A 288,358-nucleotide genomic window follows, 5' to 3' on the forward strand; every position below is an offset into this window, starting at 1 on the left:
TATGTTGATTGGCTAATATTGAAGGCTTTGAAGGATAACATACCAACTCAAAGCAACACTTTATATTCTCAACCACTTGGTAATGCACAGGTGTTAATACAGATTTATTTATTTATTTATTTATTTATTTATTTTAAGCAGGTATTGGATCCATGAATTGACTGCATATTTCAAATTGTGTGTATCTAGTTTTGAAATTCTAGTCTATATATCTTACTACAACAAGTAACAGTAAAAAGTAAACCATTTTTACTATTGTTGTCTCATTAAATGGTACTTACCCAAGGAAAATGGATAGATATTTTAAAATGGTTGGTTTAGCTCCTTTCCTCTTAATCTATGGACATGTATTCCATAACTGAAGGACAGAGGCTACAAAAAACAGTTAACATACTGGAGTATGAAATGTTCTCTGTAGGAAAAAAAAAAAACCAACAAAACAACAAACTCACAGACAGCTTGTTTATGACTAGAAGAGTGTAAACACGCATCTATTTTATTTAACTCAGTAATTCTCTGTCACAACTTGTGATGTGTTTGATCAGCAGGCTTCTTGTTCATCTTCCGTCATAGAAGTCTCTCTGCTTTCCTCAGGGGTATTGACAGCTGGCAGCAATCAAAGCCATCTAACTGCCAGTATCTCATTTAAAGGGAATGACATTCAGCTACAAAACTCCAAAATGCCTTTAATTCACTGTACTGTACTGTGCATCTCAATGAAAAAACACATCCTCACTTAGAAAAGGAGACTTAGATACTTTTTCCTAGGAAGGGTTTTGTTCATTAGTCAGTACTTCAGAGGTGTGTGGCATGTGGCATCACTTGATCTTCAGCATACCTTGGGCATAAGGCAGCCCTGTCTATTATTATCCACTTTAGATATGTCATCTTTGAGTTAAACAATATAAAGTTACCTTCTTCAGGATTAGTGCAATTAGTTATCTTCCAACAGAAGGAGAGTATTTCAGCAAATCACACTTTAAAAACTAATCACTTCACCTGTCTGGCTTTTCAGCCTGTTCATAGCTAGTCAAATATAAGTTACCCCATAATGTGCTGGAGTAGAGTCCCATGTAATTTTCCTTCTTACTTCTATCTCATTTTCCAGGATTCTCAAAGAAAAGTCACACCAACAAGGTTTTTAATGACAGAGATTTTTTTTTTTTAAATGCATCCTTCAAGCATCTCACAGTTGTGTGGAAGGCCCCATTCTCAATCAGGGTTCACAGCGTATTATCATGATGAAGATATTTAACAATTAGCTTGAGTTAATTAAAAACTATGAAGCATAACAAGTGACACAGAAACAGATATGGTCAGAAGTATGGGACCTTATGGTTGTCTTCCTCCTCATTCAGTGCTTGAATGGCAAATGCTAAGTGTTCCTTAAATTTTTTGTTTTCTTTTCACAATCCAGGTGAAAGTTCTAGTGATCTTTTACATGTCCTATTTTTCAACTCAGACTATTTCTTCTACTCTTTACTTGTACTTGTGTTCAGCAGTCACAGCAGGGCAAAGAGCTTAGGTGAGATCTTGTTTATTCACTGACCACTTCTGAATGCTTCTGCATAATAGAATACAAGATATTGTTGTTCCTTCTTTGGCTCCCTAATTCAAAACCAGCCATTTATAACAATAGCTCCTAATTCCCCACGTTTTTCTCTCTCTTTTAGCATGTCTAACATGACATATTTGCTATAGTCTGAAGCAACTCATTAAAAAAAAAGAATCAAACAAGGAACCCACCCAACCACACAAGAAAACCCCAAACAAAAACAAACAAAAAACCCCAACCTGAATTTACAGGTCAGTTCAAAGTTCAATACATCCTCTATTTCATATCCTTTTATCAATTGCATAACCTGCTGGTCAGACTCACTCAGCTGATGAACTGTTAATTACGAGTCTTTTTTGTGCTAAAAGTCCACACCAATTCTGGGGACTGTTATCAAAGACTGCAAAAGTCACATTGACTCAGGTTGTTTTCATGGAATATTCTATGCAAGAATTTATCCAGCAAAACCTTGGAGTAGGGGCGTGCTGGTCCCGCTATCTACTCACTCCTAGAATAAATACCTCCATTAATCCAGAAAACCGACTACATGTCTTGCAGCTATAAAAAATTAATCAAATCTCATCTGGAAGCTTTTACTCATTTTAAAATTGTGATTCTTCTGCCATTTTTCTTATATCTGTGTGCTTTCCCAAACCTATTTTTCAACAACAAGTTACACTTTGCTCATAGGATTAGAAAGTGTGCATAGAACAGTTAAATAATAGCTAGTAGTTTTTTTCCAGTTCCATCTCTGAACCCCTTGTGCATTTTTAGACTTGATATTGTGGAAGGTCTGTGCCTTTCTACAGTTATCCTAAGCTGACTATTGCATCAGTCAAAGCCTAGGTAAATCAAGAGTAGAGAGATTAAAAAATGTCATTAGTGCAGCTGTTTATTATTTTTCCCTTGAGGTGACATCAGATGTCAAACCCTTGCAGCTTAAACCTGAGCCAAGGTATATGCTGCAGCAGATTGCCCATCTGGTGTGACTTCAGAATATTAAAATTTCCTGCAGGCTATCAGCACAAGGACCAGTCAAAATCTTTACAATCATCCAGACGTCTTATTTCACACTACATAGAGTTGTGTGATCTTCAGTTAGGGTGTTCAAAATCATCATTAGTAGCTTGTGATGAATGTTGATCATATCACCCAACCACAACAATTCTGCATTTCATGTGTAACTGTCCAGGTAATATTTAGTTACTGAAACAAGGATTTGTCCGTGGTTCAAAATATTACAGGAAATCAAGTACTGTCATTTACAAAGTGTAAAATCAAACAGCTTCCTAGACTCTGTTGAACACTGTCACTGTAGATTAATGTGATACAACTTCTAAGCGATTGCAAAGCCATGACTTACATAAGACTGCATCTGAATTAATATAGCTTGTACAATCTCCCACTTTAAAATAAATGGTTGTACAATGACTGACTTTGGTTCTAGATACATGGGTCAAAGTTTCCTCTGTTTCTGACTAAAACATCAATGGATAATTATATCCATCTCCAACTCCTCTCACAAGCCATACTAATAGACATGGGGATAAAATAGTCAATTCTGAGATTGTGCATGTGTGTAGTTCAAAGCTATAAAATACCACAAGTCTGAGAGCTTTATTGAACAATGTTGACTATAAAACATGAATTATTTAATAAATGTGGTGAACACTGAAAAATTATAACAGATACTTAGTGACTTTTTGTCATGTTTGAAGAGTGGAACATTACATTTGGAAAGCAAGTATTTTTTTATTGTGATATATCTGTTCTGGTGAATTTTCCCATGTAAAAGCAAGCAGAAACTCAGAGGGAAAGTCTAGAAATCAAATAGAGTTTAGGCATTCTAGTTTTTGCATGTAACGTAAGTATCAAGGTTTGGGTATTAATCAATATGTTTATTATTGCAAAATGCCAGGGTCCTAAAGCCGTAAGTGTTTTGAATGAAAGCAAGTCAATGCCCCAAAAGCTTGCTGTCTCTGTAGAAAAGAGACAGATCAAATCAGAAGCAACACTTAACAGTGAGAGGGGCTTAATTAAAATCTACATTTCTGTGGGCATACTGGCAAAGGGTAATTTAAAAGAAAGATTCAAAAAGGAATAATTAAGTTGCTTGTATATGCTTACAGATCAGTTCTTCACAGAGCGAATGTCATCTGGGGAGAATGCACAAAGGTACCTAACAAATTAATGATAAGACTGCTGTCATGCACTGGTTATCAAAGAGAGACAATTTCTTCATATTCCAAAAGGTTCCAGGGTTGAACGTGACGTTTTTAAAGGGAGAAAAAACAGTACATTGTAACAGAAAAAGGTGGAGGAAAAAAAGGAAAGATGAAACAGAAAGATGGAATACATATTGTCAAGAGAATGTGCTAGAACATCTAGGTTGGTAGCAGCATCAATCCTTCTTATCACTGTCCAAGTAAGTCCACACAAAAGCAGAGTATATTTGCAACTTAAACCTTTCCACAGTTTTTGAAGTAGTTTAATAACCATAATGATAACAGATTGCAGCAAAAGGAGTAAGGGAAGTAGTCTTTAATCCTTTGGGGAAAAAAATCTGTCTTCAATTTTCAGTCTATCAAAGACTATTGTCAGAGATGTTCAGATTATTTTGGAAGTATAATTATTCAAAGTTTAATTCTCTGAGGATCACAAGAGAATCTTCATGTTCATTCCAATGAGTTATTAACATTGCTATTGAAATATTTCTAGGTTTTCTGAATTAACATTAATATGTCTCATAAAATCTAGTGAAAGAGAGTGAATTTATTGACTGCAAATTGCTGAAGTCCCCAGAACAGTTTGAGAAAATGAGATTTACCTCACCTACAGCATGTAAGAGGTACTCATCCAGTCTAAGCCAGGTATTGAAGCATCACCTATAGTCAGTCCAGACAGAGAAGGAGCTCCAGAGGTTCTTATTTCCATTTGTTTTATATTCATATTTTAAGAGTGGATGAATTGACTTTTGCAGGTGCTGATTTCTCCTCACTAGCTAAAGTGAGAGCTTCACTTAAGTGTTACTTCATTAATCATAGAAAGAGATTAACTTAGTTCTTTACCTTTTAGATTGCTCTAATCTGAAGAATATTAATTTCCCCTATGTATAAATGTTACAAACCCCTCACATATTTTGTTTTATGGATCCATAGCACTTGGAAATACTTTCTCCTTTTACTCATCCCCAATACCACTACTGACTTGCAACATGCAAGACCACAGGAAAGTCCCTTCACTCAAGTACAACTAGGAGTAAATATTACAGGGACCAAGAGTCTTACAGTGACAATGACACTGCTGTCGGGGAGTGGAGGGTGAGTCAAGCTCACAATATGCACAAGCATAGAATAGTTTCAGTTGGAAGGGACCTTCAAAGGTCATCTAGTCCAACCCCGCTGCAATGAGCAGGGACATCTTCAACTAGATCGGGTTGCTCAGGGCCCCATTCAGCCTGACCTCGAATGTTTCCAGGGATGGCGCGTCTACCATCTCTCTGGGTGGCCTGTTCCAGTATTTTACTATCCTCATTATAAACAATTTCTTCCTTATATCTAGCTTAAATCTCCCTTCCTTTAATTTAAAACCATTACCCCTTGTCCTGTCAAAACACGCATTTCTAAAAAGTCTGTCCCCGGGCAATGCACATTTATTCGGGATCAGTACCTTTCAATGCTCATTCCTCAGCACCATTCCATACATGAGCCTTCTTGCTGCACAGATCCTTGCCCTGCACACTGATCTCACTTCTGTGCATGCTGCTCTTCAGAGAATCCTGTATCTTGGTGCTTGCTCTGTTCTTATTTCCAGTGAAGAATGCAGAATAACTGACCAGTGTACTGCTCTTAAATATGTATGCTTTGAACCATTTTTCGGACAATATTGTTCCTTTATCCACATTGTAGTTCACATAAAGGAAGCTTATGTATCACCCATCCAAGTTATGTATCTGGACTGTCAAAACTTGGCTGCCTTTATTAATCCCCCAGTACAGTAACCATTCTGCAAGCCTGTGTAGGTCTTCATAGTCCCTCTCTTTTAATGGGACTAAAATAGATCTCTGTTGATGCTTTTCTAGCTAGAAAACATGCATCTATCTGATGTCCAGATTTGAAACTCACACATATAAATCACAACTTCAGGAGCACTTAGCAAGGTAAAGTGATTAATTCCCTTATGACTCCCTACATCATTTTTAATCTTGTAAAAAGTTATCTTACCTTCTTCGAGGAGATTTACTTTCATCTGCCTTCTCCCACAAAACCTCACCTGAGAGTTAGTTACATCTCTGGGTTGTACAGGATAACCTCAATCACAATTCAACATAATGATCTCTCTTGTTTCTGCAGAGAGATTTTGTAAAAATAGTGAAAGTATTCATTTTTCTTAACCAACAGCTTTCATTTATTATAACAGAGGTGAAGGAAAATGGAAACTTACGAAGTTTATTCTGATTCACACCTGCCATAAAAATGCCACTTAAGAAACTTCTTAGAAGAAATACTGGAGGAGTACTTGTGACACAAAGTGCATCCTCCAAGTATGTTCTTCATCTTCCTGTGGCAAGAGATGAAGCTTCTGTCTAACACAAGAAAGGTAACACGTTGCACTCTGTAGAAGCGTATACAACTACGTGTGCTAAGGAGCTATTAAATACCAGGTTGTTCACTGAAACATGCCAAGGAACAGAGGATCAAAAAGCAATATGCAGATTGGATAGCAACAGAGTGACTTCTGTTACCCACAAAATTGCTGATTACATTTCACTGAGAATATATTTCAGAAATTTCCCCAAATGATTTATACCTATTTTTTTAAATGAGAGGAAGAATTTTTCTTAATGTACATGTGCAGCACTAACTGTAGCTGAATATTAAGTTGCAGTAACTGTGATATGATTATATAAATTTTTCTTGAGAGAGAAAAAGCTGGAATGAGAAACTTAAAGATGCATTAGAATAAGAAAATCAGTCAAAGAGAAATAAAAGCTATATAAACAAATTATAGTCAATTTTGAGACTTCCTCAATACATAACTAACTCATAAAAACTATTATGTATGCACATACATATATCGTTTATATACAGCTCTCTCTCAAACTGATACATCTGTCAAAAGAAAATAAGGGATTTTTGAAAGCAAACAGTATCACATCCTAGTAGAAAGTAATATAAATTATCACAAGTAAAAATGAAAGACAGAATCTTAGAAGGAAATTTGGAAAGTGAATCATAAAAAAAAGACAGAAGTATATTAAAAAAGGAAAGCTATGAAGAATTCAGGGAGTTATCAAGAAGTAATAGAAGACAATTACATCCCAGCATTCTGACGTGAGCCTTAAAAACTTTATAGTAAATACCCTGAAAAATCTCTATGCTAGATCACACTACTACAGACCCTTACTTTGCCAAAAAACTTCATCAGAATTTTCTCATATGGAAACATGTGGTTTTTTTATTCTTTTGGGAAAAAAATAATTATTTGCAATAATTTTACTAGGTACATTTAATAGTATAATGGTAGACAAGGTTTGAGCAGCTCATTTTATTCTTTAGGAGGCTCTGAAAATCCCACATGAAGTATAAAATTATGTAACATATCCTTTATTGCAGCCCATGACACTCACACCACTTACAATGTATAATTTATTTCAGCTGCCAGGCTTGGCCTAGTCACTTGGACTAGAGTTAGAATTGAAGATAATTCGGACCATAATTAAATTACAAACCTGAACTTTATACTAATGTGGTATGCAATGTATCCTAAATAGTGCCACAAATCACATCTGCAGTATCCTCATAAAGATTCATTTGATGAACTGTTTAATGGACTTCTCTACTGATTTTTTCCCCATCTAGGCAGCATCACGAAGGAGGTATATTGAATTTCCTCAACTGAATGAGAGGCTAGCCTAAAATATTTTGTGAGAAATTACTAGCAACATGTAACTCACAATAAATGAAGCAAAATACCTTCCTACTTCTTATAGTCTCATCTCTAAAAGGGTGACTTTGAAAGCTTCAAAAAGGAGAATGCTGCTATTCAGACTACAACTACTTCTGAAAGTTCTTAATTTAAATTCTAGCTACAAAAGAGAGAGAATAAATCCATTGCATGTAAAATTTTGTTTGACATTTCAAAAAGCTATGACTGATAGAAAATCAATAACAGGATTGTGACATATACTGTCTTCAGGGATGCCTTTCTCATCTGTATGTTCTTTAGTAGAGACAGCTATATAGCTATACCTTCAGAATCTGCTAAAACCATTTGCTTTGTTGTTTTCTTCAGTAAGAACTCTCATGTAATAATTAAAAATGTATAAAAGTATTTTAAAGATAAATCTCATTGAAAGCTACATTTCAGCTTGAGTCACTTAAACACATATTTTTTAAGTGTCTGGAATTTACTGCTATGTATAACTGAAAAAGAGCCCTGGTGACCTTTGTGTTTCTCTAAAACCTGAATATCTCTTATAACTGGTGGAAGACATATTGCATTGATACTTAACACTGATACTTGCCATTGTGCAGGTGTGACTAACCAAGATGCCCAGCAATAAAGAATTGGGATGAAAATCAAGAAGTTTCTGGTTTCAAGAAGTACTTCTGTTGGTAGCAGAAATGAATTGCAACAAATATGGCCATATTATTTTTTTTTTTTTATGAGAGAGGGAAGATACTATTATAGTTCAGAGATTATTAAGAGACAAGAAATACATGTGCCAATGTGTCCTTGTGGCTCAGAAGGCCAACGGTATCCCGGGGTGCATTAGGAAAAGTGTGACCAGCAGGTCAAGGGAGGTTATCCTGCCCCTCTACTCCACCATGGTGAGGCCATATCTGGAGCACTGGGTCTAGTTCTGGGCTGCTCAGTTTAAGAAGCACAAGGAATTACTGGAGTGAGTCCAGCAGAGAGCTACAAAGATGATCAGGGGTCTAGAGAATCTTTCTTATGAGGAAAGACTAAGAGTCTGCTCAGCCTGGAGAAGAGAAGGCTGAAAAGGGATCTTATCAATGCTTACAAATATCTGAAGGATGGGTGTCAAGAGGATGGGACCAGACTCTTCAGTAGTGCCCAATGACAGGATGAGGGGCAATGGGCACAGACTGAAGCACAGGAGGTTCCATTTGAATATGAGGAGAAACTTCTTTACTTTGAGGGTGCCAGAGCACTGGAACAGGCTGCCCAGGGAGGATGTGGAGATGTCTTCTCTGGAGACATTCAAGACCCACCTGGACACATTCCTGTGTGATCTGCTCTGGTGAACCTGCTTTAGCAGGTGGGTTGGACTAGATGATCTCCAGATGCCCCTTCCAACCCCAACCATTCTGTGATTCTTTGATTCAAGAGGTCTGACTAGAGCAACTTTACTAAGTCTGTGATCCAAATGGCTCTAAGCTACTTGTCTCTGCAGACAATTCAACATACCAGAGAAAACAGCATTTTCTTTAATTATCCATCTTGTCACAGGGCTCTACTTTCACCTAAAATATTTTAAAGTATTAGATGAATAGTAACAAGCACATACATACTTGTCTGCAAGAGTGCCAGCAAATTATGTCAAACAAGTGTTATGAGTACTTCCAACAGTATGTAGCACACCAGGCAGTCAGATAAGAGTAAGAGCAAGATTTTAAAAAGAAGCATCATAAGACAAGTAACATCATACATTCCTAAAGCATCACATAAGTAAAATTATCTCGTTATCAAAAAAGAACCCAAGCAATCTCAAAAATTACTATTTATTAGTTTAGCCTAAGCTCAGTTCTCAGATTCCTTTTAAAGAGATTCGTAACAAAAGTTTTCTGAATGGTGATCTTAAGGAAAGAAAAAATGCAATCCTTTATGAAAAGACTATTAAACCCAGAACTCCTTTTTGTCACATTTTAGTAGACTCATAACACCGTAACTGTTCATAACTAAGCTCATAACTAAAAGTGCATATCAGAAAATGTCTAATAGCTTTTTCCCTTGTGAGAACTTCAGGCTAGTGTCATATTAGGCTGCAAAATCTACTTGCTTCCTTTTAATGATTGATAACCATGATCTTCCAGCATAGAGCTCTAATTCTGGATTTTCAACTTCCTAGTCTATGACCCAAACAGGTAGCAGAAATGACATGTGCTAGTATAGTGGCAGTGCCACTGACTAAATGATAATCAAATGATGTCTAAAAAGTCACAAGAATTCTGGCTGTTTGCTTTACAGGAAAAAAAAAATAGTAAAATTTATTTAGCAAAACTTTATTATTTGAACAGACTATCCATTTTCCCATAACTCTAACTTAAGTTTGTTCATTTATTAGTACGATAAACTTGTTAACAGCCAGGTTCCTTAGTAAATTTAATAGATAAATGATTTGAGTTTTTAACGGGTACATTATCTTAATAATGGAATAACAGACTTTGCAAAACACCCATGCTGTGAAAATTAAGTAGCATCTTATCCATAGGTGACATTTAAGGTGTTATATTGTAATACACTTAAGTTATTAATGACTGCTGTTGTAATATGAAAATGCAACTGCTAAAGAGTTCCTTACATAATAAACAGCATCAATTGCCTGTGTTTTTCCAACTTAATTTTTATCAGCATTATAAGTTCGACAATCCCACAACTTGGTGTAACTACTTTATGAACTGTTTGAATAAGATGTTAGGAAAGGTATAAGATACACATTCAATTGGTATGACTTACAAACAGCTATGCAAATTTGAGGGATTTGGGACAGAATGGTCTGTTTGGTGCTTTTCATGAGAGAAAGAAGAAACCATTTTCCTGAAAAGACATGTCTATCTGCCGTTTGCCTTGCTTCTGCCAAGCCACAGGAGTTGTGGCTCTTGAAGCTTTTGCTTGTTAGAATACTTAAATAGTTTTAGTAATAAAGACAGTTAAACTTGTATACCTGCTCCATGAAAACAACAACATTGCTCACAAAATCCTTCATAACTTTTATGTGGCAGTTTAAGAGGATGAACCTAATTACAGAACAGTTAATTAACTGTTTTATCATCTTCTTATAGACAAGAACTAGACGTCTCCAAATGAAATATTGAGAACTGCCTAAACTCAGTCAAAAGCCAGCTTACAAACACTGGGCGCAGGGATTTATTTGAAAAACAATCTCCCTGGAACAATGAATATTGGGAAGGTGTGTTTTGTTGTTTTTTTTTTTTGGTTTAAGACCTGAGTCACAGTAAATTTTTAAAAAAGAAAACGAACAAATCAACCAACATGGAACAGAATGGGAAGAGTCTAATAAAATCCATCACTCCAAATGACCAGTTTTGCAAATATCTGCATGTTAAACTTCATGCATTTACTTTGTCTCAGACTTTAATAATTGAAAAATTCTTACTCCAGAACAAAAATAATGCAAAATTGCCAAACTATATGCAAGTCATGACTAAGTATAATCTCTGCAGAATTACAGTGTTACTCATGAATTTCTTTCTCACAATTTTTTCCTCAGCCATGATTAATCTTGGCCTGCTAAGCTGTTGGAAGAGTGTATTTGTTCTGTGAAGCACCTAACAAGCACAAGAGGGGTAGTATAAAATAATGATAATAGATCAAAAGTACTAACATTTACTTTTGGCTTAGTAAAACTGTCTGATAAATTATTCCCTTCAGTGTTTCTCTGTTATTGCAATATAGTACCTTGAAAGTGATATATTGGCACAAGCCATTGTGTTCTACCACAGTGCAATTAGGAGGTCCATTTAAAAAGCTTTATCATACACACACAAAGGCTGATTAATTTTCTAATCAAATGTTCCAGGAAATCATTAACCATGACATTAAACAGGTTTGTGCTAATTATACTCTCCATAAAGAATTCCAATATAAATTTACAAAACGTCTACAAAAATATGCCACAGAATTATTTGTGTACATTAAACCGTCCGATCTACTCTACATAGTCTCACAGCTCCCTAGTCTTAAGGCCCAGTCCTGCGAAGGTCCAGTTTGGGGCTGCATTCTGCTGCGTTTCACCAGAGCTCCATATAGTGGTAGTCGTTACGTTTTGTAGGTCACCTCCTGTGTAAGTCATGCTGAAGGACTGACATCTTTATTCTTTATGTGTTATTGCATTGTAATGAATGGCTATCAAATCATGTGGAAAAAAAAGTGAATGCAATCGTTGGAGGGAGCATTTTATTTCGACTGCATTCAAGACAACACAAAATGATAAAAACAATATAGAAACCTAAGCATCTTTCTTACTGAATAACAGAAGAAAAATGAAACTTGTTCTGTTTTAGAAAATACTCTAGAGATATAAATGCTGAGTGCTACCCTTATTTTTCTTAATGATACTTAACATTGAGGCTTGGAAATAGATTTTCCCCTCCATTTCGCATAATTATTCTAACTCCTGTTAATTTAAGATAAAAATAAATACAAAGTACTGATTATAGTAATGAGGATTCAATTACTTTCTAAAGCATATACAATTCATTAGTATAGAGCTAACAAAATCTCTATCTATTTGTGTATTTTCCCAAAAACTGCAGGGCTTTCTGTTACAGAAAACAACAGCTTGCGTTAAGCAAACACAGAATGTAGGTATCCATGTTCTTTTGGCCTTGCTAGTACAGTTAATAGCTCCTCCACAAAGACTCCTTCAGTCACAAACCAAAATCCCGGCCTTAAGACGCCAGTGAAAATACTGCCGTTGTTTTAAATAGGGCCTATCTCCTCTGTTATTCTGCTTTCTTAACCCAGAACCAGCAAGGTGGTATAAAGTATATATTATAAAAATATTAAATACATATAAATATAAAAAATATAAAATTGTGTATTTACATATATATAAAAAAATCAAGGCTCTAGATATATTAAGTTATCTATAAAGAGACTAACTAGTTTTCACCTGTGAAACAGTGGGTCTTTTCCATGAAATCAGAATTTTCAGCAAAACCAGGTTTTGGAAATTGTCATCCTAGAACAAACCAGTGAGGGACCTGTCCCATCCTTCCGCTGCAGGTGATTAGATCACTCAGAAGAAAAGGCCAAGCCTGGGAGGCAACGAAATAAAACCTTCCTGAGGAGGTGAGGGTGCATCTTAACCCCTTATCTCAGGGGTGGTAGGCTCATTTTCACTGGGGGCGCCGTCTGCCTCGCGGTTGCCTTCAAATGGCGGAATATAATTTTAGTACTGTATAAATGTAGTAGTTACCTTTATATAGTCCTAAAATCACATTTGGCCCTTTGAAGGCAACCACCGGGCTGACGTGGCCCCCGGTATAAACGAGCTTGACACCCCTGATTTAGATGGAGGCGACTGTGCCCTAAAACACGGGGATCTACTCCATGTCTGCCGGTACTTTCACAGAGCTGAGGCAGAGGGGGGCGGGCACATCTTACTGTCCCTGCCAGAGGGGAATGACACATCCCCGCCCAAGGGACGTTAATTTGGCTGCGCACCCGCTGTTTGCTGACGGGGGAACCGCCCTGTGAGGGCGGCCCGCGGTTGCGTGGCAGCATAAAACTTCCCAGGGGCCAAAGCAAGATGGCACAAACCCTGGGGAAAAAAAATCCAGCAAACAAACAAAGTATGAGCGCTCACAAACCCCGCTACTCGACGGACCCCGCTCCCGGACTAATCCCAAGCGTCTGGCCCGCTCGGGACTAGGGCTGACCGCCGCACAGCCCTCTGGGACGCGTAGTCCGGAGGGATGAGGGGGCGGTGCGCAAGCAAACAGGTGCGGCCACTGGGGCGGCTCGCCAGCGCTTTGCCGAGAACAGCTGATTCACCGGTGATTGGCAGGAGGCCAGCCAACCGAGAAACGACATTTCCGTCGCGCCGCTGCGGGATTGGCTAGCGCGGGGAGGCCGGAGGCGGGACAAGCATTGGCGGGACGATTCGGACGGCGGGACATTCCTGGGCTCTGACAGGCGCCAGCGAGCGGCCGTTGGGAGCGCGCGCCCCTGCCCCGCCGCTGCCGGGATTAGAGCCTCGTTAAATCCTTTGCTGCGCTGAGACGTCGGTGGCGGCTTTAGCCCTGAGCCTCCCTCCTCCCCCCGCTGCGTCCTGCCCGGCAGAACTCAGCTAAGCTGCGCTAATCGCTGGCGCCCAGCTCGGCCAAGGCCGCCGGGCCTGGGCCCGATCGCGGGCAGCGGCTTTCCCTCATCTCCCCTCCCCTCCTCTCATCTCCCGGGCGCGACCATGGAGCCGCGGCGGCCAAGATACTGCGCCCCGTCCTCGCCGCCGGGTCGCGGTGGACGGGAGAACAAGGGGCTTCGTCGGAAGGGCCCGCCTGGGGCCGGCAGCGCCGGCGGCCCCGAGGAGGCGGCGGACGGCAGGAAGCCCAAATTCGTAAGTACGAGTCGATCCCAAGCCACTCCCTGCCCCCGCTGGGGCTGCCTGAGGTGTGGGCCTTCCTGCCGGGCTTGCGCCGAGGGGCCCCGACCCTGCGGCGGGTCCATCCTCCGCCCCGGGAGGCGGTCACTGACCTGGAGCCCCCCGAGAGACCGGGGGGCCTGGTGGGAATAGGAGGGCTACAAACCGGCGCCGTCGTCTTCAACCGGACTTTGAAAGGTGAGCCGGCCAGCTCCAGGTCACCTCCAGGTCACCTCTTTGCCTGTCTGAAAGGACCTGGCTTCATTTTGTACCAAGTTTTCAGGTCTCTCCTCTTCATCATAAAGCTTTATTATCTTACTGTTTGACAGCTATGCGTATAAGATGAACGGAATTTTAGCTTTTAAATTATGTTACTTTTATTTGAACTGGATTTTTTTGTTTTATTTTATTTTGGTGATGTAAGCTGTACAGTGAAAAACTGAGTCTTTGAATTTAAGGAACATAGCAAAGTTCTTCTCCCTAGCCCTACTTTTACAATCTTTTGGCTGTCATGCCAAGAAACTGGGGAACATGAAATGACTGATAATTGTCCACAAGACAATGTGTCTGTGAGATGTGCTCTAACTAAAAAGCACCCAGGAAAAGCCAGTTTTTGTTCGGACATCATGAGATTTCCAAGTGTTAAGCTGGCACAAACATACATTCTACCAGTTTTGTATCCACTACATAGGGAGCAGATGCATCCCATGCTTATATTTAGGTGATGCACGTGTTAGTCTTTGTTCAGTCGACTCTGAGCCACAGAATCACAGAATGTTAGGGATTGGAAGGGACCTCGAAAGATCGTTTAGTCCAATCCCCTCACCAGAGCAGGAACACCTAGATGAGGTTACACAGGAAGGCGTCCAGGCGGGTTTAAAGCCAACCTGCTTTAAGCTGCATTATATGCTTACAAAATAGGTACTGTAATATACCTACCATAGAGTAGATTCTTGATTCTAGGGCATCTTTGTGCGATAGTTAGGACTTGAATGTCTGGCACTTGAGCACAGGTTCAAAAATGTTAGCTAGAAAACAGTATCAAACTGTAGGCTGGCCAAACCTGTTCTGGAAGGTCACAACTTGCTCCCAGCATTCCTGTTTCCTGGAATCCTTTATATATTGTGACTGCGCAGATGGCTCTTGGATCCAGGTCCTTGTGCCTGTTTTTGCATGTTAGAATGGGCATGTATGAAGCAGTGTGAGCAAGAGCTGTTTGCTTGTCTTTATAATTGGCTATGTATCTTCTGGAGGTGCATGCATTTTAGTCAGGAAGGTGATACAGCTGGATGTGCTTTAGAAGAGGTTCCCTGAGTACAAACCTATATGGTCTGCTCAGTCTAAAAGGCTGAACAGGGTTATGGGTATATAACTTGGCTGGATTATTGCTGTGGTAAATGGGAGACATGTATTTGTGTGTGAGACTGATGAAAGCACTGAGTCAAAAAGTTAAACTTCTTATCGATACTTTAACTGTTAAGTTCTTATGCTTACAGGATATTGCAATAATTTTCCACTTTTTTCCCTAACCATGTATTAAAACAGAAATAGGGTGTTGCCATCATGTTCACTTTTTTTTCATGTGTGTTAAAATAGAAACACAATAATTTATTTAGTACATAATCCTACTAGATATGTGGTACAAGCCACTGAGAATTTTTTCTTAAATGAACTTTGATTGACTTTTTAGTGAAAGCAAGCCTTCTCTTAGATGCAGGAGCTTGTCTGGTGCATGTCTAGACTTCCCAGGCTAGGCAAGGGTGATTTTGAGCATGAGTAGATGTGGACATCAGCTGTCTGTCTTCTTGAGGTCACAGTGTTGATTTTTGATGCAGCTTACAGGAAATAAAGGGAGTTAAATTTTGGTATCTGACCTAGCTTTGTAGAGTGTATATGATCATAATGTATTTTTTTTTTTAAATTTTGTCCTGCCCTTGTTCCACCTGCCCAGTTTCTGAAACTCTTTAAGCAGGGATGACTGAGAATATGCTTAAATCTATGACAATACCTTGTCAAACTGCAACTTTCAAAAGAGCTGATTATCCCGCAGTAGTCAGTGTTGGAGCGGCCTCACCTTGAGTCCTGTGTGCAGTTCTGGGCCCAACAATTTAAGAAGGATATGAAGGTGCTTGAATGTACCCAGAGAAGGAAGGCAACAAAGCTGGTGAAAGGGCTGGCAGGAATGTCCTATGAGGAGCAACCGAGGACATTTGGTTTGTCTAGTTTGGAGAAGAGGTGGCTGAGGGACCCTGGTTGCTCTCTACAGCTTCCGGAAGAGGGGAAGTGGAGAGGGAGGTGCTGATCCCTTCTCCCTGGTATCTAGTGATAGGATGTGTGGGAATAGTTCAAAGCTGTGTCAAGGGAGGTTTAGACCAGACATTAGGAAGCATTTATTTACCAAGAGGGTTGGTCAAACACCTGAACAGGCTTCCTGGAGAGGTGGGCGATGCCTCAAGCCGGTCAGTGTTTAAGTGGCATTTGGACAATGTCCTTAGTAACGTGTTTTAACTTTGCCAGCCCTGAAGTGGTCAGGCAGTTGGATGAGACAGTTGTTGTAGGTCACTTCCAGCTGCAATATTGCATTCAGTTTTGCCCTGGGGTATTCATACAAGATGGAAGAATTCTAGTTCTCCAAACCTGGATTGTGTTCTGGATTGCTCACTGGGTGACCTCAAGAAGAGTCAGAGGTGAATATTTCATTAATAGAGTTTAGTGGCTCTGTCTTCATGTAAACTGTTATGAGGGGTATAGTTTACAAACGTAATCTGTGGAATTTAACGGTTACTAAAGAGCAGCATGCTGCTCCATGCAGAATATTTATCACCCGGCTATTAAATCTAAAATTGACAAACTCCTTCTTTTTTTTTTTTTTTTTTTTTTTTTTAATTGTGGGGGAGATGGTGTAACTGGGTTGACCTGTTCACATCTAATTCTTCCCATAATATGTCTTCAATATACCTTTATTAGTTAAATTAGTTTGTGTCAGAATACATAAAACTTTTTTTACTCTTTTGAATTCTCTGTAATCCAGTCTTAGATATAAGATGTAGCCTTTCCTGTGTTTGGGATACTTACAGTGCCATACTTCTTCATGTCACCTAAATTATATTTCTGATCTCTTGTACGTTTTTCAAATGTGGATGAAATTGGCTCTTAGATTCAGTTAACTCAAGTCATCCACATTGTATTAGTCTAATTTTCTTCAGTGTGAAAGGCTTGAAAATAAGTTCCAGGTTGGACCATTCCAATCAATGCAACATATTGATCTGTCACAGCAGATATGCTAATCTGAAAAAGAATTTCATCCCCTGACAAACCTTGAGGTGAAATTGGATTGCTGTTTGCAAAGCTGACATCGTTAACATGTACCTCCTTCCTTTTTTTTTTACCTCCAAAGAAAGTTCTTGTTTCTTAAAAATCACTTCATTTGGAGAGTGGAGAAAGAGTCTTTGAGCTAAACAGTAACAGTGGTTGATTCCAGTCAAATATCATCTTGAAGTACTGCCTTTCTGAACAAGCTGATTTCTCAGAAGTAGTGAATGAGTTGTAAATCCTAAGTTCTCTCTGTTCTTTTACAGGAAAAAAAATAATAATTAAGGAGTGATGTTTAATTTTGAAGCACATACCAGCTTGGCTTTTTTCAGCAGGTCCAAGGTTTTGCAACTGTGGGACTCTTAAAAGGATAAAAGATACTCTATTGTACTGTGATACTTCAGCTTATTGAAAGCTCTTAAATTCACCCTTGAGGGTTAGGGCCTAGTAAAAAGAGGAAATGAATTGAAGGATGACAGTGTTCATACCTGTTTTCTGTGTATACGTTTACTGAGAAATAAATTTTTGAAGTCTTCTGGGGAGTGGGGTAAAAAGCCATTGCTTGCCACTTTCTGTCCTTGATTTTTTTTTTTTCTTTTTGTTCTTAGAAGTGTTTGGAAATCATAAGAGAGAGTGCTATATTACGTGACTTCCAACTTCATTTCTCTGGGACTACATCCTGAGGACTCCTAGGCCTCAAAAGATCAATTTCTAGCTCAAGTTAGAGGTGTTTCTATTAAATTCAGTATAGTATTGATGTGTCTTCAGTGACTTTCAGGTTACGTTTTTGATGAAGCTTTTTATGAAATTTATGTGAGTCAAGAAGGCTTTCTTGTTGGCACCAATCTGTTAAAAATAGACAAATTAACACTTGCATTTAACAGTGTCTGTAAATCAAAGAAAGATGTAGTTAAGAGCATTTCTCTGACATAGAGAAGAAAGGTAAGACCGATCTGTGTCAATATCTTTAATTACAAAGTGACTGAATTATTGCTGCAGTTAGGCTGCAGTATAAGACCTTGAATCTAAATTAGTCTTTTAAAGAAATGATTGCTGAACAGATGTTACCTAAAACACTTTATTGCAGCTTTGTAAAATTGTAAATTCCTCATGCTGTTATTTTTGTTGGCATGAATTAACACTGTGGGTTATGATATTAAATTTTACTGCTATGTTCTAGCACTTTGTTATATAATCTTACCTGTAAGCACCGATTTTGAGTTTAACTCATCAATGTCTAAAGAACATCACAATCAGTGTAGAAACTGTCTTGTTAAGATAATTTTGCCCCTGATTGCTTTTCAGACTGCTTTCCAAGCAACAGAGAGTATGATAAAGCTATTAAATAAATGCTGAAGTAGTATATTGGAAATTAAAAGTAGGAAATGCTGTGGAGTTACACAGCATTTTCTAAATTGCATTTACAGACGGAGGTAGCAAAGTTACTGAGGGAATATTGTGACAAAGGAGATCCTAAAGTAATTGTGTTCACTGTAATCATCCGATTTACATCTCTACAACTGAATCTACAAATTTCCTTGCAATCCCTGCTTCACTGTTTTGGTTGTGTTTCTGCTGGAGAATAACCTTTGGGGAAGAAAACCAGTTTGTGTTGAATCTTTTTGGTGATAGAATTAATGGGCAGTGTGTGATGAGTTCTTCTCACTAATTTAAAAAGGTACAGAGGGGATTGTGTGATTATATGCACATTCTTAGTCTTTGTTTCTCTAGTTTCAGCATTTGAATTTGAGTCGTCCATTTCTAAAACTCATTGCATCTTGCTTAAAGCCTTCTTTTTTTTGGGGGGGTTCTTATCTTATAGCTACATGTAGGCTTTAAGCTCTTCTTAACAGAGAAGGTATCTGTGTATGCAGTGGCTTGGGGGAGTGTTGTATGTGGGTTTGTTTGCTTATTTTCTTCTGCAAGGAAGGCAGAAATGAAGATCCATAAAGGATTTAGATACCAGACTCTGTCACTTTTTTAGTTTTTTGTAATTTGAAGTACTTCATTGTGGTGGAAGCCACACATGTTGAAATTCTTGAACTGAAACTCCTGAAACTCCTCTCATACTGCCAGGGATGTATGACTGGGTGATTGTCTGTCTTCTAATTCCATTTATGATCAACAAATCAGACCTTGTCTGCCTTTCTGATGGCAAACTCACTCTCTTCCTTCTGGGCATAATTTGAGTTCAAGTACCAAACATGCTGTTTTTAAACATGGTATTTTGATTCAGGAACTGAGATGAGCAATGTCACTCTGTGTTTATGTGATGGTGAAAAGTGCACTTGCAAAGAATGGAGATGCTGCCCCTTTTGGTAGAGTGCCAAAACTTTGAGATGATACAGACTATACTCTGCATTTTACTGGAATATTCTTCATTTCCAGGCCACACTGAGCTGTAGTGCTTGTGGCAGAAAAGCCAAAGACACAAGACTGAAGGTCCTGTGTGAGAAGGCGACATTCTCCTGCATTCTAGTCCTGTTTGCCTGGACTGTTATACTGCATTTAAGTATAATTTTGTTTATAGACGTGCATATGCAAAGATAGAGAAATAAATCTAATGACACAAAAGATCCAAATAGTACTGTTAATGGAATGAAGTGGCATTTCTCATGTCTTTGCCTCACTGTCTCTACCCAGAGTTGTCATGGGTAATTATATAGATAATGACTCAAATTGTCTTGCAGATTAAGCTCCAGTATTGCTACTGTTTGGATGTGCAACATAAGATCATCCTCTATATGACAATAAGATTCTTTACTGTGAATATATGTGAGACCAAACAGTATTTGCCTTACTTTTCCCTAGCTGAGTGGTGCAGAAGTTGCATCACAAATGCTTTCATCATGTATGACCTTTTCAAGATACAGAGTACTCTTTCTGTTCTGAGTGGCCTTCTTGTTGCCATGCATGTGTTGTGAATCTCAGTTCTTGTGTCATAGAATCATTTTGGTTGGAAAAGACCTTTAAGATCATCAAGTCCAACTGTTAACCTAACACTGCCAAGTCCACCTCTAAACTACGTCCCTAAGAACCTCATCTATGTATGTGTCTTTTAAACGCCTCTAGGGATGGTGACTCAGCCACTTCCCTGGGCAGCCTGTTCCAATGCCTGACAACCCTTTTCTGTAAAGAATTTTTTCCTAATATCCGATCTAAACCACCTTTGGCGCAACTTGAGGCCATTTCTTCTCATCCTATCATTTGTTACTTTGGAGAAGAGACCAAGACCCTCCATGCCACAACCTTCTTTTAGGTAGCTATAGACAGCAGTAAGGTCTCCCCTCAGCCTTCCTTTCTCCAGGCTAAACAGCCCCAGTTTTCTCAGCCACTCCTCACAGGCTTGTGGTCTAGGCTCTTCATCAGCTTCATTTACCTTCTCTGAAGGAGAAGGGATGAAAGGATAAAGCAGTTTTCCCCACTTTACAGAAGTCAGTTCTAATTTTTCAACTCTTTTCTAGGACAACAAAAATGTTACCAACTAGCCAGTTCTGCACATACACATTTTGCAGTGTCTCTTGGCCTAAAGAAGAGTTCAACAGGGAGATGAAGACAGCAGGTGACACTAGCACCGTTTCTTTCTAAAGCTCTCACTGTCTTTGATGTTTTGAGATGAGCTGTCTTCTGGCAGTTTTTCAAGAATGCTGTGTCATACACTGAATGTATGTGTATATCCTGCGTCCAATGGAATCAATTATTTAACAGTATGCCTGAGGGACATAATCTTCAAAAAGGGGTAATTCCATGTGAGATTGCTTGCTTTCTTCAAAATGATATATCTACACACTTCTTTTTAATTGTCATTTAGCTTTAGCTGAACTGCTTTGGCTCAGCTGCAAAACAAACAGCCTCTTCCTTCATATCCCAGACTGAAAACTAAGATACCCTGGAAAATGTAATTTCAAAATGTTAGCTCTTTATAAATGTATTTGTATACCTGAACACTAACCAATGGTGATACTTCTGCTTTTCCAACTGTAGGTGCTACCAATAAATCTGGACTTCTAAAGTATCTTAATTAATTCCTAATCTCTTCATGGTTTTGTACGGCTTTGAGTAGAAAACAGGATATCAATGTACTTAAAATATCATTAATTTGCTTTTCAATTTTGCATATCTATTTTCTACATGATAAACAGACTAGAGGAATACTATTACTTAGCTCCTGTGCTCTGAAAAGCAATAATGTTATTATTCTGGTGTAGTTCATGGAAGCCACAGAATATCATATGAGTGTTTTCATCCATAGCAAAGCAGTATTTTGTAAGCTTATATCATGTTTTTAGCAGTATTTAATATTACAGGAATATTACGCCAGGTTTATTTGCTTCCAGGCCTGTGTTTAAGGAAAATAGATCTTCTGTGCACTGACATATCCAGATCTTAAAATAAAAATACTTTCCCGGGGTAGTCAAGCACTCCAACCTCTACCTAACTGTGATATAGTTACTTTTTCCCATTACTAGAAATGTGTTTGTTTTGTTTCTTTGGCCTGGCAAGAATAAAAATACACCCCTTGTTCCTGAGTCACAGTACTCCTCTAAGCTTCATGCCATTAAAAGATCCAGTGTGATAAGATTTTATTGTTAAGATCACATGTAATGTTCCACACCTCTGTATCCCTGAATGCTACAGAAGACTAGAGAAGTTGGTAACTGGTTTTACATTGTACAGCCTTGCCAGATGAGAAGGACTTGGTGAGGGAGAGGGGAAAAGATCACTTTAGTTATGTTTTAACCAGCTCCTCTGACTGAAAAGTCTTATAACATAAAATTCTCAGAATAAGTCTTTTGAGATGTCTTACTGGAAGTCATTCAGCCCTTTAATATTAGAGTGGTAAAAGATCTGAATGTTAGGTTGTAGTTTGTATGGGGTTTCTCCTACTTTATAAAGAAACCTTCTGAACTGGTTGCATAGTAGACTTTTCTCGCACTGATTAGTTAGATGTCATGGGTCAGTGAAATGTTCTGATATAGAAAATGGGGAACTTTCCCCACTTTACCACAGTAAATTCCATTGCTGAATTTCAGACCTTAATTGAAAACTACAAAACTACTGTCTTGAACTATTCCATTAACTTTGTCTTTTTCGAAGAACAAAACCTGAATCTGGAAAATATTGCCTTGATTCCATGGATGATGATAATGATGTCTGTACAGAGCAATCACAGAACATCCAACATCTGTTCCTAAGTGCAAGTGAACCTGATGTTGTCCTTCCTGTATCTGTTTAGTGGAATGTACGTGAGTTTGACATGAGTCTTAAACTTCCACCTCAAAGCACATCATGCAGAAGATTTTCATTCTAAGCAGATTACTCAGTCTCCTACCATGCTAGAGGAATTTCACAATGGTATCTGTACATTGCTTAAGGCTTAGCAATTTAAGTTGTGTGTATGAAAAAGGAATAAACTTTTATGTTCTTTGCTACCAACTTGCAGTGTAAGACCATATGCTAGTGTTTTCTCCTGCAGTTTTGATCACTTAAGGATAGAGGTATTATAACCAACACCTTGCTAAATGTGAAGTCTTGAGCTCTTGCAAATGATGGAAATTAACGCTTATGCTGCCATTTTAGCTATTTAGCAGAATGAGAGGAACAAGTCATAAAACCCAGCTCCACAGCAGCGTGTGTGGCAAACATCTGATCTGACTCTGTGGCATGAGAACACCAGTTAGGACACTGGGATACAGATCTTCAGTCTCCTGACTTGATTGAAATATTTTCACTTTGTTGTTCTTTTCATTTATTCAAAATTCACATCTATTAGAACATGGAATGTGATTGTCATAAAAGTTCAGTACTGACCTAGCTGCAATTTTTTTTTATGACTGATGGCAGAATTTACACAATGTCACTGAGTACTGAGTGTTTACTCACACTTCACTTGCTTTTTATTTTTAACTTCATAACCATTCATCAGATGCTGCTTCTTCACTTTCTTGACAATACTGAGTAGAGCTATCATAGGTTAATGTTTGATTTAACAAAATTATTCTTCAGTTCTGAGGAACGAGCCAGAGAAGATATAATGAGTAATGACACCCAAGTATTGTTGACTTGTTGAATATAAAGCAAGTGTTTCCAGATCCGATTAATTTAGACGTAGCCATTGACAATTGCTATAGCTACTGCCAAGCTTTGTACCCTAGGCAGCGAGGGAAGTCTAAGAATAGGGTAAGAGTCTATCTTACTAAGTATGTGACCTCACATTCTTCCCATTTCTCTGCCAAGTTCTCAGCTTCTTAATAAAAACTATAAATGGTATCCCTGCAACACTGACTCATCAGTCACCAATGTTGCTCTTCAGCGCTGCTGTTCAGTTTTGTGCAAGAGCTCTGCATCCCAGTACTTGCTCCCGTTTGTCAGTGTGCAGTGGAGAGCGAAAGAGTTGATTCAAGAACTGTTGTTTCACACAGCAGTGAGTGATTTTCTTTAGATTTTTGGATGTTACTACTAATATATGCTTATGGCAGTTTCTACACATAACTTCATGCTCCACTTGCCACATAGGCAATGCTTGAGAGCAGTCAACAATCCCAGTTACTCAAGTGTTGCAGCTTGGCAGATAGTTTTGAACTGCTGTGCTGTTCTTCTAAGGAATTTAAAAACTCTGGATTGATTCCTTGGTGGTGTCCCCGCAGTCATTTTGAGAAGACACAGCTTCTAGTAGCTGAACTATGAACAGGTCTTCTGTATTTAGCTCTGAATTATAATACACCACAACTTGTTTCAAGCTGTGCTTGGTTTGTATTCTGGTGTTATTCTAAGGGTCAGATTACAGTTGTGGTTTCTTTTTTTTTTTTTTTTTTTTTCAATCTACACTGTATTCCCTGTATAACTTGCTGTACACTGTAAGCCAGCAGAGTACAACTTGCCAAGAAATTATTACTTTATTTCAAGTGCCATGATTCAATACTGTTTAACTTGCATCTTATTTTGAGTAACTGTAACTAACTGACACTTGCTTTTTTGTTTGGGTTTTTTGCCTGTTTTTTTTACTGCACAATTGTGACATGACTGGTTTCCTGTTTGATTTACAGCACTTAAATATCAAGACACTGACAGATGATGTGGTAAGCCAACCCAAGTTTTTTTTGGCTTTGCTAAGCTAATAACCTTATTACTAATGCAATAGAAATAACCTTACTAGGAGAAGAATCTCTCTTAATTGTGAAGTTAACTTTAGTTAATTGGCAAATTCTCACTAAACTGTTAATTATCTGTAACAAACTCAGTGCAAGTAGAAAAAAAATCTATGGATGGCTTTGAAGTATGCTCTAATCATAGCTAAATGAGATTGACACAAGTAATTGTGCCAGCTTACATGTGGCAGTTATCTGTGATTGCATGTTTAATATTAAAGTTACTTGGGCTGCATGTCTAGCTTAAAATACTCTGTTTAACAAACTAACAGTTGCTTGTAAAACTCTTTAATGCTTTCTTCAAACAGCGTAAGGTGTATTCAGTGTCATGCTAACACTGTGTTTCTCAAACTTAATCTGTCTTTTGAATAGGAGATGAAGTTCTGTATCACAAAGCAGGTTTTTTTTTTTTCTTGCTGTTGAAGTTACCTGTTTCATTGTCTGTACTATCCTTTTCCATATAAGAATAGCTTTTCTTAAAGTGGATCATTCTATGAAGTCTTTGATCTTTAACCTAGGAAGTAATGTTCTATAGGCATCTAAAGATCAGCTGTTACGACTTCAGTGCTACACAGAATTCTTGCTGAAGTACTTCTGGGCATAACTGAGAGCTTAAGCACAGAGTGTTTTATGCTGGATGATGTGCAACACACTTGTGCTCAGAAATGCTGGCTGCTGTTTCCTGCCTTAGGGAACAGTGGTGTGGTCATTTTTGATGAGGTGTGCACAGTTAGTAGTGTTGAGCTTACAACCACCATCTGTCCTTCCTAGACTGATTTAAATCACCTGTTGCTATTTCTTTAGCAGGTTTTCATAGTCTTGAAATGATTAAGAAATTTGAGTCTGGGTTGATAATGCAACTGATTGGATTTTTTACCCAGTGGTAAAGTTGAAGTAAGAGAAGATTAACAAATGGAATGTTTAAGATTATATTTGATTTTGTAGCTTTCAATGAAATAATGTATTTCCTTTCTTCTTGTGGGCAATCGTTCGCATGCTAACTTGCTCTCTGCTGCACTATGCTTTATAAAATAATTATATTGTATTACTCCCAGTCTGTTTCTTACAAATACAGTGTTGTGTAACAGTGACCAGGAACTTTTATTTTTTATGTTTAGGTAAGTTAGCAACATATTGAGAGTCTAAAATGCAGGTTGCATTTCAATATTTGAATTGTATTGGATTATTCCTGAGATGCTGATGAATTGTCTACTTTTAGTGATGAATCCCTGTTAAGTTCAGAAACACCTTATTTTTTTACACAATCAACACAAGCTTCTTTTAGCTTGTTTATTTACAAACTATGAAGCCAAGAATTTTATTCTTATTCCATAGAGGAGGGGCAAGTAGGTATCTGAGACATTATCTACCTGCAAGATCACTGTGGAAGCAAGCCTGTTTTCTATCTCAAGTGTTCTACATTCCAACAAATGGTTGATAAGGCTCATAAAGACTAAAAAATCCCTGCATATTGACAGAATTTTATTAAAAGATATATTATGCAGACAAAAATGAAATGTATACTAAATTTCTATATAACACAGATTTGTGTTGACTGATTTCGTAGCAACTGCTCTAAAGATAAGAAAGGCTGTATAATTTCTGGTATATAGCGAAACAAGATTTGGAGTGCAATATGTTCTATGCATTCAAGATGTGACTGTGCACAGGCCTATCCTCTGTAACTGTTAATTTTCTACCATTAGTTAAATGATTGGCTCTCAAGAAAGGTAAAATCAGCTCTGGGAGGTTGTGAATATTAGGAATAAGCAGTCATCTAATGAAAGGGTTCCTTCTGAGTATCTTGGTTTATGCAAGTCTTTCTTGTACTAAAAGCTCTACTGCTAGCAGTGGAATTTCTCTTATAGTAAGAAGAGTTAATCTTGTAGAGTAATTTGACTGTCAAAGAGAGAATATACTTTTTTTAATCTTCTGGAGCTTTGAGCAAAAATATGTTAAGAGGTCTTTGATTCACAATCGTTGGAAGTAACTTCTTTGATCTCATTGAAGTATTTTTGCTGGTAAGGAAAAATACTGATTTGCTTTTACTTCCAAAGATATTGAAAGAAATTGATGCAACCCTATTCCCCTATGTGTTCCCCATCCACTAAAAATAACAACTATTTCAAATGAAGACACAGAATTTGTTCAACATTATATTCTACTTCCTTTCTTCTTACATTGTTATTGTTCTGTTAATACTAGTTCTTTGTCATGTGTCTACATCAGGGTGTTACTGCAGACTTTGTTGATTGAGCTGTTGGTTTCTGTGACTAAAGTGAGTGGCAAAATGTCTGGGATATTGAGTCATACTGTAGTACTTGTGCAGATTTTCCAGATGTAAAATTGTGTTTAGTGAGTGTATAAGTAGTGGACAGTCAAAAACGTGAACTTGAAAATTGAGGATGGCAGTACTTTTTGTCCTAGAGATCCATAAGGTGGAGTGAGAAAGACACCTAGAGAAAGAGCAAAGCTATAAGCAATGCTATTGTCTTTATGCTTTCAGCCAGGAAATGAAGATTTCATACCTGCGTATTCCATATCAGAACTCTCCTAATAAGTTGTGCTTAGTGATAGTCATTGGTGTCTTGATGGTCCATATGCGGGTGTGTGTGTTTCTTCATGAGAATGGGAGTGGGAAGGGAAGAAATAAGACTGTTTAGTACTTCTGGTAACGTAGTTTAGGCTAAACCAGAACAATTCTGTAAACCTGTCTCTTCATAATTAGGTATCAAAAGTAGTGATACCTCATATGTGGCAAACAGCACACTTTATGTAGCCAGGACTTCTCTCTGACTGAATTGCCTACTCTTTTAGGATAAAGGTTGTCCTGTAGTGCAGTAACATCCTCTAGTAATATATACTCCATAAATATGTCTGGGTGGAAAGTTTGCTGTTTCTATGGTGAAGAAAACAAAGATCCAAGCCAATGGTTACTTTGTAGCATGTTGATCTGGACCCTTTCAGGTAATTTTCTGCCCTAGGAACATTCCAGAGCTTTGCGCAGTGATTTGGGATGTTAACAAAGGATAATATTTTACTATTTTTGTCTTACAAAATTGGTATAGATTCATGTGCTTTGTACAGCTGGAGAAAAGGAGTATGAAGAGATACAGTTATGGTTCTTGTTTCAAGGGCATTACATCTGTTAGCTTCAACCTTAATGTGAGAGGATTTTGCATCACTTGATTTATATGCTTTATGTGTTCCAGGCATCACTGTTCTTTGCACTAAACCAAAGTGCAGGAATCACAGAGCTAGTGCCAGAAACATCAAATCCACATGGTATGGTGCAGCTGTTGAGCCAATATGTTAGCTTGGGTCCAGACCAAGGCATGTCATGTCTAATCTGGTGAACACCATCTCCAAGAATGAAAAAGAAAAGTCAAGGAATCAAAGGCTATTGTGGATGATGGAATTTTAGTCCTTTGTTTCTTTTTCAGTAGATCATGAAGTGTGTCTTCCATGGCAAAGCCACTGTACTGTGCTACTGCTTACCTTGTAAAAGGATAGATTTTTGTAAATTCCTCTAAGAATTTTTTTCATGATTTCAGATAATGTTTCAGCTGTAAACTCCTTTTACTATTGGTTATGACAGGCCCACTTTCATAACTTTCATATCCTCTACAAACCTAACTAATTCTTCCATCTGCTACCTGCTAATTTGGTACAATTTCTATTATTTTTTCTAAATGCTGGTGTCCAATCACTACAGTAAATACAGTCTAAACAGTGTTTATAAAGAAATACAGCATATGTTCATAGTGTTTGTGTATTTAAAAAAAATTAGGTTGCTTAGCCAGTGATGAGATGTTGGATTAGGTCCACCACTTTAAGTATGGTTAGCATCCTTTTTTAGATGAAATCCTCTTGACTAAATATGTGGACAGTGTGCATAATAACTTTTAACTTTGGAGACCTACAAGATGTTGCACGCAAGCTTTTCTTCCAAATATGGGCAGTAGGAAACACTTTATATGCCAAGTGAAAAATAACACTGTTGGAAGTTTTTCTACAAAAACCTCCTGGTATTTATTATTATTTTTTTTTTTTTAACTGGTGTGCTTATTGTTCCATTGCCTGTTTGTGTCTGAGGTTTTCAATCTGGATATGGAGAAGAAAGGTAAGACCCAGTTGATCTAATGTTCTGTCCTTGATGTAGGTAGCCTCAGCTGCTAAATCAGTATGTATATTCCCTACCCACTTTCTCTCTGATCTTAAATAAGACCAGCTGTGCCAGTCGATTCAGCTTGATTTGTTGGTTCCCAGAACATTCACAAAGCAGAGGTGTTAATAGCATTCCTCAGAAAATAACTGTTTTCTCCTGTTTGGGTTATTCTAGGAGTTATTGTCTGCGAATGGTTAATCACCTTCAACTTAAATTGTTCAGTTAACTTGCAACTGAGTGTAAGCACCACGGTTCTGACAGTTGCAGCAATAACTTGAAGTAAAGTATGATGGAGAATCTATTGTGGTATTTGGTTTTTTACATTTATTTCAAATTTGACAATATAAAGCAATTACAACTCTGTTTTTAAATAGAGCATCTGTGTTTAAAAGAACGTTACTGAATTTACTGGCTGACAAGACATCCTGCATATGTCAGTTTTGTGTTAAACATGACATCCAGTTGTTAACAGTCTCAAAGATGGATAGGCCTATGGGAATTCTCTAGCAAGTCTTGTCTCCTCAATAGTAGCTGATGCCTTCAAGCTTTTCCTGATGGCATCCCGTTCTCATTCTCATCTGACTGGCTGTACTCTGTAGCTGAGAGGCATTGAGTCAAGGCTGGAGTGAAGCACTGGCAGAACTAGTGATCATGAATGTGGTTGGATTTTATTTTTGAGGAATTTCTTAATATAGCAATAGATGCTCTTGTGTTAATGAAGGGGGCTGGAGAAGATGAGGGAGGTGGGATGGCAGGGAAATAATACCTTTCATTTCTGCATGCATAGCAGCTCTGTTAGGAGGTGTTGTCTCGATAAGCTGTTGAGCCAGCAATTAGTCTAACAATAACTAATCCATTGATTCCTGCATTATCAAGTGTGTAAGTTCAATAGATACTGTTGTCTTAGAGAATGCTATGAGAAGTCTTCACTAAGATCAAAATGACAGCACAAATAGATGTACTCTAGAGACCTAATCAGACATTGTGATGACCCAGGTTTGTATTGTGGATCTCTCTGTAACTTATGTTTTCTGGTCCATCGTGTGTGCATAAAATCATTTTGTTATTTCGTAGGCTCTCAGTGGATTTATAGAGAACCTATGAAATAAAACTTCACCATTCTTTCCGTGAAGTTTGCTTCATTTTGGCTCTTACAGCTATTATTCTTGCTACCACTGATTCAAATTCTTGTACTAATTTACAGGCAGTCTGAAATCAACACTGCGGGGGGGTGAATGCTGCTTATCTAGACTTGTCATTTTCTCTCTTTCCTTAGTACTATGTATTGTGGCTTTCTATATATTTTGAGAATGTCTAGAACACTGTTAATAGTTTCAAACAGTGCAGGAGATGATCCTGTAATGCTTGATGGCAGGTTATGGGTTTTAAGTCCATTTGGACTTGGTGATCTTAAGGGTCTTTTCTAACCCAAATGACTCTGTGAACGATTCTAGTATTTTAAGTAGTAAAATTTGTTCACATGCTGTCACAGGGGCACCCCAAAGTTAGTTGTAGGCACACAAGAAGTTCCAAAACAGACTATTCTGGCCGGAAACGTGCAGCCAATAAACTGACTAGAAACAGGGTTTATACAATTAGTTAGCACTCTGACAACATAAAATACAGCTTCAGATATCAGTTGAGGAGATTATTGGGGTACAGCAAAATAAGAATAATGAGGATCCACAGCGTGCATACACACGCTCACAGGAAACAAAACCATAGCCCTCTGACTCAGGGTGCCTACAAGAAATAATCACTCGCCTGGGTTAGGCAAGGACTCACACTTGCCTGGTTAGGCAAGGACTCATTCAAGGATACATCCAGTAAATAACCACTCATCTAAACGAGGAGATGAGGCGCTCTCAATCCCGGGAAGTCTTTTTAGATAGCATCCCTCTTCTGAGGGCTCCAGTTCACAGACCTGCTACTCTGAGAAGGCCACTCCAAGGGGGGCTTTGTCAGGAACCCAGTTTTGTAGTCTGGTCAGATCTGGGTGTGGGCATTACAACAAGGTCCAGAAGCTTTGCAGCTACTCTGGGCACCTCCTCTGCTGACGACTCTGTCAATTGACTGAGGGTCCCACCCCTCCTGCCCCACCAGCTGGTGAAGGTGAAATCACCCTGACCCAGGATAGGGGAGGATGCGACCATCACCTTACGTGTGTATGTGGGGACAGGTACAGTGGGGCACAAAAGGTGCTGAAAGAGCCATCAACTGCCCCATTGAAGGCTCCAGATCTCAGGGCGATTGTGCAACTGCCACACATGCTAAGAATATCTGATCTTACTGGCAAGGTGGCTATGAATGTTTGACCCCTGTTGGGTAAAGGAACTTTTTCCTTTGTTCTTTGAGGGAAAGAAAATGAGGGGGAAAATGAATCTGGTAACACCACAGAGGTGAGATTGCTATAGCTCCATGCCCCACAGGCCCCACCAGTAGTGAGGATGAGCATGTATTCCCAGTAAGCACAAACACATGCATGCAACATGTATGGATGTATATGCATGACAGGCCACACAGATCAACACGAACAGCACTGTGGATGTCAGTCATCCTGTTACACTCTTTGGCTAATGAGGATGAAGATCCATTAGTGGGAAACATACAGGGTGGATCCATCTGCAGGTGACTCAGAAGCTTGCTGCCTGGTTGCTGGTCCCCAGATCCCAGACTTCCCTGTGGCTGGCACCTGGGTCGCATGAGACCCTGTGGCTGCAGGCTTGCTCCACTTGCTGATACAGACCTCGTCACTCAGGGACAGATGTGTGTGTGGGCACATACACAGAGAGAGCTCTTTGGCAGGTGGTGGGGCTCACCTGGTCCCTCTAATAGGTCTTGTGGCCTCGTTTTCAGAAGCACAGACGTGCACACACAAACAAAAGTCTCCATTCCCTTGCTCAGGCCACTTCACCTGCCTTCTGGCTAGTCCAGCTTGATAGTTGCTAGTGATCATTGACTCACCACCCTCACTCATTCTAGTTGCTGACACCATGGACACAGCTGAGGTCCTACTGAAGTTGCTGGTACTTAAGTTCACTCACTCTGGTCTCTCCAGTTGCTGGTCTGTGGTCCCTCTGACTCGCAGTCTGATCTTGTTGCTCACATGTGGACTTCCGTACACACGTGCACATGAAGTAGAGCATCTCACCCAGGAAAATAGTTGGAAATGGAATTTAATAAGGTAGGACTGACTGTACCGGTTGGGTACAGGACAGGGCTAGACAAGTGTACCGACCAGCAAACTGTTTACACACAACTGGCCCTATTTATCCCCTTATCTTTTTCTCATGGTAATTCCTCTCCAAATCACTGAGATCCATCATTTTCCCTGCCTTTGGTTCTTCCCGTAAACATTGCAAAATAAGTCTTGCACAATTCACTGATGTTTTCCCACTTCATCCCATAATGTGTCTTATGCCCCTAAGCAGTAACACCCTTTAGTCTGAAAGTTGCTCTGGAGAGCTGATCATGTAGACTCATGGGGGGCTGTCAGACCTGGACTGTAAGGCAAAGACTTTGCTGGGACAGCCTTGGGAAGAGCCTGCATAGCATGTCCCTTCCTCTGAATCTATAATTTGGGTTCCGCCACCTACCATTGTGCCTCTGTTCATCTGGGCTTGTGGAGATAAGTCTTTGATGGGTTAAGACTTCCTGTGATAGGCTTGGGAGGAGCCAGGTGAAAGTATTATTTGGGTTCCACCACCCACCATTGTCTTTCTGTGTTCCTTTGTATACAAAAGGACTTCTTAGCACATGACCTTAAGAGACATTAAGAGACAGTCCTTTCCTTTAGTCTTGATCCCACTGCATGCATCTCCTTTCCTCTTGTCCTTCATACAGATAATGAGTATTGAAGAAAATTTTTGATACGTCCTACCTGTATCCAGTTGTGTAGCTGTGTTTAAAAATATTTATTAGGAAGTAAATCTTCATGGGATTTGAAGGTTGCTTTGATGATGCTGTCTTGGAAATAAATGATCACACTTCCTTGTACTACTACTAAAAAAAAAGTGCAGTTTAGATCTTTTTGGCATGGTGTGCACTTTTTTTTTTCATTTAAAGTTATGTGAGAACTTCATAACTCACTGACATGTCGTGTCTGCCAAGTGGTTATTGAGACAACTTTTCTCTGTGCAGATGCTGTCAGCACTGTTACTGTGTACATTCAGTAACTTGCCTTGCACCTGATATGCTACTGAAGCTTGTCAGAAGGGTTTGGTTGCCGAACTTCTGAAGCTGTAGTTTCACAGAGCTTTGTGGTGAAGCAAAGCAATGGAAGAAACGCTACTATAACACAGTTTTATATTATGACGGTGTAAGGGGACCCTGATAGAGTTTCTACCAAGGCTTCATGAGAATCTTCAGGCTGATAAATGTAAAATGCTACTGAAAAGCAGTCTCATGGTAACTCACATTCATGAGTTGACTTTGGTTTACTCTTCACTTTGTTTCAGTTCTGATGTTAACATTTTGTTTCAGTTGCCTTGCTGATTTTGTTTTGTGGAGAATGCACACTGGCAGAATAAAATACATGGCTTTATAGGTGTTCCAGTCTCTGGTGGTAGGAGGCATGAAGACATAGAAGCTAAAATACATGCAGACAACTCATTGCTTTAAATTCAAGTTTGAGAAAAGACTCCTCATGCCTTTCGTTTTGGAGGATCTTGTCCTAGGAATGAGAACTGTGTGAATTATAACTTTAATAGCTTCTCTGCTGTCCTAGTTAATGTTTATCTCTTACCTCCTCTTCCTCTTCTATCCCACCTTAACAAAACAAAAAAACCCACAAACCAACAAAGCCAACCAGACCAAAAACCCTGCCGTTTGACCAAAAAAGACTTAGGGCTGTCTTGATTAGTTTTTGTTAGCAAAATAGTAGTTTATCTGTGTTATTTCTAGAATTAGTCTTACCTTTGGAATGGAAACTCTTCCTACCTTTAACGGTCTTTTCTTTCCAGAGTGAACTTTTCTTTTTAGTTACTTTCACTGCTGCTTTCAATATCACATAATTTTTAAATTTAAGGCCACTATGCACACCATTTTGTGGTTACATGGGCAGCTGATTTTTTTTTTTTTTTACATTTTAGAAGATAATAGTTTTTAATGAATATTTCTACAGTGTTTTTGTACTCAGGATTTAATTATTTTACTATTGTTTCTCTTTAGATTATGTATCTGAAATATAGTTTTCCTCATCTTCAGTAACACTGTGCTATGATGATAGGAATAGATTGTTCTTTGAATTAATGAGCTGGTTAGAGATTCTGTATTATGTTTTTTTATAGAGTATTCAATAAATTGTAGCTTTGTCCTTTGAGGGCCCAGAAGTATATAACTGCACTCTTATTTTCTTCTCACTCCTTATTGCCTTTGAGCTCTTAACTCTGGATAATCTGCTCTGAGTTCCATCAGTGCTTCAAACCAGATGTTAGTTTGGAGAATTTCGAAGAGATTTTCCTGTGGAAATGCTTCATATTGAGACCATATAAAGCACTCTTTATTCTTTGGCTTATTTTAATGTTGTCCCTACAAAGACCTTAAGAGAAAAGTTTGTCCCTTTCAGAAAATTATTGTCCTAAAGCACTGTTCCTGTTTGGGTCTGTATGTGTTTATTGGTAAAATAAATATGAAAATAAGACAGACATCTTTAGAAAAGGTAGAATTCAAACCTACTTTAAATTGTAATGACATTTTGTATCAAAGCTAACTTTAGATATTCCCCTTTGGTTAGCCTGATTTAAAATATTTTTGATGTAACATGGAAGATTATTGAACTATATATTTGCTGTTTCCTCTTCTATGCACTTGGATTGCCAGCAACATCAGTGGTGGTAGATATCATTACAACCAAGTAGTGAAATTTCTGTTTTTTTCTGCATAGTGCTTTCTGTGGACCATGAAATTATTTGCATGTATGGAATATTGGGAGGTAATAACTTTTATGAAGCACTATCAATATATAATTCAATATCAATATATAAGTGTATGTAGAATACCCACACTGTACTGCTGTGTAGGTCTTGTTGTGCATTGTCTTTTTTTTTTAATCTATGGATATCTTATTTTTAGGCCACATTTTTAAGAAATATTTAAAGTAATTTTATGTATTTAAATATGTTTATAACACCAGTATCACATTTGATCAGGAAGAACATATAAGACAAAGTGAATTCCAAGAGTGTGCCTTCCTTCTCTAGGACAAGTGGGATAGGATTTGGGGAATAGGAAGGTTACGGCCTGTCCCGTCCCAACAGATGGGATGAGGGATGAGTTAACTTTGAAAGTGACACGCGCCCTGACTCAACAGATGAGATCAGGTGTGAGTTAACTCCAGGTAATTCTGTGTGGCAATGCAAAGTGGATGACAGACAATCACACCGGGGGTCCAATTACGAATTTACGAAAAGCACGTGTTGGTATACAAATTACAGTAATCAGTCACTTGGCAAAAGTATGTTATAGTACCACAAAACTTATCAATACATTGACAACAAAAACCCTTCTAAAAACGGTGGATTGGCAACAATTAGTAACTGTAACGCAAAACTTAACAAGACTTTAGCAGCAGAACTTACAATGGTATTACTTTATATGTTTAAGAAAAAGGAAGAGAGAGAGAGAGAGAGAAGAGGAAAACTAAGGTATCAGAAAGAGAAAGGGAGAGAGAGAGAGAAAGAGACAGAGAGGGAGAGGAAGATATCACCACTTCACAGGTACATTGGTCCTGTGACGAACTCTGGAGGTCAACCACTGAAGATTTACATGCTGCCAACCTGTATCATACGTCAGGTTGTTTTACAACCTGGTTCATTTACATGCAAGATAGGAGAAGGTGGTTCGTCTTCTTAGGTTATACACTTGATAGTGGAGAGTGGGTCATGGAGAAGTTACTGGCCAACTCATTCTTTGGAGCAGGTGTGCAGCCTTTCATCAGTGTTCTGTGAAAGCTGTTTGAGGAGAAATATATTTTTTTTTTTTTTTTTTCAAGATTCGAGTCTAGTCATTGGTAGTTTTCAATCTGGCTTCATGCCCCCATGCTTGCCATAGGCTTCTGATTTTGGTGACAGGAAGGGAAATTGCTGTCTGGTCAAGATGTAAGACGGTTGTTGCCACTGACTCTATGATTCACTTCCAATGATGTTACCTTCTCTTTTGCTGCATTCTCTTTCTTGCTGGGTCTTGCCTATGTAATTATTGCTGTAGAGTGTGCTTTCCTCATTGCCTTCTGGTTTGATGTGACACTGAAGGGCCTTATCAACCATGCTGGGCTCTTTTGTGTTTATGCTATATTAATTTTCTTCTTTTACATGTTCTACAACCATCTGTATGTGAGTGGCTTACATTCTATTACTATGTTCCAAAAACTGTTCCTTTTCAATTTTGAAAAGGAAGAATGAAGGTCTTTTTGTTGTGGTTTTTTTTTTTTTTTTGTTTGTTTGGTTTTTTTTTTGGTTTTTTTCTCTAAACCTCTCTTCATGAAAGTCTAATAGTCAATTCTTGCTCAGACTAGAGTGGAACACTTGTACCCAATTTTTGCTACTAATTTTCTTTGCTCTCTCTGATCTTCGTTCCACAGACACTATAATAACTTTACTTGTCATTTGATTTGGTAACTTTGATGTACTTATTAATTGATATCTCAAGATCCTTATCTTCAAGATGTATTGAAGCCTCAGAATATTTTTGTATAGCATTTTAAAGATCTAAGTCCATTGATATAGTTGAAATCTTGTCCAAAATCTCTCTTATGCATCAAATGCTACCGTAACTTTCTTCTGTGTTGACAAGTGTAATAATTGCTGTTCACATCTGTTTGAAAGTCTGTGACAATTATTAAGATTTATTGCATCTCACTGAGTATGTCAGCTGCTTTTGTGTACTGTTGATCCTTGCACATATATATTAAAACACACAAGTTCCAACAATGAAAATGTTTAAAAGTTCACTTAGTAAATCTTTATTGAGTAATTGGTAAATATATAAACAGTAAAAAAAAATCACAACCCAAACGACTGTTCTAAAGAGTTTTTTTGGCTTTCGAAAGGGTAAAGTCAGAGCTATGGTCTTGTAGCTATGGTCTTGTGTTGGTGAAGTCATAAGGATTAGCCATGAAACTGTGAGTGTATCCTTCTTAACTTGAATAGAAGAGCTGATGTTTTTTATCTATCTCCTAAATTATTTCAGAATAATTGGAGCACAGAAAGGCACTAAGTTTTGGCTAAAATAAAAAATAAATAAAACAGTGTCTTAGTCATGTTAACCTGTCTTTTAATGAGAAATAGTTTCTTTGCATATCAGTATATTCTACTACAATGTCAGGAGTACAGCTGTTTCAGAGTAACAAAAAACACTTTAAAACTGTCCTTTTGGTAAATAACCCTGCTTTTTCATATTCTACATGTAATAGTTTTGAAGAACTCTTCATAAATCGGTTTTGTAGATATCTTTTCCTCCAAACTTTCCATAAAATTCTCATGTTCTGCATGATTTCTCCATAATGTAATGGGATTCTAGTCTGTTAGCTCAAGTTCTAAGGCAACTGACCGTTATATGTATCTTTATGATGACCCTTTAAAATAAGACAGTTAAATAATAGACAAGTTGTCATGGAAAAGTAAGGCTGTTTAGCTTCCAAGAACACCCATCTTAATTAGGGTTACATAGAGTGGAAACAGTATGTGATACATTTTATTTTTTTCTGTTTTCAGTTGGATAGATTTGCCAGTATAAGAATTCCAGGAAGTAAAAAGGAAAGACCTCCTTTGCCACATATGAAGCAGTCTCATTCTACAGATTGGCCATCCACACCTACGGATGCAGAGGATTTTCCTTCAAAACCCCTATCGGAAAGAGAAATCATAGCACTGTTTGAAAAAATGATGGTAAGTCATATGTGCACATTTCTTTAACTTAAAATAACAACATGGCTGTCTGACAGGTGGAGCCTTCTTTTGTGCAGGTGTTCTGATCTTTACCTAAGTTATTAGTATTGTTGTAGAGTTGTAACTACATGTTTTTTAGGGTATTTCCAGGAGAATGAAGTCTTTGAAGTGTTTTGACAAGATCTTGCTCCAAATATATTTGAAATTGAAACTAAAGGTTTCTGATTACAGATTTTGAGGAGGAACAAGACATGGGGAATTCTGCTTGCTTTCAAGATTACCTGAAACTTTTACCGAGGAATTTTATGCCCTTGAATGTCACAGCAGGGTTTTGTTCTGAGCTTATATGCCATGTCACTCTTGCACAAAAAAAACTTGTGGTTCTTGGTCTCCAAAGCCGCGTTGGTCTGCACTTGCAGTCTCACATTTGTGTTTTTCCTTAGCTGTCAGGGTTACTGTGCTAGAAAAGAGCAGTCACATAAAAATCTCGTGGCATTGGTACCACTTCAACGGGTTGAGGTTTTTTGTCATGATGATGATGACATTTTGGGCAATGGAAAGCTAAATACGGAATGACCATGAGAGAAGAAAGTGACTGCAATCTGAAGAGCACAAGAGGACACTAACAAGGAAATTATTATTTTTTTTTCTCTGCCTCACAGCAAGTAACAAGTAACTCTTGAAATACAAAGGGACTGCCAAGGCCTGGGATGTGGAGGAAATTAAACGTGCTATGAGAGAAGTAGCTTTATGGAGTTTGTAATTCGTAGTACTCAATAATGTTAGTTTAGTTTTGAAGATGCTTTTGTAGAACTGTTGAGATATATGACTGAAGGGGAGGACTAATTTACTGTGTTATGAACTTTTGTATTTGTTCTCACATGGCCTGGTTTTCTTGGCATACTGCAGTGTCTAGCATATTTTACTTCTGTGAAGAAATGGTAGTTGCTCAAATGTTAGGAAATGAGACAGAGTTTTTTTATAAAACTCGAAGAGATGCCTCCCTGCACACACCCCCTGCTACATAAGTGTAGGTTGTATTTCTCTACCATCTTGCAGCGATTCTGGTATATGATAGAGTGTGATGTTGAGACTATGCCATAAAAAATGGAAACTTTCAAAAAAATTGAAACTTTTCTCAGAAACCTACTACTGTGTGTCTAGGTAAGCAGAAATGCTTAAATCCACAGATCATGGTGCAATTAATTCCAATTTTGTAACTACTTTGTAAAATTATGTTAAAGTAATGATGACATTGTGGGTAATTTGAATGCTTTCCTAGTTACATTGAATAACAAAGCACTTAAGCTCTCTTTGATAAACTACTTTATCAGTGTTATTTTAGCTATAACATGTAATATAGAAAGGATTCTTCAGATTATCCACACTTGAATGAGCTGGAATAAAGCTAGTTTAGTCACAGTAGATTACATAGCTAATTATATATTGTAGCCTCTAGTTTGCTGTTCTGATCAAACTCAGTGATTTGAGGGAATAGGGTGATGAACAATTTGAATGTTGTAGCCAGGCTTTTAGGGCTAATTTTGCACAAAATAAAAATAGTCAATTGGTTAGTACTGAGGGGAGCAGTTTCTCAATTCTGAAGTTTAACTGAATGTGTTACATTATGCTCTGAGTTTTCCTGGATGCATACTGCTTCTTTCTCCTGATCTTTTATGCAATGGTGTCATGTGTGGTTTTGATGGCAAAAGTTATGAAAGAGCTCATAAAACCAGACAGTTAAAGCTAGTAATGAATTGTCATTTAGCTCCTTTCATTTCTGTTAGTGGTATTAGGAAAATATCTCTGTGAAATGACTTACTGTTATTTTCCAAAGAGGTATTGCTCAGCTGTAGAATAACTTTAAAAGATTTAAGAAGAAATAAAAGAATGGGGTTTAAGTATTCTATAAACTGAGCCACATCTGATGTGCCCCTTGTACCACTGAATACTTCTAATCTGCAAAAATCAATTGCTTTAGTGATGTTTCATTTTTTAAAAACAACAACAAACTACTTTTTACTTCAGATACGGAATATTTCCTACCAATAAACCTGCTGTTACATTTAGGATTATGGAATATAGTTCATACTGATAGGTTTCTTACTTCCTTTTCTCTTTGTTTCTCTTTGTTTTCTCTCTGTTATTTAATTTCAGGAGTTATTTTTCAGAAAATTTTAAAAGAGCTAGTCTGAAGAAAGTGCAAAACTTATTTAAACAGAAGAATGAACTTTGCAGTGGCAACAAGCTATTATGAAAAGCTTTTTTCGTTTATTTAAAAATACAATTTAAGTATTAAATAAAATACAGCTGCCCTTATTAAATATACATGTAAAGCGTATCCTGAGGCACAGTGTTCCAAAGATGCTTATTGGAACTTGCAGAAGAAAACAAGTTTATCTGGTAATGTCGAGCTGGACTTGATTTTAGTAATTTATAGTATGAGTTGTCATGTGCGTATCTCAACAGATGTGTTGCCAGGTAATAAGAATAGTCATAAATATGTTGTGCATTTAATAGAAAGTAATTAGTTTAACTGAAATACTGCATTAAATGAGAAATACCTACAACAGGATAACAAATGGAAATCTAGAGGGAATTCTAACATTGTAGTATTTTTCACATTCTGACTTGATTTTCACCCTCCCCCCGCATTTTTAAGCTAAGGAAATGTTTTAGATAAGGCATAAAGATTTTTAAACAGTTGTTGAGAATTTAAAGTTGGAGTATTTTTTTAGCTTTGAAAGCATTTGTTATTTAAAAAAATATTTTGAAAAGTAAATTGAAAAGAATCTCCTTAACTGTTCTTATTTTAAATGCCTTTTAGCAGTCCCCAAATCTTTACTTCCAAACCCATATATCAATGTCAGAATTCATTGACAAATTGTAGAAGTCCTGGCTATTTATGTAATAAAGTGCAAAATGCTTGACCAGTAAATGAAAATATTTAGATTGAGTTCTGGAGTAACTGGTTTAAATTTGTAGGTTTCCACCTGACCATTTAACAGCATGGTTAACAGCCTTCATGTACCTGTCTTTTGAGCCAATGATTACTCTAGGTTTTTGATTTGAATTACTAAAGACACCATTTTTTTTTTGTGGTTGATTATGTTTTCTTTCTCATCTTAAAAAAGCTGCAAAGCTTGAAGCTTTTCTAAGCTTGTAAGCTTTGACAGAGACAGGTAACTTTAAGTATCTTTCACTTTTTTTTCAAATGATATATACACACACAAAACTTGTCTTGGAAGAAAATGGCCTCTTTGCATACAAAATATGATCACAGCAGTGGTTTTAATGTATGTGTAGTTAAGCCTGTTTTTAAAATTTATTTTATTTTGTTTTAATTTTAGCATGGATATTTGAGTCTGTGCAGCATTTCTGGATTACAACAGGTTTCCCTTCATTAAGTAAATCATAGTAGTTTCTTGTTTTGTTTTCATTCAAGAAAAGCTAGAAAATGCAGCATGTCCTTTCAGGATTATGTCCCAACTTTTTATTTACTATGTGGCAACTTGCAAACTATTCAGGAATATGTGTGTCCTTATGCGCTGCTAGAATTTTGGTTTGGTCATGAGCAAATAGTTTCTCTCTGAATTTTGGTTCAAAGGAATGCAGTATTTTGAACAGAATTATGAGAAAAAATTTATGTATGTGTGGCCTCTGTCCTTCCAGCTTGTTTAGACAAAGCTGTTTTGCATTTACATTCATATTCAAATGTAGGAAGTAATGCCAGTATGCAAGGTAGCTGCCAAGGAGGCAAAAGATTTTTATAATTTCTTGAATGAAGCAACTTTTTACAACATGCACCCTGCACTTATTTAAAACTATCAAGTAATATAGTGTATTGATAGTATCAAATATACTAATCCGATACTATAAATACACTACATAGTACCAAATATGTAATAAAATACTGATTTAGTAAATAAGTGCATAAAATACTGTGCATAAATAAAAATGCTAATTTAATAAATAATAAATGCGTGCTAGACTGAAGTGAGGAACTTTTTCTGGTCCTTAAGGAAAGGAAACAGCAACATTTGTGAGGGTAAGTTTCCAGAATCTACACAAAATTTCCCTAATTTTACTTTGAAGAAGTTCAACTCATTTTCTGCAGTGTCTTCTCATGGCTCGGATTTATACAAAACTCTACATGTTTCTAGGAACTGTGCTTGATACTATCTTATTCAATATGAAAACTAGTGAAAGACAAGGAAACTTAAGGTTCAGTGTAGTATAAAATTTTGGTCCTTAGGGTTTTTTTTTTCTTAAAGTTCCAAGGTTATGAGTTTGCTTGCTGTTTAACTTTGGTTTCTGACTGGGTGAAAGAGCTTTGGCATCAAGATGGTTACTCGCTGATTTTGTAGAATTGCTTCTGCCAAAGCTGGCGGAGATTCACCTTGTGAGTCTCAGCTGAAAATAACAGCAGTAATTCTTGCTAAGCTTGAGTGACCATGGTAATGCTGTATATGCTCTGATGTGTGTGTGCCCAAATTGTTTCTTAAAACCTTTTTCTTTTTTTTTTTTTTTTTTTTACCTCCAGTGTGATAGGAAATCTAATTTCTCACAGGTGTGGAGCTGATTACAACGATAAGAGCATTTTGAGGCTGGAACAGTAGAAGTCCCTGTGTCAGAAGTGTCAATGAATAGCTGCTGTGAGGCTTTGAATGTGATTCTACATCTACACTTTTTGACCTCTGGGTTTATGTTGGAATGAAAGAATTGTGATGGGGTTTTGATAACAGTTGAAGGTGTTGATTTAATGATCGAATTTTCAAGTGTTTGGGCCTTACCTATTGCAAAGGTGAATATTATTTTGTGAACTGCTCTCAGGGCAAAGCAGACCCCGCTGCCCAGGATTAAGTATTTGAGAACTGAGGAACAGAATTTTAGAACAAATGGATGTATCATTAAAAAGATCTTTCTAAGAAAGTGGTTTGAGTACATTTATAAATATTTTGGGAAGTGTTAAATAATGCTTATTAGTGCATATATGTGTCTGAAACTGTAGATGATTTCTAAGAAGAGATTATGCTACTAATGGTTGTCATACACTTCTTATCCTGGCGTAGTTGACTGTTTTTTAAGTCTGAGTTGCTAGGGAAGGTGCATAAATTTTTTTATGGTTTTGAATAACATCTAACTCACAAAAGTTATTTTTAGAACAGCTTTCAGTTGTTCAAGTTTGTATTTTTGTGTCTTTATTTTTTAAATCAATATCTTAACTATGTTGCTGGATGGAATTTAAAACTTTTTTTTTCCTCCCATTCTAGGAAGATATGAATTTAAATGAAGACAAGAAGATGCCATTGAGAGAAAAGGATTTTAATACCAAAAAAGAAATGGTGATGCAATATATTAGTACTGCTTCAAAGTCTGTAAGTAATTTTCTCTGAAGTACACCAACAATAACCTAATATTTGTGTTATTTCCTGTTGGAGAGAAAAAGCGATGATTCATGCTACATTCTTTTCACTAACTTTATTTCTCATAGACACAAACATTTTGAAAGGGCATTATCTCATTCATTTACAGGTTGCAATGACAGATATTCACTTTTACTTGAGGTGTGTCCTCTGTACACAAACCAGGATTTTCTGGTTAAGATATGGCTTTAGCCGAGATGGAAAGATTCTCCAGAAAACTTGTTGGAAAAGTTTAATGTGAACCTGTTTTCTAGCACTATTTAAAAATAATTCGTTATCTTCTTAGCTTTTTTCATACTTGCCTTCAGTACAGAATTCATGTTGTGACACTATGTAAAAGTTGATAATGAAAGTGTTGCACATTAGTGTCCATTTTCTTGATAATTACTGGTTGTTTTAGAGAAGTGCAAGAAGTTGTGTACTTCGCAGTTTAAGGATTAAGCTGGCATAAAAAAAAAACTGCTTTAATTTTTGAAAAGTGGGGACTGACTCCACTGTTGAATGCTACAGTGCTAATATTGTCCTCAGACCTTCTGATTGTTTTAGAATTCATATATTTGATTCTTTGACTTTCACTGCTCCATGCATGTAGAGGTATCAGTAAAAATTGCCCATATGTGATTATAACTAAATACTGAGAAAAGAAGTCATTAAGTAATTTAAATGAGGTATTTATCTTATTTTCTGCTTTAAATGTTGTACCTCATTAGTGTAATGCTTTACCACTTTTGGGAAGGGAGGTGCCTAGTATAGGACTAAACTGTCTCAAGACTGTTTTATTTAAGATGAACTTATCAAAGCTACTAATCATTCTATAGCATAAATATTCCTTAGTAACAGACGATTAGGAGGTCTAGCCTGTTTTTCTTTTTTAGAGATATTTCATGAAAAATTAGGAAACTTCAGGTTATTAAGTTTGAACAATATTCTTTGAAGTTTCTCAGCCCAAAACAGCATGTCAAGGTTTATGTTGTTGACACCCTTAGGCTCCACATGCATTCTAAGACCTCAGTTGTTTGATCTAAAAAGTAATGTGATAATAGGACATGTGTGGCTGTACAGAATTGCTGTGTCAGCATCTATTGCTGGAATTTTAACATTGTGATGGTGGTGATGTTAAGACTCTCTTTCTCAAGAGAAAGGTTTTCATGTTAACTTTTTACGTTTTGGCACTTAATACTTGCAGAGAACTGAAGCCTAAAGCAGAGTAGGTTTAATTGATCCGTCTCTCTGAGTACCATTTGCAGTGAATATTTTTTTCTTTTCTATTTGGTTTTCGTGACGCTTGTGTTTTGGCAATGGAGCTGCTTCTGCTATGCCCAAAGCAGCCAGGCAAGGTATTCTTTTGAAGAGGATAGCTGTGTTTCCTTCCCCAGAGTACTGACTTGTTTCTACACACTCTTGTCTTGCATGTTTTCATAAAGCCCCCAACAGCATTTTTTTCCTTTTCGTTCCGCTCCCTTCTGCTGCCACCTCACCTATCCCCCTTTCTGTTTTGAGAGATCACTGAGGACTAATTCACATACAAGGCAACTCCTGGCTTTACTGAATGCTGTTGCTGCTGTTTGTGCCCCTACTGGAAATGGCATTCACTCACTGTATAACTGGGAGGAGCTGTTTCTGTGATGCATAGATTCAGCTGTTTGATACAGTAGTACTGCAGATGAATTCAGTTTAGTGCAGGAGCTACTGGGAGGGGAAACCCCTTCCCTTGCCCTTGCAAACTCTTTGTTCCTGGCATGGTTTTTCATACTTCAAGTGCATTGGACTGTCCTGCTGCCTTCTCAGTCTAGAGAGAATATATACACGAAATGGCCAGGGTACTTGTCTAGATTTTGGTGTACCTTGATTTGATGAGTGTCGTACCTTATCATAAGAGCTGAAATGCTCTATAGCTCCTGCATACTACATACAACTAACCCTTCCATCTCAGGTCTCTCTTTCTATGAGTGATACTGCAGTAACATCTTTTAATAGTTTATGCTTCTCAAATTTAAAGAAGATGGGTACTAAGCTATATTGTGTTTGGGCAAATATCCTCATTTGCAACTGCTGTGCAGAGTACTAAACAGGTTTCATTTAAAGAAATGATCATTAGAAAAACTATTATATTTAAGAACAGAGGTGCAGCCTTGAAAGAATTAGTGAAAACAAGCAGCCTCTGGTCATCAAAGTAGAATTCATTATAGTCAAAGCTTCATCATTGACCCCAGTATCAGGGTTTCTGTTTCTTAGAAATACAGAACTCCTTTCCAGCATTCACAGAGCACATCTCTGTTACTGATCCACCTAGAAATTATGCTGGGTTTGGTGGGACCATGCTTAGGTACTTATTTATGTATAGAATACTGTGACCTACCTCTGTATATGCATGAGATGTTTAGAATGAATCCTTCACTTAAGGAACCAAAGTTATTTAAAAGTAACCAGAGTTCTACTGACATGCATCATCCATTACTCATTGATTTCACTCCACTTTGCTTTGAGAATTCTTAAACAGTTGGCTGAAAGCATGCTTCTGTATGTATGGCTGTATATGTTTGTAAGGAACTATGCTGTTACCATCACTCTTTATAACATGTTCAGGGGCTCCCTGTAGAAGAATTGCTAAGAATAAACAGTCTTGGGGTTTGGGATACTAGTAGTTACTGACAATTTGAACAATATCAAAAATTACGTGCTTGGAAGAATTCTGCTCAAGTACCTCAGTATTCTGTTAATACTTTCTTGTTTTCTGGCAGTGTATATTGTTTAGATGAAGCCTTATTTCTTCCCCTAAAAACACCATCTTAGAAATGTATATCATATATTGTTTAAACCATCATGACTTGAAAATCTTGAATGAAATTTCTGTCTGCTATGGTGGCATGTCTTATTTCTCAGGAAACAGTTGGAGAAGGGAAAAACAGATGTGTTTAAAGGCTATTGTATGAGCGTGAATTCTCATCTACCAAAAGCAGTGTGGCTCTGTTTATTGTTAGAGATTGTTATATGTCAAATATATTTCCTGTGTTTTTGTAGCTGTTTGTATGTATTATGATTCAACATATACAAAAATGTTCCAGCCCAGAAAAGTTTTAAAAATCAGTTTCCATGTTAGGGAGTAAATACTCAAGTGGAAATAAAACCAGTACTGATATTATGTTTCCCTACCATAAGTTTTGCTGTTCTGTATGTTGAACATACATACATACACACACACACACACACACACACACACACACACACACACACAAAACTGGGTTTTTAAAGTGAGTTTTCTTCACAAGATTTTGGTTTTGTTGTGCAGCTCACTCCCTTGTAATGTTCTAACTGAATTAATTAATGCTGACTTCATACTGCATCTGCTCACATACCAGTTGTTCTTCAGCTGAGCAATTAAATTTCTAGAGGCACTGTTGCCTCAAGATATTTCCTGTTTCTCAGTTAGCTCAAGCATTTTGAGCTTAAGCAGCTTTTCCCATGCAGAAATATAGCTAATATAATCAGTTTCACAATTGGTACCAAATGCAGCTCTCATTTTATTAAAGCACTGGCAGATGTGTCATATTCTTATCGTGTTGCAGAACCATGTGTAACTATGAATAAGTGATACTTGGTACTGTGGGTGTGTTGTACAGACATTGACAGTTAATTGGCATCTTTTGCACAGGGAAGTGTTCAGGTGGGGAACTGAGCCTGACTCTGGATGGCTGGTTACTGTTTGGATGTTGATGTGAGTCTCCATTGCTTGTAACAGTGTCTTCAGATGGGTCAGATGAGACTCTCTGAAATGTCATTCTAGTGTATTCTTATAGTCTGGCTGGACTCCTGTCCCATGGGACCTTTCCACTTTACACATTGCTATTGCTTGTATTAAATTACTTCCCAAATATCTTCTAACTGTTTTAGCTATGTGTCTTGTCCACATGACTGCCCTGCACGACTGTGCATCAAAAGAAAGCATTTTTGCTGTCTATTTTTAAGTATCTTAGCTATATCCAACTTGGTCTATTTTACAGCAGGAAATTTTGTGAGAAGTCACTGGAAATGACAGATTTTCTACCCAGAATATTAATCCATATGCTTAGGCATCCAAGTAGTGCTTACCAACCAGTCTATGCACAGCAAGAGCTGCCAGGAGAATTTCTGGGACCTTTTGAAATTTCCAGCTGGAGACCTCCTGTAACATTTAGTTAAACACTTCGTTATGAAGGCTGCTCGGAGTTCTTCTGGTCACCCTGTCTGTAGTCAGTCCATTATCTCATCTATGCAGAGACCAGCTGGGAAGATCCAGGGTCACATGCTGAACTGTATATGCTGCTGGTGCATACAGGCATGGCCCTGATCCCCTCTTACACTGCAATTGTAACAATTTCTTCCTTATATAACAGCCGTAACTCAAATTCACCTAATAATGCCTCAGGGGTATATACTGTCTAGTCTTAGAATGTTTGGGTATTATGGTAACAGGGTGGATGTGCTCAGTGTATAAGCTCTTGAACAACCAGACAGAAACCCTTGTTGCCAGTTCCCCTTAGCCAGTGAATTTGCAGTGTTTTGGGCAACTCATGGTGTAGTAGTCTTTACCTTCCGTGTTTTATTAACTCTGATACTGAGTTCTTAATTCTATGAATGCTTTTTGTTTTGTTTAGGATCTTCTACATTTGGCTTGGAGATTCTCTCCAGTTGTTTTTTCATTCTTCTTTAGATTAGCTGTGTCAAAGCTGTAGAGGAACTGTCAGAAACAGATTTTTTTTTTGCATGGCTTTGATTTAGCAACAATTTAGAATTTATTATTATTTTTGTGCTAGATTACCAGATTAGGTCATATAACTTTTACTAGCACTTAATCATCAGCTAGTTCAAATGAGTGATTGAATGAAATTTGTTTTAATCAATCAAAATAGCAATTTAGTTAAACATTTGTAAATGTTAAGGTTCAAACAAATTAAAACAGGGTTTTCTTATCTAAAAACATGCACGCACACACACAAAGACAAATAGACAAAACAGTTCTAAAATTAATACACACACACACAGAAAGGTTAACCTATAATTAAAAGTTCCCTTTCATGAGTTTTATACATTACTCACCTTTATGTGTTGACATTCATGGTCAAACAGCATGAAATTAGCCCTTTGGTTCCTCTCAGAATCGTCAGTAGATGATCATTGAATCTTTGCAAAATTTGGCCTGAATTGTTTTTTTCTTCAGTTCAGTACTGAAAATTAAGATGTTTATAATGCATAAACAGAATCCATTCATTACAAAAGTTGTATTTCAGCAGGTGTGCATGATACATTTCTGCCTTTGATGCCTACGATTTTTGACTGCTTATTATAAATTTGTTCATAAATTGACAAAAATTCAGTCAGCATTTAGAATAGATAGTAAATGGATAACGAACAGGATTAAATTATACATTTTATTTTCCTGTTTGTTTATTTGTTTGTTTGTTTTTTAAGAACAGAAAAGAAGGTTAACCAGTAATAACCTGTTCAAGTTCTAAATTTGCCAAATAAAAAATGAATGTGTTTTCTGTGTTTCAGGGAAGTCTCAAGAACAGACGGAAGATTTCACCCCAAGAATTTATTCAGGAATTAAAATCTGGTTCAACAGATGAAAGACTAGTCACTTGCTTAGAATCTCTCCGCGTGTCCTTAACTAGTAATCCTGTCAGGTAACATCATTAACACATATTGCAAAGATTAATTATATTCTTATTTCTTAATGGATTAATATTAATGGATCTGTAGATGTGCATGTTTCAAGGTTTTCTAGTTAATGAATGTATATGCATTATATGCATTAGTGAATGGCTGTGCCTTTTTTTTTTTCTCATTGATTATGTATCTTCCGTCAATGTATTTTTCTGTAGAGTTAACTGATCTGTACAAGGTAATGCTAAGAGAATGTAAAACAAGTGTAGTGCAGAGCAGTTCGCTTTGTTTTCTAGTGCTAAATAGTCAAACTTTTTTTTTTTTTTAATGTTTGTTTTTGAAATATTCTCTTAACTCTTTAATCTTGTAACTTTGTCAAAGTGATCAATAATGAGACATAGGCACCTTGGTGTTTGTGAGCCAGAAAACATATATGTTTTTAGTTGTGTGTTCCTTCTTCTGTCCATTGTGCTTAAGGCTTTCTTCCTTGTGGTCTTGTAGTAATTTCTGCTGTATCTGTGGGGCTTATGTATACAGAACAGACCACAACATTAGTTTACCTCTGGGTTTTCTTTTTTAACAAAGGCTAACTCTGCAGTAATCATAACTCTAACACTGATATCGATCTTTACGTTTAACTTTGATTTGATCCATGCAGCTTGATTTGTGTATTCTGGCTTTATTTTATTAAATTATATTTTTTTCTATTCTACCTTATTTGCAACCTTTTGCTTTAGAGTTCCTATTTAAGCCAATGGTTGAATACATGATTTTGGGGAAGTGTTTTGGGTTTAGTTTAAAATAATACAAATGTGATATGATTAAGAAAGGATTAGACAATTTTCTTTTTTCTGCATCTGTCTTGACAGAATTGTTGATGTGGATCTTCTGTATGCGTGTTTGCTTCTTTCCTTCTATTAACTTGTTTTTTTTAATTGGATTGTCTTATTTAGAAGATGTAATGGTTCACATGGGAAGATACATGTTTTACATTAACTCAAGTTCTTCTGATGGAGAGTTTTACAAAATATACTTCCTTTCTGAATGTGATAGCTTGGTATTTTAGCAGACTGACAAAAAGCTGAGTGTTTGCTCTGGGTAGTGTAAGTAATCTGTATTCTTTTTGTGAAAGCAGAGGAAAGGGCAATAGTAATGCAACAGTATTTTGGGCACTTGATCATTCTCGGCATCCTCAGTTGCTGGATATATATGACAAAGTGGCTCCACACAATTCTATCTCATACTAGACATTTCCTAGCACATCTTATAGGATCATCTTTAGGTCAGATATGGCCAGTTATACCAAAAATAATTGACAGATATTTGCCTAATCTATTTCAGAATGAAACACTTATCCTGGAAGGAGAAAATTGTTTTCATAAATATATACTTTTACGGGAAAAACATAGAAGCTTCTGATCTGATTCTTTCTTCTGATAAGTCCATTACAGTTCTATATCTAGCAGATACAAAGAACTGTTTAATCCCATCCTACTATGATACTGGAAGTACTATGTATTTCTAAAAGCTATTGCATCTCCCTTATGTTATTTCCAATAGAAAAGCTTATTGTTCCCAGTAAAGTCCCACCATTATAGCAATATCTAAATATTCTGTTTACTATTCAAAAGTGGTGATAAATTTTACTCAATGTGTACAATGGTGTCTAAATAGACAAAACAAAGAAAATAATGGAGAGGCTATAACCTAACTAAAGAGAACTTTGTAATATTCTTACTAGTTCTGATCAACTTGTTGTTGAACTTCTGACATTGCAGAATGGATGATTCCTTTTTACAGAAAATATTTTATTTTGTTAATACATGACATGGCATTTACTCAGCTTAAGCCATTTTTAAGTAATAATTTAAAGAATGCACAGATGCTATTGGTACTACACGCACAACAAGATCATTTTGATGATGAAGATGGTGAAAAGTATTACATCTTCATCATGCTAACTATGTGTGTTCTAAATGGAGATGGTTTTGTAATCAGTTAACAGGTAAAAGTAATAGCTAAAAGGAGAAAAAGTATGGAAGAGATATTATGAAAAAATTATGAAATAATTTTCTGTCTTGTTGGTCAAAGACAATAATATGAGATCCAAGGATTGTCTTATGACATGGAAAGTTGACTAATGGTGTCAGGAAATATTCCTGCCTCTTATAGAAGAGTATTCAAGTACTTGTGAATTAATTCTATAATTAAGAATTATAAATTCACCCTTTATAAAAGCAATTCCCTGAGCAAATAGTCTCTACAATTTCTCTGTTTGTATTTGTATTTTTGTTGCTTTTGCAGACAACTTCTCCTTCCTGCAGTGGGATTTTGTTAGTTTGAAGTTTAAAATATCTGTGCCATACACAGACAATGAAGTCTAAAGAGCAAAATATTTCTTTTGTTATGACTATGAATTACAGTGTTGGCCATGAACTTCAGGTTTACATACTTGATCAAAGATCATCTTTTCAGCAAGATGAACAGCTACTATCAAAGGGATAGGTGCAGTTACTTGTGTTTGATATCAGGGAGTTTTGAGCATTAGTGAACAGGGCTGTGAAACGCTGTCTCATGTGGAAACAGCGTACCCAGATTTAACCTCACCAAAAGATAGCTTTGGGAAGAGTTGAGATTTCAATTTTTTGTTGTGTTCTCTTGGAGATATTCATATGGATTAATATCTTGGGTGGCCACTTGTCCAATTCCTTCAGGCTTTTCCTTCATTCTCTGTCATTTACAGTTAGATTCTGACCTTTCCAGGAAACCCTAGAACAGTATGTAGCAGAAATTTTTCTTCACTTCCTTTTCAAGGTTTTTTTAATTACAGTTCTGTGCCAAAGAATGTATAAAAATAAAAACTACTAAATGTAATGGCTACTGTAATTTTTTAATGTTTCTAAATTTAAGGTTATCCAGTGCTTCAATGAGTGAATGGAATGACTCTTGATCTTCTATTGAGCAAAAAGTTGATTTGGGATTTTAAAATGATCCAGTTATACTGCTTTTAGTTATGCTGACAATTTTAATTCATTGTAATTACTCTTTGAAATGTCAATCTTTAAATGTCTTTTCTCTTTCTCCCTAGCTGGGTCGAAAACTTTGGTCGAGAAGGTCTGGGGCTACTGTTGGATGTTTTGGAAAGATTGGTTGAGACAAAAAAGTAAGGACGATTTCATATAAAATTGCCAGCTTTTCTTAGTATGTAAACAACATCTAATTACACTAAATTTTTTATTTCTTCAGCCAGGATAAAATTGTGAAGAGGAGTCAGCACAAGGTTATACAGTGTTTGAGAGCCTTCATGAATAATAAGGTATAGGATTTTCTTTAATCTAGAAATCTGAATTACTACAGTTCAATCAGATAATGTACATTGGTCAGTGGGTGTAAGACTACAATTGGAAGAATTGTGTTGGTCAGGTGTGGTTTGAAGTTCTTTCTGCTGCCACTTCCTCTGCAGAAATATATTCAGAGACTTGTATAAACTTCTGATGCTGGTGTATACCCTTATTACAGACTAAGTGACCCAGTTTGGACTTTTCTCTCACTTAATTTTTTTTAATTAAGTATTTGACAGACTTAAATGTCATTTGAGGGAACTATCACTGTCTTTTACTGGATATTCAATACAGTCATTTGGATTTCCTCCAAATCTTCTTACAACTGTTTTTCTGTTGTTTAGTATGGATTGGAAAGAATTTTGGGAGAAGAGAGAAGCCTTTTGTTGCTGATCAAAGCAATTGATCCTAAGCAAACTAACATGATGACGGATATAGTTAAACTCCTTTCTGCAATGTGCATTGTTGGAGAAGAAAACATGTAAGTACTGTATTTAGCCTGAAACAGTAAGGTAATTTTAGGATATCCAAAATTCTAATTATACTTGAAATAAATGCTAAAATTTTCAGCTTAGGTTTGAAAGTAATACCTGTACTATATTGCCAGTTTTCAGAATACCTTTGTCTGTGATTCTTATTATGGTCATATCAATATGAGTTTTCTTTTTGATGCGTGGATCTACTGGTTAGATGGAAGCAGCCATTCTTTTACTTAAAAATTTTTAGCATGACTTTTAAAGTATCTTAACCATTGTAATCCAGTAAGTCATTCTTTGGCTACAGAAATCTCCAGGAAATGAAGTAATGCTTATACGTACTAAATTTGTATGCAAGAAATTGAAGAAGTTGAATACTTCGGCAACATGGCTCTTCAGATAACAAATGAACAGCAAGGTTAAATATTATATCTCTCCTGAGTGAAATGCTTTTCTTTTCTTACAGCCTTGAAAAAATTTTGGAAGCTATAACAGCAGCAGCAGAGGAAAGGAATGTTGATAGGTTCTCTCCTATTGTAGAAGGTCTTCAGGATAACTCAGTTCAGCTGCAAGTAAGCAAATTTTTTGCACAAATCTCTGCAACAAGCAAAAATAAAATTGCTCATTTTTCTGTATTGAACAAGACATTACAATAAAAATGGGGAGAGACACAGTTTCAAATAAGGGTCAGATTTTGCAGTGTTGTTTATAATGTTATCTTTTAAAAAGCGCCATGGAAAGACTCAGTGGTGAGAAACACAGAGGCGTTGCAGGTTAATTTGTTGATTTCTGTTTGCCCAAATTGTACAGATTTTGGGAGTTATATTTACACTACCTTCTAAAATAGAGCATTAGTCATATATATTCAGGTGTAAAAATATTATCTCACTTCTGGTGATATTTGTTGAAGCTTTAATAACAGTAAAAAACAAAGTTTTTAGGCAAGTGCTTTTTATAATTAATGTTTAAGCCAGCATGAAATCTGTTCCCCGTGTCCACTTTATGATTTCATAAAATTGTACCCAGAGAGTCTGAAGAAAGAAATCCTGCACTTTATTTTCAATTTTCAGTTTTTCTCAGTTGAATATAGAGTTTACAGAAAAAGATACAAAGTGTTACACTGCATTCGAATGGTTATTATAAATCATTGGTTTAAAAGTGTAAATATTAACTTGTATTGATTTTCATGTACATCAGTGGAACTGAATGCTGTTTGTAATTGCCTTTCTTCACGAACATTACAAAAATGGCAGAAGGTGAATCCCAAGTTTGGAAGATATGATTGTGTTACTCCACTGTCAACTTTTGGATTAAATAGTCCATGTCTGACAGTAAAGAGTGCTGTTTGTTTCATCTGTATCACAGAAAAGCTAGCCATAAAGAAATATCTGAAGCTGGAGAATAGTTTGTAGTTGAATTATGCCAGTACCAGCGGGATTCTCTTTTGAAAAATTGTCCTTCCTTTCTTACTCTTTCTGTCTCCTAATCATGGAATGGTTTGGGTTAGAAGGCACGTTAAAGATCATGTAGTTCCAGCCTCTCTGCCATAAGGGGGGGCATCTTTCACTAGATCAGGCTGCTCAAAGCCCCATCCAACTTGACCCTGAGTACTTCTAGGGATTGGGGACCCACAACTTCTCAGGATACGATTGGCTTTTTGGGCCATAAGGGCACATTGCTGGCTCATATCTAATCTTTCATTTATGAATATCCTCAAGTCCTTCTCCTTAGGGCTACTCTCTGTTTATTCAGCCTGCACAAATACTGGTCATTGCCCTGACCCAGATGCAGGACCTTGCACTTGGCCTTGTTGAACTTCATGACGTTCATATGGGCCAACTTCTCCAGCTTGTCAAGGTCCCTCTGGATGGCATCCCTTGATGCTCCCATCCTCAGCTTCCTATTATGTGATTTCATACCTCTTCATTATAGAGCAGAGCTTTTTATAGTTACAGTTGCTTATTCACCTTTTTTTATTTGTAGTCTCTGAATAAGTTGCTTTCTGACCCTTTTTAGTAGTCTAAAAAGTAATTTGTAGTATAACTTGTTGAGTAAACAAAGTAATTTTTCTTTTTTATCCAGTATTGTGAAAATCGCTACCAAAGCACTTTATTTTCTGAAGTGCGTCCTAGAATACACATTCTAGGAGTGCTCAACTGAAATCAGGGGACTATCATATAAAAGATGGAGATAGCAAATAACTATCTGGTTAAATTAAGTTACTTTAATTTGACAAAGAAATTATTGCCTTCCATTTATTTTGGTTGTTCCGTTTCTGTTGTAGTGTTCATAGGTATCCCTGTGTTCTTTGTCCTGAGCGAGACATCCGAAAGCAAGATTTTTCTTTCTTTAAATCTTGCTGTCATAGCCATAGTGGGCATTGGTTACTATAACAGGACAAGTTTAGCTTTGAATTACTGCTCAGTTTTCTGGCAGTAGGAACATATGGCGATGGTGTAATTACCAGGTGAGGTGGTAACTGAATATCTTTTTGTTTTGTTTTTTTTTTTAAGTCTTGTATATGTTAGTTTATCTCAGTATGGATTTATTACACTTAATTAAAAAATTTTGAATGAAAATCAAGGATTTTATAGATTTTGTAGTTCCCTTCTTTGCTTCAACCTTGAAGATTTCTAAATGCCTGTATAAGCATATTGCACTCCACTACCAATGTTGATAGTCAAAGTTGCTTAGGAACATCAGACAGCCAGTTTCACGGTCAAGAAGGTCAATAAGGCTGGAAGTATAGAATATTTTGTTTGTTCTTATATTTTATTTGTTGTTTGGTTTTGAAAATTTTTAAAAGTTATCAGGTCGACATTGGTTTCATACAGAAGGTGTTGATTCTGCCAGAGTGTACAAAGGTTTGTCTTTTTTCTCTCTTTTTTTTTTTTCTTCCCAGACTTTTTATTTTGCTAATGTATTGAAAATCACAGTAATTACCTTTAGGGATCAAAAAGGAGACCTTATATTGGCAAGGCTGGAGTGGGGCTGGCAAGGGGCTATAAAGACAACTGTTAAGTAATAAATTTCTTCTTTGAGAAGTGGCTGGGGGGCTTAGCCTGCAGTTAAGATTCACAAGGAGAGGGAGAAAAACCTTTATGTTCCAGACATAGTGAGACTGGAAAGGGACTGCAGAAGGAAAGTGTAGACTACAAGACAACAAATTTGCTGTTTTTCAAGGCTTTTGAGTCTGCATTTTCCAGATTGGACATCAATTTCTTGTCATAGTAGATCCTTGCCTCAGGTATTTTTGCAAGAATCATTGCAGTTCTTCAGTATTAAATTTAAATATATGATCTCATATATTTCTGTTCTTCTCTGGGGTCTCTGTTTCATTTGGATTTCAAGGTGAATGATGTTCAGTTAACAAGTTCCTATTCAGTATGATTTTTTTTCCTCCATATTTTAGCGTCCTTGAAATAGAAGGCAGTATGAATTTGGGCCAGGTGTGCAAGCTTGGGCATGTCAGATTTTCAGGACAGTATAACTATGATCTTGCTGCTTTTCTTATTTTTTTTAGTCTTCACTTTGCTTGTACTGCTTGCTTGGTTTTCTTGGATATTTTTGTTATTTGATCAACTTGAGAAACAACAATGTGAAAAGTGTGGTGATTTTCTGCTATGCTTTTTTTCTGTTGTTTTAATATATATTAAGAAAATTTTATTAATAAATCAGTCAAAGAATTTAAAAAGAACTCAAAATGCAGGAATTAGTTTTAATGTTGAATAGTGGTAGTTCAACGTTTGTATTGGATGAGCAGCTTCTTTCTTTGGCATGAATATGGATATCAATAACACTGTTAAGAGTATTTTGATTCAGTAGGGAGAAATGCTTTAGGTCACAGAAATTATATTTACCAATTTCAGGCTATTGTATCTGACTCAAAAGAATTCAAGACTCTGTGTTCTCTATAGTGCATATAAAGGTTTGAGACTTCCAGGTCCATCACAGCACTTATATGAGATTCCTAAATTTTAATAGTATCAAGAGCAATACTTCTCTGACTATTCTTTACTGCCTTGTAGGTGTTCAGAGTCCTGAAATTGATTTATTTATTTATTTATTTTTGAGTGTAAGGCTTCCAAACGTAATCTTGAATTTTATGGAGCTGCATATACTTGCATGTGTCTAGATTTAATAAAGAGATCTGTTTTTCTATGCAGTTTAAAAAGCACAAACTACCTTAGAAGCAGCCACTTTATTAGGAGCAGCAGGTAAATTAAACTAATTTGATATACTTGCCCTTTATCCATGATGGGTACCCAAATGGGCATTTCACCCATTTTCCCCCTTTTAAAAATTAAATAAAAGTATAAGGGCCACTCTGAATCTATAAATATATCTTATGGATTAAACTGCAGGTCAATAGATAGTTGCTCTTTTGAATTAACATTTGGGAATAGGCTTCAGAAATTATAATCCTTTGTTAACAGCTGTTGGTAAGCAGCCCCTTTAATAAATAGATACCAATATTAATGGCAGTTGAGACAGTTGGTATGCAGGGGGAAAAAGGTCATAGCTGTGTATCTCTGACCACTTACAAACATGAGCACTTTTGTACTCACTGTTTGCAGCGATGCTCAACTCCATCACTGAGACACCACTGATGAGAGAACCGAATCAGTGCAGAAAACTTCAGCTGAGTTGTTAACTGTACTTGTATGCCTTCTCAGGATAGTGGTGTACTTCCATTTGGTATTTTTTATTCTCTGATATAGGACATAGGAGCACTTTTAAAACTGAGAATTTAATCTAAATGTTAAATTGCAATACTTCAGCCAAATATATTAATTTGTCTTGACTGAGAGTGTTACCCTAAAGTTCATGAAAATAGGTAACATTTTGCTGTTTCATTTGCTGTGTCTTTTGTAGACATGGAAAATTTAATGAAAGTTCTTTTTTTGAGTTACACTTCAATTTGAACACATTCTTTCTGCTAAAAGGCTTTCTTTCATTTTAGACTCCACAAATGCTAGATTTCTTTTTTTTTTAAGACCAGAAAAGTCAAGGTTTCTCATGTGAATCAGTTGTAAACTTTTATAACAATGACATTGACCTGGTAGTTCATTTGACAGTGTTTTAATGAGGCAAAAGTTTACAGTTGTCAGTTACTTGGCATACTTGCCTTGATTATCTGCTTGATATATGTAGGCTTGCTTTGTGGCAGTTCAATTTGACACTAACAACTGACCTTTTCAGTTTTGAATTGACTAACATTTCTGTTACTTGAAGGCTGAATATATAAAAAGCTTCAGTATGATGATTTTTGTGTTTTTATTGAAAGCTCTATGTATCTACATTTTGCATTGGTTGAAAGCAAAGGATATTCTTCCTCTTGTCTTTCATAAAACCCAAAATTATGGAAAACATACTTAAATGTTGGTTCAGGACAAGATTGCTGATTTAGTTTGAGAATGTAACTACAGTCAGGAGTAATATTGAGTTTTTGGTTTTATTAAAGTAAGTGTAGTTCAGCATCTTAAGCCTGTGCTCAAGAAAATGTGTACAAGGCAATCCAGTACCTTGTATACTTAAGGCGACAAGCAAAAAGTTTAATATTTCCATTGTTCAAGTCACAGAGACAGGAAATGCAGCTCTTCTGACAGAACCCATTTTGATGTATCTAAAACAATGACAACAACAAACTGTGTGTTTGCACAGTTGTTCTCATTCTTCTTGTAGAATCAAATTAATGCTTCTGCTCTCTAATCATCATCTTTCATCACTGTTTCTCAAGCAGGCAGTTTAACTTCATCAGTAGTATTGCTCTCTCAGTATTTTCAGTTGTCAGGGAACACCATTTCATCTTTGTTTTTCACCTAATATTATGAGAATGTGAAATGGTATGTTCTATGATATTTTGGTTAGCTGAATCACTTGGTGATTCTTGATTGTTCTGTGCTAATGAGATCATTTCCATAACTGCATATATAACAGGATGAATCAGAGCAAAGCAAATATTATCAGTCTCTACATTTAGATAATACGTGTTTCAGATGCGTGTAAAGGTACATGCATGTGCATGGTACATCTCAAAGTCATTACTAAGTTGTTTTTTTTTTTCTTTTGGTCATTAGCAAAGGTAAATAATGGATGAAGATCAATATAGTGTCTGTACCAAAGACAAATCTACAGCCTGTTTAGTACTGGCAAGCGGAATTTAACTAAATATGAATAATCTTTACAGACTTTTCTACAAATGCATACTCTTAGTAAGAGTGAGAAAAGTAGAAAAATCTTACTACAGTTCCTCTTATTAAAATGGGGAAGATATGACATAAGGCGAAATCTACCCCATAGTTAATAATAATTTTCTTGCAAGAAAAAGCTGCTCTGAGCTACTGAGATGTACCTGACGTCTTCTACCAGAAAAGGACTGGCTGGTTTATTCTTTCTGGCTTTGAACTGGGAAAAATGCAAGTTTAAAGTACAAACTGTGGAATCCTCAGAAAATGCATCTTGTAACTTGATAGACTTCACTGGTTAGAATCACAGAAGACTGGGATTTCAAACTGTAACTTCTCACTTAACATGGTCTAATTTTTTATGGAGGAAAACATTCAAAATTTTGATATTCTATGTGAACTGTATTGTGATCCATGCAAAGTTCTTCCTTACCAGAAATAATGTGTGTGCATCCATCAGTATTTGCCCATCTCTTAAATAAACATGCAAAGTCAAGTATTGTAGGTTTCCCTACCGTGTGGCAGCAGGGTGTTAAGTGTTCCAGATGGAATACACTCTCAGACTGAAAAGTCCTCTGAAAGCTAACACGATGGACTATACTTAGCTGCAGTTCTTTAGGGATGAAGAAGGGAAGGAAGCATCTAACCAGACTGTCAGCTGAAGTGAAAGATTTACTCTTGTCTTTTCCCTGAAGAAAGTGCTTCTGCATGCCTCCACTGCATCCCTGCTGTAAGCAGCAGGATACTCTCAAGGTGTAATTACTGTTTGTGTTAGAGGTGTCCTTCAGGAAAGAGTACTTGGAAACTGCAGTCATCAGCACCAGAACAAAATTTTAGAAGGTACATTAGAGAGCTGTGTGTTACCATATGTCATTTGCTGTTAGAGCCTAAAATAATTTCACTTCTTCAGGCATCTTCTTAAGGGCAGACTGACACCTATAGAATCTACAACTCTTCCTGACTCGCTTTACATAGAGACCATTTGTGCAGTATGTTTTACTCACAATGACTTTTGCTTTCCTAGGAAGCTAATTTACCTATCTTCATTAAACTTCATACTACCTCAGCTGAAGTACCTCTTCATTTATTGAAGATGACACATCTTTTTTGATATGGACACAGCCTTTCTACATTATGTCTGTGCGTGAAAATTTAAAAGGCTGTCTGTCTGTTTACAGAATCTTATCCAAGGTAACTGAGTGTAAAAGAATGCGGTTAGGGCCCGCTTGTCTGGAGTGCAAGCACTGACTGATTGTTCTGTGTCCCAAGAGCTGACATTTATAGAGCTGTCAGCTGGAGCATCACAGGCATTTTCCTTAAGTGCTACGTACTTAAAAAATTGCCAGGGAATGATGTTACATTTGGGATAATTTTTCTTCATTTTTTTCTTAATTAGGAACATTGAAGACCAATGTGTGGATATTCCTTGGAGTATTGTATGTAGTATAAATGCATGCAAAGCCAAGCACCTGAGGAAAATAATTCCTTCTCTGTAGCTTCCTTTCTTCTTAAAAAGTTATTTCAATTCTTTGAACTCTGTTTTCTTGTTGGTGTGACCCCTTATTAGCAGCATTAGAGAGTGGACAGTCTCTTGTTGTGGAAGAAATTACCCTGTTATTTTTACCTCATTTCTTTGATTAGTAACCACACTCTGGAAGTAGGAAATAAACTCATTGTGTGACTGTTGTTAGATCTGAAGTCAATAGTGTCTTCTGGTAATTTAATAATTCTAAATACCAATCTGTATTTGAAAGTTCAGAATTTTTAAAGTATGTTGTTACAGAGATTTAGGACTACTTTAAGATGATAAATTAATAATCTGTTATTTCTAAACAAAATTCATGTACCTCTATCTTTGATGGAGGTGAAGTATGAGACTTATTTAAAACTTTGTAGATTGGAAACAAATGACCTTTCTAAGTAAGTGGCAGATCTTTATGTTTAGCAATGTAAGACACTGAATAGGATTTAATCTGCAAGTAAGTCAACCCATCAAGCATTTGAGCTAGATTTCTAAACTCTGAGGTAACCAGTGGGAAATCCAAGGGCCAATTTAATTGTCCATGCATGAACTTCAAATGCAATTTCAGATACCTCTGTAGATATGATGTGGTTCCTTTAGGAGGTTCCGACCCTTCTGGACTGGTATTTTCAAGCCAGATGGGACACACTGAACCATCTGTAATGGTGCTCTGTGTATTCTGTGTTCATGTTTAGGGTGATGGATTGGATCCCTAGTCAGTAAAAACAATGGATCCTAGAGTGTCCTGATCATGCCATGTGTGTTGTAAAGATCTTTTAGAGTCTAGAATCTTACAGAAGAACTTTAAAGAAGGAACTAGTAGACTACTGAGTAAAAGAATGGGAATTTAGCTATGCGTATAGCTACATATAGATATCTGTCTACACACAGGCATCTAAATGCAGGTATCTGAAGCTCGAACTGTTGTCTTGGAAAACTCTAGAGAATTCTGTTGGGGTTTATTCTAGTGTCTTATGAAGACACTAACTGAACTAAGCTTGCTACTTTTTTTTAGTTGACTTACTGTCAAACATAGGGTAATATTAATACATTGCTTTTCCGACTGCAAAGTTTAGGATAGCAAAAAGTTTATTTGCTCTTGAATATTCGCTAGGTTATTGGTTAAAACTCTCTTTTAGTGAGCCACTTACGTGTTAATCAAGCTGAAGAAGGGTATTTTTCTCTTTCTCTTGGTTTTGGAGCCTTCCCCCAAAATTAACTTTCCAGGCTGCAGTGTTACTAAAATTTTTACAATAATTTAATACATTTTTTCCTTATGAGTTTTATGTTTGCTTAAACAGATCTATCTTGCTGCAATCTACTTCTCAGTGAATTAACGAATTTCAAATTATTGTGCTCAAGTGTGATTTAAGTATTGTATGCTAACGGCTAGATATTGAATGACAGTTTCATTTGGAGCATGTTTTAAATGTTTGTGATCTAGTGGCAGGTTCTTGCTGTTGTCTTTATCATTAGTTTCTTGAAAAGTTTTTCAATTTTCTTTTAAAGTTTTCATGAAGCAAATTACTCATAGATGTATAAGCAATGCCTTTCTTAGACTTGTGTTCGCTTCCTCTTGTATAACCTTTTCTCATTCTGCTTTTTGTGGAGTTCTGTCTGCAAATTTCATTGCTGCTTTGTACTCCTATAGAAATCATTTGCTAACTAATTCTGTAGATCTTTGCCTTGTTTATTCCAGGAAAGCTGAAGTACGTTCTGGTTATGAACTGCAGTGGAATCCCCACTTGATCAAATTTGACTGAAGTGCTAGAATAATAGTTTTTACTGATATGTTTCTTGTTTTCATTGTCATATCTGTCTCTGTTTTATTTGAATAGCATATGTGCACATGTACCTTGTTGATCTGGCAAATTAAAAGAAAATACCTTTTTTTTTGGTCAGCAATTACATCTGTACACATATTTTCATCTAAATTGCATTGTTACCTCAAAGATGAAACTGTAGCTTGTTCTTGATCAGGATTTTCAAAGTAGCATACTTTCTTCAGTCTCTGATTGCTTCTTCATTGGTTGTTTAAATCAAGTGTGATAAATGCTGATTCCTTGCTTAGCAGTCCATTCACGTCAAGTTTTGCATGAAAATATACTGTGTTTTAAGCTGCTGATAACAATGATGAAGGTTTCAATTCCAGTGTAATCAAACAACACGGATTTGACTTGATTTGAAATGTAAATGTAACCTTGCAGTACTGCACTTTATTGCTGACTGTATGATAGTGTTGCCCAATGAAATTTGCAATCACTGAAATGCCTCACTCATGTTAACAGGAGTACAGGTGTTAGTGGCATCTGTCAATGTGCTGAATTACTGGTTTTGAATGGCAGAGTTAATTGAATCAAGAAAATGCAATTGAATGAAAGACTCAGTACTCCAGAGAGATAAATTGGTGATGGTATAACAGCTTCCAACTAAATAAGCTCAAAATTAGACAAAGTAAAAATTTTTATCACGGCTGCTGAAGAAAAATAGAAATACTGATAGAGTGGATGGTTTGGTAAAGTGGACACATATCAAAACCAGTAGAAAACTGTTTAAGAATAAAGAATACAGTACATGCTTAGATAATAAGAGAATACATCCTGTACTGTATATTTGCACTAAATTTTACCTGTTTTACTTGCATTTTCTGTCATTGTTTGCATCCAAATTACAGACAGGCTGATCAGATTCTCCACTGCATTGTGACACTGCAACTTGTGCAGTTTGTGGGCCTCAGGAATACACCTTATATTTGAAGCCAATAATTTGTTGTTAGTCTAAATCAAGTCTTAATGTTCTAATCAAATTACTCTCAGTAGTACTAACATGTGTCTCTGCTTACATCTCATGCCGCTTCTTCTGTATGCTGCATTTTATTTAGGGTCATATTACTATTTTGTCTTCAATTTTATTCAAAACTTCCAAGTAAAGAGTCTTTTGTGACTTCTCATCGTTGGCTTTTTTTGTAAGTTGTTCTGCCAACCCCTGAACATTTTTATATATCTGTTCTACTTTGGGAACTCATTTTGCACTCCAGTAGAACATTTCATTAAGTGTTGCTGTGGCCTTTGTTTTCTTTAGGTACTTCTTTTCACCACTATCTTTTACTGACTGGACAGATTCTCTGCTTGTCTTTCTTCCTTCTTTTGTTACCTTCAAGGAAAAAAAGATGTGTTAATCATAGATGCTGTGTGCAAGTTAGCATTCAAGGACTACTTCTTCCAACCTCGAAATCAGAGCATCCTGACACATAGGAAGTCAAGGAAGGGAGCCAGGAGACCTGCTTGGTTGAACAGGGAGCTGCTGGGCAAACTCAAGTGGAAGAGGAGAGTTTACAGATCATGGAAGGAGGGGCTGGCCACTTGAGAAGAATATAAGGTTGCTGTCAGAGGGTGTAGGGAGGCAACTAGGAAAGCTAAGGCCTCCTTAGAATTAAACCTGGTGAGAGGGGATCAAGGACAACAGAAAGAGCTTCTTTGAATACATGGCAGATAAAACTAACACCAGAGGCAATGCAGGCCCACTGATGAATGGGGTGGGTGCCCTGGTGACAGAAGATACAGAGAAGGCAGAATTACTGAATGCCTTCTTTGTCTCTGTCTACTCTGCCAGAGGCTGTCCTGAGGACCCCTGTACCCCTGAGGCCCCAGAGAAAGTCAGGACAATGGAGGAGTTTGCCTTGGTTGATGAGGACTGGATTAGGGAGCAATTAAGCAATCTGGGCATCCATAAATCCGTAGATCTGGATGGGATGCACCCGTGAGTGCTGAGGGAGCCTGGCTGAGGTCATTGCTGGACCACTCTCCATCCTCTTTGCCAAGTCTTGGGAAATAGGAGAGGTGGCTGAGGACTGGAGGAAAGCAAATGTCACTCCAGTCTTCAAAAAGGGCAAGAAGGAGGACCCAGGTAACTATAGACCGGTCAGCCTCACCTCCGTCCCTGGAAAGGTGATGTAACAGCTTATCCTTGGTGCCATCTCAAGGCATATCAAGGATAAGAGGGTGATTAAGGGCAGTCAACATGGCTTCACGAAGGGGAAGTCATGCTTTACCAACCCCATAGCCGAGGAGCAATGGGTGCAAACTGGAACACAGGAGGTTCCACTTAAATATGAGAAGAAACTTCTTCACGTTGAGGGTGCCAGAGCACTGGAACAGGCTGCCCAGGGAGGTTGTGGAGTCTCCTTCTCTGGAGACAATCAAAACCCATCTGGACACATTCCTGTGTAGCCTCATCTAGGTGTTCCCGCTCTGGCAGAGGGATTGAACTAGATGATCTTTTGAGGTCCCTTCCAATCCCTAACATTCTGTGATTCTGTGAAGTTGTTCCTCAAGTTTTTTGTTGTTTTTTTTTTCCTACTTTAAAACAACTTCATGCTCAATTAGCTAAAATTTTTATTTCCCCCTCCCCCTACATGGTTTTAGTTTGTTTAGATGTCATAACTTCAAGAATTATTTTCTAAGACTGGAGAAAGTTGCAGTAGTTTTACAACATCTTTGTGCAGTTGATTTAATTAGTTGAATTTAATGTTCTTTGTCCTATAGATATCAATAAAGTGAAAGCAATTGTTTTCTTTTTCATTATTATACAAACCTGGGTATTTGCACATGCTGAGTTTCATCGAAGTTCCAAGGGAATAGAACTTCCATTCTTCATGCAAGTAAGGGGAAGGAGCAAAGATTACTCCCTCCTTCTATTGATGTTTTAAAGTTTACTGTTGAAGCAAGGTATGTTGTATGATGGAGTAATATAAGAACAGATGTTGCCACAGCAGCTTTTCTCCAGGAGTGTCAGATTGGTTAATACAGCAGTTCCCACCATGCCGTATCGTACCATCTTTCGTTGAGCATCATTGTCCTCTCAGGTGTGTCTGGAAGTTGGAGAGATGGTCCCAACTCCTCTTATGCAGCTGTGGGGCTCCTGGGGGTCTCTCTCCAGGTGACTCCAAACACCATTATTTACAGGACTGGGTGGAGAATGCCTTAATTGCTTAATTGAGTAATTCTAACACTTGGTCCCTAACCACATGCTGGAGCTCACAGTCTGCTTAACTTGATTTTCTCAACAGGTTCAAAGCTCTCACACTGATTAACAGGTTGTTTACATTTGTTACATCCTGCTTATAACTAAACTCCTCCTCTCTCCTATAGTGTTAGCAAAAGTTAATCTAGATATGCTAACACTGCTGTAAAATAGGCCTTCTTTATGCTGACTGCCATGCACCCTCATAACAATTTAGCCACAATAGTGTATGAAACTGCTTTCTTACTTATAATCCTTGCAGTAGGATAAATGTATGATCATGGTTATAATTATGTTATAATTTAATCTCATCACATTCCTCTTGTAAACCTAATGAGTACTGTTGTGTTTCTTACACTCTATCTCAAAGTAGCTTGGCCATTGATTTCTTCCGGTGACCATATGTAAATTCTGTACTTGGAATTATATGTAACTGAAGATGACTGATACAGTATGTTCCAGGATCACCCTGTGCCTGATAGTGGCATAATACATCATCATTTTCTAGATGATAAAAGGCTTTACAACAGAAAGTATTTAAATCAGTTTGTTCTACTTGTTTACATAGTATGTTTGGCCAGAAGACACATTCTAATTAACTTATGCTTTTAAACTCCCTGTAAAATGCTGGAAATACATGAATAATACATTTCCTGTGCATTGAAGCAAGATGTGCAAACAATAAAGAGGGGAAAAAAAAAAGAGAAAAAGGAAATAGTGGCTCTTGTCATTGTTATTTAATGATAAATAATAATTTGCCTTTTTCCTAAAGGCTTGTGAATCTGGACAGTGAATTTCAGCTGTTCCTGGCTATGGGTTTTCCACATAAATCTCTTGATTCTTTGGAAGAGGGGCTACTTGCTAGTTAGCCATGGACTGATATAGGCGTCACAGTTGACCTAATGCTTTCTTTTGAGCTGAAGTAATGATTTTTATCAAATATAGTATGACAGTCAGTATATTGAAAGAGGGAAGATTTTTAAGAAGAAAGGGACAAAGCCCATTTTGTTCTTCAGGCTCAGTTTAGTTTAATCAACATTTTGTCTTTTATTACATTTTCTACTGTTCACACAGACTTTACCATTTCTATTATGTCTCTAGCTATTTCAATATATGTGTTGATAAAAGTGTATTTACATTGATTGTTATATGTTGAGAATTGTGCTTATCAAGGTATTTACTATGTGCTAAAGTTCATTTACCAGAGGAACCTGCCATGTCTATGAAATGGCAAAATTCAATTGAGAAAATATTTTTATGGAAATTTGTTAACTAATGTTTGGTGTTTCTAGCTCATGTGGTTGATTAAAAAATTGAAGTATCTTAATTATAAGATTATAGTAGATTGATAATTAGATATGACATAATGCCTAAAATTAGTAGTTTATGTCTTTTTGACTGTGGTGCATATTGAAATCTAAGAAATAAAATAGTTTGCTATTTCCTTTGTTATAGGTAGCTTGCATGCAGCTCATCAATGCTCTTGTTACATCCCCTGATGATTTGGATTTTAGGCTTCACATCAGAAATGAATTTATGCGCAGTGGATTGAAAGAGATATTGCCAGTAAGCGCCTTATACTCTCTCTTTGCATTACTATTTAAATTATTGGACTACATGAGCCTGATAGGGGGACTGGGAGAATAAATTCTAATAAATTATTCTCAAAGGCATTTTATTAAGTCTGGGAATGAGCAGTTAGATATGAGAATCAGTCCTAAAATAAAGATGAAAAGGTGAAGTGTACTCTAAACTTTATGCTGATTCCTCAGCATTTTAGGTCTTTGATTTAGAACATGTGACAGACTGTGCACAGTCTTCTTAAGTCAGGCTAAAGCCACATTCACCTTTTGAACATTTAACTTAAATCATGTAAGTCTTGTAATTTTAAACTTTAAAATAACATATACTTACGAAGTTATTAAAAAGATAAGGTTTATTTACATATATAAATGCTAATTTTGCAAGCTTTTCTATTGTTTCTTCTTTGCAGCGATTGAAATGTATAAAGAACGAAGCACTAGATATTCAGCTGAAAGTGTTCAATGAACATAAAGAAGAAGACATGATCGAATTCTCTCATCGTTTAGAAGATATTAGATCTGAACTAGAATATCCTTTTGATATCAGCAAGAGGAAAATGAACAGAATAAAGTGTATAATGGTCATTTTTCTGGTATAACTTCTGTTTAAAAGAGTTATCAGTCAACATTTGACTGAAATATTTTTTTTCTTGCTATTATTCTCCTTAACTCTTTTACCGAAGTAAATGATGTTTACAACATGGTGTGGAATACAGTTAAGGACACTAGTGCTGAAGGATATTTTCTTTCTATTCTCCAACATCTTTTGCTAATAAGAAATGATTATTTTATACGGTATGTTTAATGCTCTATTAAATGTTAATTATGGATTTTCTTGTCACTTAGTCATTAATAGAATCTTTTTTCCATTCATTTAATGATATGTACAATTTATAATTTTCCTGTGTAGACTGCAATTTCTAAGTGTTCCTTTTTGAAGTCATGTTCCAAAATATCAGCTTTGAATAAGAACCATCTGTATGTTTTTGTCTCTTCCACTTACAATATAATTTTAAATATTAATATAGAAAACTATTTTTGTTGAAATCTGAAACTTATTTACTGCAAGTATAAGTGATTAGGACAAGTTGCTTAATTGGTTTTTAAATTATGGTAGTAGCATTGTAATTTTGTAGTATATTTGAGTCAAAGAACAAAACGAACTATGCACAGAAGTGCACTTTATGCAGGAATCTGAATACATACTCAATTTCGAGTAACTTTTAGTTGGCAATTGAGTATTCTCAATATACATTGTAGGTCAGCGTGAACATGTTAGTGGCTCTTAGAAAACTGGTGAGAGGAATTACAGGGAAATAGTTAATAAAATCGTAGGTGTTTGAAGCTCACAAATACTTTCCTTTCTAAAATCTGCTTGTGTTGTTTTTGAGGAAGCACTAGAGGAACCAGATATGAACTGAACAGGGCAGAAAAGCCATCTGTTTTCTACAAGACCCTGAATTTCAGGCAAAGTCTGGTACAGGTCTACCCTTACGGGTTAAGAGTGTTTGTCTGACATTGGTACACTTTTGCTAGATCCTTTCCACCTGAAAGGGTTTGAATTCACAGCTTGCATGTTCTGGACAAGTGACCCATCTCTCATACCCCTCGGCATTTTAGAACAAGGCACTTTTCATTCCTTTTACTGCAGCAGGGCTGCAATGCACCCTTAGTTACGGAAGTCTCAAAGCCAGAAGGGATCAAGTTGAAGGAAGACCCTTCTCTTTACTGGGAGGAAGCAGAAAGGAGTCTTTCTTTCCTGTAGTTCCACAGGAGGAGAGATGCAGAGTTTATAATATAAGAAAGGTTTATCTTTACATCCATTGTTTTTTTTCAGGCTTTATATAAACTGTTCTTGTGTAATAAACTGTCAGATATATTTGTCCTTTGAGACTTTTGGGCTTTGCACCTATTCTTCTGTGGAAATAAGTCAGTCCAATTCTTTTGACGTTACTGTATTCATAGACAGGATTTTAAGTACACGTTAGTAAATAAACATGTTGCAAAAGAACTAATCTCTGTCTTCAGTCCACAGTATTTCAAATTAATTGAAGAGTGTGTGTCCCAGATAGTGTTACATCGAAGTGGAACCGACCCAGACTTCACGTATCGTAAAAGATTAGATGTAGATTTCAGCCACTTAGTAGGTAAGTACTATACTTGGAAATGATCACGGTAACTTACTTCTTTATATGTTAAAAAAAAACAAGTTGATGTTGTATATGTGATTAAGAATTTTGTGTTCCCTGTATATGTGCAAGTGTGAGTTCTTTTTATTTTTTTCAAGATATTTGTGTAGATAAAGCAAGATTGGAAGAGTGTGAAGAGAGGGCTTCTGAACTTTCCAGAAAAGTAAGTAATTTTTAAGTTATGTGATTGTAAGATGAACGCAGGGGATTATGTTATAGCTTCATGAATATTGTTAACTGGAAGTGGCGTGGCTTTTAACCTCAAATTACTATTAGTTCTTACGATTAAGTAGGATTTTGGATGTATCTTGTGGACTAGGAAGCAGAGAGAAGTGGTATAAAGTAGTTAACTTTAACTGAGAATCTTTCTACTATTTATTTTAAGTTTTCATTTGCAAATCTCAAAATCAGCTGAATACTTTATTTGAACAGTTTCTTCGACAAGATAAACAGTGGGAGAATAAGAATTTACTTATTTGTATCTACAGACTCTGTAGTACTGTACATCAATTTTTCAAGCTTCTCAGTCTAGTTCCAACTTAAAATATATTAAGTATTTTATGCTTTTTCATATAGTAAGAACTTGTAGTGGTAACAGAGATGGTACTTCCACTCAGTGGATACATGGAAGTTAAAATAGAAGATATATTGTATATGTCCTTTGTATTGTTAACATGTGAACTTCAAGAAACACAAAAGGAAAAAATTGAAATCTAGGGAAACTATGCTGAGTGACTAGTATCACCAATGTAATTTTTTTCTTTTTTTCTTAGTTTGAAAAAGATTTTGTAGTTTATCAGGAGACCCAGGCCCTACTGCAGAAGAAAGAAGAAAGGATCAATGAACTGGAAGCAGAATTACAAGCTTTTAAATCACAGGTATAAGACAGTTTAAATGAATGTATGAGATATTTTTTTCAAAGTAGACTTCATTTTGCATTTTTTGCAGATAGCACAGTTGAGGATTTCTTTCAAATAATCCTGTTATCGATTATTATAGGCTGTTAGTTTCCTTTATTTCTACTTTATACAAAGAGTTGTAGTGTGACATTAATTAGCTATTTGAGTTCCCAGATGATCCTTTTTGTGCCTGAGCTCTGTTAATTAAACTAGTTTCTTAAGGGTTTTGCTTTCATTTCGGTTTTGCTTTCAGTGTCATATATTTCCAAAGTAATTAACCACATAGGGTAATAAGTCTTATGCTTTCAGATTAACATTCATCACTGTGATCTTTATCCCTCTACAGGAAGTTATTCGTTACCCAGTTTGCTTTGCTAAAACCTTACCATGGATATCCAGCAGTGAAAGAAATAACCTGTGGCTGGATAAGAACATTTCCTGATAATTTTTCAATTTTCAAGAATAAATAGATATTTTAAAATGTGATGGAGAGGAGTATCTGAGATTTTTGAGAGTAATACTTGAGTTAACCTGTAACTGCTTCAGCTCTAGAATCTATATAAGCAGACTGTGTGACTAAGTAATTTTTCCTATGTCTTATTTCCTTGAATAAGAGGCATGATCTAAAAATGGCTAAAGACAGTCAGCACTGGGAAGACATACATATAGGAAGTTGATAAAATATAAGTTTGATCATAGAGAGTCTTTTTATACTTTTCAGCTTGATTATTTTCCTTAGTGATGAAAACTAGTTTAGCTCTGCTTTCGTCTGTTTAAAAATGACATTCAAATTCAGGTTTCTTTTCAGAATTAACTGTTAACATTGAAGTCAAACAGGCTTTAAAAAAAAAAAGGAGTTACAGAAATTGTTGCTTTCTAAAACGAATTTTATTAAGAGCTATATATCACCCATTAAGGAAGTATTTTTATGTGTGTATCTTGAAAACATACTTAGTTTTTTTAAGTGAAATAGGTCTATATTTAACTTGTTCTTTTGTTCACTATATTAAATATAACTTTTTATGGGCAGACAGTGAGCATAGCATATATATATCCTACTAACAAATTATCATACCATGAATTATCCCACTGTTAATGTTACTTTGAATGTTTTGTAAATACCAAGTAAATGATTACTGCAACTTAGTTCTCATACTCTTAAATCCATCTTAAGAGGAATTTCTGGTTTGCCTATGGCATCAGTTGCTACTTAGCATGGCTACTTCTACTTGTTAGCGCTGTTATTCTCCTGGTCTCGTTCCTTTACTCTTTTGTTGTATTTGGCATTTGTTCATGAATTTCCTTTGTTGTTAGAGCGTAGTTGTTCAGTGTCTACTTGTCAGTGTAAGCAATGTGTATGTTGAGAAATTCAAAACAGTAATACTGTTGTGCATTTATTTGCATTTATTGATATTCAACTATTTCCTTTTATAAAAAATTAAATCCTTTGCTTATTGTATCCCCTTCCGTTCTTTAAAAAATAAAATTGACTGTTTTAGCTCATAATCATTATTTGAAAAGTTGATTAATACTGTCACCTATATCAATCATTATCACAACTAGATCAATATTATTGATTCTTTCTTTGTTGTATTCAGGTACATATTTATTAATGTTTGAAGGCCTATGATGGAAGTTCTTCAAATAGTAGAAACAAATGTTTTGGTTTTTTTTTTAGACTTACTGAAGTGCCAATAAGCCCATTTCAGTACAAAATAGTTGTTCTTAATATATGAAGTAAGAAATTGGTGTGGTATCTTACAAATTGTCGCTACAGTTTTCAAAACTGCTTAAATATTGTCGTTACTACTTTCCCTGTCCACTTAGTTATAATAGGGCAATGTTTCCAATTTTAACAGATAGAATAGCCACTACTTTTATGTGTCTACAGATTTAAAGAAGCACTGTAAGACAACTATATTTTTTGGAAGAATTATTTTTCTTCATTACTTTATGCCTTTGATTCTGTAGAAAGAGAACACTCCTGTATTGGAAAATATCTATTTCTCAACAGAATTATTAATCTCATCAGATTCTGCTATTATGTCTTTGGAATATTTCTCTGTAATCTGTAGGATAAGTAAGAACATCAGAGACTAGGATGTTGTGGTTTTTTTTTTTAAGTTGAGCTAAAATGTGGTACTCTAGATGAAATTTCATCAAGATACTTCTTAGATCATGGTCAGTGAAATATGACAAATAGAATATAGCATTTCAATTTTAATTTTTGGTGTGCACCCCCTGGTCTGAATATTTACTTCAAATATTGAGAATTCCAGTTATGAAATCAAAGCATGTTGGCCTCATTAGAATTCATATTTGATTGTCCTATACAAGAAAAATATCACTAACTTTCGGTTGGCTTGCTGGATTTAATCTATAAACTGTGACTGATATGGCATTTTGTTGATAAAACGCGTGAAACTGCATTTTCCTTATCAGTATGGTTCCTTGCCACCTGGTTTTCTACCATCAACACGTGGAGATGCATCTGTGGTTCCACTGGACGCTGCAGGACCACATCAACTGCCGCCTCCTCCTCCTCCGCCACTGCCTTCTAATGGAGCAATTCCACCACCACCACCTCCCCCTCCTCCTCCACCACTTCTGAATGGCTTAGGAATTCCTCTGGCCTTTGGTGGTGCTCCGCCACCACCGCCTCTGCCAGGCCTGCCCGGAGCACAGTGGTCTCCACCTTCATGTACTTTGCCATTTGGAATGAAGCCGAAAAAAGAATTCAGACCTGAAGTTACCATGAAGAGACTCAACTGGTCCAAGGTAATACCGATTAAAGGCAAACACCTGATGTAAAATCTTGTGTAGAGCTTAGGATAAACAGATTGTCAGGAGTAAGATTATATATACATGGAGCACATGATACATTAGTTAAAATTCCATAAGATATTAATACTTTTCTGCCTTTAGTTGTCATTGTTTTCCAAAATCCGTGTTTCACTGACTCATGAATCATTTGGGCAAGTATCTGTCGACTTTATGAGATGTCTGGAAAGTTCGTTTCTGGTCTAGAATAACGCAATCTTGGTAGCAGTGTTTCTCCTGGGTCCTGCTGTGCCATGTCTTTCAGCAAACTGTTGACCCTGGTTCAGTCACTGCCCTGTACTGATAGCTGAACAGCCAGATAGTTTCCAAACAAATCTTTTACATCTCTCTAGCTGGACTGTGGGAAGAGGCATTGCAAGTCTCTCCATTTGCCGTAAGTGTAAATATGTTTATATAAATATATTGATTGAAAAAAATATACAGTCTGTTTGCTTGTTTTTTCTTCTCCATTGTGACAGGATCAAGTATACTAGGACGATCAATCTACTGCATTTTTGAAACTATAATTATTTAGACCAAACTAAGTCTGTAAAACGTTCTTCAGAGTTTTGTGAAGTAATCAAAGCTATAATCTAAAAAGTATACTTAAAGGACACTTAATATCCAGTTAAACCACCTGTGTTCAGAGACTATTTTAAGTTTATCCAGGTTTTAAATCTAGAGCAAATATAATTTGCTACATTTAGACACTGGATAGCAGAGTATGTTGTCTGTATTGCTCTGCATTCTTACAATCGTATGTCCAAAAGCACTTACTCTAAACATTATTATCTTCAATCAGTAATATATTAATAATTCTAAAGATGAGTAATATACCAAAAGTTCATGTGTTTTACAGAGCTTCTATGTATTTCTTTAGACTCTACAGAGCACAATATCTGCATAGTATCAAAATAATTTAATTAATAAAATTTTATTTTGTCTCTTGCTTGTAGATCAGGCCTCAGGAAATGACAGAATCCTGTTTTTGGGTTAAGGCAGAAGAGGACAAGTATGAGAATGCTGACATGCTTTGCAAATTGGAACTTACGTTTTGTTGTCAAAAAAGGGGTAAGTAATGGGTTGCTTTAATTTTCAGCTTTTGTAGATATTTTTTACATTTTGGGGGCTTAAATATCATATGAAAAATTCAGACTATAACATTAATGCTCTGTTTTTAAGTGAAATGTGTGAAGAAATAAGTTTGAAAATCCCAGACTGTTTAAAGCAGTAATATTGAACTATTTTACTTGAAGGGTGGCAAAAATTGTGTGACCTATAATGAAGTCCTTACCAAAAAAATCCCAAGAAATGTTTCCAAATAATATAGACTTTTATTCAGTCACCTTTGAAGAAAAAAAAATCCATAAAATTTTGTCAGAATACTTTAATAAAATGATGTGACTTTGTGGCACGGAATGACCTTACAACCCTTGAAGTTATAAGGAAGGTATGCATTTATTTACGACGCCGGACACATGGGGAATCATTTCACCTAATGTGTGTGTAAAATTACAGTAGCTGTGAGTTTGGTTAAATGCAGTAAAGTGTTACATATTCACAAAAGTTTTAGGAACGCCTATACATATTCATAACCTGTCCCCGAGAAGGCGGTTCGTATTACAGTGAGTTCTGGGAGACCATTTCCATAGTCTCCACCTCTGGCTCCTCCTGATTGCAGCTGCACAGTGATGGTGAACCCAAGTCCTCTTTCTCTGTACACGGTCACCTTTGGTCCAGTGTGGTGAGTTGGTTAGGTCTCAGACTGCTGAGTTGGTTAAAACTGGTGTATCTCCTGTCCTGTGCCCGAGTTTCTGTAATCTAGTTCACCCAAGGATGCACCAAGGGTTATTATTTTTGCAAGGCGTCAGTGAAGTCCTGTTTTTTGTACAATAAGTTATACAGAGCTAAGCAAGGCTAGGCATTAGTGATGTGGGTTAAAGGGTTAGCTCTCTAAGTGTCTTTAGTGATGTGGGGTAGGGTTAGTTCTTTAAGTGTTAGTTATTAAGTGTTAATAAATTAGTTGTCAGTTTCCTGTATCAACTTAATCTAGAGTGTAAGATGATGTGTTTACCCTCAGAATGCATATGGTAATTGATGTGTTTTGGTTCCATGAAGGAGAGCCTTCTAATGAATTTTTTTGTTTTCGGATAAACCTGTAGCAACATTGATCTCAGATATTTTGCTTAGCTTCTTCACTTTTTTAAGCCTTGTGGAAGAGCAAAATTCCTGACTTAAAACCTTTTTTCCCTTTCTGGAAGTAGTTTAGATTATTCTGCCCTATATATAAAATGCCTGTATTTCCACTGTGATCTCTTGACAGATTTCCCCCCGCCTGGTCCCCATCCCTCCTTGATTGGTATCAGAGACTTAATACTTTGGGGCAACCAAAGGGGTGCAATGATTAATTCCTTTTCAAATTGAAAAGGCATTATTACATTTTTAATTTGTTTTACGAATTTCACTTTGATATTTTTATTTAATACAATGTGTGACATTCTCAAGTTTCTCAATTTTTTTATAATGCTTTGATGTATATTACCATACCCAAGAACTTTATTCTGCTTTTGTCGAATCAGGCCTTATGGTCTAGCAGTATTTCTACTGAGTTGAGTATAACAGTTTACTACTCTTGATATTCTATTATATTAAGAATGTTGTGCAGAGATAAAAAGGCAAGGAAAACCTCACAGACTTCAGACATTTTTGCTTGAACCTGTTAGAGTAAGCCTCAAAGATAATTGTAGTGCCTTTATAATGTTAGGAGAATTCCCAAGAATGTTTCCTGAGTTAATAGGTTGGAAAGTTTAAAAGCCACTGGAGGAAATACTGTTTCCTATGTGTAATTAAACAGTAAAATTTGGGAGACAAGATGATGTTCAGGCCAAACATGTTAATGGCTCAGAAGAGGACTGTGAATCTCCACAGACACAGAGAACATTAGAGTTAATAAGATTAACAACCCTTCAAAGTTTAACTGAATGAACTGAATACATTGTTTTGACAAAATCTAATAGAAGAGTTATTGGATCTACAGTTGAAAAGTCAGTGAAGTACCCTTCTGTACCAAATAGGGGGAGGAATGGGGAGACGATTAAAAAGCTGTAGCCTGCAGGGACGAATTTAATATTTTTTACAGGTGGAGCTTACTGCTTAATCTTTTTTATTAAGATTTGAAATCTCTCTCATTTCACATGGGTGATATAAGTGTGACATCATCTTAATTTTTCAAAGGAAGTGGAGACACTGAAGGTTTTATTTAGAACAGTGAGTAGGTATCTAAAGGGCAACTTGGAACTAAATTTCATCTTTGTTCAAGTGAGTAGTTTACAGAAATTTACCTGAATGTAAGTAGGCAGCATCAGGCATCTCGTTGTCTCTTAAGAGCATGAATTCTAGTACAAAGGGCAGCAAAGTAACTGCTTTTGTTCTCATGACCATGGAGAGAGGGGATGCTTCATTTTAGCTTATACATAACATCTATCATAACGAAACTTGCCAGATAAATTTGAGACATCCAGTTTTCTTCACTTTTCAGTCTTGAAGAGATTTAACACTGTGCATTCTATAGTAGAATGAGGAAGCCATTTACTAGACTCAATTTGGGAGCAGTCCTTGACTATTTCTAAAGCTTTCTCTCTAAAACCAGAAAGATGAGAAGTTGAAAACGATTCTGTAGCCAAATGATGACATTCAAAGAGTAAGCTCTTTTCCATTCTGTTGAAGGATCTGCTTATGCACTCTTTTCATCGAAGCCATTGTGTAACAAGAGGTATCCAGTTGTGCAAGCAGGGACCAGAATGTTCAATGATGCTTTAAATGAATTTTATTCTGATTAAGTAAAATCAGACTGAAGTACTCAAATGTTCAGTTGCTGCATTTTGCCAGCTGATGTGCTGAAAGTATTTCAGTGTTGATGCATAAGAGGAAGTCTTATGTGTATGTAAATAATCCATTGAGAAATTTCTACTAGAAAAAGGAATACATAACAGTATAGAAGAGACTTGAAGCTTTAGCAGATGTTTGTGTAGAAGTTATGTGTTAACTCTGAATGGGTATTGAAGGAATTGAAGTAACTGAATGTGTTATAGAGGTATGAAAGGAACATTACTGCAAGAACAAAAAAGTAAAAGAGAGACGAGCCTCAGAGTGTAGGAAGAATAATGAATAGTAAAATGGAGCCAAAATGGTACATGGAGGAAAAAAAAAATACTTTTCCTAGAGGATGTCCAGAGACATGTCAGAGACATGTTCTTGAATCACGGAATTATGTAGTTTGTAAGGGATCTCTGGAGGTCATCTGGTCCAACCAGCTTTGTAAAAGAAGAGTTCCTGAGTTTGAGATACCCCTAAAGATGGAGATGTGTGGACAACCTGTTGCCATATTTGTCATCATTGTGGTGAATCTTCTTTCATAAAATCTTCCTGGAATATCTCTTGTTGCAACTTGTGTCTATTGCTTCTTGCTCATTGTGCACCCCAAAGAAGAATCTGATTTGCTCTCGATTGTAGCTTTCTGTTAGGCAGTTTTGGACAGCACTAAGAGTTACCTTGACCTTCATCCTCAATACTGACAGCTCTCTCCGCCTTTTTGTCTGCATCTTTTGTTTTAGCCCTCTAATTGTGTTGATGGTTTTCCACTGTATTTGTTCCTCTATATCTATATTTTTCTTGAAGTGGGAAGCCTCAAACTGAAAAAGTACTCCAGATACCTCTTCCTGAGAAAGAAGAGAACAGAGGGAACTAATGACCTGCTTTACTCTGCTGACAACAGTTTTGGTAACTTACTGGAGGAAATGTTCTCACTGTGCTGCTTGTTCAGTAATAGTAACGATGGTGATGGCAATAATGATGAGTTTGTGGCTGGTATATGGTATCTTCATTCTTTTACTTGTTATAAAGATATTTTTGTCACTTTCCAGAAACTGAACCATTTTGTGAATGAAACGTTATATAAAAATTAAAACTTTGAGCTGGAACAATGAGAACTATCAAAGCATCAATTGCAGATAATATCCTTGTAGCAACCGATGACAAAGTGTAATTTATTTATTGACTCAGAATTGATTCTTGTCTCAGAATAAATTTGTAATCTTAAAGAAATCTAACATTATAGTTATGAAAGAAGTAGGGAAGGGCATAATGGAAAACCAACTCCTTTGTCATAAAACCATTTAGATTTACTGCTACACAGGGAATGTGGGAGGAGAATATTAGCTCAGAATCTGGAAATACAGCTGAGTGTGTGGAGGGAATATTTTCAGTGTAAATACTTGAGAAAAGATTTGATTATGACTGAAAAGTGTACATGCATTTAAATATTTGCCAGAAAACTTGAGAGTTTATTGTGAGATGCCCCAAGAAACAAACAAAAGATTCTGGAACCCTCAAAGCATTAGCTTTTTGTCAGCATCTAAAAGAATAGGAATGAATGAAATTGCTGCCTTAAAGACATCAGCGTGAAAGTAAGGTATATTCTATGGCTCTGTCCCTGGCTGATGGGGAAAGAACAAAAAAGTAATTGAGGAGTTCTGAAAATAAGATGATGAATGTGAATGGTTTGTATGAATGATCTTTAGTTTTCTGATAACTTTTTAAATGCAGAAAGGAGGATTGGTTCAAAGGGTAGTTAGAGACTTGAAAGAGAAAGAAATAATAAGAAATATCAAGTGTTTAAGATTTATCAGGATTATACTCTTGGTTGCAAATCAATGAAGAAAATCTGTGAAAAGACTTTTTGGCAACAAAAATATCAAAGGAATCTTCTATTTACTCTAATACTTTGAAAAAGTTAAACTGAATATATGACTTAAAGTTAACTGGTGTGTGAAATGCTGAGCAGCAGAGCTGGAACAAACCTTATATGTGCAGTTATATTATCTTAAGCCTAAGAGATAAAGTGAACAAACAAAAATGCCTGTTATCAAATGACAACTGCTTTATAATAGATGTGTTGGAAGTCCGATGGAAGGAGAATGCTGCCAGCTTTGCTGGAATGATTAGACACACAGGCAGCAGGGGAGTGGCAGTTTGCATGAAAGATAGCATGAAGTGTAGCAGCATGAAAATCTTGTGGGGGAAAAAAGCCTACTGTGCAAAACCTTGTGAATGGAAATTCCTTCTAATAATATAATATTATATTGTATTAATAGCTCTCGAATCACATGATGTTTGTGGTGAGGAAATGTTAAGTGAGATTAGAGAAGCTGCAAATTTTGTGGCAATGAAGTGGTAGATTTTACTACCTGCATATGGGTTGAATTGAACCTCACCAGGATGTTATGAGAAGTTGAAAGATTTGGATGCGACAAATTATTGTTTTCGATATTCCTGTAACCAGTGTGAAAGGGAACTATTCTGGGAATGGGCTTCAGTCATGCACAGGACCTGGGAGGTCAGAGGAGGAGGGGATGATCACTATCTTAATGTCTAACCAAGAGGGAAAAATCCAAGTAAATCTATTATAAAGGTATTCAGCTTTGGACAGAGAACTGAATGAAAGACACAGATGGTCAACCAAGCAAGATACCCAGGCCTACTGGCAACCCAGAGGCTATTCTGAAAATGCTGTCTGAAAAGATCTGAATGAACTTTGTAATGTAATTCAGAAAAAGCCCAACTAAAGCTATAGGGTAAAAAACGTGTGGCTCAATAGAAAAGTTAAAGGCGTTGTTGCAGGGAAGAAGAGAGCATTAAAAATGTGGAAGACGTGCCCAAATGAAGATAACAAGAAAACTCATTAAGCGTGGCTAGATAAATGTAAACAGAGCATTATTCACATACTCTCTTAGAATTCCTAATTTCCTGCAAAGGATACTTCACCTGATATTGAAAAGTGTATTTAATTGTTTGAAAATGAAGTTAGGTAATGAATTGGTGGGACCACTTGGTGACAACTCCAAAAGTTCAGCAGTTTCAAAGAACCTTACACAGATTAAGTCCAAAAGAAATAGTAAAGGATGTAACATTCCTAGGGAAGGAAGAGCAGGTCCCTTTTATGGGAAGTGAGGAGAATGGATTATCAGTAGTGATAAGGCTGGTGTGATGTCTTTTTTTAAGTAACATCTCTTACTGCAAGTCTTGGAGAGAGAGTGCTGGGCTAGGGGAATCACTAGTCAGACTCAGTAGGGCATATATTAGGTTCTTAATCGTGGATATGAATGCCCATTTGCTTAGAGTAGCTTCAAGCTATTGTGTTTAAGACTTACAACGCTGAAATAAGGTAAGTTTTTGTATGCAAATGCTTGGTCTTGTTGTAGAAAGGAGAAAAGTAATGTAACACCTATAAGAAATGTACTTCATTTGTGGGGGTATTTTTTATATACTGGTGTGGAGAAGATATAACAATAAGTTGGTAGAATTCTGTGAATAAGTATAATTAATGTAGTGATATTGTAGTAGTTAGAATTAAAGTGGGGCATGTGTTCACGGTAACTCAAGAGAGAACCAACTACCTGTTGATTGGAGTCATCCTTTGGGTGCTTGAAGTGGTTTGCCAAAGGTGATTTCAAGACTTTGGAAGTTGTATGGAATGCACAAGAAAGCAACCTCTACCCAAAAAGAAATCTTTGGAAGCATTTAAATACAAAATGAAAATTTGTTTCATGTATGCAAAATATTAGAAAGGTGGTAGTTTTTTGAAATACATGTGTTATAATTAGTGTGCTGGGTTTATAAATATCCTATTAATAAGTTTATTTGATTTGATTTGATCCAAATAATTTTTTTCCATAACTCTTATGTTTAAAGTGTTAAAGTGCAGATGAGGATTAGCAATTGCAGATGAAACACACGAGAAGCCACTCCTAAATTCTTCCTTATTTTCAACAATATGCAGATAACTGCAGTTAATGGGAGATGACATGGGAAATTAGAAATTTACTCCTCTCTCTTTTCTAGATATTAAAGGGAACTGATCTAGCAAACTTGAGACAGAAAGACTGCATGATCTCTCTCTCTTTTTTTTTTTAATCAACTGGGACAGATTTTCCTCCTCATCTTATTGGAGATGGCAGTGTCTGATCCCGTAACACCAGAGCTCCTGCCAGACTTGATTATTCAGAGTAAAGCACTTCTGTGGGAGTGCTATATCTGTTGGCACTTGTCTTGAAAAAGTCAATATAGTTCTATTGTTTTTTCTTCCTCTCCTTTATAGTCTGTAAGAAAAACCATCAAGGCCTAAACTGCTATGGAGCCAACCAAGTCTCAAACATTTTAAACCAGAAAAGCGAGTAAATGGTAGCAAGAAGGTCAGATCAGCCGTATGAATTAGTTTAGCGCTGTATTTGACATACCACAGCCTACCCAGCATGAGCAATAGAACCTGTGGCCAGCAGCCTGAAAGATTAGGTGGAGCAGCATAATGTCCTCATACTTTATTCCTCTGGACGATGATTTACACAGAAGCTGAAGGAGGAATTACACAGAAGTTGCTCCAAACTGTGCTTCTTATTGAATCTTATTATTATAAACCTGTAAGACTGCCAACAACATATTCTAGTACCTTCTAAAATTATTCTAAAATTTTTTTCATATACAATGAAAAAAGGACGAAAGTGTTTTGGTGTTTTTTTTCCCAAAGAATGCAGGAGTAAGTTATAGGCATTTACAAGAGACAGCAACCAATTACAAACACTGAAATATCAATGGTATCTTGCAATTTTAATATGTTCTCTTTCCGTCAAGGAAAGAGATGGTATATTTACACTTCCATCAGAGGTAAATTGATTAGTAGTTTTTATTCTTAAAGGATAGAATGACCTCTGCTCTTATATTATTTGAATATCTGTAGGAGAATACCATTCTCTTATGAAATGGAAAAGCTTGTGCGTTGACTTAAAGACAGAGAGATTTCTTAGCAGTTACCATCACAGCCAAGGCAGACTCCATTTGCGACAATTAATTTAATGTATTTTTTTTTAATATCCTACCACAGTTAGGAGAAACCTTCAATTGATCTGGATGTTAATTATACTTAGGGAAGTGGGATGTGAATAACTCCTGATTACATGACTTTTATATTGAGGTAACCTCACATATAGCAACAAAAAATGAAAACCTGAAGAGGGTGTTAACATATTAGTGGTTGGAATAATCTAACAATAGCATTTATTTTGTACTTTGTTTCTTTCTGGAGCTATAAATTGTGGCATCTTTTCCCCTTTAGTCTCTTTCTATAGCAATTTCTTAGGATAAATTCTCATCAGTTCCCTAATTTGAGTATGTCAGAATCTTCCATAACATCAGATGAGTATTCTGGTAGGACTATAGAAAAGCAACAGCAGTCTGTCAGTAGATGTTGTAAATAGTTTCAGAAAAACTTTTGTTACTAGAACAGGTACTTTGACTTCTATTTGCAGTAAGGAAATGCTTTATCAGACAGTGAAAGGGTATTGCTGAAGAGTTTGTTACAGCACTTTAAACAACCATCTAAGCAAAGTATTTATTTAACCTTAATTTTAATTTATTTTAATTTACTTTAATTTTCTTTTTTTTGTTTTATGGCATAGTTTCAGTCTGTGTTATTATTAGGTGATTGGTTCTTACCTTCTACATGCAGACTATTTATTTTCTGTCAGCTTCAAACCAGATTGAGCGCTTGCCTTTTTCTGCAGTGAAGTGCCTTGAAGGAGTAGTTCCTGTAGTTCATCTTTATATTTTTCTTTCAAACAATTTTTTTTCATAGCTGATTTCTACCTAGAATGCAATATTAGTCTGCAGTCAACTCGTGTTTGATGAAAATATGACAGTATATTCAAGCTAACAAAAACACTCCACTCCCATTTTGCAACACTGTAGTAGAAAAAGCCTTCAAGGGCTTGTTATAGAAGCAACTAGAGCGTTCCTTTATTGATTTCAAGTAGAGAATGTTTTTACAGTGTGAATAAGTAAAATGCTAGAGGAGGTACACATTTGGTAGATATTTTCATGTATCCAGAGAGGACACAAAGTCTGCTCCATGTTGTAAGTTGTAAACCATAAATACCAATGGAACTGAAAAACAGATTTGGAACTTAAAATGAAAGTTAAAGGAGATCATCACAGTGCCACTGCTCAAACTAAAAATTTTGTTTATTTAATTGAAAAGACTCAATGTAACAACCTGTGTGTTTGTCTCTATACCAGAAAGGATCTTGCAAGAATTAATTTGATAGTGTTTGTATCACACACAAGGTGTAAAATACTATACACATACAACAGACCCCATTTTCATGCATTTTACCTCCTTTTTAGTTTTGTTACATGTTTATGCACTAAGTGCTTTTGATGAATTTCTAATCTAATGTTACAAGTGTTTATATCTGACTGAAGGTAACACTATATTTGAGTGCAATAAAATCTTCATTACAACAGTGCTTTTATTGTAGTCCTTTTTCATTGTGAGCTGAGAAAAATAATTTAAATGCAAGAAAAGAAATGTTTAACAAACCTTATTTGGCAAACCTTCAAAGTCACTGTTGATGAAAATTATTAGCATTTAAATTTCCATGAGCATTACATTTCATCCTTTAGAAAATCTACCATTTAGTTTCTCAGTGAAATGTTTGATTCAGAGAAAATTAATTTCAAGGACAATTTAATTAAAAAAACCCAAACCACTAAGATGTGTTGATGGACCAGTGATTTCCAGTTAGGCAGCTGGTAGACAGTACTTGGGTGGACACTGGTATGCCATGCAGAATATAGCAGTATATTTGGCAGAGCCTTTGATTCTGTTTGCATTCGATCTCATTCCACTGGAACAATATTTTACTTTATTTATGTGCAAAAAGTGGTTATAGACATCTTCTTTCCTTACCTGCTAAGATTACATATTCCTCTTTACTTTCTAGCTCCAGGTAAATATGATCTTACCTTATGTTATACAAAAATTCTTAATTAAATGAGGTCTTATATAAAAATAGTAAGTCGATTACTTGATGTAAACATTTGAGAAACAGACTTGTAGGCTGCTGTTCTCCTCTACATGTTCTCTATGTAATAATTTTCTCATATGTTTTTTGCATTCTAGATTCTTCTGGTCTGTAAGTATGTTGCCTTGAGAGTGTCCTGACAAACTATTCAATGAGGCTCTTTCAATATATTTTATGAAACAAACATCACCATAAATGATGTGTATTTTCTAAATGTCCTGTAGATGGGGTTCCTCCCTGCCTCATTAATAGCAATCAGGTTCTGAAGGTTGTGTGAGAATTGAGATAAATTAATTGATATGAAATGGTTGGATTTTTTGGGGGAGTCAAATCAGAGTTCCAACAAAATATTCTTTTACAGAAGGTATAATCCAGTTCAGCATTCTGAAAACTTTCCTAATAGGACATGTGCCTTCCTGCCTTCCTCCCTCCCTCCTTCTCTCCCAATATTTAAGTACTGTTTCACTGTAAATATTTAAGTTTTCAGGTACATTCTTCTTCTGGATCAGTTTGTTACTTTCAGTTTCATTTAAATTAAGAGAATGAAAACATTGGACAACATGTTCTGTAACTTTTAACAGCTTTGTATATCTGTTTTATGGCTTTGCTTCACTGCTCTTCCAATTTTTTACAAGTTAGTGAGGCTCTACTTTTTAACTCAGGAGATAGTTCTTCTACAACCTTACTCACCTTTAACAGGACCTGAGTAATGAAACTTAGGAACCTTATCTGTTCTGTTATTCAACTTAACAATTGTAAAGACTGAGTGTTTTCTGTTGTGCAATCTGACTTGTCCTTTGATATAGAAATGCCTGTTCCTAAAATTGTAAATGCATATGTATAGCTGGCAAGGATAACAAGCTGGAAAGAGACTACTTAGGGTAACTGCTTATCTTTGCAGTACCTTGTTCATGTGGCGTAATGCCTTTTAGCACTTAAAATTCGCCTGCAATGTACTTGCTATACATGCAGCAGAATGTTGTTTTTTTGTTGCTGCATTTCAGTGTAATATCTTAAAGTATTGGGTCACCTATTTGAAATAGAGTAGGAAGACGGAAAAAGCAACTAAATGTTCAGTAAGGTTGTTTGAAAGAAAGCTGCTATCAAAGCTGGCAAAATGGCGGGTAGAAGTAACTGGAATGTGTGAATAGAAACTGGGATTCAAGACTCACTTGCACATTGCAGGAGAAATGTTGGCATGTGAAGTTCAACAGATGTATAATGCTACTGTGAAAAGAAACAAACCTGGATAGATAGAGCTAAAACCAAACTGGGTTAGACCATCCTAACTGCAAAAAGCCAAGAGAGAAAGTTTATTGTCAGTAGTGATTTTGTCAGATATTGTCAGAAACGGATTTTTTTTTAATCCTCTATAGAAGAGAAACAGCAATGATAGATGGAGGATTTGACTTGGTCAAACTTGAAAAAGGTGGAGATAGAATCTGTTTGCTGCGAGCAGCTGACTCTCAGAATGCACCTCTGAGTGTTCCTTATTCAGCAAAATAATGGAAGAGGTAGTGAGCAAGGGAGGGCAAATGTTGAGTTGAGGTGTGCTGTGCAGATGCACACTTTATGATAAATATAAAGAATCTGAACCACTTGAACAAAAATAGTTCTTTTGAGAACAGAGTATCCATACTCACTAGAAGCACCCACTTCTAATCTTCAAATTACTCTGATTAAGGGAAGAACTGGGAGTATGGACCAAAACTCAAAGTATGAAGCATATTTGAAATGAAATAAAAGCCTTCCTGAAACAACAGAGGCAAAAATAAGTACGGTTGAAAAGAGTAAGAGAAATTAAGGACAAAGGGTTTCTTGTTTCAAGGGGCTATTGTGCCTCTGATTTGCCAAGAAAATACTTGATTCATTTTGCTAGAACTTGTGCCTACATTTAGGGTGAAATGGAAATTACATTAAACTTCCTTAAAAATAATAAAAAAAATTGTTCATTTGTAGCACTGTCAGTGTTTATTCTGAACTGGCTATGTAGCTCTTGGTACTTGAGATTCCAGTCTCTGAAGATAAGGCTTTTTCTTTGATCACAAATCAGATTTTTCTGTTTACTCGGAGAAATATTTGTATTCGGTCTTTGTGGGGGGGGAAAGTCATATAGGTTTAATTAAAGTATGATTTTGCTGCAAGAATCACATTAACTGATAATGATGCTTCTAATAGTTTTATATTCTGGTCAATTAGAGTGAATGCTTTGTTAGTGTTTGCAAATAGAAATAATAAATAATTTTGATACACATAAGATTAGACGAATTTCTCAAAAGTCTGTGAGGTCTAGTGACCAAGCTGTCAGCCGTTGTGCATATGTAAAACTAATGGGAAGAAAGAGATAAAATCCTGTTCTACAGCATTTAGAGATTTTAATGTAATCAATACTGGAAGGACTTAAACTGATACAAAGCAGACTTACTTTTCCTTTCTTATCTTTCTCCAACACTCAAAAATTTGAGGCTAATATAAAGATGTATGGCCAGATAATAGATAAATACTTCCACAGTTGTTGTGTAATAAATTGTATTTTTCTTTATAAAAGATGTGTAAAAGAAATGAAACTGTATACTCAACTGACTATTCAGAATCTCTATAATGGAATCTACATCATCTTCAGTCTCACAAAGCTATAGTATTGACTTTGAGCAGGAATTCGAGAAGCTTTAATGATATGAAGATTGTTTGCCTGAGTTGCTGAAGGAATGAGAATTTTCTAGATGGAGTTTAAAATGCATGCTAATTAGGGAGTCTTTTGATATTTAGCCTAAAAGTATATTCACAGTATTTGTCTGACATGCTAACTTTGTTAGGTACATTTGATTTCCTGTTATCTATTTGGAATGCAGAAATACGTATCCCTTTTCCACATAAGAGAAGATCTGAATTTGGAGTGAAGTTATGCTCAGTTTTATAGTATGGTGTGGTATTTATCTGTTTTCTAGCCAATAAAGACAAGAATTCGCTTGCAATTCCATCATCACCATCGTTTAGTCTCAGTACATGAGATACAACAGCGTTTTACTGAGGATAAATGCTACAGTTCTCTCCCACTCATGTTTTAATATAATATTCTGAAATTAGGTATTTAAAGCTTGCATGCAATAGATGCTTTCTCAGTTTGAATCTTCCTCTGTTTACGATTGGTTGATCACTTCATTCCTTAATGTACCACAAGAGTGTGTCGTAGTACAGTAAATGATCTGTATTACTGAATATCTATTACAGATCTGGTGAAAGATGAGACTCATAAGAAGTACAAACTTTGGAAGTGACATCTGTTTTACTTCTGTAATAATGCTGAAGTAACATGTTCTCTAATTGGCAGGTACATAGGGCACACTTTTGACTAAAAGACTTTTGAAAGTCTAAAAGACTTTTTTTTTTTTGGAAAAGCGAGGTTAATGGTATTTCCTGCAAGTCTCTTTTCAGGGAAATTAGCAAGTGGCATCTTGTAACTCAGAATCTTGTTTTCTAGTTGATTCCTGTTTGTGTCAGTTTCTTATATTTGTCTTTCTTATTAGGGAAAGCTTTTAACAGAGTATTGTTATTTAAAGAAAATTGTAGTATTTTATTAGCTGTTTCTGTAGAATAGTACGCTGAATATTAAGTCTTTGAGTATATTTAAATATTACTAACTACTTAGGCTGTGAATTAGTAGGAAAGGTTCTTTTATGGGTTAGAAATCATGTACCTGTATTAGCAAACTTCACTCTTTTAATGTCTTATTTTTTAATGGTAGTGATTAGAACTTTTTAGTGTGCAAATTGTGAAATATTGTTTTAAGATCAGAACACCAATGTGTATTTGGAGAATTGTACTGTGGATTCCAATATAATCTCCAATTACACTGGAGATAGTGTTTCTTTAAGATGTTGATGGTATTTTAGTGTTATTAGTTATTTAATTTATTTTCTGTTTTCCCAGAAAGCTTGTTCTTGGCTCTGGTTGTTGCTCGTACCTGTGATGTTATGAGCAATCATGAAAAATATGCTTCAAAATATGGGAAAACTGATGCAAAGGGAAAGTACATTGCAAATTCAAACATGGAAAACAATCAAGTTTCTTGGAAACATTTTTACCATGTGGTTTTGTGTTTCTGAATACAGCAACTTAAGATAAGCAATACTTAGAAAAATTACATGAAGATAGTATTTCATTTAGATTGCAGAGTATTGTAATGTAGATTTCTGGATAGAGACAGGAGTTAGCAAAGACTATTTGCACAAAATCAGCTTGTGAATATGTGAGAGCAATGCTATACTGAGCCTTTTTTGAGAATTAAATACATACTTTGTTTCAGTACCTTGGTTCTGGTACTACAGGATATCAGACTTGCAGCAATCAGGCAAGTTTTAATGCTTTTAGTATATAACCAATTTTTCACGTTGATTTCATTTGAGAGAAAGAAGTTCCGAGCTGCTTGCATCTTCTGAACGGTTAGAAAGGTGCACTGCTGTCAGCACTGAGAACAATATGTTCTGTTTTGGTTTTTTTCAGCTGGAAATGTAAAGGAGAGATGTTGGCTTTTTCTGTAGTTAATCACATCGTCCTAAAACCCTCTCTCTGTGTTACATTCAGATATGCATTGATAAAGGCATTAGTATCAATCAATCAATCAATCAGAGGAGTTCTAATGGTTTGTTTCTGCTAGAGATTGCTATTGAAAAATATTGTTTCCTGGTATTTAAAAGTCTAACAATAAGAAGCTATAGCTCTTATTTACTGAACTTTGTGTGTGAGAGTCCCTGCATCCCCCAAAAAATAAAACAATTTGATATCTGAGCAATCTGGTATCTAGAGGTATGTGATACAATTTCCTCACACTGTAGAAACTTTCGTGACTGTATTATGAATACAAAGGTTTTACCTGTTGTAGTTTGTAGCTGAATGACTTTCTGATAAATGAACTTGTGGCTACAGTTACTAGATGGTACTTGCCTTGTTTTTTGCTTTGTTAGTTTTCTTCTTTTTCAAGGCTCTCTTCAAGCAAAGTAGAAATTTAATAGACATTCTCTAAGGTCGTAAAATTAAATAAATGATCATTGACTCATTTTGTATGTTTTTCTCAGCACTTTTTATTAGGTTTTTTTTTTTCTGCATTAGACCTGTCCAAAATCAATAGTTAAAATGGGCACTCTTCTGAACAGCTTTGAATAATTGGCTTATTACAGAGTATATTAAAGCATATAATCTAAATTAAGGTATGCTCCATTTACCTTTACTTGCAGTGTTGTTATGGCTTGAGACTATGAGATTTTAGTGTTTAATATGGTGAGCATGTGGACTCTTAATGGTGTAACTCACATGCTTAGACAGTATACCCCTGTAATAGCCTAATCTTTTGTTTGACACACTATGCGTTGAAACTTCTAAAACCTCATTTAGTATTCCTAATGTCCTATTTCAGCCACTGGTAATGGACTAGGCAACCTTTAAATGTGTCTAAAGTGATCTTACAATTTGATGTAAACTGTAGAGTGTTAAATAGAAACTTCCTGAACTAGAATATGTTTGGTAAATCCAGTTGTTTCCAGCTTGAGTGTATGAGATCAGTCAGGCCTTTTGGCCTGTAGAAGGCTCATAGTAATACCAACCTTTTCTGGGCTCTTTGACACCCTGAATCCCCAAGGAAAAGTAAAGCAAACAACACTCTCCAACCCCTAACAAAACAACCTGCCTTCCCTTGCCCTCTGGAATATTTGGGGCAATTTCCTGAAGGCAAGTTTATGCTAGATGAAACTATGTTCTATGTGCTAGAATAAATCTCAGTACTTTTATAGTTACTAAATATGAGCTATTATAATTATAACTTCTGTTGTTCATCACTGTTTTGTTAATTCTAGCTTATTTTAAACCTCAGTCTCTTACTGTGAGGAGATTATATATACTTGCAAGAATAGGTAGATCAAAATTATAACTTACTATTACTGTTGGTATTTGATCTGAAACTAATACATAAATGTGATAGTTCAGTTACCTAAGTCTAAGATGGTAAATTTTCTGGGTTTTAGCATTGTTTTAAATCTGCCTGATCATTTAATGATTGAGATTAATTTAACTCAATTAAGTTAAATCCTAAAATAAAACAGTACAACATTTTGTCACCTTAATTATTGATTATTGACTATGTCATATGAAAGTAAGATGATTTTGTAAATATTATATAAGGAATCCTTTTGCAGTCAGCAGGATTACTCTCCTGACAAAAAATAAGTGAATATCAGGAACTTTAGTTTGCAGTGTCGTTTGCTAATAGAAACAGTAATGGTCAGTTAAATATCTCTGGCTGTGCACTTCTTCAGATTTCTCAGTGAGTTTTCAATGTATATTTCTGTCTTTGTATATATGATTTTTTAATTTCACATATATTATGTGAAATCAGTTTATTGTCTCATGTTGCATTCTTGCATTACATCTTTTTTGTTATATATCCTAATACTTTTTTTGAAGTATTTATGCATGCTGTTTTGACTTTCTGCTTCTTCCTGTCTTCACCATAGCAACCAGATTCTTGGATCTTTTTTCAGCCTATATTATGTCTTGTATTACTTTGACCTTTGTATATTTTAAAAAGATTCCAAACTTTACTCATCTTACGTTTTTACTAGAAACAGATCTTAATGTCTTATTTAATAACTTACTAATTGATGGTTCTCTGTAAACCTTGCAACCTCTGCTTTTGCAACCTCTGTTGTTTTTTAAGAGACTATTAAGCTAGGAAGCCTTTTTTCTTCTCCTCCCTCTTTCTGTTGCAGTTTAGAACTGTGATTTCAGACTCGTTTCAAATATTTGGTTAAAAAAATCTCACATTTAGTATGTGTTGAAAGTAATGACTATGCAGTTTTAGGTATAGATTTTTGTTTCCAAGTCTCTGCAACAGTAACAGTTTTTAAAGATATATTTTCTATTTTAGTTAACTTCTGGTTTTAAGTATATTCAGAGAGAATTACAGAAATACTACTTTTATACTTTCTAATGAAGCAAAGTCGTCTTAAACCAAAATATCAGTTCTTCTCAGGAAAGGCTTTTATTTTGATAGTTCTAAGAATAAAAATATAAGGTAATGTTTTGTAGATTTCTCATTCATCCATGACAGCATAAAAAAATATTCTTTTCTACCAACCTTCAGCTAAGGGCTTAGTTTAGAAATAATTATGCTTCTATATAAGCATAGGGTTTTTTTGTTTACATTTACATTAATAACTTTGATTATCTGTTGACAAAAGAATAAATTATGTCTTTGAGTGCCATATGTAGTCAATCTAGATGTATGTGTTGATTTAAAGTTAACTGGACAAAAAAGGGAATATTTTAAACATTGAAGAGCCATGTTATTTGTTTATTATTTGTGACTGATGTGTTTGCATCTATTTTCAGAAAGTAGATGCAAGAAGGCAACTCTGTAAATCATTTTTATGGTGAGATAACTTTAGTAAGTACAATCATAATGTAAAACCTCAGTATATTTTAGATCTCATTCAAACTGAAAAAGTGGATTGATAGTAAGTCAAATTCTAGATGTAAAGTGCATGTCCCAGGTGCCTTACTAATGCATGAATTATCTTGGTACAATAATCAACAATATCAACAAGATCAGCATGACAGAGCTAGAATAAGCTCATGGATTTCCAGTCTCAGTGCAGATAGTGTAGAAAAACATCCCTTCTCAATATCTGGTTTGAGATGTTAGTGAATATAGTTCATTTTGGAAACTGCAGTGGTACAATGTCTCAAGTGTTTGAGGACCTAACTTCTTAAACATTGGTCAATCTTTTTGACTTATAACCAAGTGGCTGTTTCAAATACCTGAAGATTTATGGAAAGAAATATAGCAAGAAGAACTGGAAAGCTTTGGAAGTAGAATTTTACATTTCTTCTATGTCTGGTACAGTACATTTCTGGCTACCTACTACGTAGGTAGTACTCATAAAAAATTGGATGTTCTGCTTTGAGGTGGGAAGCTGCTGTATAGCCTCCCTCCTTCATTTTATTGGGCACTGTAAACACAGCTGCAGGTTTGTTCAGGTTGACCGGGCACAAGACATTTTAGATCCAAATGGTGAATAAGCTTGAAAAGGCAGCAGCTCCCTATTTTCTTTCTGCGAAATAAAGGCTCAATTTTTTAAGTGGACAGAAAAGATACAAGTTGGAATGACCATCCTGATTTTGAATATCAATCAAGTCTGTTCTTCTAAACTTCCCAGTCCAAATTATAAAATGTGACAAGATAAGTGTTTTGTTATGACACTGTATCTCTTCTTCTGTTCTTAGATTAAGTTTAGCATCAATGAGCCAAATTCTCTAAAGCTTGTTCTTGATAAGGAAATGACAATGAGAACTTTTTCTTCAGAGATTCTCTTTTCCATAAAACTCTGTTAGCATTGACTTGTTCATAGTCCCATTTTCCAGCCACAGTATGGGAAATGCAGGAACCTCTTGAACTTTTTCCAGAGGAAGCATGGGAAGTGTGAGAAGTATTGATAAACAATGACCAACTGGACAGTAAAATATTTATAAAGGGCAAAGGTAAAAAGCCAAAACAACACACACACACCCCTCACCCCCCTGCAAGAAAAAAAAGACAGACCAAACAGTAAAAATACCAACAAGAACAAAATACCCCAACAAAAACAAAACTAGAAGAACACCACTAACAATTAAAATAAAGATTTCTAAATACTTCTCTCTTCCTGTTCTACATTGATCAGGTTAAACCAAAACAAACCAGTGCATTTTCAACCCATCTGTCATGAGCGTGTCAAGTTCTGGACTATAGATGTCCCAGAAAGTTTCATTTACAGATGCATCAGGCAGAGTTACAAGGAAAATTGGTGGGATTTAGGATGAATAAGCATTGATTGCCACATGGAGAGATCTTTATGATAATAATGTGGTTGTCAGTTCCTTCAAGTGCATTTATGCTTTTATCAGCTCCTCTGCTGCTATATCTCTAAGTTTCATATTGCTTTTGAAAGAGCAGTATTTAGGCTGTTAAACTCCAGGATGCTATTCCAGGTAAATGATGCCCACAGTATCAATGCCTATATAAACAACTATTAAAGAGAGAGAGAGAGAGATTACTTCTCAGTAAATGAAATTCATTAAGATGTGTTATCTATGTGTATGTATGTAATCTTTCTATTTCTGAATTTGTGGGGCTGAAAGTAGAGATCATGCACCACATTTGTATGGCAACATGCCCAGTTTGGGGCACATGGTGACTTACTGTGTACCTTGAGAAACGGCAATGGCAAAAAAACCTGTGGTATACTTGTGCTTTTATGCTAGAAACTATAACTGTACATACATGTCTGGATAACAGATCTCAATTTGAGTTACTGACCATTTTTTTTTCTCCGAGTAATGCTGGCATCTCAGTATTGATGTGCTTTTTTTACTCAATGCTGCCTTTGGGAGGTGGATACTGCAGAAAACCATTCCTTGATAAACAACTTATTTTAAACTAAATCTGAAATGTTTCCTGCCTCCTGACTAATGCTTACTACCGGTCGTTTGATGAAGAAAGGAAAACTAGGTCTTGTGCTTGCTCTCCTTATTTTTGTTTGTTTTTAATGATACTTATCCAAGATTCTGTTTGGAAGAGGCACATTGCTCTGTCTCCCATGCTGTCAGTATGTATGCTCTTTCCTATGACAATGAGAAGTTTTAATTCAAATCTGTTTTTATTTTTTCTTCAATAATTACTTTCTGTATAAATTAATGTCATTAGCTGTTGCTGCGGTCTCATGTATTAACTTATTCCAAAGTGAAGAATTTGGGCAGGATAGGTTCCTAATGGACCTTCAGCTGCAAGTTTTTTTCTGCATCTGAAGCTAGACTTGCTATTGAATATCCACTTTTCTTTTTACAGCTCTTCTTTCATCACCCATTTTTTTTTAATAGTAAAAAAAATAATATTGTAATTTCTGCAGATATCTGTCAGTTAACAATAATAAAAAACCCCATATTTTTATCATGAAGACAGCCTTCTAACTATGAATAATTTTTAAGAAATAATGTTTCTCTAAGTATGGAGATTTTTCTGTTGCTGAAATGGAGCACTTCCATTTCAACAACTTCCTCAGAAACTAGAGGTAAATTTAGAGAAATTTATCCTCCGACTTTCAAAAGTTTGAGTTTTGGGGCAGGAAAAGCAAGAGATAATGCAGCACTGAAGTTATTGTTGTAAAAGAGACACGGAACATAATCATCACACAGCAGTTCATTAACAAAGACATCTGAAAGATTTTTATTTTTTTTTTTAGCATTTTTTATAAGTAATCTTGTTAGTTATTTTTACTATCAGTACACTATAATAACCATAATCTGCAATACATGGATATAGTATTTCATCACAGAAGCGCAGATATCTACTGGATTTCCACTGATATTTCCTTTTTTTTTTTTTCAATTACAGCAAATTATATTTGGAGTTTTGGGGGAGACCAGAAGATTGGGGGATGGCTTTTTTTCTTACTTTAGAGAGAGAACAATATTTTCTTAAGAAAAGAGCTCTGTCTTCCTTTAGCTTGTTATGGAATGCAACTATGTAACTATATATACATTTGTTTTCTGTTGTGGTTTGTTTTAGCTCTGTGTACTCAATCTGAATTCTTTTGTTATGTTCTTAAATATGACACTGATTTTCTTTCAAAAGAGTGCAGTAAAGTTACCATCAGAGAGTTTTGAAATGATGGTTTGTAATTTGGGAGTTGCATAAGTTATTCTTCTTATTTTCTTAGCATTTAAATTGGAAAATAATGAATGGCAAGCTAAACTTCAGTTTATATCACAAAGCAATTTCATAAATGTTACATCTACTGTGAGCTCACACATTTCCATATTTGTCACGTGATCTGGAGAAATTCCTGTCTTAGAAAACACAATGCAATTGGATCATGAAAGCCTAAAATATGTTAGAATTTCTTTAGCTGCTAATGAAATGTCTTCTTTTCAAAGCTGCTAAACAGGACAGATGACTTTTTAAACTAATTGTAATTCACTGAGGCACTCTATAATCTATAAGAAAGTTCACCTCTGCACTGTTCCTGTCCAGCTGTTGTCTCGAACAATTATCAGCAAGTTATTGTTCTGGTATGAGCCATGTCATGCTTGAAAGTAAGATGAAAAAAATTAATGAGGGTGCATGAATACTGGTTGATGAAGGTTAAGTAGATACAGTTACGCTTTCCGCATTCTTTACTATGACTGTTGAGATTGAGGCGATGTACTCTAATGAGACCACACAAACATGTGCTGATTGACAGCTCTTGATTTAGCAATGAAAAGTGTTGGCTGAAGCCGTATTTTGTTTCAGCCTAATATTCAGATTGCTTGTGCACGTAAGGACCTTGATTTTAACTTACTTATGGAGTGTGTGTTATTGTGTTTTCGTTATTCAATTGTGTACATCCATTTTGTTGCTTTTATTAGGAATGGTGTATGCAACTTTTAGTGATGATTACAAGGGAATCATGCATCATTTAGTGGTTATAGCAAGGGAGTACTGAGGGGTTTTTATATTTATCTTTGCTGGGGAAAAAAAGGCCTAGTACCTTTTCTGTAAGTTCATTTTAAAAATCACAAAGGACTTTGTGTTGTAGATTCATTAGTCCAATATCAATGGTATGCAGAAATATGGAACTGTTTTTCTACAAAATTATAAACAAAGATACAGAGATATTTTGTTTTGGTTTGTTTTTTTTAAGGGCTGTGTGTCTCAGATTCAGCATATGAAAAGTAAATTATGCCACACGGTTGACAAAATTTTATTTCTTTTGAGAAGATGATAATTTTTCTAACCAAAGTAAATGTGATAGATTTAATCTCTGGACTGCAGTAGGATTGTATCTGTGCCAGTATTAATGAAAAATGGGATTATCTGCAGGCGTGTAAGTTGAAGAGGGGGTGTGAAAGATCCAAAGAGGATGCATTGGACTAAGAGGCCCTTACTAGAGTTTCTGAAGCATCAGTTTTGGGAATAATTATTTATTAAATAGTCCTAGTAGTCTGTTACACATGTTAAGAGATGGCTGAACTTTCTGATGGCAGAGTTTGGAGGCATCCTCAAGTTGAAGGAGATTAGGATATGTCACAGGTAAGAAACTAGATAAGTAGTAGAAACACAAATTAAATTTGGGAACAAAACCAGACACTTAAGTATAATTGGCAGTTTTGCTGTTACTTCTAAGTCCATCAATTCTCAAATAACTTGTTTTAGTTAAATACATTTAAAGCTACCTCAAATTATTTGTACTACATGTATGATATACAAAGTAAGAACCATAGGACTTGTACAAACCTTAATATGACATCACTGATCTGTTTTTACTCAGAACTTTTGGCTTGTAACAAAGAAATTTCAATGTGTTCAATTCCTTGTTCTTACTGCTAAATGCTACTGTATTTCCCTAAGTGGCATTTAACAGGATGCTACTATATCCAAAGTACCTGTGTCTGATGTTGGGGAATAGGAGTTGAAATACCGGGTTGGGAGGAATGCAAATTTCCAGATAGTAAAAGCAACTAGTAACCTTTATTATACACTTTGTAGCAGTCATTAAAATGTTTCTTATTATCTTTGTGGAGCCTTGCTGGCATCCATCTGCTAATACTTTATCAGACCTGTAGTAGCTCACTACTGCAAAGTTGCTGCCTATTGATGGTGTTTAAGAAGGGAGAGTGTGAGTGCAAGGGTACCTGTGTCACCAGACAGCAGAAAACCTGGTAATAATAATCTAGAAAGCAGCTGTCTGAAACAAAGTAACATTTCTACAGCCTGTTCATATAAGAGCATTGAATAGAACTTGCCTTGCCTTGTGGTCAAGGTGTCAGAGCCTAAAAAAGAGGTGCTTATGCCTGAATTTTAACAGTGTGAACACAAACTTTAGGTTACCCCTAGAATCTGTGATTTTATTTATTTATTTATTTATTTTTTAATTTGGGTTTATGTATACACATGTATGTATGTATATGTATGTATCAGTTGTTTACACAGAAAGAAAAAACAAACACAGAAAAAGAGGTAAGCGAAGAAGAGCAGAACAAATCTGGGATTTCACAGACGTGTTTCCAGTAGGGAAGCATTGTTGTTAATGTGTTTACAAGTCACACTTTGTAATGTGACTTTCAGTTCTACTGTCCCAGACTCATGACAGATTAAATCACAGATGCATAGAAGTTGCCGGTATGATCAGGTGAAGAGATTAAATGGATTTGAAATCTTTAATTAAGAAAAAGCAAAGATCGTGTTGTAGCACTGTTTTCTTATTCTTTTAGAAGAGCGTTAGGAAGGGAAAATAACTGTTTAAACCAAGAGAAGCAGTATAAACTAGTCATGAATAAATTGAAACTGCAGATTTGTTCCAATCAACTGGATCAGAGAGGTTCAGGTACACTTTTCTTGTAAATACATCTTTAAAGAAAAAGAGCTCAGTATTTTGAAGGTAGACTTAATAAAAAGATGAAACATATGCATGTTGTGCTCTCATATAGGAGTGACCTGGCCTTTGGACAATGGAAGTTCCTAGTTTATATTTACTAGATGAGACTATAGTTAGTATTACTGTTTCAAAAGTTTACAAGTAAGGAATAGACTTACTTTCCTACATTTTCTCTCCCCTGTCCCCAAATACCACACAAGGTAAATGTTTTTGAGCAGCAGGTGCAGCAATAGTGTGTCAGGAAGATGCTGGGCTGCAGATTGCAGGATGGGAAATCTCCAGTGATTTTGCTGTTTCTTGGCTTGCCTCCCAGTTGTCCCCGCTTCCAGGAACTGTGACAATGAGTAAGCAGTCTTGCTCTGGAGGTTCAAAGCCAAGTATTTGACCTGCAAGTTCACTGCTACTTTCAGGTTGCCATTCAACATTCATCTTGGAGACTGAGAGATACTTCGCTGCCTGGTTATGTACTGGTGTCTGATACCTTAGGTTGGTAGAAGCAACCCATCCAGATCTATAGGCATACTTCACGTTCTTTGGTGTACTTCAAGGACAGGTGTGAGGAAGCGCTATTTATTACCTCTGATGTCCTCAGCCTCCCCACTGCCTGTGTACTTTTGCAGCCCCCTTCTGATGGTCTCGTTCAGTTTCATTCAAGATGTTCTAGCTCCTCCCTAGTAATCCCAGTTTGCTGTTCTTTCCCTTCTGCCTTTCAATTTGGAGTCCCACTTACTGCTGTTTCTTCCCATAGATTAATGATCAGTCCTGTGTCAGGTTAGTACTGCCCTTGCCTTTTTGCTATGTGAGGCACTGACAGGGCTATGAGGTGACAGTGGTAGCTTTAGTAAGTTTTTTGTCCCTCTCATGTCAGGTCATTCATTCCTGCCCCTGCACTCCCCAATCTCTTTTCCTGCCATGTCCTTTTTATTTGTGCAGTTGCTTGATGAGTGAGATTGAAAGCTTGATCCAGTGTTTTCCTGCTGGAAACACCTTGAGTTGTTTTACATTGAGATCAGAGGTTAATAAAAGAATTAAAAATAACATCAGAACACAGGGTACCCTTTGAAAAATCTGTGTTCAGTGACTGTACTTACCAAAGCATACTGTATAGCGCAATATGTGTTCTGCGATGAAATGATTTTTACATAATAACTAGTATAAATTATCTTTTTGTGAGTACCTTGAGGTATCATTCATCTGTAGGGGTATGCAGTAAAACACTGATTTTGAGAACTGAGTGCTGGTAAGACTATACAACACCACATGAATTTATGAAGTTAAATTAAAACCGTAGTTTAACGGATGGATATGAGATTTTAATGGAATCATTTTTCTGTCAGAATATGTCTTCTATTTGGCTGTAGATATAGATGTTACTTGTTAACTTTAAATCTTAACAATCACAAAGATCAAGTCAATTATGAAAAAATATTTATCTTATTAAGGTGCACCATTCTGAGAGAAACAACCTTTAAGTAAAAAGAAATGTTTAATTGAAAATGTGTAACTTCTGCTTACATTTTAATGTGGTATTGAATTGCATAGATTTGTTTTGTGCCTTATTTCAGTGACAGGTGAATTGGGTGCTGCTGGATGGGGGGGTCCAAATCTCTTTCTTTTTTGACACAAGTGTTTGAGGCCACGCAGTGAACTGGGTCAGGGAACTAGCACAACTTAACACTGGCTTCTGGCATCCACTACACTGACAAAAGTATGCTAATCAGTGTAAAGCGTCAGGAAAAAGGGTGGAACAGCCTCTTTCCAATGCAGTGCCAGCTTCTGCTCAGCTGGGACCACAGGATGATGATCTGTGAGCAACTGAACAGATACCGCATCAGTTCTTTGATGCTGAAGGGAAGAGGCCTGACTGATGTTTCCTGCCCTGCTCCTGCTTACATGGTCTTTGGTACATGGTCTTGCCCATTCTGGTGCTTGTTAGATTATTCCACAAGCTGATCAAACTTGCTACTTTGTTAGAAACCTACCCCAATTTTGGTTCTTTGCTTGGTCATTTTTCTGCCGTTTTGGTGCATTGAGAAAGGTTTTGAAGCAACCTCATTATTGTGTTGGCTTTTTCAGAAATTGCAGGAACATGCAGCCATGAGAAAAGCTGCGTGTGTGAAGACAAATGGACTCTCTTCTTTTATGAGCAGTCCTCTGCTATGTCTGCATACTGTGATTTGTGGAATGATGATGCTATAGCCTAAGTATTTCATTTGGTGATTTGTGTAGTTTTCTTAGTACAAACTAATGCTCGTTTGTTTTTTTTTCCTTCTATGTAGACATTTACACATTTGAAACAAATATTTATTTTTAAATGCGTGGGAAAAATTACATGAGTCAAATAATATTTTAGAACAAAAAAATCTATGGTTAAGATAGCATCTTTTTCCTAGTGTCTGATGGTCTACATTTTTAGATTTAGTGAGATATGCTTAACATAGCTTAGATAGGAAAACAGTCCATCTTTCTCAGCGTAAAACCTGTGTTTGTGTATTTTAATCAAAAGACTTCTTAGTTGATGTACACTGAACAGACTATTTCACTTCTGTTACATAAAATACCTTGTTCATTAGTAAGATTTTAAATCTCAAAGTAGATGCTGTCTTTCAGCTTTTTCTGTCATTCATTGCTATCTGAACTATACATGCATTCCATATTTACAAAAAGGTATTTTGACTGCAAATATGTAGTGAACTTCTTGAGTACTCCACCAGAACTCTCTAGCAATGTAATCCTCTGAATTTTTTTCATCTTTTAGAATGGAATAGTGCATGACTTTAAAGACTGGCACTAGTACAAAGACGGGAATTCATTTATGTCCTGTATATACCACATAAAACCAAGACAAAAAAAGAGATATATACTTTTTTGTGTCCATAAATGTATCTATTATGTCTTAACTGGTAAGCAGTAATGTATGTAGTATGTATAATAACAGAAATATATCAGATGAACTCTGTCTAAACCTCTGAGGGCAGATAAGTCATTTGAAAGTAATGGAATCAATGGTCATTGCATGCTGTCATTATTTATATCTGAAGTCAGTCTATTTTTTTTCTATTTTGAAAAGTATTCTGATTTGTCTTTCCTTTGTACTTCACGGTATATGTGTGAAGCACAGTTACAAGTTTTCATGCTAATTAAATCAATTTAGTGAATAATTGAGATTCTTTTTCAGTGATGATTTTGCAGACTAGTGTATGTTTTGATAAGTTTTTTTTAAGAATTGCAAATTTATGGGGAGGAGGAAGCTTTAAACAGGAAATGGAGGACAATTCCACTAAATCTTTAGTTGCTGTACTCTGTTTTACGAAGATTTTTCTTCTGGTCTGCTTAAAGGGAACCGTAGTCATCAAATCAATCTTGTTCAAGTGTGTGCTTTTGAATTAAGAACCTAACTTGGATGAAAGTGGTGGTTGTATGAGAAACTGAAGATGCAAAAACTTGAACTGGTTTATCTCTGGTCCAGACTTTCCATCTTTGAAACTCAAGTATATTAAAACTCACATATTTTAAAATGAAAATATAGATTATCACGAAGCAACTTGACATTGTAGTCAATTAAAGTACAAATGGGAAAAATATATTTTACCTAGTCTTGTAAATAAAAAATGATAAATAGTTCTAACAATTTGAAAAATTGCACAGTAGGGAGATCTAAAATTAGCTTGTACCTTGAACTAGAAATAAGTGTTTGTCCGACTTTTAGAAGCTATTTAGTGAATTTGAAAGAGTTTTGAGATCAAGCATAGTAATGAATTGTTCATTAGAAGATAAAAAAAAAATAACTGCTACTCTGGTAAACAACAACAGAGCATAGTGTGTGAAATACAAATACTACAGCATATTAATGATATTTAACATAGGAGTCTGTAAGCAGCATAAGCCACATCTTGGAGTGTCTCTCATTCAGAATTTACTTCAGAATGTATACTTGTATTTAAATTTCAGGGACTTCAGTGTGTTTCAAATGGTGTTCTGCTTCTTACTGCTTTGCTGAGTTAGAGCTAAGGTGTTAAAATTTTCCTACAAGTGATTTTTGATCATGGGTAAAGACTTAATAAGAACAGAGTACAAAAGTCAGTCTTACTGCTTCTTATTTGTCTTCCAAGGGGGCAGAGGGTAAAGTTTAAGTAACACCCCTTTTCTACTTCCAAATGCCAAAGCTTAAAATTATTATTATTTTTTTTAAATCCAATAGTGAATTTGCTTCCAAACTGGTCTTTGTTGGGAAGGGAACAGTGCATTGGAGAATGAATCCCAACTTGCATGGTCAGTAGAGGAAGTTTTAGATTAGGTCGATAAAGTGGACAGTAACAGATTGCTAAGACCAGCTGGTATTCACCCTGGACTTCTGAGGGAACTGAAGGATGAAACAGCTGAGCTATGAACTGTGCTGTGTAAACTGTTATTTGAGTCTATGCCAGGATCAGAGGAAAGGAAGCAAGGTGACAAATGTGGTGACAGATTTTAAAACAATTTCTGGGGTTTAAGGATCTATGATCAGCAAAGTTGATACCTATGGTGCATATTGTAGATAAACATTAATAAAGGGTAGAATTAGTTACTGTTTTAATAAATTACTAATATACTGGCAAGACCTTTTGTGTCTCAGTAATGGCTGAAAGCAAATGGGATTTTGGGAATTGTTAGGAAAGAAAACCAAAATAACAATTAAAAAAAGTGTCACTGTGCAAGTTCAAGCTGTGCTCACATCCTGCATACTTTGTGTGGTTTTGTTTCCTCTTACTAATAAAAGATATAGAAAAGGTACAGCAAAAATGATGAAGGTTATCAAAACACATAATGGAGGTCTTTTTTTGTACAATGCATAATTAAGAATGGGAACTCTGTGCTGAAGGACTTAATTAACATCAAAACATTTCTAGGTGTAAAAAGCAATTACAAAAAAGCATGGAAGAACAATCTATCGAGGGTTATTAAATGAAAAGATTTTGCTCTGGAATTGGACAGCCTCTGAAAGGCAAATATATGGAGATGTGCAAGCACATGTATCCTTGACTTGGTGTTTCACTTTTTCCTGTGCATCTTATTGATCCCTGGAAGAGGTTGAATTTTGATCCAACAGGGCATAGTTATTATTGAAGAGGTTTCTGGAGGCAGCAGTTTAGTTATGATTCCAACTGCTTTTTAACTGGATCTTGCTCCTTCTGTTGCCTTATCCCACCTAACTTGACCTGTGCTGGCTCCTTATCCAATCCTTTTGTTGGTTATCTACCTTCTTTCAAATACTGAACCCCCAAAAGTAGAGTTAAACAGTTGTCATTCAGTTTCACAGGATAAGGAGCATTATTGTGCTTCTTCGATCATCTACGCTCACCTTGGGTGCACATGCACCCAGGTCCTGTTAGTCTGCTTTTGATACCTTCTGTCAAGTGATGGATCAGCCTTGTGAGCCCAAGCAGCTAAGTCTTGATGGTAGGAAAATATCTTAAAATCGGGAGGTCTGAAAACTGCAGAATTATGTGTCCACTGGATTCTAAATGACTTGACTGCTAGGAACATCGTATGTTTTGCTTTTATCTCTTGAGCAAACTTCATATAGCAGAGAAAGCTCATCTTGTTCCCCCCCTTTTTTTCCCATCCCAGGAAAATTAGTGAAGTTTTCAGTCCTTCCAGGAGTTGAATCAATATTGGCTAAAACTTTCAGTTCTAGTGTGGAGCCACACAGGTGTTCAGATTGTAACTAAGAAAAAGATTCTTCTGATTTGTATATGCCATATTTCTGAGAGTATTTTAGGTAGTTGCTTCTTAAGAAAAAGGATTTTGTAGATTATTTTTTGTTCTTCAGAATTTTATCAGTTGCTATTAAAAACATGACAGCTTAATGTCTTTAATTTCCGAAAGAACTAACATTATTTAGAAACTATTTAGCCAGTATGGTAACCGTTTTACACAAGTCCATTTTACTTTGTGCAAGTAAGGACCTTATATGTCCATCTTAACTACCTTTTTTTTTTTTTTTTTTTTAAAATTTTGGTCCACCTATTCATGCAATGATTGCACTGTACTTCAATGGGCAGTAAGCATGTTCTGGCAACTATCAAGTTTCTAAGCTGAAGTACTTATTTTTATGCATTTAATGTGATGTACACACAGAAAGTTAAAGACTGTATTAAGTAATATAAAAGGTGCTAAAACCATTTGAAAAGATGTTACGATTTTAAAAAAAATTTGTACAGAGCCATAAGAAAATTTACATATTACTCTCCAACTCTTGTACTTATTATATATGCTTCAGTTGCTCTCTCATGCAGATTATATAGTTATACAAGTTTAATAGGGTGAGTGTTTTGTGGTAAATTAAAATATTGAAAAAATAAGCTGATTCATAGAGGAGCTTTGTGTGAAAGTATCTATAAAGTCAGTCATTGGATATATTTAATAGCTGATTGTAACGGCCTAAGTTACTTTTTCTGCGTTACCTTGCAATAGCCTGGCAAAGATAAAATGCCTGATTATATTTGTATCTTTGCTGTTGTCAATGATGCCAGTTCTTATGTACCCTTGAGTAATTATTTGTGGTAAAATGTTCTATTATGAATGAGATCATGGTTCGTGAGTTGAAGTTATCATGAAGCATGACTGAGTTGTCATGATGTATACATGAATTTGGGTTGGACTAGTTGATCTCCAGAGGTCCTTTACAACGCTAACCATGCTGTGATTCTGTAATAAAGCCAATTCAACAGCAACATTGTCAGTATAGGAGCAAAATTGTACGTGTGCATGACCGAACAGTTTTGAGGGAGCTATGAAGTGACAATCTATTACAAACTGCTCAGACAACAAATGGTAGAACTTAAGAAATATTCACTGTTGTAGCAACTGCCATTCCAAAGATATGCATTACTGATGAATAGAAATTGTCAGAAAGGATGGAGGCCTGAATAAACAGAAACACTGAATACATTGGCACCTTTGCATTATATTTTCCACATATCTATTGTAGTGAACATGAAGAAGAATAGCAAGTACCCATACTTTTTAGGAGTCTGCACTCCAACTTCATGTAAAGTGATGGAAACATTTTCAGTTTCAAAGCTGACAGATAAAACTGTGAACATTATTTATATTCCTACCGTAGTTAATAACCTCATTCTGATTTTCCAGTTTTAGATATACGTAGATGTGAAATAAGATGGAGTGTGAAAGTTGTTTTTTATAGTACTTGAAAAATAGTCTATACCACATAAAAGGGCTAGATTAGGCTATTAGGAGTAATGAACAGTTCCTGAGAGTTACATTTGTGTTGATAAAACTTTAAGTTGGTCGCTCTGTTTGGAAAGAAGAATATTCCTGGCCTCTCAGCCCTCAGTTGTTCTTCCCACTGTTGTGAGTCGTGCCCAGTATCCTCATTTTAGCCTTATTTTTATTAAAAATCAAATAAGTGTCTTAAGTGATATTGCAGAATGATTTATATCTAGTTCATAATTTTGTTGTTGTTTTGAAGCAGATTTTCACAAATAACTTTGCTGGTGAACTCTGCAATTCACTATGGAATCTGCACCTGTGTAGCATCAGCATCTAGGAAACAGGCTTGTTGGTGTCCTTTTTTGGAGACTAAACTTTTATTTGCCGCTTTGCATGTCGTATTGTGGGACAGTAGTTGTGGAGCTGTTAAGACAATCCAGGTCTTCAAAAGACTGTGTTATGTCAGTCAAAAGATAAGTATTTTTTGTCAGGCCTTTGATTTCAACACTGATGAGGACATACCTGGAGTTCTGTCCCCCATTCAGGGCTCACCTGTAAAAGAGACATGGACATACTGGGCAAACTCCAACAAAGGGTCGTGAAGATGATGAAGGGACAGGAGCATCTGTCTTATGAGGAAAGGCTGAGAGAGCTGGAACTGTTTGCCATGGAGAAGATAAGGCTCAGAGAAGGATCTTCTCCATGTATAAAAACACCTGAAGGGAAAGTGCAAAGTGGATGGACCGAGCACTTTTCAGTGGTACCCAGTGACAGGACCAAAGGCAATGGGCACAATCTGAAACACAGGAAGTTCTTCCTGAACATCAGGAAACACTTTTTTCCTGTGAGAGTGACTGAGCAGTGGCACAAGTTGCCCAGAGAGGTTGTGGACTCTCCCTCCATCCTTGAAGATATTCAGAAGCTACTTGAACACAGTCCTAGCTGTAGGTGGCCCTGTTTGAGTGAGGGGGTTGAACCGGATGACTTTCAGAGATCCCTTCCAAACTCAGTCATTCTGTGATTTATAGCAGACTATTCCACATTTTTGCTTTGAATAACTAAGAACTTTTGCAGCATCTGTTATTTAGCTACAACTTCATCTTCTATTAAACATCTATTCCTTTGATTCCAGAAAAGTTTTTGGAGATGAAGAATGCAGGTCTTTCAGTTGAATATCCTACTATATGGGGCACAAGCTGTCATTTACTTCTAAGGGTTAGACTTTTAAACAGATGAGGTAGGCATCTACTTTCATAAAGAGAATTGGTATGGGCACATCCTTTGAGCCTGTGACCCCAGGCTTGTTCTTTCATTTTTCAGTGAAGATAGAATGCAAGATGATTGTTGCCTTAGCTAAGAGGGTAGGAAAGGTGCAAGGTCTTGTATAATTTTCTGTACACTGTGTTACTTAGTGACAAAATAACTCCACTGAGTATTCTGTAGATTTCTGTGTAATGTAGTTTTCAAGTTTCATCTGCACTAGGAATTCAGACCTTTTAAAATAAATATTCAGATCTGCATGTTCTTTTTAAAGCCTGTATTTCAAAAGTATTTTTTTTTTATTCAGTAAGATGATGTATTTTAGAAAAAAAAAAAAAAAAACCTTTAGAATACAGATGCACAGACATGGATTTTCCTACACAAAGATAATGGGTGGAAGACCAAGTCAAGACCTGTGGCAGAAATTGAAACAGTGGATAGCAATTCTTGACTGTACAGATTATTTCAGTGGTACATACTAAGACTGTTATTCTTTTGTAGATATGCGGAGCAGCTATGTGAGATTCAATCCACATTTCCATGAAATGCTGCTCTGCAGGCTTCCAACTGTGATGTTATATTTGTAAAACAGTCCTGTCACCACTCCTATCAGGAGTCTGATTTCAGCCAGATAATTACCACAGGTGGAGGTAGTTGACTACAGTTGAATTAGTATACGGACACATGTTTGAAGGAGACATTAAAAGCAATCTTTCCAATAGCTAAAACTCCTTTGAGGTTTTGTCCGTCTGTACACTGGCAACCACATCTGTTAGTTTTAGAGTCATGTTAATGAGGATGTGGGATTTTGGAGAAAAGAGGAACTGTGAAGGGTGTGAGTTGAATTCCACATGTTTCGAAGTGCTCTAGCGCTTTGTGTTCAAGCCTGAGAGGGTAGAGCTAGAGCATCACATCAGGTACTACTGACTAAAAATTATCCAGTTCAGATGCTGGGCCCACGTGTATGCCCCCAGTGTGACAGATGTAACATATCGACAGAACTTAAAAAGATTGTGTGGTTCTTTATATGTAGCATTACTTTCCAGTTGTATAATACCTGAAATAAGACATTTGATTTTGAAAAAGTTAATGTTTTAGTATGATGGTCCAGCTTTGGAGACATGAGAGCTGTCTGTGGATTTTAAGATTCCCTGGTTTGATTCTTCTCTCATTAGCACGACAACATCTTGCATCTTTTTCCCTTGATGGTCACCTCCTTTCTGCAGCAGCTGCCCACTCTCGCTGGGCTGCTTTCTCTTTGCCAATCTAAGCAAATGTTTCCCATTTTCTGTCCTCTGTATACTTTCCTCCCTGCTCCAGTGCCCTCCCCAAATGAAAATCTAATTGCTTATTTTATTTGATTTCTTTGTATTTACTTTACCTGTTCACATCTTTCTATTAATATTTTTTCTTCCACCCCCCCGCTCCCAATGGGCTTTTTTCCCTTTTTTCTTGTTGGAAATAGATAATGGCTTTGTCTCTTGGTGGTGCTTGTTTGCTTTTTGTTTTTTGTTTGTTTGCTTTTTGTTTTTTGTTTGTTTGCTTTTTGTTTTTTGTTTGTTTGCTTTTTGTTTTTTGTTTGCTTTTTGTTTTTTGTTATTTTGGTTTGGTTCTGTTTTTTTTTTTTTTTTTCATTTTTTTCTCCCTCCCCTTCTCCCTTATATGTTAATAAGTAAGTGAGGTAAAAATGTCTGCAGGTGCCTAGGGGATATCAGAGTTTTCATTGGCAAGTGTAACATTTCCAGTAGGGAAGACAAGTAATATGTATCCTCTGCTTCTTATTGCTGCCAACTATGTAAGGATGTGACCTGAATTCTCCTGAAGAAGTTCCACGTAAGTTTGCAGCAATTTAGTTTGTTGTATAGTTGTATAACTTCGCATACAATTCCTGCATGAGTAACTAGAGTAAATGTGTTCTATGCTATCGAGGGTTAAGATTGTGGGGTGACAATAAAACCCTGGCAGATGTATTGTTAACCTCCTCTCCCCGCAACTTCCCCCTTTTGCCCCTCCCTCTCCCCCCTTCCACTAAGGACAGGCGATCGGGAGGGAAAGCAGAACAGAGAGAAGAGAGTTGGAAAAAATTAAAGATGTTTTATTAATGCTACTAATAAGAATAGAGAAAATAATACAAAATACACAAAACCAATCCTGAAAGTCTCAGCAACTGCAGAACTGGCACCCAAAGTCCTGGATTAGACTCTGCAGCCAACCGGAGCTGGATTCAGTCTCTCACTAGACCTCAGTTCACAGGGATGACTAGCAAGGTCCTCTCCTAGTGTCGGCCATAGGGAAAATGGGACGAGATCCTCGTGATCTCCCACTTTTATATGAAGTATTCACATGAATGGAATGTTATACACAGTTGGTCAGTTTCTTGGTCACTTGTTTCTCATCGCCCCTCTCGCGAGATGTCCATCCATGCTTATCAATAAGTTTGCATTCCATTGCTAGGTTTACCAAAACATGTGTCTGGTTCTCCAGGAAAATGCAGTTAATATGAAGGCTTTAGCTGACAGGCAAAATTCACTGAAAGAGAAACTTGTTTTTAACAAAACCAGGACATATGCTTATACATTTTTTCCGTAGGGTTACGATGCCGTAAGTTTTGCTGTATCATTGTGCATAACCGCCCCCTGTTTTGACTGTTTTCAGCATGTAGCCAATAAGAAATCTGAGAGGTCCATTGAGGTGTGTAACTGCAGGAGAAAAGACTAGCATGATGTTGAGATTTTTAGCCCCTGACATGCCCTCCTGGGTTCTGTAGGGCCTCTTCTTAAAGCATAACCAGATAAAAGTGAAGCTTTAGTGTTAGCCTCCTTTTTATCCAGTAGCTCAAATGCCATTCTCTTCCTTTTGAGCATGGGATATTGAGTTGTCACGTTGATGGTTAAAACCTACTTCTTTTGATTTCACATGCATAATAAGCACTGTGTCGTTTTTCCTGGGACAGGAGAATGGTAACCTTTCTGTTAAATCTGTGCTAAAAGAAATTCTAGGCCAACTGGTTGCTGTGGGTAGGCTGAGGAGAAAAAGAAAAGAGGAGGACTGTGGCTTTGTAACCCATTTATAAAAGGATATAAAGCTACTGGAGAGTATCCAGAAGAGGGCTACGAAGTTGGTGAAGGGTTTGGTGAGGAGACCATAAGAGGAGCAGCTAAAGTCACTTGGTTGTTCAGCCTGGAGGAGACCTTGTGGCAGCTACAGCTTCCTCACAAGGGGAGGAGGAGGGGCAGGCACTGATCTCTTGTCTCTGGTGACTAATGACAGAACCTGAAGGAATGGCAGGTAGATGTGCCAGGAGAGGTTCAGGCTGGACACTAGGAAAAGGTTCTTCACCCAGAGGGTGGTGGAGCACTGGAACAGGATCCCCAGGGAGGTGTCACAGCCCCGAGCCTGACAGTGTTCAAGAAGAGACTGGACAATGCCCACAGACACATGGTGTGAACTATCAGGTTGTCCTATGCAGGGACAGGAGTTGGACTTGATGATCCTTGTGGGTTCCTTCCAACTCAGGACATTCTATGATTTGTCCTCAAGTGGATCATCATGCTGCGTGGCAGGTGTAGAGTATAAGAAGTGATTTAGGAGATGATTCAAATGTGTGTCTCAACCAACTCCAAAGGGAATAGAATCTAGTCCCTTCAGTCACTGTGTGAAGTCTTTTAGTTCTTATGTCTGTGGTAGTATCCCAGACAACAAAACTCAAAGACCTCAAGAGCTCATTCAGTCTGTGTCCCAATCCTAGGCAAAACTTATTGTGCTTAGAAAAACATTTTTTAAGAATGACATAGTTCTCAAAGCTTAAATTGACAGAAGTCATTTCAGCTTAGGGAAATCCTCTTGATAATTCATGTTACATCTAGTTTTGTCAGGAATCATCAGTGAGATAGAAATTTTAATCCTGTGCCTTCTTGACAAGACCACTCATCTATATCCATCTCCTTTGGAAGTCAGTAGCATATACGTTTATACATATATATACATATCATATACCTTTATTACAGCATTCTACCCTACTCTCAAATATCTGAAGCACGTATAACTTAATATGGAACAATCATGCTGTAAAAGCATGGAAACTAATTTCATTTGTGAGAGAGTATAGATAATCAGATAAAAAATAGTAATGCATAGGGTGAATAACATTTTATGGTGAAGATTTGTGCTGGGAGAGGAAAAAAAGAGGAAAAAAAAAAAAAGTAAGAAAATAAAAAAAGGACAGCCGAGTTGGATTTAAGGAAAGATTTGTGTGATTTTGGTATTTTCATTTGTTTGCACAATAATTGGAATGCTTCCTACTAATACATTATCATGCCTATGCAGTTATTTTAAGTGAAATTCTTATGACAACGTGTGAATAATGAGAAATAAATTCAGCTTATATAATGCATTTCGGAGATCCTATTTTATGAATTATTTTCTGAAAAGAAAGAATAAACCAAAATTTCCAACAGTGTTAATGTACATTTATACAATCACTTTGTGGTATTTTATAATATGGTGGTTACATCCTATGTTTAAAAATACATATTTTTGGAGGAGATAAGAAAATAGGTATGCACTCATTTATATCATAAAGTAATATTAAGTTTTTAATGATTTGGTCGCCTTTGATAATTTTGGTGCATGTATTTAAACAAAAGCTGTCACAAAAATAATTAAATTTTGGGTTAGTTCTTTATTGCTCATTTCTGAGACATATTGACATATCTTCTTTAAAAATTGTTATTGGTAAAATCCAGTTCAGAATGGTGACCTGGCCAGGCTGACTGAAGTATTTTGCATAGTATTTTAAATATGACTTTCATGACCTTAGACCATTTGTACAATTACCATTAACATCTTTATTGAGCTTCTATTTAAAAAATATATATATATATATTTTTCTAGAAGGCTGACAAGCTGAAAAATTTGACTGAAGAGCAATAATTTTGTGAATACAAGGAATAAATGCAAAACATCTGTATTTTTTTGTCTGTATATTCTATGATATGTTATTTGTGAACTGTGTTTGATAGCAAATACGTTTTCTGAATTCATTAATGTTTACTCTAAATATTAAGAGTAAACAGTGAGTGTATTTTTGTTTACTTTGGCAGTAAAAAAAGAGGAGGAGGACTTTGAAGAAAAGAAATCCATTAAGAAACGAATCAAAGAATTAAAAGTCTTGGACCCAAAGATTGCACAGAATCTGTGTAAGTAGAGTCTGGTTTTATGACAAAGTAACGTTGTCTAGATGTTCCATAAAAATGTCTTTCTCTCTTGTCTGACTGCCTGGTAACCACTTTTTGTTTAAAGCATGTGAGAATACGTGCACATTGGTGTTAAACCCAGACATTAGAGCTGATACAACTGAAACACATTCCAAAATACCCGGAAAACAGTTAAAGGTTTTCCCTTGTTTAAGACTGAAATTATTATCTTTTGTATACATTGAAGTACAAGCATACAGCTATATATCTAATTATCTATCTATATTTTCAACATATGCATCAAGCAATACTGCCTGTCCCACTACGCCCCCCATGCTCCCCTAGCAAAACAACAATAATGTCTACAAGAAGTGTGGCCATCTCTTATGTACTTTCTAGAAATAAGGCAATAGTCACTTTTATGTGCTCGTATGCAAATAAAGATTATGAAGTTTTGGTGGAGAGGAGTGCTATAAAGAATAGGTTTCTAAATGCCAGCAGAGATAAAATAAGAAACGAATGGATTGTAGTGAACGAATAAACAGTGTTTATAAGAACATTTTGGTTTTTAATTGTTTATATGGTTTTGGTTTCTCATGATGCTTTTTTTTAAGAGAAAGCTCTTACAAGACCATGGAAAAAAGTGTAATTGTCACTTCAGCGCAAAATACTATAACAGCAAAGATTATCCTGCAGAGTAGACTGTCACTCTCCGCTTCTGGAGGTTTTCTGTGATGCTCGATGTTGTGCGTAACGAATGGATGGAGAGGGTTGGAATTACAGAACAGTAATTAAAAATACATTTAATTTTTTATTTTTTTTAATCTGTATTACTTTGCATAGTCTTTATTAACCTGTAGATGCTGTAGCCTGTTTAACTTGTGTTTTGTAAGTAGAAAAAGTTTGTTGTCTTTCTTCATTGTGTGTGGAATCTTTGTTTTAGCAATTTTCCTTGGCTCTTTCCGAGTGCCTTATGAGGAAATCAAAATGATGATATTGGAAGTAGATGAAACACAGCTATCAGAGTCCATGATTCAGGTAAGGAAAAAGACACTTGGAATCCAATTATTTCAGGGTAAGCCTCTCATTAAATAGAAACTTGTAGCTAAAAAGCCAGAACATTAATAAGTTCTCACATTCTGCTGTTTCTTGTCCTCAGACACACTGTTCTGTTCCTTTACTTATCTCTAGGGATGCAGCTTCTGCTGGTGATCAAAGCTCCCTTGTCTTCTGACTTGAACTGACTCTGGGGCCCCTCTTTTCTCAACTGGGCAGAAAATTCAAAAGTTCACAGTTATGGCCTAAGCAAACTTAGTTACATATGCTAAGTGGGTTGTGCTAAGCAAGTTCTGTAAGAAGCAATATACCACATAGGTCAATAAGCTGAGGCCTGAACATAGACTAAGACAGTCTCTATTTCCTAATGCATTAAGGCTCTTTGATATTCAAATGTGTGACTCATACTGTAACACACAGCAATTTGTATGCGAAGGTCAAAACAAGGCAAATCTATATTCGTACACTTTGCTTGCAAAATAAATTTCCACAGTATTGGAAAGTCAAAATAAGGTCCTAGTGAGGAGACTCTGCAATGTTTAGCATGCTCCTTTCCTTTCTGCATGCATTTTGGCCTTCACTTGTTCAAGCTTGGATTTCTAACATCTTTAAACTCTGTTGATCTAGTTAGACCTCACTTTCCTTTAAAAGGAGCTTGTCTACTGATTGATTTATTGATTTGAAGAATGTTTCTCTTAAGAAATTTTTGAAGGATCAAACATGAGCCATCATCTTCAGTGACAGTGCATATAATTGTGGTATAAGCCTCTATTTCATTCAATGATACAGTTAATACTGGCACAGAAACTATTATTAATACTTTAAGGTTATTAAGATGAACAGAGCAGTTTATACCTCTAAGCTGTTTGTTTATTCTAGTTTACACTTAGGTCACTTTTCTTTTTAAAGATTTTCTTCATGCTCAAAAGAAGCATGATGTGTATCTTTGTTTTATTTGGAATAAAACTAGGAATGGTCTAAAATAACATGAAAAGCTGAGAGATGGAATATGCTATGCTGTTACGTTCAGCTTCAACTCTGTCTCAGATAGTCCATGCTTGCTCTGAGACACTCATGCTATTTGACCTTACCACTGTTTTTCAACAGTGAGAATTTAGTCTGTTAGTAAAATTAGGTCCTCAGCAATATCATGAAGCAGCCTGTTGCTTGTATATCACGAAAGCTATTTACTTGCATTGTAATAAAACAGATTTTGACTGAACTGAAATGTCTGCCTTTTCCATCAAGTAATGGGGAAATGCTAGAATTAGCCTTTCTGATCCTTTCTTGAAATATGGTACTGTCTTCAGGGCAGAGTGTTGTCTTTGAAGCGTGTGGTAATGATGGGTGTGTAATGCCATTTGCCTGCAATAATTCAAGCAACATAGAATTCGAGATTTTTAAAGCCTATTTTACTTTTCTTGGCAGAATTTAATAAAACATCTTCCTGAACAAGAACAGCTGAATGCATTGTCCAAGTTCAAGAACGAGTATAATAACTTGTCTGAGCCGGAGCAGTTTGGAGTTGTGGTGAGTTCTGTTTTGTTACGGTTTTATTTTTGTCCTTTCCTGGAAAGCAGTTTTAATATATTATAGAAACAATACCAGTTGCTTCTTCCTAAATGTGAGAGGGTTCCAGACTGGGAGAAGAGTACAAGTGCTGCCTTTTAATCTGACTTTTAGTGGGCATATCCATGAATGTGAAAGGCCTGAATGTTGGAATATTACAGCTGGAATTATGTGGGATTATCTTTCTTTAAAAAGCTGATTTAGTTTACCAATCCCCCTTCCTGCTCTGCAAAAAAACCCCAAACAACCAACCAAATCAAGACCAACAAAAACACACCACAAAAATACCCAAAGCCAACCAAACATAAACCACAACCCGCGTCCACCCCCCAAAAAAAGAAACAACAAAAAGAACACAACCCATCGCCACCACCAACAAAAAACACAACCAAAAATCCAACCCAAAACCCAAACCAACACTGGTATTTTCTGTGCCAAAGTTTCACTGGGAGATACAGAGTTTTGGTTTTGAATTTCTATAGCTAAAATACATTTGCTTTAATTTTGTTTGAATGTTAACTTTTTCAGTGAAGTTTTCTACACTGATCTTTTTCTTTCTGTTCTCCATGTAAATGAGAAGAAAATACTGTAGTTATCACCATGTTAATGTATTCTTTCTCCTTCTTTCTCTGTTTCATAGTATGTTCTGTCATGAGTACTTGTAGTCACTTTTTCCATTCCTGCGGGTAAATACACCTCATATCTCTCAGGTTGAATTAACAAAGGACGAAAGGAAGAGATAAAAGCAAATACTGCTAGTTCCCTGCTGGCAGTTGATGCTTTTTGCAGAAATATAGTTTGGATAAAATTTCTATATAGCACATAATTCATAATTGGTTTCATCCAGACAAACACAGAATAAGGCTATTTCTTTTCCTAGGTGCACGTACCTATATAAGTCTTTCATTTTTCTTGTCCACTTCTAGTGTTTCAAGCTAAGATGGTCATTGTTAGCTTCATCTGGGAGGATTTCCCTGTTGGGAGTTGTATCTGTGGGCTTCAGGAAAAGGAGTATCTTGTCTTTGTAAGAGTAGGCAATTGCTGTTGATAGTTTTCTGTGCGGATATCAAATACCTGTAGTAAATATTGGAACAGATGGAGTACAGGTATGGAATATAAGAGCAGTGGTCACTATTCTGAGTCAGCTGAAGAACATTGGTCTGGTCAGGAAACACCACTATGCTGAATTGGTGCCAGTTGCAGATGTGACACAGTCTTGTTTGAGTATCAAACAAACAAACAAAAACAATAATAAAAAAAAACCCAAGCCAACCAAACAAACACACAAAAAACCAGCTTAGTTCTGAAGTCATGCTTTTACTGAAAGCTGTTGCTGCTGTTCATTTTTGATCCATGTTTAACAATCATTGTACATCTAATGTAGTGCTGGTGTTGGTGTTCTTGGGAGTCTTCTAACTGCAGAAAATAAAGAGGAAGAACACCACTGTTTTTAATGCTTTTATTTATTTCCAAGATTTTAATACATGATTTTCTGTTTGAAGCCAAATTATCAATTTCTCTTGGTCCGAATTGTCTAGTTAAAAAGTTAATACATTTTTTTGTGGTTTATTTCTTGTTGAAATTTTATCAGACATTCAAGGCATCTATTTATAGTTCATCTTTATCTTAACCTTACTTTATTTGATTAAATTAACACCACTTATCTCAAGAGGTCATTGAATAGGTCTCTGAGATCCTTTAAAAGGAGTATCCTCCCTCAACCAAGAAAAAAATGCCGTCAAAACCTATTTTGTTGTTTTATGAGATGTGAAACTAATGTTTTCAGCATCTCTGTTGCTTGGAAAGAACGCAGAAGATCTAAAGACAAAGAAATTATTACCTTTTCACTTATTTGCTTATAATATTTGTTTATTCAATTCATTAAATAGCAGTAGTTTCAGAAAGGTAGGTTTCACAATAAGTTTTAGATTTGTTTTCAGTCTAGTTTATATTACAGACCTGTAAAAAGAGAGAAACAGGTTGACAGTTAAATCCACCATAACTAACAGAATTTAACCTTTGGTGGTGAGAATTAGGAGAAGGCTGTGAAAATGATTATTATGTTTGCATCAGTTCTCCAGCTGTAAAATTTGTTTTAAATCTCTAATTTTATAAATGAGCATTCTTACGCTTATTTACCCAGTTGTGGTAATCAATGTAAAGCTAAGATACATCAATATATTAATGTCGCATTTAAAAAAAGCAAAACCAAAGACCACAACCAAAAAAACCCCATACCTGTGAAGAATCACTTTAATAATTTTAAGAAATAATTTACATTTACTTTAATTGTACATTCTGGCATGTCAAATTCTCTTTAGATGTTCCATGGTTCTGGGCTTTGAACTTTTATTTTTCTCACTTGCATATTATTTATCCTTGAATGTGAACTCATACTGCAACCAATATACAGTGGATGGTAATTGGGCATTCCTGGAATACACAGCCAGATGTATGGTATGGAAGGCTTCTTATCTTATAGAAGAGTTAACTCCATCCTCTCACTTTCAGCTTCTCTCCAGAATTTTTTTTCAGATCTTGTAGGGTAAAACAGCTATGTTAGATTCTCCAAACTTCTTCCTTATTCTCAAAAATATGTCTTCATCTTAAATGCTGTTAAAGAATCTGAGGAAATTAAAAATCAGATATACTAGATTTAGTCTGGAGTCGCATATGTTCAAAATTTAACGTATTGTAATACATATGTTTCCTAAAAATATGTTTCTGCATAGGCCCATGTCTCAATCATGTATGAGGTGGGAATGAAATTTCCTTATGTAATGAATAAAATCTGTTGGTAGAGTTCCTGGCTCAGTTGATGCCACAGATGACAAGTCTTTCTGTGCTTGTCAGAACTGGACTCTATGGTAACATTTTTGGGTTTTATGTTTAAGTTTTATGTAAACATCAAACATTAATTTTTAGTTAAAAAAAAAAAAAAAATGAAACACTTGAATCTAATCTGGAATTCAGCTCTATGCACTTTTGTCCGGTAATATTAAAAGTTCGTGGGTTTCTGGAAAATTTAATGTTAGAAAACTGAAGGGGTAGATTGTTGACGTGGAGGAGAGGTTCATATGGGTCAGGCTTACTGAGAAAAATTCAGGTGTCCTGTGCTGAATTAAAGTAGCTTGAGCACGATGCTGCTCCCTGATAACCTTGTTTCAAATTATGTCTGCCAAGATGACAGAGATAAGCATTTCTGAACTTCAGCAGGTTCACTTGAGCCTGACAGATTATGGCAAAATGCCAATAAAGGTAGATTTACACCAGTAAATTTGACCATGAACTGGACTGGCTGAGGAGCAGACACCTATTTGATGGTGCCAAATCATTCTAACAGTATTATTTATGTAACTGACTCATTGGGGAAATACTTATATAGGACAATTTCTTGCAAGGTTATGCATTTTAGCTGAATAATTAAAATACAAAGTTAAGTAGCAAATGTATTTTTAACTTTATTATCAAGAATAGACATTGTTTCAAATAAGACATTTAAAAATTAATTCCACATTGGTTAAAGCTTGCTTTGCTGTTTTTATTTCATATTTTGAGCCTTACTCTTGGACCTCCTGCCCTCTCGGACAGAGGCGGAAGTCCTGAGACAGCCCCACCCTTGTCGCTGTCGGGCAGAGGTAGGGGACCTAAAAGAAGACGAGGGTTGGAAGCGTATTCCAGTTCGGCATCATGGGCAGCCCCCCTCCCTGCCTACTTTGCCTCCCCAGGTGCCCCTCTGTAATAGGTTTGAGGCCCTGGATCTTGAAGAAGAAGTAGGGGAGGAGGTGGTGCCAAGCCTGCCTACAAGATCACATAGGAAGAGGCGGTTGACTTCACAACTTAAGACCGCCTCTGATAAGAAAGAAAGAAGGGTGATTGTAATAGGAAATTCCCTTCTGAAAGGAACAGAGGGCCCAATATGCAGAGTTGACCCTCATCTTAGGGAAGTTTGTAGTCTACCTGGAGCCCGGATCAAGGATATCTCTAGAGAGCTCCCCAAACTGGTGCACCCAACAGACTACTACCCGCTGCTGGTCTTCCAGACAGATGGGGAAGAAGCTGCTTCCCATAGTCGGAGGGGAATGAAGAATGATTTCAAGGTCTTGGGAAGGATGGTGACTCAGGGGCTCAAGTGATCTTCTCTTCACTCCTTCAACCTTCAAGTGACGATGTGGGATGGAATAGGAAAATACAGTCTCTAAATGGTGGGCTCCAGGACTGATGCTACAGGCAGGGCTTTGGATTTTTTGATAATGGTTGGTTTTATAAGACTCCAGTCCGGACAGTGTTATGTGGGAAAGGTTTATCTCGTAGGGGCAAAAGGGTGCTGGGGCAGGAATTAGCTGGGCTCATTTGGAAAGCTTTAAACTAGGCTCGAAGGGGGATGGGGTTGTAGCTGGGCTTGTCCCAGTGGGGCAGCGTTCCGAAACTGATGAGGACCGGGTGGCCTCCTATGACCCTAGGGAGAAATTGGTGTGCTCTGCTCGCTCCCTGAAATGACTGTACACCAATGCGCGCAGCATGGGGAATAAGCAGGAGGAGTTAGAATCCTATGTTTGGTCGGGAGATTATGATCTGGTGGCAATTGCAGAAACATAGTGGGACAGTTCACATGACTGGAATGTGGTCATGGATGGCTATGCCCTTTTCAGGAAAGACAGGCCAGCCAGGCATGGTGGTGGAGTTGTTCTCTATGTGAGAGAGCAGCTATAATGTACTAAATTCTGCCCAGGAGCGGATGAGGAGCGAGTTGAGAGTGTATGGGTCAGGATCAAGGGGCAGGCTGGCAGGGGTGACACTGTTGTGAGCGTCCATTACAGGGCACCAGATCAGGCTGAGGAAGTTGATGAGGCCTTCTATGGGCAGCTGAGAGTGGCCTCGCGGTCACAGGCCCTGGTTGTTGTGGGTGATTTTAACTTCCCTAATGTTTGCTGGAAGGACCATTCAGCCAGCCAGCCACAGTCCAGGAGGTTCCTCCAGTGCATTGATGATAACTTCCTCATGCAGATGGTGGAGGAACCAACTAGGAGAGGTGCACTGCTGGACCTCATCCTCACTAACAAGGAGGGTCTGGTCGAAGCAGTAAAGGTTGAGGGCTGCCTGGGTTGCAGTGACCACGAGATGGTGGAGTTCGGCATCTTGTGTGGCAGGAACAGAATAGCAAGTAGAATTGCAACCCTGGACTTCAGCAGGACTAACTTTGGCCTTTTCAAACAATTGCTGGAAGAAATCCCATGGGCAAGACTGCTTGAAGGAAAAGGGGCCCAAGATAGCTGGATTGCATTCAGAGATTGCTTCTTCCACGCTCAGGATCAGAGCATCCCCATACGTGGGAAGTCAAGGAAGGGAACCAGGAGGCCTGCGTGGTTGAATAGGGATCTGTTGGGTATGCTCAAGCAGAAGAGGAGAGTTTACAGGTCATGGAAGCAGGGCCTGGCCACTTGGGAGGAATATAAGGCTGCTGTTAGAGGATGTAGGAAGGCAGCTAGGATAGCTAGCTAGTTGGAGACCAGTATCTAGTGGAGTGCCTCAGGGGTCAGTACTGGGGCCAGTATTATTCAATATATTCATTAACGATTTAGATGAGGGAATAGAGTGTACTATCAGCAAGTTTGCTGATGACACTAAGCTGGGAGGAGTGTCTGACACACCAGCAGGCTGTGCTGCCATCCAGCGGCACCTGGACAGACTGGAGAGTTGGACGGGGAATAACCTAATGAAATTTAACAAGGAAAGTGTAGAGTCCTGCATCTGGGCAGGAACAACCCCAGGTTCCAGTATAGGTTGGGAAATTACATATTAGAGAGCAGTGTAGGGGAAAGGGACCTGGGGGTCCTGGTGGACAACAGGATGACCATGAGCCAGCACTGTGCCCTTGTGGCCAGGAAGGCCAATGGCATCCTGGGGTGTATTAGAAGGGGGGTGGTTAGTAGATCGAGAGAGGACCTCCTTTCCCCCTACTCCGCCCTGGTGAGACCCCATCTGGAATATTGTGTCCAGTTCTGGGCCCCTCAGTTCAAGAAGGACAGGGAACTGCTGGAGAGGGTCCAGCATAGGGCAACAAAGATGATTAAGGGAGTGGAGCACCTCCCATTATGAAGAAAGGCTGAGGGAGCTGGGTCTCTTTAGTTTGGAGAAGAGGAGACTGAGGGGTGACCTTATTAATGTTTATAAATATATAAAGGGTGAGTGCCACGAGGATGGAGCCAGGCTCTTCTCGGTGGCAAACAATGATAGGACAAGGGGTAATGGGATCAAGCTAGAACACTGTGATACCCAACTGACAAACCTGTCTTTTGTTCTTTAAAAATGTCAGATTTACTGCAATTGGACATACTAACAATAGTAATAAATTTGAAATTTAGGATATCAGCATTTTGCAGTTGATCAGGAGCCCTCTACTTCTTAATAGATGTCTTTTGGAAAGCAAATTGGATTATGGGGAAAAAAGTTTGGTTGGTTTTTTTTTGCTTTCATCAAACCGTCATAACAAGTGTTATTTTCTATTTTTATTGAATAATCTCTAGTCTTCATTCTTTCATCAAGACTTCTGTAGTATTTGAGCACTTTTTTGGCAGTGGTTTTAATACCATATTATTGTCTCTGTAACGCTAACAGTATCCTCACTATTGTACAACTATAGAATTGGCTATCCAGATCAATTTTGTCTAAAATGGTAATTCAGTTGGGAAGTAAAATGGTGTCTGCTTAATAGCCAGCAAACCTTTCTGGAATCTGGAAGTAATAACATTTCTGAACACATTTGTGTTACTTAGTTCAGTCGCATTAATCCTTTAATTACTTCCATTTCAGCAGTACCTGTAAATAATTTTGTAAATGAAGATACATTTTAAAGCACCCCTGCAAGTTAATTCACACTTTTCTTAAATCTTACACAATAGTTTTTTTTTAATTTCACCATCCTTTTGCTGTTTGTTTGTTTGTTGTGTGTGTTTGTTGTTGTTGTTGTTTTAAATCTGGTAGTATTCAAGTACAAATAAATTTGAAAGTTACCATTTTTCTAGTGTCATACCTTCTATTCATCCAGTAGAGCTTCTTTTAGAGAACAAGCTACAATCAGTTTTTAACATGAAATATTTTTCATTTCTCTTGAAGGCAGGAAGTTTTGAAGGAACCACTTGTTTTACTCTTTGTAAATGGAATCTTATGTATTTGTGTTTCATCAAAGTTCTTCAATCTCTGTCTGGCTCTCTTTATCTTGTGTTTTAGTCTGGCTGGGCAGTGGGCTGAGAACTTATACTAATTTTTTTAAGTACTGCTGTTGACATAAATATGAATCTTGTAAGTGTATTTGTTGTGTTTTGTTGTTGTTTTTTGTTTGTTTTTCCTTAAAATAGCTGGTTTATGCCTTATTTTTTGCTGATCTCTTCAAATGAGGAGAATCAAACAAACATACTATACATTACTTTCAGGTTTGTCTTTTAGCTGATTAATGTCCTGTAGCAATGGTATTTCAGAGAATTCAGAGATCCCATGTTAATTTGGTCTAAAGTTATGATTAAGGGAACGACTAAACTATTTGACTTCCAAGGAAGAGCCTGAGTAGTGAATAAACTGATAATTATAATGGAGCCCTCTTTTGTCCTTCTGACTTTGAATTCAAAGTCAAGATTTGGTATTCTGCAAGAAACAGCTAGACACTTATTGTGAAACTGGCGTGCTGTGACTTACAGTACTGTAGGTTTCACTTCAACCCAAGTTAATTAACTTTTGTTTTTGGTTTAAAGACTTTGAGGACATGACTCTTAAACAGTTCAGCGTCCCTTCATGAGTGTGGCTTGAGGTTTTGTTTTTCTTTTTGTAGTGACTCAATAGGTTGCTTTTGTGGTTTCTGCAATTATCCTCTTATTCTTAAGTTATTTTGCACTTTTATGTTTTCTGTTCATTCAGCAGTAAGTTTAAAGTAAATCCTTTATTACCCTTATCTTCTTTTCCAGACTTTAGGTTTTCCTTAGATAAACTACTTTATTTTCCTCTACATTCTTTCCTTCAGTTACTCCAGGTTGATGTCTCAGAACATAGATACTATCAACTATTACTGTGGAGTTTGGCTTACTTTTATTTTCTTTTTTTGGGGGCAGGAGGGGGAGCTTCCATGCATCCATGAAGTATTTTATGAAAACTGTATTAAAAGTGTTCATCTTATTAAATGCTTAACTTAACTTCATATAATAGTTTTATCTTAACTTGATCTTGGTTTGAATGCAGTATTTCGTTGGTCAAATTCTTGATGAAGTATGCTTGTGCTTGCTGAAATTTAGATATTCAGTTGCATTTTGATTTACTATGGTTATTGCCTTGTACTTGGTTTTAGTGCAATAAACTTCCTCCTAGAGCAGCCTAACTATCATCTTATTTTCTTGGAGGTTTATCACAGTATCACAGTATCACAGTGATTACGACTGATATTGGGTGATATATTCTATAAAACGTGTGAATGATGAAGGTTATCTTTGTGTTTAGAAATGAGTAGCCATATGACAACACACTTTCAGTGCAAGACCCATCTGTTAAGAATGGGGTTTCAGCTAGATGATCATCTTCATAGGTGACTGTTGACAGAAGGTTGTTTTCTTTGTTTTTTTCATTTTTTTTTTAATATTTTTTCCTGGTCCTTTCTCTGGTGGGCGATATAAGTATTATGTTGCTTTAGGACTTCAAACATTTAGCAACGTTGATTTATTCTGCAAGTAGTTCTTTCCTACTGAGAAAAACATATTGATTTACAGAATATTTTCTAATTTTGGATGTAGTCTCTGTCATTGTATCAAATAAAGGAGTAGATAATTAAATAATGTCATCTCATTTGTTTTCAGTGAAGTTGATATAATAGTTAATAGTTAGGTTTATTAATCATGACTGATACTTTAAATGCAGTAACCTGTTTAATGGATTTCCACTGATAAACTATTGCCGTACCACCATTCAAGCCTTGCAGCTGAGTACAGCTGTATATTTGGCTTTCACCTGAAAAAAAAAACCCAAAGCATTTGCCATCAACAGTGACACTTTGCATTTCAGACATCTTTCTCCAAAGACTTTCGTGGTTACATAATTTTATCCAGCCTTCTATTTAATTGTACCTAATGTATACCATATAGCCTATTTCCTTGAGTCTTTTTGCATAAGAGATTATAAAGTGCTGAAATAATGAACTATTTTTGCTAAAATTCATGTGGTAAAGAAGAAACTGAGTTCTTGAAGTATAGCAATTAAATATCATTCTGCCTCATGAACAAGATGACAAAACACTGGAGAACACTCTTGCATTCCTTTTCCAATCTGTGATTCCTTCCTCCTCGCAGACAAGGAGTGAACCAGAAACCACTGGTGAGGTCTTGAATATTGTCAGAATACGATAATTAAACTGATGTTATGCATCTTGCAAGTTTTTTGAGTGTTCTAGTGAAAGGAGAGTTGGAATCACAGAAACAAGAAATGTTGGGATGTCAAGCAATAGTTTAGGATCTGTTTTTTAAAAGAAAAATAAAAGGTATGAACTAAACGCTGATTTATTCCAGTTTAAGATAATATTTTTACTAAATAACAAATGAGATTTCTGGAATAACTAACTGGACTTTGGAAATCTTTATTAAAATAAAGCCTTTTTTATTGTAGCTCTTTGTGTCTGGCATTTCTGAAAGTATATTAGGTAAAGAAATAATATTTACCTGAGTGCACTTTTTGCACTAAACTATGCTATATATTTTTTTGCAAAAAGTTTGTAAAAGAGGATTAGGCAAGTGTATCAAGAAATTTCCTGCACTGTTAAAGCAGTGTAAGGTAATTCTTTTGTATGATAAAGATTCAGGAGGAAATTTTCTGTAGGACACGTCTCATGCTTTAACCACCTGCAGTATTTTTCTGTCTGAAATACCTAATAGACAACACTTATGATCATTGATTAGTATAGCAGTTGCTTTTCTTTTACTTTTTGTCATCTTCCCTTTTTTGATGATCATAGATTTTTGTTGTCAGGCAGATTTAAAAATTTTAGTTATTTTTTCTTATTACAAAGAGTTTGTCTGTCTTTGCCAGATAATTACCTTTATCTCCTTAATTTTTTGGACAAGCAGAAACACCAAATACTGTTATCTCCATTCATGTTTGCAGTAACTTTTTTCTCTCTGAATTTTTTACTTCAAAACTTGGTCAATTGCATATTCTTTAGAATACATCTCACCTTTCATTTAGACATTCACTCTACTGTATCAATCTATCCAAGGACTCTTATCCAAATATAAGTTTAATGATGTTATTACCTGTCTTTATTCCTGTTACAGCACTGACAGTTTGTATTTTCCTTGTATTCCACTGTTGATGATGAGCTCATTGCTGGTTTTTGTCCTTCCATCTTCCACATGTAAACAAATTTTCTGCCTTTTTTCTTTTAATTTAAATTTCCTTCTCTCCCTTACTCTTCAGCTGGTAAAAGTTCCTTATCTTGATTGTGTGAAATTCTTTAAAGGCTGGTCTCTTTCAAAATTGCATTGTACAAACAAGTGGTCCTGTCTGTGTGTGGAATTCTCAATCACTTATTTCAAAGACCGAGGCCTACAGCCCTCAGTGTATTTATCAGCGCTGTTCTTGTGTCCTTATACTAAAGCCCTTACAGCCTCATTGCCTCAGTTTTTTTCTCCTAGTTCTGTGAAATACTGGACAGTTTCCTGCCAGAAATTGAAGAGTGTTTCATATTTACTTGCCCCTAGTTATATTGTCCCCTCCGCTAGCTATTATTTGGTCATCTCAAGTTTCAGCTTCCTTTTGACTTCAAGAGTTTTGTCTGGGTGGCACAGCACAGTGTCTGTCTTAAGCATTGGTGACTATGCAACATGGGTCCAGTTACAGCTGAGAGAGAAACCAATATGCATATCTGTTTTAGCTGTGTGTTTATTTCTTTATTGTGGTGGAGCTTCTATTTGTTTGTGGGTTTGTTTTGTTTTCCTCTTGTGTGGCTTTCCAGGAGCAGCAGAGCCCTTCTCTGGCTGTGTGAGCTAAGCTAACATCTAACATTGCTTCAGTTCCGCTCCATTAGAGTATGTTTTTCCTTTGTACTCCAGGCACTGACAGTGTTCTGGCATGAGTCCACTGTTGACTCACCTGGGGACAGCCTTGCTTTTCTTATCTCTTGCTTAGGACATCTAAAGCCCCCTTTTGGCTGCCAAGTGAAGATTCTGATAACTTCAGAAAAATAATGTTCGTTTAGATATCCTTTTGAGAGAAACTTAAAAGGAGACACTCCACCATGGGTAATTTTAAGTATAAAGAATAGTTAAAATAAACAGATTTGGACCGTGGAGGTGCAATTCAGTTTCACAGGAAAATAACTTATAGATGACAAAATAGAAGAAAAATATAGGTATGTTGAAGAAAACAGAAACTAAAAGTTTCTAGATGGGCTGGTTTATTGGGAAATGTGACTATAGAGTAGTTTTTCAACAAGAACTCTTATGAACCCTTTTAAATGACAGACTATCTTGTAAATAGATAGGAAGTCCAAGTTAAATGCTATTCTGAGTTATGGTTAATAGTTGTGTAGAACTTATAAAAAATAAGAACAAAAAGAAGTAGTGGAGATCAGTTACTCAAATACAGGTTAATTAAGAATGATCCAGTAATACAGTGGTATTAATTTCAGACAAGCAAGTTTACAGCCTTTTAAGAAATATAGTGTGAGAAAATAAATAGGATGTCCTTATTTGAAAGACTGCTGGAGAGCTGAGAAAGAAACCATTCTTTATTGTAATTGTTTTTAATAAACCTAGAATAGATATGTGTGAGTCAACATTTGTTAGTTCTTTTTGAATGTAAAATATTCAAGTACTAAAGATTAACTCCTATCTTTGTTCATTTGTATTAATTAGATCTGAGTGTGAGTTTTTTTTTTTTTCTGAGATATTAAAATTGTAAGGGTCATGAAGCAACAGATAAGGGCATCTTATTACTTGCTTGTTTGAAGTAGACTTTCTGAATTTTCTTCTAAGTTGAAGGATAAATACAAAAGAGAAGTTTACAGTAACCCAAAGCTTTTAAGTTTTAAACTTGCATGGAAAAATGAACATGGAGAAAAAACTATATGTGAGGTCTTACAGAGAAGCAAGAGTGATTTTTTTTTTTCACTTGCACAATTTTGATGTAAATTGATTTCTACCTGCTCAGCCTGTTATAGATTTAATTCACTTGCGCTGTCATACCCACATTTTTCTGAGCAGCGCCATGTGCGTGTCCACGCAGTCTGGCCAGGGTCGCTGATGTGCAGCACAGCGGACAAGGTACCCTCTCAATTCTGTATTATGTCTCTGTGGTGGTTCTTGATCGACGACAGCAAGGGTTTTTTTGACAGATCTTTTGTATGGTCACAAGTCATCAGTTGCCATGAGGTTGTCTTTATCTCAAAATCTCCTTACTTCAGCTTCTTGAAAATCTTGGCCAGTTTGCCCTGGCCTACAATTTCCCCCTAGAGGAAGCTGTAGGCTGTGTTGACGTCACCCCTCAGCCTTCTCTAGGTTGATCAGCCGAAGTGACTTCAGATGCTCCTCATAAGTCTTGCCCTCAAGACTTTTCACCATCTTGTTCTCTCTCCTCTTGACACACTCTAACAGTTTGTCCTTTTTATCCTGTGGTGCCCAGAACTGCACACAGTGCTCCAGGTGAGGCTGCACCGGTGCAGAGCAGAGCGGGACAGTCACCTCCCTTGCCTGGCTGGCAATGCTGTGCTTCATGCACCCCAGGACATGGTTGGCCCTCTTGGCTGCCAGGTCACACTGTTGGCTCATGTTCAACTTGCCACTGCAACCTGCTGGGAATGGTGTCCTGAGAAGAAACACAGCTCATTCTGTTGACTGTTATGCTGCTGTGTATTTTGCATGCTTACATTTCTATTCATACGAACCTTAATATTTCTGGTTAAGAATGATAAAACAGGAAAAAAATCACATTAACCTAATGATGTAGCCAGAGTGTAAAGGGCTTTTGTGAATGTCTGTCCTGCAGACAGGAAGTGCCACTGAGAAAAAGAAGACGTTGAACTCTTTTTACGCACTTCTAAAAGTCTGTTCAGCAAGGAACATGCACTTGAAAAAGAACTTGTTGACAAACAACTCTCTTTTTTATTTGTGGAGTAAATATGGTGTTTGAAAGAACAGGAGAATGAGAAATGTACCTCCTAATTGTTTCAGATATGTTCTCGTAATTTACATTTCAAACTATACTTTTTGCAGGGGATGGTTGGAAATACTATGGTGGGGTTTTTTGTGTCAGAAGCATCATAATTCAGTTTCCAGTAACCATCCTCATGTTACATTGCTCTTTTGTAACTGACCCTTGAATAATTTCCTTTTTTTGCTGGGTACCTCTTTTTACTAAAGATTTTTTAACAAGTACAGGTTGCTTAATGAGAGTGCAAAATAATTTTGAAACATCGGTGACTCTATATTTAAATGGCAGTGATTGTAGAGTTGAAGTCTGCGGTTAGCAGAGCAGTTCTGATAAAGAACAGTGGATTGTAGTGGATCGTCAGTCAGACATGAATCAGTTGTGCCATTATTTTGCAGCCAACAAATGCACATGAAACTGAAATGTAGAAGTACAAACATAGCCTGTAGAACTTCTGAATTTTCCTCTGTTCACCACTGCTGAAGTCCCAGCTAGAATATTACTTTTTTTTAAATGTGTTTAGTACATCAGTTATAAATGTGTGGACCAAAACAGAGACTCCAGAGATGACTAATGATGATAGCTATAGGAACATGTGATAGGAAGAAATATTGTTTGTAAGTTCTTTAACTTAAGACCAAGAATATGTGTAGGAAAAATGGAAAAAGGAAAGAATAATTTATCCTAAATACTGATGGATGATATGGCAGTATGTAGTAGGCTTATACTTCTGACAAAAAAGATACAGATGAGATAATGGGAATATTTTTCTAATAGTCAGAATAACAAAACAATGGAATTAGCCAACTAGATAGACTATAAGAGGCTGTAATCAGACATCTTTTTGAGCCAGCAGCTTTTTTAGGTGACATAAATATCTGATTCTCCCATAGGAAAGCAAAATGAAGTGCAGAATGATTCCCAGCTTATTCCAGATGTACACTAACCGAAACGTCCACAGTATTGCTTCAGATAGCTTATGGCATATAAACATTGCCATTAGTATGATGTGACTACTTGATTGCATATTTTAAGAATACCTTTCTGATGAAAATAAACATTTTGCACCTAGGATATCGTATCACAAATCACAGTGACAGCCCAGGTCATAGCATGATTATCTGATCTCTACCTTTACTAAGCAAGCCACCTGGAAATTAATCTCAACCTGGTAAGGGAGATTTTATTAGAGGATTAATGGTAAGGAATCAGTAACACAGAATAATATCCTGGTTTTTGAGTTGTGCTTATCTCAGGTTTTGTCCACACAAGCTACAATTTTAGATTAAAAAAAAAAAGAGAGAAATTCTGGAATTATGAAGATTTTCTGAGTTTGTCTTCATTGCTGTTTTATGCTGAAAATGCTTGAGGCAAATGGTGGGTGGATTTTTTTCATACTCTTTGATATATTTGTATTTAAGAGGAAACAAAATAATGGTTGATTAAAATAGCTTGTTGCAGGTGATGATTCAGAGAATCTGCATAGCTTTTGCATTTTGTATGAGGCCCTGAGATCCTTCATTCTTTTTGATCTATAAGTGTTGCTTCGTGTATGCAGTTCTTCATGTCCTTGGTGGCCTTTCCTTTTTTTGTACTAAAATAATTCAGATAATAATAGTGACAAAAAAGTCCAAATTCAGTTCTCATCATTTTTATGTTGGTTTTGAATATTAATTAATATTTCGAAAACAACTTTCTGGATCGTCTTGTATCCCACTATTTTTAACAGCTGTGGGGATGGTAAACCACTAAGTGACATTTTAAGGCTGTGTCTGTATTAATTGACAAAAAGTGTCTTTTTGGACATGAAACTGCAATTGTCCATAGTGCTAATTTGTTAGTAGACATGGGTATGCTTTGGGCCTGTGCAGAACTGTGCTTTGCCAAACAATTTCTGAGCACAGTTTGTGAGACAGCAAGAGCTGAATGAGCTGAGAATCCAGTCAGATAGTTGAGGACTCAAGAACAAGACAGAGTCAGATAGGTTTTTTAAGTCAAGTTATAATGGTTACAAAGCACATCTTCCCTTTATTGTCATCAAAAAGGGCAGGAGGGAGGACCTGGGTGATTATACACCGGTCAGCCTCACCTCTGTCCCTGGGAAAGTAATGGAACGGCTTATCCTTGGTGCCATCTCAGGGCGTATCAAGGATAAGAGGGTTATTAGGGGCAGTCAGCATGGCTTTACCAAGGGTAAGTCATGCTTGACCAACCTCATAGCCTTTTATGAGAATGTAACAAGGTGGATGGATGATGGCAGAGAGGTGGATGTGGTCTACCTTGACTTCAGTAAAGCCTTTGACACAGTCTCCCACAGCATCCTCACAGCTAAGTTGAAGAGGTGTGGTCTAGACAATAGAGTAGTGAGGTGGGTTGCAAACTGGCTTAAGGAGAGAAGCCAGAGAAAAGTAGTCAATGGTGCAGAGTCTGGTTGGAGGCCAGTATCTAGTGGAGTGCCTCAGGGGTCAGTACTGGGGCCAATATTATTCAATATATTCATTAGTGATTTGGACAAGGGAATTGTGTGTACCATCAGCAAGTTTGCTGATGACACTAAGCTGGGGGGAGTGTCTGACACACCAGAAGGCTGTGCTGCCATCCAGCGGGACCTGGGCAGGCTGGAGAGTTGGGCGGGGAATAACCTGATGAAATTTAACAAGGGAAAGTGTAAAGTCCTGCATCTGGGCAGGAACAACCCCAGGTTCCAGTATAGGTTGGGAAATTACATATTAGAGAGCAGTGCAGGGGAAAGGGATCTGGGGGTCCTGGTGGACAACAGGATGACCATGAGCCAGCACTGTGCCCTTGTGGCCAGGAAGGCCAATGGCATCCTGGGGTGTATTAGAAGGGGGGTGGTTAGTAGATCGAAAGAGGTCCTCCTTCCCCTCTACTCTGCCCTGGTGAGACCCCATCTGGAATATTGTGTCCAGTTCTGGGCCCCTCAGTTCAAGAAGGACAGGGAACTGCTGGAGAGGGTCCAGCGTAAGGCACCAAAGATGATAAAGGGAGTGGAGCACCTCCCATTATGAAGAAAGGCTGAGGGAGCTGGGTCTCTTTAGTTTGGAGAAGAGGAGACTGAGGGGTGACCTTATTAATGTTTATAAATATATAAAGGGTGAGTGCCACGAGGATGGAGCCAGGCTCTTCTCGGTGGCAAACAATGATAGGACAAGGGGTAATGGGATCAAGCTGGAACACAAGAGGTTCCACTTAAATTTGAGAAAAAACTTCTTCTCAGTAAGGGTGCCAGAGCACTGGAACAGGCTACCCAGGGGGGTTGTGGAGTCTCCTTCGCTGAAGATATTCAAGACCCACCTGGACATGTTCCTGTGCAACCTCACCTAGGCGTTCCTGCTCCAGCAGGGGAATTGGACTGGATGATCTTTTGAGGTCCCTTCCAATCCCAAACATACTGTGATACTGTGATGAGGAAGACAGAGCAGCACATCATAGGAAAGCTGGCTACGAGCATATTCCAGCTGTTTAGAACTTGGATGTCTACCAGGCATCCCTGCACCTCTCAGGCCTGACATATCAGGATGCTTTTGGAGGAACAGAGGTACATTGCAATGTTTGGTCCCGTATCGGGTGCCTCCAGGTCTTTGGCCCCACACTCCCCAAGTTATTTTGGGGTACAGTTTATATACATGAGTGTCAGAATACTAGAAAAATAATTGATTCTTTAGAGAGTTGCAGGTTGTTGTGTAGGCTTTCTTTCTGCTCCAGCTAAGAATGTTGTGTAACTATAGTTCCTCACCAGCTCCCCAGCAGCACACATCCACCTCTCCCCATTCTCTTGCACACACAATCGTATTAAGGCTTCAGGCTTATCCATGCCAACATACATTAACAACCTGTTGCACCAGGAGCTGTTCCCAAAAGTACTTCTCGTTTGGTTATGCTGCATTGAGGGAGCTGAATCCAGTAATAAGCATGTAAACTCTTCCATGTCTGTAATGCTTAGAGGTGTGAGATAGTCCTAGATATATTTAATTTGGTAATATTGTTTTAAATCCGTAAGTACAATTCAGGGTTTTTTTGCAAATAATAATTTTGATGGTTTTTATAAACAATTTTAATGTAAAAAGTTGCTAGTGCTTGCCAGGATGCTATTAGTGGACATTTGACCTTGGTTGTAGGCAACTGAATTAGCAGTCTCACAGCTGAGAATAGTGTCTCAAGAGCCCCATGTGATAAGATAGCTCCTGCTTTATTTATTTTCTTAAAACTTGAGGTATTTGGAAATAGGTCCCCATATTGTCCAGGAGTGAAAGAAAAAGAAACAGATTTTTCCTTGATCACTTTTATTTACTCCAAGATAAAACTGAGGGAATTATGAAATATTGTTTCAGAAATAATTAGTGTCCAAACCTTGTGAAATACAGTGAAAGCAAACCCAAATAGAATTTGGCAAGCAATCCTCACATGGCTTCACAGCTTCTTCATGATGGATGTGTTTTAATGAGCTTGTACCAAAGCAAAAGATTTCACTAGAGTAAATTGAAGATTAGAGTGAGGCTTGATGAAGGCTAGTTTGTCTTAAATAATTCAGCAGACACTTAAAATGATCAATTCCATATTCAGCTGATGGTTTCAACTGTGTGTCCTCATTGAGGATAACTCAGAATATATTAAGGTTTTTCGTTGTTGTCTGGGAAGTATCATACTATCACTATATCTGTTGGGGTGTACTCTGCCTTTCCTGATCCTCAATGCTTGGACACAGCCACACCCCAGGACATTTCAGTTTATTTAAAATCCTGAAATGGTGAGGTGCATCTGTGTTGTGAGATATTTTGATTGTGTTAATTTCTGCCTATGAACCTTTACTTCTTCTGTTGTTTTCTATAAGTCACGCGTATCTGCTGCTCTGCCTTGTCAGTGTTCTCTATCAGTAATTCCAGCCTTTCCAGGAGTTTTGCCAAAGATTAACTTTCTGCTATAACTTTGACAGTTAAAAAAATCTTCATTTCATATTGCAGTAAAGTTACTTATGTTGTTTAGGGGGATAATATCCTTAATTCTTCTACTGTTGGTGTCTTTCAAAGCTTGGACCTGTATAGGGAGGAGAACCAGGCTCCAGACATATCTTCTAAAACTGACCATCATGATCTGCACTGATCTGAGTGTTTGCTGTTACCATTTGGTTGAATTGTCTGTATCACTGAAAGATTGTGATGCTGAATCATAGAGAAATGTTCCTCTAAAAGATTCAGTAACAGCAGGTCTCACTTTTATCCTTGTTCGGTTCTGGTGAAACTCTTTTGGGTAGGTAATCTAAACAGTAGGTTAAAAAAGTCTTATTATTGTCTGATGTTAAGTCAGATGGTTGGAAGTGGTTGGTTATTGTTTCTTCTGGCACACACATAGAGTATCTTGGTTTTCTTCCTGTCAGATATCTCTACACAATTTCAGATCAATAAGGTTGTTTGTCTGAAGAGTCCTCGCTTTTGCCTCCAGGAATTCACTTTGCAGATTCCTTTAAATTTCTGTCCTGAAGCTGACTTGGTGCTTTTATTTCACCAGAAATGTAAGCAGTCCTCTAATGTTCATGTTATGATTTGAACATCTTAAGAAAAAGATTTCTGTTTTGAGTAAAGACCATGATCAGTACATGATCCTGCCATTTTGACTCTCAGCACCTTCGAGGATTTATTGGAATTTAGCCACCTAAATAAAGTGCAGCATCCAAATGACTGGCTAATGTAGGGCAGCTCTGCTGGAAGAATCTTGCTGCTACTCTGTACCTCTTAGGTCCCTGGAGCTTGAAATGACTCTGCTGACATTACACCTGTTCCAGCTTCAGATTTTAGAGCTCAGTGGAGCTCCTATGGAGCCCAAGTGCTTTAGAATTTACTTTTCCTGTAATCATCTTGTAGAACTGGGAAACTCTCACCAAGATGTGCAGTCTGTCCTCCACAGCTTTCAGTTATGTGACGCTTCATGTCAAGACTATTTTTGCCACATATTATCCATTTGGTTTGGTCTTATATTCTTCTAGTTTATATTTCTCAATGACTTCTGCCCTTGACTTCTGGTATAAATATATTTATGCTACCTGTCTGAATTAGAAGTTTTACAGAGGATTTTTACCTATATTGAACTCTTGACTTGGTTTCCCGTGAGGAAAGCTTTTCAGTCTAGTGGCGTCTGCTCCATATGTACCTTTTAATGAAAATAGCTTTTCTGACATCTGTTAGGTCTGCTGAAAATAGAAGAATTTGGGAAATTCAGACCCTCCCATTTTTTAGTATTTCCTGTTTAGGAAAATACTGTTGTGCAAATTCAACTTGGATAAACAAAAGCTGTCTCTGCCTTCCATTCTGATCAGGATGTTACTAAATCTAATTGTATTTTTTTGGATAAGAAAAAAAAAATCACCTTTCTTTTCATAGTAGAACATACCTATCTGTGAATTTCAGTATGAAGACTGTAAACTTGGGATTGTTTTCACAGCTGTGTTGTGGTCCCCATTGGCAATATGGATTATTTCATAAAACAGGTGACTTCTGGAGTATTCAAAAGGAATACCCCTATTTCTGAGATCTGCAGACGGGCCTTGCCGGTCCATCCTTGTTGGACATAATGCCGTCAGAAACATAACACTTTTTACTTGTGTGGTCTGTGGAGTTCACAGATGCTGCAGTGATGAAAACCCATACATTTTTCACAGGTAACTATGCCCTTCCAGTTTACTCTTTTAGTTGCCTTGGCTGGAACTGATATTTTATTTTTTGGATTGGAACACTTCCAGGTGGTCTGACAGCCTTGGCACTCTTGGTCCTTTCAGGAAGGTGTATTGTGAAAGTACAACCCTTGCAGTGTTTTTCTCTACGAGTTTTCTGCAAGAATGAATCACATTCAGTGAACAAAATGTAATGTCAGTGTAACTTCTGTTCCTTTACTTGATATCAACAAAGCAGACAGTGGAAGCACAAGTTTACCAGATAGCACACTCTTGCAGGTGCCTTCTGATATATACTGTATTTGAGAGAAAAGTCTCTTTTTGCTGGTGGATAAAGGGCTGTGAGAGCTACTACCAGATAGCTCAACTCAGTTGTCAATTCCCATTTTTGGACTTGCACATAGTAAGTATATCCTTGTGGACTATTACTTGAAAAACAGAACAGTTTGTTACCTACCCATGCACTGACTTCTCTGATGTGTGTAGTGCACTCACTCTTTAGCTTTCTATTTCAACTTGCCTTTTCAGTTATTCAGATTGTCTGTTTTCAGGATTCCAGTATAAGAACATAAATAGACATGTGCTTATATGCTGAGTATAAAAAAGTACAGGGCATGAACATAAGCCTCTCAACATCACAACACTTAAATTCTGAGCATCACTTGTGATAAGGTATATGGATTTTACAGTTCGAATATATTTGTAGACTACATGTCACAAAAAAAGCCATATATTGCTGAGGGAACTCTATCTCCTCCCTTCTCAATCACTGAGTCAGCAAACAGGTAAACAAATAGTACCGACAACATATGTTGTACGTGACCTAAGGATTTCAGTGTGTTTGAAAAAACAATAATTAAAAAGCACAGCGGCATTTCTGTTGTGCTTCTGGCATGTGCTTTTGTTCATGATTTTTTAGATTACGTATTTCTGTATCCATCCTTAAGACTTACATACGGAACTTCTTAACTTGTTGTAATTCAACTGGTTCTGGCAAAAACTTTGCATCTTTCATCTTTGTGCAACACATCTTTGTGATCTAAAGTACCTAAGCATTTAAGTTTCAAGAATCCTCCTGTCTGAGAAGCTGAGTAAATAAATGATGCATCGTTTGCTGCTTCTGTTGTTTCTTGAGTTTGGTACCATTTAAAATCAATGTAATTTACACTTTGTCAGTTCCCATGGGTTGATTTTAATGATTGTCTCTATTGCAACCTGAGTCGGGACAAATATTAAAAATCTGGATAATTTCTGAGGTGTTTTATGTTTTACTAGTCTCAGTTTTTTTCCTGAACGGAGAAAAAAGAAACATTAAGAATAATATTCTCAATATGCTGAGAAGTTGTAGTACACATATAAATGGAGAAGGTAAATTGTTTGAGGTAAAAGAGTTAATACTGATACTTCCTGATGCAGCTAAGAGACTGACTTTGTGACATTTGCCTCTGTCCAGTACCTTAATATTCTTTTAGGTATTTATTCCTAAATTAAGTGTGAAGTTGTAGAGCACTATATTCATTTTAGGTGGGCTTAAGTTATTTCCATTTCACTGTGAAAAGTCATAGTTAAATTCAAGTCCCATTATTCTTTCTTACTTACCCTTAAGTAAGAATTGTACTAAACTATTGGATACTATTTAGTGTGTGATGAGTACAGAATATCTTCATACAGTCAATACTGAGCTAATGTTCAAACGATACATATTTTAGTGTTTTACTTTAGGACCAGGCTGGAGTCAGTCTGTGGACTACAACTCCCTAGTGGAGTTGGTTTTTCAACCTACATTCATCTGCAAGACAACCTGTTTATGGGTTCTGCTCTGTTAGGCAAACCAAAGTGTGGTTAGTGGAAAGGATTGCTTATTTTACTTCTGAACTAAAATGCAAATGGAAGGTTTACTTCAATTGGTTTACACTGGCAAGCTGGCATTGCAGAAGTGGCTGAGTAGCATACCATGTTAACTCTACTCGATTTTATTTTCTCCTACTGTCACAATAAAACCAATAAAACAGACTGTAAATTCCATCCTCTTCTGCTTCTGTATCAAACCCGTTGGACTAGGCAGCCTTCATTATCAGTTTAGGAAAACTTGTTTGACTTCACACTGAAATGGATGAAGAGTGTCGCCATTATCCTTTTCACTGAGTCTATTGTGGGATAATCAGCACCAAACAACTTGTGAACATTGCACTGTCAGGGCTGTTTTCACATTGATAGACTAGATACCTGCTGAGAAATACTCTGTAAAACCTTAGGTATCACTGTGGTTTGAAGTGGGATACTTCTAATTTAAAGCCAAACTTTTAAGGCCACTATGTGAAGCCTATGAATTTGTAGGATAAATGTCAATATTATTGCTTCCTTTCTTGCATTGAGAAGTACTGATAGCTGGAAACCATAACATATGGGTTTTTTATTAAAAAGAGAACAGACAAACAAACACAAACAAACAACAAACCCCCCCTAGTTTAGGATTTCAGGAATTGTCAAAGTATTATTGGCTTGAACCTTGCTTTGAGAAGGAAGGATAAAAGTATGGGGAAGATGATCTTTGTGAATCAATCAAATTGATGAGAAAACAGGGATGGGGAAAAGTGAAGGAATAAGATCATGGAAGAATTTCAGACTAGTGTTTCTCACATGCAAACAGAACCACAGAGCAGGGAGGAAAAAAACCCAAAAACATGATTTCTGCTGTGGAAGAAGGGAAAAACAAGGAACATATTATGCCTGGTAGGGAGAAGACAAGCAAGAATGGAACACTGAAAGCTTCTGGGATTGTATGTGATGCCAAACCTAAAAAATGTTAGAAGATTTCTGTGACAGAGTTAGAAGGATAAATAGTACATTGGAAACTTGGGAGGTGGAGGAGTTTAATTTATTGAATGCATTTGATGTTCCTTGATTTAAAGAAGCAATAAAATCTTGAGTCCTGTTGTTTGGGTATAATAAATAATGTGCAAAGTATCTCTGGGATGGGAAATCAGTGACCTAAGTTACATGGGAAGATTGAAACTTCTGTTGAAAATCCCTGACCAGTAAACCATGGAAAAAGCCAAGTCTTCAGCTTATGATCTACAGAGGCTACTGTTTTCCTGGGAGTATTCTACTATGCCTAAATTACTGTATGAGGTCCAGGACTATAGTGGGCTATGAATAAGCTATATATTAATGTACACTATATTAAGTGTTTCATAGGTGAGATTTTTCAAAACTGTTATTTTCATGCAAGTTTATAGTAAGCTCTTATTGAAATCAGCTGTTAAATATTCGCACCAGTAAATTAGATTTGCCTTGTTTTGGTACATCCAGAGTTATACAAAATTTGTGAACTACTTTCATTACTTTGCAACTACTGGGTTATAAACTTGGATTAGTTCTATAGGATTTGGTATATGAGTTGACAGATGTGATATATGATGACACTTTATCTTCTATTGCTTACACATACTAGTTATTGGGAAAGGATGGGGACAGTTCATATTAACCACAAGATGGGATTTCAGTTGCTTACCCAAGTGTCTCTCATTCATTCGTTCATTTGCTATCAGTTATAGCAGATATATTGCTTTTTCAAGCCTGTCACACCAATAAATCATTACAGATTGTAAGCATTTGTACAGTGCCGAAGTGTAGCATGAATTTTAAAGGAAATCTCCTATTTTCTTTTCAATCAGATGAGCAACGTGAAGAGACTACAGCCACGGCTCAGTGCTATTCTTTTTAAGCTTCAGTTTGAGGAGCAGGTGAACAACATCAGACCTGACATCATGGCTGTCAGTGCTGCCTGTGAAGAGATAAAGAAGAGTAAAAGCTTTAGCAAGCTGCTGGAACTAGTACTGTTAATGGGAAACTACATGAATGCAGGTTCTCGGAATGCACAGACCTTTGGATATAATCTCAGCTCCCTATGTAAAGTGAGTTTTGAAAGGTTCATGTTGAGCATTGCATTCACTTTTTTATTTGTTTATATTATGCTACTTAAGTATATGGTTTTGATGTTTTTCCTGCAGTTTTTTTTTGGTTTTGTAATTCTTAGCATTAGTTGATGGTTTGAACAATACAGCTAATCTGTGTACAGTCATCTTGAGACTGGCATGCGTTTAAACTTTTAGCAGATGCCATATTGAGGGAATAATAATAATTAAAAACCAAACCCAACAACAAAAACCAAACCAAAATAAAACAAAACAAAACAAAACAAAAAGAACACCCAAAGAAACCATCTAAATATGGTTATGGAAGGACCATAACACTGTGATCATAGTGGTTTTGTAGTCTTACATGTCCAAGTTCTACTAAGACTGTCACATTTTAATCTGTTTTAATACAGTTTTGTTTTCCCTTTTACATACATTTTCTCCTTATCTTATTCTCTTTTGTTCCTGCTCAGTTTCATCAGTGTCCTGTTTCTTCTAATTCTTACATTTTTACTTTTATATGAGGTATATACAAAAAGACACCTATACTTTCCTGAGTGTTAAATTATAATTGATTGTTATCCTAATTGCCTTCCCTTTGTTTAGCGTTGTGTTTTTTTTTTTTCCTGTACCCTCTGGAAGGTCACTGCAAAATCTTCACAGATTACATGTGTATAATAGTCCTTATGAGAAAGGAATTATTTGGAAGTTTGTGTGTGCTCTTTGTCTTCTCTCAGCTTCTTTATCTTTTTACACAATGGAGAAAATACAATATGTTAGATTTATATTCTTTAAAATAATCACCTTTACTCTGCCATGTTTCAGAAGAATTCTTTCACAATGGTTCTCGAGTTTTTAATGCAATACCTGTAACTTAAATATTCATAGACAATAAGCTATACCTTCCCTGTTCTAAAGTAAACATTTAAGCATGCTTTAGCCACCTAGAGAAAAATAGCATTGGTGAAGTTATTGAGTTAAATGTACAATTTGTTGAGAAACATATTCAGAAGAAAGATACTAATGATTTTCTCTCCCATTAGGTACATTTATTTCTTATGTATGATTTCACAAGGTCTGGTTATATTCTCTCTATTTTTAATTCACAAAGCAACACAAAAAGCAATATATTTATGAAAACGATATGAAGGTAATCGTTACAGGCACTTTGCAGAATAGGATCAAAATTAAAAAAAAATCTTGGAGACATAATTTAAGATCTAGAAGATGAAAATTTTGAAGACTACTATGAAGTACTACACATAGGAAAGGAAACTGACATACACAGATAATTAAACCAGGCTATAAGTCCTGGCTAACTCTACAAGGCTCTGATAATCTGGGATCTCATAGTTGCTTAGATTTGCATACTTACAGGTTATTTAGCTTTAGAGGAGGTTACAACATTCTGTTGGAAAGGAAAAAAAAGAATCTCTTTTTAGTGGACCTTATATGTATTATAACGATGGTGATTATCTACTGGTTATTTGGTGCTGATAAGGGTCTGACAAGTGAAGTCTTGCCTGAATTACTGCAGAAAACATATAGACTGGTGAGAATCCAGCTGATAGTAACATGTAATACTTCTAAAGTGAGAAAAAAGAATATGGGTGTATTTAGTTTAGAAAAGAAATGAGAGTAACATGAGGAGGACATGGCAGTGTCCTTTTGTTATTAATTTATTATAAAGCAGTCATTTGAACATTTGTTTTCTATGTAGCTAGGGCAGGAGATGGAATAATTGTCTTTGCTTGTAACAAAACAAGTTTGCTTAGAAGTTAAGCAAGCTTTCTACCTGAAAAATAGTTAAGAACTTGATAGTGAAGAAGACTATAGGAAGTTTTTGAAATTCAAGTGTACTAATAATTTTCCAAGAGTCTCCATGAGGCCAAATTAAGAGCTAAAATACAGAATATTTTGAACAAGGTGTTTAGTTAACTAGTTGGGAAGTGAGTGCATGTTTCTTAGAATCATGGAACAATTCAGGTGGGAAGGAATGTCAGTATTCATCTTGTCTAACTTGCTCAAGAGAAACGCTCATCACTACCAATAGTCTGTGGGTGAAGTAGATAGAAAGCTTTAAGGACCAAAAAAGGCAATTTACTCCCTATTATTAAAATGCTTAGTACAGTGTAATTTTGACATTGCATCATGCTATGTGATTAGATGCGGTGATACTAGTTTACTCCTTTCAGGATGTCATTCAGTTTTGTACTCAGTATGTTCCATTCGTGTAAGAAATGTGCAAGTAAAAAAATGAAATTCCAATGACAAAGATTTCATATGTATATATTTGGTTTAGCATCACTTCATGCTAGTTTATAAATACCAGACCATGGTGCTTAAAAACCTTTCTAGGGAGAAAATAATGTCACCTTCATTGTTGTTGGATATGAGTACAGTGATATCCCCACCCCTGGCAAAAAGGTTGGACTAGCTGGTCTTTAAAGGTCTCTTCCAAGCCAAAAAACATTCTATGATTAGGAAAGAAATACCAACTATTATAGATTGTGCTGGGAGGCAGAGCAGTTATGTCTGCGTTAGAGATTGTCTGTAAAAATTCAGATCTCTGCCTCTAGATATCCCAGGAAAAGTGTGATCTACAGTCAACTACTTGTTCTTTTGGAGCTTGATAGATTTTCAGAGAGAATCAGGTCAAGTTTGCGTTTACTCTCCTGTGTGTATCAGGGTACTAGTCGCCAGTTCCTAATTTACCTCATCCAATTGTGGCCTCATTTAGGAAGCCCCAGGCCTTCACTGGTTATGAAACTGTGTCTTACACAGACAGCTCACTTTGTCTGGAAACACAGAGGTAAAACTATGTATGTGCAATTTTGGAGATTTTCCTAACTATGTGTATTGTCTTGCTTAATGCTTAATCTCCTCTGTTCTGAGAATAATAAACTTTTTCAAGTAGTAAAAATATTATTATTAAACTAGAAAAAAACCCACCACCAAAAGCAATATTCCTTCAAGGCCCAAAAATACAAAGCTGCAAATTGCAGACTGCTTAGTTGTCTGCACAGCAGTTTTCAGTAGAGGTTCTGAGAACTTAAGAAATTTGCGGTGTCTTCTGTTCTTCAAAGATGGTTTATGTAGTATTTGAAGAATATACAGTTTATCTGCTCTTCTTCATTGGTGCCCAACTATGCGTAGGGTACTATATGGACTGTCCACTTTACAGAAGACTATTCCATACCTTGTCCCCTACCTGCATCACATAGGATTGAATTGTAATAGTTGTTCTGCATCAGAGAACATACGTGCATATTCTCAGAAGAGAGATATGATATTGTTATGCTAATACTCAATCATGTATTAAATACTGATATATTAAAATTATCTGAATGCTTATAACACTGGTTTGTTTTTAAAACTAACTTTTGTTAACTACATGTATTTTAAGCAGTGTCACATTGCAGAAATTTTGTGTGATGTTTCAGTTATTGAGACATTCCTCACTGAGATTCCCAGTACAGTAGAAGGAACCTAGAACACTGCATGCAGTAATGATCCTAGAATATATTTTTTTGTTTATTTTCTGTTTATTTTGAAAATAATGTCTCACTTTATTATTAATACAGTTGTCTGAAGGAAAACTTGTACATTCTGGAAGAGTATATCATCATATTTATTAAAGTAGTATCATTTTGATCTTTGAAAATAATCACTGACTTTTTACAGTGAAGTATGAAATAACCCCAATGATAACAACCATCCAAAGTTCTCTATCTTAATTTACATACAGTATGAAAAAAAGGAAATAATATACTCTGATTTTTAAATCAGATCAATAAAATGCCCTACAAGTGATCTCTGAGGAAGAAGTATGAAAAAATATCTTTGTAAGAAACTTGCAACCATGGGAAAAACTGTGGTAATTTCTATAAAAATAAATAAATGTGTATGTATATTTAAATTTGGTTCGATCTTCCTTATTCAGAAGTAATCCTCATGTAGCTCTGTTTCTGGTTTTGAACCCTCTTTGGAAAGGGAGGTATTATAACTTTTCCTTTATGCCTTGTTGTAGCTACTCTTACACCACTGAGAACTGCTGATCACTTGTGTTTTTCACAGTAGCTGATCTAAAGAAGAGTCTTGAAGTTGAAACAAACTAACTGGAGTTTTCTACTTGTTCAGTGCTAGTAAAACTGCAACTAAAGATTTTTCCCCCAATATTCACATGTACAATTTCGTGTGTGATTGTGATAGCCCCTCAGTATGTGTGCATGCTTTGTATGTGCCTATGTACATGTGTACTTTTCTGTTAAATGGTTTTGTGCAGAGCTAGTTTTTAAGTAATGAGAAAGCACTTCAATATAAGATGTCATTTCCTATTTCTGAAAATATCTCAGGCAGTTTAAAGACTGATTCTAACAAGACACTGTAACAGAAACCTGTAACTGTTTGCCAATTGTCAAATGTTAGTGTTTTTACACAAGTAGCTGCAAGTTTTAAAATGGCCGAGCTTAAAATAATTTTGTGTATATAAAGGGCTCAGTAAGAAGAGTTTGAGCTTAAGAATTTTGGAAGTCAAAGTTTTTAGCAAGGGTGGAAATTAAACAGCCTGTTAAGGTTTTCTTTAGAAGAGCTGTACCATTTCTTGGTTTCATAATTAGTAATATATATTTATCAAAATAGTCAGAAGTAATCTTTATCTCAGTGTTTTAACATTTCTTTTTTTCTCTCTAGCTGAAGGATACGAAATCAGCAGATCAAAAAACAACACTGCTCCATTTTCTTGTAGAAGTGTGTGAAGAAAACTATCAGGATGTCCTGAATTTTGTCGAGGATTTTCAGCATTTAGATAAAGCTAGTAAAGGTGTGTATAACTCACTAAAAGTTTTGATTCTGAGTGTCTTCTATTTGAGATGATGCTTATTTTTTACTGAAGTTATTTTTAAAATGTACATTAATATCATAGATCAGTAATTTGAGCTGCTGTGAGTAGTTCTGAAGATATTTATTGTTTGGTTCTCCATTTTTTGCTACAGGATTTCCCATTACATTTTTTCTAAAGTATCTTCTAGAATCATTGTCTAAAATAGGTTTCTTTTGAAAGTTATTTCCTGTTACTAGATCTTAATTTATTTCCAATTTTCAATTTTTTATGTGCTAAATGTAGTACTATCACTTGGTGCTTTTTAATTCAGAAAGGCTGTCATACCATTAGTTGATTTTATTTTCTTAAACATGAATCAGAACAGTTTTGTCTTCCTTGTCTGTATACTTTTCATGCAACGGTAGTGTTGCAAGTCTGGAAAAACAAATTCTTCTTTTTATGGCTTCATCATGCAGCATAAAATACGACAAATTTCAGTGTAAGCAGCAGCAGTCTTATTGCAGTTGATTTCTTAATTAAGAGTGCCTTCTCCATATTTTATCACAGCTTAAGTAATTTAAACTGACTAACCATGGAGTTAGAAATTGATGCCACCTCAGCATTGCATGGGCTGTCTCACTTAATCATTTCTTAGTTCTTGTGAGTTTGGAGAATGTCACTGTTTATCTGTATTGCTTTTTAGAGTGTCACTCTTATGCCTCAATCAGTCTCCCTGCCACAAACTACAGCTTTGCAAAACCTGTGTCTGATAGAGAACTTGAGATAGTGGTCACTCGCATAGAGTTTGCTTTCTGTTGGCACAGTTCTTTAAGTTTCCAATTTTACTTGGTGCATTATAGCCACTTAAAAGTTCAAGTATTTTTAAGCAGCTGTCAGATGTGTCAAACCCTTCATCTAACTGTACTGGTAATAGGAGTTTCTGCTGTGTATAAATTTAGTATTTTAGGCGTTATTTTCAGTGTTACCTAGACACTGACTTTTTAAAAAATTATTATTATTACTACTTCGTTACTGACTGTATTGTGGTTGAATTTTGTATATCAGCCAGAAGAACTGAAATGTTTATTATTAGAAGCCATTATTTTCAGTGTAGACAGTCATCTTATATGAAGCTGCTGATTGTCTTATGGAAAGCTTCTGAGATATAAAACACTGACCATTGAAAGAGTAGCTAGTAAAATTATCAGTTAGTCCAGGCTTTCTGGTTTTTTGTGTTTTGTTTTGTTGGTGGTGGTTTTCTGTTAGATATCTGCTGTTGACTAGATAAATCTTTAACCTCATTCAGTATGTTGTAGGATGCAAATCAATGACTAAATTTTCAAGTTGATATATAGAATTTATTTCAGTGTATTATGAGGTTTATTTTGCATTTCAATTTTATTGTATGAAAAAGACAAAGGCTTAGGATGTCTTTAACAGATTAGTATATCAATGTGATTGTTTATACTTGTTTCCTACCTGCAAAACTCCATTTTGTCTTGGAAGACTCCTCCTGCATTGGAATTTTGGAAAATCCAGCAGATCCCAAAGACTGCAGCTCATGAGGTCTTTTTGAAAACTTTTTGTACTATTGCAGAAATAAATTTTTATGGAGCAAGTTGATTTATGTGCACCATTTTTTGCACAGTAAATTTTTGATGAAGTGGATATTTTTACTTCAGCTTTCCAAAAGGTCAGTTCAAAAAAATCTGTGAATCTGTGGTTGTGATCAGCCATGTCCAACATAATGGAATCACCTTGCTTGATGTAACTTACTGATAGGCTGAAGAAGACAACTTGACCAAGAATGGTTCATATTGAGGTTTCTATAGTGAGCTGGGAAACACAGCAGATATTGCAGGGCATCGTTACCGCTGCTAGGGAGAGTGATAGAGGGGATGTCATAAAAAATCTTTTATCTTGATGATCATCTAGTCAAATATGTTTATTGCAGAAGAAATACTGGTGTATTAGAACAGATTTAGGGTATCGAGGGCTTATTCCAAGATACTGTACTTAGTGCTTAACAAGAATAATTCATCCTGGATTGTATTTATTGGAGGCAGGCGAGACTTTCAGGGAATCTGGAAAACTGCTGGATCCAAAGGTTATGTCTAAGGGTAACAGGCTGCTGATATTACAGACGGAAGAACATCAGTCTGGGTTTTTCCTGTCATCTAATAGGAAGGTTCTCTTTACATATATGCTACTTTGTTGCTCTGAGTTGTTGGGTGAGGAGAAACATCATTCATTTTTGGTTTTGTATCATACTAACATAATGTTAGATTTTTCTGTGAACAATATAGATTGTATTTTATTCCAGTATTTTGTTTCTAAATCCTTTTCTCTACCTTTGATCCTAGCAAAGGTTAGGGTCTTATAGAGGTGGTGGAATACCATTAACTTCATGGTTTCACTGAACTTTGTTCTCTGAAGTAATTCTAAAAAGTAATTCCCAAGAATAAATCAATGAAGTTTGATAAGAATATTTGTTTCTCCCATACCTTTGTTGCAAGCTATTTTTTTTATTGAGCTGTTTTTATTTCCTGTCTGTACACTTATTTCTTCAGATACAATAATTTCACGTTTTATATGTGACAAAGTTATTTGCAAGTGCCTTTTAAATCATAAATCAAAATTAACAGAAAAATTTAAGTTGGACATACTGTATAAAAATGGAACTATACTATACATTTATTGGTTTTGGTTTAATCACCATCAAGTGATTGTTGAGTCTTCTACCAGCTGCTTAAAACAAGTTACTTAAAATATGCTTTTTTAGAATTCTTCCTTGATATGACTGTCCTTGTATCAGCCAACCCATTTGTATGAGCCAACCCATTTGTAGCATACCTGGTATTGTTTTTTTGTTTGTTTGTTTTTGTTTGTTTTTGGTTTTTTTATACTAGCTCATTCTTAAAACTTCACTCTCAAGTTATTTCTGATTTAAAATGTTGAACATTAGAACATTACAATGTTTAGCAACTCATTTTTATCCTTTTTAAAAGAAACATTCTTGCTCCTTTCGTTGTGTTAGATACTGTCCGGTAACTGTCGTACAGCAAGCTGCTAACATAGCTTGCAAAACTTTAAAGGCAGTGACAAGGTCTGTAAGTTGTGCAGCTAACATGTATTTTATAGTACTTTATAAATGACAAATCATTCACCATATGCAAATTAGAATAAAATAGATTTTTTTCAAATATAGCTATTAGAAGCAAGCAGCAAGGGACATGTGACCTATGCAGTTGTAGTTTACTGGAGGGTTTTTTTTTTGTCTATTATGTGCTGAAGTTTTAGTTTCTGCTTTTGTAATACTAGAGGTAGGCTTAATTCACTGTTACAGTACATGAATTAAAGATACCTTTTTGCTTTGAAGTATAACAAATCCTGTTTTTTAAGTACTCTTAGATCAGCAGGAGAGACTTTCATTGTAGCTAATGAGCTTACTGATATGACAGTTCCTGAAGATTCATGTAATTGAAGCTGTCTCTTCTTTTACACATAATGACTTTCCTGCTTTTCTGTTAGCATTCCAGACAAGAAATATTTTGTTAATTTAGTCCACTTTACTAATTTCTTGTTTTCTGGTATTCTAATGATTTATATTGATTTATGCAGGCTGCTGTTTTATTTAATTGACTCTAATTTACACATACCTTACTGGTAACAGTGTATACAGTCTTCCTTTCATATTGTAATAACAATATAAAACTGCAGGTTTTCTTTCCTTTAAAAGTCATTAACTCATTGTTGCTTTACAAGTAGCTTAACCCAAGTAACTTAACCATTTTCTCATTTTTGAAACTTTATTCAGGTTTTTTCATAGATAATTAATTTTATTTTTTTTTTTTAACCTAGGCACCAAATTGTAAATGTGAAGTTTAATCTATACTCATTAAAAACCAGGACACTCCCACCTACAACATCTAAAAATTAGAACAGCATGAGAGAACACTATTTTTTTCCTGTTACAAAATTTCTAAAAGTCTATGGGAAATTTCTCAGTAATATTAAATAACATACTTTCTGCTATGCATTGCTTGGGCTATTGTTTTGTTTTAGGTTGCAAAATTCACAGGGTGTATTTTCAGGTAGTCAGGATTATTGTGTTGTTTGCGTGGGTTTTTTTGTACTTTCAGAAAACATTACAAACTTCACGAGCTATTCTATACTGTACTATACTCAGTCACTACTGAAATCAATAGATGGTTTCAGTATCTTGCAGGTTACACAAGTTTCCAAGTTCTTATAGGAGACTCATAGTGTGGAATATTAGCCCATTCAGAGATTTACTTTGGAAAAAGTTTGTAACTAACATGGTAACAATTTTATCTTAATTATGCTTCTTTTTGATTTTTTTTTTTTTTTTTTTGTTTTTAATGCCAAGGGTTTTGTTTTTTGTGGGGTTTTTGGTGGTTTTTTTTTTGTTATGTATGGAATGTTTCTCTGCCTTAAATAGTAGTTCTCAAGCTTGATGGGTCTGAAGAATAACCAGGAGACTTGCTACTAATCAAAGCCATTTCTAGAGGGCCATTTTTAAAAATCTGGATCTGTTACCTGAATTTTCTTTTTTGGTGGCTTTTCAGAAAGAGAGTAAAAAGAGTTCTTCAGAGTATTGAAAAAGGATCTGTATACTTCTTCATTTTCAGATGTTAATTTAATTAATTCAGCTCTTACGTAGCTTCACTTATGGTATACACTTCATCTGTGTTTTTGTTAGGTTTTTTTTATATGTAGGTTTATGGAATACAATTGAAAGTAGCTATTCAGAGATTTCCAGGAATCGCAGAGAGTAATGTGACAAATGGCTCATGTTGCATCTTTCTGGTACACACAGGCCGGTAGCTCAAAATCTAATGGTAATAGTCACAAAGTTTCAGGAATGGTCATAACAGTCAAAACACAAGGTTTATCTTCTGAGTGAAATTCGCTCTATCACTTGTACCTGTTAGAACCTCTGGTTCTTAGGTATGTGATCCTATTGGTTGCATATCAGGACATGACCCAAGGGAGGTATCAAACTTATGTTATGCCGTAGTTTATATGGCAAGAAGCCAATGTGTGCTTTATAAGAGCTATTGAATACTCTTGTAAGTTAGTCTAGAGGCATATAAGTCTATAAGTGTTCCTTATATCAAGTGAAAAAATCTTAAAAGAAATATGGACTTAATTAGGGGAATTCTATCATAGTAAAGAATTTGATTTTATGTCCCATGGAAAATTGATATCAAAATTGAACAAAATGCGAATTAGTCAAATTACTATATAAAAAAGAATGCAATATTTAATTTTGTAAAAGAACCTGCTTATTTGGGGAACAGTTGTGCTTGTGATTTCTAAAGATTTGCTGTTGCTAGGAGTAGAAATGCCCCAGTAAAATGAGGTGATGAGACAAAATTAGCAGCTGTCATTAGAAAAGGGTTAGAAAACCACAGTCATGAAGAGCACTAAAGTATGTGTATGGGGGTAATAAAGAAGAGAAAGATATTTCACTTAATTAGATTACCACAAATGCAAATTAGTTTAGAAAATTAGATCAATGTGCCTAACTATCAAAAGAATAAGGTTACAGAAGTGCCTTCTTGAAATTTGTTTTCCTTGGTGGAAAAAAGCAACTGTGCGCTTTAAGATGGAGTTAGATTGCTTATAATAATGATTATTTAAATGTGGCACTCAAAATAGAAAATACTAAATTTTATGGCTCAAGAGATAAACAGTAATAGGAATTGAAGTTTTGGGTCGATTTGGCTTTCAAACAAGACTCATATTAACTGTAAAGTGATGGTATCAGCCTTAAAATAGATACTGAAGTATAACAAATTAATGACAGACAAAGAATTCCGTATGGAAAAAGGGTTTTGAGATAAAAATGTTTAAAAAGAACAAAACCATTTGTTAAAGTGATCTTTTTTTCTTGCTTTTTGTTGTGAAGACTGTGAAAACATGATGTTTTTAGCAATTCATTTTACAATATTATAGAGCACTAAGCAACAGAGGAAGTTATAAAGGAAGTATTTGTCCATGAATGCAGTACTTAGATTAGAAGTGTTTCAAGCTCTAAATTGTGTGAAAGAGATTCTTATACATGACCGAAATAGCATATTATTTTGTGGCTAGTGTTTTTTGAAACTATTTGAAGATAATTTGGTTTTTAATCTTGAAAATCTTAGGCTAAAAATTTATGTCTATTTACCAGAAATGTACCATTTAAGACATAAAATGTCCCGCTTCAGCATTTGAGATAACGTACCAGGAGCATTAAATATTTGCAAAGGGAAATTCATGGTGGTGTGGTTTAAGTACATGTTTAAATATTTCTACAGTTTTGTGTTTATTCATGTTTTTTGCGCCCCTGTCTATATCTGTAATGGATCAACAATTCTTGCTCTATTGGGACACATTGGCATACTACAGAGTTTCCATATTCATGTCTGAATTTATTATTGTATAATAAATTGAACTTATTGAAAATAAGTTCACCTTCTGTGTTGTTTTGGGTTTTCTTTGTCTGAGTACATTTCACAATATAAACATTTTGTTTTTAAAAGATGATCGAACATATGCAATACTGTTATATACTTACTGCAAATTACTTTTTGTCTTAATGTTCGTAGCTTTAAGTTGTGCACAATTCTGCTATCTGGCAAGTAATTTTAAGATACAATTATGCTGTGAATTGCTGAAATATGAGTGAAATATTCTAGTTCCTTTAGGGTATGGAAGTATTTGCATCTCTTGCAACCATGAATTAGCAAAACGAATATTAAGCATTTGAGTATTTGCACATTTTTACCAAAACAACACTTAAATTTGTTATACAATATTGAAGTATGTCAATAGTCCTTGGAAGTAGCTTTTTTATCATCTTCCAGTGATCCAACAGTTAAATATCATGGTCAATACCTGGTGTAGTCCTTGAGCACCCAGTTATTAAAACATGCAGACAGACCAGGATTCACCTAAAGCTGTACAATGCTTTTAATTTCATATTTATTCAACTGGATATAAATATCTGGATGATACTGAGAGATTTCATTGCTGTATAGCGTTTTAAGTGACAGTGAGGTTAAGACAAATAAAAGTTTATTGATAATCTATAAAGGAAACATGTAAATATCTAGTAAAGACAAAGAAAAATATCAAATGGGTTATGGAGAAATCAGTTGCAAAAGGAACTTTAAAATGGCAGAAAGGGCAATGGAATAGAAAAGTTGAATACATTGTGCAGGTGTATAGATTCTTGAAAGCGAGAAAGCTTAAATTTAATGAATAGGGAAGTGTGGCAAGTGCATATATACATATATGTATGTGTGGGTTTGTGTATCTCACTACCTATATATCTATCTCAGGGAGACAGAGATTGTGGTGATGGGATTGTGGAGAATGCTAATAAATCTGGCTGATTTAAAACTTTCGTTTTAAACTTTGCTAGACTGCTATTCATTGACATTTCATGCTAACTGTTCCTTCTTAATAATTGTTAATCACTGTTACTGTGTATTCCAAGCAGTTAGTTATTAACAATCATACCCTTCATTAGCTGGGAACAGAATCCAGTGCAGCCAGCACAGTGCTTTGTGATGCCGGTCCCCACGAGTCGAGGTGATGGGGCTCAAGGGCTCTTCAGTGAGGGAAGGTGCAACTGATGTGAAGGTCTTCTTTCTCTTCCCTCCTCCCAGTTTGATTTCTTCTTTTAAGATTCTGTCTCTTGGCAGCTTTTGGTCCACCACTGCACCGTATCACTGTGTGCTGAGCAATACTGGGGGATATTGCTTGGACATTTTTACCGCTTGCCTTTGCAGCTGTTTCTTTCTTTCAATATCAGTCCAAGGATGAATAACTGACCATTGGTGACTTGTTTGTCATTCAGAGGTTTCTGTTTTCAGCTTGCCTGTATTTTCAAGTTCTGAACTTAAACTGTGCACTGTAAAAAGAAAGATGTGGTGTCAAGCTGCACTTCACCCAAGAGGTTCCCAAAAGAAGTTTATTACATGTGTAGCAGGCCAGAGCTCTTGTGTAGGTAGTAAAGAGAACACTTAGGATAAGGTCTGAAGCATATTCCTACTGATAATAGTATGATGGTTACTGGCTAACTGGGTACAAAAATGCTTATGCCTTGTTTACCAGTCAAACTGCATTAGACTGCTTATATTTAAATTTGAGTTCGAAATAGGACAAAATAAATTAAATGCTACTTAGAGAGCTGCTTCTTTCATGTGTGCAACTGGAGTCTGCTTTGTCTACAGCAATTTCAAGGGCTCAGGCATCAATGGCATTATCGGAGTTTTGGGGAAAATTGGATTTCATCAAGAGTATTGTACACTGTTATACACACACCAAAGGAAAAGAAAAGAAAAAGGTAGGGGGTGCAAAAAGGTAGAAAATGTCTGTAGAAGGCAAGAGAAAGCGTCACGTTGGGAGAAATAAAGCATAAATATGCTATTTTCAGTGTTCTGTGACACCCAGTGAGTGTATCCAGCCAGACCTTATTCCACTTTCTAATATTTTGCCTCTGGAATATTTCTTTTAGTGGTCTAAACCATCTTAACAATACAGGGATTTTGTTATTGTTTTTTGGGAGTTTTTTTGGGCCATATTTTGTCATTTAACTTTATTTTTAAATGGTACATCAATAATACATTGGCAATTTAAAAAAGAAAAAAAAAATCAGTAAACTCTGTCCATCAGGCCAGTATGAAGTTCAAATGGCGAAATCAATAATGTATTTTCAGATTTCTGGTTTTTACATAATATGATATAGTTTTCTGTATCAGACTTGTTACTGTCACTCTCCTCAGAATATAGGGACCAGAATAGCACAAGGGATGCAAAATGTCTATAGGCAGAGGAAGATTCTGTTGATATGGAGATTGTGACTATTCAAGAAAATTGTCATATAGGGTGAGCAGCATGTAGGATTTCTGAAATATCCGTTGCAAAAAGTAGCAGAAGGTTTATAGCAATATAAATGAGAGAGCACAGTAGTAGCATTTTGCTTTGGAAAATTATTTCTAGGTTTTGAGATAAAACAGGTGTAGTCCCAAAACTAGATGAAATATTGCTTTAATTTTAAGCAAGAATAGTGATCTGGGGATGGGGGAGAGGAGAGAAAAATGCCTCCATAAAAATTTGTTGGAAATAAAAATTCAGAGTACAGTATCCTCATATTGTAAATACAAGTTTCCATTTCTGCATTCTGAGACAACTGAGATATAGAACTAAAAGTTTAATATATACATGTTTTAGTAAGTGTATGTTTTATCAAGTTTTGCTGTGGCTTTAGTAATGTTGTGTGACTACAGTATAATTAAGAAACTGGGAGAAAAGAGTGATTTGGACGATTACACATCTTTTTGTCTGACCATAATGATATGAAAGTTCATAGAGGAAAGTATAATCAAACATGTGGAGGTTAATGAGAGTGGCATAAAATTAAAATGAATTTATTGGTAGTAGACTGATCTGCTAGCTTTGACTATTAGTTTCTTTTTTTTTATCAACACGTGAAATCTGTTGTGACTTCAGGAAAGCACTTGGTATTCTGTAAAAGTGGAGAATATTCATTAGAATATAAAGTGGAAGAAGCTTAAAGTACTGTCTAAAAGGAACATTGCAAAACGTTTATTATTGAACCAATGAGCATATCTGACAAAGGGTTAGATAGCTTTGCCAGCCAAGGCAGTGAATGGGTTGTCATCACTGAATGATCCTGAGAAAACAGGGTAAAAGAAATGAAAATCGATAGCATGAAGTACAAGATCAGGCATCTTGATAGTGTTATAAGAGCTTTGGTCAAGAAAAAAATGTTGTTTTATTGTAAGATAATCAGATAAGGTATTTCCAGTAGAAATGTAGAAATAGTAATGTAAACATTAAAAGGGCATGTGAGTCATCACCTGAAATACTATGGAGAAAGGTTTTAAAACAGGAGCAGGTGAAGACACTTTTGGAATAATCATGGTATTGGAAAATCTGAATCAGGAGAGGAAACCTGAAAAAGAAAGTTGTTTTAACCATGAAATCTAATTATTGCCTATAAAAATATCAAGAGCCTTTTTGAAATAGCAGTATGAAAAATCAGAGGATGTGAGAGTGTTCAGGTACACATGTGTTGTATTCAATGAAAAACTTGGGTTTATGGGCTCACTAACATTCAAATCCCTAGTCTTTGTTTCCAAACTACTATATGAGTTGCTTACTTCAGTTTGGCTTGGGTTTATATCTGAATCCTCCAAGGATTAGGGGATAAAGTTAGAGATTTTTTTTCCTTTGTCTGCCATTCTTCTGTGTCTCTTCAGATTTTATTCTATGTCTTCTAGAGGGGCACGAGGGAAGACTTGCAGCTCTTTCATGTGATCTTTTTGTTGAATAGCTGCTCATGTTTACAAATTAGATTTTTTTCATCTGTTTTTCACTAAATTGGAAGTTGCAAAGACAATGGTCCCAAAGTAATATCAGCATATTGTGAGCTAGCCTCTGCATGAGGCTGTCACCAGAAATACAGCCCTAAAGGTAAACATATCTGACAATTGTGCACTGCTGAAATCAAAGGAATGTTGAATTTTTGTATTCAGGAACAGCTTAAGATCATGACAGAGTAAAATAACCCTTCTGAACAAGGTAGAGATGTAAAGATTCTTGATCAAATATATAACTGTTCAAGGTCAAAAGAACTGAAGGAATAGAAATATAAAATTGGTTTTGTTGGAAGCAAGAATTCAAAAATCTCTTGTTTACAACCTGTTAATCAACTGTAGGCCCTGAGTTGGTGGGTAAAAGGATGCAGCCATTAGTCAGCTGCTACCTGCAATTGATACAGAAGGCTTTTTCATGGTGTGTTTTTTGTTTAGTTGTTTATTTTTTTAAACCTGTGTACTTGCTAAGTCTCATAATTCTGACATTTTGCAAGTGCGTCACTTTAATTTTATGCTGTGAACTCATTTTATGCAAGACAAACTACATTGTGAAGGTTCCTATCGAGAGATTAAGCACAAGGCATTATAGTCTGTGTTTCTTGGCAGCTTTCTAAGTAAATCAGTGTCTTAAAATTGTGTGCCTAACCTCAAAGGCTTCTTATGGCAGCAGAAGTATGACTTTATATTAAAATCAGGTTTGTTTTAGGAACCTGTGAAGACTGAAGCACATCTGTAATCAACATTGTCAGCTTCTAATTTTAGCTCTGCTTCCCAAAGAAGGCAGTTTCTTAAGTACCAAAGCCAACTGACGTACCTGGTGATGATCTGCCACCTCTACCATTCAACTGGAAAACAGTGTTTTTGAGAAAACAGTGGATTTTAAAAAACAAATGATGAGTTATAAATTATAATATGAACATACATTTATATTCCCTTATTCTTTTTAGAAAAGTTGTCTCCAAATTGTGGAGGTTTTTGTTTTTGTTTCATTTGTTTGTTTGTTTAAGTTTACACTGCCATCTTAACAGGTTGCCATAGATCACTTCATAGTTTTGTTAACCTTTCTGCTATGAATGCCATTGTAGTTGCTATGCACCGTTTTACTCTAGTCACTCTGTCAGACTTTTATGAGAGAAAGCTGTGTTCAGTGTGTGTATCTTGTATTTTCCATCACATAACTCTACTCAGAGCATGAATTCATGGATCCACTATGGATCTTAGTAGTAAGGTCACAGGGCCAAAAACTTTCTTTCAAGATTTTTTAGATAAAGGTTAAAGCAGCTTTACCATTGTAGGTACAGCATATTATGAATTAAATAAATAAAGGAGAAAAGGAAAAAAATATCATGTCATTAGACTAAAATTCAGAGTATGTCCTTATCTATATATGTTGTTCCTATGGAACATATTTACATGTTAAGTTGAGTTCATAAACAATCAGGAAATAAATCTTAACTGATTTCAGTAACCTAAGTCCAACATAGAATACATGCTAACAGGAGATATCCTCAGGTTGCTACTTATGGTCTTGGTATTTTAATAATCTATTTACAGATCAAATATTATTGCTTCAAATGGATGAAAGTTGCATTTCTCTTTTTCTGATACAGAAAATTTGCGCATTTTCTCCATCCTTCTATAAATCCCTGATGTTTCATCTCTACTCTTTTTCCTAGGTCTGTGTTTTGCTCTGCCAAACTCTTTCAAGTGTTTGCGCTTCCCTCCAGCTTGTCAAGCTCTTTCGCTTTGACAAATTCTGTTGTTTTTTTTTACCAGGCATCATGCTTTCAAACTAGGGAATTGAGTTTTAGGTTTCATGCATAGGTGTTTAATAGCCCCATTTTCTCTGTGTTTTGAGGGTCTTATTTTCTTTATGACCTTCCATACAAATGTCCTTATTTTCTTCTTTTAGCAGAATGAGATGCAAGAAAACTTAGTAGTTCTTGGAGTAGCTTCAAAACTTGTCCTATGGTTAATCAGAAGACAGACCAGCATACGTGTATGTCAGGATGTTTAAAAGAGTGTTAATTGCAGTGCAAAACCTTAAGCATAAAAAGAAAACAAAATGCAGTGTTCAAACAGCATACATGTAATTAGAATAAGGCAACCGCATAAGTGAAGGGAGCTGAACATTGTAGAATGACACCTCCCCTTCCCCCATCTTGTATTTTATTTGTTCAGTGTGGTTTTATTTCAGAATTTAAAATGTAGTATGCTGATTTGGATGAGCTTTTAACTCATGTATTTTACAAACAATGTTTCTTGTTTAAGGTGTTAACAGAATGAATGTTCTGTATTTTAGTCTCAGCAGAAAACCTGGAGAAGAGCCTGAAGCATATGGAGAGACAACTCCAACAGCTTGAGAAGGATTTGCAGACTTTTCCAGTTCCTGAAGATAAGCATGATAAGTTTGTAGCAAAAATGTCAATATCCTTTGGAGTACTTTTGGGAAAAAAAGAAAAAAAAAAGACAGTAATTTAATTGCTTTACTTTCAACTTTACATTTCTTTTCATAACTTCCGTCTAATCTGCAGCATCTATTTTTGAAAAAATGTAATTTTTCCCCTCAAAACTAAATACATGAACAGTCCAATTAAGGGATTCATCTGTAGTGGATAGACTGTGGAGAAAAGTGCTTACTGTCAGATTTTATACTGTGTATAAGTTTCTTAACTTAGTGAGAAGTAGTTATAATGAGAATGTTAAGCACTTCACTTTAGTGTTAAATGATTTTTTTTAATGTGAGAATATCTTAGGAAAAGATCTCTGTCACCCTGTGTTTGTTTTCTGATGTATGCATTTCCACTGTGATTGTTTTTGTATATGCAACCGCAGAACCAAAAATTTCTTTTCTCATTTCACAGAATCACAGAATGTTAGGGATTGTAAGGGACCAATTCCAATTCCCCTGCTGGAGCAGTAACACTTAGATGAGGTTACACAGGGGTGTGTTGAGATGGGCTTTGATTGTCTCCAGAGACTGTTCCAGTGTTCTGTCACCCTCACTGGGAAGAAGTTTCTTCTCATATTTAGGCGGAACTTCCTATGTTCCAGTTTGCACTCGTTGCCCGTTGTCCTATCACTGGTTGTCACCGAGAAGAGCCTGGCTCCATCCTCATGACACTCACCCTTTATATATTTGTAAACATTAATGAGTTCACTCCTCAGTCTCCTCTTCTCCAAGCTAAAGAGATGCAGCTCCCTCAGCCTTTCCTCGTAAGGGAGGTGCTCCACTCCCTTGATCATCTTTGTTGCCCTGCGCTGGACTCTCTCCAGCAGTTCCCTGTCCTTCTTGAACTGAGGAGCCCAGAACTGGGCACAGTATTCCAGATGTGGTCTCACCAGGGCAGAGTAGAGAGGAAGGAGGACCTCTCTCGACCTACTAACCACCCCCTTGTAATACACCCCAGGATGCCATTGGCCTTCCTGGCCACAAGGGCACAGTGCTGGTTCATGGTCATCCTGCTGTCCGCCAGGACTCCCAGGTCCCTTTCCCCTATGCTACTCTCTAACAGGTCGTTTCCCAATTTATACTGGAAACTGGGGTTGTTCTTGCCCAGATGCAAGACTCTACACTTGCCCTTGTTATATTTCATTAAAATTTTCCCTGCCCAACTCTCTAGCCTGTCCAGGTCTCGCTGGATGGCAGCACAGACTTCTGGCATGTCAGCCATTCTTCTCAGTTTGGTGTCATCAGCAAACTTGCTGACAGTGCACTCTAGTCCCTCATGCAAGTCGTTGATGAATATATTGAATATATATATATTATATTTTATATATATATATAAAATATACTGAATAGTACTGATCCCAGTACTGACCCTTGAGGCACTCCACTAGGTATGGGCCTCCAACTAGACTTTGCCCCATTTATTTATTCCAAATCCTGCAGCCAACTTCCCTGCCTGCCTGCCTCCCTCATAAGAAATCTTTGAGACAGGAAGATACTTAATTAATGAAGATAAAAACACATTAGTTTACTTAAACTTCCCTACCAGATGATGTTCGTATATGCTGGGGACTAAGACTAATCTGGAATCAGAAATATCAGCAGATAGAGAATCAGGTAGAAATTTCCTCTCCAGGCATGGTAAGGTTGCTCCCTAGCTGGAAGACAGCTTTGCTGTGTACAAAGGCAGGGGGACTCAGGAGACAGTTCTGTTGATTAATCTTATACCATTAAATAAAAGATGACAAGGGACCCTGAGGCCAAGTGGATGTACTGGCTCTTGCTGCATTAGGGCCAGTTTCTTCTTTAGTAGACTAGCAGCAAGCAAAGTGTGCACAACTTAGCTTTAGGCCTTCTCTGGACTCTGTGGGCTATCTGTAACCTTGCAATGTTGCTACTGATTTTTTGTAAAGCTGGTGAGGTTGTTCTGTTTGTTTTTGTTGCTCGCTTTTTTTTCCAGCTCAATGTGTTTTTGAGAGATATGTTGCAGCCCACCAGCATGGTGTCTCTATAGTGTGAAATGTAAGTTTTGTCCCTGAAGAAGCCAGTAGCATAACAGCAGAACTAGGAGAAGGGATCCTGAAGGCAAGAGATAAACTATTGCTAGGAAGTTAAAGGAAAACATATCCATCATAGCTTTCTCAGAAATGTTGCTAGGACTATGCAAAGTCTGTGTTTGGGTAAGAAAATGATGTATGGTCTAATAAGTTAGGAATGAAAAGCACGTATTGAGAAATAAAACCTGTGAAAAAGGACAGACTATTATTAATCCAAAATAGTCATGATGCTGGCACTTCAAATACCCTATAACCTTTCATTTTTAAGCTGAGGACTAGAGTTTGAAGTAACAGATAATTTAGTATACAGCGTTCTTTGGAGATGTGGTTATAAAACTTCCATACCTATAAAACAGACATGAAAGGAATTAGCGAAGTTCAGTTGAGAATGCATGAAGAATACTCTGAAAAAATTAGCTTCACCTGAGAAAGAGAGCATGGGAAAAGTAAGCTGAGGAATAAATAGGTACTTCTATGCTAATATCAAAGATCTAAAATAAAAAGAAAAATATTATGTGGGATGCCTCATTTCCCTTTGTGTTACTGATGTATTGGGCACTTCTGAAACTTCTTGTCAGGGAATAGAATATTGTGCTATAAGGTTATAAATTGTATTTAGGAAGATTAAGTCACAGCTGTAGAGAAATAGTTTGAAAAGTTAAAATAGAATAGAAGTCAGATCGGCTAAATAGGCAGACCTTGTCAATAAATAACATAACTTTTTTAGGGATTGAAATTCCATTCCCAAGTATGAAGAGCATTAAAGCAGTTTACTGATTGCTTTAAGGATAGCGATCATCTTAGGAAATGCAAAGGGTGGTATAGATGTCATCTTTCTCAAGCATCTCAAAAGCTACAGTCCTGCCAAGGAAGACTTAGGTTATCAATGTGTACCAAGAAGATAAGCCATAGCCATAAAGCTAAATTTGTTCTTTGCATCAGTTTTCTCTGGGGAGAACTTCAGTTGACCCCACTCTGCAATATTTTGAGGAGAAGGATGATCTCAGATGAAGGAGTCAGTGTAAGTTTTTTTAAAGGAGAATTTAAAATGAATAGCAATAAATCCCCAGGAGTAACCAGTGGTCACAGAAGACTTGAAAAGATTTTAAAATGAACTCAAATATAAGCTGGATTACAGATTCCTACAAGAACTAAGTTACCCCAAGACACTAAAGGAATCAAAGCTGAAAAGAAGCACCTGAGTTTTTTTAAAAGGGCTGCAAGGAGGATTGGAGATGTGGAGCAGTAAGTCTGGCTTCTGTACCAAGAAAACTGATGAGGACTGAATAAAACGAGAATCAACACCTATATATGGGAGATATAATATGATGGGGGAGAGTCAATGTGGGTTTTGTAAAGAGAAACCATCCCTCGCAGATTTCTTACAGCAAGCAGTAAAGGTAGGACAGTCAGTAGATCACAACTGAAATTCCATGCATCTTTCTCCAAAGTGTATTAATAAAGACTTGCTAGAAAATAAATTTCTTAGATCAAAAGTGGAACGATTTTTTTCTTGATTACTATCTTAAAAGAAAGAAAAAAAAAAAAAAGAAGAAAAACCTCACGTCAAAAAAGGAGAACTGGCAGATGCTGACAAAAGAACAAGTCAACTTCAATGATGGAGTAATAGATTTGAAAGAAAAACATTACATCAGAGCAATTGAGAACAAATATAGTTAAGAGCAAGCAGGAAACAAATAAGTTGCTTTAAAAATCAATAATACTCCTGTATTTTGAGTGCTTCCATCACCTCATCTCAAAAAGTATACTGTATACTTACTGGTGGAGCAGAGAGTGGTGACAATGATCAGCAGCAGGCAATAGTTTCTGCATCAGGGATATTTTAATAATTAGCACTCTGAAAGTGGAAAATCAAAAAAGCTAGGAAAATATAGTAAAAATACTTGTGATTTTGTATGCCATACAAGAGGAAAGTTAGGAGCATATTCATTGTGTCTTATTAATAGCCAAGGTTCCTTCCAAGCAAAATACTGTCCAGCAAGTTAAAACATAATAGCAGAAATGTTTTCTTACACAACAGACAATTAAACTGTAGCATTTACCTTTAGGATGTTGTAGACACTGAAAATGTAAATGAATTTTGTGTAAGACTTAGATAATTAGCTAAAAGTAGTACTTTTGGAGCTATTAAACACAGTAGTCCAGAGGTAGCTTTAGCTCAGAAAATTCACTAGGGTGCTGACTGTTAGAAAGTAAATACTAGATCAGCTGAATGATCACACTATGCTTACCAAGTTTCCTTCTTGTTTTCCCTAGTCATTGGGTATTGACTACTGTCAGAAACAGGTGAGATGAATATTTGGTCTTACTCAGAATAAATTGGTACAGGTAAAAGTAGCCATACCACATATTTCATGGTATTAGACTGTACAATTGACAATATTTTGAATAGTAAATATCATGAACGGGAATAGTTTGCCCTCACCTACTACCTCTCCCTGCAGACGTGCAGTAATTTCAGAACAGTGAAGTTGCATATTATTTCCAGTAAAGTCTGTGAACACACTAATTAAAGAAGCTCCCATTTAGAAAAACAGGAACTTCAATAAATTACGAAGCAAAAAATGTTTGATGTAAAGGTTAGATAATCCTGCACAGCTTGATGAAGCCTGGACCTGTCTTCACTTTTATTCCTATGACAAGCAAAGCTGAATGATGCTGATGCCATGAAAGGCATGCAGCTCATAAAAAGAAACCAGCAGGAAACCTGAAAAAGGAAGGATGGTGCTTTGTTGGAAATAATTTTTCATCCTGAGTACAATTAGGCTCCATGGACAAGCAGGCTATTACATCCTGTCGCTAAATATCACAACCCAAAGGCCCCTAATGAACTGATTAGCATTCTTATTTCTTTAGGAAGTCAGATATATGCACAGTTGGTGCACTCTTTTATTGACAAGGTCTAGAATTATGAATATTTCTCTTATATATTAGATAGTGCTAGTTTGTCAGTCATGTGTAGAGGCTGAAAAGAAGTTATAGTTTTTAATATTATTGCAGTTCTTTTGTTTACTTTCGTTAGGAAAATCAAATAATATTGAATTGATATTGATTTTGAGTATTCAATCTGTTGAGTGAAATGTTCAATAAAAAGCATAGTGAACAAGATACACTTGCGTGTTCAAAATAAAAATTTAGTGGGTTTATGAAGAGTATTGCATGTTAATAGCTTAATTAAGTAACTTAGTCAACATGCTCTTTATCGGCCCAGCTCTCATCTCATGATTTTCTAAATAGCAACTGGGAAACTTGACAAGTTTCAGCCTACCACTCAATGGAGCATTAACGGTGATTTTCACAGAAGCTTATGGAACTAATACTTGAGAGAAAATGAGTTGGGTGCTGCCTTTCAGACAGGAACAGAGTCCTTTCTTTTTGATCAGTTCTCTGTTCCTCTTTCCTTGTTATTTAAGTTAATTTGCTGACATTTTGAAAAGAGAAGGAAGGAGCAGTGCTTACCCAAGTCAGAGTCTGATTCAAGGGAGGTAGAAGAAACCCATTTCAGCTGTGAGAAAGAGACTACCTGCTGCCTCTAAATTGTGGGTTACTGAATAGGCCTCATACTTTGAGCTTCCTTCTGTGCAACATAAACAAACTGAAGTCTGTAAGATGTCATCACATCTTAAGGACTTTGGAAGATTAGAGTACCTGACCTTGTTAGGTGAAAAAAGATTGTATGTTGCTCTTTGGGAGAGGGTCAAGATGTTAACAGTGTGGATGGGTAGTGAGATAGGGCTTTGCAAAGAATGTAAACGTAAGTAAAAAAAAAATCCTTTATACAGGTCTTTAATATCTGATCTGGACCTCAGATATATATTACAGCTAGCAGTGGTGGTTTTGCTCATAATATATGGAGTGCACGCACTGGATGCAGCAGCTCTTTGTGGTACAAATACGTGTCAATCTGTTTTAGTATTATAGCATAGATGCAAGTAGGAGTGAGTGAGTCAAGGAAAAGGTATTATTTGACAAATACTCCTCAGAAGGTGCTAATTTAAAAATCTAAACATTTTTATGTATTTCTTGGACTATTATATTCAGATATGGAATTTTACTGTTGAACCTGGTATATGTATATAAAAGGAAATCCCTATGACACATTTTTCAGACAATTGCAGTTAATTTCAGAAGAACTTGATGTGGGAAATCCTTAACAGAGCCCTAGAACATTCACACCTTTTAGCCTTAGTGGAAAACATTTGTTGAAATCCTGGCTTGAAGTGACCTCAAAGTCTTTACACCAGTCTTCAAAAATTTGCCATGTTTTTATGGAGGCACTTACTGGCTTAATATAGCAGCAATCTGAGTTCGATTTTGAAGATTCTGCTAAAATGTACGCAGAATCTGGGCACTTGTTCATCTTTTGTTCTTCTGCAGAATAGTGCTCCTTTTAATTATCTACACTTAATATGTAGGTTAATTTGTGAAAAAGTCACAAGCAGTAAATATAGGGTCTTCTAAGGAAGTGTTTGGTACAGGTTCACATTATTCATGATCTGCTCTAAGGTTACAGCTGCTTTTATTTGGCTGGAGTTACCCTGCAATACATTAGTATTTTTATATAGCATAACATATGTAAGAGAGTGCAGAGGAGGGTGACGAAGCTGGTGAGAGGTCTGGAGCACAAGTCTGATGAGGAGCAGCTGAGGGAACTGGGGCTGTTTAGCCTGGAGAAAAGGAGGCTGAGAGGAGACCTTATTGCTGTCTAGAACTACCTGAAAGGAGATTGTATCATGGAGGCTGTTGGTCTCTTCTCCCAAGTTGCAAGTGACAGGACAAGAGGAAATGGCCTCAATTTGTGCCACGGGAGGTTTAGATTGGATATTAGGAGAAAATTCTTCACAGAAAGGGTTGTCAGGCATTGGAACTGGCTACCCAGGGAAGTGGTTATGTCACCATCCCCAGAGGTGTGTAAAAGGTGTTTAGATGAGGATCTTAGGGACATGGTTTAGTGCCAGAGTTAGGTGAGGTTATGGTTGGACTTGATGATCCTGAGGGTCTTTTCCAACTGATATGATTCTATGATATTACAATCAGTATAAACTTCAGACAAGCAATTTCCTATGAAAAGAGCTGCTGTGAATATTGTGAGACAAAACATAGAGCAGTTAGAACTTTTGCCACAGATATGACTCGTCTCAGCCCTGTGTTGCTTTCCTGTTCTATTAATGAGCAGTATGATGATCTGTAGTCCTATGAGTCCAAAAAGGTAGTCTGTGAAGTGAAGCAACTTCAGAAAAAGTTAACAAATACCAAACTTCTTGATTTCCTTTTCTCCCACCTGTGTTGCAGCTCTGCTATATTTCTGTCTTCATTCATCCAAAGCAAATGAATTGTGTAGCTGATAATGCATATATATCAACCTGTTCATAATAATTACAGTTGAGACTGCTCTACTCAGTAGTATTCCCTGTTGACTCCTGTTTAGCTAGTGCTGGCTAACAAAAGCCACATTTAAGCAAAAAAGGAAGAAGACTTATTAAAAATGCCTAAATTGAAGCACAGTCTCAATAGAATGCCAAGAGCTTAAGGTATCCCATGGTGCACCAAATGGAAAATAAAAATCTCAGGATTCATCGTGTCTGATATTAAAATACTGGATAGTAAAGGATCTTTCTGGAATGCTATATTTTTGGTTTAAAATTATGTATCTCAAATGCAAGAGGAGTCAGTTTTCACAGTATAAACTAAGCAGTTTATACACTATATATTTCTATTTACTTTATTTACATAGCTGTAACTTTAGTTGCATCTTGCAGAATATCACAGAAATTTCTTCTTTCTCACTTCTCTATCCCCCAAGTTTCCTTTTCTCTATATACTCTGGCATATCCTTTATTTACAAACTTGAGTATATACTTTATTGATAATTCTAGTGCTTTTTTTCTGAATTTGTTTTCCTTCCTAGAAAACTGAACTAAGTTACTGGGATGTTTGATACATGGCATTGCACATACTGACAACAAAACAAATTTATCTAATTTCTCTTTACCCTCTGTGTAAATAAACAACCTCATAATTGCAAAATATAGTTTATTTCTCACTAAGTCCTGTTAATGAAATGTTAAGAATCACAAATAAGTATCCTAAATAATAGGATCAAAAATAGACAGGATGTAGCAATGTTTGTTTCTAGTTTCACTTAGTGGATTTTTTTGAACTGCTGACATTTCTTTTGATGGTCCTAACCTGTGTTTTGTCATGTCTAGTTTCTCATCTTACTTTTTTTATTTAGTATTTGGCAGCTGGTACATACTTGGTATTTTAAAAGCAACGCTAACAAATCAGAGGATTTAAAAATTCTCTTACCACCTTTCCTTGCTGTCCCACTGATAGCTTTTGAACATCCTTAATAATTTTAAAGAAACTCAACTGTGAAGGGTAGTTTCCTGTAAGCTCTGTGTGCATCTTGAGAGCTAAGAAGAAGAGAGGGATTCAGATTGATGCTGAAGAAAAAGTGGGCCAGCAGCATTAATTCTCTGAGCTGTTGTTGACCAGTCCACACAGGCAGTTTGAAGCTGCTCACGAGCTGCATCTTGGAAGTCAACAGAGGCATAGAGAGAAGCTCATACTAGCTAAGGAGAATTGTTAAAGGAAAAGAAAGTTGGAAATCAAACGTTTGGGGGGTGATGGGAGATGTATCATTTCAAATCATTGAAATCTAGGCTTTAATTAGTCCTTTTGTACAAGACTGTCGGAGTGGAGACTGTTCTGCCCTTACAGACCCAGCTAATAGCCGTCTCCATTTGAGCTGGCAATGCAGCCCAGAAGGCCAGTAGTATCTTGGGCTGCATCAAAAGGAGAGAGACCAGCAGGTCGAGGGAGGTGATTCTGCCCCTCTGTTCTACTCTGGTGAGACCCCACCTGGAGTCCTGCATCCACCTCTGGAGCCTCAGTACAGGAAAGACTTGGAGCTTTTGGAGAGGGTCCAGAGGAGGCTACCAAGATAGGAGAGGTGTTCAGCCCTCTGATCATGAAGACAGACTGAAAGAGTTGGGGTTGTTCAGCCTGGAGAAGAGAAGGCTCCGGGACACCTTATTGTGGCCTTTCAGTACTTAAAAAGGGCCTATGAGAAGGATGGGGACAGACTTTTTAGAAGGGACAGGACAAGGGGTAATGGTTTTAAACTAAAACAGGGGAGATTCAGCTTAGACATGACATTTTCTTACAATGAGGGTGGTAAAAGACTGGAACATTTTGCCCGGAGTTGGTAGATACTCCTTTCCTGAAAACATTCCAGGCCAGGCTGAAAGGGGCTTTGAACAACCTGATCTAGTTGAAGATGTCCCTGCTCATTGCAGGGGGGTTGGACTAGATGACCTTTGAAGGTCCCTTCCAACACAAGCTATTCTATGATTCCATTATTCTATAATAGCGACATTTGAATGTTGTGGAAGTGCGTTTTTTCTCCTTTCCTGCCTGTGTCCGAGAACATCATTGGATGACTTTCTAGCATGAATTCTAAATCATAAATATAAAACCATTAACTGCTTACTTGGTATTTTAAAAGCAACATTGACAAAACAGAAGGACATTTAATACAGAAATTCAAATTGGCTTCAGCCTCTGAATAAAACTAAAAGAAGAGTGCATTGCAAAAAACCTGAAGGGTAAAAACATTCACCCAGCAGTAAATTGTTACTGTGTATATAAAACAGAATGTTGGACAAAAATTCTACTTGTTTACATTTTAATGCACTGGTTTAAAAATCCCATTTTTCATAAAGTAAAGTGACCATAGTGTATGTATCTGTAGTATAAAGTATACAAATACAAATTCTCTTCTGCAATAGTTGGGGTGGGAAGTTGGGAGTAAAGGTAAAATTGCTATTTCTTGTCTTTTGTAGTCATTCCTGCAGCAGGAAAATAATGGAAAGTAAATATTTGTTTAGCTACCACTCCAGTAAAGTAAACACTTTATGAAGTCGTCCTACATAAGGAAATGACTACACACAGTATTTCTTCTTTGAGCTTCTTTGACAAACTGTATTATCAAAAGTCTTGAATAAACACAGAGGTTTTTATTCCATTTATGTTACACAGTGTTTTGGTGCAGAAGTAGTTCTATTGTTTTACCTCTAATTAAGTTGTGTTGACATTGCAAACAGCCTTAGAAAAAAGCATAAATACCTGATTTGGCCACCAGTAACAGAAATGTAGGCATTGCTGTTGCTCCAAAAGAATTTAAAAATAATTAAGGTAAAGTTTTTAATCATTCATGATTTTTACTTTTAATACTGTTATGAATTTTTCTATTTTTACTCTAATTGTAGTAGGAACTATACTGTTTCTTTATATATTTAAGTGTCTAGGTTAGTTATTGGTTTCTGTACCTAAATTTCATATAAATTGTAGTTTATATAAGTAAACATTTAGCTTCAATAAGGAGACTAAATAAACTACATAGGTCCTTGAAGTTAGACTAGCCTCATACATCTCATTGCATACAAAGTTATATGATAATGGAATAATCTTTAAGTGCCTGAGAAAATTTGATGAAAGCACCTTGATTTGTTCAGAGCCTGAATATGCACAGTAAATACTAGAAATCATATGTGATATGGAAGGAATTCTTTTGATACTTCATTTGATGCAAATGAAAAATGTGTATGAAATACAGATCAATGTTAAGTAAAAACCATGGACTTGACTGGATTTACTGAGTATTTTTGCAGCCTTAACAGCAGTGCACAGCTTTCTAGTTCATGCCAAAGAAGATTTTCAGAAACTTTCACGGATGCATGAGAACATGGAAAAACTCTATCAGAACGTGATGGGATATTATGCCATTGATCTGAAGAAGGTTTCAGTGGAGGAGTTTTTAACAGATCTGAACAACTTCAGGACAATGTTTATGGTATAGTCTGTTTATTTTCTGCTTAATGTTTCTTAGAAATTATTTTTGTAATATTTCAGTTACTGAACAAACTAAAAGTAATTTTCTTCCTCCTTAAATGACGTCTGATACTCATATCAGAAATTGGACTTTGCACATCCTAAATTCTTAGGATATCCTAAGGATAATAGAGTTTTGAGTTGTTAGTTGTGGATTATTTCTTTCTGAAAGAATTGGAAATTCCTAATAGCCATTGATATAATTTAAAACTGAACCTCTTATGTGTGTGCATAACCTGAAGGGGAAAAATCTGAAACTAACTTTTTAAAATACAACTGCATTTCCTGTTTAAAGGATGCTTGTTATTTACTTAAATATAAATATTCTAACAATTATTCTATATCTGTAATGCATGCTCTTCCCATGCAAAATCCAGACCCAGAATTTTATTTCATTTGATTTTTCTTGTGCCTGCAGCATTTGATGAGTGTCAAGGTTTACATCTGTAAGCAGGTTCCCTGCTATGGGAACTCAAAGCTCCTTATCCTGGTTTAAATAAACTAGTGTATTTTCCTCAGTCTCAGGCTGTTTCTAAGGACCCTTAATTTTTGTGACAGTAGATCATCTAGGATTTTGGTTTTATGCATTTTAAATGTTTCCTCTTTTCCCTTTTAAATGGATGATTGGGGTGGGCACAGGCTAAGAACTGCTGTTTTATTATAATTTTCAATGTTTGAATTACATTTAAGAAATAGACATTAATTAGGCTGAGACAAGCTGTTGTTGGGTGGCTCCTTTTGCGTAGTGCTCAGTTGTAAGCATAATTCAAACTCAGCAATACTTTGGCTTAGAGTTGTCTAAAATAGTTACAGATGTGGAGGTTAACTCAGTCCTTCCATTACAGGGCAGCATTCACATTGTGTATTCAAACATTTGCACATACTAGCTCATCTTAAAAGCTTGAGCTACTTCGGAATTCTAATTCTATTTTTCTTTAGATGTTCTTTGAGGCCAACCTAATTCCCATTATGCTTACAAATTTTGATAATAAGATAGGTATTCTTTAACTTCGGTATTTTGGTGATGGTGGTGTACATTTGTTTTTAATTCCACCAAAATAAGATTTAAGAGTTTTTACTAGAGACTGTTCTGAAAAGTAAGGTAGAAATTTCTCACCAAAGTGTTTTCATAGAAACGGTCTTCTTGGCAAATTTCATTATAATTAGTAGTTTTCCAAATTATTGCACGTTCTTTTACCATTGTCAACGTAGTTATTTTGGAAGAGGGATAATGTACTTGAGAATGTACTTCAGAATACATATGCAAGACTGGTATATCCCTCAAATTAAAATAAACTGACAACTTCAGGAAAACTGATGGCTATATAAGTTTGAAATACTTTTTTAGAGCTCTTGTTGAGGATTAGTGGGGTTCACTATCTTGGTAATTTATGAGTACATTCAGATTGGTAAAGTGTGGGGGGGCAGGAAGCGGTTGTTGATTTTCTGTGGGGGTTGTGGTTTTGTGTTTTTTTTTTTTTTCAGTTTTGTTTTTTTCTTTGAGCTTTCTTTGCAAAAATAGTTTGGTTTTTGTTGTTGTTTTATTCTGCAAACTTGGTGGGTAAGCAACTCATTCTCCAGAAGCGGCAGAATAAGAAGTCAGGTCCTCAGTTGTGTGTGAATTTATTCATTTGGATAACTTGGAAATGGTGACTTATGTCACATCTGGATACTTATGATGACATAACTTACTGGCTACACTTCTGCGGGAACCTGATCTGAGCATGAGCCTTGTGCCAGTCTGGAGCAGCAATCCAACTCATGCCTATTGATCTGTAGAAAGAACCAATTAGTCATTCTGCCATCTACTCCTCATTGCAACTTGATGGTTATCATTATAACATTCTTATTTAAGTTGCTTGCTTGTTCTCCAGTCTTGTTTGGTCTTGCTTGGCTGGATTTTTTAAATGATTTCAGATGTCTGAGGGTATAGGTAAGGGAAAAATACTTCTTTTGGTAGATATTGAACAATGGCTTTGAAATTTCAGTGTTCGTCTATTGTAAAGAAAGGAGTTAAAATGGTACCCATATTTAGCAAAGTTATTAGAACATGTAAAGATTCTGAAGCCTCTGCTAATTCAGAGCTTAACAGCTAAAAACCTAGAAGACTGAGTTTTCCATCAGAATAGTTTTGCTTGGCAAGTTACATATGACAGATTTTTCAACATGAGTATTATGTTTTCCTAACTTTCTCAGTGCTTAATTTGAAACTCTGGAGTCTGATTTAAAAAATGCTAAATGTAATGAAATAGTTGCATTACTTTAATTTCTGGTGTTTAAGCCACGCATCCCATTTAAATGCTGTAGCACAGGAATTCTAAATGCTTACATTCATCTTGAATTGGAGACACAAATAAGTGGTTGTGCTTTACCTTAATTTCCCCATCTTTCTTTTCTGTGTTTGTAAAAGTAGCATTGATACTAACCTCTGCCTCACAGCAGTGTTATAAAGACGGATTAATTAATGCTTCGAAACAGTTAGATGTTATTGATGAGCATGATAGAAGAAACCTTTAGGAAAATTAATAATCCTGTCTTGCAGAGCACAGTTTGAAGGCTATATGAAAAAGATGTGTAGATAAGGCATGAAACCACTTATCATTCAATGACACTAAACAAAGTATTGAATAGGCACTCAGTTTTGAGGCTTTTTGGAAAAGATTTTTGAGATGCCTAGTGTGAGACGCCTGAGGTCTGATTTTCAGGATTTTTTAACATTGGTCTTGATTACTGACAGAAACTGGAGGTGGTTGGTATCTCAGAAAACTTAGCTCAAAAGACTTCTAAACTTAGTGCTGAAAAATCATTAGATACTTAAAAAGTCCAAAACTAAAAGACCAAAGTCACCAGGAGGTGTGGGAAGGTTAAGTTCAGTCGTCCTTGTTGTCAAAGTTTTTAACTTACGTACAGTACTTATCTAGTTATAAGGCTTTTTTGGTCTTCAATTAATGAAAATGTTTAAAAGATGTTTAAAAAAATGTCCACAGCTAACTTTGTATTGCACTTGGTACTTCAGTGTTATTTGGTCGCTGTGACATTCACATTCTGTGAGCGCCAAATCTAGAGCACAGTTAGTTGGCTACATCCAAAAAATGGTTGAAGCACCTTCCCTTCAGTGCTTTGACTCCCAAAGCTAAATTCCTGGTACAGTCAGTGAAACTTCTTAGGTATTGGACATCTCTGTTAACGACCTTCTGTGCTTTCACAGTATCAGAGCTACTGCTAACAGGCTCATTCCTTTCCTTGGAAAAATAGCTTTCTGAAATCACATGAAGTAATTATAGCACTTACCCTTCTTGTGTTTGCATGCTGGGTAGAGTTTTCTTGCAGTTATAGGAGAGGGAGGGAAGAGGCCTTGTGTCCACAACTCTTATGTCCAGAGCGGTACGCTAATTGTAGGACTATAGAAACCCCTTGCTCCCATCAACACTAGGTTGCTCTACAGCAGAAACATGACTTAAAGAACCAGAAGAAGAGCAACCAAGTAAGAATCTGTTCCCTAAGCCCTAGAATATTTTTCTTTTATGTTATACAAATACTTGAATAAAATTCAGAAATAGTCCTGGAGAGCACAAGAGAACTCAAGAATGCCTCCGTTTCGGAAACTAAGCTGTGGCGTGGTGCGCAAAAGGTGTATACTTTGGTGATTCTTCTGAGATTTAACTTTACATGCCATGTCATGTGCTGAATGAAATGCTGCTCATACATAGCAGTTGCCATCAGACCCTGCCTAACATTTTAGGCCTTTTGAGTAAGGAAATGTTAAGACATTTAATCGTTGAAATGGAAACAGTGTGAGAAACAAATATGTGTTTGTCTCAGTCAAGTTTGTGACAATTCTTGGTATAAACATTTTTCAGACCTTTAGACACCTATGTTTTGTGTTGAAAACGCAGAATGTAGGATAGGATTTGATTCTAGGGCATAGACCTCTAAGCATTGGCATCTGTATGTGAGCTTGAGTGTCTGAGTGTTCTACTCAAGGGAGATGCATATTCAATATGGTTAGTCGAATCTGGAGAGTGGTCTACCTGATGTCTCGAAGAAGACCTGTCAACAGCAAGTGCCTGGTATACAGGAGTCGTGTCTTAAATGATATCAAAACCATTATCAGCCTGAAATTTTAAGTTATGACACAGAAGATAGAAAAGACCAGTATCCTGCTAGAGAAAGGTTGGAGGTGAGACAGAGTAATCCAAAACATCCAGTTTACTCTGGGTGTGAAGGTCTGAACTACTAAATTAAGCCCAGTTGATCAATGTGGTTAGAAAGGAATAGGCATGTACATTGGGATGACTGCAGTCTGAGGCTGAGTCCTACTGGTATTATTTTTGGGGAAAAAGTAGATGCAAAGTAGAAATTTCCTTCGTCATTCTTTAGAGAAGTGTGTAGTTTCTGCCAAAATTGTACTTGTGCTCAAGTCCCACTTCAGTTTTGCCCAGCAGTTTATTTTACAGAATTTCCAGGCTGAAAGTCAGCAAATCATTTTTGAAAATTAATTCACTTCAGAATTTTAGCTTTTAGTAGTAGGCTTCTCCCCTTCTTCTCCAGTATCAAGAAAACTGCCAGAGGTGACTCTGGAGAAGACACTGTGGAAGTACAGTTTTGCTTTGTTTAAGAAGTCCATACTATTGTCATTTTTCATCATTGAAATCATATTCTTCTTCAGTTATTCAAGACAGGTAATTCCTCACAAGATTTGTGTGATTTTATTTTTTTGCCTTCCTTGGTCACTCTCTATTGCAGTGATGCTACAAACAGTGCAACATGCAAATACTGGTGTAATCCACATTCATCAGTGCGTTACAGTACTTATTCAGTCCATTCTATTTTTTTTTCCTGAGTGCAGGCTGGATATTTTCTTGCTAAAAATAAGATGAGACAGTAATTATCCCTGCAAACATATAACCTCTGCCTCAGACCTTGTGAAGATGTTGGACATTTTGTAGGAGGGGACACTTCGATCTACTGTGAAATATGGGATTTTTTGTGTAACTGCATTCTGAAAAGAGAAACTTTCTGCAATGAAGAACAGGTGCATGGCACTTTGCATTTAATGCAGTCTAATGTGGAGTACTCAGAATTTACAGGGTACACTAAAATAACTAAAACCTAATCCTAAAATAGCTTAGTTTAAAAATTATAGAATGTGACACAGGTTTTTTTGCTTAATGTCTGAATATGCAAAATAATGACTTAAAAACTGAAACTTGGTTCTGTTTTGGCTTCATTGGAGGCTTTGGAGTATTTATTTATCTTTCAAAATAAACAATGTTTTGCAGGTATTAAACAGAAGTCGAAAATGTATAAACCCAGTGAATTACTGCATATGTGGATAAGAATTAAAAAAAAATACAAAACTAAGTCACCCAAGTAGCCTTATTTTGCTTGGTCAAGTAGCAACATGAGAAAGAATAAATCTTAAAACTACTCTAGAAATACAAAATACAAATACATACTTACAGTTTTGTGAAACCAGGTGGTTTAGATATTTTGATTTCTTCCTACATTAATGTGTATATTCTTAAGCTACATTTCTTGCAGAATTTGTAATCCCTATTTGGGGCCAGTTAGTATGTTTGTAATGCATTTATTCTGAATTTGGTTACTTTTCTGAATAAAATGTATTAAATATGGAAATCAAAATACTTATTTTGCTTGAAAAATGAATGTTAGAAGATGCAATTTTAAAGCTTTTTTTCTTCTTTTTTTTTAAAATTCAGCTTTGGTTTTGCTAAGACTTCACTTCAAATAAAACTATATTACTTTTTTCATAGCAAGCAGTGAAGGAGAATATGAGAAGAAGGGAAGCAGAAGAAAAACAGAGACGTGCTAAAATAGCTAAGGAGAAAGCAGAAAAAGAAAAACAAGAGAGACAACAAAAGAAAAAGCGCTTGTTAGAAATGAAAACGGGTAAGTAATATATACAATGCATTTTATCTAGTGTTTTACTGGAAATAAAGCTGCTATTTTTTCATTTTCTGAATGTGCTATGAGAAAAGACAGAATAAATGAATTATTTTCTCCAATTAAAGTTCACAGCGAAGAGGTTTATACATTTTGTTTTGTTAATGAGCTTCTCTAAGTACCTGTTTTCCTCACACTATTTTAGAACTTGTAATGTTGCTTGGTATTTTTCTGTTAGAATATATTGAACTTTGTGTGACCAATTATAAGTTCAGTTATGCTCAGAACCCTTTACTTGAGAACAGACATTTTGTAAATCACAAAGCCATTTTCTTTCTTTTAACTAAGGTTACATATTCTTTTTTTTTATTTATTTATTTTATGAGAATAAGCCTTTCCTGAAGTTCTCTGGATTTTAATTTGAGTATATCACATGTTATTTTGATCGATTCCCATTGAAACACCTTAAAAGAAACCTCAGCCATGCATTTTTAAAGTTATTTATGCTGTGCTGTCTTTTGTACCAAAAGAGATGGCAGACGCTGTGAGTTCTCTGTTACTAAAAGAGATGTCTGATGATCCTCTGTACTGCTATATTTTATCCCAGATGGAGTTTCCAGAATACTTCCAAATGATACGTGACTTACTGTGTAAATTATTGTGAGCTACTCTCATTTTTTTTCTGAGCAGATCTTGTTAAACAGTTGCTCACTCGAACCCTGGTCAGCACCTTTGACATAAATGATTCTGTCTCTTCTGTGTTTCACTAATAGCCAGAGTAGGTGTGTTTAGTTTCAGAGATTCTTCAAACCAGAAGTCTTTGATTTATTTTCATAAGAACATCCATGTCTTGATGTATGAGACTAAAGCTTTCTCTTAAGATGGGAAATCAGGCTGCTGCCCTCTGAAGACAGAATTTCTAATTCTTTAGAAGTAAATTCAAGACCCAATCAGACAACTACCAGTGACAATCTTTTTAAAGCTCACAGAAGACAGAGGAGGCTGCAGAAGACTAAGAAAGGGTAAAACTGGTATCTGTATTCATGCATGATTGGAAGTGTTTGAAAAGAGGGTTAGATATTCTTCTCTCCCACATGTTGTATGTATGACTGATAGTGCTTTAGATGGAAAATTGCTGGTCTTTAAGTGAAAATTAAAGCTCCTAACAAGTCCTGTTCTTCATAATGTCACGTTCAGGCTTTCCAGAATACAGGTGCCAATGTCACGGGCTTCTGAGTTATGTACCCACATGTGTATGTAGGTGTTTTGGTTTAATCCCACAGGCAGCTAAACACCACACACAGCTGTTTGCTCACCCCCTGCCCCCCCACCAGTGGGATGGGGGAGAGAACTGGGAAAAAAGCAAAGCTGCTGGCTTAAGGTAAAGACAGTTTAATGGGACAGAAAGGGAAAATAATAATAATATTATTAGTAATAATAAAAGAATATATAAAACAAGTGACGCATTATGCCATTGCTCACCACTTGTCGAATCAGTACACACCCAGCTCCTGAGCAGTGGTTTTCCAGCTAACTTTTCTCCTGTTTATATGCTGACCATGACACCATAAGGTATGGAATATCCCTTTGACCAGTTTAGGTCAATGGTCCTGACTGTGCCACCTCCCAGTTTCTTGTGCATCTCCAGTCTCCTGGCTGAAAAGTCTTTGACTCTGTGATAAATCTTCATAAAGTTTTCTTCTTTTTTTATATATATATTTCAGATACAAAAATTTACTTCAGTATTTTGTAGATTCTGAAATGTGTAGTGTTTTATGAATATACAGTAGAGCATCTTTTAGAAAAAACTTAGAATTTTAGGTAAGCTTTATAATATAAATTTGGACCTCTAATAAGACCATAGATTTTTTTGTTATCAAATGGAATCATTTGACTTTCTCTCTTGAAAGTATTTTTTTGAGGTTTAGACCTGAAGCCAATGTCAAATTTAGATCTGTCTAAATTGTAATTTGTTAAAATTATAAATCTCTACTTTACGTCTTAGATAACGACACTTAACATGTCCTAACGATCACTGGTCAAATGGTTCACTGATACAACAGGTTAAGAGCGTTAACTTTACATGATAAAAATATCAGCTCCATATTTTCCTTTCGGCTCCAGCCTAACTTGAAAAGTGAGTGGAATTCAGTAAAGATTTTGAATGTCTAAGCAGTGAATGATATTTAGTATTTTGAAATTTATGATAATTAAATCTGTCCCCTAAATACTCTCTGGGCTACAATGTGGTATTCATCCTGAGCTGCTTTGTCAATAAGATTACTTTACTTGCGTCTGTGAAGCCAGTTCAAACTATCACATGCTTATCATTCCAAAGGTAAATAGCCAGTGAAAGGGGATCTTTATGTAAATGCCACTTGTCTGCATACTATTAACATTCAGATACATACGTTCTCAAGCTGTTCTGATTCTCAGTAGAAAACACACCAATCAATTATTTTGATCTTATCACAGTGTAAAGAATTCTATAAGTGTGATAACACCAACTAAATTTATTGTAATATAATTGAGAACTCCATCATTGTGGCATCTTCATTGTGTCTTGCTTTGAATACTATTTCAGTAACAAGCCACTTTAATCAGTGGTTATTTACAAAGGCTGCCCTTTCTTATGCAAAAGTAATGAAGTGATGCCAAAATGGTGTCTTGAACATCTGATTTCCAATCTAGAATATTAGTTGGTTTTCAATTATGTTACTCAATTTCACTTTTATCACAGCTAACAGGTGTTAAATCCATGTTTCAACTCATTTAGACAGTTACGATATTATTTGCAGTCAATTTTGGAGCATTTATTTTTGCAGACGTTTTATATTTTTTATCTGGTTTTGGAAAAAAAAGTCTCACAAACTTGGTAAGAACATCTTAGGTTTTTATTCTTGAAACATTTACTACTTTATTACTCTCTGCTAAGTTGTGTGATATGAATATTTTCATCAGTTCTGTAGTGTTCTTCAGAACAAAAGGACACCATAGATCCCAGCACTGACAGTTTAAGCAATGAACATAGTAAACATAATTAGGTAATTAAAATTCAGATTCCAACAGATAAAATACTTGCCTTTGAAATAAATTAAAAAATCTCCAAACCCTCAAAGACCCTATTTTCCCTGCGTAGCTCAAGTTCGTAAGGCCTCCGTTTTATTAATTTCTTCCCACTGGGAGGGGAGAATCAATACTTCTTAATAGTATTGCTTTCCTCTGAGAGGAGTGAAGGACCGCATATGTCGCAGATCATAAAAATCTGCTCATGTTCCATTACAACTGAGATTACATCAGTAGTTTCCAACATGGTGATACTTCGTTGTTTTAAAATGTCTGCTGGGCTACTTTTCTGAAAAAAAAACATGATTTGGACAAGAGTAGCTTTATTGCTGGATTTTGGGCATTTAGGTATATGTTTTGTGCAACTAAATTTACTGTGAAGGGGCCAAAAAAAATCTGTTAATACTATATATATAGAAATCCTGAGGGTATAAAATTAATATCCAACAAGTCTTTTGTATAAGGGCTCTCCAGGGAGCTCCCCTTCTTGGAATATCAAGTAACCTGTTGCCCACTCAGTACTTACTCATGTTAATCAGTGATCAGTTGACAGTAAGCTCATGACAAGCTTGGAGAGTAGATCTAATTTTGCTTTATGCCCATAAAACCCCAAACAAAAACAAAACACAACAAAAAAACAAAACCCAAACAAACAAAAGAACACAAACAACCAAACAAAAAAAATAACCGAAGTCCTACGTGTGAAGAATGAGTTGTGGCAGGCATTAATCACAACTTCACCAGAAAGGAGATGTCACCTGGTATGTCACTAAGTATGGAGGTTGTTTTTCAGCTGCAATTCTATTGTTTTGACAGTAAAGTATAAATCTGGGTAAATTACTAAGAACAGATGTTCCCTCAAGAATAATTGTCACATTTGTACTTGAAAATGATACAGAAACAATGTGGGATACATCTTCAGAAACCACAGAAAAAGATGAGACGCAGCAAAACCTTATCAAGTCTCACACTGTAGGATGTTTAGGGAATTAGATGTTTTTTGTGGGAAAAAAAAGTAAAGCTGATCTGAATGTGTATTAATTAAAACCCAACAACTAGTAGTTACAAGTCATGTTCTAACAAGATCTCAAAGGTGCTAAATCTTCTGAAGCATGGAGGTGTAGTTCATGTACTTGTTGGCAACCCATGGGCTCAGAATGTTGCAGCTGCTGTTTGTTTGTACTAAGTAGTAACTCCAAAAGAACAAGAGGTTTAGAAGAAACAATTATTTTCCTTTCTGAAAATTTTACTTTGAAGTGGAACCTTTGGAGATAGTAGCTGAAAGGCAGTTGTGAAACTGAGGTTTACACAAAGCCCCTGAAAAAAATAAACCGCAACCATATTTGGGAGAGAGAGAAGTAGTCAAAATAAACAGAACTGTTGAAAAAAATGAAGGGTCATTGAAGTAATATCCATAGATAAATATTCTCATAAGACTTGTCATTTATGTTCTAGCATTAAAAATCCTAAACAAATGTGAAAAGAATGTTACAACCTTAAAATGGCATTACCATGAAAAAAAATTACAATCCCTAGAGCCATCTTTGGGAATAAGAGTGCTAACATTAATCCAGAGAATAGGGTTTGGTTTGAGTAAGCATTTCCTACTCCAAATACTACCTCACATCTCCATAAGGAGGTAGACATCAGAGTCCTCTTTAAACTCTCACTCCTGCTATGTGTAAAGGCTTTTATTCTTTGTGTTTGCTTGGGGTTTTTTTCTGAATCATCAAAAGTTTCTTCTCTCGAGTTGCAGAGGGATAAATACCAAAGCATTGGAGAGTATGCTTATTTTTACTCTCCTTAGTCTAAGGCTGTAAAAGAGCCAAGTACCTCCTCTGTCATTGTTGGAAAGCTCGCAGGAGAGAAGGTCATGTCTCTGACTCTTCCTTCAAACCGAGTCTGCTGCTGCTTCTGTTTCTGTACTGTTCACTGTGACGCTTATCTTCAGTCAGCAATACCTCAGTGGTTGTGCAGAAGTACAGTCTTGTTACTGCATACCAAAATATTCTTGCTCTGAAGCTTGCTGACAAAAGTTACTTGATTTCTCTGGCAGCTTCTCTCCATTGAAAGCTATTAAATGCAAATACAAAGTCTTTGAATCACAAACTGCTGGAGACCAAGAGACTATTCTAGAAATGTCATTACATATTTATCCTGTCCTTTTCATAGATGTTGGCTACTAGGGCACAGAGGATGCAGGGCCAGGTGGACCTTTGATCTGATCCTCCCAGCTATTCTTGTGAACTTATAGCCACCCAAACAAAAAGGGTCTCGACCACCCAAAGCTGTCCGGTAGCTTTCCTTTGACTAAGCTCAGCCATATAACCCAGTCAGAACTTTGTCACTCCACAACTGAGAAATCATATAACTTTTAAATTTCCTTCAGCGCCTCATCTCTGTAGCATGGTTGTCAGTATGAGTGATCGTTATGTATATTTTTCTGATTTATCAGTTGTTTATAAATTTAAGTGGAAATATTAATGTTTTTTCCTATGCTCAATGAACTCCTTCAGAGGCACATGGTAACCAAGAGACAAAATGTTCATACACACCCACACACATATATTATATGCAGCTACATATATTCTTATAAGAATCTACGTTCAATTAGGAATGCTGCTAGAGTGGTTCTAATTGCTTTTTAAATGAAATTGTAATTGATATATCTCAATAATAGATTATTTTTTTTACCCTCTGTGAAACAATACTAATGGAAATACTAGATTTTGGTTAATCTGAAAAACAGATTGGTTCCATTATTGTCAGTGTTGGAGTTGGAACTGTGATGTGTAAAGAAAACAGAAAAATCATTAATTGACAGTAAAACTTACTGACTGACTTCTTTGTATACAGCTGACAGTTCTCACTATTAGCTGTGCTATCAAATCCTAATCTTAGATAGTGATAGGCAAAGTTGATCTCTTTTAGTTACAAGTGATTAAATATAAGTAACTAAATCATAGCATTCTGCTTAATTTAGTGGTTTATTTTTCCACTAAAAGGCCGAATATTCCTAGTGAATAGAAAAAGGTTTATCAGAAGATCATGTCTGTAAACTGTCTTTTTGAAAGTATTAACAGGTAAGGCAATATGCAATACATTACTAGAATATCCTGTACTGTTGAGTCGGTGACAGAGTAAGTGTAAACACAGATAAATAATTTCATTTTCCTGTTAGTTGCTCTTTCAGTGGACTTAGTGAAAAACTAACCTCTTTTTTGTTGTAGCCATGTTTAGAATTTTGATTTGAGATGGACAACCTGTTCTAGTGTTTGACCACTCACAAAAGGAAAATCTTATGTTTGAAAGCAATTTCCTGCAATTCATTTTGTGCTCATTGCTTCATATCCTGTCTCTGAACACCTCTGAGATGCAGGACGTTGCTCTTGGCCATGTTGAACTTCATCATGTTTGCATGGGCTCACATCTCAAGCCTGTCACAGTCCCTCTGGATGGCATCCTGTCCCTCAGGCGTGTCAACTGCACTACTCAGCTTGGTGTCATCCGCAAACTTGCTGAAGGTGCACTCAGTCCCACTGTCCATACTGCCAACAAAGATGTTACACAGTGCTGGTCCCACTACTGACCCCTAAGGAAGGCCACTCATCACTGATCTCCATTTGGACATTGAGCTGTTGGCCACAACTATTTGAGTGTGACCATACAGCCAGTTCCTTATCCACCAGGTGGTTCATCCATCAAATCCATGGCTCTCCAGCTTGTCATGTGGGACAGTGTCAAATGTTTTGCACAAATCCAGGTAGAAAAATCCAATAGCTTCAGCACTCCAAATTTGTTTTTAAATTGTGTAATAGCTTGAGTGCTGCCATGGAGTTACTTCAAAGATGACATAAAATTAATTAGAGTCTTTGTTAATTCAGATAACTTGTTAAGTAGCCCTCAAGTTTTTCACCCCTTGTGTTACAGCTATGAAATACTAAGATTTGTTTTTAATGTATATATTTGTCTAAATCATGCAATTTTAATTTCAGATGAGGCTTAGTGTTCAGAAGACTTTAAGTGCAGACCCACAGTTTAACGAAAAGCTGTATGTAATTGCAATGCCATAAATTGTATCCCTGTGGAAACGGACAGTTGAAAACCCTGTAGACAAATCTAGATTTGTATGTACAGACTCAGAAGTCAATTTCAACAGCAAGTATGCTCCACAGTTTTTTCTTCTTCATTTTGGAAGGGAGGGAGTAGCTGAATAAAGCTTTGATTCTTTCGAAGAGGAAATAGACATATTATTAGAGGTTTTTCCCCTGCTAGAGTGAACTTCTGGACTCCTAGTGTTGAGCGTTATGTTCTAGTTTATATTAGACAGATACAGGAAAACTGTAAAAATGAAACATTTTTCATCCAAAGTAGTTTTGTTGTATGACTTTTATTTTAAAACTATATTGACTAATGATATTTGTGATTGTATCATGTCTGCACTACTGCTCTTGAAAGTGATATATATAATTTGTTCCTTAATGAGTGCATACAATGTAGCAGTCATTACTAACTGCAGTATCTGTTGCTATCATCATAAGACATATTAAAGTTGTACTGTAAAGCTTATGATAGTTCACTAAAGGAGAAGGATCTCTAATATTCTTAACATTTTTAAAGACATAATTATGAAATTAGTTTATATCTGACTTGGCACTGAAATGTCAAGGGCAAAACTTATCAGCTATTTTGGCAAATTTACTTCTGCTTTCGATGGTATTTAAAAGACAGTTTTAATTAGGTATGATATTAAAAAGTATTTAAATCTCCTATTCTGCAATTGAAGGAAAAAAGATTATTTAGATCATAAAAGGGTGTATTTCTCAAAGGAATTATTGTGGGCTGTGTAGCTATCTACAAGCCAACTGGGGTTACTAGTTCTAGGATGTCAAAAGATTGATACGCTTGACTGATTAGGAAGCCAGCTGGGACTGGTGGCAGCCACCTGTAGCAGCTTGTGAAAGCCGATTTAAAGTTCCCATAGGAAGTGTTAATATTGAACAATATTTGCAACTCTTATACCTTCAGTGCAGCAATGTTGTATGCAGGTGCCCCAGGTCAATTTAAGAGATTTTTAAAATACTGCATGGTACACTTTCATTTCTTAAACTTTCCGTCACAGCAACCTGGACAATATTATAGATAGTGTGGATACCAATAGTGAACTGTGTAATTTCGTAGAAGGCGTCACAGTCGCCTGTTGATGAAGGCATCAAAAAACAGTTTTGAACATAGCTGGATGTGTAGGAGTTTGAAAAACGGGCTTTCTGTGTGTTTTGGGTTTGTAGATTATTAACTATGAATGTTTTTATTTGCAGTGGTTAACTTTTTTCAATACATCTGTGCATACAGAAAAGCTACTAGAGGAGTTTCTTAATTCAAGTTTCTCTATACTTTATTCTTCTCTTAACTGTTTTGCATATCAATGGATGCACTAATCTATAATCCATTTTGTGACTACAGTATTTTTCAGATAAGTATGAAAAACAGCACCCATAAATATGTTACAGCTATGCTACAAAAAGTTTTGTTTTTTCAATATTTCTATTCCATTATTTAAAACATTTTTTTAATTTATTTGAAGGGGTTTTTTTTTAGTACAGCAGATTATGCACCAGGATTTTTTCTACTGCCAACTGTTAGGTTTTTAAAAAAGCTATGAAATCAATAGTAGTCTGGAATAGGCTTAAAAGGAAAGAGATGACACGCTGAAATAGGATTGAAATTTTTCTTCTCTTATTCTTACTTCCTAAAACAAAGCTTATGAACTGTTTTCCATAAACGTTTATGGTACCATTTCAGAGACTGGGATAGTATTCAGTCTTTTTTGCATTACTATTACATGTTACAATCCTTATAGCAACATTCATGTACCTTAATGTAACTAATGGCTTGGCCTCAAAATTTCTTCAGGCATCACTATGTTTTGAAACTGTTCACTGAGTGTTTTCATTCCAAACTTGAGTATTTTAGAGAGTTGTGCAACAATAGATGAAGAAAGGAGAAAGGTTTTGTTTTGTTTTTTATTGTTTTGTTTGTTTGTTTAAACTACCCACACCACTACCACCAAATAACCAGGAAGATGAATGCATTATCTGAGTAATTTTTTGTAAAGTATGTTCCAAACCCTATTAATACCTTTGATAGTCCTTTAGTCACAAATGAACAAACTTCAATGTAATAAAACACATTAAACCAAATGCAAAGCAAGAGAACAATCTTTATTTCAGTCTCTATGTTTATTCTATAATCTGCCATGTATTGTACAGAATATAAATGTACTTGAATGTTATGAAAATTTAGAAAATATTTCCTAATTTTGCATTATTTATTTTTGTATATAGCTCTTTTGTGTAAGGTAGTTGAGTTTACTAGTCTGATAATACGGGGTTCAAGGAAGATATAAGAACTAAGGATTACTATTTGCTGGGTAAAAACTGTCTGGAAGGCCGGGCCCAAGGAGTTGTGGTGGATGGAGGCAATGGAGTCAAAGCCAGCCAGCAGCCAGTCACAAGTGGTGCTCCCCAGAACTCGGTGATGGGGCCGGTTCTGTTTAATCTCTCTATCAGTGATCTGGATGAAGGGATTGAGTGCACCTGTAGTAAGTTTGCAGATGACACCAAATTGGGTGGGAGAGTTGATCTGCTGGAGGGCAGGATGGCCATACAGAGGGATCTGGACTGGCTGGATCAATGAGCTGAGGCCAATTGTATGATGTTCAACAAGGCCAAGTGCCAGGTCCTGCACTTGAGTCACAACAATCCCAGGCAGCGCTACAGGCTTGGGGAAGAGTGGCCGGAGAGATGCCTGGTAGAAAAGGACCTGACAGTATTGGTCGACAGCAGCTGAACAGGAGCCAGCAGTGTGCCCAGGTGGCCAAGAAGGCCAACAGCATCCTGGCTTGTATCAGGAATGGCATGGCCAGCAGGACTGGAGAAGTGATTGTCCTCCTGTACTCAGCACATGGATTTCTGTAGAATTTTTTAATATATAAACTCTTGTTATTTTGTGAGGAGATTACTACTGTGTGACTTCAAGTTATATTTGAAGGACATTTTTTTTTTTATTTTGTGGACAAGAGAGCTCAAATTTTGAGATTATAAATTTGTGTTAGTTTTTTTGTTTTGTCTTTTTTTTTAACAGTCTGCATATCTTTTTTTTTCTTCCCCAAATCTTGTACCTTTTTTTGTTATGCTTTCCTCTTCTGCTTTTAAATGATATCCAGGGTTAGGGAAACTGAATTAGATTCAACTCTTGACTTAGCAGTAGAATAAGGAAAGTAAAAATGTTGTTTCTAGAACTTCATGATTCAGTCCATGCTTATCTGACAGTACTTTGCCAGACCTTCCTGTCTACAACTCTGAGGTTTTTTGTCAGTATGATTTTTGTTGCCCTTGGAAGCACTTGCCTCAGAAAGATGCTAGAATTCTTTAAAGCTTATTGAAAGATAGAATTTCTTTAGAAGAAAACAAACAGAAACAGTGCTGGAAATCATCATTTCCCATAAGAGTTTTCCCCCATATTCAGGTTTAAAGGATTGCCTTGCTTCCTTACTTGTAGTCCAGCACTTTCAGAATTCCTTAAATTAGTGATGTCACATCTCGTTATACTCATCAGCTAATTTAGGTCCTGATTTGAATATTCACTTTTAGCAATAACTGCAGAATCATGTGATGTGTCTGACTGTATCCAAGGTGTGTGTTGATCCAGGGAGTTTTGACCAGTAAAGCATGATGAGATTTCTACCATGTAGTTCCTTATTACTCTGTGCTGATTTTTCGTCATATAGTAAATCCCTGGAGTGTGTTAGTTTTCCTCCCAGACATAGACACAAGAGGTTAACAAGGTTCAAAAATCCAGTAGTTTCTGATGTGTTTATTTGAGGAAATAAAAGTAGGGCGTTTAATGTTTGCATTTAATTATAATCTCACAGAAATTTTCATAATTCTTGCAGGAGATATTATACATATGTGCATAATACGACGGTAGAATTTTCATGAATTACATCCATTATTTAATATTGGCCAGAGGTGATTAAATACAAAGGGAAAACGGCTTTTGATAAAAGCTACCTATGGATATCATTGTGCATCCTATCCAGTCCGATATTGTTCAGTCAGCTTCCTGCTGAGAAACAATTTCAACTTTTTATAACAATAACTAAAATGATCTCCTGTCTAATATAGCAAATCATTTAAGGGACAGCTCTTGAAAGCTGACATGAAACTGATTATTTGCCGTTGCAAAAGGGTACTGAAATGAAAATATGACTAAAATGACATTTCACTTGAAACTATGCTTGACTCTCTCATATAGAGCAAGAGGAATGTGAAATGAATGGAAAAAAATTCAGCCTAGTTCAATGTATAGAAAACCAAATCTGTTGTGATTAATTGCAAAAGAGCAATTTGTGAATGTTAAAACCCCGATTTAAGTTTGAAGTAAATAATCTTAATAATACCATTAATATTTTGTTTTAATTAATGTTTTTGTTATTGTTGTTGTTGTTATTGTTATTATTATTATTACTATTATTATTATTATTATTATTACTACTATTATTATTATTATTATTATTATTATTTACAATTCAGTATTGATATGGTAACCTAGAGGGTTCCTTCTCTGTCGTTTACAGAAGGTGAGGAGACTGGGGTGATGGACAGCCTGTTGGAGGCCTTGCAGTCAGGTGCAGCTTTTCGAGACCGAAGGAAAAGGATACCAAGGCCTAAAGGTGAATATTCTGTTTACGTTTTATTTTCCAGAGAAAGTTAAAAGCGCTATGGGTCCAGTGCTCTAGAACTGATACGCTATTTAGTTTAATTATTTTTTGCAATGACAACTTTAATGGATGTTCAGACTGTTTTACTGATGTCGGTAGCACTTTGGAGATTAATTTACTGGACTCAGCATAGCCTGATTATTACGACAAGGCTTTTCAATACAGCCACATGTACTTTAACTGTTTAGGGTTTATAGTTGAATGAGGGAAGTAAAAGTCATTATTACATTGGTGTATAACAGTCACTTTACTTCTAGAAGTATCTAGCTTCTAAATAATTCTGCTTCATAATGTTGTTACAATACTCCACTGTCAGAGGTGTGTTTTATTTTTGTGTTTTATTTTCATTGTTTTCTCGCTTTTGCAGACATACCACAAAATCTCAGTCCAAACACACAGCGGCCTGTGCTGAAAGCTTGTAACCATGGTAATGAACCATATTCATGAATTGCATGCTCATAGCTTATGTAGTTGATCTGTGCTTTCAAAAGACTACTGTGATTTTTTCAGTTTTCTACCTTTGTAGAACACTGAAACTGTATTGGAACCTGCTTTTTAAGAATCACCTGAATATTACATCTTGAAACTATACTTATTGATTACTTTGCAAAGCTCTTTTTTATTTTCTGGGTTTTTTGTTTGTTTAAAATTTGGTTTTGTTTTTAAATGTAGTACTTTTATAATTGTTAAGAACAATTATGCAAGGATTTTTTAATAGATTAGGGTACTATAATAGAAAGCAGAGATTGCAGAACATTTTAAATGCTACTAAGTGTTCATGATACCAAATCAGATAATTCTCTGTATTCTTTCTATTTGTCATGATTTTCTCAATACAATAGCTGGAATGGTTCAAGCTATCATTTACCGGTATAATTCAAAAGCAATGTTATATCAGCAAAGAAATAGTAAATTTATTGTTACTTCATGACAAAATATTTCTCCAAATTTTGAGCATGAGTCTTTTGCACATGTTTATTCATAAACTCCTGAACTATCTCACTGTAATCAGTAGGACTTGCTCATATGTGAAAAGTTACAATGAGTGCATGGATGCTTTTTATCTCTGTTTGTTAGACAATGTACAGAATATTATTATATTAGTTGTGTTTTAATTAAGCTTGAGGAGTCCAGAGTGACTGTTTTCAGTGGCTCATAATTAATGGTCTCAAGAAAGAGTTGATATATGTAGTACCTCTGTTAAAGACAACTTTCATAGAAACTTTCATAGAAAAATGTCCTTTCTTAGTTTTGTAAGCAGAATGCATTATCCTTTGATATTTAAATGCACTGTAGAGTGTATAAAGCACATGCCATCAAATTGACAATATTAATTATACCTCATGCTTAAGTGTTTATTTCGTAAATGCCCATAGGGAAAAAATGTACAGAATTTGGTGTTATTAAATACAAAATTAAATAAAATAGAGCTAGAAGGACAATTTAAAGATAATTAATTCACTTACAGGAATTGACTCAAAGAAGAATCAAGTATATTTGGCAGGTGCTTGTCTAACACACAACATACTGATATTTGAATAATGACTACAGAGCACATCTGAATTCATCCTATAAGTGTTTCTGCTTGTAGGAACAATTATGTTGATTGTTACTTCTTTTCAGCCCATTCTGTCCGTATTTGTCTAGCTGTCTGTGGACAGACAGTATGGTTTCCAGTTTTCAAATTAAGTGGATTGGACAAACATTAGAGCCATGTTTTATGTTTCAGGTTAAAAAAAGAACACAAAAAAAAAACCACAAAAAACCAAACCAAAACAAAAAAAAAAACACAAAAAAAACCACCAAAAAAACCCCACACAAGTTCTTAATTCTGCAAGATCTTGATCTAACCCAGGGACTGATTTGTGTGTTGGAGGAATATAATTTGATACTGAAGTTTGAAGTTCAGACATTTGATTTGGAGAGAAGAGTAAACTCTTGGATTTTTATTTTTGTTTTTACCAAAGTCAGTTTTTGCATAGAGTGTTTTGAGACAATCTGATTCTAAGATACTTTAAAATGAATTCAGTTTTTCTTTCACCTGTCTTGTTAGCACAGGAAGAGGATAATACAACTCTGAGCTTGCTTTTAAGAAATTCATTGGTATGGTTTTGATTTGTTGACACTTGTCACAATATCTACATGTTAAGTCTTCCTATCTTGAACCAAGCAGAGCACTAAATATGTTGTACATATTGGTGACGTCACTTATCAAAGCCTTTTTGGCTTTTTGATAGAGCAACCTATGACTATATATTTCTGAGTTTATCTTTGAGATGATTTTTTTTTTTTTTAATTTTTGCTATTCAAAGTTTGTGCAGGTAAGTTGAGAAATTGCTTTTAATAATTTGTTATTGGGAAATCAGTTTGCATACTGTCTAGAATGAGCACTAGACCCTGAATATCAAAGCTTGTTTTTAGATAATAGTGTCACTAAAGCTAACAGTATGGACATTCAAAGCAAGAATTATAATGATAAAGTTTCTTTAAGTTTCTGTATTCAACAATGTATAATGTCAGGGGTTTTTTAATATTATGCGATATATGTTTTTTTCTTAAACTTTATATCTAATATAGATACACATGAAATAACCTATTCTTTCTATGTATTTGTGTATAACAAGTGTATATAATGTATATAATGGTTTATTACATATACATGTATAAGCAAGAAGACTCTGATTTCAGCCCACTTCAGAAAAACTGTCATATGTCATTAGACAGAAGTATTGGCTTGTTCTGTCATTGATTTGCTTTTTTTTCCCAACCTCAGATTTCAAATGTGTGCTGAATTTTGTATCATTGCAAAAAAGTTCCTGGCTTACTGTGGGCTTAAAATATGTGGAAACAAATGAAGTCCTTGAGTAGCAATTCAAGCACCTTCTTTGTTTGCTTTTGTTTTGGCTGTTTAGGTTAACTGGTAACTGGTTTGGTTACTCTTTTTTTTCTACAGAGACAAACAGATTCACTTACAGTAGGTATACTTTATTAATACACAGTGCAGAATCATACCTAGGATGAATTTCTTTGACTTATGCAGTCAGAAAGAATTACAAGCCATGACTTTAAATGTCTGTCCTCTGAATCATTCAAAGTGTAGCAGTCTCTGTTGGGCAGATGCCATAAAGTTCTAGACAATCTCTTCTGTTTCAAAACAAAGCAAAAAACAAGCAAATGAATAAATAACAGCTTGCTCTTTATAATTTTAGATAGTTATCTAAAAAAGTGGAATACAAATCAAACACAAGCATCGATGGGAACTAGAGAGTAGTGGCTCCACGTCTCATAGGAGATGGCAGGGGAGAGAAATTCAGCTGGAATCCACGCTTTGTCCATGACTGTGATATCAGTGGCAGCAGGAAGAAAATCTCTCTAATCATTGCCATTGTTATATGATGCAGCTCAAGTCACCAAGCTGTCACTTGCTCATGAAGCTGAGCCAAGCCCTATAAAACAAATGACTAATGAGAAGCAAGCCAATGCTTGCTCTATAATTGAGAACTAAAATTGTTTCCTTTAACTAAATGGACTATTTGAGAAAACAAAACAAAAAAAAAGTACATTAAGTAGAACGCTAGCCATTGGTTGGCCATTTTTCTCTTTGTGATCTCTTGAACTCCCTAGAAAGCTCTGGTACTGTTCAGCTGATATTTCTGATTCAAAGAGAGTAATAGTTCTCATACTGCATCCCAGGGTATCCTCTCAGGTGTGTTATTTTATTTTCGGTCCTACTGCACTACTCTTTTATTGAACAGATTGCCTCTTTCTAACATGGCATGTGATTTTTGCCAAGTTTAAATCTACTCTATTTCTGTGATCGGAATTACCAATTGTATTTTTTTTCAGCTTATGACAAGGCCCATCAAGTCAGATAATTTCTTACTGAGGAAAAGCCTCGCTGCATAACTAATGGAAATAATATACATTTGGAACTGCTAGATCTTGGAAATATTCTAGCACTATAAGAATACAAATCATCTTCACTAGATTTTTGTTGATGCAGATATTTGCTTTGTTTCCATTCATTGTGCTTTGTATTTTTAAATTAATGACTGAATTACATGTATGTTCACAACTACCTGTTAAGGTTACAGTTTGCTTTAACTGGAAAGAGCCATAAACTGCAGTGATATTGTGGTAGGTGCTGTTTTTATAATTCCCATTCAGAGCACTGTTTGACACAAGTAGCGTATTAGTATAGTTTTAGTGTTATACTTTGGTAAGATTTTGATTCAGTAGCATCTAACAGGGGAGCTTTTTTATTTTATTTAGAGCAGAAAAAAGCACTTTATTTTCCATGATCAGGATTTTGCACATTAGAAGATCATTTCAAGCAGCTAATAGCTATGGCTGATATGAGTTTATCAGTTATTTACAACAATAGTCAAGGCATATTTGCAGCTTGCACATTTATTTCAAGCTAGTTAAGTTCAAATACACATATCAGCATATCCAAGGCAGCACAGAGCCCACTGCAGCACAGAAAGCCGTATTATTCACTAAGTTTTAGGTCAGGCTTTGCAGCCTGCATCAAGTTCTCCGCTGCTATGGCTACGTATTTATTTGCAGTAACATTAGCCAAGGTAAATGTCATCTGAAATGCAGCTTTGATTGCATGTATGTATACCTCAAATGCAGCAGAAAGTATTGTTCTTTAAAGCAGATTGTATTCAAAATGTTGTGAGTAAAGAAAAGCTACAATAAAATAGAAATTAAAAAAAAAATACAGGTTGCTTTTTGTGACTACAAAGGTTGAAAGAAATCTTTCTGTTGCAATCAGTAATTGAGTTGTGGACTATACTTCCAAAGGTAACAATAAGGTCTTGTTTCTATATGTAAATCAAATTCCATGGTAAGAGATAGTCATAATTACTATAGCTGTTTGTTCAGTAAGTCTATAAACAATAGAATAATTTTCATGTCACATTTAGTCTGAAGCATTTTAAACACTACTGTTAAATAAAATTCTTGTCAATCAATGTCATTCTGGTCCCAATTAAGCAGAAGAAAACCCTTTTTTCACATTTGTTGGGGTTTTTTAATCTCTTATTCATAATAGAACTGTCATCCAAGGTTCAAATTTAGTGTCTCTGCTACCTTATTTTTGACAATGAGCTCAGGCTCATCTGAATTCTTAAAACCGGCAGTGCAACCACTTAGAGGTCACTATTTTATTTCATCATTACTGTATATGACAGCAAATGATGATTGACATTTCAGCCTAATTTTTCCTTCCTTTCTTCTTAAGTCTGTGTATATTGCTGTCATTTCCACAACTGTATGTAGTAAACATTAGGAAGTACCTAACACTAGCCAAACAATGAAACGTGTGGGGATAACTTTTTACCCAGTACCTGTTAGTAGTGAAAATGCATTCCTGAGCACTACCAGTTCTTCATGGTAGATACTGTTTGAAGGCATTATGCGTGTTCACCTGGTCTTCTCGTTGTATGTGACCTGAAACATTAGTATTTGTCCCTCTGAGGGAGAAAATTCTTGTAAGGCTTTGTGAAGTTTTACTCAATAGACAAGTTTCCTTAGCGGAAGACTTAGAATATCTGTAGGGACTGTTAAGAAATAAAAACATTTAATAGGATTTCTATTAAAAAAACAAACCAAAACAACATAGTTCTCAATTGTTCCTATTTTAAGACAAAAGCATCACTTCAATATTGACTTCATAGGTCAAGAAAAATTGCTGCTTATTCTAACAGAAATAATTCCCCTGAAGCCATCTGCACTGTTTATAATAGTTTTTTTTCCTAGAGCAGAAGTAGAGTTCAAAGAAACTGTGACCATAATGGTCAATTTTGCATGTGAGGAAAAAAAATATCCAGACAAGGGAAGTGAATTTACTCATTTTTATTTGTTTGCTTAGAACTATTTCTGCATTGCCACAGTTGCATAAACATACATCTGTCACAGAGCTGGCCGTGTGGAATTTACATTCCAAAATATCTAGGAATGAGATTAATTTTGGTGTGAAGGTTTTAGAGTCTTTTTCTAGTAATCTCCCTCTCATAATTTAATGTTGGAGTGGAGAAAGCATTCAAGCCAGAAGGGATGGCAGACAGCAAAAAGAGTTTGGTATGACAAATGATAAAGTTTGATTTTTTTTTACTTTCAGAGCCTTTCCAACAAAGTTAACAAAATCAACTTCTGTAATAAAGTCTGAGATAAAGAGAGGTATATGAAACACTAATTAATTATTTTTAAGCAACAGATGCTGCAAAGTGGATGCAAACTCTGTTAAGAATGGAAAAAGATAATTCAAATTAAAAGTCATTGCACAGTGCTACTGTGAAAGTATTGGTATAGAAAGAAAAAAAATGTCATTAACTTGCCCTCAGTTTAAGGCGAACACACAGTGCCAACTTTAGCACTGCCTGTATTTAGAAAATTATATGAGGAATTTGAATCCTACCAAAAAATGTCTCTGTATATTTTATTACTCCTCTTATAAAGTCTTGTGAGATTTCCCTTATCACCTCTCATGAGTAGGGTGATATACATATCCTACCATTCTATGTCTTATCATAAAGAATTATATGCGAACATAATATAGATAAGAAAGAGAACCAAAGCTTTTAAGGAGTGAAATTTCTGGTGCCACCCTGAGACAAGTTGTAGCTAACAGTGGGGCTTAATCTCCAGACATTTGACAAGTTCATTCCTAAAGTGAGACCCTTTGAATGTGTCAAATTGGGCACTCATAAGAGCTAATTGCTTTTGTAAATACCTTGCCAGTGTTTATTGGTAGTAGTTGAATAAAACCGCTGCTCTGATAAGAGGCAAGGTAAGAATTCTGGCGAAGAGGTGACATTTGAAAGCAGTGACACTGTATATTCTGTAATTGCACATACAGTAAATGTCAGCTTCATAATCATCTAGCTAGGTAACCAGATTTTTGAAAGCTATGGTAGGCAAGTTATATATTCAAAGCAGTCTTCTGAATATGGATCAGTGGACAATCTTAAATCTGTGAAGGGAGCTGTAAATTACCAACATTTTACCCATATTTGTCTTTTCATTGTTTAGTCATGCAGAACTTCACATTTGAAGACAATTACTGACTTGGTCTGTATAGCAAAGAGGTTCTGTTGTGTCTCAGAGTACTTTTTAAGTCTTTTCCATATTTGTTAAACAAGATTTTACATATAAATTTACCAGACTCCTTCACTTTTGTTTTCTGAATGCTAAGAACTAGTAGCATCTAAACTCCTGCCTCTTTCTTCAAAGACTTTAAGAACTCTGATCCAAATAGAATAAATGATGTATCTATCAGCTGAATGAGAGCCATAATGCTTTTTATATTGTTTATCTACATATACATATTTATATATATATATATCAGGGATTATTGTTTGTTCTTAAAACAAAAAGGCGAAATATTGGGTAGGGAAATTTCATCAGTGAGACTTTAGAAATGAGTTTTCTGTGGTTAAAAGACTCCATTAGGGACAAAATCTGAGATGAAAACAGTCTATCAACCCTCACCTGAGTCTGTTTTGTGACTCAGTTGATGTCAGCTTAATGCAACATGGTTTTGTTGGTTATTCAAAAGATATAGAGAAAACACAAAACATTACTCATGAAATTCTTTAACTACACTTCTTACTTCATCTTTCTTTGCTATATAAGTGAGTTTGTTTCCTTAATGTTCTGGGATGTTTTTTCCTCTTTTGGGAGAATTTAGTGTCATTTATGTTTCTACCTGATTTTTTTTCGTTATAAGCCAATGGTCTGCAAAGGTATAAATAAAGTACATTAAACAGATGCAGGAAAAGCAAGAGTATCCTGCAGCTTCTTCCCTTTGTTGGGGTAGGAACACTTGGAATCTTTACTTTTAATATTTGGAACACTCTAAAGGGAAATTTGCATTAAATTTGAACTAGAACTCGTGGTTGTGTCTGTGAGTTGCTCGATAAATGCACTATCATCTTTCTTTCATTTCAAAAATAGATGAGTCCTGTGTATTTCAATCATACGTGCCTCAGGCAAAATCTGCATCAATCACCCAGCAAAATAATCAGAAGCCTCAAGAGACTTTTTCTTGGTGGCTCAGACTTACAGATTGCGACTGGTAAAGGAAGGAAATACAGGGGGCAAATACAGCTTTCCCATGAATGACAGAAGGAAAGGTGATTGCCAGGCTTACACTGAATAATCTGAAGTAGTGTGACTGTTGAAGCTGGACTGTGATTCCTCTTCTCTTGTGTTGAGGTAGCTTACAAATCCAAGATGAGAAGCTATGGTTTAAGTGATTCAGGAAAGAATATTTGGATTTTGTAGGATATAGGGCTGTTCAAAAATCTGTTCACTTTCAGCATACACTGTAAGTAGTTCGACCCTTGTTCTTGGCATGGTAATGTTTTTTGAGTTAAAAACAAACAACAACTTTTTAAAGCAAGATAATTTTAACCAAACAGAAAAATTACTTGAAGTTCGTGTGATTTCCTAGCAGATTTTACTTCCTCAATATTTGAAAAAAGCAGTGTTTGCTAACATATACTTTTTGTTTCTTCAAAAAGCTACAACAATACCTTGTTAGTAGGCATGGTCTTTCTGTTACAATATTTTGTCATGGTATGTTGAAAATAAGACTTTTCAGGGGAAATAGTTTTCCTCATGCTTTATTGTCTCATGATATTTCTTTAACTCCGTATAGAAGAAATAAAGAAAAAATATTATCTGACCCTACAAGTTTGCCCATATTTGCCTTAGGTTTTCAAAAGTTTAGAACCTGAGGTTTAGAAAACTAAGAGTGAATTTATTCTGCATTGTATTAAAACTTGTAGTCATTGATTTTTCTTTCTCATGGTCGCATAGCAGAGTGATAAAATGAGAAATTGAAAAGATAACATCGAAAATACTTAGTGTCATAAACAAGGAAATGGAATGAAATCTCAGCAGATATTCAGCATGTGCAAATATTTATTCCACAGGTTTTTCTTTTTATCTATTTTCATAGGCTTTAAGCCAGTTTCTTTGTAGAGATGAGTGTGCATGTTACATTACAGTACAGTACACATACAGATACTTGAATGAGCTCAGTACAGACTACATTGCCTACTTGAGGCAGGAGAGATCTTAGGACAGGAACAAATTCGGGTATCACAACCCAGTTTTGGGGTTTCAAAACAAATTTGATTGTCTGTGTATGGCACCAAGTGAATCAATGCAGAGGCAGTTTCAGGAGCTATGTCCAAGAAATTTGAAAGCCTTAAAAGTAGAATGCACTGCTGAACAAACTTTTGTAGGGTTTGGTGGGGATTTTTTATATTTGTAAGATCGAATTAGCTACTTTAATAAGGTATATATTTTTATATCTACAGTCACTTGTCACTTGGCTTCTTTGTCTCCATTAGGGAACCTATACCAGCTAGAAACACAATATTTTCTGATAATAGCTTATATTTTTTTAATCTTTTTAAAATAATTTCTTCATAAACAGAAAGAGGAAAAACATTTTAAATAATCTGAAAACAGGATATGCCTTGATATTTAAAACATGGTATTAATTTCTACTTCACAAAAAAATAAGTTATAATAGTTGGAAATGGAGAAGATTGTTTCATGAAATTCAGTGAAATCACCACTGCTTTGGTATGAATATCTTGGATAAAAGAGATTAACAGAAGCAGAGAGAACCTATTTATTGGCAAACACCTAATGTGACACAAGTTGATAGGCTGGTATTTTCATCGTTAGAGCTTCTATATCATGGACAGCATTTTACTTGAGTTCCTGGATTTTTGTGGCAGGAATCATAGTCATCCTTCCCCATTCAATATGAATATTTGATTCACTAGACTCAGTGATGTTTGATATTTATGGTGGAACCCTGTGAGCAGAGGGGCCAATGAACAGAAGGGCACTTTCCAGGGACACGAAAAATACGGTTTAATTCCTCTTCCTGAGGGAATAATGGAATCTGGATGAACGAGGATTAAACACAGCTGCGTGAGGGTGTTCATTACCCAGGCTGAATTTTGCTACTTATATTTTACTGGTCTTTCAATTTCATAGCTGAATTTATTAACAGAAGAAGAAACTAGTATCAGAATTGTGTATCTTAATTGAGAGGTGGCTGTTTGAGGTACTACAGATGTGTTAGCCAGAGAAATAAGTCTTCAAGAGCTGCATTGATCTTCCTTTTTTCTCTCGAGCCTCTGGAGAAGGGATCAGAATATATACCCTATTAACAGAGACAGTGTCCAAGATACTAAGTCATAGAATGAAACATCTTACAAAAACAGTCTCCTACTTCTGTTGCTTTTATAGCTTTGTATAAGGGAGTTTTGTTTGGTTTATACTGTGGTCATAATTACATTTGGTGATTTTTACGTTCCCTTAGTTTCAACAGTAGAGATTCCTTCCTAAATACGTCAATCCCTTGCCAAAATTACTTCTTTCTATTCCCATAAGAACTGTCTCTTGAGAAATTTAACTGAGGATCTATTCTTGTTTCAATGGGTACACTTTATTGCTGCCGTTACCAGAGAAGGGAGATTTAATATACCTTTTCTTCCTTTATGCTAAAATATAATTTTTTTTGATCCATCTTTTCCATGAGAAAGTAAACATTATGATGTCTAATATTTCACTTCACTATCATTAGCTCAAGAACTGAGTCGATCTAATGATTCCAAACCTGCAGACAACTCATATGAACATGATGCCACATGAGGAAATTAGGCTGAGGGAGGAACTTGGAGAGGAATCTGTTAGATTTTGGTCAGTATTTAAAAAATGAGATGACATGAAATGAGAACTACATCAAAGGAAATGCTAGAAGCTGGCAGAGTGCCCTGTGTTTTCCTCTGGTCCTAAACCATTCCAGGTAGAGCTGGAGCTTGTTAGTTTCAGGTCTGGGTTGTTTGGATTTTTTCCGGGTTTTCATTGTTTGGTTCTGAAGCTGAGATCCACAGGGTCTGCTTTACAGATGTACCAAACATCTACACTGCTGTGAAAGCAGTAGGATCAAAGCACTGTACATGTAAAGTGCTTTATAAAGTTAATTACTCTGGGATATCAGGTATTAAGCATTTTTAACTGATCCCCCAAAATTAGTATATGTATTTAATCTCTTGAAGATATAAAATACCTCATAAATATAGATACACAATTTAGGGAGGTTAGGCTTATTCTATTGGCCAGAGAGGGGGACAATACCCATCTTAGACGGTAGTTAGCGTATATAAATTGTTAATAGTCAGTGATTTCAGGCCTCTAATTTAAAGTACTTGAGGCTGATAGACCCGAAGAGGTTTCTCTGTGTTTTAATTCAATTCTCTATCTATAATAAAGCTAATAAAATATGGCACCGTGCACTCAATCCTGAAGATAAAACAATAGCTTAAATAGCTGCTCTTTAAGGTAGTATATTCTGTTCTAGGCAACAAACAGTACAAATTCTTGTAAGGAAACAAAAAAATAAATCTTTTACAGTGCATATACATAAACATTTGCATTAAATTTGGCTAGGCAATTTTCTCATGCTTCCAAATTCTAGGACTTTCATACTCAGCTCTTTCCCTTTAATACAGAGTGTGTTTGTGTAATTTATATTATACTGCTAGCTGCAATGATAGTATTTTAAGTCAACTAATGTTTCATTAGACTAGCTGGATTAAAAGTAAATGAATCGGTACCCCGGCTTTAAGTTACGTAGCTTCCCTTGTATGCAAGATAAGTTCAGCATAAAGAGTAAATAAGGATTGATATGTGAGTAGTTGCCAACACTGTTCTGGCTATTCAGCACTGGATAAAAAATACTTCACTATCAGGTAATCCCTAGTTTTATAATTGTACTGTAGATGGTAGTCTTCCCCTATCCCTAAGAAATCTAAAATCATTTTAATTCTGTGTGATCCATCATCAGGCAACTACTCAAAAAAGAAACATTCTTAAATGCTCTCAAATGTCCAGTAGCAAAAATAAATGAAGGGCAGAGTGCATTAAGGGATTTCCAGTTGTCTCTCACAGGGCAGAGCAAACTGCTGTGAGAGCTCTCGGGATGGCTCCTGCTCCTGCTGCCTTTAGCAACAGCTTCTTGACTAATCAGTCTCCAGGCTTCAGCCCCGATGCTTTAACTCTGCTCTTCCTCTGGTGCCAGCTGCTGACTGAAAACAGGACACAGCCAATTACTCTCTGCTGAGTTTACCCAGTCGCTGTTTATCCACCTAACAACAGTTGCGCTGAGATAATTTTATTGAAAACTTGTTATGTAGTGAGATCTCCTATTATAGTATGTTGGGTTTGTTTCAATGGGGTCAGAAAAGCATGAATCTTACCGTCTAAGATTGGATATTATATTATTTGGAATAGTCACTTCCTATGGGGTGGAAAACGAAGTATGCTGAAGTGGAATTGTTTTCTTCCTTTGTCTCATTCCAATGACAGCCAATTTAAAAAAGGTTTGTCTTCATTATTAAGACTTAAAAAATAAACAGTAAATGACCACATCTTTTGTTAAGCAAAAGCTTAGCTATAACCTAATTTCTTGATTTGGGGTCTGATCTTCCTTCGTGGATATTTTTTCTTCCTTTCTAGTTATTTCTGAAGTCCTGTGAGTGCTACCTAATGATAGTTTTCCTTGTTCCCAGCCACATCTTGTCATTTCCTTGTTCTAAGCTCATCTTCCTTACTTATCTATCAGTGCTATAGTACATTAGAACACTACACATTACCACTTAACTGTAGTATATAAAACATTTTACTCCTACTTCAGTCTGTAACTGCAGATTTAGCCTAATAACAAGGGCATTTTTGACCTGTACCAATATACTATAAAATGTACTGTGGCCTAAATGGTAATACTACTTATTATAGAAATCTTCTAATGCTCACACTGGTCATAAAGCTTTGGCAAAATTGTGCATGTTGAAGGAACTAAGCAACCAGAAAGGCTGCAGAGGGATCTCCAGCTCATTTTTTCTGGGAAAGCTGTAGCAACACCAAATACAGTATAATTTTGATTGCTGTTTTACTAAGAACTGAAAGTGCACAGGGATGCATTAACAAATCATGTTTTAGCTTGCCTAAAAGAAAGCTAAATGAGAAAAAGGTCAGCAATAACTGAGAGTACTGTACTGTCCAAACTTCGTAAAGTGCTTTTAAATTAAATAGCCATACTGTTTACATCCTTTTAAGGATCTGGGGGAAAAGTGGCAGGACGGGTTTCAAACATCTCATCTAAAACTGTGTGTCACTCAGAATCTGGACTTGCTCAGAAATTGGTATAAGATGCACTTTAAAAACTTATAGCTGTGGTTTTGCACCATACAATCCAACAAGGTTTTCTTCACCTGTGCTTCTACAGTGCTAGTACATTGGGTAGCTGCAGGGTATTTTCTCTTATATCTAGCACTTCTCTGCTTTTAATTTAGGCCACTAAAAAAAAGCAACAAAAACAAACAAAAAAAACACCCCAGGAGTTACTTCTTTTTAGTTTGCAAATCTTTGTTACCTTACCCTGCATGGACATAGTGAAAGTTATTTAAAAGTTCGCAATAAGTAATACATTTCTGCAAGTGATAAGAAAACTTATTTGGTCAAGAACACTTTTTTAACAAGAATACTAACTGCATTTTATATGGAAATAAATTTTGGCTAAAATTAATCTTCCAAGGTCTGGTTTTGTCAAAGCTAAACTGAACAAGTTAGGGGGAACAATAGGAAAATATGAGAAACTGGAAAGCTCTTTTTAAGCTGGCAATGTGTATGTTAGTAAAGGGCACACTCCACTGCCTTATCCTCTTGGCTTCAGTTGCAGATTTCAGCCTTAATTTTTTTTAGTTATTAATGTGGAATTCTCTTTACGTGAAATTGTCCACTTTCAAAAACCAAATTGAGTGCTGTAAAATTTTATAAACTGTCAGTTTTCCTGGAATATGATGAGCAAGCTAGTGAAGAAGTCCACTTTGAGATGCTTTATGTTCAGAAAACCCTGCAGCATTGCTGCACTAAGCAAGATTTCCAGATTTTAGAGCTAATGGTACACTTGGTACACTTGCATGGGGGATACTGGCAAAAAGTAAAAAAAAAACTGAGGAAACGTATTGCCCTCTAATTGTTTCATTCAGGTGAAGCACAGTGTATCTGCAGTATCTGATTCTGTTGTGCCTCTTCAGGACAAAAAGAGATTGGTGGTTCTCCCACCACGTAATATTAAAAATATCATAATTGCTATTTCAAGTGCTTTTCGCATGGTGCTTGTTGTATCAAAGAAATTGAGCTTTGAACCTATGCCATTTTCAGTAAAATCCTTCCTCCTTCTCTTAATGAAAGCAGCATATACTTTAACAGATGTTTTACCCATCGCTTTGGAGGAGTTTCTTATCTTTGAGGTATATAAGCTGAGAAGTGCAGTGTTGGATTTAATTATACTTGTTTAGAAGTGGCGCGTGGAAGTGAACTAATTCACCCAAGGAACGTTGAAATATCTTTCAGTTTACTCAGTAAATCAGTCCAGGGTACTAAGTCAACCTAAGAACAGAACTTCTACCAGTTAAACTTTCCACTGGGAGTGATGGTTGGAGTTCATATAATACCTCATTACTGATCAATGCACGAGAGATGTTCTGGTTTAATTTCTATTCATGGGAAGTATCTGTACTAGCTCTCATTTTACATTTTTATAAATAAAAATCCATTAATTATTAACCAGAAATTGAGTGAACCTTGAAACTCACTGGATCACCGTGCAATAATCAAACAGAAGCAGTGATTTTTCTGGGATACTGCTTATTTCCAATTAATATTATTTATTTCTTGTTGACGAATTACATTTTCAGCAGTTTAAGGAAACAAGAAATTCAATGTTATAACCAATATTATTTGCAAAACTAAATTAAAGCTCAAAGCAAGTAAATAAGACTATCTTCCAAAGCAGCAAAAAGATACCATCTAAATTATCCAAGTGCCATCATCAGCACTTACAATAAAAATGTGCATATTTCTTTATCAAAATCAGAGTTCACCTAAGAATTTGACTTGTAATGCAATGGAAATTATTATCTTGTAAGCAGAACTTGGGGCAGGGAGGCTGTTATTTTAAGGAAAAAGTGTTTATAGTTTTTTGCTTGTTTGGTTTTTAGAAATTGATTGTTTTGTGCCCATTTCCTTGCTATGTTTGAATATGAAAGGAAATAAATTATTTCACAGCAACAGTGGTGCTAGAAATTGGATTTTTTTTTTAAATCATCTTTTGATAGTCACTTTTCTTTAATCTGCTCTGGTAATAGCCATTCTCCACCTGTTAAAAAAAGAGAGAAGAGAAAGCACCTATTTTGCAGAAAGAAATCAGCAAAGTATCTTCATTTTTACTCTTTTCCTGCATATAGGAACCTGTTAAAAATGTGACAGCTGACATCGTAGCCAAACTGACTCTTGAAGACTTCAAGTGTATTAGTTTCCTGTGGGGAGTATTTAATTACTAGCCAGTTCATTGGCCCACCTGCATTAATAAGAGTCAGCTGAAGGACCATTTATTGCCATTATTCAGAGTGGAGTTTGCATTTGATAAATTCATAAGTGTTATCAGAAAAAATACTAAGTCTAAGTTCTTTTAAAAGGTTTAAAAATTCACAGCAGTTTCCTGACTTAAATGCATGGCCCAACAGGAAAAAGCAGCATGGAGTCCTCTGTTTTGTTTGGGTTAAAAGTTTTGAAGAGTACTTCTGAAACAGTTTATTTACACGTTTTATTTTCTGGTACAATATTTTCAGTTAATTCAAATTCAGCTCAAATTAACAACTCCATGTGCTTTGGGATAATTAAATTACAGTCTCCTCTTATCTTGGCTCACCATGCAGACTATTGCCCACCCCTATAGCTGCCTTTACTCCATTGCTACAGCAGCTCTGTTATTTAGGAATAAATCTTTTCTTCTGCCCATCAGTTGTGAAAGCAGTGTAAACCACTAGCGAAAAAAATTAACATATTTGGATGGACTTCTTGCATTTCCTTGCCTGGCTGTATTCCAGATGTTTTTATGGCAGTATAAGGAAAGGAGTAAGAAAGGTCTTTCAGCTGTTCCTGGTTATTAAAATTGACCCGAGTATACAATGGGCTGGGGAGATAAGATGGAGAAAACCAGATTCTTATGAATTAAGGTGGGAAACAAAGGGGGAGGGGATGCAAAGCGCAGGTGAACGAGCTGCCGTGTTGGGGCGGATCAGCTGTGAGATGCCCCCGTGTCGCCAGGGCAACCCAAGTTGCCATGGCAACCGCGGCATTGGGGTGAGTACCGGCTGCCGCCCGGGCCCTCCCAGAGCTATGGGTGCCAGCTGGGTGTCAGCCACCCTCCAAACCTTTGGCTGGCAAAACAGGTTCATTCCTGGCCGAAGGGAGGCCCAGCCGAAGGCTGCTGCTGAGTTTCCAAAGCTGTTGCACATTTAGCAAAACTTTCTAGTTGTGGGTGTTTCTGTCCGCTGGTTGGGGATGCACAGAATCACACAGAATCACAGCATCGACTGGGTTGGAAAAGACCTCAGAAATCATCAAATCTGCTTAAAAGGCAAATTTGGAAAACAAAGACCGTGCAGTACACTGGTACTACTCCAGGAAACTAGTGATGATGCAATTAATTTCATTTCTTTTTTTAGTATTTATGTAGAATGCACATGATCACTAGTAGCACAGACACTCTAATTGCCTTCCATGAAAATGCCATAAAAATGAAATTACCCTTCTTATTTCTTAATGCGTAGCAATGAGCTTTGGTGGTAGTAACACAGTCACGTAACATTTCCTGCACGAATGGGCAATATCTGTAGTTTCAAATGTGTATTGTACTTATTCAGCTTTAAATGGAGTTTTTAAACCATGTGTCTTTACATACCAGAAAGAAACGTTAAAATAGCCAGTTATATGAAAAACTTAATCAAAGGAAGACATCATTTGGGTTTGTTTCTGAAAGGTGAAAATTTGTTCACAGTTAAAACTGGTTACTGAATTTTCAGGTGACTGAGATTTGTATTCCCTTTGTACCACATAAATTGGCTTAAAATGCAGAATGTTTGTCTTTCTGCTTTTCTTTCTTGTCTGTGCACATATATTTATTTATAGCATCCAATCCTCTCAGTTCTTCAGCTCTAGGAAAGTGATTGAAACTGCCTGTACAATGAGGGATTTTTTTGTTTCAGTTTGGGTTGGGTTCTTTTGGGGGGAATAAGGGACTTTCTTGTTAGGTTGTAATGGGATACCCAGAAAGATTTAGAAATCCTAGGCTGAAGTTAAACAAGGTAGCTCTTCCTTAAGTGAGTCTGTCATTGAACAGCAGACTGGCTGCCATCAAGAAGCAGCACTTCTGCCACTGTAGATGCATTTCACAGTATCACAGTATGTTTGGGATTGGAAGGGACCTCAAAAGATCATCTAGTCCAATCCCCCTGCTGGAGCAGGAACGCCTGGGTGAGGTCACACAGGAACGTGTCCTGGCGGGTCTTGAGCATCTTCAGCGAAGGAGACTCCACAACCCCCCTGGGCAGCCTGTTCCAGTGCTCTGTCACCCTCACTGAGAAGAAGATTTTTCTCAAATTTAAGTGGAACCTCTTGTGTTCCAGCTTGATCCCATTACCCCTTGTCCTATCGTTGTTTGCCACCGAGAAGAGCCTGGCTCCATCCTCGTGGCACTCACCCTTTATATATTTATAAACATTAATAAGGTCACCTCTCAGTCTCCTCTTCTCCAAACTAAAGAGACCCAGCTCCCTCAGCCTTTCCTCATAAGGGAGATGCTCCACTCCCTTAATCATCTTTGGTGCCTTACGCTGGACCCTCTCCAGCAGTTCCCTGTCCTTCTTGAACTGAGGGGCCCAGAACTGGACACAATATTCCAAATGTTTGGGGAAAGGGGGGAGTTATGGAATGAGTGACTCGATGAGGAGTTTGTGAACGGATTACCTGAGTGAAATGTCTGCAACAGAGGTGTGCATACCTATTCTTTTTCTGGTGGAAAGACAAAGAGCAAAAATAAATTTTACAAAAAAAAACAAAAAAAAAAACAAAAAAAAAGTCCATTTTTCTACATTGTCTTGAAAACTGAAGTTTCTTTCCATTTGGCATGAAATATTTGCTTTCTGAGCGAAAGGAAGAAAAGCAATAGAGAAAGGAGGAGATGGATGTTACTGCCTTTGCTCAACACTGAGATTACTTCATCATTTAGCCAGGGTATGAGAAACACAGATCCAGTTTATTTCCTTTGCTTAAGAATATTTGTGAATTTACTAGAAATAAACAAGTCACCTAGCACCGGGTAAACTAGTCTTTCCAGTCAGTGCATGCTCTGCATATCTAGGAGAAGTGGAACAGTCCTGATGGGCTGAGAGTCTAAATTAAGTCTCAATGAGAAATGGGTTTGACAGAGTTAATCAAGACATCCAGCCACTGCATTGGATCATCAACTGACTTTTTAGTTGAAGTTGCAGGGTTTATAGCCTCACTTATTACAAGTTAGATAACCTTTAGATCAGGCATAAAATCTGAGGAGATATAGATTGATCTGTGGGCCTGTTTTGTGAGGTGCAGGGTTTTCTGTGTGGATGATCTGCTAGTAAAATCAAAAGAGCACATGCCTGCAGCCTTTCTTTTCCCCTTTCTCATACAACCCTTCTTTATAATAACTGATGAAAATATCCTGTGATAAATGACAATTTTTTTAATCCATCTTTGGAGAAACACAATCCCAAAGCACCTTCCCTGAACACCTTGGGAATAAAAGATACTGTGTTTGACATAGTTCTGTAGATCGTAAGATCAATGTTACTACTTTGTTGTTTTGTTTTGTTTTTTCTTTTCTTTTGGAGGTTCGTGTTTTGCTACAGTATTCAAATGAATGTAGTGACTTCTGAGGAAAGTTGCTGTTCTAATTTCACTTCATATTTTTCCAGGTCGTCTCCCTCATCGCCCTTTTCTGAGTCCTTCATGAGAGAAATTGTTTTTTAAAAGATGATTCATCAGTTTAGGCAGTAGCAACATAAATTCTTCTACAGTTTCAAGAAAATGTCTCTTGCATTTTTCTTTCAAATAATCATCAATATGGGTTAAGCTCTGGTGCGCAAGCACTAAGCAGTCATTTCCTGGATATTTTATTTCTTTATGTTTTTTTTTTCTTTATCTACTTTTTTTAGCCATTAGTTACGGTTAAGATAAATGCTGAATAGCACAGTGTATGTTTCTAATGTCTGTGCCGTATTTTCCTGCACTAACAGAAGGATGTAAGTTAGCGTTTCAGTTAGGCTTTCATCCCAAACAAAAATGTCCTTCCTGTTCTGTACATTTCATGAAAAAATGAATCAATTCTTTCTTAAGTTTTGCATTGTAGTGCTAACGTCTTCCATCACCTCATCAGCCCACTCATTTCTCGAAACGAATTCCTAGACTTTGATATATCTGTCACAGTGAAACATAATGAAAAAGAAACCCTACTCTTTTGGACTGGCTACACACAAAGGGTTCAAGTAAGTGTTTGGCAATGGTAATAAAACACTTTGAGCATAAGTGTTCATTTGAATAGCAGGTGATGTTTTCTGACTTTCCATAATATAAAAGAGCAGCCTCTTGCTCAATTCATCTGCAGCTTTCTAAATTTGTACATCATTTGTTCCTTTAAAACCCATGGGTTCTTTGATGTCTTAGTCTACCTGTTAAATAGAAAATATCTGAGAAAGCTGTTAGTCAATATCATTTGCCCTAAGTATCCCAGGAAGGAAACTCAGAGAGACAAGTCATGTGGAAACTGGTTATAATCTCTTAGCCTTGCTAAAAATACAAGTGGAAGATCCCGAAAGACGTTCAGTCAAGAAAAATAGAAAGGCAGCACTCTAGAACATCAGAAAGGAAGTTTCAGGCAGCCTATGCACATGGCTTGGTGTTGGTTGTTTTGGAGGCTTTTGGTAAAGCTGGATGCCCCAAAGCTGCCAGGAATCAGTTTGAGTTACTTAGACTTGTTTTGCTGTGTTCTTTCAGAAATCCTTTAGAGTTAACATAGGGATTCCTCTGAATGTCTGTGACAGAGTTAGTTTCTTTACAGAAAGAGCAGAATCGTCTGTTGATTAATCAATATTCTCCCCCAGAAGAGCGCATATATTGTAGTGTTCTCTTATAGAAGAGTTAAGTATTAACGGAGCTATTTTCTGCTGATTTAACTACCTATTGTTAATATTATAGATGAGAAATAAACTTTCTAAGTGATTTAAGTAAGGACTTATTTTAATCAATGTAAGTATTACTAAACCAAGTGCTGCCATTACTATAAAGTACTACTACAGAAGTATCATTGTTATTCGAAGTGGAAATATAACATGGCTTGTGTCCCAAAATGCAGATATAAACTGTTAAAACAACATTTTGCCCGGCAACATCTGAACAGAGGTTTGCTGGAAAACCGAGTGTGAAAGACTTTATTTCTTAAGCGTACACTATAACCTGATAAATACCATGGTTCAGTGCTTCACACACTGCAGTAAAGTTGAAATATTCAGCAACTGCTTTAAGCAAATGAAGATTACAATTCATTTAGTGATAGAATGATTTTCATATCAGCCCTGGAAACTTTGATGTGAAGTAGATCCATGCGTTAAGATCTGTAACACCACAGTTGCTACACAATTCATTGTGCCACTCAATAGATCAGTGAATTCTGTAATATAATACAAATTTATATTTGTAACTACTTATGCTGTTTTGAAATATTATAATTATTCTTTTTCACGTTTGTAGAATATTGAAGATCTGCCTTTTCTTTATAGTATTGACTTTCTAACTGAGCATGGTAGGAAGAATACAGAGCTTATCTATCACCTCATGCTTGAAAGTCTGAGTTTCATTTAAATGATTCACTGTTCTAACTTGCATGTATAATTACTGTAAGGCCATAATAACAGGTCAGAAAAAGCAATTTCTTTTTGGATCAAATGATAGTATTATCTAATAAAGAGAGAATTACCGGCAAAGCTAGGTGTAGATATATTGTTAAGATTACAGAGCATGAGTCTCTCGGTTCCTCCTCCCATCTTTAAAAATGATTGATGCTTTATATTTCGTAAGTGTTGCTCTGATGCCAGTGTACAGGAGATTTTAAAAGAAACCAGTTTTATACATTAACCTTCCTGAATAGTTTATGCGTTAAAAATTATAACGGTAAAGTGAAACCAGATGAACTGAGTAGAGCTGACAGCACCTTTCTGAGTGATGAAATTGCTATTGATTTATGACAAATGCCAGTAAAAGCAGGCAGGGACTGTTTTGTTGCTGTCAGATGAGAACTGAAAGTAGGTAGGTTTTGTTATCAATCATTTGTTGTCGGTGTAAGACAGTGGCAGGCTGTTATAATTGATTTGATAGCTCCGTCTGACTTGTGCTCTAGTGGCCACCACAGATTGTGGCAATGCAGCGGTGCAGAGAGTTGACATGAAAAGGAAGTGACATGACTCCTCAGAGGCAAAGTTGTGTGATTTAAAGGGGAATGTTTGTCAAAACATTTTATAAATCAGAATTTTCAGACTGAGATGCAATTTATTGATAGCATACAGTTTTGAGGTTAGTCTGGAAATGGGTTTGTCGTATGTTGTGGCATTAATTTAATGGATGTTTTGTGACCTGAAAGGATTTGCATGGGTAAAGAAACTTTTTTTCTTTCTTTCTTTTTTCTTTGCCTTGAACAGCAGCTTACATTATTTCATTCAGTTTAGTCTTTTGATGAAGCTTTTCCTCTGATATAGCATCTGTCCCATTTATGCCTACTGTGACTGTAAAGTGTCACTATGACACTTTGAGCCTCTGTAATAGACTGGAGTTTGTGTTTGTTCGGGTGTGGGATTTTTTTTTTGGTTGGTTGGTTGGTTTGGTTTCATTTAAAAAAAAAAAAAAAAGGAAAGATAATGATGGCTATTGGAGACCTAATAATGTTATTCAATAAGACTTTTGGGACTTAATTCTGAGGTAACCCTCAATTATTCTGTAGTGCAATGTCCAGAAAAACCTCACTTGTTTCTCTGTGAATTTTTGATTCCTGGTTGAGGTTCCAACTGAGTTAATTAACAAAGACAGATTGTCTTCTTCACCATTCCCTACAAGAGTAAGGATTATAGAATTAGAAAACACACTGCAGAGAATTATCTTAAGAAATATTCAAAACATATTTTGGTATAATTGCATGGAAGTCATAGATACATTCCCTCTCTTCCTCATTTGTAAGTGTGAAGTGTACCAATTAGATACAGACTTTATTCCCAAACTAACTATGTTTCAATAATTATTTTATGTATGTGAGAACTTGAGAGATGGGGATTCGTGAGCTAGGAAGGACTCATACAGGTAAGTAGGTGTAAAGGTCAGACTTATTTTGTAAGAAAAGTCAGAAATTCTTCAACTGGAGCATGGAAAGTATTTTTCTAATTAAAAAAGGTGAAATATCGATGCCATTCAACAGTGTTCAAAAATAATTAATTCAACTAGAGTAAATGTCGAGCAGGTCTGTAGGATACCGCAGAAATACAGAGGCTATTTAAAAGGACGTGATTGAAACAACCTGTTTTAGTCTAACAGTAAAAAGGCAAGAAGTGTGTGTGTACATATATGCATGTGGATGTGTATAGAATATATAGAATATGTAACATATAATTATATAGAATTATAATTATTTAATATATATGTTGTATACGTGTGGGAGAGTAAATACAGGAGAAGAAATGTTGAATTAGCAGACAGCATGAACACAAGAGCAAAGGGAGTTTAATAACAAGTTTTATAAATAGCATTTTAGTAGGATGGGTGACTGATCAAATGTTTTAAAATTTCATCAATTAATCAACAAGTCAAAGTAAGTTAGCATCATCATTGAATATAAAAGGGAACTGGAATCTCTTAAGACTTATATTTGTAACTGATTTTTCCACGCTTATTTGTAATCTTTCCCAGTCTATGCACACTCAACAGGCTCAGCTTCTTTGGATAAAATATTGTCTCAAAAAGACATGGGCATTTTTTGAGTTTGTATTGCAAAAGAAAAATTGTTTGTAAGTTTTTTGCCCTCCAAATATGAAATATAACTAGATCTTTCAAATATATATATCTTCCCTAAATTATTTCAACATTATTAACACCTCCATGTTAAAAAAAAAAGAAGTGTTCATTTTGTTTTATGCTAAGGGATATTCATTTCAGAGTAATGTTATAGATAGGATGAAGAGAGAAAAGACAACTGAAGGAGGTAAAGAGAGATCATATTTCATACTGCTTCTAATAAAAATCCAGTTTAAAGAGGGTGTTAGGTGGATAAGAAGTGGAAATCTGCTTCAATTACGTGTTTTGATAAAACACTTGAAGCTGAGATTTAAAGACACAAAAGGAGTATTGAAGTCTGCAAGGAACCTGGAGAGAGAAAGCAAATTGAAACAACTAGGATTAAAGATGTAGGTAAAGGCAAGATTATGGGTATAATCTTGAAGAACTTGAGTTTCTACAACTGAAAAAACTTGTAGTGAGATCACTGTTGCAGCACCTACAGAGGTTACTTTAGGAACAGATACCAAAAAAAATCTGTGAGAAGAAAGAGTTTCTAAAGAATTGGAGTCTAAATTATTTGGACTTCATGCAGTCTGTTTATCACCTTACGTTTTGCCTGGACGCAACCACAGCAAGGCAGCAGAGCACCGGTGTAATACGCTACTTCAGATTACTGAGCCACTGCGATAAGTCTATAAATACTGACCAACGACCTTACACAACTCACAGAAAATGATGCAATTGTTTTTTCTACTTTCATGCCACATTTATATTAAAGAGTAACACTGTAAATCCCGTCAATTTAAGCTGTAAAAAAACCCTGGGAGGTCTATCCCACAAGTAACAGGTCTGGAACTTGCAGAAGACAATCTGGGTTAATTAGCTGCAACCTTTAAGACACCATTCCAACACGCAGAAGTTCATGGGGTTTGACATAGGTGGAGTACTGAAATATCAAACCAGCTTGTGTCAAAGGTGATTTGGCTTAATGATGTATCTAAACTAGTGGTGCTTCTGTCTCCTTGTTTCACTATTTTATCTGCTACACTTTGTCATTAAGGCTGATCTCTTTATGCTTGTTTCCACAAGCAGTTTATTTTTATATCCTGTGATTTGTTTAATACACTAAGTTCCCCAGTTGAGTGGAATACTTGCTCATTATGGAGCTGGCACTGCACCGAGGGCTCTTACTGAGTCTTAGAGCTAAAATGGGCTGCTCTGCGCTGATGATATGCTCATTATGCTCTCGGTTTCTAACCCTTACCTCCCACCTTCCCCCAGAAAAAATTCTGAAAAATCACTTCACTTACTAAGCTGGTATTTCTCTCTGCCACTAATCCACAGGTTTTGTTTTCTGCTTGTGTTTTTAGACTCCTGTGTCCTCTTAAAATTTAAAGCAAGTCACTATAACACAACATCGGTACTCCAGCCTTAAGGGTACAAATTGTTCATCATCTTTCCTTAGATATTGTGAGCCATCTCTTCTTTGGGTACAGCTCTTTAACATGAGCCATATAATAGTAATAATTCCCAACCAAACCTATAGTAAATAGATATGGAACCATCAGAAGGTAAAATCTAAATTTACATGTCCACTGAGATAAATAAGATATGGCATTTGAGCTTACTTACAGATGGATCAAATGAATAGCTTGTTTTCATTAATATAATTTAACTACTTGGGCAACTTGTTACGAGACTAATATATAGCTATCAATTCTTCTTAGTGTACTTATTCAGAGACTCTCCTTCTGGTCACCTGCATTAGACCATTAACATTTCGGAGAGCATTTCATTAACATTTACATAGTATCTCATCAGACCGTTCTTTGACTTGATATAGCTAGAGACCAAAATCACCTCTGAGATTTCCCAAGGTGCTTCTTGTCTCTGAAGCTGGCATGTCAAAAGCCCTGGGAACTTGCATGTTTTTCGATTAGAATACAATTATGAGACTGCGATTCAGGCAAAGCTTTGAAGGAAGTGTACAAAAAGTCACCAAAGGCTCTATATTTATCTTCCCGTTATATAAGAATATTAAAAAATATAAAATAATTATTTTTGTAGTGAAAAATCAAAACTTCTGGGTGAGCTGGATGACCTTAAAATCTTCAGAACCCATTTCTATCCCACCCTCGTTGTCCTCTGAAAATGTGCATCTCTCCTTCATCCCCTTCCATCCTGCATTAAGAAACTTAGCTAAAGCTGACCATGATTATTTCCTCAAGCAAGAAGCAAATATTCCCATGTCCAGGATGTTCAAGTTCACCTGTTCTGCAATGGTCAGGAGATGGTAAACAGGAAACCTTCCTCCCTGCTGATGTGCTTGTTTCACAAAATGGACATCACTGCATCCATGCAGCAAACTTTATAGTTATTTTCTGTATAATGCTGTTACCTAGCAGTAAGTTGAGATAAATTGAACCACTTTAAGGTGTTTAAAATTACCTGGGGTGGGGAGAGGGGCAAAGAAAGCTTCAGTGTTTGCCTCTGCAACATGGTCCATCAATCTTTAGGTTAAGTTTTATTTCTTTATTATAAAAGATTTTTATTTTTAGCTGCTTCTTTATCTTTTTAATTTTACTCCCCATTCTCCTACCTTGAAGGGTAAGGCCGCATTATATTGCAGTACCTTATAACTTACAGCTTAATACTTTGTGTTAGGAGTTTTCAGTGGACACATTTTAGCTTGAAATTTTAATTGTATGCATTTATACCTAATCCATGTATTCCATTTCTACTTTCCATGGCTTTATTATTATATTTTTCATGGGTGTCAGTCCATTATTGCTTTGTGAAAGCCCAATGCAAAAGAGGAAATTGGTAAGCTAAGCAAGGTAAATAATGCAGAATGTTCCTTTATAGAAGGGAAATTATTTCCTTTATTTTATTTCTCTGAACTGCAGTTGGGCAAATGTGATTTTTAAGTTGGCTGTGTCCTTTTTCTAAAGCACTTGCAAACTTTTAACCAGATACTGATGCCTAACTAAACCCTACCGAGGTACTGAACAATCTCCATAATTCTTTATCTTCCTCAAACCTTCTGATTTTTCCTCTCACCATATTTTTTCTGTTTTCTTGAGCAGAGAAGAGAATACAAAAAAATGCTGCTTCATTCTTAGAACATTATTTAAGATTCTATGTTCTGAAACTTTGCAAACCTAAAAATTGCGACATGGTGATCACCTATCACAATTGTTTTGTATTAAGACATTTTACCAGGACAGACAATGGACTTTTACTCATCCATTCATCATTTGTATGCATGCACATGTATATGTGTATGCTTATAATGTGTTAAGACCTGTAGCACTTCAAAATGCACATTATTGCATTATATATATGTGTATATCTCAAAATCCGCCCTAGCTGTGCCAAATTTTCTGTAGTTTAAGATGTCTCTGCATGAATATTACAAGTATGTGGCTATAATATTATCTGCTCCCACATCAGTTTCAGTACTTTAGTGTAATGCATGTTGTCTCTGTGGGAAGATGTATTCCAAGTGAAAAGAAATAGCTTTAGAAAAGTGTTGTAGGTTGTGGTACCTAATAGTGCTCTGAGATTAATGTATATTATGTGTGTTTGTGTGTTGCTAGAAAAGGGTCTCAATTGTACTCTATGGGTAGTAAAAAAAAAAACAAAAAGAGAAGGGCTGGTACTCAGGCACTTCAACTATTGCTAATTTAAAATTTAGAGTCTTATCCCAATTCAGGAAGGAAAGCTGAGGGAAAACCTATCAGAAAGGGATGATAATTATTCTCAGTCAACCTGTTGGGAATTTTGCGGAGTGAGGAAAATAATCTGTCATTTTAGTTTGAGACTGGTAATTCTAATCTAGGATAGGTAATCCTAAACTATGGATCAGTCATAGACATCTAAAAAATAACTATTTTGGAAACTGAACACTGAAGTATTAGAGTTGAGAAAGGAAGCAAGCACTTGGCCTGATCTGTCAATCACTATTCTAACATTAAAGCCTTCTACCAAATGCTGTGTGAATATTTCATCACTACAGAAGTTTACATTTTAAAAAATCTAATGAAACAGGTTGTAAATATAGTACTTAGAAGGAAATCCAGTAGCCAGGAAGAAAACTGCAGGTGGAAAAAAGGGAGAAGAGTTGTCATCAGCTCTGACAGAGCCTGACTGGAACAGTAGTACATTTTGTACTTCATTTTGCATATAAATACATTTTAAGCTTGTTGTGATTAAAGTTCTTTCATAGTTCTAATTTGTTTTCTGGTTTTTTTGAGCTCATTCAGACTTCTTATGTGACCATAGCAATAATTTCCAAATAAAATTAATATATTATTTTGTTCTTGTGTAACTCAAGTTGATTTGGAGTATTTATAAATTCTTAGACTATCACTGTGTTTGTCTGTTCTACAACAAAGAATGCCATGCTTTCACTAGATTGCTGCAGTACAACTCTGTTCTTATGCCCTTGTTTTATATCTGTCCAACCTCCCAGAAAAATGAGTTTTAAGTAAGAGTTATTTGAATACTTTAGATACTTAAACAATTAAATTTAGACTTATCTCTCCTAGCTCTATTTGTTCTCACTGTGAAATATTTCTCACATTAATCTAAATTAAAATGTTGGTGTTCCAACCTATTTTTATTAATAAGTAGCACTAAGTAATAATTTTTCATTCTTAAAGATTGAGTAAGGTGCTATATCCAGTGACTTGAAAATGTTCTTTTTTTAAAAAGAAAAATATGTTCTTCTAGAGAAAAACGGTTTTAATTTTATTCTTTAATTACATCTAAGAAAAGAGAATATATGGGTTGGCTGACATCAGTTCAGATTTCTGGAGTATTTCAAAGTCCATTTTCTGGTAAGATTTTTTGGTTGGTAAAATTTCTGATCTCCCCCATTAAGTGGTTAAGGCTGCTGTTCATACTCATATGTTTGGTCTTCAGCTAGACCAATATTGAAGATAGCTAGTGTACCTTTGAGTTATTTTAAAAAGATTTTTAAAAGATTTCAAATAGCCTGGAGAAAAGGAGGCTGAGGGGAGACCTGATCGCTGTCTGCAACTACCTGAAAGGAGGTTGTAGCATGGAGCGGGTTGGCCTCTTCTCCCAAGTAGCAAGTGACAGGACAAGAGGAAACCTCAAGTTGCCTCAAGTTATGCCAGGGGAGGTTTAGATTGGATATTAGGAAAAAAATTCTTCACAGAAAGCGTTGTGAGGCATTGGAACAGGCTGCCCAGGGAAGTGGTGGAGTCACCATCCCTGGAAGTGTTTAAAAGGTGTTTAGACGAGGTTCTTAGAGACATGGTTTAGTGAGAGTTAGGTTAGGTTATGTTTAGACTTGATGATCCTGAGGGTCTCTTCCAACTGAAATGATTCTATGAAAAATTGAGAAAAGATGCATTTTTTGTGGCATTTGGGAAATGCAGAATGTTTCAGCTGACTTGAGTTGTAGACCACTTGATAGTTAATGATTAATGTACACACCAAAAGACACTAAGCTCTCCTTGATTTTGACATATTATGAAGCTATCTTCAGCGTGCTCTTCAGCATACCAAATTCAATGTATTTCTTGAATATAGTGAAAACTTCCCCTTCTGTATGTTTTTCTTCTAACTTTCTACAGTTATTGTCCTATGTATTCTAGAATATGTGCAGTTCATTGGTGGCAGGAGGTTGTTTGCCAGTTACTTTTCTGAGCTATATGTAATCCTCTGCTGCTAGAGAATAAGTATAGCGGTGCCCAATTGATCTCATTGTTAGTGGAAAGTATTAGAATCTGTTATGCAATGACTACACAATAATTTCACTAGAGAAGAAGACGTAATAATTTCCATTGAAGTTACCATGTAGGACTTTGATAAATTAGCAGGTAACGAGCTTCACAGGCACAGCAGCTGATGAGCATTAAAACTGTTCATCTTCACTGGGCATGCAAGAGAATGTCTGTAGGTGGCGTCTGGAAGTCTAATGTTAGAAAAACTTTTCAAATATTTAAAAGAACATAAAGATACTGCTCAGAACATGTTTTACCGTGGAATTAAGTAGTTATGTTGCCAAAGAGGTTACATCGCTGTAGTGTAGGCGCCACATTTGCGATGTATGGTTCATAATCGGTTAGGAGGGGAAAGAAGCCCCTTTGAGGATTGTGTTGCCAATGTGTAATTTGGACAAAAAGTGGCCAGATGACAAACTAAATATACTTGATATCACATCCATCAAGTTAAAATGGTTTTCTACTCAGAGAGGAATATGCTAAATAGAGGATAATTTGTTTATCTGTTCATTGAAAAGATCTTAATATATGGACAAAAGAAGTTTAATTCCTTATTCTGGAAAGTTCAAAATGAATTTAAAAAATACCATAGTTCCTCTTTCAAAGGACTTTATTATCTTATATTTTTCCTTTTTGTTGACTAAGCCTCATTTATAGACATCTTTTCATGTCTTCATACTTTTTCCCATTATATTATGTAAATATTATTTTGGAATCATTGTAATGCACTTGATAAATCTTTCTTTGGCAGAATTAGTTAAAAGGTGAAATACCTTTTTGAAACTGAGTTTAGATTGCCAGCTGGGATTTTGCAAAGAGTCACTGCTTCAAGTATTGGCATAGATCATTAATAAAACTTGCATTAGTATTGTTATACTAAAGCCTGTTGAGTCAAAAAAGCTGAATGTAATATCCATGTGTGTATAAAATGTATATAGACATCATTACTTTGCTGTGTATGTATATACATATTCATTAGTGTCAGTAGTACCAAAGTCATGGGTTTGAGGAATACTAATAGCGACAAATATTCTCTGTAGTAGTTATTGTTCAATGTAGATACAGGTGTTGTTACTTTTGTTTTTCAACTTTAGGAAGTAAAAAACACCTTAAAAAACTGTGAAACTTTTCACTTTTAGATGATAAACACACTGACTTTTGTACCTAAAACACTCACTAGAATTCAAAGCAGGCCAGTTATACCTGAAATTCATTGACTTCAGATTGACCTGAGTAAAATAATGTAGTTAATAAAAAAACTATTCTACAAAGTGTCTCTACGATCAAACTATTTTGGGTAAGAATTGTCCTCTTTATTGACTTGCTAAAGTATTAAGAAGAAAATGAAGCCTTTTAATGAAATGTAACTGAAAATAGTTGTATATTATGAAAACCATCCTATTACTAATTAATATTTATTATCATTCACATTTGTGATTCAGATTTTTCCTAAGGTCATTTTAATGCATATTTACAGTGCTAGTTCATTTTTAAGCAATAATCGTATTTCAAGCTTTGAATATCAGTTTCCCCTTGTGACAGTTCTACCAAAAGAGAAACCCAGTTTGCAAAGTCTAATTACAGTGAAATTCCGATTCCCTTAGCCTTGTTATTGGCAAGAATTTTGGCCATGGTGGAATTACACTGGTGGCAAAGTTGTATCAAAAAACCCACAAACACAAAAACTTAGATTTAGGTTTAAGGTTCTTTAAGGTAAAACCGTGTATTAGGCATTACCAGATTATTTTTCAGCAAGTGCAGAAATACCCTGAGTTATTGTAATGTGAAGTTCTAGCTATTTGCAATAAGAATGTAAATAACATGGCACAAAGACGTATTTATACTGGCTAATGAAAGCAATCAGAGTGATGCAGAGCAACAGGGCAATTCATTAGGAGAAAACCAGTTAACAAACAGCTAAAGCATGCCAGTTTGGACCTTTTCAGCTTCAAAATATATACTCTGCTTTTGGTTTATTACGCTAAATAATTTTTTCTAAGGAAAACTAGGTAGTAAGTAACATTATTGTTGCCTGGTGATTTCGTCTAACTCACAAAAACACATAGAGGAGATGTCATTTTTGGCTTTATTGTGGATAGATAAATGTTCTTGCTCTGTTACGCTTGTTAAACATACTGTACTTGTGATTTGCTGTGATGGGATGTTGTTTAAGCACAGCGTATAAGCACATACTTAAGTCCCTCCTGACTTCAAGCATCTCTGTTTAAATTCAGTGCTCAACTAAGCTAGATCAGGGAGTCAGTAATGTAAATCAGGCAATCTAGACTTAAATTATATGCTTCTGAACTATAGCTTCTGTAATATTATGAATGTATGTCTAAAAATACAGTGCTGACATTCGTGATTGATTTTCCTTTGACATTTTAGTATCTTTAATACAGGATTACAAGAAATAGAAATTATAAAAGCCGTCTTTAATGTTTTTTTTCTCTTTTGTACAAGCAAGATATATAGAGGAAAGAATGACTGTCACAGAAGCTAAATGATAAGCTTTATACTTTTGAAGATGGGCTTAATCTGATATTTTATTTTGGAAATAGTGAAGCCAAAATAAAGAATAATACTTTAAGAAACTGAGTTGACTATTATAAACTATTCTCTTGAGAAGCCCCCTTCCTCTTAGAGAAGATATGAGTACTTACAAAGCAACTTGTTTTATTTCTTCTTGAAATAGCATTTTGTACAAAGTAATTTTACCCAGCACTAGTGACAAAACTTTAAATGTCATTAAACAGTAAAAATGGCATGCTGAAATCTTACTGTGATTTTAATTATATTTGCCCATACAACATTATTTCCTTTATGTTTTCATTGAATAGCATTTCAGGAAGTGTAGTTTATTGAAAGGTGAAACAGAGTTAGCTATCAAAGCTGTGCTGCCTAAGCTCAGATTTTCACAAAAACTATTAAGGTAACAGTTGTGGGGTTTGGCTACAAAACACACCAAAAGCAACTTGAGTGGTATGAAAACCAGGAGATTTCTATTTACACTGAATTGCATCAGAATTTAGATGAGGTTCCACTTTGATTGTTTGCATGAGATAATCAATTTGCTAGTAGTACCTTTTATGTTCTTAGTAACGTTTTCGTGTTAGAATAAAAATAAAGGGAATATGCAGCCTAGTAAAAATAGTACATTAAAAGAAGGAAGGGAATTGGCCTTCCATAGTGAATTATGAGTGCGAGGTTGGAATAGATGGTAGAATTTTGGCCAGTGACTGCAATGTCATTCGGTATCGCAAAGATGTAGCATTGGACTTGGGTTGTCACCATCCAACATTCTGTCATTTTCTAAAATCTGATCAGGCCTTGCAAAAAATAACTCCTCGTATTTTAATACTGTTTGTGTAGAATGACGAAAGTCAATGTTAAAGTCTTGAAAAAAGCTTTATGGGATCTTTAATGAGATTTCTCATCTGTTGCATGGTATTTCCTATATTGGAACATCACTATCTAAAAATGTCATTCCTCTGCTTAATGGTACGAAGTAGACATGGTGCCACCTGCAGATGCTTTCCCAAGTTTAGGATTCCAAAGATGCCTTCTCAATTTATTTTGAAATTCCTTAAAGATGTATACACCTACAATTTTTTAACTGTCTCAGTTACTCTTTGTCATTCCCTGTCCCTAAACCTGTACAGACTCATAGGAGTGGTGGAAGATGACTGTCTACACCCATCTTCAGTTTCATATTATGTAGTTGGTTCTTAACTGCAACGTATCTAAGGGCCAGGTAAGATTTAGGCCTTTATTTCTGTGAAACAAAATCTTCAGATCTACTGCCTGTTACAGAGTACTTTAGGAATTTATTTGCAGTGAATAATTATGGCAACAGACATGAAACTGTCTTTTCTTAGTGCCATTTGGAAGACAAACTTGTTTCTTAAATACGGTGTGTTCATATGAGTGTCTAAATAGAAATCTCATATTTCAGACTGATTACAGTATGGACAGACAGCAAAACTATAGTTTGCTTCTATAGGAGGCAGAATAGAAGAATGATCAAATGATCTGAATTACCTGACTGCTGTATTTCCACCTTCTCTTCTCCTAGACAAAGTAGGACCTCACAGTTACATGAGAGTCCTGTTTAAGAAAAGGCCTGTTTCTTGTTGGCAGGTTAACTGAAAATTCAAAACTTCTTGGATCATTCATAATCTTGTTCTGAGATATACAAGTAGATATATTTATAACATACTCTGTCAAACTTCTCTATGATTGTCGATGGCTATTTTTGTTGAATATGTTCAAATTCTGCTACAGATGAGTAAATCCCTTGTATTATACACAGTATTCAAAGCAGGTCATTTTAATTTCCACAAATTGCAACTCAGCCAGGGTTATTACCGCTTTAAACAGTTTACTAGTAAGGATCTCTTACTAGTGCATAGTAAGGCCGAGCTTCTGTAAGTCCAGTTCTACAGAAGTACATATAGTCTGTCTCATGCACATCAGCCTGCTCGAGCAGAGATGCTTATGTTTTCACAGAAGCAGCATTTTCTCTTAAGTCATCCTCACTTTTGTACTTAAATGAGAAATCCAGCCTTCCAGAATCATGCTGCAAGTTCTGATGCTTTAAATAACCAGCTAATCCTGATACTCCATAGAGTTTTCCATACGAGTAATAACTCCATGTTCCATTGTTACTGCTTTCATTATGCCAGCTGTCCAAAATATGTGTCGTCTTTACAGGCATACACTTGTTCATTCTCCGTCATCTCTTTTCCCTTAGGTTATGCAGGATGTTCTTATTAATTCCTGCTTTTCTGCCATGAGTCAGGCTTCCAGAATTTTAGCATGTCTTTGTACTGGGACTTCTATGGCCGCTGTACTTATTAGAAACCTGTGATCTGCTAGATTACATATTAGCATGCCTCTAATTGTAATTGTTGAGCTTTTTCAAATGTTTTCTTATAAGCAGAACAATTCTAAGTTAGAAATCTGATTTCAATTTTAATTCTAGGGAGAAAAAAAAAGTGATTCTTGAAATATCTAAAGCATGCAATATGCACATTAGCTTGGACTGAAGCTCTTGTCATATTTAGGAATAGCTCATTCAGCCATATTTTGGTAAATATATTATAATACACCAAAGAGGACACTTCTATATCAACTTTTCTCAACTTTGTGACAAATAAAGGAGATATCACTCTCTCCAGACTAAAGAAGGCTAAATTTAATCTGAATTAGTGTTCCAAATACTGATTACTTATTTTCTATAATTTTTACAAATTATAAAACTACCTTTTAAAATAATGTTGGTTGTTTGTTTTGTTTTGTTTTTTTTCTGATATAGTTTTAAAGGAAAGTTTCAGACATTTGAAAATTTGAAAGCTATGTTGTATAAGGCAGCGTTGCTGAGCAGAACGTCTAGTGAAATCATAGGCTTGAACATAACATAAACAACTTTTGTGGTATTGCTGTGGAGAATGACAGTAGTTCAAGTAAGCAGGGCTGCTAAAGTAGATGGCTTCTTTGGATGTATTTCACAGTATCTACAAATTGGGATGAAACAATGCTTAACAGCATTTATAAGATGCCCACTAATTATCTGAAGAAACATATTTGTTCCTAAGAGGTTGTATTAGCTGATCTAATATAAGAAAATAATACTGGAGAATAACAGCTGTGCAGCAAATTTTCCTTTTTCTTAACCCCACTCAAGCAAAATAGTAACTTTTCTATAGAATACCTTTGTGTAATATCTTACTTAATTTGATAGGGGAAGAAATTCCATTTGCAACTTCAATCAACATGGTAGTTTTAAACAATCAGTGATAGCTTATAAGTGATGTCCATTCCCCGTACATTTTAAAGCAACTCCAGAAGTACCTTCTTACGATTCTGTCATCTTCTAAAATCATCCAGTCTTTACATACCAAGCTCGTATTTATTCTTTATGTTGCCTAATCCATAAGACTTATTCAGTAGCACTTAACTTTAACAGTTCTTCTTCGTCTGTGTTAGTAAGAATTACAGAATTTCACTCTTAAGCTTTTTTCTTTTGAAAATGGAGAGAAGAAAAAGTGAACATTCAATAAAAAAAAAAAAGAGAAATAAGTCATATAGAAAAAAAAAACAACATGACAAATAAAAGTGCTCTGTGATATTTGTTGTTCATGAAGCCAAGTAGTTGTTAGACTGTTTAAGTGAATTTTACTTACTACTCTGCTTAGACTAATTATACTGTCCTGCACAAAATGTATGAGCATTTTTGTGTTATGTTTGACTACTGAATTCAGCTGATGTGATTAAATATCACCAAGGTTGAATTGTGAAGTTTGAGTCTTTATATCTAACAGCCTATTTTTTGAAAAAAAACCCTTATGATCCAGCTTAACAACTGTATCTCACTTTGAAGCTGAGCTTTAAACCAGATGACCTTGAGAGAGTTCTCCTCCAACGTAAATTATTCTATTAGCTGAAAGAACTGTGTCTCTTTATTAAATATGGTAGAATTAAAACACATAAGCAAATTTTAAAGTTACTAGACATGCAAATGTCTCGAATATAAAGGATTTCTTTCCAATGGAAGCCATGTAAAAGTTCTGTTCATTAATTTTTAGTAATATTTTTATGTTCATATAAAAATTAGCAGCTCCTTGATTAACATAAGAAGACGTTTTGTCTTGCATTCCTCAAGTTCAGGTTTAAATGAGACACCAGACGTCTCAGAGAAATGTGTCAAGAATATTTTTAGGGCATCTATTCTAAAGTACCGAAGTCTTCTGTACTTCTGTTTCATATCAGCAGCAGCTTTGGTATTTCTTTACACCTTTATCAGGGAAACCTGAAGCTTAGAAGCTTTATTATTTTTTCCTGATTGACTTCCTTTCCAGGGTGCTAAACTAAACTATACAGCCTTTGGACTTTTTTATGACTGTGATTTCATTGGTCATGTAACTAAAAGACTATCTTTATATGTCTCCCTAAAATCCCACTGGAAAGTTATTTATTGGCAAATCATCTAATCCTAAATCTTATTTCGTCATGTTTAAGTAGAATCTGTTTACCTTCCTGGCAAGCTGAGCAGTTCTGCAAACTGTACTACTACTTTTAACCTGCTGAGGATTCACTTGGTGTAGCTTCAACAGATCACAAATTTGATTGCAAAATTCAGCAACTCTGGCCCATACTTTGGCCACTAAGAGATTTTCCCTAAAGTACGAATTGTGATAGTTAGAAGTTTTATCTCTTTTATTTTTCTAGCAATAATAGTGATCTCAATTAATAAAAATGGAAAAATGCTTTGCATTGGTGGAATTAAGCTTACCATAAATTGAGTATCCTACCTTGTCACATTCAAACTGGAAAAACAACAAAAAAAAAACCTGTCGAAAATTCAATTTAGCATTACAGAGATTACTGCAGTATAACAGCCCTTTATCTGTAGTAGTGTATAAAAGCACTTCTAACAGTGCATCAATTTTCACAGCCATTTAGTAGATTAGAAAGCAATTGTAAACAGAGTAAAACCCACATTAACTCCTGTCAACAGCCTGCCTTTTTCTCAGTTATGGATTTGTTTGAAATAACAGTGAAGTCTAAAGTGATTTCATCAACATCACAGATTGTATTATAAATATGAATGAACCCATTGTAATGGACTGCATGGTAATATATGGCAGGCATTTGTCCTCCCCATCAAAGTAACAGCTTTTGTAAAGGAAGAATAGCTGTGACATAAGGGAACATGTCACTCTACAAGAAATTATTCCTCCCTCTGTGAAAAAGTAACTGCATCAAGCGACAGGTTTTTAGACTGCTCCTAATTTTTATTATAGTAACGCACCATTAATAAGTGTCTATTATTTCTTTTAACAGAAATCAACTAAAAGCTATATATATTAAAAAAATCAAGTATTTTTAAATGAGCAGTTGTTTTACTGTTGCTTTGGGGAAAAGAAGAGAGCAGTTATGTATGGGTTTGACTACTTCGGAAAACTATTTTGTCGTTTTATTTCGAATAGGAAGTCATCAGCTAGCACAGTGATAATTACAGTAAAGTGATGTATGGCCAGTGATGAAAGTTGATCTTCAAAGAACTGAAGATTCTTCATATATAATATAATCCAGAATGTGGTCTGTTTTGTGGGTTTTTTTCATTTCTCTGGAGGGTTATTTTCCATAAGAAGATGTCTAATGTCTTTAACTAACACTGGACACTAGACATTTCCCAACGGCTGTTTCTAAAAGATGTACTAGTGCATAACTTTTTAATTGCTTCTGCCTATTAGAGTATGCCTTATTGTCTTAAATAAGGATGTTTTCCTTCCTACTACTCAATTGCTTTTGTAAGAAAACTCTGGCTACCAATGAATTGCAATACAGCTCCCAAAGTCTTACTTGCAACAGTATACATCCTACTATAACCAGTGTTTCTCTGTATTATAAAGGACAGTACTTTGTACTTGAGTTCTCAATTATCAAACGCGGGATGTTAAACATTGAAGACCAAATTTTCCAATGAGGACTAACGTAATGTTTCCTGTTCTTGGGAGTAAAACCTGTTAGTAAAGTAGTTACAAAAATAAAAATACAACTTACTTCAAATTGTGAGGATGAAATATGACAATATTTATCTTCAATCACCTGTTGCATTTAATTTTTATTTTTTGAAATATTACGGCAAATATTCAATGAAACCTCTTACATGAAGACTTTACTGAAATAGACTTCAAAATTTGTCTGAGAAAGCTAATGGTTTTCTCCAGACTTAGTATATTTTCTTGGATAACCCATGTATAATTGTAGCTTCTAACATTAAATATTTACATTTAAACAGAAATAGTTCCAGGAATGGTGATTTCACGTTAGTGAACATTCTGCTGTACCCTGTATCAGCTATTTTTTAATATTTATATTTTAATAAATATATCAAGAAGATATAAATAATCTATTTTTGACAATAAAATATTGAACAGATGTAATATCTAGATTTGTATTATCTCAAGCCAATTTAAAAAAAATCTCAAGCTTTGGTAATAATAAAGGACATTTATTTAGACTTAAAGAGAAGCTATATGAAGCATCAATCAAAAAATATACAACATCAAAGACATTTTTTCATAATTGTGTCATTTCTTCATTTACATTTTTTCTACAATGTTTTTTCAAACCTAGAAAATGCAGGTGATCAAATGTTTTCTTAAATTGGACCCACTATCCTACTGTATTTTAACTTCCTATTGTTAACTGCTCCCATTTAGTGGATTTCATGTTTCCAAGTCAAATAAGCCTGTGTAAAATTCAAGTACTGTACTGAGACCTAGATTTGTATAATCCTAAGTTTGGAGATCTTGCATTTCCCCTATGTGCTTTCAGGTGCAGCTGAAAATAATCTTCCACAACTCTCTCATATATCAAGAGTGTTTACATTAATTCTTTCCAAGACGCTTTACATCTAATGCAGATTGAGATATAGTCAGTGTTTCATATAAATATATAATTAGCTATATGTCACAATAATTTTATTACCATTAGCTATTTTACTAATCTGACTTGTTAAACGAGTCTTAAACGCTATTTAAAACCAAGTGAAACTACAAATGAAAACAGTCAGTTAAAACTAGAACTGCACTATGTTGCACTATATTTCCTCTTTCATTCAGAAACAAATTCAAATGACCTACACCCATCAGAATTAAAATAAAAATGCCATTCCCCTCAATGGATTATGCTTGACTCTGTATTATTTCATGCATGCAGGAATGACCATGATATATTATAAGAGGCAAGTTATCTTCTTGTTGTGACCAGATTTAGAATTAAATCTTCACAAAAGGATCACATCACAGCTGAAATGAGTCTGTTGTTACCGAGCTAACGCAACAAGTGTGATCTCTTCCTCACGATGTTCATGTCACCCTTAAGGCAGCCAAGAATTGCTGTTCTCTGAAGAGCAAAGTGTGTTCCTATGGCACATGAGGACTCCCAAGCCCAGTGGCCTCTGGCTGTCATACACTCCGTTTAGTTCCTTCAGCCCTCTTCTCTTCAGCCAACTTACACCACTCCTGTTTGGAAAAAAAAAAAAAAAAATAAATTAAAGAATATCAGTCAGAAATTGCCCTTCAAACTTGGCACTTCTCAGGCAGGTTTAGCCACGTACAGCAAGTAAAGTTCACGACGATCTGGTGTAGGTATATTCCACTTAATTACATGGGGTCTGATTTGCCTGCCCTCACTATCTGTTTAAAACTAATCTAAGCTAGACTCTGTAATCGAAAGAAGGCAATAGATATCTAAAGTATGTGCTTTTAATTGTGCTCTGAAGATTGCCTTTTTCCCTTGACTAGTCCCTTGACAGTGCAATCTCCTTACTATTATTGTCCTGTAGAGTCAGGCATAATGATTCTGCAGGGAGGTGACCATACGCTACAAAGTTTTTATTTTAGTGAAATACAGCGCAAGTGGGGTCTGTAGAGAACATCCCACACTTTGCGTTGCACTTAAAAATTATGTCGTTTGAGTAGTCAGTACAGTACAAAACAACTTCAGCCACCTAAAATAATTTATGTACTTGCCTGTAAAAAAGGGTGTCTCCTAAATTTGAAATGCATTTCAGTCGGATTCTTGTATATCATGGTCATTCCTGCATGCATGAAATAATACGGGGCCATGCATAATCCAGTGAGGGGAATGGCATTTTTATTTTAATTCTGATGGGTGTAGGTCATTTGAATTTGTTTCTGAATGAAAGACGGAATACAGTGCAAAAGTCTATTAAACATGGTGAAAAGGCTGATCGAAATAGTCTTTTCAAAAGACCAAGTCTGAAATAACTGTATGTGTTTATTTCGTTCCAAAAAAAAAGACCTTTGTGTGTTATTCTTATTTTTATCCTTGCCTTTCCCATGTTGGAACCTTTATGCTTTTCTTTACTAATTCTTTAGCTTTATGTTTTATGGAATAATTCAAATTTAACATCATATTTAGTGTGTTTACAAGCGAGATGCAAATAATCTTGAATATATGCATAAAATGTGATTATAAGATCCAATGAAAATATTTTGTTTACTACTTATTTTGAATGGCAATGAGACTATATGAATTAAGGTAGTGATGAATAACAGGTGCTGTTACAGTTTTTATCACTGCATACTATTTTTATCCTTTTTTTTTTTTTAACTTGCTGCATGTACTACATAAGAACTGTTACAGGACTAGTTTTTTTGAGAGTTCGTAAAAATTTTCATGGGATTCAAATAACTTTTCCTTTAGTTCTTTCATCTACTAAGCTAGCTATCTTACTTAACAAAAATTAAAACACACAGGACTGAGTCATATCTAAAAATCACAGAGTTGCCAAGCCATACAAAGCATCATATTTACATCTTCATCCCTAAATATTAAACTCCAACACTTAGTACTCCGTGAATGTGAGATTCTTAAGTTTGAATGTACACTCTTGCAGTTTATAAGTTTTGCATGGCCAGGACTAAATCTAAGCTATCTTCAGTTTAAAGCAGTGATTATTTTCATGTGAAGGACAGGATTCCATATACCAATGTACAAGTAGGGATAGTTTTTTTTTTCTGTTTTTAAATGCAGAATGTTTCAAGCCTGTCAGAAGCTTGCAAAAGTATTGGTATCACAAATCTGTAAGAGATAGGAACTTAAACAACCATAAGATCTATATCTACTTAAGAAAAAGTTTAGTGAACATGAAGTATATTTAAAAAGGAAAAAAAATTGATGGGTAATGGCTGAGCAGTGTGCCTAATAATGGCAACTTTCACAACTAGTGTTCATGTTGATCTGTAATATACAAAACAGAATTTCCTTGTTTATATCCAAACCATTCACTGTAGTAACCAGAAGATAGTTTATTTCAATTCTCTGCTTTATGCAACCGGAAAACACTGAAATTCTATAGCTTGTGTTAAACAGATGATGAGAGGGAGACCCATAATGTTCTATCAGGCCTTAAAATTGCTGAGTCTGAACGTTGTCCTCCCTCGTAGAGAACATACTGCTGCAATCCAATGTCAGAAGCTTCCAGATATACAAGTTACCTTTAGATGTCTGGAGTTCAGGCATTCACGTGTGAGTGAAGATCTCTTTACCCGTTAAAGTATCTACATTAGGGTGAAATGAAGCGCAGTTCAGAAGTGCTTGTTTCTCCTCATTGACTGGAAGGGAGCCCAAGGCAACCAGCACAAATCCATTCGGTCCAGTGAATCTCACATTGGGATCAAGGGCCTTTGGTCAGGCACAAGGACACACAGGTCTAAGCACGCCCTTGTTTCGTATAATTTTATGTAACACTGAAGAAAAGAGCTGCTTTTATTTCTGTAGCTGCAATAGATATGTATCTGTACTCAATGAATTATCTGTATTTCATAGCTGTAGTTATAATAAGCCCAGTTAGATTTGTGGTTTCAGGTTTGAAATTTAACTTTTTAATTTAATTTAGAGTATTCATTACCACCAAACCTCCCCAAAATTATTAATTTAAATAAAAGGGAAGTGCACCTACACAAATGTAACCAAACTTTTGGGTCAAGCTGTATACTCTTAGATAACAAAAGAGTTAAATTCACTTCAGCATATTGAAACTGTCCTGATTTTAAGCTTAACTTATGGAAAAAAATCCATGTGGTTAGTAACCTCAGAAAAAGCAAACATTTTTAAGAGAATATGTCGAATTTTTGATTGCAATAGCTGGATTCTTAGAGGTAGAGGATGTTCTCCCTTCTCAACTCCCTTCTGCCTAGTTTTCCTCAGTTAAGATGCTTCTGGAGTAAAAACATACAAATATCTGGCCTACTATTTTTGCTCCAAAATTTTTACAAATGTCTTTGGGGTCTGGTCTGCTGAATTGTTAGTCTTAACCTTGCTGGCTTACGTTGAAAATCTAGATTTGTACGTGGTATTATTTTATTACACAAACTGAAAATTCTATTTCTTCCATAGGATGATACTTTGAAATTAATACTAAAATATTTGAGATTTGCATTTTAATAAATTTTACTTAGACCACAGTGAGCTGATGAACACTGGGACGTTTTTCAATAGCTTTAGTTTTCCCTCTTAGCATTTAAAGCTAGTTGGGTGTAGCATTACTCTTTTGAAATGAGCACTAATGAAGATGCTAGAAGACATTTGAGAATATGACTCTAGCATATTTAGTATGAGCAAGTAACTTAATTGATGAGCTAGCAATGTGTTTACAGAACAAATTTGCTGTAGAAATAACTGACATTATGATAATATGGTATGTAGTGTGTTTCCTAAAAGGTGTTTTTAGCATCTCTTTAGAATATGGTGGCAGAAAATGAGTTTTCTTTTTTTTAGAATTGTGCCGTGATAGTGCCTATATATGACATGAGAGTAATGTGTGGACATGCTAGTTTGTATGAATTTATGTACATGTAAACTGCATGCTTACCTTGTGTTCCAAAAAATCTTCTCATGTATTCTCAATGGTCTTAAATGTTTTAAGAGTATCCACAGAACTTCTCCTAATTTGCTATCTTCCAGTATCTTCAGTTACACAGGGAATAAAAAGAGGTAAAAAAATGAGGCAATTTCTGAATTCCCTCTTCTGAGCAATCAGGCAGTTTCTATCACAGACTAGCTTGGTTCTGGAAATAGGTTGTTTTTTAGGATTTTTTTCTGTCTACACTGAGTAGGCATCTATAATCCATATAGTTGCAAAGTACTAGCCATCAGTGATTCCACACAATTGGCAAAGCTCACCTAAAAAGCAAGTTGAAGAACACAGACTGAGCAAAGAATGTTTCTGCCATGAACAAGACTGACGATGGCTTGTTTGAAGGCAGTTCAAGTGTGTCTGAACATTTACATTTGAGAAGGAAATGCAGAATGCATTGCTCAGATGGGAGCCTGGGGTAGAATCATAGAATAGTTTGGGTTGGTAGGGACCTTCAAAGATCATCTAGCCCAACTCCCCTGCAATGAGCAGGGGCATCTTCAACTAGATCAGGTTGCTCAGTCTCCTCCAGCCTGGCCTGGAATGTTTCCAGGGATGGCACATCAACCACCTCTCTGGGCAACCTGTGCCAGCATTTTACCACCCTCATTATAAACAATTTCTTCCTTATGTCTAGCCAAAATCTCCCCTCCTTTAGTTTAAAACCATTACCCCTTGTCCTATCACAACAGGCTCTGCTAAAAAATCTGTCCCCATCTTTCTTATAGGCCCCTTTTAAGTGAGAGGCTGCAATAAGGTATGCCTGGAGCCTTCTCTCCAGGCTGAAAAATCCCAACTTTCTCAGCCTGTCCTTAGAGCTCTCTGGGAGTGATCATTTTCATGGCCTTCTTCTGGACCCTCTCCTACAGGTCTGTGTTTTCCATGTGCTTGGAACTAAACTCTTGGCTTGTAGAGGGGTGTGTGCCAATGTAAACTGATACAGTGAACAACTGATCAAAAGCCTAAAGAGAAAAAAAAAAAAAAGGAATTGTGCTAAAGTCTGCCTTGATGGTCTTAAAACCATTATGTGATCAGCTTTCATCAAATTTAGATATACAACGTCAGCTGAGTGAGCACAGAGTTGTGACAATATCTGCAGTTTTACAGGCTGTGCCTGGGCTGGAGTTGAAGCTTTGTGTTAGTGACTAAAACAGGGGTGGGTGATACCACACCAGCAATTTGGCTATGGCTGAGCAGTGCTTGCACAGCACCAAGGCTTGCTCTCCCTCCATCCCCAAAACACACACAGCAAGGAGGTTGGGAGGGGGCATAACTAGCACAGCTCACCCAAACTGGTACTCTGTACCATATGAGGTCACACTCAGCAATAAAAACTCAGGGAAAGGAGGAGGATAGGGGAAGGTTTGTGATTATGGCATTTGTCTTCCCAAGCAACGGAGGCCCTGCTTTCTAGGAGGTGGCTGGGCATCTGCCCGCCAATGGAAAATAGTGAATGAACTCTTTATTTTGCTTTGCTAGCACACACGGCTTTTGCTGTCGGTACTAAAATGTCATCATCTCTGTTCATGAGTCTTCTCACCTTCCTTCCATTTTCTCCTCACACCCCATGGAAAAGGGGAGTGAGCCAGAGGCCAGACAGATGTTTGGCTGTTGGCCAGGGTCAACTCACCACAACAGCAATTATTTTTTAGCCTGTTACATTACAGCTTTAAACATATTTTGAAGGGATTAATTTTTTTCCCAATTTCCTTCAGGAAGTCAGTTCCCAGATTTTATGCTTTCGTGTGTCATAGCTTGAATATTTTGTTAAATACCCAGAGTAATTGAAAGAAAAGCACTGATGTTAATTCACATAAACTTCAGTGGTCTTTGCTGTATTCTGTTGTCTTCTAAATTCTTGCACTGTTCAAGCGTTTGCATTTAGCATGAAAATGCGTTTGACTGTGAATACTACGGAGGAATAAGTTACGCATATATTTTTTTCTTTGTGACTGACTGGACATGTGTGTTATTATTTTAATTACCCCTCAGGCAATCGTCTGATGTGTGATTGTGTGCAGGTCAATGTTCTGCGAGTCCTTCAACATGACAGCTCGTAGAATAATTATCCTGTCATCACACCTTGATTCATTGTTACGTTGTTTCTTGGGGTTTTTCTCTTACATTTGCTTAGCAACCAGATCACACGTCTCTTATACTTATTATTCAAGTAATCACCCTCTGCAGCACATAGATGCATCAATTAAAGCTTTACAATGAAGTATTTTGTTCTGTGTAGAATCCTCAGGTGTCAGGAATTAAAAATTGATTTTAAAGGGTGCAGGCAGCCTTCAAACGGCTAATCTGTGTTTATGTTAAACAAATAAGCATGCTAACAATTCTAAACAAAAAAGTGATAGGTCACAATCAATAGGAAATGGATGATAAAATTATATCCTGTTCTTAAAGTGCTTAGTCTTTTTTGGAGATTTACCAGTTTACATGCAGCTCTGAAATGTCTGAGTGCTGAACATCCATTTTAGATATGTTTTTTCAGTTGCAAATCAATTTTGTGTATGCTTTATTTACTCTTGCCTATATTACTTGTAAACATTTTATGGCTAATTTTCAGATTTGGGTAAATTTCACAGCAAATTATTATTAGAATGAAAGTCGAATAGCCAGAAGCTGTCAAGATGGTTCGGTGATTTAACGTTGGCATCCTGCAGCTTTGGCTGTGATCAGCAGATGCTCTGGCATTACCATAAATGTTTTCTTAACTGTCTGTGACAAAAAAATATATTTTTCCTGTTTTGAGTCTACCGTTTCTGCTTAAATTCGGTTTGGCTTCTTTCGCATTATTAATATACCATGATGATCTCTAACCATTTGGTTTTAATATCACCTTTTGAGCTAAACAGATTTGTAAGGCTGCTTCGTAAGTCACAACAGACAAAGGAAAATAAAGTCTATGTGTAAGAATCCTTTGTTTCAGTGGCTTGGGAGGTCCTACTGCCTTCTGCCTTGATTTCTCAGTGAGCATAAAGAGTTCGGTTTTTCAGCCTCCCTTATTTTTTCGTATTCTGCTTAAAATTTTCTCTCCATGTTCCTCAGTAAGTGAGAGAGAGGTTTCTTCTGTAAGCACAAAGATCTGTTGTGTCTTAGATTTCTTGAAGTTAAAAAAATCCTCTCTTACATAGCAAAATTAACATCTCTTAGCTGGTTATCGTTAAATAGTAATTGCAAGCAATTGATTAGGGAAAGAGGAAGCTGAAGATGCTACAGGTGGATTCTGATGGTTTTTACATATCAAAGTAGCTGCTAAGAGTCTAATTGTTAGAATATACTGCAGTAAATATGTTCATCACATGAAAAATGCATACCATTAATGATGTTAAAGAGGGCATTTTGAATTCAGAATGACTAGATTAATTACCCATGACAAAGTGTCTTGAATTTGTCTTGTAGGATAAATCAGTGATATTAAGAAGAGTCAGTAAAAGCCATCCTTAAAAAATAATTCCTGTTTTACACTCTGAAATCCTGGTCCCTTTTCAAAGCAATTTGTAACTCTTGCAAAGTACAGTTGTTGCGGGATGAAATGTGGAGTAGAAACGTTTTTTTTTTTATATCCCATCTCTCTCCACACATGAGGAAGGCCCAGTTACAGTCCATCCCAAAGAAAGGAAATAATTAAGTGAAAGCACATAGTATTAATTAGAGCTTCATATAAACAAAGAGAGAAGAATTGTCAAAGGAATATAAAACTGCATTCTTGCAGAGCAAGGGGAAGATGAATCGCTTTTCTTCTGCCTTTATTTCCCAATATTTAGTTTTGTGTGAGCATCTTCTTGAATATTTACTATGTCCTGCTATGGAGTTTTGGTGTCCTTGATAGCATGCTTTTGACTGTTTTCTGCAGAGCTTTGTCAGAGGGAAGAAAGGACCATGATAGTAATGGTTCAATATTTGAAGTTACATGAATTAAGATGATTTAGCTTCATCTCACCTCCAGTGTATTTATGAAGGCAATCTTGGATGTTAGTTTAAACAGATTAAACTTCTCAGTCAGGTCTTTGCTTGTGTCCTTTTGTGAAGCGGGTTGGACTAGATAACCTTAGAAGGTCCCTTCCAACCCAAACTGTTCTGTTATTCTATAAAGAAGCATGGATATCTTTAAGCTGACATCAGTGTTCTGTAAATATTTTTTCAATCTACTTAGCATTTGGAGTTTTCATAAATACTTTTCCAGGTTAGTAAGTCGCTACACTCCCCCTTGTCATAGCAACAACAGCTTGCAGTGCTCTCTGTTGCCCTGCTTCCCTCCAGAGACTTGCTTTAAAAATGTTTTAAAATAAGAGGAGCCCAAGAGCCCTATGCTATTCTTGCAATATTTTGGATAACATTGAATGACAACCCATTGTGACTGTGACCTGTGTGGGACAGAACTGCCCTAGGACATTGGTCCAGTACCTATCACAGGAATGTGAGAAAACTATGTCTGCTCAATGGTTAAACCCAGCTCCCACCAAATTTACTTACTGCTCTAGCCTTTCATCTTTATGCTGCTCCCAAAAACATTTGCGGGACTCTGTAGACCCTAGATCCCCCTTTCCCTTAGAAGCAGGTTGATTCCTTAGGAGATAAGGGCAACAGGTGATGAGGGAAAGACATTTTTTCCCATTAGTTTGATCTGATATTACAAAATATTTGTGCTCTACCTTCAGGCAATGCAAACTACCAATACTGCAATTGCTGATGTAAAAATAGGAAATACGAATTCTACGGGTTTGTAGCAGTTATTAGGTTAGTTAGGGAATAGCTTTTAAACATTTCTGATCCATTGTTCTTTATATTAAATGATTTAGTGTTTAACTTTAAAGGCAATTACTAAATATAGTTACATAGGTTTTGTTTAGTTTTTTTTTCAATGTTTATGCTAAATAGTAAATACTTAAGAGAGACAACAACATTATTTATAACCACAGTAAAAGGAATCTCATAAACATCAGGTCAGTCTTTAAGACTTGCCTTGTTGTTTGGACTTCTTGGGGTTTTTATTTTCCAAAAGTAGGAGGCTTTAGTAAAAGAAGACAAATTGTGTGTTTCCTTTCTGTTTGGGTTATTTTCATCAGCATATTACTTATCATTACCCATAGCAGCTGCCAGTGACTTTCCTTTGATGACAGCAGTCCTTATGCATATTCCTGAAATTCTTTATGAAAGTGTACCTTGAAAGCAATATTCGTCTATAAGCAGGTGCTTTACAGACAGGTTTGGAGACAAAATATGTCTACTGCTCAAAGGCATTAGTAGCAGTTTAGAATGTAGGATCTACATAAATTATCATTAGCTGAACAGAGGATAGTTTTACACTATGGACCTCTGTGTATCTTGTCACAGATCACTAACTTGTATAGTCATCTTTTTTGAGTCTCTGTTAATTCTAAAGAGGATTTGCAATGGCAAGATACAAAATAGTTGTGAATAAAGTTAAAAAAAAAAAAAAAGTAAGAAACCGCATAATTTCAGGAATTTAAAATAGCCTAAATATGTTACCTTCCAGTTTTATCATTATAATTTCCTGATGGTTTCCTGACTTCAAGAAGACAAAAAGTTGATGTTTATTCTATTAGTACCTTGAGAAAAATCCCATAGACTGCCTAACATTTCTGAGCATTACCTGAAGACCCACTGCCACTGGGTACTCATGTAGATCAATATTTCTCTTTTCAACCCCCTTCATTGCAACATAAATAAGAAGATTAATTTATAATTATTTATCAATTTTGAAGTTAAGAGACACACTTCAGTTTTTAAGAATTATTCAAATCATGTGCTCTAAAAATAAAAAATGACCAATAGGTTTCTATTTTAGACATTTCCATTTTGCATTTTTCTAGAAACTTCCAAATGTGCTTTCACTTGGGGAAAGATGCATGAGAAGACACAGAATATTCACTGTAATTCAGTGTGAGATAGGGAGGATACCAAACTCCTAAATCTGAATTAGCCATCAAACACCTTCAGAGGTTTCTTCTCTCACTTACATAAAAACCTTGGGTTATTTCTGATCCACGCTTTTGTTCTCTTTTCATCTTGACAGGCACTCAAGACTTCCATTTAAATCCCAGTAACTTAAAGTTGCATCTCTTGTAACAAAAGTCTGCTGTATTAGAAGTGAGAATATGTAAGTTTAAACAGAGAAATTAGTTCCAACTCAAAGCAAATGCAAAGTACATTTGGAAAAGACAGGAAAAAGATTGAATGGAGTGATCAACAGGAGTTTAAAGTAGCATTTGAGAAGATGTGGGTAGTTAAGGGATTAGAAGAATTTTGAAAGGCTTTGCTCTAGGGCCAAGTAAAAAGGAGCTGGAGCAGCATAGTTCCTCTCATCACAAATTACTTTGCTCACAGTTTGTAACTGATTATCTTTGAAATTTAGTTTCTCTAATTCCTCTGTGCTAATCTTAGCACTGACATTCTCTACTCTTGCCTTTGAAATGGACAAAATAAAACTTTATTTACTGTTTCTGGAGACTTTGTTTAATCTTAATTGATCTTAGCGATTAGTGTTTATTCCTTGTGTTTCACACCATATTTAACACAAAAGTGAAGAACAGCAGCAACTATTAAATGAAATGTGCATAAAAAATATATTTTTAGATGTTCCAAAAAGCAGTAACACCTTTCCATGCCTCATTAATTATTGTCTGCTTTAGATGAGTCAAGTTGTGAGCATTCAGCCTGAAATACTAAGGTATAAGAAGTTACTTATCAAGCAAAGATCATTTGAGTACAGGTACCACTCCATTAAGTGTTAGGGCTGGGGCTGCAGGGTTTAACTGAAATAAATCATAACAACACACAGCACTCCTTTAATGTTTCAGGGACATTCTTCAATCCTACCCTTGTCAGTCATAGAAATTGTTGAAAAAATATGAAACTAATAAAAAGTAGCAATAAAAAGTATTTAAAGTATTTTCCATTATACTATCCAGCAAGGACCTATCCCATTTTTCATGAGTGATGCTATGTAATAGACACAGACCTTCTAGCAGTAGCAGATTCTCATATTATGTCTAAATTCTGCCTCTGGGTGGTCAGGCAGGCTTTTAAGAAAGAAGATTAAGTCTTGTTCTGTTCTTACACCAGTGCCAAGGTCTGGGAATGGATTTCAGAAGGCCAGCTTTGGGCTGTAGAAAAGGCATTAAGGAAAGATGGGTGCCTGAAAAAACTCAGAGCGTGCAACTGTCCAGTGTCTTAGACTCTGAGAAAAATGGGGGTCAGTGCAGGACATGAGGCCCTCATTTCATACTTGAGAGGAAAACAAGAATTAATTATTTTCTTGTTGGTATTGCTGATAGTAGAAAGTGAAGAGTTTGCAATGTAGAAGTTAAAAATGTTGATTTTCAGAGTAGGTGTAGTTTTTAAATTGAAAAATTTAAAATAAGGAATGCTAAAAAAACAGATGAATCGTCTTATCTCTAAGCTATTCTGGTGGGTTGTTTTCGGGTTGCTCTCCCTCTCATTCAGTTTGCCCTTTGGCCAGTTGGGGCAGGGAAGGGAACAGGAACAACAGGGGCAGGATGCTCATGGGTCAAAACAGTCCTGACTTGGAGAAAAGTAATCTATTGCCAGTTTTTAAGATGTATATATACATAACTACTGGTTTGAGTATTTGCAAACAAAATCAAAACAAAACAAAAAAGAATCAAAACACTGATGGAAAACACACTCCTCTTGCTTTCTGAGGCTTGGCTCCACTCCACGCCCCTCTCCCACCCCTTATTATCACAGCAGGTGACAGTCCCATCACTGAGGCAGCTAATGGCATAAAGGGATGACAGACTCGGTTGTGCCCCGTGGTGGGTCTTTTGGAGCCCTCTGGAACCAGCTGTGTCCAGCATGGGGCAACTGCTGGCCTCTCCTCACAGAGGCCCCTGCAGCCCCCCTGCTACCAAAACTTTGCCACCTACACCCAATCCAACTGTCTACTTTAGAGCTGAAGATACATGCAGCTAAAGTGGGAAATCAGAGCCTCCACCTTGTCCTGAACTGAAAAACAGGAGTCCTCAAAACATCTACCAGCAGTGCTCATATTCAGCCTTTCAAAATGAGAGTCTGAGTAAATCTCAGCCATCTGAAACATCAGTTCAAGCTTAGAAACTGTTTGGCTGTTTTCCTCATACCTCCAGCAAAAGCACCAAGGATGCTTTATGTTAATACTTTGGTGTCAGCAAAGAACCTTTAGGAACAACTTCAGACTAGCTTATCAAGGGCTTCTGTTTATTTAGGTGCAGTGTTTGGGGGTGCACACTGATATCCTCACTCATGAGGATGTGACCATCATCCAAATATGCTTGGTAAGGTTGCACTGGGAAGTGCATGATGGTGCGGTCAGTGTAATTTATGAAAATTTTCAGGAATTGATGGACACTCCTTTTGAGGAAGATGGACAGGATTTCCAAACAGAGACTGGAGTATTGCAGATATTCCAGCTGTGGGAATGCTGTACAGCTGCATCCAGAACCAGCACACCCCACTGTTGCCAAAAAACCCATGCTCGTTTCTGCTGTTTTGCTGGGAAAATGCGTGAGCGCAACACAAATGTGGTGGTGTGGCTTTACATTGACTTTCAGTTCCACGCATCAGGGACAGGAAACCAGAGACAAACTGTGGCACCTCACTGGGGAGCTGGTGATGGGGATTGTAGCTTGGGCTGTTATTTTTTCCAAACCAAAGCCATTTGGCATGGAGACATGCCCTCAGAGTGTCTTCTAGCACAGGCACATCATGGCTTGCAGTATAAAAACAATTTGCATTGGTGGGGAGGTTGGTATGTGCAGGCTTCGGAAAATCTCAGCATAGATGTAGCTTCCGGAATGTGATATAGCATGTGGAGCACAAGGCAGAGAGATCAGAAATATTCCACTGGGTTTTTGAGCATTTTTCCCTGTTAACTTGGTAAAAGATGTAATGAGGTTGTAACTGCAATTGTTCTTTCTTATGTTATGATTTTGTCATGCCCCACATTGAGATTTATGATTGTAATACAAGCATATAATGCCATGTAATGCAGTTCTCCTTATTGTATTTGCAACTTTATTTTTCAATCGGTTTACAAGTGTTTACATAAAAACTAAATATGTCGTTAGTTTCAAGACTTCTATTGAGAAACTATGCCATAAAATAAAGCTTTTCAAAGTACTTTTTTATTTTAAATATTTATTAATCATTTTTTAAAAATCTGTATCTCTGCTTTAGTGAGTCTCTTGCAATCATTTTTGGTCTCTGTTAAAGGTAATATAACAGGATTATGCAGGATTTAAAAATCTCCAGCTGATTATGTTTTGTTTCCCCAAGTTCACAGCAGGCAAGTCTCATACTACTGGGGTTGTTGTTTTTGTTCATATGCCAGTGCACAATTTCTTTTTCCTGAATATAAAGTATGTAACCATTAATATATTATATCATTTAAAGATATAAGTATGTAATTTTAAGTTACTCTATACTAGGACACTGTTCAAACTATGGAAACCAATTTTCTGTCAAGGGAATTTCTTGACCGTTGCTCTTAATCAAACTAATTTTGAAAGACTTGTATCTATGTGATAGTAGCTGTTTGGCTCTAGGTTATATGAAGATGATTTTGAAATGGTTTTGATTAACAGCCCTGTTCAGGAAATTAATATCTGCAAAAACTGAATTTTAGTAGATCTGAAGGACCAACAAGAGTTAGATATTGAACAAGCGAAAGAAGATTTAAATGTCATGAAATCTGGACACAGAGACTTCAGTGTACAACACGATCTCTGCCTAATCTGTGCCTGGAAGCATTCAGGAGCAGTAACGTCAAAACTGTTATGAGTAAATGTCTTCTCTCCCCATTTTTTAGAAAACTTACATGTAAATTCAAAGTTTTTGCTCTTTTTTTAATCTGCGTAGTGATTATTACGATACAGGTGAATGACGGTTTTTGATTGATAGAAGCGACCAAACATTCAAAACTTGTCTCAACTACTTCTAATATATACAGGAAATTCATAAGTTCTGTCTTTATCCAGTGATTTTTAATGTCTGGTTTCTTTTTTGTCTTGCTACTGCCGGAAGGTACATCTTACTACAGTAGGTGGACAAATAGTGCATCTCCAGAAATGTAAGCTTTCTTCTAAACAAGACTTCATGTAGAAGTGCCTTTTCATTAGTAGTTTTATTTTAACCTTCTATAACTTACTTATATTCAATTCTTTAAAAGTGTATTCAAACCAAGGTGTGTAAGTGCGTAAATACATTTATTTTATTCTGCAATTTGTTTCAAATATAGTTTACTGCTAAAAGCACAAACCAAATTTTTGTGTGTCTATGATGTGATGGTTCAAAGTAGTTTAGGAAAAGTCTGATAATATCTGTATGGTTTGTGGAGTTTCTGTGAGTACTCTTGTTCTAGAAACATAGGTTTAAAATGGTGGCTAATGTCACTAACCATCTCCTTGCTGTTGCAGGCAGCCACATCAAATATTGCTTTCAGAAACAGATCAAATTCCTGATTATAACTGCTCATGGGTTTTTGCTCTTCTTTCTATAAATGTGCATTCCAAAACTTTATTACTCTGATGATTCAAAAGGTTTTAATTTCTAATAGAAATCTATTCATGGCTGTTTATTCTTGTGCTTACTTTGTCAGTTAATCTCAACTTGGGGCTTTTCTTGAGAGTAAATAACTATATGTTTTATAGCCTTTATCACACTGAACTAAGGAAGTCCAGCTCTTCTACTGTTGTGATCAAAGTTACATGCTAACCTGCAGCAGCTTGTAGACGTGTAGTTTTAAATTCATATGCAAGGTGCATTGTTTTTTTAAACACCCATCTCAGCAGTTGTAGGTTGAAAATGCACTTCTTTGATTTTACCACTATAGCATAGGATTTGAAGGAGGTGCAGTCACAATCCCAAGTCAAGACAGTGAAATGGATGGAGTACCAAATCACCAGAACATGCAAGTTTTGAATAGATGTGTGAAGCAGTACAGGGTGTTTAAGCATTTGGGGTTAATACAAATTAATTCCTGCTTGATTAAAATAAAAAATTGGCAGGGTAGACATTAATATTTCTGAGGAATTAGTGAGACTTTTCACCATGCTAGTACCTAACTAATTTTATACTTGAACTTACACAGAGGTGATCTTTCACTCTGATAAGCAGAATGCCACCAGCTGCATATATATACGTCAAGTATTGCACCAGTTAATTCTTTAGGTCATTATTTACCACAGTGAAATCTAAGACTGTAAGTAAATATTTGTGCTTTTTGAGCAGGCCTAGCAAAGCTGAGTATTTCCAAGTGAGATTCACAACAGCCAGTTTACCAAGCAGGGAACTTCCTGCCTACACATCTGCTAATACTGGACATGTACTTGGGCATAGCAGTGATACATGGAGCCGTTCTTCCTTGGCTGGAAGAACATTCACAGTAAAGATGCCACCTGATTTAGGAAGCAGCTGAAATAAATAACTTTGAGATAATAAAACTGTATTTAGATTAAATAGTGTGCCCAAACCCTTTTGGTTTTTTTTTTTTTCCTTTTTTTTTGTAATTGACACTAGCTGCTCAGTATTTTTGGTAGCATGGCTGAGACCAAAGTGTCCTCATTATTTAGGAAGTAATGCTAATCATTAGCGTTAAGTGTCATGTACTAAGAATATGACACTTTGTGATTTTTGCAGTGAAATGTGGCATCTTCACTGGAGACGAGTTACAACGGATGAAACAAGAAATTGGCCAGTGATTAAGGCACTTTCCTAATCCCGTTTCCCATTGTTGCAGGACCCCTCAGACTGAAAGACCCTGGTCCTTCAAGTCGAATGCTCCACTCACAAGTCTATGCCTAGAAAGTCACAAACATCAACGTGATTGCTGCTGTTTTAAGGTGGCGGGAGGAAGACACAGCTGTCCTCAGCTTTACTCTGTCATTATCCCCGTGGAACAATTCCAGATTGTGGGCAGCAAGTTATGGGACGCACCTTTCTGCAAGGCTAAATCCATTACCAGGATTCAAATAGGGACAAGATAGGTCCCAACATCTTAATAGCTAATGAGCAACAGATCCCTTCTTGGACTATTTGCTGTTCTAAATCTCACTCTAAGGCACCTTACTCTGCCCAAAACTGGGGAAAATATTGCTGGATTTTACTTTGAGGCCCGGATCCATAAATGTTCACCACCTCTGTTATTCAGTCTAGTTCATCATACCTAATTGATCCTCATGCTTGAGGATTTTGGGGCAAAGACTCCACTGAACTGCACAGTAGTTAAAATTCGGTTGTTAGTACACTTGAGAAGCTTACTTTCAGTCCCTAATTTATTTTTGCCTTTTCTAAAGTCCGACATCTATATACAATCTCTGGTTATATGACAATATGTTTTCTTCTACTTAAAATAATAGTATTGATTTTCAGAAGACCATGCATTTTTCCTGCTGCCCTGAATGTAAACAAAAAGCACTATGGCACAGTTAGTATTTTCTATATTGACACAGGTAGCATGCTTTAATCAGCCTGCAAATGTGTGTTCAGAATCAATAGATACAAACAATTAAGTAGAATAGGATATTTAAGAGTGTACATGCCAGGGGTATTTTAATTACATATGATGAATTTATTCTATGTAATTATAAAGATGTGTTTATACTCAATCTTTGGCCTCCTGTGATTAAGGAAAACTGAAATGTGTACTGCTGCATCTTCAGGGTCAAATTATTTTGTATGGTATAAAATAGAAATTACGTTTTTCAGCTAAATACGAAATTTGGCTTTTAGCAAATTGTAATTAAGAATTGTTTATCTGATTTAGGAGGTGGTAGAAAGAAGGTATTTATTTTCCTCCACTTGCCAAAAGGTGATCCTACTTACAAAATTTGCTGAGATTGTCCAAGAAAGTGTGTAAAATCCTCATCCATCACCGACAGCCCCTGGTCAGGGAATGACAGTGCAGTAAATATCTTCAGCAGCTGCCTTTTAATGTACAAGCTGTTTTCGGTGGGAATTTTCAGCACTCACATAAAACACGCTGTCATGAGTGACTGCCTGTGCTCCAAAGTCATTACTGTTGGGATGATGGAACATCTTTCAGCGAATAACCAAAAAACTTTAAATGTCATGTCAAGTTTGTTGAAGCCGTTTTCAAGCCTTGCTCAAGGTTATATGAATATTGAGCATGCCTGTTTTTAAAAAAGTTTGAAAACTAATCTGTGAGAGGGACCACTCAGATGCTGGTTTTGAGAACAGTCACTTGTTTGGAGCAGGGGAACAAAAAGCAAATCTGTCTCTTAACACATATCGATCCAGCAAAGCTCCTGGTTTTTAACTGAGTGGAACTTCTTGAGACAGTCAATGCCAATAATGTCTTGCAAAAAAGTAGCAAGTTATGCAAATTCTTAAAATTACTTAGCTGTCTAAAAATCACAAAGGAAAGAAGAATTATTACAATGGATTATTGAATGGAAGAAGATTTTTTTAATACATTTTAAAATTTGAACAACTAAAAAATAGATAGAAAATGTAATTAACCACATAAAACTTTGGAAGACACTGAGCAGTGCTGAGTGCTCTGTTTTCTCTTTGACTCCAGTTAGAAAGGAGGACCCTGTCAGGCTCTATGTGTGATTTTGTATTAAATATAGATGCTAATCTAATGAAGTCATGTGAAGTCTGTATCACTTCCAAGGGACCAAGCCCACTGCTTTTGAAGTGATAATATTTTTTGTCTTGCATCCTTGGCAATCGTTACCCCTTCTAGTATGTCATCTGCATGCAAAATTTTGTCTGATCAAGAGGCCTCTTTATATAACAAAATATTGAAACTGAATATTTTAATAGTGAAACAATGTTTATTTGTTTTATCTTCTGCAGAGAACCAGAAAGGACAACTAGAGAAGTCACGTTCACACCACAGTATCAGTTTAAACTTGACAAGAAGCCCGGTCACCAAAGAGGTTACGTGTGATGTGGAAACAAGTTCTTCTGCAGTGTGGAACAAGGCTGTTGGGAGAAAGGAAGCCTGTCATGGAGAAGGCAACAACGACAAGAAAATAGATCGTATCGGGTCTCCTTCTAAGGGAGAAGCCATTCCAGAAGTAGATGCTCTCCTAGCAAGACTACGAGCACTATAGAACAATAATATAAAGGATTAAATCGAAGCTTAAAACCAAGCTATAATGGCCTGCATCTTTAAAGATGTGCTAATTTTCTATTATTGACATTACATACTTCTGAGTTCCCAGCTTCTCTATGGATGAATGCTCTACTTCTAAACTGTTTGCAAGACCATACAAAATGATACTACAGTTTTGCGTAATTGCAAGATGATTCTTGTTATGTTTTTACTTACTGAGCATATGAAAATTATCAAAAGAAACAAATACTAAATTATTCCAAGGCACAATCCTTTTAGTGGACAAACTGCTGAGCACATGTTTTAAGAGCTTCTCACAATAGGAATATCTTTAAAACATTGTGAAATCATCATGCCTGGGAATAAGTCACTAAATAACACCAAAGGTATTATATTTTCTACTGCAATTGATATACATAAGAGGTTTTAGCACCTAAAAAGTCCTTGTTATAACATCCTTTGCAATTATAGTAATAGGAAATAGGTATTGTATAAATCAGCCATGTTCCAGTTTGAGTTCATCAAAGAGCACCAAAGCTTTCTGCATTATGTATGTATTTACAAAATGGAAATCCATGGACAGTAGACAAAATCTATGCAAGTAATATACTTTATGTGTGATTAATATATCACCGCTCTTAAGCTTAGTTATGATTATTATATCAAAATAATATATAACATTTCTGTGATTGCAAGGTTTTGCAATTGTGTCCGTAGTGGGGGAAAATGTCTTCACAGTTATTTACCAGTGTAATTTTTTTATCTTTTCACATGTGAGTTAATATGTTTCTATAAAAGGAACATGTAATGGAAAAGGTTTTTACAACTGGTTGTTCACAAGCTCATTTTCCAGTAGTCCATAAAGTCGTATTTGCTGGCACAATAGGAATCTTGCACATAATTGCATCTCTTCTATCGCATTGTCATTGTACATTGTTACATGTTCACTATCCTATTTATTAATTGCACATCATAAAGAATTGCTACCTATTTTACCAAGTAGGAAGCTACGATTAGTATCTTTGCTCCATTATTTAAAGCTTCCTTATTATGAGAGTATTATGTATCTAATATCTTTCTTCTAAATTACGCTATTTTTCTTTACAAAATGCTGGAAAATATGTCTTTCAGTAAGAGTCAGTTACATGAAACCCGTGTTTCAATGCTCCAGTACTTTTTATATCCTTCTTAACGTTGCCTTCGTACTTCCTGCACTAAACATTAATAAAGTTAATTAGAACTTGGAAACTGGGCCTGTTAATACATACCGCATGGAGGGATTTTCAGCCGTCATGGGAATCAATCTCATGTTTCTGAGGCTGTTGTAACTGTCATTATACACGTTAATTATATTTCCCGCCTTAGCTGAAAAAAATAAGAGGCATAAACAGAAAGACGCAGAGAAAGCCTAGCAGACGGTCATTTCTTCAGCTCTCCTTGCAAACAATGGGCAAAGCTGTCATGCAAGGGCTGCCTTTGGTAACTTGAAGTTGCATGGAGTAACCACAGAATCGGGGCTTAATGCACCTTTAGTGGATGGGTAGAAATACTACTACTACTAGTTGTTCCACTAAGGTCATCTGCACCTCAGCTATTAAGACTTACTAATCCTGTTTACAGGATGAGGTTCAAATTACAATCTGCAAAGTACAATATGCTTGACTAAAAAAAAAAAAGGGTCTCAAACACAAAGAAAATGTATGTTAAAGGAAAAATAAAATAGCCATTCACTAGATGTCCTCCGTTGCTGAGAACGTGCTAAAATAAAAGGGGTAGGAGTGGAGTGAAATATTAGCAGGATAACTTACCAAGTGAAGCTGGAAGTACAAATTCATTTCAAATTCATTTTCCTGACCACAGTAAACTTGTTCATTTGAATTAGTGGGTAATAGTCCACAAGAGAAAACTGACAGTCCGGGACAGTACTGTGCAGTTCATAGAGCAAAGAAAAGTTACAAAACTGTCTATCTACTGAAAATTTCAATGAACAAAATGCTACTAGCAGCCTAGCGTCTTCTGATTTTAAAATAAATATTTACAATTAAATTATAGATCTTAAGCTACCTCTTCCTACAGTTTGAGAAGTTCTTAGAAAAGTATTCCAGGGCTTTTAATCTTTCTAAGATATTCTGTTTCTGAATTAATACTTTCAAGCAGCTGTCAAGTTAATTCACTGTTTCTTTTGTATAACTAGGAGAATAAAAAAGCCATACAACTTGTTAGAATTCATGTAAATACAGCATGTAATTTTTTTTTTCCCTTTAAGTATTTCTTTGCACCATCATTACTTAATGTATTCAGAGTTCAAGTACACAGTCCGGTTGAAGTACACAGTAAGTTTTCTTTCTACTTTTCATCTTTCTTTAACTTCCCTTAGAAGTAAACAAATACACAGGACATTTTTGACAGGAAAAAAGACGCTTGTGTTACCTAATGAGTTCAGGTAAACATAAGTTTGGAAGTATTACTTTTGTATTCTATTTCTATGCTTTTATGCTTTTATTAAAGTTTAACACTCAGCTTCTCAATTATATGGAGTAAATTACTGTAATAAATTTTAAAATTATTTCATTTATTCAATTTAAAAATTGAAGTTAATTCAATCTAAAAATACTTAGGGTAGACCTTTAATGATGCGTGCTAGTTATTTTTAGTAAGCCATCTTTTAGTAAGTATCAAGTCTATTCCCTGAGCTGAGGGATTGAGCTAGATACCACTTGTGCTAGATATTGAAGGAGGTTTCACATACCGTGCAAAACCCTGTCTTTCTGTAATTCACACCTGAAAATCAAATCCTTATGAAAAGAGCTTCTGGATGTCTTCAAACATCACTGTTCAGATAAAAGCATTTGAAATAATCTTGGAGGTACATTCCACTGCTCCTTCTGTCCCTGGGCAGCAGACACAAGGCACAAACACCCCTGGTTTTTCTTACCAGTGAAACTGTGAAGGTCTAACACATCTTTTTTTGATTCCTCACGCTCATTTTGGATGACTTTTCATTTCGCTCAGTAGAAGGATTTTGATTACTACATCAATTTTTACTCTCTGTATACACTGTATTATTCATGGTGGTGGTCTAAATTCATATGCAGCGTTCTAATGTTTTGACCTTATCAAGATAAGAACCTTTGCGATCAGTCTCTTCAAGGTGCACGTAGCCAAGCCTGACACCGGGCTTATGGACCGTGGGTAATGTACTAGTCCCTGTGAACTCAGAAGGAAAAACGATGGTAGCAACTTTATTACAAACTACTACAAGAGCACCAGGAGGTGGTGGCTGCCGTGAGATGTGATACTGCTCTGAATCAGGCACTAGGACCAGCAACCTGAAAAAATTGTGATTGCTTTTGGTTCCCCATTAATTACAGCAACGCTACTGCTTAGGAGACTGAAAAGACCATAGGTTGGAAAAAAAAAATCCAAGATGCAGTTGTTATAAACAGTTTTCCTCCAAAACATCATTTTCTTTGTTTTACTTCATGTGACCGGTTCTCACCCTGGCCCATCCAAAGTCACACTTTCCAGAACTGAACGAGTTAATGCTGAGCAGCTTGAGGTACTGCAGCTCTTTAAGCTTTTATAATAAAAGCTGAAAAAACAAGGCATTTACTGCTAACACTTTTTCCGCATCCATTTCTAATGAACAGGACCAAATTAAAATTTTTACACTAATCTTTCCAAGACTTACAATACTTGGTAAGTATAAAACAAATGGACAACAAGAAGGGGTTGACAAACCCCAAGCTATGGCACCTAAAACATTATAATAAGCAACCAGGGTCAAGTGAAAGAGCTCGGAAAAAAAGCAATTACATGACAACATTGTTTTCTCCAGAACAAAATAAAACGTTACTATACCATTTTCTATTTTTTTAATGTGATGTCTGGGTTTTACACAACTGAGCTGCAGCAGAAAAATAACTTCATTTAAAAGTTTTGGGGAACTGTTTGTCTAGTTTATGAAATAGAAATTATTTGACCAATTCCAGATTGTATCAGTTTTCAGTCTTATTTTATACCAACATTCCTGTATGTAAGAAATTCTAAAATTAGTCTCTGCTATTAAATTAACTACACCGCCAACTAATCAATTTGATTTAAATTTTTTTGGCACATGAAGCAAGCACATTTTCTTCCTTTCCAAATACACTTTCTGCATTGTACTGTTGTGTCTTTTACCTGAAGTATTAACATCAGGTCTATACAGTAAAACCATGTTGATAAAAGATTCTGCTCACTCTGACACCAGTGAGGAATTAGCAAGAGGTGGTTCAGGTACAATTTTTCTCTCACTCCCAGTTGCAGAAGTAGCCATTATTTCATGTTAGCTGAGTACATTTTAAATCCCCTTGTACTTTTGTTTCAGTAATGCAGCTTTTTTGTGATCCATGCAATGGCATACACTGAAGACTTATTAATGTAAATATTTTCCAGCAACATACCAAAAATTCACTGAGCTTGCATGCAACATCAGTCCCAGATACCACAGGAGGCGTAACACTTGAATGTAATCCAGACAGAGGCAAATAAGGTATTTCACTCCACCAAAATAAAATAGTTTCTTTCATCTAAATGAGCTTATTCCACTGCTGATACCAGAATTGAATGTATTTTGAGAGGGTAATATACCCCTATTTTTAAATCTGTGTTGTATTAGCCAGAAAAATAAGCTATTGGAAAGACAGAAGTGCAGAGACTGGGAATCAGAGCTGATTAATGTGCTGCCTGATTTCACTTCTGGGACCTGAAATTGCATCTAGTGCAGAATGAAGCAACTGGGGCGGGGAGCTGGGGGGGAACAGTCTCATCTGACATCCTTAAAGGTCATGAAGAAAATGATGGTGGGTGATCCATAGTTGGTATGGCCACAGGTGTCTTGTCTATTCAAAGACATATATCAGAATATCCTCAGAATAGCAATGCTGCTGGGCTGTGAGTTCTCAAAGCCCTGGAATGAATAAAGGGAAGCAAAAGCCTGACAGAGATAAATATGAGCTTCCATAAAATCTGATAATATTTTAATCTTAAATCCAAGTATCAGGCCTGCTCCTGTGCACTTGGATAGCTAAAGAGCATGAGGAAGGAGTCCACATCATGGTCATGCCTCTCTGATGCCACGTGGGACAATTATAGAATCATAGAATGGTCTGGATTGAAAGGGGTCTTCAAAGCTCATCTAGTCCAACACCCCTGCCATGACCAGGGACATCTTCAACCAGATCAGTTTGCTCAGAGTCCCATCCAGCCTGACCTTGGAAGTTTCCAGGGATGTGACATCTACCAATTCTCTGGGCAACCTCTGCCAGTGTTGCCCCACCCTCATTGTAAACATTTTTTTCCTCAGATCTAGTCTGAATCTCCCCTCTTTTATTTTAAAACCGTCACCCCCTGTCCTATTGCAACAGGCCCTGCTAAAAAGCCTGTCTTCATCTTTCTCCTTCGAAGTATTATAAGGCCACAGTAAAGTCTTCCTGGAGCGTTCTCCAGGTTGAATAACCACAACTGTCTCAGCCTGTGCTCACAGGAGAGGTGTTCCATCCCTCTGATCATCTTGGTGGCCCTCGTCTGGACTGTCTCCAACAGGTCTATGTCTTTCTGGTCTGAGGGCTCAGATCCTGCTCTTGGTAACTACAGTGTCTGACACAGCAGGTAGCACAGACAGCAGTTTGCCCTCATGGCCTTTCAGACTCTGAAGAAAGCCACAAGGGCTATGGCCACCAAATGTGGGCTCAAATACTGGGGTCACAATAAAAAAGCCCCACATTTCTGCAGCCACACATTAAACATAACAAAAAAGTCTGTCTTCTAAAATGTTCAGGTGTCAAAATAGCAGCAGAACATGCGCCTGCTCCTGATGTCTCCTAAAGACAGCTATTACACCAAGTCTCTAAGTCTGATGACTAGCTACACATTCAGAAGGAGTTTTTTAATTCTCAATTATTTAGGTTTCTTTGTTATATATAGTTCAACCTCTAATTGAAATTTTCAGTCCAAAGCGAGCCATATAAACTTTGCAGTCTATTACTGTTAGTAAAAAAAAAATGGCTTTGTGAAAGCTCTGCTTAATTTGTTGCCTTTTAATGTGAAGGTTGTTACACACAGTTGAAAACATGCAGTGCAACAAGATTATTTCCGTTAAGACAGAAATGGCAATTATGCAGTCTGTTGATCAGATTTTTTACTAATGAAGGGTACTTCCTGCTAGTGGATAGGAAAGCAAAGCAATCCAATTGAACAAGCCACCTTGATAGTATAATGCAAGACCCATCAATTGTGCACACAACTTCTTCAGTAATGAACCTTGGAGACAAGGCATCAACATTGCTCCTGAAAGACAATCTCTGGGGCAGAGGAACCACAAAAAGAGGTTTGAAATGAAAAATGGGATAAGAGCTTTCCACCACTTTAAAAGTGGAGTTGATTATGACGAATTTATCTCCAAGGTGTCTGGGCAATGCATCAAAAATGCTTAGACTGATCAAAATATGATCCCACCACATAGTTGGTGGCATCTCACCATTTTGTGCTGCAGCATCATGGTAAGAGAGCTGGAGTCCTGTCTTCATATCTACCCTTGAATCCACTGAGATCATGGAGAATCACAGGGAAGAGTAACCAAAGTAAGAACAGGATTTTTTTTTTTTTACTTGGGGTGTAAGAGCTTCCAACCTGTGAACCCACACTGCAGATTAACTGCTGAAGCTTTATGATGGCATGGGAGAAGAACCCGATTTTTCCCTGTCTCCTCTGCAGGGAATGAGGGGCACCCTGTCCAGGAAGAACCGAATGAGTTCTCATTAACTCCAGCATACAATTTTCTATTCCTTTATTACCAAATCCCCAAAGAGGGATGAGAAGTTTTTATTTTTTCTCGGAAGAACTGCACCATAGTAAATCTTTTCACAAACTAATAAATGCTTTTAATTCAATAGCACCTAGGCAGAGCATCAAAATCAGCAGGCAAGAACAAATTAAGCCCTTCCTGAGAAAGGCTGTGCGTGATCATTACTTCTCTTTCCCTCTCCAATATCTGTACACAAATCTATATTAAAAGAAAATTGGAATTGTTTTTAATTAGAGAAAACCAAGAATATTCAGAATTTGATAAAACTAAGAAGATTCACTGTTCATTCTGTGCCTTTTACTAGGATGCTTTGATTCGCACAGTTTCAGCACCTTGTCTCAAAGAATTAACCTGTCCTGGTTTTTAACTCAGAACAGAAGTCCAATATATGAACACAGATGGTCAAAATAAGGACCTAATCCTATGAGGTCCCATCCATGTCCTCCTAAGTACTCATCATTCTCAGATTGCACAAAATCATTCTGAGCACAGGGTACCTATCGCCTTTTGGGATCATGCCCTAATGAATAAAATATACAAAGGTGACTTGAGTAAAATCCTCCCCAGTGTGCTGACAAAGGTAAAAATAAAATATTCCTCCTAAGACATTTTCCTGGCAGAACAACCTGACCCCTGTGTGATTGGCTTTGAGAAAGGAATGGGTAATGTTCTAACTAACCAATTCATCCAACTGAACTTTTGTGCAATTTTTTGCCAAATGATTGGCATGTTGCACAGGTCACTAGTACAAAATAAAAATTGTCCATCTACACAGCAGATATATCTCACATCACAGCAGATACATCTCATATCACTGCAAAGTTTCACATGAGTGTATAATACCTTTTTAACTTGAAGCACCTTGCATATAAACTGCACTGTTAATTGTTATGTTTTTGTTTCTAAATGATGTCCATTTTCCAGCCACAGATTTGTTCTTTACAAATCTCTCCCATGCTGCACATCAAACATTACCCTAGGAATCAGCTTTGTCCTTGTTCGCTGATGAAATTTTACTATTATGTAGTAATTGCAGTGCCCTGAACTCTTATCCACCTGGAGATTTAATGTTCCTCCAAAGGTTAAGGTTCTTCTTAAAATGATATTATTTTATCCATACACTGTAGCTCACTAAACTTGTCTTTTGCCCCCTTGTTCTTAGACTTTAAAAGGAGGCTATAGCAATCTGATCCAGCACCCACTGAGAAGAAATCAAAGGCTCCTGTTGACTTCAGTGGCTGCTGGAGGCAGCTCCTAAATGGGATGACTCAAAGTGCAGCTCTAGCCTGGAGGCAGCTATACAGCTGGTATTGTGGGGCTTTATAGTCTCATTGCTTCCAGCTCCAATCTGTGCAGTTGGTAAGTGTAATTATTATTTTCTAGTTGCAAGCCCAATAAATATGACACTGAATAGTCAAGCTGAATTCCTGCCTGAAATTCTAACCATAAAAAAATGATCTTGCAATCAGATTTCACATAACAGTTCTATGTTGCCATCACACTGGTTTCTCAAGGGAAGGAAAGAAAGAATACTAAGCAAGAGTCAGGATGAGTCCTGTGTACAGTTCTAATTTTCCTTAAATCAGACGCAGCCATTAAGTCCCCTCAAACGAAGACGCATGGTCTACAAGGCAGCATTCCAGTTAGTGGCTGAACCAATGGAGGTACCAAGCAATGGGCAAGCAGTTCTGAGGGCCACGTCTCAGAACACATGGTCTCCATGTTGCCTGTTGTGTCGCCACACAAACTGTGCATGGGCATGTTCTTGTGGGTGGAACTTGTTTCAGAGACAGTTTAACAATTATGTAGTATGGGTGATCATGGGCCAATGCCTCAGCCCATGCTATGATCCCTCGTAGAATACTATTACAGTCAGATATTTTGTGAACTTGAAAACCACACTCTAGCACTCTTATAAAAACAAACAACGTTAGCACATATCTCTATCCCATGGTAACTCAGATGTACATTACTGACTAGGAGTAAGAAATCTCTATGTGAAATTTTCTCTTTATCACTGAGATTACTCATGCTGGACAGAACTAACTCCTGCCTTTAACATGTATCAAGACATTAGTGCACAGTGCAGTACATAACCTTACCAAGAAACCTGTCAAATTTGTTTGCAAGCAATAGTCCCCCCCCGTAGTTTGTGTGTATGGTCACCACTAACAAGTGGAAGAAAGTTAATCACCGTAAAGTTAAATTAACATGAAATGCTGACTTGTCTCATTCACGTTCATTTGACAGCGGCATATGCTCCTGCTTTATACATGAAAACTTAATTACAGCATTTCAGGTGGCAAACCAGTTAATTATACAAAAATGAGGCCCATAAGTCTGTGATATGACACCTCTCTATGCTTCCCTGGGAGATGTCATGCATGGAAGAAGAAGATGCTTATTGTTAGCAACATCAGACTGAGGGCTGCAGAAGGGCACTGCCACTGAAGTCTAGGGTCCCTGTCACAATCCAGATATAATGCATTTCATACAGATTGTTCTTGCTAATAACAAAAGTGAAAGGAAAGCTCTTTTTTTTTTTTTTTTTTTTTTTTGTGATTCATGGAACAATACAGAGTCTCTTCCACAGGCTTCATCTCCCCTAACTTCAGATGCTGCTGATGTAAAAAACCCCAACAGAGACAATCATTCATCTTGACTTTATCACTCATGCTGGCTTTCCTTCCATCTAGAACAGGCAAATTTGAACTCTTTGACTGCATACATTGGGAAGAGAGAAACCAGTGCACAGCCATCCCTATTCCCTCCATTGACTAGAAAGAGAGCCTGAGGGGAACAGCTCAGATGTGGGCAGATGAATCTGAACATTTGCAAATGATTAGAGAAACCACCGTGCTCCCTAAATCTAGAATAAAGAAAAGATGGAGCCTCTGCTCAGCATCGTGTCATGAACTTCACGTGCTTTATTCTTTCCTGTCAGACTTGAAACTGCAGCAGTCTTTCTTGCTCTCAAAAGGAGGAAGTAAACTGAGTCCTCTTGCTAGAAAATTCTCTCTTTGAATAGTATCAGTACAACTTTTTCTCCTTCCAGAACCTAAAAAAAAATCCTGGACAACACTTTTCGCCAGGTCCTTCTGTCTGCCTTGCAGTTGACAATACGCTGGATATACAACCCAAAAGCTGAAGCCCTAACCACGATCCAATATAGGGTACATTTTAATCTGCACACTAGCACTATGGTGTTGTCTGCTGTCTCTTGGATTTTCTGCTCAGCCCTTGAAATTAAATGGCCACCTTCAACCTGTCCACCCATGCTCACTTATTAAGCCTATAGCAAAACAATGATTCACTTGAAACCAATCCACCAACAAAGCAGCAGACACTGCAAGTTGAAGAAAACAGCAGCATAAACTTTGAAGCAACCATGGGGCAAGGAGGTGTCTTCTTCTGCTCTTCCTCCTGTGTGTACGTATGCCTTGAATTGGCCTTTGTCTGGTATAGCAGTTATTCATGGCCTGGATTGTATTTATAATACGCAACTTCTGCAAATGCCTCAGCTACACAGCTGCACAAAGTCATCTATAAAACCTGTTTGCCATCTCATATCCTATAGATTTGAAAATTCTCTCTTAAAAACAATATATGTCCAATGTACAGCGCAAGGCTGTATTTTCACCTCAGGCTTTTGATGATGAGAATAACTCCTTGAACTTCATCTTGGAGGTTTATAATATGACTCTAGGTTCTTTATAAAAATTAAAAGATGGTACAGCTTAAGTGTTACATAGCAAAGGACTTGCTACCTGTGTTTTTTAGAGACTTTATCTCAGAAAACCCTGTGAACATAACAGGATAAATTACTTAAGCTCACCAAAACAAGGACATCTCAGAATGCTGGCCTCCCAGTTTCACCTTTATCTCACCTAATTATATCGACATGCAGAACTGCGTAATCCCCTGCCACGGCATTCTGAGATGCTTCATAGATCACAGTTGCAGCAACACACCGAAAGCCTCTGGCTTTGTGGCAGATTTGCACCGTCTCTGGGAAAGCAAAGGGGAATTGTCTAGTGTCATGTTCCAAAAGGCTGAAGAGTGACACTTTTGCACAAGGGGCTTCTGAAAGGCACAGCTGCCATCAGGTAGCAAAATACCTCATGTAGCTTTTATTTTTTAATAATGTGAAAAGTAAAATGCAAAATCCTCCAAGATTGCTTCAGACACATGTCATCAAGACAAAAAATGATGAGACAAAGCAAAGATCTTTGTATTACTGAAGGCAGAAAACCTTTAATCCAGCAACTCACATAAAAAACAACAAAAAAAGAGATTTTCCAGAGACAACTGGCGTACTGTCAAGGGAGTGTAACAACAGCAACAAACTATCCCTGATCCCTGGAGGTGAATGCAGGGACTTACCAGTGTCTAGCAAGCTACATACCCCTGTGCAGGAAGAATTACATACTATGGAAACGATTTGGTTCTGTAAACATGTCTAGCACCCAGCTGATCTCTCTTTTTGCTGTTTGTCCAGTCATGTAAATGTCTCTTGTAGACAGCATCCTTTGGCAAGGAACTCAGCCCGTTTACTCCCCCACTGCATCTCCTTTTGTTTATTTTGAATCTGACTCCTACCAATGCCACGTGCTGGCACTAATTCTTGTGTTGCAGGTACAGCGCCAACCTCGCTGCCTGTTTAGGAAGAGCCACGTAGTCCAAAAGCTTGGCAATTCATCATAATTTCCAGAAACAAGCAAAAGAGCAGTAGTGATGATTGCTGCCTCTTTCCTAAGGGCAACTGTGGAATGTATCTGTCAACCAGACATCACATCCAGTAGAAGTTAACACCAACTGCTACCCTCTACTGCTTATCCATATGGTATTAATAATACTGACAGGAATGACCATGGCAGACCAAAAGTGACTGCAAGGAACCAAAGCAAAGGTGGAAAAGCTTGCATGTGCCAATTGAAAAGAATTGTGTTTCAGGTAAAAACAGTGTTAGCTTTTGGAGGTTGCACTGGGGTGCCGGCTTTCTCTTCTGTTGCTGTTGTTTAATGAGCAGTTGGGAAAGGATTAAGTTAACTTTAGGTGTGCATTTGCATTTAATAAAGGATAGTGAAAGGAGGGAAAACCCACCTGGAGTACTGCATCCAGCTCTGTAGTTGTCAGTACATTGACCTGTTGGAGCAGATCCAGAGAAGGCCACAAAAGTGATCAAAGGGCTGGAACACCTCTCCTACAAAGACAGGCTGAGAGAGTTGGGGTTGTTTAGCCTGGAGAAGAGAAGGCTCCAGGGAGACCTTAAACTATCCTTTCAGTACTTAAAGGGGCTTACAAGAAAGATGGGCTTTTTAGCAGGGCATGTTGCATTAAGACAAGGGGTAATGGTGTTTAACTAAAAGAGGGAAGATTTGGGCTGACATGAGGAATAATTTCTTTACAATGAGGGTGGTACAATGCTGGCACAGGTTGCCCAGAGAGGTGGTAGATGCCCTGGAAACATCCAAGGCCAGGCTGGATGGGGCTCTGAACAACCTGATCTAATTGAAGATGTCCCTACTCATTGCAGAGGGCTGGACAAGATGACCTTTAAAGATCCTTTCCAACTCCAGCCATTCTATGATTGTATAAACAGAGAAAATAAGAGTTAAGGATGGCATTTTCTAAAAAACTATCTCACCAAAGCAAAACCAAACAAACCATGGGGAAAGGTACAAATCTCTAGGGGAAAAGGTTGTCAGATACAAACATGACTAAGTCGGATTTGAGAGACAGAAGAATTTCACAGGTTTCCAAAGACAAAAAGAAACACACTGAGACACACACACAAACACACACACACAAAAGCAGCAGTGCAACATGAGATTCAACTAACAAGGAACATGGAAAATGGCAAGAAATTGGTTTGTAAGAATATTGATGTTAACATAAAGGTCAAGAAAAGTGTTGGTCTGATATTCAGTGAAGAAGGGAGGCTATCAGGAGACAGCTACAGGAAAGCTCTTTAACTTTTTTGCATGCCTTTACTGAAAAGAGAAACTGTGATCAAATGGCTGTCAGTTCAGAGGTGTGAGTAATGGACCAGACCTCATTTTTGAATATGGTTACCTAGACTAGGGAGCTTTACAGGCACGAAGAAGCTAAAAGCTTTCCCATCAGCTGAGTCTCAGAAGTTTTATTCCATTTCATTCAGTGACCACGCTTGAGAACTCCTGAGGGTTCAGGAGGTGCGAAGAGGGTAGGAAACAGCAATCATGGTGCCTACCAGAAAAAAAGACAGAATATGTGGAGCAATACCTTAGAATGTCATATACTCTGGCATCCATATGGCGTTTCACACTATGCTCTGTAATTTTCTCGCAGGAAAGCATGGACTAAAAGAAACAGTCCCAAATGCTTATGAAGCTGATTAGAAGAATATATCCTGCTGTAGTCAGAAATAATCTGTTGGACAAAGAGAAAAAAAAAATTTAAAAAACCAACTCCAAGTAGCTATGTTGAAATATGTAGTGAGGATTTTCATAGAACCAAAGAAAGCTCATGTGAACAACAGCAGACTGTTTCAAAGAAAAAGGTAACTATCCTACTGGGGCTTATAGATACCTGTACAGCACAACACACCCTTAAAGTCACCAAGCCTTTTTATTCAGCTCTGGTAAGACATCCCTGGAAAGCTGTGTCCCGTTTTCCAGCACTGCATTTCAATAATAAATACAGGAATAAATCCTGAGAAGAGCAAGGAGAACAATCAGAGATCTATCAAACATGACCTAGAAGGAACAACTGAAAGATTTGGGGTTGTTTACCTAAAGAAAAATGAGGAGGGCTACAAAATAAAGTAGGGAAAAGGATCACAAAGAGGAGTACTCTGTTCTTGATGCCTTTTGTGACCAGGATGAAAGTCACAGACAAACTGAAATGACAGTGATCCAGACGGAGAACAAAGAAAAGTTCCTAACCATATGGAGAAGGGCACTGATTCCACCATATATCCTGCTCCATATGGAGAAGGGCAGTGATTCCACCATACATCCTGCGACATATAGAGAAGGGCAGTGATTCCACCATACGTCCTGCTTCCACTGCATACACCTCTCATTGGCAGAGGATGTGGAGTCCCCACACCGCTCAGCTTTTAACTGCTTATTCAAGTATCTATCAGGATTTCCATAATCAGAGTTGAACCTGCCTTATGGCAGGGTGATGGATTAAGTGAGGAATCTCTTAAGATCCCTTCTTGCCCTGTAATTTTTTTGTCCATCTGAGAAAAAGCAGGACTTTTATCCTCCTCCTTTGTGACACAGTAGTCACAGTAATCCTCTGACACCTAAGCCGATCTGCCAGTGCTAACACCGAGACGTGTGGCCCACACGCTGTTCTTCCTCTGGAACCCAGCCGTGATATTTGACCGCTCTGTGCTGAGCAGATGTAATGCTGACGCAGAGCCCTGTCCCTGGCATGTGAATACTGGGAAGGAAATAGGAACAGAGAGGTCTCTTTCTGTCAGAAGAGGCAGCACATGGTTCTGCACTCCAGCTATGGCAAAGGCATTTGCTGAATTCAGTTCAAATACCTGAAAGCGAGGGTGGAGATTTCAATTTCCGTACCTAATTTTTGCCTGCTAGAATTATTTTCCTTTTCTTTCCAAAGCTCAGCATGAGCAGAAAGCTGCAAGAAAAAGGGTTTATGTGAAACAAAAGAGACAAAAGATAAGACAGCAATAGAGCTCTGAACACCACCTAATCCTGCTCAAACAAATCTGTTATTTTGGATATTTAAAGAAAAAAGCCTGTCTACTTGACAAACCAGAGTGGTTCCAAAGAAACGATTACAACCTGTCGTATCAGGTCAGCCTGAAAGGAGTTTCCATATCGCAAATGATTCTATAAATTACATTTACAGTCACTTCATTTCCCAGCCCGAAGCTGCACAGACCAGGGTGAAATGAACAGTGAGAAAAATGTGCAGTTTTTACACAGTGGAATTGTAAAGAATAATATGGAGATGGGAATGAACTTGATCGAATTGCAATGAAAGATTAATTGTATGACGTATGAGTAATTGGCTAAAGGGACTGGGTCAGCACCTGATGTCTGATGGTTTGAAAAGAGGATGAGAATGCAGCTTCAGCTATTTAAAAAAGGTTTTGCAGGCCAAAATGTTCCCAGCTCTGTAACTTGCAGAGTCTGAGAAATGAAATAAATCTAAATGTAAATTACAGAGTTGTCTGATAGGCAGAGATATTTTTTGCTTTGAGACTGATATTCATATTGTCAGTGTTTGAGGCACAGAGAGGCCAGAATGGGCATCCAGAAGGGAAAAACATGGCCTGGGCAAATGAAACGTGATGCATTAACCTGGAAATAATTAAAAAAAAAAGGGCAGGGGTAGCCTTGTTAGCAACTACTCAGTGTATAGCAGAGAGCCATTATGATAATGCAGGACTGCAAAAAAATGAGGACTTGTCTGCTCTGCAAGGACATTAAGGAATGAGTGACACTTTTCTCATGAAAAGAAGGATTGCCCCATTGTCCTTCACCAACATTTTCTCTGCCTCCTCAACAGCCTGCCTGGCTATTGCCCTTCACTGCAGAATTGGCTGCGTTTCAGTTGTGCTATACTTGTATGCTTTGGAAAGGTAATGTATAAACTCACAGCAACTCTAAGAAAATTATACTGTAAAGATTATTCAATTTCATATATAATAGCTGACTTTCCAAGATTACTCAGAAAGCTGCTATTATTATTATTATATTATATTATGAATAATAATAATAATAATAATAATAATAATAATAATAATTTACTACAGTATGGTACGTCCACATTATAACTGTAGGAAATAAATAATTTCCAGGTGATCCAAAACAATTTTCTTTAAGCATTAAAGATCACACTAGTTGTGACATTTGGTGCTTCCTGAGAACAGGCTGGGGCTGCAGACTTTCATCTCAACATCTTGCAGAGATGGGATTTTAGATCTGGACTCCCACATTTGCCTATGGTAACAAGAAGTAATGCTTTAGTTGTAGTACTACAGGCAAGAGCCTACTACTTTATTTGATCACACAGGTATTATGGAAGCAGCAAGGCATGCAGGGATAAAATCAGAAAAGGTCATTTCCAAAATGGTTTATGAGTAGCAAAGGACATAAAAGGAAACTGGGAAGGGTTTAACAGATAAAATGGAAATATGAAAAAGACAAAGGAAAATATAGACTGATTATTCAAATCAGAGGAGAGCAATAACTAATGATACAGACAGGTCTGAGGAATTTAATGCCTTTTTTGCATCAGTCTTCATAAAAACAAGTATATATGATCAGCTATTTAGAGCAATGTTTTTACAAGGAGATAGACACCTAGGCTAGGGGAGAGAGAGAATAAAGAAATAATGCTTAAATTGTTTAGCTGAATTCTTGTCAGCATTCCTCAAAGAAATGTCTCCCAAGGTATTGAAGAAGTAAGTCAAAGCGGTCTCTGAACTATATGTTCTGGAGACTTCCCGGTCTTCAAGAATGTATGGGTACAAGGAAGGCTCAAGTGACCAAGAGGAAGGTAAGTATATCCTTTTTCTGATGAAACAAAGAGAAACTGGGCAATCAAGATTAATTTGTTTAATTTTTATGTATGGTAACACACAAGAACAAATTCCTACGTAGCAATTTACAAGCACTGAAAGCATTCTTGACCCTTGTTACCTCCTTAGACACAGTCAGCAGATCTGATGTGAAACCTTGCAGGGGAAGAGAACAGTAAACTAATGTGGCCCCTTCAGGAGCAGATGCCAACCACGAACCAGCTCCAGGCCTCTTACAGCAGCCTCTTGGACCATGAGCAGTTTGACACATGCTGGCCTAAGGACTGGGGCTGGGGTGGACAGCCAACATAGAGCTGTGAAGAAGAAGTTATGGCAGATCTGTGTCATTTTTCTGATGGGCTCTGGTGGATCAGAAGGGGTAGCCAGACCTTAATTCAGAATTTTTTTTTATTTTTTTTTTTACCATATCCTCTTAATTTTATCTAAATGAATTAATTTGCCATGTGGTAGCTACATAGTTGTTCACAGAGGCGTCACCCAGTGAGTAGTTGTACGTAATTCACTGGTAAAATGGGGAGAATATTTTCCATCAGGTCCTGAAGGACTGATCATGGATCCTGTTCTGTGCCAGGTTTTTTTGAACTGGTTGGATTACAGAAGAGATTACATTTGGAAAATATACAGATGGTACCTGGCCATGAGGCCTTGCAAGCATTTGGGATAATAGGATTAAAGTCTTAAATTACTCTTTAAATAGGAGACATAGTATGAAATAAGCATGATGCTATTCAGTAAACAACAAAAGACAATACATAAAAGAATTAATATAACAATAAAAATGTGGAGACCTTGATTAATCCAGCAGTGTACTGCCAAGCAATGCTAATTTGAGACAACAAATTACCATTGTGATTTGCCCTTTTTTGCATTTTGGGATGTGTTCCCAATAACCTTTATGTAACAGTACACAATCTATTGTACCCTGACAACACTCCACCTAGATCACCATGTCTGGCTTTGTTCAGCACACTTCAGTAGACAGGTAGAAAGAATGCAGAATGGTCAGTGGAAAACAGACAGAGACAATACTTGTGGAAACGTAAGATCTACAAGGAACGGTTAAAGGGCTCTCTGTCCTGGAGAAAAGAATGAGGGAAAATAACATATATATATATGCTTGTATATATACGCTTATGTATATATTCACACACAGACTTGTTATGTATGGATATACCTTATGCTTTCCTGTACATACACACATGTACACACACAACGGGACAAATGCCAGCCTTTGCCCCAGTTCACCAAAAGGAAGGATGGTCCAATCCCCTCAGTTCACAGCGCATAAAAAGTGGATTTGAGAACCACCAAATCATTAGGTTATGCTGGAAACAGTGGAGTTCTCACTGTGCCCCCACAACAGAGTAGGCAAGGGAACAGCCTGATTTTAGAGACAAGTCAAGAGAGAGTATCTGTTCCTGTGGTACCTTTTTAACAAAAAAACCCACCGAGAACATGCTGCAGGACAGTGATACAACTGAACATACTTACAACAAACAATTTGGCAATGCACCATGCATGGATTGCTGTAAATCTAGACATTTTAATGACATATATGGCTCTCTGTGGCAGAGAAGTGTATCCTGAAACATAATGGTCTTGGGCTAGAAAGAGAGGAAATAGAAGGCTGTCTACATCCCAGGCCAGTACTGCAGCAAGGGACATATCTCATTGTGAAGCTCTATTTTACTTCAATTGTAAGTTGGTTTTTTTTTTTTCATTTTCAGCCTTTGTATCTATTCCTCTGACATACGAGGCCTGGATAATTACACTTGTAATTCATTTCATTAAAAAGACAGCCTAGTTTCATGGGACGAGCTGAGTGTCTTGGAATGAACCACAGTGGAGATGATAAACTGGGATGTGCTGACTCTGTGGAAATGACAGATCAGTCTAAGGCTGTTTGCAGAGATCTGAATCCTGAAGAGCTTCAGGGTTTGGCAAGCACACATTACAGGGAGCTAGCACAGGATGCTTGTGCTGCCATTTGTCACTCTTCAAGATGAAAAATTTCAGACAGCAAGTGGGCAACAGCTACACCTTCAGCCCCCAGGCATGATACCCATCAACAGGATTTTCAAGGAAAAGCTTAGACAAACATCAGTGCAAGGTAGTCCAAGTATGGTGGACCCTTCCTCAGAGTAGGAGAACTTGAAGCAGAACACACTTCCCGACTTATATTAACCTCACTAATTTAACATGTGGCACTCCACAGGACTTATAAAAACACCTCAAGGAGTTTGTACTGATCCAAACCTCCCAGCAGTCCCCCAGCATCCTCTGTGGTCCTGTCTCACCAACTGGTTACATTTGGTACCCCGAAAGGGTCCTTGTTAAATGAAGGAACTCATGTCCAGTTAACAATATGAACATTTTTACACCAAAGTGCCATCCAGGGAAGTGATACCCTGTTTCTCAGCTGGTCTAAATAGGTCTTCAAGTTTCTTTCTTATTCTGAGGACAAAAATACTCAGCCTTGTGGCTAGATCTCCTCCTGGATATATACTCTGCATTTTACATCCTGTGAGATCCATAACTTTGCTTGGATGAATGGATAAACTGGCACTGACTGCTTCCAGACTGCGAGTGTGAACAAGATCACATTTCAATTCTCATTTCTTCAACCAATCTCTGCCTTTCCCTTTGTAGTAGCAAGACAGATATGTTTTTCTTTTGCCTTTTTTTATTACACAGAGGAAAGCACAGAACTTTGCATGTATCAACAAGTCTTCTAATGTATATATAAAAAGTGGAGAGTGCCTATTTATGAGAGGTTTCAGTCCTACTCTGCACTGTTACAGTGCATCTTCACAGATCATAGCAGCTCACATCTGCTCTGGTGATTGTTCAGCTCATGTGGTACAGGATAATGCCTCACTTCTATCTTCTCTGAGCAACACAACATGCACATTTCATTTGCCTCAAGGCCATCAGATTTATTCTTCTTCCAACCTGGGTCCAGAAAGTGTTCAAAAGATATTTTTGCAATTTTTTTTTCTTTTCCCTCACCCCCAAGCTATCCAATTTTTAGGTATTTCAGATATTAATTTTGGTTCCAAAATCTGCAGTGGATGATCTCGTCAAAACATTGAATTCTTGTCATCCAGTCTTCCCATTTTATCTGTTTGCATCAGTTCAACCTGCTATGAGCAGACACTGTAAAGCTTAAGTCTTCCAGTGTCCCATTTATCCCTGTCTCCATTCCAGTGTTGTTATCAAAGCAGAACTGCACAGATCATATTCCTCTCTAGCAGCTACTGTGCAAAAATACTCTTATTTCTAAATAGCACAGATTAATCTATTTTACAATATTTCCTTTATGCTAACAATTTTTATACTGCTTTTCCATCTCAACCACCATGTCACTGATGAGGTGTGTTCAGCACAGCACAATACACCTCAATGTGGAGCTGGTGAATCTGTGGTGATAGCTTACATGCTGGAGGAGGATCCCACATTTCATTCTCCCTGAAATTCCCTAAATACTGCAGCCAGCATAATGCAGAAGCTATCACAATCTAAGCTATTGCCTTTTCTGCAGTTTCTGAGTCTTGCTGGATTTTCCTCTGCTGCCGCTGGTAGTGCAGCCGCACCTCTCCTTCCTCTTAGTCCTCAGAGCATCCTCTAGCCCATCGGCTCCCTTGCCTGCTGTGGGGTGTCAGCCACAAAAAGTAAAGTAGCACACGAAAAGAGAGAGACAGAGTGTTGTCACCAGCTGTTTAATCCATGACAACTACCAGAAAAAGTGAAGAGATGGGAGAGAGAAGAGGAGGTGAGGATGAGAAACTGCCTGTCAGTCTAGTGCACACCAAGTTCCTAATCGAAGTAGAGAGCAGGTTCACAGCTTGTGTGTGTGAAGACAAACTTGAATCATATTCAAAATACACTCAAAAGACTGGAAAAAATAGCAATACAGAGAAACACAATCATAATTTTAAAATAATTTTTTGTTTTGTTTATTATGTATATGAATGCAACCACATAGTACTGCTCCAGGACTGTGGCTATGCTAGCGCTTTTGTTAACCAGGTTAGCTCCAGCACAATGTGAATAGCTCCTCCACCTCCTCCTCTGACTTTGCTTATGGGACCAGTGAACTACAGCTGGCTTGTGGTGAAACAACTGATCTCCACAATCATTGCTGGCCAGTATGTGATTCCTAATCCTATTCTTAAATACTTCAGTTCTTTGCTTGTGGACCAATCCTTAATGCAGAAGCCGGTTATTAGCAGCACTTTAGTCCCTCAGGTGGGACCCACTTCCAAACTGTGGCCTCTGCAGCCATGATCTACCTACCTTAAAGCAGCTGCTCAACAAACATGCTACCAGACAACTCACAGAAGAATCTGTATTAATTAAGCTTTAACAGCATTTTGAATCACAGGTGATCCATTCACACCTATTCCTTGGAGCACCTGTGATGTTTGGATGCAGGCAGGAGTCTTGTAATTAAAACCAGACTTACCATTTTAGGCAGGTCAGTGAAGTCTTGGGCAAACAGAGCCCAGGACCACATCTCTAAACAATTTCAACTTTTTGTTCTCCTGAATTCTGAACTGAGATGGAAGTTACTTGATTTTCCAAAATTGTAAGTATACCCAGCACCTTGACAGGACTCATGTAACCCCAACCTTGCTCTCCAAATCTACACTCACCAGGTTTCAGAGGGACAGTTTGATGCACAATAGGTTTTTTTTTTTTCTCCCGTTCAAAAATCTTGTCAACTGTTACAAAGCCAAACTTGGGGGCATTTTTAAGGCAGATTCTATTCAAAACCACTGTAGTTTGTCAGTATCAGATAAAAATTCAAATGAATTTTGCTCTACAGGAACTACACTTTTCAGAAATGCCACTCGTTCAAAGAATGTGACAGGCAGAACTGAACTCTACAATATACATACTTATTAAAAGAAGAAAAGGTGTATTATAAGTCCAAAATTGAGGTCTAGAGACTCCTGAATCAAGGACTTGTTTCAATACTGAGTCAACCACAATTCACACAGTACAAATGTTCTCCCCTGTGTGAGTCTAATTAGATGCTCAAATTGGAAATTACTGTTTGGCACAAAACATTTCAAGGTAATATTTCAACAAGATTTCACCAATATTGTCATTTAAGATTAATGGATTCCCACCTTCCCTGTGAAACAAACAAACAAACAACAAACAAATACAAACAAAAAACAAAACTGTGAGTGCAATGAAGTAACTTGCTATGCAACAGAGAATGCTAGCTAGGAGCGTCTGCAGAAGGATTCTAAACTATATATTTTTCAAACTATGCAAAGAGCTTTGGGACACTGCAATCAGACCTGCTGGCATTTTGTGAGGCACAGAAAGAATTAGACAAAACCAGCACACAGGAGCTGAGTGTTGACAATTGTGGAAAGAAAATGAGGAAAGCAATGACTACGATCTACGCTGGGGAAGCAGAATAACTGTCTGGACTGAGAGTGAATCAGAGATTTCATCCTCCAAGAGAACCCAGCACAGAATGCCATGCTCTGCACAGTGAAGTACACAGACTACTGATCTGAATTTGGCAGTGAAGACTAGACTAAAAATGATGTAATTTATCTCAATTCGTATCAGCGTAGCAAATTTGGAAGTGGTTATATGAAAATAGGTAACAAGGGAGCCACAAAGGCATGGATTTTACAGTCTTTAAGCAAAAATGACTTTTCATAATGGCTGATCTTTTTAATTGATATCCCTCTAGTAAACAGTGAGGAAATCACAAAATGCAGAATGGGATTTTTGCAAAACCCCAAGAAAACAGTTTTTGTATTTCTTTAACAAAAAGAAAATTACCCCTGTTTTTATTGGCAAGATGAAATACCAAGAGAGATACCTGTGTGCATGTTTAAAGTAGAACAGTAATCAGTCTATCATCAGACATAAGTGATTATATACTTTGATATACAACCATTAAGCATAAAGCTAAAATGCCATAAAATTATTTGGCTGACATCATTCGCAAAAACAAAGCCCTTTTGGCAACAAGAATGATCTGTCCAGGAAAAAAAAATCTCAAAAAGATAATAGGATTTTTCAGGTAAAAGAATTTAAATCACAAGGGATGCAAGAAATAAAAAAAAGAGTGTAAATAATGAATAGTGTAAAGAAAGATAATTGCTATCTTCTCTCTTCTTTTCACAGGATAAGACTAAAATGACATCCAGATACACTGAAAGACAGTAAATCCAAATTTGAATAAAGAAGAACGGATTGACTGAGTAGGCAAAACAAAAAAGTGTGACCAGCCTGTGGAACAGATTGTCACAGGATGCTCTTGAGATTAATAAACCAGCAAAATTAAAGCAAGGCTACACATAATCCTATTAAAATAATTGAGCAGCTATAATGTCAAACAGCAAAACTGAACAAAAATTAAAAGGTGGAAGTTAATGTTTGGGGATGACCAGGAAGGAGAAAACATATTCAGAACCATATGATATCCTACCAGCATTTGGTATCCTACATGCGACTGGTACTAGCTGCTATGTAATGCAGACTAACCTCCAAATACAGACATGCTAGTGCCCAAAATTAATCAGAGTCTGTACCCTCAGTATGACAATTCCTAAATTAGTATGCTGTGTCTACATTCCATTACAGTTTACAAGCTATTGTTCCTGATATTTGCATAAAATGTAATTTTTCTCAAAGACCTGTCAACAGAAAAGGTGGTGTTTTTGAAGCAACAAGGAAACCAAAGAAGGTCCTCACAGCAAGAAGAGAGTTGGCAGCAGATGGAGGGCGGTGATCCTTCCCCTCTGCCCAGCCCTGGTGAGACATATCTGGGGTGCTGGGTCCAGTGTTGGGTTCCCCAGTACAAGACTGACATGAACATGCTGGAGAGAGTCCAGTGAAAGGCCATGGAGGTAATTAAGGGACTGGAGTGACTGTTATAGGAGGAGAGGCTGAAAGAGCTGAGGATCATTATCCTGAAGAAGAGAAGGTTCAGGGCAAAACTTTAAGCAAAATAAATCTCACATAAATTATTGATATAGATTGTTGAAATATGAATAAGTGTTTTTTTATAAACTAGTGTTGGTTAGGATACAAAACTTCCATTAAAAAACATGTACCAGTAGTCACACGCCGCTGTCTAGGACACTGAATATATTATTATTTCAGTAGTCTGTATCAAAGATTTTTGTGAGATTTGTTTTGCTTATAGTCTCCATTGGCTTTAGATTTCCTACTATAAGTAACTGTAAGGAAACTACCCCATCTCATTACTTCCAATGGAGACAAAAAGATTGCATGGACTTTCATTAATCTCCTAGGAAAAACAGTTTAGAAATTACAAACCACACACAGAGAGGCGCCTACTCAAACCCATGTGTTTGAGTTATTCCCAAAGCAAAGCATCCCAGGGATCTCATTCATTAAATGGTTCCTCTAATTCAATTGATGTTTCTGCTGGAGCCTTGCTGTTTCCATAGTACAAACCTCCAGAGGTCCACAAAGATATTTCAAAATTAGAATCTATCCCAGAACACCAAAAAAAAAAAAAAAAAGAAAAAAAAAAGAAAAAAAAAGAAAAAAAAAGTTAATACTGTTATGTGTTCAATTGTAAATCAGTTGAGGCTGTATCAAAAATGGAGTTGAATAAAAGACACAGACCTACAGGACTAACTACCTTAAGCCTAAACCAAAGATCAGATGGTTGTTTGTTTTGTTTTTTCCTCTTTTTCTTTTTTGTACATATGGTGAAGTGAGGTGTGTGTGTGGCCTTGGACTGTCAGTCACTGCTTTTTATTATCTTTGGATTTATTGCTTGTTTTGCACTTAGACACTTCTCTCATTTTTCTGTCTGAGCATGTTTGTAACATGGCTAAAGTTGTATGAGAAAATTCTCATCTTGTCTTTTTTTTCTGAACACTTTCTCTCTAAATAGCAACTCATATCCTGCCTTTCACCATTCATTACTGTTAGATAGTAGATAACTGGCCTGTGTGAACTGAGTTACTGATCTCAGTCCCATCCTAGCAAAGTGCAGAAATGCTGTCACAACTGTCATTGGTTGCCACCTTATTTATAGACTCAATAGCATATTAATCAGTATCTGATGGAAAACTGCACCACAACATTCACTTTAAAAAATGTCAGTAGTTTTTCAGTAATGTGGTGGCACCACATAGTATGTTGTCAAAGAGCCATTTGATATTGCTTCAGTGGTTTTATGTTGTACTTTATATAATATAAAAGGTACACCCCAGGTCATTCTCCTACCCATGGATAAGAATAAGATTTTAATTGCCTCCAAGCTAATCGGCTTTCTTATTCTTAGCTTTTCTGTAAATGAATGCTGATTTGTGTTATGCAAGCAAGAAATCAGTGGCATTATGTACATTCAGAAAAAGAAAACTTCTTCACCCTCTTAACAAATCAAAGATGTGTCCACATTGATCCCATGCTCATTTAGCCATACCTTCCCAAATCTGCGGCAGACTGTCAACCAACATGTGCTGTAACTTAGAAACACATCAAACAATTTGCAATACATGGCCAGCCCTAGTGCACAATGTCAGCATCACAGGGATGTGTAGACTGCACTGGTTGAGGGGGCTCAATGTGTGCCCACCCTGTTCTCCATTTGTAGCTGTTCCCTCAGAGCTTAACACTGCGCACTCTCTCCCACTTTATAATGTCAAAGTGTTTCTGAGTGGCCATGCTGAGGTGGTGGTCAGCAGATCAGCAGCTGAGATTTAAATTTCTTGGTCCACGTTGGTTGCTTTCTTTTCTGCCTTATGGTTTTGCTGCTTCAGGTTACAGTGCAGCACCAGCAAAAATAATGTTCGTAAAACTGATGGGCGACTAAGCTGCAGAACAAGTGCGTGGGGACAGAGATTCCTTCGGTTGTCTTTGTCATTGGCTAAAAATTTGCATTGAACAGTACTGAACTTAATCGTGTTTTGGCAGAGCTTCCCGTTGGATTGTTTCCAGCTTTCTTCCATGTAGTCAGTGACCAAGCCGTTCTCTCAAAAGAAGAAACCTGAAATGGATCACCAGCCAGACATTCCCATTCCTCCATTCTGGTAGCATGACAAGTGCATCTGGCATCTGTGAACCCTTCTTTCCTTCAGGGATCTGTGACTACTGAGATGACGGAAGCTTTTGTAGAATGGCTTTTTCAGGACAAAGCAATCCCTTTTTCAAAGGTGCACACATGCAGAGCAGAGAGTTAAAAATAAAATAACCTTCTATGGATGTTCGCTTTCTCTCTCTGTGTGAACTTCCTTGAAGCTTTGATATATTCCAGTCAGCCCAGTACATGCAATCTGCTTCCTTCATTTCCTGCACCCCTTTTTTTGTCAAAGAATCTTACCCAGCTGCTGGTAACAACTTATTATTAATCTTAATTCCCAGTAAATCTTACTGTCTTGAAGAATTCATTATCTCCTCCAAAACCAGGTCTAGCCTGGCAGACTAAAATTTCCCAGCCTAACTAAACCACTCCTCCATAACTAACTTCTCAGAGAGAAACCCCATAGTGTAATACTGTGTCTTTTCCATCTCTCATTAGCTTTTCCTGTTCTCCTTGTTTTACCTCTTAAAACCTTTAACTCTGTCTAGGCAGGCAGGATAATTTCTGCTTGTAAATGGAGGTGTACAGGGTACTGATAAGCAATCAGATTGGTATCTTTTCATTCTCTGCCAAGTGACACAAGTACAAAATGCTGTTCAGATATGTTTTTGAAATAAATGGGAACAGAGCTCTAATTTACTAACAGGGCTTCAGTTACTACTAATTCAACACCTGTACTGTGTGAAAAGATTTCATAAGCAGGTATAGAGAAGAATGCAATTTCCTGTGTTCTTAGGAGAATTAGATGACAATAAGTATGTGCACATAATCCCCTTTTACTTCATACCTCAGTGGGGAACACAATTATTTAGGATGTGGTTAGGCTTGGGTTAAACTCCTTCCTTTCTTTGAAGGGATCTGAAGCCAGTGTTGGTATCACCTTACAAAACATTGTCCAGAGAGGAAAAGCACAAGATTTTGGTAACAGAGAGTAGGACATGTGAATACTTGCATCTGAACCTTTGTTCCAGCTCTCATTCATTCAACAAAAAATGCAAAATGGACTTCTTTGGGAATGAGAATTCAAGTCCCTTCAGGGAAAGGAAGGAACAGAGATAGATTTTCTGCATTTCTAGAAAGTTTGCTAACCACTGGTTTACCAAAGAAAAGGCTGTTGGTTACTTTCAGCTTTGCGAATATCAGCTGCTGGAAAATCAATTATTGGCACAGCCCTAATTGTAATATAAAGATCATGATGGGCTCCAGTGCTGGGATCTGGATTTTATTTTGCCAAAGTTTCCCATCCATAAGGAAGGTGATTTCTCCATAGCAGGAACGCAAAGTTCAATTTTAACTCAATAAGAATGCATGTATTCACGAACAGTACTGTGGGATTTGGCTTTATACATAATGATGACTTTTGTCTTGCAATGCTGATTGTAAATCTGCTGTTGATGGTAATCTGCAGATTACATGTGAATTCTATTTTTAAAAAAAATTCTTCCAATCTAAAACTAAATGAGAATATTTACCAATCTTACTGATAAATTTTAATTCAGAATCCTCATGTGAGTCACACTACATAGACAATGGCCTTTTGTAGGTAATATATTAATATATGGGAATTACGTTTAGAAAGTGCGTATCTTTTAACATGATCAAACATAGAGCTTAGTCACATTAATATAAATGAAAACCTGATTGTATTACTGTTTGCAGTTGCATAGTGCACTGCACTGATAACAGACACGCTAGTGCACACACTATAGGTTATGCAGGACAAAGAAGAATTTAGCTTTGCCAATCTTTGCTGCTGAATTTGTTACGAAAAACAGAGACTTGGGTTGGTAATGCCTTTTTTCCAGTGAAAAGTTTCAAAAAACTGGGGAAACTGTTGAGAAGTGTACAGGGATGAAGAGGCATATGTCTTTCCCTTATTTATCCAGAGTCTTTGAGTTAAAGGAAAAGCATAAATAGAAGCCTATTTTTTCCTTAAAAAAAAAGTCCTCTCTGCAGGGGCTGTTAAGTTGTTATTTCCATAGACCCTGGGTGGGCATAATTTCAATAACTGTAGATAAGACATACATACAATACAAAAAGTGCTCAGAACTAATTGCTGATAAACATTTTCAGTAACAGATTATTTTTCCCTTTCCATGTTTAAGGGTCCTAAACCTGGTTATTATTTGCTTGATGAAAACTTTATGTTCTTTTTCAAAAAATGAAAGCTTTTCCACAGACAGCTGTGAGAAAGACTAAAATGTTTTTGGATGTTTACCAACATGTATACAGGTTTATTAATACATTTATCCTGTAGTCTTAAAAATCTCGTATTTCTCTAAAAATGTCTTGTAACCTGTTCTGCCTAGTTTAGATTTCTGAAAAGTAACAAGTTTAGAAGTTAAATCCCATTTTCAAAAGGGGCAGACATTTTGAATCAGAAGTCTTCTTGGGAGTTAGTATTGTTTGAAATTACTTTTGAGAATAGGATTTTGAAGTGAAAACCAATGAGATTGTTATAAGGTTTTTTTCCTATGACCTGCAGGAGCAAACTGAAAAGTTTTAAAAGAAGTGTTAATACTAACTAACCTCTTCTGCTTACTCACAACAAACTATGGATTTTATCTTTCTGCATACCTGGTGCAAGACTTCTCATCTCTGTAGGCAAAGCTGAACTGTCAAAAAAAACCCACTTTAAAATGTGTTTCTAGGAAAGGCCACTATCTAAGATGCTACAGTCTGTACCCTCCTGTTCTTTTTCGCAGGAATGCACACAAAAGTTCCAGGTAATGGACACAAATAAAAACAGGGAAATAAAAAGATGTCCCAGGAGCAAGGCACAGCAGCAGGCCCCTCGTCACCCCACTCTTGGTTCATGCCATGCTTCTGCCTTACACTTCTTCAGCTGGGTCTCACGAGGACAACCCTGTGATGGAAAGGGCTGGAAACCCTGTCAGTGGCACTTAGCCTCGGGTCAGCACTAGGTCCTTAGGTGCTGAGAGGGAGCAAGAGAGGGCAAGAGAGTGAGAGCCAGTCTCTGCACATCTCGACTCATTTTGCCACACTGCCTGAGTTGCACCTCACACCCTGGGGCTGGCAGGAGGCAGCTGGGGGGTAAGCACAGGACTGGGCTTGGTGCAAGAAAGCTTCTGTTGTCCCATCATAAGGAGAGCAGGCTGATGAGAGAGGGATGTCACAGCTCTCAGGTCCATCAGAGTAGTTCATGTGATCTCCCTGAACTGCCAGACTGGAAAACCACCTATGTGACTGTAGCCTGGCCTAATAACTCTACAGACAATGCAGGCTTGGATAACAAGTGCAGAGCTCCCATGTTTAGTTCAGGGCCCTGAACAACCAACCTTTCATGCTAAACCAATGAACAGCTGCTTGAAAACTGGAGCTTTGTCCTCATACAGAAAATTAAACATTGTTACGTGAAAACTGCCTTAATTCCCATGTTTGTCGATACACATTGAAACCTGCTCGCATGCTGGAATGCAGCCAGCCACTGGCAGCAAAAAAATAACCATCACCTTTTAATTTGTATGTATAGATTCATTCAAATTTGCTGCCTTCAGTCAAGCAATGCTTTATGCAAGTAAAATATGACGGAGTCTGATAAACTTCTCCTAATAACAGCAAACACAAATCCTTGAATATCAACCTCCATTTTTCTTTCTAGATCATTTTTTATCTTTGGGTCACCTAAATCATGGGATATTAATATTTGAAAAATGAAAGTTTACAGGTGAATTTGGAAGTATTTTCCCACTCTTTTCTCTAAAGCAGGTAAACTATCAATTGTATAATGGTAATTTTTACTTGTCAAGGCACACACCAGAATGAAATAGTATTAGATATTTTAAAAAATAGAAAAAAAAAAGAAGCCAAATGTTTCAGGTATTAAAGTAAATTAAAACATCTGCTTAAAAATTGAATTAGCTGAGAAAAAAACAATCAAAAATTATATCGTTATGTATTCCCATATTGACAAGAAAATGCTATAAACAATGCTGTTCAGCATTTCTCATATCTCAATAAATGAGAAGTTATGACTATCCCTGCCTTTCTTCCTAAGGACTGGACTTGAATGTTAAACCGACAGAGGAATCTTGCATGATTTTACTTACAGAAGGACCACATTTTTGAGGGCCATGTATCTTGGAAGGGTATTTGGACCTGTCTGGAAGAAATGTCTAACAAGACAGACAATATCTCAAGAACTATACACATTACAAGGGTGATTTTGAGTCTACTAGCTGGAAATGAAATTTGAAATTTACCCTTTGCAGTCAGGATGCTTATGTGACCCTGAGGATATGTGATGTTGTTTGGTGCCAGTCACCGAACTTTGGTTCTGTCCTCAGGTTTTGGACTGGCAGAAGTAGCCTTGTTCTCAACTTATCACTGGACTCTGAATAGCATTAATGTATTCACCTGTAAGAATGTACTCATATGATATGGAGCTATCAGGTAAAAGGTGGAAACGATACCCAACTAAAGCTTTATAAATGCAAATTTTATCTCTCATTACATTGTTTTCATGTTCTGAATCACATAGCATTTTTATTAGAGAATACAAGAGCAAAATGAAAGTGTCGCTGACAAACTGAGCTAAATCTCCTATTTAGATGTATGAATTTCAGTATTCTGCAATTCTTGCAACCTTTGCTGATGTACTGGAGGGAAATATGACCATGTAACAGCTAGCAAAAATAAAAATCAGGTAGCATTCTTTCTTAACACTTTCAGGGGCTGATAAGGAAACATTGAAGGAATGTGTGTACTGCCTGAAGAGAGAAGTTTTCAAGGAAATCCTTATTACTGAACTGTATAACTAAACATAAAATCCTAAACAACCCAGAAAGACATCAGAATGCAACTCGGAAATAAATATCTGACTAAAAAATACAAAAATCCATCTACTCACTACAAGAAGATTTGGGATCATTTTAAAGCAGGACATTAAACGACCCATACAAAAATTGTATTAAAATCATGGGTGATTTAAATTTAGTATCTGTAAACAACTCATTTACATGGAAAGAAGAAACAGCTTTTAGTAATTCTGAGGCAGCTGGGGATATTTCTTAAAGCTAGACTGAAGATTACAGTTTTTTGATTAATCATTGTTATTTGCTGTGCTTTATCAGATACAAGACTGAATTGTTTGTTTGATTCCAAAGATAAATACTAAGTTACTTTACAGACAAATGTAAAATGACAGGAACCCTGCTCTAAAGAACTTGCATCTGGTTTATTTATATATAGTTAGAAATGTGAAACCCCAAGAGAGCATATCACTGCATTTAAGTTATTCACAGGGTGGGGGGCGGCGGAGAAAAAATATGTTTCTTCTGTTAAGCCCAAGAGAGCTGTCAGCTGCTAAGGCTCTGAGATATGTATTTGCTTTGAAGGTGCAGCAAATACAGAAAGAAATTCAGACAAGGGACAATCTAAATAGCTAGAACAAATGAAACAACTGAAATAAACATCCCCTAGAGGACTCGACAGTTTCCACAGCTACTCCTGGCACTCTGACACTTGTGATTATAATGAATTTCATAACAGTGCTGACTTTTCCTACTAGAGTTTGCAAAAGCAAAACAGAATAACAACAGACTCTTAAACTTTCTGCCTCTGAACAAGGCCTGGTAGAATGAGAGTACTTGACCGAATCTTCTCTTCTGTGGTCTTGTGTGCTCTCAAGGCAAGGAAGGACAATGGAAGGTGGAAGTGCTTCCTATCTTCACACCAACTGAAAGGTTTTCAGCAGAGATTACAAGAAACACGTTAAGCATATTCCCATCAAAAAGACCTTATTGTTGTGTTAGAACACTTTTTGTTAATGCTGCAGGTTTAATTTTTAGCCTGAATCCCTTAGGTTACAGGGCGTTTAGGATCAGAATATATGCAAGTGTAGGTACGCACACACATCTTTGTGTCCTTGTTGTTACAATTTTTGAATATAGACATTTATTTCAGCAAAATATGCTTACAAAAGTAAGTTACCAAGTAAAGAAGGATCTTCATTGCTGTCTCCTCTCCTCCAAAGGAAAATCTACAGATACTACTCAGCAACAACAAATTTCTACACTCAAAAAAGCGCATTAGGAATGTTCCAACTAGTAAAAAGCTTCACTTTAATTAGATCAAATATTTCAATGAGAATCCCAAACTCCTCTGGATACCAGGCTTCCTTATCTCTGCTGCTGATAAAGCTATCTTTTTCCTAGTTTGCTTTGAAATACAGGGGCCTCCAAGTGTTCTTGGACCCCTAGCCTGCCTCATCTTTAGAGGTTAAGGCAGATTCCTGAGAACTGAACAAATTCTAGCAATACAAAACTAGAAGACTTGCAAGGTTTTGTGATAATTAACAGGAAATCACTAGTTGCATTCCATGAGATATTGCAAACTGACAGTAATTATTATACACAGTGATATTCAATGGACAGTTTAAAGTTTAACACTGTAAATATTACTTACCACCTTTCAGATATGGCAGTGAAAAGTCAAAATGACCTGTGAACTTGCGGGATGGCCTACTCACTTATTCCTACAAGGTGGTGACCTCTAGCTAGGAGGCACATGAGGTCCACATAGTTGAACTCAGGCCTGCAGAAGCTATAAGCATGTTTAGTTTATAGCTAGAAGACTGTATGGGCACACAAATGTGCACACTTATATGCTCATCACTGTGGATTGTTGGAAAAGGTTTTGGTTAATAAATTATAATTATTTCTTCAAAGTAATGTACCTAAATCAAAAGTAATTTTTCAAAAATAGACATGGTACGGTGAAAACAGTGCAAGATTAATAGCTTCCCCCGTTGCCAACCTCTAACAACACCATGCAGATATGATGAAAAAGCCTCTGATAAAACAGGCTAAGACTAATTTACATATCCTCTGCCCTGATATGAAATCCTTTTTGGTCGATAAAGTCTTTTTGTCCTATAATTCTGTGTAAACTCTAGAAATGAAGAGCTCATTCATGAAGCCCAATAAAGACCTTCCCCTTGAAATATCAGACTTTTTCAGTTTTCCAAGAGTTACTGCAGTTATATGCGTATTCATTTGTGTTGCGGTAACACCAAAGGAATCTACCCATGAAACAGATGCTGGTGTGAGATCAGAGAACATAAATTCTTTAACTGCCAAGCACCCTGACACATTTCTGTTATTCCTGCAGTGTGTGTGCAGAGCGGCAAACATCCAGCTAAACTCACTTTGGCAAAGTCAGAAAGAGGCAATTGCTGAACATCTTCCTCCCTAAACCTCTTTTGTGAAGGGAGAAAGAGGACCCACCCAATAAGGGTGACAGCTGGTGGCCTGAGAAATGAGATGGCTCAAGAGAGACAAAGGCACCTTAACTGTACATTGTGAGGTCATCATTACAATGACTTTTTAATGACGTGTAGATAGATGTAGACTTGGCATAGTTAGAACTTTAAGCACATCAGCTTAAATGTTAACTAGTTGACCCTAATCAGCTGAAATTTACCTCCTTGGAGCAAAATTACCTCAATAAATATCAATACTTTACCCAGACTACTCATATACAATATGTATTATATGTTCCACTTACAGATTTCCTTAAACACTCCACAAAAATAAGTTTCCCGTGGGGAAAAGCAAACAAATCAATGGCTTCCTAGCAAAACAAGACTCCCTATAACTGAAATGAAACAGAACCTTAGCCAGTGCTGCCAGACAAGCTTTCGCAAAAAATCAATTAAAAGACTGGCAGCTGCTGACACCAAAATAGGAATAGGATACTTCCACCTCAGCTATGCTTACCTTACCTCTGTAATTTGCATTTCAAGAGACCCTTTTATCTAAACACCTCAAAGTACTTAACAAACATTAAATTTGTCAGTCAAAAGCTTCCAAAATATTATCTTTCTGGTACCTGAAAGGAAACTGAGGCACAGTATGATTAATCAAAGTTTTCACAGAAAATAAAAAAACACCAAAAAATCAAAAACAAAACAACACAGAAAAAAACCTCCAAGCACTACAGAGATGCAAACCTGATCTTGGTCTTTTGGTCCTGTACTTTAATCACCAGCCAAAAATGTTCCTTTTTAAACGACATATATTTGCCTTCCTAATGAGCTGACAAAGTGCAACAATTCTGATTATCACATTGCAACAATTACTTTTGAGTTATGTTGGCATTTCTGCATAGCTACTAGGACTACAAGATACACAGGAAGCCAAGCTAACACTATAGGAACCTCTCTTGCACCCTGCTATTGAACATTAGAGACTAAGCAAGTTGTTGAGCTAATGGGGCCTATGAAGATTAACATCAGTTTCTCCTACTATTACTATGTTTTTGAACTCTGAAATTCCAACTGTGAGAGACATATATATCCGTGAAGGAACAATAGTGGAGGCTGACGCTGACAAAATTCTCCCTACCCACTCTCCTCAGGGTACTTTCATAGAAAATACCTTCATGAGGATTTTGCAGTCCTGGACCCCTTTGGCCAGAATAGGAACACCAGCAGGTGCAAGCACTGTGTGAGTGCTTCTGCACTGCAGGCAGAACTTCTCTGTAACAAGCTCTTTCCTGAATCAAGCAAAGCATCTCTGACAGGCTCCCACACAGGCTTTTTTTCCTGAATACAATTATCTATCATTATTCCAGCTCAAAAAAGCTGGAACAATGTTTAATTACTTGGTCAAAAATGAAGCAGCCTGTCACCATCTTGCCATGATGAGACAGTAGACAAAGACTCATATGGAGATTTGAGGTCACTGATGTCCTGTGTATTATCTTTACTTATTTCAGAAAACTATTTTAAAATGCAGACATTTCAGGGTTTTTGAAAAATCCTAAGTAGTCTGAAAATAAGTGATGGTTGGACTCGATGATCTTAAAGGTCTTTTCCAAGCAAAATGATTCTGACTGCTGTGAGGTTGCACCACTGAGTGCAATTCTCTATTACATTCTATCATTTTAGATAAATTTAACCTCTAGATTCCTGAAATACTCCAGGAAGTCTTGAGGAAAAGCACAGAAACCAATTTTGTTAGTAGAAAATGATAAATTCATGGTAGCAACATTGTTTCTCTGACTTCAAGGAAGTGTGCTCAGGATCTCTGCCCATTCCAGAAAAGATCATGGCAAATAATTACTTTACATAGGAATATACTGGTAGAGAGATGAGTAAGGGAGAAAAGATGAGGTTGGCAGGATGTGACTGTGCATACAGCTGTATGACTGATAACATGCTCTGTGATCAAAAGACTTACAACCCCCTTTGCCTCTCGACCTACAGTAAAATAAGGCCTGGAGTAACAAAGACACTCAGAATTGTAGACACAACTCTGACCTAGCTTTTCAAACCTGGCCCTTAATCTCCTTCCTATCAGACCCACTCAGATTTTCAGGGAAGTCTTTCAAACATAGAGCACTTGGAGCAAATTTTCACACCCAGCTACTTCCCCACCTTCCCTCCTTGCACCAGTATCTCTCTGTACAGTGAGGTGGAGATGGTCAGGGGTTCTCAATTCCCTCCTACACCAGAGGCCACGTCAGGGAAACAAAACAGTTTCATGCCATGTTTCCCAGCTGCCAGAGTCCAAAGGGCAGTCTGTCTCTCAGTCATTCTCCCAGCACAGAAGAAGAACTTGTACTTAACTGTCTGAGAGAAGTGAGCTCTGTTTAGCCCTGGTCTCAAGTTGGATGATCTCAGGCTTTAAAAAAGTAAGACTAATCATCTGGAAACTTTCCAAGCAAACACTGTCTCACCTCACTCGACATCTGCTATTCCCTACATCTTTGCCTGCCCAGAAGTCCCAGTATAGGACAAAATAGCCCCTCTCTGTCTTAAAGTGTATGGTATAGCCAAAGAGAGAGAAAAATTACTTATCAATGCATTGTAAATTTCAAGTATTCAGAAACTTTTATACTGTATCTCTCACTACTTCAAAGAGAAGCAATTCCAGTAATAGTAGAGGGTCATTTTACCAATAATCCTACTAATATACGAAAGCCCCATTTCATCCTAGTCAATAGAGCCATATTTGTGATAACTGAACACTGGAAGAAGAGGACACTGGAGGTTTAGCTGTTTCCAAATGTGAATGACATTTTTAATCTAAATAGTACCAAAATACATTAAGAAGGATTTCAGAAGGGAACACAGAGAACTGCAGTGTTAAAAAGTCAGGTGAAAATCTGAACTGAACCTTTCTTTTCCTTCATCTTGAAAATGGGAGGTGACCTGCCTGTCAGTGCACAGTCTGTATTTGTCCACCACTGTCCAGGCAAGAACAACTTTAATGCCTGCTGATCAAATCAGCTCTGTTAACTCCTGCCCATCTTTGCCCTCATTAGGCTAATGAGATGATTTCAGATGGACGATGCGGTTATGTGAAAGAGCCTTCTTTGGTCAAAGCCAGTGTTCGTATAAGCAACAGTAAAAAGTCAGACTGGCAGTCTCACAAAGACAACATTTTCAGTTCATTTTTCAGGGTCTATGTTGAAGTCAGAGCAATATTCTCTATTTCTGTCACTGCTGTATGGATGTAGGCACTTGCATAATACTATTTTCTTCCAAGAAAAGAGGACAGAAAAGGAAGTGTTCTGAACAAGCATTTATCAGAAAAAAAAAAATGTGCTATTATGCAGGTTGTGAAATGTTAGACTTTAATAGTGGGAGACCTGTCTGAGCAGATGTAAGTAAAAGTGTGTGTATAAAATACAGGTGTGCTAAATCAGTGGGCCAAGCATGAGACTGATATAGGCACAGACTAACTGAATTTAGGTTTCTTTTATATTTGAGCAACTGGGATGAGAAACTCGCTTTCTATTTGTGTGGCTTATGTGTACATTCAGTGTTGTGGATGAAGGAAAATATTGATACTTCATAAGCTTAAGAGCTCTATAATATTTTCAATGAATTAATGCCATTTTGCTTTCACTGTCACAGTTGTCTCAGGGATTATTTTGTCTTTTTTTTTTTTGTCTTTCATATGAGCCCTGATATTATATTACCACATTTTGTACTATATTGTATTATGAACAAAAAATGGCCTACAAAATGGCATTCAAGACACCAGAAGAACAGAGTAGGATAAACTGACCTATTTAAAAAGTTACCATTTTACTTCACAGAACAGCTACAATTGATATTGCAGCAGCACTCTCATGTTGAAAAATGCTCCACTCTCCCAGGTACTGTAGACAATGAAAATACAGCACTGCTTCTGTCCCCAAGACCTTATGAAAAAGCTTAAACAACACATTAGAAACACATACTTTAAATAAAGCATTTCAGAAATCAAATGGCAAAAAATCATGCTATTTTCTATAGCAAAAAATCCAATTTGTTTTCTAATTCAACAGTTAAGCTTCCAAAGCCAATAGCATTATGTGACTAGAAGCGCACAAGATTAGAAACTTAAGATCTTCAGACTTTGAAAGTTCTTAAATGTTATTTGGTTTATACCAAGCCAAGTAACTTAACACAATACCATGAAAAAGCAAAACACAAGTCTTCTGTAAATATCTGATATGCTTTTCCATCAAGCATTTCAAAGTCTGTTTTAATATACTTGAGCCAGATTAATACTCAAATGAATCCAGCTTTCCATTAGCAGTCATGGGTTGCAAAAGACACCAGGTCTGCAGAATTAGCCTATGCAAAATGAAATAAATCAGAAATAAACTTTAAGAAAAACCATCATTTTGACAAAAGTGCATTACAATTAGCTTTAACTGTATTGATTCGTCTATAACACAGCATCATTTACCAATGCAATCTAAAAACATCTGCTGTTCTCTAACTGCTTATTTAGGTGGAAGTTTATGAGTTTTCTATGCTAAGTGTCTCTCTTTAAATCACTTTTTCTTGCAAGTTATTGAATGAAGGAAAAATGCCTCTATCTTATAATTAGTACCATGACCAGAAACTTCAACAAGATGGCAACAATAAGACTTTAAAGTATGTTGCAATAAAATAAGTACTATTAAAATTGCTAATTGTAACAAAATAATAAAACTATTTTAAGAAATTTTGAAAATGTCTCAGAAGTTATTAAATGCCTTATATTAGCTCTTATGTTCAGACCTGACCAGAAAATTTCATACCACACACACTGCTCTGTATCATTGAACTTCATGAACTGAAGGTCTGTAGGTACAGGTAGATCCATTTTCTCTATTTGATGGTCTCTGCTTGAAAAAGAGATCAGAAGTAAAAAAATGTCATTATCTAAACAGAAGATAGCCTTTTTTTTCTTCTGAAGAGAACAAACTACGGATAATAGGTGCGAGGAAATGATGGAGACTGCATTTTGCACAACTGTATCTGTCAAGACATATTTTCAAAGTAATCACTTGATTTCAGGTCCTATAAAAGCATAAATTGAGCAATCACCCCCAAAGAAATCAGAGACTCCATCCTAAAAATCAAATGGAATACAACACCCTTACATTCCTCTAATTCTTCTTCTTGCCCCTTGCTCTGGAGTAAGCCATTTTTATTTCTTATCATTAAAGAAGAAATTCACTGCAACTGAGTGCACAGACCACGGGCAAGAAAAGAGGACTGTCTAGATGAACACAAAAGTTTGCAGAAGGTAAAAATAGGAAAGAAATGGACAGGATAACTCTTTATTCAATGTGGAAACAAATGAATTGCATTTTAAAACACCTGATTAACAATCACTTTCTAAAGCAATACCTTCATCCAAGGTAATGGACAGTAGCTGCCTGAAGAACCCCTGGGTGAAAACAATGAACAGATTTATATCCAGAAATATCATCAAGAAATATTGATGAAGACAGATCTGGATGTCAGCTTTTCCCAGTATTTTTATGTATATTATCCAGGAAAACCAGCTACTTCATAAAGGACAGTGGTCACCTAAATGTGACCAATCAGACATGAATCACAAGTAAGAAAATGAGTCTACTTCTGAGTAAATATGCTCACAAGTGAAGTGTCAAATTGGTCCCAATGTAATTTTAAACAACCAAAACAAGTAGGTGAAATCAGAAAGGAAATTTTGAAAGATGGATGTCAAATCAGGTTCACATCTGAGTATAACTGAGCAAGTTTACCAAACAGTAAGTACAGTTTGAATAACAGGATGATACTGTGCACACTAAGATAGCTGGATTACTATTTCTGTTTCAAAATAATTTGAGCTGACGACATTTTGTAAATTAAGTTTCTTCACAACTTGCACTTCTGATGGCAGTACTTCAAAAATATTGTCTACTTTTCCACTTTATTTCTATATTTTTAATTTATAATTTATTTTTCTATCTTTGTATCTTTTTATCTGTATCTTTGGAATTTCCTTGACTTGAATCTTGATTCAACATCTGCTAGTTTGATCTAGATCTTTTGAATACATATATAATTTGACCAGAGTAATGCTTTTATCTTTCCAATATATCCAAATAAAAGAAGAAAAACAATATTTTTCTTCCTGTAAGTGAGAAGAATAAAAAGCTTGCATCTGTATTTTAGTGGATATGGTTGTTTCCACAGCTCTTCCTACAGCATTTTTGCATTGAGACTTAAGTGGAAAATGGTCACTTCATAAAAATTAGTTCTGATTTTTGTACTTCAGAGCATGAACTGCCAAAAAAATATCTCATTCTCATGCCCAAAATGCATGAGCATATCTGCTGGACAGTAATTTCAGGGTTCAGAGAATACATGTGTTATCTAAGGAGACTTTACAGAAAGCTGTACACACTAGTCCACTAAACCGGAACCAGATTGTGTACTCAGACTGTGTGTCCTGGGAGAGCAAGAATGCAACAAGAGCAGTGTTACTCCTGAGTTTATAGTAAATTGGCTTGCTAGGCAAATGTGTGTTGGCATTAGCCATTGCAGCTGAAGCTTTAATGACAGCTATAGAAGGTGGGAACTGTCCTGTGGCACAGGTATGATCTAACAGGGAGATGTCTATTAAGGGAGGACTCCATTTTTGTTTAGTCACTAGAAGAAGGGAACCACAGTGGACATCGGGGGCTAAGCCTCTTAATCTGAGACTGGGCACTTAAAGCTTACGTAAACCACTGAAAGATGTCACTGGGACATGCTGTTGATCTTTTTCTTAATGTAATGAGAAGTCAAAATGTGCCTCTATCTACTCTTAAAGCCCAGAGAGCACAGGTGCACTCTTTTATGATCATGTGTTGAATGTGAAACGAGATATTTGTTTTCTAGGCCTCTGTGGTTTAGAACCTGAAAAAGAATATGTAGAGGATCACAACAGCAATAATCTCAGAGAAAGAGACTGAATGATTTATGTTTTTGTTTGCATAATCTCAGAAACAGGGAAGCTTGGAAGCATGAAAATAAACAAGACGGGGGAAGAGAGGGGCAAATACCAGAGAAAGAAAAGAGGAAAAAAAATAGACGAGTTCAACTGAATATGTACAGAGAAGAGGTATTGGTGTCATTTGAACGTGCACACGAAGAGGAGTGCTGGAAATAAGAGAAAAGCTGGTCATGAGGGGTCAGTTGGAAGTGCAGAACTGAATTTTTTTACATTTCTTCATGGGGTAAGACTGGAAGGAAGCACCAGAAAATAAAAGTCCCAACACAATTTTGTAAAAGTCTGAATTCAATCTCTACTTTGTTTGCATGTGGAAGCAATTTTACTTCCATTATTCTTAGTTCCGGAGGATTGAATCTTACTTAACCCAATCTTTATCTAGGGAAAACCTTTAAAGATTTCAAAGAGCAATTAGCCTCCATAAGAACTGAGTAAGGAAATAATGATGTGGTCTTATGTTTGTTTACATCCTATGACTAGTTACTAGTGAGTAGTGTCTAATTGTCAGAAGGAAGGCAATGAAACAGAATGGCCATGCATTAACAGAGATGTGTGGAGATGTTTTCATGGTATCTATTTGGCCCACATATGGCACAGAGAAGTATCCATAGCTTTTCATATTCATGAGAACTGAATTAATCCAAAAGTTAGAGAGGAAAGGAAAATAACTTGTGTGAGAGGTTCTAGGATGATTAAGCAATAAAAAGTTTTATACAATGGAAAGAGAGTTTCACTGGGCAATGCACACACAAAACCAACTAGTGGAAAAAGGACAGGGCACCATCTGCAATTTCAGATCAAGCAGACTAAGGATGAGAATGTTTTCTCTCCAGATGAATGCTGAATCTGCTGAGACCAGAATTAATATTTTTTTAACTAAGCTCAGGTAGACTCCTACAATGAATTCCCTTTTATCTGTGAAAAATAAACGGACAGACAGCATTTACAAAGATAGCAAAGAAATAATTGGCATGTCCTCCCATTTCTTCTTCCAGCAGAAAGATCGTTCGGAATTACTGAAATCTTTTTCCATGTAATGTTGTATCTCTACCTACATCCATAGGTCAGACACCAAGCACCCACTAACAATTTTAAAAACAAAATTTCCAGAGTTAAGAAATAAATTTAAATACTAAGATATCTGGATGAGAAGGTTATAATTTTACCAGTGCCAGCTTTCTAAAAAAACCCAATTTGTTATCAGTAGAAAAGAAACCTGAATACAAAAGCATAAAAACTAATGTCACACCCAGCTGTGAACCTTAGGAGCACCATCATACATTTTCTGTCCCTGTTTTAGAAACCAATCTTTAAAAAAAGAAAAAAAAATGTATGTGTTTTTTTTCTATGATTCATTGCTATCCTCTTCTCACTCTTTGGTTGCAATAACTTATTTTCACAAAGAGCTAGAGACGTTATTTGTTTGCTCAAAGAATGGCTTGGAAACTGGTAGGAGGACATCATTTGGCAGGAGGGTCTGGGGCCTTCCTAGTAGGGCACCTTCACATTTCAGAATGGGTTTTTCCAAGGCACTTGAAGAGGCTATAAATTTCTCACATGCACATGTTCCATTGACTTGGAATTGTATACCCACCAAAATTATATTATGAGACTGAAACAACACAGCAGAAGGCAATGTTAGTAGGAAATGCCAGGTGGGTTATATGTTTATTGGCTAAATATCTGAGTTTCTTTCTTAGCCTTCAAATTCTTGGAAGGTTTTAACTCTTTAAAGTAGATGTCCATGCTTTACCTACTGGATTGATCAGTAGAACAAACATAACTGAGGAAAAGCCTAGGGCCCTGCTAACAATTGGGAAAACTGAGAAAAGAAATCTTCAAGTATCTTTATGCCTAGAACCTATATAATGTAGCATCAGATTATAAAGTGGTGAAAGGAGGTAGAAACCCCAAAAGTTAAAAGGCATTATAAATGAGTCTATAAAACAAACAGACAAAACAAACAAAGAAAAAACTGGTTTTGAAATAAAACATCGGAATATATATTTATATATATATGTATAAATATTCACTGTGACACATTCAGATGGAAAAACACCTAAAAAAAAGACACATTAGCCTTGTATGAAATGTGAATTGAATGCAACCTGCTGGGCTGCTGATCCATGTGGTGCTGCTGGCAATTACATCATATAGCTCCCTCTGTGAAATGATTGTATCATCTCTGTTGGAGGCTTATAAAATATGACATCATCCTCAGAAAATATATCATGCACAACCGTGATTATCAGACTATTACAAAAGAGAATCTGCCAAGAAATGCCTTCTTCATCTATTAATCTCCCCCCAAAATACACCAAGACTGGGAACAAACATATATTTCAAGTTACTGAAAGAAAGCAAACCTGGATCATACTCAGCATCTATGCAAATTGTTCTAAATCACCTTAAAATACTCATCAAGCTTGTATTCATTTTTTTTTCCAAGCTAGATTAATATATTTAATCAAACTTACCACAAATCCTTGCAAATTTTACCTCATTTATAACCTTTGAATTGTCACAGCTACGATGTTATTTCTACATGCAAACCATGCATTTCTGCTCACCCTGGATGAAAGCTGGTATATCCTTCCTAATACCTCTCTATTTTGTCTTGAAGTTCTATTTGATGGCGTAAAACAACCAGTTCCAACACTTCAAATTAAGTTAAATGACTCTGTGTTCAACCATGTTCATGACAGCAAGGAGTTCAATGATCTTTATTGAGGTTTCATTAAGATTATACTTAGGTCTGAAATTGGTATGAGCAATACCTGTAGAAAATTATTTTTGTTGTGTTACAGGCACTAGATAATTATATAGATTTCTTACTTGCTTGAGTGAACCAAAAGCACAGCACACAGCACAGCTGGTATTCACTAAAGTATATTCAAGAGCCACATTCTTCACTGGTTTAAATGCCACTGAACGATCCAGTCCATACAAACCGTAGTTTAGCAAAACTGAAGATATGATATCCACGATTTAACATATTAACAATAAATCAGACTGTATTCTTGTGTGCCAAATGGTTCTAACCCATCTCTCCCTGATTATATAAGGCTAAAGACATTCTGACCAAAGTCATTAATTCATTTGGTTCTGGAAATATCAGCTTGCCAAGCTCTGTAGAGTGAGGGACTGAATAAAAGAGTTGGAGAAAATAAAGAGTGAAAGACAGAGAAGAAAAAAGGATCAAGCAGAAAAGAGTCAATAAATACATTAAAACTTATTTAAATATAAAGAAGAGGGGAAATATGGACAAAAGAAATAAACAAGAATTAAAATATAATTAAAAGGTAAGAAGAAAATAAGCAGTTGAAAGATGAAAGAATGGGATTTTTTGCATTTGCCGATTCATCCTCACAAAGCAGAGCTTGAAGAAAGGGTTGACAAGCAACTGATTAAATTCACTGAATAGTTATGTTGTAAATTCCATGTATTGCACAGGCTCATAAGAGCACAGAGTTAACGAGTCAGGTGACACAAACAAAAATAGTTATGACAAGCCAGAGTGCTAACACTCACAGAGTTAATGCTAAGCAATGGAAATCCTTTTCAAACACTAACAGTTCACTCTTAGCATATGTCACATATCTAATGTATGCGTCTCAAGACTCCAAGACAGCAAGAGTGACATGCAGCAACCAACATATGCCTGGCACTTTTCAAGTACTGACATACTGAGTGAAACAGCAAGTACAAGGTGAAGAACAGCATGAGTGTATTAGCATCTTCCACTCTCCTGGAAGCTGAGACTGAGAGACGTTCTGTAGTTGCCAAAGGCAATGTCAGCTTTACACAGAGACTCCAAGGCATGCGGGATGTGCACTGTGTATGTTACTAGAGAAACGCATTGTACATGCAAAGCTGGATGTCTAGCTGGGTACCAAAATATTTAATTGACCCTCCACCAGTACATATTTTATTTGTTCAAATGTGAAATTGAAGAGGTGCTGGCCAAGTCATGAAGTCTCTTTTTACAGTCATTGTGCCAAAGTACAGGTGGAAGAATAATGTAACCCCTTCACCTACAGAAATGGCACTGAAGGCGATCCTGAGAGCAAAAGCAGACTGGCAATTCTGGCTTCCACTGCTGTTAATATGGTAATGTTTATAAGAGAGAATAAGATCACTGAGAGCCCAGATGAACAAGGACTGCTACAGAAAGAGTCAGCACAGCTTCTGAAACGTGGACTATATATTTTTTTTTTTCAAAAGTCTTTGATAAGATTCCACATCGAAGACTATGGAAGAAACTAAGTTGCCATTGGAAGTGGTGGAAAGACTCTTTTATGGCTTGAAATCTATTTTAAAAATAAGTGCTATACAGAAGGGTTAATGGTCAATTTTCTAAATGAAGAAGAATCACCAGCGGAGTCTCGTAGAAATCAGCATGGGAAGTAATTTTACCAATATCTTCAGCAGTGTCCTGGAGAAGTGAATAAGCACTGACATTTTCTAGTCTGCAGAAAGAAAGGCCGCCTAAGGCAAAAAGGTTTGCAGGTGAGCTTCAGTGTAGACAGACATAAAGTAAAGCATCCACAGAAAGAGAATCTAAACCCTGTTTACATGGTGTGGAGTTCAGAACTGATACTCAAACTCATGAAAGAGATTTTAAAGTAAAAGAGTTGACAGTTCTCTGAATCGCTATCTCAGTGTGCAGCCAAAAAAGCCCCCAAAGTCTTGGTCACCACCAGGATGGGTGCTGCAGACAAGCCAGAGAGGATGTCATTTTGCTGCTATAGTAAAGCTTCGCTGTGCACACACTGAGTCTGTGTGTCATTCTGTTCTCTGCATCTCAAAGAATAGTGTAGTGGAGTTTGGGATGGTAAAGCATAACTAAAATGGTCTAATTAAAGGAGTAGCTGCCTTATGAGGAGCAGAATTTGAGACTCTTCAGTTTAGAGAGGGTAAGCAGGAGAGGGGTTATGACCAAAGTCTGCAAAATAATGAAGACAATAGATAAGATGAATGCAGAACTCTTATTTATCAAATCTTACATACTAAACTTATATTGAACTCTAAGAGTTAAGTTTGAACTTTATAAAGAAGGCTTTTTTTTTTTTTATGTGGCAGATAGCATTCTGACCACAGAGGCTGTGGAAGCAGACAGTATCAGCAGGATTTAAAAGAGGTTAGATAAATTCAGAGACAGCACATCTGTTAAGGGGTACTAAAAGGACCAGGCAGCAAAGCACTCTTTAACAACTCCAACACAATAGTGTGGATGGCAGGGGAGTATAAGGGGAATGATCATTGAAAGAAGCCAGGCCCATGTGCTCTCCAAGCAAGCATCTCATTTTACCACTATCAGAAACAAAATACCGGTCATTCTAAGCATTGTCTTGGCACCCAAATGTTAGATACAGCTCAGAGGTCCCCTTCTTTGAGAGACAGGTACCAGTGTCTTGCCTAAGTCTCAAAGCCCAAGGCAAACATGGTTAAGTTTCATACACACTCGTAGATGCCCAAGCTGGAAAACATGCAACAGATGCTGACAGAACTGAGTTAATTAAAAACAAATACAGCTAATGCTGGTGATATTGAGTGGTACCAGCACAGAACTGAATTAAAACACAGCATGGCTCTTATACCGACATTGGTTCATGCTTATCTGACTCAGACTACAGGTGAAACTACATTGCATCTGCCTACAAATGATTCTGTAAGGTCTGTCTTGGAGAGAACTGGTGAAAGAAGTCCAATGCACAGAAAAGGAAAAGTTAATAATTACACAATGACAATCAATGTCCAGTGCTCAAGCTTGTTCCTTGGCCCATTTTTGTATAGCAATAGAGATGCATCCACTGACACTGGGTTGCTTCACCAGACCCACTGAAATGGGACCACACCAAGAATGACTTTGCCCCAGTGACTATGCTTTTACCTCCAAAATTATGAGTGGCTCATACTGATGTATCAGAGACTGCTTTAACACTAGCTAAGCTGGGTCCTGCTGGCAGTGTCACGAGGGCAGATGGGAGCTCAACATCATATCTCCTAGTTATATACCTGAGGTCTACACAGGTTTCTTCTGCAAGCTCTAAGCTCTATGTTGTCTTTACTATGTTTGATTGTAGTAGAGTTGGCAATCTAGAGGAGTTGCACTGCCTTTTTGCCTGCCGCAAAGACACATCCTAAGATCTGAAACAGAAAAGGAGGTAAAACCCACAAAGATCACTCACTGCATCAGTAATTTATCAAGTACAAGTCCCCTTTCCCCCCACACACTTTAAAATGTAGATAGAAAGGGGAAAATATCATTTTGTCATTTCAGCCAGGAGAGAAACTTCTCCATGAAGTTCTTTGTTGGTGCTTTTCTTGGCATAATTTTGTGTCACATATGCTGACAATTGATATGCCAAAAAGTAGGAGCAGGTACATTTAGAAGAAATAGACTTGCTTCATCTCAATACTAACATGCATTCATTCTCAGCTTCATTAAAAATATTTTTTATCTTATAGAACTCTAGCACTGTATACTAACTGACTTAAGTTCATGCTGTTCGAGCTGTTCAAAAGGGCCTTTGAATTACATTTCTATATATTTTAAACTCCCTCCCTTGCCATGTAACTGCATCAGTTTACAAACTACAGAGTTCTATGATGTTTGAAGAAAACCTTCTATTTAATAGCAAAACAAATAAAACTTAACAAGCTGCTGTGTATAGAAGGCAAACCGTTGTTTTCTGGCAAGGAAAATCTCACTATGTGAGGGGGAATCAAAAGAGTTTACAAGGCATCCTCAAATTAATCGAGTTGCACAGAAAAAGCCCATAGATAGGGGGCTCTGCAGGACAGGAGATAGAAGAGTTTCATTCTCTGGCGGAGATTTTAATAAATCTAACATGATCTTTTTGCACTCATGTCACAAGTACGGTAGACCTTGTCCCCCTGTTCAGATGATAAATGGTGATAGATATCCTCTTTAATGCATTTATGGATACTTTTTTTCTTTAAAATACAGAATAATTTACCTGTAGGTGGTGCAAATAAGAGTACAGTTTAACTGATTAACAAACACCTATACTATATAAACAACAATCCTGTTTTTACCATAGTTTATAGCAGAATAGCCCCTAAAGTTGCTTATATATTTTTTTTAATTAACAAACTTTGCTTCCTCTTGTACACGCAGTTCTAAGGTTTTGTATTTTACAGTCTGATGTCATGAACCTTAATGATGTCCTGTACTGTTGCAGAGAGTAACTGTGAGTCTAGGACATTAAAGGTTTAAAATCACTTCTCAGACTGTAACTAAAGCTCCTTAAACTTGTTTAGCTAAGGCTGATGTGGCACAATGAAGAAAAGAGCTGCAGACAGGATCTTCATGTTTGGCTCTTATTAATGAATCCCCTTCTCCACCAGAGAATTGTTCTGGCAGTGAGCATCTCAGTGGCAATAAGAAACAGCAGCATCAAGTCTACCTCAGCTGAGCACACATTACATGCACCTCCACTCAGCATCAACATTTTGTCTTGCATGTCACTAGATACCTGAACTGGATTATTCCATAAATCTCTCACTCATTTCTGTGCCAGTTACCACCTCAACCCATTTTTCCTGACTTGTAATTCTCCTATGTAATTTCTGAACTCCTAAAGCATCACTTCATTATCCTCCATCAATATTTGTGTCTGCTTTCTGCCTCTGCCCTTTCCAACTTTTATCCAACATCACCACGCCTATCTTTCTACAGACATTCTAACAGGTTCTTTTCTTCCTGGCCACTGAATGAACTACCTTTTTGATTATTCACAACCGCCCTGTCTCATTCTCCTTTGCCGTAAAAATTTGGTATGGCCATCACCTAACCCTCTCCTTACCTTAGAAGTCTTTCTTATGTGCTCAAACCTTTCTCCTCTGTCACCACCTCACTGATGGCTATCCACACACTTCCTATGCCTACTTTTCCTCTATGTCTCCCACCATGTCTCATCAAATTTTTAAGCCATGCTATCTTTTCTCCTTTCATAAGTATTTCCTCTCCAGTATCCCTTCCAGATAATGTTTAAGCTCCCTGTCAATCTGCCTAATGGGCATCTCCTTCCCTTTCTCTTCTCAAAACATAACAATTCTCATCAGGTCTGTAGGATCCAAATTTTGAAGTATCCAGACAGGTTGTTTGAACGGCTCATCAGGTGGGACTGTGCTACACACCTACCTGAGCTGCAACCTGATATTCTCTGTGGCTGTCAAACTCTTACTCATGTCATGCACAAGCAGGGTTTCTGGGCAACAGACCAAGCTTCCCCATCTGGATATCCTTCCCACTAGTACTGACTTCTGATGAAGCAGCAAGAAATTCCTTCATTCCCTAACCAAAAAACTTTACTTTTCCTCTCTCCTCTTGCTGACTAAAGACACTGCACCAAAAAGGAATAGAGGGATCTCAGGAGAAAGAAACCTTAGTCAACACTGAGGGTAAAAAATCAGTTCATGACACGAGGCTTTTTTTTTGGAACTGGTCTTAAAATAATCTGTTGGTATACTTTTTACTTATAATGTGTACTTTAAAAAGGACAAATGACTCATGCAGCAAATTTATTTAAATATGTATAATCTAGTGTGATTGTCTTTCTTCCCTGTGTGTAGTGTGTGTGTGTGTCTCATAATATTGCATGGTAATTCTTCTGGTTTTATCACGAAATCTGGTTACTTGATCGCATAGAAATTAATCCATCTTGTTTGCCTCCTGGAAATAGCTTTCCTATCCCTTTGTCTTCAATGAAAAATCGTACTTTAAATAACCCAAGTAAAACATCAGATAGATAAGACAAAAAGAGCACCTGTTAGAAGGGAGGAAACACAATTAAACAGTCAAACAGGAAATAAAACATTTAATACACGGAATACTGCGAAGA

At 36.5% G+C, this 288,358-nt stretch overlaps 1 protein-coding gene across 1 annotated transcript; it reads left to right on the top strand.

Annotated features, from left to right (window-relative positions):
* Positions 1-13,725: 13,725 nt before the first annotated feature.
* On the top strand, positions 13,726-239,719 carry DIAPH3 (diaphanous related formin 3; the record flags this gene model as incomplete). The annotated part of the gene is made up of 28 exons (XM_080345569.1): positions 13,726-13,883; positions 24,266-24,298; positions 37,247-37,420; positions 42,694-42,798; positions 48,379-48,509; positions 51,578-51,652; positions 51,736-51,805; positions 52,175-52,311; positions 52,773-52,878; positions 66,494-66,604; positions 67,032-67,194; positions 67,305-67,416; positions 68,650-68,768; positions 68,909-68,973; positions 69,584-69,688; positions 72,152-72,487; positions 73,486-73,600; positions 110,468-110,563; positions 111,504-111,598; positions 113,045-113,146; positions 136,724-136,963; positions 141,659-141,788; positions 154,509-154,635; positions 165,428-165,590; positions 171,406-171,541; positions 183,240-183,335; positions 183,751-183,810; positions 239,460-239,719. Exons 1-28 carry the CDS (start codon positions 13,734-13,736, stop codon positions 239,717-239,719), a joined length of 3,612 nt encoding a protein of 1,203 aa, XP_080201695.1. The 5' UTR covers positions 13,726-13,733.
* Between the last annotated feature and the right edge of the window lie 48,639 nt (positions 239,720-288,358).

Source organism: Nesoenas mayeri (genome assembly GCF_963082525.1).
Source record: "Nesoenas mayeri genome assembly, chromosome: 1".
In the NCBI taxonomy this organism is placed as follows: Eukaryota; Metazoa; Chordata; class Aves; order Columbiformes; family Columbidae; genus Nesoenas; species Nesoenas mayeri.